This window comes from Pinus tabuliformis, chromosome 5_2 (genome assembly GCF_031772625.1).
Source record: "Pinus tabuliformis cultivar Carrire ecotype Pingquan chromosome 5_2, CPIR1, whole genome shotgun sequence".
Lineage (NCBI taxonomy): Eukaryota > Viridiplantae > Streptophyta > Pinopsida > Pinales > Pinaceae > Pinus > Pinus tabuliformis.
In genome coordinates this window covers 244,610,308-244,898,665 of record NC_142306.1, presented here as the reverse complement: position 1 = coordinate 244,898,665, position 288,358 = coordinate 244,610,308, and the positions used below count along the sequence as shown (strand labels likewise).

Here is a 288,358-nt window from a genome sequence, read left to right as displayed (position 1 = left end):
TCTAGGGGTAAGGGGATTTCTCTCTATGAGCTTACGGGAAAGAGGATTAAGAGACGATTTGATTTAATAGCAATTTCTACCTCCTTAGAAATAGACTTAATGGGATTCTTCTTAAGCTTGATGTAACTCCCACTATTATAAAGATGGGAGTTACATCAGGATTAAGAAGAATCCCATTAAATCTGTTTCTAAGGAGATAGCAATCACTATTAAATCGAATATGTCTCTTAATCCTCTTTCCTATAAGCTCATAGAGAGAAATCCACTTACCCCTACAAATATGGCCTTCTGAAGATTCATAAATCTGGGGCTCCCTTGAGGCTTATTGTTAACACGATAAGCGGTCCTACTTATCTTCTTGCTAAATTCTTAGCTCAAAAGCTGAAGCCTCTTGTAGGTCGTATTGATTCTTTTGTTAAAGACTCTACCGCCTTTGTTCAAGAGAGGAAAGATATCAGGTTGGAACCTGTAGATTTGTTGGTTAGTTTTGACGTTGTATCCTTATACACCAAAATCCCCATCCAAGAGGCCATTGTTATCATAAATCGCATCACTAACAAAGACATTAACAAATTAGTTTGCCTCTGCCTCACCTCAACTTTCTTCAGTTTCCAAGGTGAGTTCTATGAACAAACATGCAGTATTGCAATGGGTTTCCCTCTTTCCCCTATTATCGCTAACTTGTTTATGGAAGATTTTGAGGCCAAGGCTTTAGCCACACCTCAATTTCACCCTAAAAAGTGGAAGAGGTTTGTTGATGATACTTGTATCATCTGGCCTCATGTCGCGTGAAGTTGGAAATGTTTCTAAACCACCTTAATTCTCAATCAAACTCCATCAAGTTCACGATGGAAGTTGAATTGAATGGATGCCTTCCCTTCCTAGACATTCTCCTTTCCAGGATGGATGATGGTTCCATCTGTCACCAAGTTTTTTGAAACAAAACTCACACGACACAATATCTCCATGCTAGTTCTCATCATTTTCCGACTCAAAAATTCAGTGTTTTCAGCACTCTTGCTACCCATGCTCTAAGAATCTATGATGATAGCCACCTTGAACAAGAGAAATCTCATCTTCTTGAGGTTTTTAAAAATAATGGGTATAACAAATCTCAAAGCCTCAAGGCCTTTCATAGGGCCTACAAAGTGCCAAGAGTTAAACCTACTCATGTTGATCCTATCTCTAAGGTTCATCTCCCGTATATCTAAGGAACCACGGATAGGATTTCCCATATCCTTAGGAAGATTAATGTCTCTTCTTCATTCAGGCCTCTCAATACCATTAAAAATTCTCTTGGATTTGTTAAAGACCCTATTGACCCTAAGGACACGAAGGGTGTCTACCTTGTTCCCTGCTCCTGTGGTATTCCCTATATTGGAGAAACAGGTAGGTCTATTAAACAGAGAATCCATGAGCATGCTGCAGATATTAGACACAATCGATCCCGCTCATCAGCCCTAGCCGAGCATGCAGAGAAAATGAAACACCATGTCTGCATTGAAGAATCCAAAGTCATTGCTAGGGTTGATCACTTCCACCATAGAAAGTTTAGGGAAGCGATTGAGATTAAGAGGCATGCTAGAAATATTAATAGGGATGATGGTTGGAAATTAAGTAAGAGTTGGATTCCGACTCGAGCTTCTTGTTTCTACCTCCCTTTCTTCTCCTTTTTACTTTTTATTTCTATATTATTTTTAGGTTTTTATATTTTTTACTATTATTTTCTTCTTTAACTCTATTTATTTTTCTTAGTAATTATCTTCCTTTTTATATTATACTTATTTTTGTAACCCTCTAGATATCAGTTATTATTTTGTTCCCCTATTGACCTTCATCTTTCTGAATATATATAAAAGTTGAGCCTTTCTCTGCTATTCATTTTTCGCAATATTATTATTAAGTCAGTTAATATAATTGATATATGTATATGCCTAATAACCTCTTTACATTTAAATAATAATACGTAACCTCTTTTTTCATTTTATATATTATGATAAATTATTTCTAGAACCATTTCTTAACCTATAACTCTATTTCTATACAATTAAACACAGGTATAAGTTAACCCCTGATAATACTATGTAAATTGATAATATGAATTATCTCTCACTTCATAATTAGTTACATTAGAATAAAATATTTTATGTTGGAAATAATACTAAGAGGGGGGGCTGAATTAGTATTATCAAGTTCTTTTAATAAATCTTCCTTATTTATACTTTGAATTATTTTTGTATGTCAGTACCATAAAATAATGAGCATGAACAAGAAAAAAACAGATAGTCACACCAAAGAACACCAGATATAAGGTGGAAACCCAATGTGGGTGAAAACCACCTGCTGCAATATGTCTCTATCTTCTTTCAAATTAGAAACTCCTTTTACAATGATTTTGTACTGGTGCAGTCCTTTACCAGTACGCACGCTGCAACCTGCAAAGAGCTACAACTCTCTCTCGTTTTCCAGTCTCTCCTGGAAGGGAGCTACAACCCCCTACTTCTTTTCTTTCAAGGATCACTTTTCATAAATTTTCAAACTGGATCCATGAACATCAAATGATCATCAAGTACAAGTAAATCACCCAGTCAACTGCAGTAACCAGATCAATAGTAACAGTAAACTAAACCCAGAACACCTTATCAACAGAGAAAAGTCAGTCAAATAAATGCCTTAATACAGATCCGCAGTTTTTCTTTATCTGGCATGCGTTGCTACGCACTTCACCTTCTGCACCTCTGCGTATCCCCGCAGAGAGCCTTGAACTGCACTGCGTATCCACGCACTGTTCCTTTAAATGCGTCGCGTACCTATACTGTGCCCCCGCACCCACTGCTTCTATCGCGCCGCGTACTTTCACTGTGCCTCCGCAGTTACTGCTTCTATCGCGCCGCGTACTTTCACTGTGTCTCCGCACCTGCGGCTTCTGTCGCACAGCGTACCTCCGCGCTTCTCCTTTCTCTTCACTGCGAACCACCGCACCTGGGCTTCTGTCGCGCTGCGTACTCACGCACTGCTCCTTCTTCTGGGATGCGTACCCCCGCACTTGCACCGTTAATCGCCTGCGCACCTCTGATTAGGGCCAAATTGGCAGTCCACCAGTGTGCCACAGATAGTCAGATGCCCAGATCTGATCATGCGCCCGAGAGATCACACTTCATAGATTCACTTTCAACTTCACTTTTATATAGATCAAGCTTTTAAACCGATAACCCAATATTTCAGATCTTAAGATATTCAATTTGCAAAAGATACATTAGCCAAGTGATCTCCTTCCCTATTTATAGTCAAGCCCTTATTCACACCATGGGACAAAACCATCAATAACCAATACAAGGGATCCAAACCGGGGCTAAAATAGATCCTATACCACGGGCCAAAACCATAGGATCAAGAACGGCGGGCTAAATACCACGGGCCAAAACATAAGAAACCCCTCGTGAGCGCGTTTCTCTGCCTTGAAGTAAGTGAACTGGGGGTCCGCACCTACTGAACGGGTGACCTGCGTGTATGGCCGCAGCTCCTGCACGACGTACCTGCGGGTACGCACGCTTTTCACTGAGCACATGCGGACCTCTTAATTTTTATCATTTTGAGAGCCTGATCAGAGTTTTGCCACCTGTATGAGTTGCCATCAAGTACAACACATGAATCATAGAGCCATACCAGAATCATAATGCCAACAATCTCCCCCTTTGGACTTGATGGCAACCTCAAGATCTTCAACGTCATTCTCCCCCTTTGACATCAAGGGCAAAGGGTTATGCTCCCCCTAAGAACATGCTCTCCCTGACTATAAACCAGATCTGTAAAGAAGAACCATAATCCACCAAACACCATAAATGACCATGAAAAAGATAGAGACATATTGCAGCAATATTCAGACCAACATCCATGATCTCCTTCTGTACTTCCTCCATAATGCCAACAATGCATTATATGCTCCCCCCTGAACCTGTGCCATTCGATCTTCAACCAATCCGCAACCCAGCACATGTACGCATATACCCCAGATGAGCCTTGCGTACAACCAATCATCAGAAGAGATTCAGCAACAAGATGATGCATCAACAACCCCCAGCTTTTGCCTGAGGTATTCCAAGGTCTCCCTGGGCAATGGTTTGGTGAGTATATCAGCAACTTGTTCCTTAGAAGGAATATACTCCAACTTGACCTTTTGTTCAAGTACTTGTTCCCGGAGAAAATGATACTTGATCGGTATGTGCTTGGTCTTTGAATGCATGACTGGGTTCTTTGAAATGATGATTGCACTTGTATTATCACATAAGATGGAGATGGGTGGTATACAAGTGATTTGAAAATCCTGCAAGGTCTGCATCATCCAAAGGAGTTGAGTGCAGCAAGATGCGGCAGCAACATATTCCGCTTCAGCTGTAGACAAGGCAATCGAACTCTGTTTCTTGCTGAACCAAGATACTAATCTGGAACCCATAAAGAATGCACCACCACTTGTGCTCTTCCTGTCATCCACGCTTCCTGCCCAATCTGCATCTGTATAAGCATGAAGTGTGAGATATGTATCTCTAGGATACCATAAGCCATAGTTTTGAGTTCCTTGAAGATATTTGAAGATTCTCTTTACTGCCTGAAGATGAGTTTCCTTTGGATTTGCCTGAAATCTTCCAACTATTCCTACTGCATGCATTATGTCTGGCCGGGTACCTGTCAAATAAAGTAGACTTCCAATCATAGATCTGTAGGTTGGTTGATGCACTGCTGTTGATTCATCATTTGCACTGAGGCTACATCCTGTGACCATGGGTGTACATACTGGTTTTGCATCTTCCATGCCATATTTCTTCAAAATCTGCTTGAGATACTTGGTTTGAGACAAAAAGATCCCTCCTTCTTTTTGTTGGATTTGCAAACCAAGAAAATATGTCAGTTCTCCCAGCAAGGACATTTCGAATTCTTTCTGCATTACCAAGGCAAAGCTTTGACTCATAGCTTCTTCATTGCTACCAAAGATAATGTCATCTACATACACAACAAGTATTAGCAATTTGTCATTTTCAACTTTTATATAAAGATTGCTATCTGCTGATCCTTTTGAAAAACCTTGTTGATGAAGATATTTTTCCAAACGATAGTACCAAGCCCTTGGAGCTTGTTTGAGACCATAGAGAGCCTTTTTCAATCTGCATACAAGATTTGGATCATTTCCAAGAATGAAACCATCTGGCTGCTCAATGTATACTTCTTCTTCCAAGTCTCCATTCAGAAAGGCTGATTTCACGTCCATTTGAAATACTTTGAAGTTTTGAAAGCTTGAGAGAGCAAGGAACATACGGATGGCCTCAAGTCTTGCAACAGGAGCAAAAGTTTCTTCAAAATCTATTCCTTCTTGCTGCGCATACCCTTTACAAACAAGTCTGGCCTTGTTTCTAATTACTTCTCCATTTTCATTCAATTTATTTTTGAAGACCCATTTTGTCCCTATAACATTCTTATCCTTTGGTCTAGGAACCAACTCCCAAGTGTTGTTCTTCTTGATCTGCTCAAGTTCTTCATCCATTGCTTTGACCCAACATTCATCTTTACATGCCTCTTTCACATTTTGTGGTTCAGTGGAAGAGAGTAATGCCAAATAGCTTGAAGCTTCTGCAATTGTTCTTCTTGTTTGTACACCTGCTTCTTTCTGCCCCAAAATCTGAGTTTCTGGATGATTCTTCTGAACATATTTGGATGGAGTCTTCTCTTATATCCTTATCTGCTCCTCTGGTTCTTCTTGAGGTTCTTCTTCTTCTTCATTCTGTCTTTGAGGGTAGTCTTCATCTGCTTCGATATCTTCATGATTTACTTGCCTAGGAATGTATCCCTTCTCATCAACCACTACATCAATGTTGTCAACAATTCTTCCGAGTCTTTTATTGTAGCACTTGTATGCTTTGCTGTGTGGAGAATAACCAAGAAGAATGCCTTCATCTTCTCTAGGTTCAAGTTTTCCAAGTTGCTCATCAGTATTCTTAATATAGCATTTGCTTCCAAAGATTTTGAAGTGCTTTACCGAAGGAGTCTCACCATACCAGAGCTCATGAGGGGTTTGAGTGCTGTTCACCCGGACATTTGTTTTGTTGAGAATAACAACCGCAGCATATGCAGCTTCACCCCAGAAAGTTGCGGGAGTTCCAGACTCATCAAGCATAGCACGAGCCATTTGTTGGACTTTTCTGTTCATTCTTTCCACCACTCCATTTTGCTGAGGAGTTCTAGCTGTAGAGAATTCTCTTCTTATCCCATGTTCTTCACAGAAATCGAAAAATTCATTTGAGGTAAACTCCCCACCTCTGTCGGATCTGAGGCTCTTAATTTTGTATCCTGATTCATTTTCAACCAAGGCTTTAAAGGATTTGAATTTTTCAAATGCTTCATCTTTGTGCTTCATAAGTCCTAACCAGACAAACCTGGAGAAATCGTCAATGAATAATATCAAGTATTCTTCTCCTCGAGGTGTCCTTTTCCTGAATGGACCACATACATCTGTATGTACTAGCTCAAGAGGCATGCTAGCTGATCCTTCCTTCTCCGGAAAGTTAGTTCTGGTTTGCTTTCCAAACTGACATGATTTTCATATGGTGTTGTCTGGAATTTTGATATCTGGAAGACCGCGGACTGCCTGATATTTGCATGCTTTCCTTATTTGTGAAAAGCTTAGATGCCCCAACCTCTGGTGCCATAACCAGTGTTCATCATCCTTGCTTAGATAGCATTGTTGTTGTCCTTCTTCAAATATGTATAGATTATTTGGAGTTCTTTCACCTTTGATCACTGTTTTACCTGTATCAAGATCACGAACAAGACATCCATTTGATCTAAATATCACCTCGGTTCCTTGATCACACATCTGGCTGACACTCAGAAGATTATGCTTCAATCCATCAACATACAAAACATTTCCAGCTTTGACCTTTTCTTTTAACTGAGCAGTGCCATTTCCTTTTATAGCTGCAGGAGTATCATTTCCAAAAGAAACTTTCTTTCCCTTTTCTAAAGCAGAATATGATTCAAGTTTTTCTTTATCACCTGTCATATGCTTCGAACATCCACTGTCAATGTACCATAGATTTTCCTGTCCCTCTGCATAAAATGCTATCCCACATCTTTCTGTTTGTGGTTCCTTTATTCTCCATGTTTTGGTGCTTGAGGCTTGTTCCTTTGTCTATTGAAACCTGCTCCTGCATTCAGAATCTTCATGACCAAAGTTATTGCAAATAGAACATTCAACTTCATTTTCAAGAGCCGAAAAGTTGTTATAGGTCCTTTTTGTAATCCCGGTCATACTTCTTTGTTTTTGAGCTTCTCTAGTCATGATTGTTTTATATGCAACACATTGAGCTGCTTTGTGACCAAAGTTATGGCAAGAGAAGCATTGTCCATTGAAGAAACTTCTGCGGTTATCAAATCTTCCGGCCAAATGATTGTAATTTCTATTTTCATTCATTCTTGAAGCAAATTGAGAGGATTTTACCTGTGGCTGGTTGTAGCTTTTGTTCATCCTTAGGACGAATTGCCCCTGGTTTACCTGATAGTCTTTGTTTGTTCTTGATGTAATTCGTCCCTGCTTTACCTGGTGATCTCCATTGTGCTTTTGCTCATTCCTTCTTGTTGCATCAAGATAACTCTTTGAGGTGGATGGTTGAGAAGTTTCTCCATTATAGCCCAGACCTGTCTTGTTTAGAGGAGAACGTTGTACATTGATGATCTCATCTAGAGTTTCAGATCCTTTCACAAACTTAATATTAATAGCCTTTGTTTTCTCAATCTCTTTTCTAAGACCAACAATTTCACCTTCTAACTTTTCAAGATATTTTTCTTTTTCATCAATTTGAGATTTTAGGGTATCAATGATCATATTCTTTTCTTCTATACATGTCTTAAGTCTAGAAATTTCTTCATAAAAGCTATCCACATCTATAGCATCCATGTAATCATCATCTTCAAATGCCATTAAAAGTTTATAGTCATTACCTCGTTCATCTTCATCACTATTTGATAGACCATCACTATCTTCATGAGTGTAGTAGCTTTTCTTATTTGCATTCTGTTTCTTGTTCCATCTAGCAGGTTCCTTTCCTTTCTCAATCTTATCCTTATGAGGACATTTCGTAGCATAATGACCTACTCTTCCACAAGCAAAACATTTAAAATGTAACTTACCTCTGAACCTTCCAGTACCCCGTTGAAGATTTCTGACAAAATTTGATTCTTCTTCTTCTTCTGGCACGTGACTTGCTTCATAGTAGTCTCCTTTGCCTGAAGCCTTGAAAGCAGCTTCTCTCCTGTCTGATGGACCTCCCTTTCTCATTTCATAAGCAGTTAGAATTCCGTGTAGCTGAGACATAGTAAGAGTTCATAGATTTTCCTTTTCTTCTATTGCAGACACTTTAGATTCAAACTTGGGGGACAATGATCTTAGAACTTTTTCAACCACAATAGCTTCTTTTGTTTCTTCACCCAAGTTTTTCATGCAATTAACAATCTCGTCTACCCGAAGGAAATAGTTAGCCACACTTTCATCATTATACATTTTGAGATTCTCATACTGAATCCTGAGGGTTTGAAGTTTAGCACGCTTTACCTGTTCATCTCCTTCGTAGCTCAAGACAATCTTGTCCCATATTTCTTTTGCAGATTTATATTGCATAACCTTCACGAATTCTGTTTGAGATAAGCATCCCAGCAGAGTATTGACTGCTTTAGCATTTGTTTCATATTTCTTCTTTTCGGTCGGATCTGTAGGAGTAGCTGAAGGAAAAGTGTAGACTGTATCTATGATATCCCAAACTTCTATACTAAGAGATTGAAGATAGGCAGTAACTCTTACCTTCCAATAATTGAAGTTTGTCCCATCAAAAATTGGTGGCCTGATTGATGCTTCCCTCTCGTGGTTGCTCATGATGAGTGATCTTCCTTCAAGCGATCAAGCTTCTCTGAAGAACCTGCTCTGATACCAATTGTTGGAAATAATACTAAGAGGGGGGGTGAATCAGTATTATCAAGTTCTTTTAATAAATCTTCCTTATTTATACTTTGAATTATTTTTGTATGTCAGTACCATAAAATAATGAGCATGAACAAGAAAAAAACAGATAGTCACACCAAAGAACACCAGATATAAGGTGGAAACCCAATGTGGGTGAAAACCACCTTCTGCAATATGTCTCTATCTTCTTTCAAATTAGAAACTCCTTTTACAATGATTTTGTACTGGTGCAGTCCTTTACCAGTACGCAGGCTGCAACCTGCAGAGAGCTACAACTCTCTCTTGTTTTCCAGTCTCTCCTGGAAGGGAGCTACAACCCCCTACTTCTTTTCTTTCAAGGATCACTTTTCATAAATTTTCAAACTGGATCCATGAACATCAAATGATCATCAAGTACAAGTAAATCACCCAGTCAACTGCAGTAACCAGATCAATAGTAACAGTAAACTAAACCCAAAACACCTTATCAACAGAGAAAAGTCAGTCAAATAAATGCCTTAATACAGATCCGCAGTTTTTCTTTATCTGGCATGCGTTGTTACACACTTCAACTTCTACACCTCTACGTATCCCCGCAGACAGCCTTGAACTGCACTGTGTATCCACGCATTGTTCCTTTAAATGCGCCGCGTACCAATACTGTGCCCCCGCACCCACTGCTTCTATCGCGCCGCGTACTTTCACTGTGCCTCCGTAGTTACTGCTTCTATCGCGCCGCGTACTTTCACTGTGTCTCTGCACCTGCGACTTCTGTCGCACAGCGTACCTCTGTGCTTCTCCTTTCTCTTCACTGCGAACCACCGCACCTGGGCTTCTGTCGCGCTGCGTACTCACGCACTGCTCCTTCTTCTGGGATGCGTACCCCCGCACTTGCACCATTAATCGCCTACGCACCTCTGATTAGGGCCAAATTGGTAGTCCACCAATGTGCCACAGATAGTCAGATGCCCAGATCTAATCATGCGCCCGAGAGATCACACTTCATAGATTCACTTTCAACTTCACTTTTATATAGATCAAGCTTTTAAACCGATAACCCAATATTTCAGATCTTAAGATATTCAATTTGCAAAGATACATTAGCCAAGTGATCTCCTTCCCTATTTATAGTCAAGCCCTTATTCACACCATGGGACAAAACCATCAATAACCAATACAAGGGATCCAAACCGGGGCTAAAATAGATCTTATACCACGGGCCAAAACCATAGCATCAAGAACGGCGGGCTAAATACCACGGGCCAAAACATAAGAAACCCCTCGTGAGCGTGTTTCTCTCCCTTGAAGTAAGTGAATTGTGGGTCTGCAACTACTGAACGGGTGACCTGCGTGTATGGCCGCAGCTCCTGCACGGCGTACCTGCAGGTATGCACGCTTTTCACTGAGCACATGCGGACCTCTTAATTTTTATCATTTTGAGAGCCTGATCAGAGTTTTGCCACCTGTATGAGTTGCCATCAAGTACAACACATGAATCATAGAGCCATACCAGAATCATAATGCCAACATTTTATTTACTCCTAAATATATAATATTTGAATAGATAACTCCTTACCTCGGATTTTAAATAATATTTTACTTACCTTATTAATTAATTATTAAAATATTGAAATAAAATATTATTTATTTATTTATTTCTAACGAGTAGTTTTTAAATAAATATATAATATTTTAATAGATAACTCCTTACACTGGATTTTAAATAATATTTTACTTACCTTATTAGTTAATTTTTAAATTGTTGGATTAAAATATTTTATATTTATTTATTCCTAACCGCTAGTGTTTAAATTAATATATAATATTTTAATAGATAACTCCTTACCTTGTATTCTAAATAATATTTTACTTACCTTATTAAATAATTAATTATTAAATATTGGAATTTATTTATTCCTAAGAGCTATTTTTTAACTAAATATATATTATTCTAATAGATAACTCCTTACCTCTAATTTTTAAATAATATTTTACTTACTGTATTAACTACCAACGACTCATTTTCAACAGCTAATTCTGGGCAATGATGCATCCATGCTATTTATTCCTTAAGATTGATTGATTCTTCATCTTGTCCTAAGGATTGACCACATTAGTTGGTTTGAAACGTTGACCAAATCCTAATAATGTGATTAATCCGAAAGACATCTATCTACATTATGGATTACAAAAGACTTAGATCTAGCAATTAATTTTTCGAAACCTAATTTCATAAAGTTTTTTAAATAGTAAAAAGTTATTCACTATTTCATTATTTTTCCCAAAACTTCAAGGGAGTGATTTGTAACAGAGACATACCAGGAGCATTGTGCAGCAACTGAATATTGTGGAGGAGCAGAACTATTCATAAGATTAGAAGTTGAAAGGTATGGTGATTTGATCAAAACCCTGTATAGTCAGACTTTTAAATCTTATTTTTGATTTCAGTAATAAAAAAATCTATACTTTCTGTTAGGGTTTAATTAAAAGAGAGCATTTGCAAGAGAGACATACTGGGAGCACTGTGAAGTAGCAAAATATTTTAGAACTACAAAAAGATTATAATTTGAAAGGTATGGTAATTCACTTAAAACATTGCATAACAAAAAATTTAAATATTACTATTGATTTTACTATTAATTTTTTTTACAATTTTTGTTAGATTTATTCAAAATTCAGCTAAAAAAATAAATTAAAACCTTGTATAATAAAAAGTTTACGATTGATTTTAGTAGTAAAAAATTGTACAATCTCTATTCATATTTAGATTTAATTAAAATTCCAAAAACAACAAAACAAAAAACAAAAAAAATCAATGCTTACCTTAAATTCTTGCTTATTCTTGCTTATGTGACTGCAAAATTTTACCTTAGGGTTTAAATCTCTCTACCACTTCACAATTAGGGTTTTTCATTTTATGCGTCTTAGATTTAATGAGTTTGTGTATGTTATAGGCCATTTTTTCACATCTGGTCAATAGGCCTACAAACTAGATCAATCAACATCCATGAACACCTTGTCATCATCCCTACACAAAGCCCTAAGCATGACTCTCTCAAATCCCTGAGTTTCTAACCTTGACTGCTTCATTCTAGTGCTTTTAAGGCCCAACGCACCCTGGCCCTTTAGGGACTTGCGTTCAGCAACATGTTGCTCAGTTTTGCACCTGCTCTGATCAGAGTAGGTTTTCCCTTGTTTGGGGTGCATTGATTCTAGAAATTCGGGAAAAATAAAAAGAATCCTAAAGCTTCCTCTTCTAGAAGCTTTCAAGAGTTGTTACAACCATTTACCTTGGATAAGAACTTTGAATCATATCTCCCCTACCTTGGATTTTTCACCTCTTATCCCTTGAGCTCATCCTCCCATCAAGAGTGGATCTCAAGCCTAGATTGGTAAATGGATAATAATTCCTAAACTACCATCCTCTCTAGAGGTTGGATTTTGGAGACTAATCATGCTCTTATGCTGTTGCTTTGATCATAAGAAAGTTATCATTCCCATGCATTAGGGTGGCTTTGAGGTGCACATTGTGGCAAGGAAGGACAAGTCAACTTGGGAGGATCTCTACAAGGTCAGCTTCCACTTTTGGTTATAAACTCTCTCCCTTTCATTTTAATACAAAGAGTATATCATTTTCCGACATGTGTTATGTTATGTTTATATACATATGTTGCAATTGTATGTTGATCCATTGAATATATTGATTGGATAATGCTACATAGTTGTTGTAGATCTTTGGCTTGTGTTTTTTGTTTGTGCAAGCTCTAATTATAGCGATCGGAGCTACGGTTGGAGCTGACAAGAAAAGAGAAGAGAAGAGCTTACGACGGATCATAAGTAAGCATCTTTCCATTCTCCAGTTCTTCTAAGGAAAACTTTATAGTATTCAATTTTTGTTGTTCTAGACGAGGCCACTAGGTCTAGGGAAGATACTTATGTCCACAGTCATAGATTATGTATAACAAATTGGCGACCATATTGGAGATCTATTCATCCCCTTAGTGGTTTCCTTGACTTTTTCCCTTGTTACACCTCTTGAACATACCTCTAATGTCTCACTCGACTTGAATTGACCCTAGGAATACCTTTCATGGAGTTGCATTTGATTTTTTGTATCGAAAAATCCCTTTTCCTTGATCAGTGCACCACCTGGTCTGCTGAAAAAACGTTGCAAATGACCCTGACCTTCTATCTACCTGCATTGTGGAGCACTGGTAGCCTCTTTGCACGAGCATTGACCCTTGTTTCATGCAAAAAAAAAAATACTTTTCATTCTTTCATATCTTATTGACTTGATTCCAGTTGGTCCTCCTTGTATCCTTGAATGTGTTTAGCCCTCTCAGACGCCTTCATCATGTTTTCTTTTGATTTTTAATGCCTTTGATAATAATTTGTTTATATTTTACTTTCTTCTTGTCATTAGGTCATTAGCAAACTGATTTCTTGATCATTGGATTGCTTGAAAGAATTTGTGTTTCAGTCGTCATTCTGAAAATTGATTTATATCAGTTATTAGGAAAATATCTTAGTTTTCATATGAAAATTAAGTGGAATTGAAAAGAAAAATCTTATGCATCATTCATTGCATCTAGGGTTTTATGAGTGAAAATTGTAGTTAGAAACAGTTGCATTAGGGGAATTTCTTAAATCTCATCTGTTCATCTTGTATGTTGCATATTCTTCGTTCTCCTCCCCCCACATATAGATTTTCATTGAAATAAAAAGTTTCATTTTATCATGCTAGCTTGCATTTTAGGATATTCAGGTGAAATTCGTGGTAGGCCTTGAAAACCAAAACTTAACTAAAGATAAACTTTAAAATTCACTAAATCAAACTAAGGAGTATTTGTAACATTAACGCAAACATCTAGAGGTCTAAGCTAGAGACTTGTTCTGATGTCTATAAACATAGGAGTTGTCATTTTTGCCAACATTGCATTTTGGGGGTGTTCTCCCATTCCACGTACCTAAGTGTTTCGAATTGTTCTCCACGCACCTCCAAGTATATTGGATGGCACTCCATGTATGCAATGTATATAGGAACTCTCTCATCGTATGGTTATGCATTAGATAACACTAACACGGACTGCACTTCCACGTATCGTTGAGTATATTTTAGAAAAACATCATAGGTTGTTATCCTCGCCATATGTAACCGAGTTGACCACCTTGTACACTGTGATACACCGAACACAACATTTGGGGAGATTTCCTACCCGTATGTAAATCCATAGTTCTCCAAGGTTGTATATTGCAATTCAGAGTTGCTTGGTAAATATTTATGCCAAGTTTACCCTCTTTGATTTATTTTTAGTGTTAATTGTTAAAATTTATTAATCGGCGTGGAAGAACAAAACCCTTTACCCCGTCGTTCGCATAGAATTCAAAATAAGACTCCTCTTCCACCAGAGGCAAATTTTGGCCATCATTAGAAGCATAAGAAAATGCAAACTGTTGAATCTAGTACTTCGGGGGCTATTACTTATAGTCCTCCATCCGAGATAGATCCACCATAATCATCTTTTCCTGTGAGTACGAAACCTAATATTACTTCTCCATTGGCTGGTGACTCTGACACAATTGAAACCAAAGCGCCTAAAATCTCTTTACCTGAGGTTAGAAAACCTGGCTTTCCCAAGTTAGAGACAACTCAACGTGAGGTTATACAACCTGGGTACCTCATCCATCTACACTTATCACTTCAAGACCTTCTCATTCTCTTCCACTATCTTAGACGCAACCCAAAAACTATATATCTTGGACTTGATGGTGAACCCCTTCCACCTGGTCTTGTGAGTATTGAAGAGATTCCATAGGAAAAGCCTAAACCCTCCTCTCCCATTCAAGCAAGGGCTCATTTTTATCAAGCCCATAATTTTATGTCTCCTCATACTCCATTTCAGCCTCCTTTGTCTGATTCTTTTCCTTTCAACTCACCTTTGAGTTTCCCTTGGAAATCATCTTTGGGATTAACCATCACTCAGTCTGATATGGTTTCCTAGCCTGTATCTGCTACCATGGATGATACAACCTAAGTTGTAACCTCATCCATGTTTGTAACAACACCAAGGGCACATTTGTATGGTGGCCTGTTTGTCCTACCTGGTTACCAATCCTTGTCTGGTACCTTCTCTGGTGCAGCATCTAGTCCATGGAAATCTCCCATGACTTCTACATTTGGAATTTCATCTCGCACTTCGTTAATGAGTGCTACACAGTCTGCGCGTCTTCCTCCATATACACCTACAGTTTAGCAACAAACTGGCCTTATGTTAATGGCCATGGTTATTTACAACAGCCCAATCCATATCCTATTAAGAACCCTTTTCTTGGGGGGAAGTTGCCTTCGTATTATCCTCCTCTTTTAGTTGGGGGGAAACCTATTGTAGGTTCATTTCCATCTCCTCAAGTTAGTTCTCAACCTCAAATGAGTCCTCCCTATTCAGGAATGGTTGCTAATGTTTGGAAACCTACTTCACCTATACAACCTAGTTCAGATGTGGCTTCATCTTTAGCCTCTCAACCTGTTCCATCTACCCCCCCATATTTATGTTCAATAACGCATGTCTCAACATGTTCAAACTCAAATGAATGTGATCCAACATTTACAGATTATACCTTTAACTCAACCCATTCCGCTAGTAACTAGCGCATCTCAAGCCATGTATACCCAACCTCTTCAAGGTAACTTGCAGTCATAATAATTTTGGTAGGTCATTCCTCAAGCTCAAATGGGTTGGAATATGTATGGTATGACATAGGAAAAACCACAACTGAATCCATCTTATGTTGGGATGATGAAAAATCCCATGGGGCAACCATTTCCATTGTATCAAGGTATTCCTTAGATGCCTTACGCTCAACAAGTCCAAACTCAGTTGTTTCAACCTTTACAAGGTCGTCTTGGAGTTGGGCAGTAGGGTTATCTGTATACTGGCTATCAAAATCCTCCCTATCCTGGGACACAAATACCTATTGCCCAGGCTATCCCATCTTATCCAGGATATCCTCCACCGGACCTTTACAGGTAGTTTCCATTCGTAGCAACTCTCGAATTGTCAGATTTGACCAAGCTCACCAACGATCCCATTGCTCATTCTCCTTGGTGGCTAGTTATTCCTACCAAGTTGCTTTTTGATATTCCTAAATTCAATGGAAATCCTATACAAGACCCATCCACAGACATAATCACTAATCATTTGTGGTGTTCTTCGAACTCTCTCAATGATGATTATGTCTGTTTGCGTCTTTTCGAGTGTACGCTCACTGGTATGGAAACAAAGTGGTATATAGAATTACCTAGGGCTTTGTTTCATAACTTTAGCACCTTGGCTACTACATTCCTAACACATTTCCAGTTATCATCATAAATGAGACAGGGACAAAACTCTTAATCAATTTCAAACAAAAGAATTCCGCTAACATCTTTGATCATATTCATGAGTGGCAACGTCGTCGTCATTTAGTTAAGACTTTAGTTCCTGACTAGTTGTTAGATGAATGGTTCATTAAGTCTCTATTTCCATCTATCACAGAAGACATATCCAAAGGAAGAGTTGTAACCGAAGTACAGTTGATCACTCATGCCCAATACTTGGATCTCATTTATACCCAATCTAGCACGATGTATGATAAGATACCAAATGCTCCACGACCTATCGATACTCTTTCTCGAACTCCTAGTAAAGAATCACATGATATTTATGGTGTGATTGGTTCTAATAGCCAGTTGTCGACGATTAAACCATTTGATTCAAATCTTGTTGTCACTACTAAAATCCCTCCTTCCACTCCTATGGCTTCTACTTCTAAGATCAATGTTGTTCAATCATCTAAAGAAAAATATCCGCAGCCAGGAAGTAAGAATAAAGGCAAAGGCAAGAAGAAGAAAGACAATGCTCTGCAGGATAAACAAAACAATCAGTCTCCTAAAGAGAAGAGGAAACCTTGTTACCCATGTCTGATCTGTAATGAGGATCATTTCACTTGTGATTGTGCACACCAGGCATTGGTGAATCAATTCCTTAAATCATCCACTACGCCCATTATGTTAATAGACCCATTTCCAAATCGGGAGACCAATTTGGTTGCATGGGACCTACTTCCTCTAACTTAGTTTTGATGCTTTCCTCTTCTAAGCCTAAAAACGATATTTTGATGGCTACCCGAAGTAAGGACTATGGTAATGTGAATCCTTCAAATGGTCAAGATACTGATCAACCTACTAGTTCGACCGCATCTCCAGTATACTCTACTCCAAATGTCGTACCTACTGAATTAACGATTAAGCCTCCCAAGGGTGTTATTCATAAATCGACATTCAACCCTTGCGCAAGAGCTACTCAAAATTATAACATAGTTGAGGACCTGGCTCAGGCTCCATCAATTATCTCCTCTATTGAGGTGTGGCAAAATTTCCTTGCCCAAAAGAAGGCTTTGTTATCGGCAATTGGAGGTATTGATCCTTCATATTCCAACCTAGTAGTCTTTAACCATGAGAACAATACACCTCAATTTCCGACTCAATTATCTTTCATGATCCAAGTTGTTGTTTGTGTTAGGAATATTAATCGTTCCATTGTGGACGAAGGAGCATCAACCTATATTATGTCCATGTCTTGCTAGAAAGTTATTGGTTCTCCCCAATCAAGCAAGTCACCAACCACTTTAAATATTTTCATGGACGAACTTATAAACCGTGTGGGATTTTGAATTCTCTATAGGTAGAATTTGGTGGCAACATTGTATTAGTGGAAGTCCAAGTTATCGATAGACCTCTAGATTATAATATTCTATTCGGTTCTACATGGGTCTATGCCGTGGATGCAGTTGTCTCTACATATTTTTCAATGATCGTTTTTCCTCATAAAGGCGGTATCATAACCATCAATCAACTCACTTTATTTTCCATTTATTCTTTAGTCACTGGAAGTGTCCCTCTCATGGGGGAACCCCCTCACCTATATCAACATGTTGGAGTTGGGTTGCTTAAGGATTTTTCTCTCATGGGAACCTTTCCACTTCCTCCTCCCTCAATGCCTGAAAAATATACCTTGGTTTCCTATATTAATATGATATCTTCTTGTACTACTCTAGTTGATCCATGGGTAGTACTAGATAAATCTAATATTGATAGCTTTTGTGATCGTATGCCACTCAGCCCCATTGAGCTAGATTATGAAGCCATCCATTCGGCTTGCATGACTTATTCTGATCCTTCCTCTTCGATCAATTGGGTAGATCGTTCTTTAAATTATGGTACGTCGTCTTATCCTTTCTCTCGTGTGTTTTCTACCAATGAGAGCATTATGGAGATCATGATGATGGATGATGTACCATGGGACAATCATCATAATCGTTCCTCCTTTCCGAATTCCTTTGAGAACAATCTTAATGAGCTTTATCGACCCAATATCGTTGATTTATCTAAAAATTCCACATCCATTTAGGATGTCGATTCTGAGAAGAACTTGTCGAATGTTGAAGAGACCATCCCTCTTGACATTTCAATTAAACCCGACATTGTCAAAAATCTACAGATCGGTGTGTCTTGCTCTCCTGATGAGGTCAGGACTTATAATTCCCTATTCCATGAATTCAAAGATGTTCTTGCCTAGTCTTACGAATAAATTCATGGTATCAATCTGAACATTGTTGTGAACGAAATTAAAATGTATCCTGATGTTAAACCAATTCAGAAATGCCTTCACTTTTAAGTTGAAGTTAAAAAAATTTCTATGAGCTTGTTTCATCCATCCTATACCTTTAACTGACTGGATGTCTAATATTGTTCATGTCATGAAGAAACAGGGAACAATATGTGTGTGCGTTGATTATTGGGACATAAATTGTGCTTATCCGAAGGACAACTATCCCACCCTATCCATTGACCAAATCCTTGAAGATTGTGTCGGTTGTGAGATAATTTCATTTATGGACTACTTCTTTGACTATAATCAAATCAACATTCTCCTGATGGACCAACATAAAACTACATTCATTTGCCCCTAGGGCACATTTGCGTATAAAAAACTCTCTTTCAGTTTAAATAATGTCGGTTCCATGTTTCAGAGGGAAATGAATTATGCCTTCCACGACATCAAACATATTGTGAAACCTTATTTGGATGATTTTCCTGCTCATTCATGACATCGGGTTGACCACTCGATTCATCTTAGGGTCATATTTTTATATTGTAAACATTATAACATTTGAATCAATCTGCACAATTGTGTATTTTGTGTTAGATTCGGTTGTCTTCTTGGATTTGTTGTATCAAAAAAAGGAATTCATATTGATCCCTTAAAATTTTAGGCAATCATTGATCTGCCTACTCCTTCTATCTTCCTTCAGTCGCAACGACTCCAAGGGAAGGCTAACTTTCTTCAGAGGTTCGTTCGCAATTATGCCAAACTAAGCAAAGGATTTACTCGCTTGCTAAAGAAAGGGGTCGCTTTCCATTGGGATGATGCTACTCAAAAGGCATTTCATGCATTGAAAGATGTACTGATTCGAGCATCTTTGTTAACCCCACAACCCCCCCCCCAACGATTACTAATGAGATTATTTCTTGTACCTTGTCGCTGCAAGTACTACCATTTCTATGGTATTGGTTCAGGAGGATGATGTAGGAACTGAACATCCTATTTATTACTTGAGTAGGAATCTCAGTGATGTCGAATTCAAGTACACCCATGTCGAGAAGTTAACTTTGGTGATTGTTCAAGTTGTCCAGATATTTTGCCATTACATCCTGCCATGAAAAACTATGGTTGTTTCATATTGCAACCCCATGACGTACATCTTATCACGACAGTTACTGGGGGCAAATACTCTAACTGGATTTTCATCCTACAAGAGTTCCATTTGTAATTTGTCAAATCCAAGTCGAATAAATCCCTATTTTTTGCTAAGTTAGTCTGCGACCTTCCCAATTCTCAAACTGAAATGACATCTAGCAATTATATTCTAGATGATTTGTTGTTTCTAATCTCGTCATCTAACCCGTGGTATGGAGACATTATTATATATCTCCAAACCCAGACTTTATGGTCTAATACCTCTCGCTCTAACCAACGATGTATCCAATATCAAGCTAGAAATTATATTATAATCGGTGAAACTCTCTATCGCCATGGTATCGATACGGTTTTTTGAAGGTGTCTCACCCATTAGGAGGCTAAGAAAGTCTTAAATGAATTCCATGCGGGGGCATGTGGAAGTCATTTCTCTGGATATGCTACCGCACAGAAGTTCTTATGTGCTAGTTACTTTTGGCCCACCAAATTTCACGATTATATCCTCGTTGTCCAGATGTGTCATGCATGCCAGATCTTTGATCGAAAGATCCATGCTCCACCCGCTCCTTTTCATCTTATTATCGTCCTTTTGCAAAATGGGGCATTAATTTCATGACATGTAACCCTCACTCAGTTGTGGGTCATGGCTATATAATCATAGTGGTTGATTATTTTACCAAATGGGTTGAGGTGATGCCTACGTATAACAATATTGGCGAAACAACTACTCTATTTTTCTTCAACCATGTCATTGCGCAGTTTGGTGTTCCGTAGGTTGTAGTCACAGACCATCGAAAACATTTTCACCATTACATGATGTCCTAACTTACTTCCAAGCTGGGACTTTCCCATGAAGTTCCACTCCTTACTACCCTGAGGAAAACGAGCAAGTTGAGGCAATTAATAAAGTTATCAAAATGATGCTTCAATGTATGATAGAGGTTCATAAATCAGACTAGCATATTATTCTTTATGCAACCTTGTGGGCGTACCGAACTTTTATTAGGACTGCCACCGGATTTACACGTTTCCAATTGGTTTGTGATCTAGAAGAAATCCTTTCAATTGAATGTGAAATTCCATCCCTCAAACTTGCGATTGAACTCGTCCCTGCCACTTCTGTGGGTGAGGAATGTGTCTTACATCTGACGTGCTTAGATGAAACTTGACATGATGGCGCTATGTCTAACGAAGCCCATAAGAAACGTATCAAGGTGCAATATGACAAGAGTGTCAAGCCTCGTGTCTTCTCGGAAGGAGACCTTGTTTTGTTATATGATCAAGAGTCTGATAAATTAGGATCAGGGAAGTTTGATCCAATGTGGTTGGGTCCATATATTGTCAAATGTGTTCTTGCTAAAGGGGCCTATGAGATAGATGATTTTGTTCGAGTTCCCTTGATGCGACCTAGAAATGGGTTGTACCTTAAAAAAATTATGTTTGATTGTTTTAGTAGTGCACTATGTACATACTGTGTATAGGTGTGATTGAGTATGTTTACAGTGTGTTCCCTTCAAAGTTTCCTAGGTTTCTGTTAATCATGTTTAAATTTGGTTTGCAGATGTCAGCATCCCTCAAATCATACATTGGTTATTTTGATGGTGCTATTCGTAGTAATTGGAACCTCTCTTCCAAAACTTGGGCTATATATGCTCCAAATGGCAATTTAGTGAGTTTACAATGAATTTTCATTGGTCGCTGAACAATTAACATTGTTGAGTATAGCATCATGATCGAACTGTTGTCTGATGTTATTTCACATGGTATCTGCCATATAGTTATTATGTCAGTGCATATTGTCGACTTGTAGTTCTACAATTGACCAATGACTATTTAGTTAGAAGTCCAACTATGTTTCACATGTTCATGAGGGTTTGCCTTCTAGAAATATATTTTGATTTAATTAAGTATCAACATATTTCTAGAAATCTAAATACATTGACAGATGTACTAGCTAATCGTGTTTTAGATAGACATTTGCGACTCGTGTAAATTAAATCAATACACATCGCATCACATTGAAATGAAATAATGGAACCATAAGAGACACTAAAGATAGTTATATATATATATATATATATATATATATATATATATATATCAAAGTTTTGGTTTTACAAAATTTGTGCCTGAGACACATGTGGCCACACAGCCTAAAATATACATGCGGTCAAAATATGGCTATAAGCCTCCTAGTAGACTAATCATAGTGCTCATGGTAGCATGCCATTTCCCGAGCCATCTTGTACAATAGTCGACTAATATGGCCAGGAACGTTGATCGTGTGTTGTTGCAGTCTCATAGGGAGCTCGAAAACCCTAGTCTCAACTATGCCATGGGTCAACCCCTCCACATGATGCTCAACCTCTGCTAGGATCTCAGCCACATTGAGATCTTGTAGTACCTCTCGTCCTATTGCAACAACCTATACTGTTGTTAGTGTTTATTGTGGGTCTCCTGCACAATGAAGATAAGAAGAGCCCACTGGTCAAACAGGTCCAATATCTACATGTCTAAAAACTAGTAGTTTAGTCTCAAATACATCAAAAATCACAAAAAAAAATGTAAAACTTAAAAATACAAATATGGTCAAAATGATTTTACCTATGGCACCTCATTGCTCTCCATTTAGAAGTGTGAGATTCAGGTCTCTATGGAAATCCATCCCTACATATGGATAGTCTTCTATCATAATGAGTTGCATGCACAACCAGCTAAAGAAGACAGGTGTGAATCTCATTGACGAAGGACCTACATGCCTCGACATGAGATCCACCCACGTCTTCATCCGTGGGAATCTCGGATTTGTGGGCTTGAGCACAATATGTTGTGGCTTGGGCATTGGAATTTGATCTAAAGCAAAAGAAATCAGATTCGAACCATAGCCAAAAAAATTAATTGTCCATCTTTTGCTTTAGTCAGCTGCTCTTTCATGTTTACCAATACCCCTTCACTCTAGTTGAATACTATCAGCTCCAAACATTCTAGAGCATATTGCATATGTGACTTATTTTCCACATGAAGAGATGTACTACCGACCAATTTGAAAATAATGAACAAGATCATTCTTAAATGCAAATGAAATATGTCCTTGATGTCGATTTTTCCATCCTTAGTTGGTTCAGATCTCAGTCGACAATATGCACTGACATAATCTTTGATTGTCTCTCCACCACTCCTTGAACCAGACAAAGAGATAGGGGCACCTAGCCTTGACAAACCAGTCAAGATACTTATATCCTCTACCTGTATTTCCAGTGTATGTGCACCAAGTCTGAATTTTTGCACTTGAACGTCCCATGCACAAACAATATACCTCAATAATTCTATTTGCTGCCTCATACTAGGAATCCAAAAGAATTTTAGAAGTACACAATCTCTTAAAGCCTGAATTGTGGCAGGGTCATTAGCTGCAGTTAAATCTTGTTCTCATGTTCTCTTTCCATTCAGATAAAGGCCATTTTGTTTCAATAGACTCCTGAAACATCACAAGGAGGATCATTAGGACAAATTTCATGCAAAAAACTAGAGAAATATTGAGGCAAACAAGCAAAACCAAGTTGGGGATTGTGCCCAATGTATCATCCTAAGGGAAGAAAGTGTGTTACAATGCTTCCCCCAATGTATTTTCCTCCTGATCAATGCACCTTTCGACCTTCTAGAGGTGTGTTGCACCTTGGGTGAGGAATTATAACACTAGGGCCCTCAAAACCTTGAAAAAGGTGCATAAAATCACAAAATGGAACCATGAAAAGGAAGAGAAAGGTTCTAGCCCTTACCTAGAAGTTACAATGCTTGAAATGGTCCACTAGATTGGCTACAATCAGTTGCAGAAGAATGGGGGCAAAAAGAATGAGAACTCACTCTCTAAGAGGTAAATGTGAAATGGCAAAAATGAGTTGCCTTTTGTTTATTTTATGGTTATTTTCATCATTAATTTATTAGTGTTTTGACCTAAATATAACTCAGTTTTATCATGAAATGGGTATTTTTAATCTTTTAGTGGTGATTTGCGCAGGATGACAATTGCTTTAATGGATTTGACGATGTCTCGATTGAAACAGGTCATTTTGACCAAAGAGCGTACTTTTATCACTTTTTTCAGGCTATGTAAACCTACGAAAAAAGGAACACCCCGGAGTCCTCTTTCAGTTCTTTTCAGACTCGCTAAACAAGAAAAGATTGTCAAGCACTTGCCTTTTCAAACTTGTTAAAGTAAATGAAAATACGTCCACTCGGTAATATTTTAACCCTTTTTCAGACTAATATAGACTAACTACGAAAAAGGAATATCTTAGTCGAACATGGCTAAGAGGTTCTCCTAAGTATTATTTTCTACCTTTTTGAACTCAAGAGACCATCTACGAAAAGGAACCTTTGGATTTTTTTTTTTTTTGCCTCTTTTTCAAACTCTCTAAACTTGAAAAAGATGTCGAGTTAGACCTTCATTGGACTCTTTAAAAAATCAAATAATGATGGACTTGTCAAACATGACGGGACCAAACCACTCCTTCTCAAGGTTCGTTAAACACATTCACGAGGGTTCATCTGAAGGATGAACTTAGAGGTCAAGCATATGTTATCCTCCTCAAGCTTGTTAAAAAATAAAGAGGTACTGACCAACAATGGTTGGGGAAATTGGGAAAATGGGATATTCTACCTATTATGGTAGTGAGTCGCTCTTGAACACGACACTCTTCCACTTCATCTCCATGGTTGTTGGGTTGGGAAATCTGCTTGTCTTTTGGTTCATCATATCATTTTAGAGCCTCCATTTTCGGTTTTGGGTCAATGTTGCCAACTCCATTTAGTGTCACTGATATGTTCAAAAGAATTCATTATTTTGATATCTTCTAAGCTACTATTAAGCCTTCATTCCATGTCTATCGTTCCTGAACCAGTTTCACATCAAAGTCATTATGTCTCGAATCATGATACTTGTTTTGTGTCATTGATGGGGGATACATCAAGGCCATCATGTGGCGGGTCACTTCTTGTCAACATCGGCTCGTTATCCAGGAAGTTTACTTAGAAATTCTTCCTTCAGTACCTTCGGACTTGTATACATCAACGGAAAGTTTCCTCGCTCTAGGAAACATGTTTTCATCATTGGCCTTTGACCTACAGATTCTATGTGGTGTTCAACTTCAACTCATTTATTCACACCATATGGATTGTATTGTTGTACCATAAGAGCCATTAACATCATTGGTGGTTTCTCTCGCATCTGTTAACGACTTTCATCATTAACCAGTAATCAGATGGTGTCTACCATGTTCGATTCTAGATCCTTTATTCACATGGTTAGACTCGTGCGTTGGACGATCGAGTGAATGAGATAGAGGACCCCATATCCAATTCAATCCATCCGATTTGCGATTTCAAGTTAATGCAAGATTAGAAAGCATGATGGCTATGATCATACAGATAGTCATCCAATCATGGCTCCACCCTTTGTCATCAGTGGGCATGTATTCTTGATCGTTGTATATGTAATGTTAGCTTATGCGTTGAGCATGGGTATGCTTCCCTCAACAAAGATATCAGGATGAAAATGTATTCTAACAGATGATGATCTGACCAATTGTTCTTGATCTGAACTTGTCACAAGCACTTCAGTCATCAGTTTTCATTTCTGACTTTGCGCTTTAGGGGGGAAGCTGTTATAGGCCATTTTGTCACATTTGGTCAATAGGCCTACAAACTGGATCAATCAACATCCATGAACACCTTGGAATTATCCCTACATGAATCCCTGAGCATGACTCTCTCAAATCCATGATTTTCTGACCTTGACTGCGTCATTCTAGTACTTTTAAGGCTGAGCGTACCTTAGCCCTTTAGGGACCTACATTCAGAAACAGGTTTCTCAGTTCTGCACCTGCTATAATAAGAGTAGGTTTGCCCTTGCTCGGGGTGCGCTGATTCTAGAAATTCAAGAAAAATAAAAGGAATCCTGAAGCTTCCTCTTCCAAAAGCTTCCAAGATTTGTTACAACCATTTACCTTCGATAAGAACTTTGAATCTCATCCTACCTTGGAGATTTCATCTCTTATCCCTTGAGCTCATCCTCCCATTAAGAGTGGATCTCAAGCCTAGATTGGTAAATTGATAAGAATTCATGAACTACCATCCTCTCCTATATATTTACTGCGATCCGCAAGCTAGATGTTGGATTTTGGAGAATAATCATACCCTTATGTTGTTTCTTTGATCATAAGAGAGTTATCATTCCCATGCATTAGGGTGGCTTTGAGGTGTACATTATGGCAAGGAAGGACAAGTCAACTTGGGAGGATCTCTACAAGATCAGCTTCCACTTTTGGTTGTAAACTCTCTCCCTTTCATATTAATACAAAGATTATACAATTTTCCTGCATGCATTACGTTATGTTTTTATACATATTTTCAATTCTATGTTGATCCATTGAATAGAGTGATTGGATAATGCTACATAGATGTTGTAAATCTTTGGCTTCTATTGTTTGTTTGCACAGGTTCTAATTATAGCGATCGAAGCTACGGTTAGAGCTAACAAGCAAAGAGGAGAGAAGAGCTTTTGTCGGATCATACGTAAGCATCTTTCCATTCTCCAAATATTCTAAGGAAAACTTTATAGTCTTTGATTTTTGTTGTTATAGACCAGGCCACTAGGTCTAAGGAAGATACTTATGTCTGCAGTCATAGATCCCATATAACAATGTACTTACTATATATAGGACTTTTGACATGTAAAGTAAGGGGATCACTTATTGAATTAGATCCAAATCTTTTTGGCCCTATACATTTTTTTTTAAACGACGTTTGTTTCACAGTGTGCTAATGTAATATAGCGCACAGGTGCGCCCTGTGTAATACAATGCACTGGTGTAATATAACTTTGTCGAATTTGCCTAGTATGTTTATCGATGTTCCCGATGTAATATACCACATCGGTGTGCCTCTGCAAAATAGCATTGTTAAGTCATTGCGGTGCTTTTATCATTACATATCGCACCGCCATAATTTAAAATTAATTTTCATTGTCGGTGTTGAACAATTAAATGCCCGATACGTTTAATGGCTTAAACACACCGATTACCATAGCTCTTTTTGGATGAAAATGATTTGATTGATGTATAAAATATATTTAATGGATTTTGTATTGAATGGCACATGTTGCATATTGATAATAAAAAAATGTGTGAGAATTTGTCAAGAAACAAAAATATTGATCAACCCAATGATAACACATCAAAAAAGTAGAGAAGATAAGTTCTTTGTAAATTCTTTACAAAAATAATATCTTTGAACTATATGTAAGGTTAACTAATATGTATTGGTTAGTGTGTGTCATGAAGAGCCACAAAATGAATAAAGTCGATAAGATTATTTTTAGTTTAACTGCAGAAGAGCGTAAAAGCCTGATAAAAAAATTACAGAAGAATGAATCTGGTGAATGAAAAAATACTATTCAATATGAGTTTTTTTCCATTAATAATATACCTAGAATATTAGATAACATGTTTCAAATAATTTATTAATTATATATGTTTAATGTTCTATATGGAGCAACAACGAAGGAAAAGATCAATGTTGTTCTAAGAAAAGAACATTTTTAGAACATGTAAATGATAATGAATTGGTCCTTAGCTCATCTGGAGCGATGTTGGAGCTTAATGAAAGAGGGGGGAATTTTTACAAAACTATAAGGGATATAGTAGAACGATTGTATAGATGTACTTTCCACTTACAATACAAAAATTAATCCAATGATTCCAAGAACCAAATTATATCTAAACTAAAGGAAGTGTTTCCAAAGCAATGGTCAATGAGACATGTCTAAATTGCAATAGAAAAAATATACAAAACCAAACAAGAATCATTCAAAAGGTAATATTCATAATTAAAATGATTTTCTAGAATTATATGTGTATATTACTACAAAGCATTCATTTATTAATATCAATTTTGTTATATTTAGTTTTCATATATCAATATATGAATAGTTAATTACTTTTTTTCACGAAGATTATGAAAATCACAAAGGATCAGTGAGTTGATATTTGAAACATGTCAATGAGAATGTCCAAAAAAGTGTACATGGAGATGGTCAAAGAAATGGACATAATTGCATCACGGGAAGAGTCATCTCATCAACAACGTGCTTCAAATGTATGTAATCATGATTGACTTTGTACATATAAAAAATTTATTTAGCATTAAATATTAATTTTCAAGTATTTTCTTGTGGAAAAGAAAACAAAATGGAACTCATTTAGCGCATAAATCGGGACAAAAAGGAAGAAATTTGTTGATATCAAAATTTGTGAATAATTGTTAATATTTCCTTATAACAACTCAAGGTTTCATTTTTTTATATATATTAAGATGTTTTACAGCAACAATCCTTGAATGTCTTCAAATAAGTGCTAACATACAAAGAAGAGCCATTGCAAGAATTGATTAACATTGGATTAAATATGGGTTGTGAGTATATGTTGGCATATCAAAAATTAATTGTGGAATTTGTAAGTATCTATGTTGTTTTACTTCTCTGAGTTGATAATTAATAGAACAAAAAAATCCTTCTTGCTATGGTACATTGTTATTCGATTTACATTGATGTATATTATTTAATTCAATTTTCATTATTCTCACCAATGTAGATACACTCATTGCACTTTATATTTATGTTTGCAGATGGAACAAGATCAAGAATATGAAAACAACCAATGTGATCAACAAAACATTCATAAAAATAACTCAAGTCATCGAAGTAGCTCGAGCGCTAATAACAGTTCCCGCGAAGAATCATGATCTATTTGGATATCAATGCAACCTATTGTATTTTTTGAATTAATTGTCAATGAAAATCAAACATTTTATTTAATGTAATGGACATAGTGTCCTAATTGAAAGATGATGCAGGAGCATCCAGCACCCTTAGCTAAAGGGAGGAATCCAAAGCGGAGTGAAGAGGAGCACGTGGACCAGGGAGCAAAATAGGGAATTTTCTATTTTAAAGCAGAGAAAAAGATGGAAGCGATAAGTCTCTCGAAGACTTGATCTAAATATAATCTGCCATGTGTATGCATGTAGCGAGCTTTAAGGGCTTTTGTTAAAGGATATGATCAGATCCTTCACAGTGATCCGATCCAATGTTCCTTATATATATGTGTTGAACCTGCATGTTCAAAGTAGTAGATAGAGGAATTGGTAGAATTGTGAAAGCCGGAAGTATTCACAATGTAGTTGAAAGGGAACTGTGACTAAGGCTGAAAAGCCTTAGATCGTAACCGTTCTGTATATAATAGAAAAGGGTGTGTATTCATGTTGAAACTGTGTGTTTGTGTGTGTTTCATGTATATATATGTGTTAATGTATTAAATTCTAGTTGTATGCATGTTGATCGACCATCGATCATAATAGGGTCGATGGCGATCCAAGATATAGCGTTAACTGTTCATATAAATGTCGTGTGTAAAGAAAGAACAGGGGTAAAGGAACTAGCCTAAGCGCAGATTCCATCAAAACCAAGCTAGATGAAGTAAGGAGGAAACAAGCAAGAATACACAGCGACCGTTGGATCGATATGATTAATGGTTCGGATCGATTCGCATGGAATAGAGCCAAACCAAATATCGCATCGACAGAACCCACTGGAACGAGATTGGAGCGGCTTTGTAATAAAGCGATCGCAATATGCGATTGAATCGCAACCGTCAGATCGAAAGGGAGATTGACGGTCTCGATGGGATCGCTAGTTGCATTTCGGCAAAGTTGAATGACCGCGGCCATGGAATGAGCGACTGCGATATAGTGATAGCAAGGTCGCCGATAAGTTTGATCAGCGATCAAAGGTTGGCCAATCAGAGGATCGAGAAATAGCGCAAAGAATAGGCGGACCTAATGACAAATATGTGTCCGGGTATATAATTTTGAAATCCGAACAAAGGTTTCAGGGTGGGGTTTCTTTGTTATCCCATATAGTCCCGATATATGTGATGGTCGGGGTTTAAGGCTCGAACGCCCATGTGTAATGATCCCGATAGTAAATAAAGCCCCGATAAAGTTATATGGTGTCAGTCTAATGTAAGTCCATGGTTAAAGGCTAAAGGCCTAAAGAAACGCTTCCGATAGGCTTTGTGGGCCATAACCCACAGGCCTCAAAATCGATTTTTCTAAGGGAAAGGGATTTTGATTTAACCCCCAAAATATAATTTCCATCATTTGGTATCAGAGCAAAAGAAGTGTTAGGCCCCTATACTACTAGTGTAACCCCTTATTGTTATTAGTACAACCCCCTTATTATATTGTTGTACCCATGTAGTCCCCATATTATTACTATTGTGCCCCATAGAAACCCACTATTGTTATTATTGTGCCCTTACATTATTATTGTTATGTTGGCTCTAACTATATTATGACTCCTTAGACTCCTATATATAGAAAGGAGGTCTTGTCATTTGTATCATCCAAAAATTGTTCATTTATGTAATGTAAAGGAGGTTTCCCCCTAGAAGAGGCTGAATTCTAAGGCATTGATCTATCTTTTCTATCTTTTTGTGAGCTGGTTTCATAACATTTGGTATCAAAGCTTTGGATTCTAGGGTTTCGCTGCTCCAAATAGGTCATCGTGGCATTTTCGCTATAACTTTTTTTCTGCGACGTTTCAGAAGTGAAAAAAAAACCCCAATTAAGACTAAATCGCATTGAACCTCGAATCCAAATTTTAGAGCTTTTTGTGCTATATTTGCGGAGATATGATCTGAGGAAGTTGGTCCTTTTGCAGACTCCTGAATTACATTCCAAATAGGTGACCTGGGGAAAATAGTCATAACTTTTGTTTTGAGCATCAGATTGAAAATTCGTAAGAAGTTGCAGAAAGAGGACGGACTGTAGTTTCGTATGTATATCTTTTAGATCCTAAGGTCAAAAAAGTGACACGTGGCACTTCCTACAAGTTCGCTCTTCTGAAAAGGTCTATAATCAGGTCACCGTGTGAGCTTTGGTATAAATCTTCCTTGGAGAATCCAATTTGGATCAAACTGGTGGCATTGGAAAGAGCACACAGAGGGCTACTGTAGGTCGTGATTTCAAAACTGGAAGATCTGAAATTACAGAGTTACCGTCGTTTCAAGATCGAGCTCCTAAAATCAAGAAAAAGCAAGATGAGGATGTTTGATGGTAAGGATCCGGTAAATTGGATACTACATATGGAGAAATATTTTGATCTACAGGGTGTACCACTATTACAAAAGGTATGTATTGCATCTTTATATTTAGAACCGGATCAATTTTTATGGTATAAATGGCTTTGTTCTCGTAAACCGCTCGTTACGTGGTCAATTTTCACCAAGGAAATGATAGCACATTATGAGGATACAAAGAGAAACACCTTGTTTAGCCAATTGATAAATCTCAAACAAAAGTTTTCAATGGAAGAACACATTGAGGACTTTCAAAAATTGAATATAAGGGTAAATGATATTCCAGAGAAGCAAAGGATTGGTGTCTTCATAGGTACTTTAAAGGATAACTTTCAACATGAGCTTCGTCTTTGGGAACCTGATTCATTGGAGAAGGCATTCAATTGGGCAAGAAAATTTGAAAGTGAAATTATGGAAACAAGGAATCCAATCACTCACGACTATAATTATGGAAGTTTCTCTTCTCCTAGCCTTCCACAACCTACAAGGGTGACACCACAACAATTGGAAGAAAAAAGAGAAAAAGGGCTTTCTACAATTGTGATAGCAAATGCACTAAAGGTCATAAGTGTGCTGAGAAGAAATTATTTTACATGGATTATGAAGAGGAGGAAGAAAAGGATCAAGAAACATCAAAAGAAGAGTATATACACCAGGAACCAAACCCAGAGAAAGAAGAAATGAATCTGACCATAAATTGTAAGGCATTGGCAAGAATTACCACTCCTCAAACGCTCAAGATAGAAGGACATATCAAGAAGAAAAAGGTTCAAGAAGCGAAAGATCACATCGAGAAAGAAGAAATGAATCCAGCCATATCTTGTAATGCATTGGTCGGAATTACCACTCCTCAAATTATCAAGATAAAAGGACATATCAAGAAGAAAAATGTTCAAGAAGTAAAAGATCACATCGAGCATTAAGAAATGAATCCGACCATATCTTGTAAAGCATTGGAAGAAATTACCACTCCTCAAACCCTAAAGCTAGAAGGACATATCAAGAAGAAAAAGGTTCAAGCAGTGAAAGATCGCATCGAGCATCAACAACAAGTTCTCTAACTTTTAGAGGATAATGCCACTTTGGTGCAGAATCGAATGAAACAACTGATAGATCAACATCGCAGTGAAAAATGTTTTGATGTAGGTGATTGGGTATTATTACGGCTACATCTCAAGCAAGCTATTCATGAGAAGAAAATGTTGGCAATACTACATGCACTTAAGAAATGGCGACCTTACCTAATGGGAAGACACTTCAAGGTAAAAATGGATCATGTAGTCTTAAATACTTTTTAGAACAAATATTATCTTTAAAAGAACAGAAAAAATGGGTCACAAATATATTGGGTTATGAGTTTGACATCATCTATAGAAAAGGGAAGAAAAATTTTGTTGCAGATGCACTCTCAAGAAAGGATGAGGATGTGGAAGCATTGTTTTGTGCTATTTCTATTATCCAACCAGATTGGATAAACGAAGCAAGGGATGAATGGAAGAAAGATGAAGAAGTGTGGCCACTCATTCAAAAGTTGCAGAAGATCACAATTCAAACAATATTGTCAGAACTTGAAGAGGAAGGAAAAATCATATTGGAACCTAGAGCAGTCACAGAAACAAGAACCCGATAGCTACGAAATCGATCAATTTCAGAGTATCTCATCAAGTGAAAGAACTTACCCGCTGAAGATTCCACATGGGAGGACAAGAATATTCTACAAAAGCATCAAGAACTACTCAAGCATTGAGGACAACACTTTTTGAAGGAGAGGGGCACGTTAGGCCCCTATACTACTAGTGTAACCCCTTACTATTATTAGTACAACCCCCTTATTATATTGTTGTACCCATGTAGTCCCCATATTGTTACTATTGTGCCCCATAGAAGCCCACTATTGTTATTATTGTGCCCTTACATTATTATTGTTATGTCGGCTCTAACTATATTATGACTCCTTAGACTCCTATATATAGAAAGGAGGTCTTGTCATTTGTATCATCCAAGAATTGTTCATTTATGTAATGTAAAGGAGGTTGCCCCCTCGAAGAGGCTGAATTCTAAGGCATTGATCTATCTTTTCTATCTATTTGTGAGCTGGTTTCATAAAGAGAAGATTTTGCGTGCAAGAGAAAGGAAAGGATTCCAGAGAGAAAGAAGAAGGAGCACGAGGTACAGTTGTTTAAAGCTGGAGCGTTTGTGGTCTTACTGTCATGCAGAGAACAACAACTGAAGGTGAGAATATTGCAGCAAACCTAGAGCATGGAGTGTTCATATGGTTCCAGAGGAGAGAACCTGAAGGATGCCAAAAGACTGAGTGAGGAGGGTTTGGTGAGGTATCATGTAGCAGAAGGAGATTGTTACTGCAGAGGTTTGGTTGCAGCTCAAAAAGATCATGAAAGCAGTTCCACTGAAGAAATGCAATGAGTAGAAATGTTAAGGACATGGAGAAGCATATGACCAGGAGATCATAAATTTTTGTGCCTTGGGACTCTGATGCAGGAGCATCCAGCACCCTTAGTCAAAGGGAGGAATCCAAAGCGAAGCGAAGAGGAGCACGTGGACCAGGGAACAAAACAGGGACTTTTCTGTATTAAAACAAATAAAAAGATGGAAGTGATAAGTCTCTCGAAGACTTGATCTAAATGTAATCTGCCATGTGTATGCATGTAACGAGCTTTAAGGGCTTTTGTTAGAGAATATGATCGGATCCTTCACAGTGATCCAATCCAATGTTCCTTATATATATATGTGTTGAACCTGTGTGTTCAAAGTAGTAGATAGAGGGACTGATAGAACTGCAAAAGCTAGAAGTATTCACAATGTAGTTGAAAGGGAACTATGACTAAGGCTGAAAAGCCTTAGATCGTAATTGTCCTGTATATAATAGAAAAGGGAGCATATTCGTGTTGAAATTGTGCGTTTGTGTGTGTTTCATGTATATATATGTGTTAATGGCTTAAATTCCGATTGTATGCATGTTGATCGACCATCGATCACAGTAGGATCAATGGCGATCCAAGATATAGCATTAATTGTTCATATAAGTGTCGTGTGTAAAGACAAAACAGGGCAGAGGAACTAGTCTTAAGCGTAGATTCCATCAAAACCAAGCTAGATGAAGTAAGGAGGAAACGGGCAAGAATACACAACGATCGTTGGATCGATATGATTAATGGTTCGGATCGATTCACATGAAATAGAGCCAGACCAAATATTACATCGGCAGAACCCACTGGAACGAGATTGGAGCAGCTTTGTAATAGAGCGATAGTGATATGCGATTGAATCGCAACCGTCAGATCTAAAGGGAGATTGACGGTCTCGATAGGATCGCTAGTCGCATTTCGGCAAAGTTGAATGACCGCGGCCATGGAATGAGCGAATGCGATATAGCGATAGCGAGGTCGCCGATAAGTTTGATTGGCGATCGGAGGTCAGCCGATCAGAGGACGGAGGAACAACACAAAGAATAGGGGGACTCGACGACAAATATGTGTCCGTGTATATAATTTTGATATCCGAACAAAGATTTCAAGGCGAGGTTTCTTTGTTATCCCGTATAGTCCTGATATATGTGCTAGTAGGGGTTTAAGGCTCGAACGCCCATGTGTAATGCTCCCGATAGTAAATAAAGCCCCGATAAAGTTATATGGTGCCGGTCTAATATAAGTCCACGGTTAAAGGTTGAATGCCTAAAGAAACGCTTCCGATAGGCTTTGTGGGCCATAACCCACAGGCCTCAAGATCGATTTTTTAAAGGAAAGGGATTTTGATTTAACCCCAAAATCTCATTTCCATCAAAAGGCAAGTGGTTACCAAGAACAATCTCATTTTGTATGACAAAGAGCCTCTTATTGATATATAATAAAATACATTTTAATTTATTCTATTGTGTTATCCAATGTCACTGTGAAATGTTACACCACTCATTAAATATATGGATGATTAAATATTATAATGAAGAGATTGGAAATTTGATAATATAACAAATTAATCCAAACATCATATACAAATGCACTAATCAAATTTTAATTTATATGAATAATGTTATAAGTCGATTTTTCGATGAATAATGGATTTAAAATCGCAATGATTGCACTGTCACAGATCGATGCTTCTAAAAAAGAGAAAATCCCATACAAAAAATCAATGTGTCCATAACATAAACACACACCAGTGTGTTATGTTATATAACACACACCAGTGTGTTATGTTATATAACACACCATTGTTTATGTTATATAAAAGCACCACTACAACATCTTTTTTGCATGATCGGTACCTTTTCGGAAAATGACAACACTGGGGCGTTCAGTTCTTCAAGCACCAATATTGTTTGCAATTAACACCCCAGTGCATTGTAATTCTTAAAGCACTAGTGCTTTCATAGAACTAACACCCTGGTGCTACAAAATATTATTACCAACCCCGATGCATTATTAAAAATAATAACACCGATTCATTTATATCCTTAGCACACCAGTGTGTTTATAGATCATACGCATCGGTGCTGCGAGTTTAAATAAAAGCATCGAATCTGTAATATTTTTTTGCTTGCCCCGGGGTATCTTTGGATATATACACACTAGGCCAATATACATTTCATGCACCTGCGTTCTTTGCATTCAACACCTCGATGCTTTTAGTTATATATACAACCCAAGTGCTTTTATATATGTAGCGCACCAGTGCTACTTGTTCCATGAAGCACACCGCTAAAAAAACATTAACTAAATCGTCTTCCTGCCTAGATTTTTTTAGTTGTGATGAAGTTTCGTTATAATCTCCGCTAAAACATCTGCTACCACAAATTGATGTTTTAGTGGATGTCTTTTTGACAATTTTTTCCAATTGTATAACACTCAAAGCCTTCATTTTAACCTCCACTAGAATTTATTTTTGTTAAAATTGGCAACTAGGGCCAAACTCCATGTGGGTCATCTTATTTATGGCAGCTGATATTTTTATTGGATCCCTCTCATTGATAAGTGTAGGATTGATCTAAAGATCATCCAATTCCGATAAGTATTTATGAAGATATGAATTTATTTGTGTTATAAATCAAATTGTCAAGTCGACCAGCAACTTGAGTAGGGTCAGAAACCCAATAGACATGTTTATTCATCATCTATGTTTTAGTATAAATAGAAGAGGACTTAAAGACATTTGATACACACATCCCATGTGATCTCCTCTCCCTGTCTTGGGTTTTTGGAGTAGGAGAGACACTAAAGAATACATTGGCCTAGTATGATGCCCTAGCTGCAGATGATGCCCTAATCCAACGCAATCATTTAAACACAGTCAATAATACTCTTACGCAGTTATGGAAACCTTATACGTTGTTCATGGTGAAGCCGCAGTTGGAAGGAGCCCTACCACAATTATACGCAGGGCATAGAGACTCCTTACACGTTGTTCATGAAGACATCCATATGCAGTTCATGGAGTCACATATATGCAGGTCATGGAGACATCCATACGTAGTTAATGGAGGCATTGTCCAAACAGCCCTAAACGTAGTAAATAGAGACACCTAATATGCAGCAAGGAGACCTGTTCACGCAGGCATAAAACTCACACATGGAAACTCGTGCATGGAGGAGCAGGTTCGTATTAAGGTATGACTGCACCTCGGCTAGGGTATTAGGTGCAGTCATGTTTAGATTTCAGAAGTAGGCATGAAGACGTAGTCAAGGCATGAAGTCGTTGTCAAGTCATGAAGCAGCAGTCATGTATTAGACCAAGGCATGAAAACCGTAGTCAAGCATTGGAAGAAGCCGCAGTCATAATTGTTGTAGCCGCAGATCATACATGAAGCTCCGCATACCTGTGTATTCTAATTCAGTAAGTCTACATGATATGATAAACCCTAGGCATACTTGTAGCAGTCTTAATGTATGATCACAACAACTCGGTTTCAATTGGATGAAGAAGATCTCGGTAAATAGATCTCAGTGACATACATCTTGTATTAAATATGCAGTCACAATGACAAGGATCATAAGCAGTAATGATGGTTACAGTCTCAACATAAAGAGAATGATAAGCATTATCAGTCTCAGATCATGATGGGCATGGGCAGCAAAATGATGAGTAAGACAACATGATGATGAATGTAGGGCATGTTAGTAAAGGTCAGCATGATGATGAATAGGGTTGCATGATGATGGAAGGTGCAACATAATGGGCAGCATGATGATGAGAGCAGAGAGCAGCTCAGTCATGAAGGTCTAGCACTATGATGGTACAGCTTGGTGCTACACGGTAAAGTGTTGCAAATGGATGAAATGCAACACTACGATAGGTGAAGCAGTCACCTTGGAGAATCAGTTGAAGCAATATCTCTTCAACTGATCTCATGCTAATATCAAAAGTCAAAATGTTGACTTCTATTATAAATGTACTATCTCTCTCTCTTTCTCTGCTGAACTTTGAAGAACATAAAAGAAGAACTGATCAAGGGTTTCCCCACATTGGGGTTTGTCCCTGGCTAGCACCACACCTTGTGTCCTCTTGTCTTGCCTTGTCTTCTGCGATTTATATTTATGTTCTATCTGCAGTTTACTTTGATGCTGATGTGATTACTAATCTGGAAAAGATATGAAGCTAACTCTAAAAATTGAAATAAATTGCTCTAAGCATAGAACATACCGAAAATTAACATGGTATCAGAGCTGAGGTGAAGACAATGCCCAAGCAAGAGTAAAAGAGAAATCACCGAAGACAGTTGGGACAGGACAAAAGGATCAATGGGTTCCTTATCCCTCTTCAAATTCACCAAGGGTGAAGTCGAAGCAGAGAATATTATCATAATGACGTAGCGGAATATGGCCTACCTAAAGATCACTTCACTGGGAAGACTGGATCTCAGGGTGGAAGAAAAGGCAGATAACTAGTTCGGCCATTATGCGAAGGAGTGTCCGAATGGCAGAGACACGTCACTTGATGATGACAACAATCACTCCAAGGACATCTTCAATGACTAGAGGAATGACAAGTAATGTAGGTCATCAAGGAAACGGTCGACTCTTCAGAGAAAGCAAGGAACCCCAAGCACTTCATTGGATAGTAAGATGCACTCTCTAATATGGTAGAGATGGAAACAATCATGGGATTATACTTGGAGACGATGCCACCTATCCCGGAAAGGGTGTAGGGAATGTTATCCCTCAATAGAATAAGGGTAACTCAATTCATTTACAGAATCTCTTTTATGTACTTGATCGCAAGGAGAACCTAGTGTCCATTTCAGCAATGGAAGTCAAAGGTTTCAGGGTGGCACTCATCGATCGAAAGGTACGTGTTTGAAAATAGAATTTTCAAAAGATGTTTCTGAGTTCAGGGTTGTATCAAGTTGCAGGAAGTCCACTGGGGACCATGTCCATTGACACATAGCACCAGAGGTCTATGAGTCAGATGGTGACAGGGATGCCTGAATTCAAAAAGAGCATGAAAGTACATGTCTGAGATGTACCGAAGGAAAATCTTACAAGGGTACCATTCCCCTCATGTAGCAAGTCCTCAGGTTTGGAACAACCCGAGGAGTTTGAGATTGATGATCAGGAATCTCACGTATGTAGGTGGAAGAAATCCCTCTATAGCTTGAAGCAAAACTCCCTGGGCGTAGTATGAGAGGATTAATAGCTGTCAGATGAAGCTGAGATTCACTAGGAGTGAAACCGATCCAAACCATTACTCAAAGGTTGTGGATGATAGACCTCTCATACCAACACCTTTTGAGGACGACCTATTTCTGACAGTTGCAGACCCTCTCACTTGCAGAAATAAGAGGGAGTTGGATTCTGGATGTGGAATGGTGAACTGCATGCCTGTGACTACCTCGAGGATCTTAACTTTCAAAAGTTATATGGTAGTAATGTCAGACCACATTTGGGAAATGTCTCTGAGTTTCATAAACTCATTCGCGTTGATGTTCTTGGTGAACTTCCATCCAGACATATGTTTTGCAGTTAGCATGGTGAGCTCATATTTGGCTAAGCCTCACTGGATTGGTGCCAAGTATCTTATGAGATATCTTCGAGGCACAATCTCTCATGGATTGAGATACACTGCCGGAAATATGAAAATGCATGATTATTCGAATGGTGACTGGATAGGCAGTATGGAGGAACACTAGAGAACTTCTCAATGTTGGTTCTCTTTGGATTATGCTTCGATATCATGGATGAGCAGGAAGCAGAAGTCGGTTGCTATAAGAACCGCCGAGACCGAATACATAGCTGCATGATTGCAGAAGCTCTTAACTGAAGTGTTTGTACACATGATGAATACCACTGTGATTCTCTGTGATAACCAGAGGTAGGATTCAATTATTGAGGAATCTCGCATTCAATGATTGCTCCTACAGATAGACATCAGATACTGACATATCTAGGAGAAAGGAGGCTCCATCACACTGAGACTGATGTACAGGTCGCAGACATTTTGTCAAAGCCTCGGGGAAAGGTCAAATATGTGATTTTCCCGAACAACTTGGAGTCATTGAGAGACCTTCTTATAAGGGTCCTGCATGTTGGATGCATTGAGCTCTGGAAGCTCTAAGGGGCTTGGGGTACTTACTAGAGCAACATATGACCATAGGGTGACTCACCCTCCCATGGTAGTGCGCTATGAATAGGATGATTAGTTCTCTTGTGGGCCAAGATGATTAGTTCTCCCATGGAAACTGTGGAACGGGATGATTCACTCTCTTGTGAACAAGATGATTCACTCTCTTGTGGGACAGGATGATTCACTCTCTTGTGGACAGGATTATTTGCTCTCTTGTTGATAAGATGATTGGCTCTCTTGTGGGACAAGATGATTTGCTCTCTTGTGGGACAGGATGATTCACTCTCGTGTGGACAGGATGATTCGCTCTCCTGTGGACAAGATGATTCGCTCTCTTGTGGGACAAGATGATTCGCTCTCTTGTGGGACAGGATGATTTGCTCTCCTATGGACAGGATGATTCACTCTCCTGTGGAAAAGATGATTCTCTCTCTTGTGGGATAGGATGATTCACTCCCCTATGGACAAGATGATTAGTTCTCCTGTCGGGGCATCCTACTCATGCAGTCCAGGACTCATGGGAAGTACCTCTCATCTGATAAATGAGAAGGGAAATGAAGATAGGGACCATAGTAGTACCGATGGACGCATCGTTGTATCTACCGTACTCCCTATGGTAGAATGACCTTCATTGATCTGGGATCAATGATATTGGTCTGGGACCAGTTGTAGGAGTTGTACCCACTATGACACTGACTTCAGGTCAGTAGAGGACTACTCTGGGACCAGTGGTACATACTCTGAGACTGACTTCGAGTCAGTAGAGGACCGATCTAGGACCAGTGAGAGTGGTACATACTATGACACTGACTTCGGGTCAGTTGAAGACTGGTCTGGGACCAGTGGTACACACTCTGAGACTGGCTTCGGGTCAGTGGAGAATGGTATGACATTCTCGATCAATTTTTCTTCTTCATGGTTTAGCAGAGTTGAGCAGAGCATAGCAGAGCTAGTAGAGCTAAGCATAGCTGAGTAGAGCCAGCAGAGCTAGCAGAGCCGAGCAGAGCTAGCAGAGCTGAGCAAAGCTGAGAAGAGCTGAGCAAAGCTAAGCAGAGCAGTGCAGGGCACTGATGGCAGAGATAGTACAGTTGGACATATGGATCAGCGGATGGAGTTCTCCCTAGTTGAGAGGGAGTGTTAAAATTGGCAACTAGGACCAAACTCCATGTGGGTCATCTTATTCATGGCAGCTGATATTTTTATTGGATCCCTCTCATTGAGAGTTGTAGGATTGATCTAAAGATCATCCGATTCCAATAAGGATTTATGAAGATATGAATTTATTTGTGTTATAAATCAAACTGTCAATTCGGCCAACAACTTGAGTAGGCTCAGAAGCCCAATAGATATGTCTATTCATCATCTACATTTTAGTATAAATAGAAGAGGACTTAAAGACATTTGATACACACATCTCATGTGATCTCCTCTCCGCGTCTTGGGTTTTTGAGTAGGAGAGACACTAAAGAATACATTGGCCTAGTATGATGCCCTAGCTGCAGATGATGCCCTAATCCAACGCAGTCATTTACACATAGTCAATAAAGACCCTTACGCAGTTATGGAAGCCTTATACGCTGTTCATGGTGAAGTCGCAGTTGGAAGGAGCCCTACCACAGTTATATGCAAGGCATTGAGACTCCTTACACGCTCTTCATGAAGACATCCATATGCAGTTCATGGAGTCACATATATGCAGGTCATGGAGACATCCATACGCAGTTAATGGAGGCATTGTCCAAACAACCCTAAACGCAATAAATAGAGACACCTAATACGCAGCAAGGAGATCTATTCATGTAGGCACAGAACTCACGCATGGAAACTCGTGCATGGAGGAGCAAGTTCGTATTAAGGTATGGTTGCACCTCATCTAGGGTATTAGGTGCAGTCATGTTCAGATTTCGGATGCAGGCATGAAGACGTAATCATGGCATGAAGTCGTTGTCAAGTCATGAAGTCGCAGTCATGTATTGGACCAAGGCATGAAAACCACAATCAAGCATTGGAAGAAGCTGCAATCATAATTGTTGTAGCCGCGAATCATACATGAAGCTCTACATACCTGTGTATGTTATTCAGTAAGTCTACATGATATCATAAACCCTAGGCATACTTGTAGAAATCTTGATGTATGATCACAACAGCTCGGTTTCAGTTGGAAGAAGAAGAGCTTGGTATATAGTTCTCGGTGACATACATCTTGTACAACAATGACGTGAAGTATTAAATATGTAGTCACATTGACAAGGATCATAAGCAGTAATGATGGTTACATTCTCAACATAATGAGAATGATAAGGATGATCCGTCTTAGATCATGATGGGCATGGGCTGCAAAATGATGAATAAGACAGCATGATGATGAATAGGGTTGCATGATGATGGAAGATGCAGCATAATGGGCAGCATGATGATGAGAGCAGAGAGCAGGTCAATCATCAAGGTCCAGCACTGTGATGGTACAACTTGGTGCTACACGATAAAGTGTCGCAAATACACGAAATGCAACACTACAATAGGTGAAGCAGTCACCTTGGAGAATCATTTGAAGCAATATGTCTTCAACTGATCTCATGCTGATATCAAAAGTCAAAATGTTGACTTCTATTGTGAATGTACTATCTCTCTCTCTTTCTCTGCTGAAATTTGAAGAACATAAAAGAAGAATTGATCAAGGGTTTTTTCCCCACATTGGGGTTTGTCCCTGGCTAGCACCACATCTTGTGTCCTCTTGTCTTGCCTTGTCTTCTGCGATTTATATTTATGTTCTATCTGAAATTTACTTTAATGCTGATATGATTGCTAATCTAGAAAAGATATGAAGCTAACCACGAAAATTGAAATAAACTGCTCTAAGCATAGAACATACTGAAAATTAACATGGGATCAGAGCTGAGGTGAAGACAATGCCCAAGCAAGAGTAAAAGTGCAATCACTGAAGAGAGTTGGGACAGGACAAAAGGATCAATGTGTTCCTTATCCCTCTTCAAATTCACTAAGGGTGAAGTCGAAGCAGAGAATATTATCAGAATGACGCAGTGGAATATGGCCTACCTAAAGATCACTTCATTAGGAAGACTGGATCTCAGGGTGGAAGAAAAGGCAGATAACTAGTTTGGCCATTATGCGAAGAAGTGTCTGAATTGCAGAGACACGTCACTTGATGATGATAACAATCATTCTAGGGACATCTTCAATGATTAGAGGAATGACAAGTAATGCAAGTCATCAAGGAAATAATCAACTCTTCAGAGAAAGCAAGGAACCCCAGGCACTTCATCGGATAGTAAGATGCACTCTCTAATTTGGTATAGATAGAAGCAATCATGGGATTATACTTGTAGCCGATGCCACCTATCTCGGAAAAGGCGTAGGGAATGTTATCCCTCAATCGAATGAGGGTAACTCGATTCATTTACAGAATTTCTTTTATGTACCTTATCGTAAGGAGAACCTGGTGTCCATTTTAGCAATCGAAGTCAAAGGTTTCAGGGTGGCACTCATCGATGGAAAGGTACGTCTTTGAAAATAGATTTTTCAAAAGATGTTTTTGAGTTCAGGGTTGTATCAAGTTGCAGGAAGTCCACTAGGGACCATGTCCATTGACACATAGCACCAGAGGTCTATGAATGACAGGGATGCCTGAATTCAAAAAGAGCATGAAAGTACATGTCTGAGATGTACCAAAGGAAAATCTTACAAGGGGACCATTCCCCTCATGTAGTGGGTCCTCAGGTTTGGAACAACCTGAGGGGTTTGAGATTGATGATCAGGAATATCACGTATGCAGGTGGAAGAAAGCCCTCTATAGCTTGAAGAAAAACTCCCCGAGTGTAGTATGAGAGGATTGATAGCTGTCAGATGAAGCTGAGATTCACTAGGAGTAAAACCAATCCAAACCATTACTCGAAGGTTGTGGATGATAGACCTCTCATACCAGCACCTTCTGAGGATGACCTATTTCTAACAGGTGCAGACCCTCTCACTTGGAGAAGTAAGAGGGAGTTGGATTCGAGATGTGGAATGGTGAACTACATGCCTGTGACTACCTCGAGGATCTTAACTTTCAGAAGTTATATGGTAGTAATGTCGAACCATAATTGGGAAATGCCTCTGAGTTTCATAAACTCATCTGCGTTGATGTTCTTGGTGAACTTCTGTTCGGACATATCTTTTGCAATTAGCGTGGTGAGCTCATATTTGGTTAAGCCTCATTGTATTGGTGCCAAGAATCTTCTGAGATATCTTCGAGGCACAATCTCTCATGGATTGAGATACACTGCTAGAAATATGAAACTACATGATTATTCGAATGCCGACTGGACAGGCAGTATGGAGGAACACTAGAGCACTCCTCCGTGCTGGTTCTCTTTGGATTCTACTTCGATATCATGGATGAGCAGGAAGCAAAAGTCGGTTGCTATAAGCACCGCCGAGACTGAATATACAGCTGCATGATTGCAGAAGCTCTTAAGTGAGCTGTTTGTACACATGATGAATACCACTGTGACTCTCTGTGATAACCAGAGGTAGGATTCGATTATTGAGGAATCTTGTATTCAATGATTTCTCCTATAGATAAACATCAGATATTGACATATCTAGGATATGGTAATTCGATGAGCAAGGAGGCTCCATCACACTGAGACTAATGTACAGGTCGCAGACATTTTGTCAAAGCCCCAGTGAAAGGTCAAATCTGTGATTTTCTCGAACGACTTGGAGTCGTTGAGAGACCTTCTTATAAGGGTCCTGCATGTTGCATGCATTGAGCTCTAGAAGCTCTGGGGGGCTTGGGGTACTTACTGGAGCAACATACGACCACAGGGTGACTCACCCTCCCCTGGTGGTGCGCTATGAACAGGATGATTAGTTCTCCTATGGGCCAGGATGATTAGTTCTCCCGTGGCAACTGTGGAACAGGATGATTCGCTCTCCTGTGAACAAGATGATTCGATCTCTTGTGGGACAAGATGATTCACTCTCCTGTGGACAGGATGATTCGCTTTCCTATGGACAAGATGATTCGCTCTCTTGTGGGATAGGATGATTCACTCTCTTGTGGGACAGGATGATTCGCTCTCCTGTGGACTGGATGATTCGCTCTCCTATGGAAAATATGATTCACTCTCTTGTGGGACAAGATGATTCGCTTTCTTGTGGGATAGGATGATTCGCTCTCCTGTGGACAGGATGATTCGCTCTCCTGTGGACAAGATGATTCGCTCTCATGTGGGACAGGATGATTCGCTCTCTTGTGGATAGGATGATTAGTTCTCCTGTCGAGGCATCCTACCCATGCAGTCCGAGACTCATGGGAAGTACCTCTCATCTGATCAATGAGTAGGGAAATGAGGATAGGGACCATAGTAGTACTAATGGATGCATCGTTGTATTTACCATACTCCCTATGCTAAGATGACCTTCATTGATCTGGGATTAATGATACTGGCCTGGGACCCGTTGTAGGAGTTGTACCCACTATGACACTGACTTCGGGTCAGTAGAGGACTGCTCTGGGACCAGTGGTACCTACTCTGAGATTTACTTCGAGTCAGTAGAGGACCGGTCTGGGACCAGTGAGAGTGGTACATACTATGACACTAACTTCGGGTCGGTTAAGGATGGGTCTGGGACCAGTGGTACACACACTGAGATTGACTTCGGGTCAGTGGAGAATGGTATGACACATTCTCGATCAATTCTTCCTCTTCATGGTTCAGCATAGTTGAGCAGAGCAGATGAAAGCTAGCAGAGCAGAGAAGAGCTAGTAGAGCTGAGCAGAGCTAGTAGAGCCAGCAGAGCTAAGCAGAGCCAGCAGAGCTGAGCAGAGCAGTGCAGGGCACTGATGGCAGAGATAGTACAGTTGGACATATGGATCACCAGATGGAGTTCTCCCTAGTTGAGAGGGAGTGTTAAAATTGGAAACTAGGGCCAAACTCCATGTGGGTCATCTTATTTATGGCAACTTATACTTTTATTAAATCCCTCTCATTGAGAGGTGTAGGATTGATCTAAAGATCATCCGATTCTGATAAGTATTTATGAAGATATCAATTTATTTGTGTTATAAATCAAATTGTCAAGTCGACTAGCAACTTGAGTAGGCTCAGAAGCCCAATAGACTCGTTTATTCATCATCTACGTTTTAGTATAAATAGAAGAGGACTTAAAAATACATTTGATACACACATCTCATGTGATCTCCTCTCCATGTCTTGGGTTTTTGAGTAGGAGAGACACTAAAGAATACGATGGCCTAGTATGATGCCCTAGCTACAGATGATGCCCTAATCCAATGCAGTCATTTACACACAGTCAATAAAAACTCTTACGCAGTTATGGAAACCTTGTACGTTGTTCATGGTGAAGCGCAGTTGGAAGGATCCCTACCACAGTTGTACGCAGGACATAGATACTCCTTACACATTGTTCATGAAGACATCCATACGCAGTTCATGGAGTCACATATATGCAGGTCATGGAGACATCCATACGCAGTTAATGGAGGCACTGTCCAAATAGCCCTAAATGCAGTAAATAGAGACACCTAATACGCAGCAAGGAGACCTGTTCACACAGCCATAGAAGCACAGAACTCGCGCATGGAAACTCGTGCATGGAGGAGCAGGTTCGTATTAAGGTATGACTGCACCTCGGCTAGGGTATTAGGTGAAGTCATGTTCAGATTTCGGAAGCAGGCATGAAGACGCAGTCAAGGCATGAAGCCGCTGTCAAGTCATGAAGCCACAATCATGTATTGGACCAAGGCATGAAAACTATAGTCAAGCATTGGAAGAAGCCGCAGTCATAATTATTGTAGCTGCAGATCATACATGAAGCTCTGCATACCTGTGTATGCTAATTCAATAAGTCTACATGATATGATAAACCCTAGGCATACTTGCAACAGTCTTGATGTATGATCACAATAGCTCGGTTTCGGTTGGATGAAGAAGATCTCGGTATATAGATCTCGGTGACATACATCTTGTACAGCAGTGACGTGAAGTATTAAATATGCAGTCACAATGACAAGGATCATAAGCAGTAATGATGGTTACAGTCTCAACATAATGAGAATGATAAGGATGATCAGTCTCAGATCATGATGGGCATGGGCAACAAAATGATGAATAAGACAACATGATGATGAATGTAGGGCATGTCAGTAAAGGTCAGCATGATTATGAATAGGGCTGCATGATGATGGAAGATGCAACACGATGATGAGAGCAAAGAACAGCTCAGTCATCAAGGTCCAGCACTGTGATGGTATAGCTTGGTGCTACACAGTAAAGTGCCGCAAATGAACGAAATGCAACACTACGATAGGTGAAGCAGTCACCTTTGAGAATCAATTGAAGCAATATGTCTTCAACTGATCTCATGCTAATATCACAAGTCAAAATGTTGACTTCTATTGTAAATGTACTATCTCTCTCTCTTTCTCTGTTGAACTTTGAAGAACATAAAAGAAGAATTGATCAAGGGTTTCCCCACATTGGGGTTTGTCCCTGGCTAGCACCACATCTTGTGTCCTCTTGTCTTGCCTTGTCTTCTGCGATTTATATTTATGTTCTATCTGCAGTTTACTTTAATGCTGATGTGATTGCTAATCTGGAAAAGGTATGAAGCTAACTGTGAAAATTGAAATAAATTGCTCTAAGCATACAACATACCGAAAATTAACATGGTATTAGAGCTAAGGTGAAGACAATGCCCAAGCAAGAGTAAAAGAGCAATCACTAAAGACAGTTAGGACAGGACAAAAGGATCAATGGGTTCCTTATCCCTCTTCAAATTCACCAAGGGTGAATTCGAATCAGAGAATATTATGAGAATGACACAGCGGAATATGGCCTACCTAAAGCTCACTTCATTGGGAAGACTGGATCTTAGGGTGGAAGAAAAGGCAGATAACTAGTTCAGCCATTATGCGAAGGAGTGTGCGAATGGAAGAGACACGTCACTTGATGATGATAATAATCATTCCAGGGACATCTTCAATGATTAGAGGAATGACAACTAATGCAGGTCATCAAGGAAACGGTCGACTCTTTAGAGAAAGCAAGGAACCCCAGGCACTTCATTGGATAGTAAGATGCACCCTCTAATTTGGTAGAGATGGAAACAATCATGGGATTATACTTGGAACTGATGCCACCTATCCCAGAAAGGGTGTAGGGAATGTTATCCCTCAATCAAATTAGGGTAACTCAATTCATTGACAGAATCTCTTTTATGTACTTGATCGCAAGGAGAACCTGGTGTCCATTTCAACAATGGAAGTCAAAGGTTTCAGGGTGGCACTCATCGATGGAAAGGTACGAGTTTGAAAATAGAATTTTCAAAAGAATTTTTTAAGTTCAGGGTTGTATCAAGTTGCAGGAATTCCACTAGGGACCATGTCCATTGACACATAGCACCAGAGGTCTATGATTCAGATGGTGATAGGGATGCCTGAATTCAAAAAGAGCATGAAAGTACATGTCTGAGATGTACCGAAGGAAAATCTTACAAGGGGACCATTCCCCTCATGTAGCAGGTCGTCAGGTTTGGAACACCTGAGGGGTTTGAGATTGATGATCAGGAATCTCATGTATGCAGGTGGAAGAAAGCCCTCTATAGCTTGAAGCAAAAGTCCCCGGGCCTAGTATGAGAGGATTGATGGCTGTCAGATGAAGCTGAGATTCACTACGAGTGAAATCGATCCAAACCATTACTCGAAGGTTGTGGATGATAGACCTCTCATACCAGCAACTTCTAAGGACGACCTATTTCTGACAGGTGCAGACCCTCTCACTTGCAGAAGTAAGAGGGTGTTGGATTCTGGATGTGGAATGGTGAACTGCATGCTGTGACTACCTCAAGGATATTAACTTTCAGAAGTTATATGGTAGTAATGTCGGACCAGATTTGGAAAATGCCTCTGAGTTTCATAAACTCATTCGCATTGATGTTCTTGGTGAGCTTCCGTCCAGATATATCTTTTGCAGTTAGCATGGTGTAATGACCCATCTTTAATATAGATAGCACAAGAGTATTAGCATGCATACAATGCATGCATATGATAGCTACATATGCATGTATTGCACTATTATATATATATATTCTAAATTAACTATAAATGTTGAAAATCGACACTGCTTCAGATAGAAGTTACACCCTCACCCATCACCAAGCATATTGCTTAAATGCGTCATAATTAAGGAGAAAATACCCTAAATAATTTCAATAATATAAATTTAAAAGTATAAAGTAAATTTGGTTATAAAGAAATAAATGTAAAATTTAAAGTTAATTATAAATAAAGGTATATATTTATATATCCCATAATGTTAATAAATTATATTAAATAATTATTAAAATATGAAATTTTAATCAAAATAAAATTTCATATTATAAAATATGGGTATTTGAAGAAAACTAATAAAAATCCTAAAAGTAAACTAATACATGACAATGTCCCTGTAACTTTGAACAGATGGAGTTACACGTTACAAAGGGGGAAAGGTGTCACCATGTAGGAAGCGGTGACCACCAAGAAATGTTATACATAGACGAAAGAGGAGCATGAAAAAAGAGGGGGAAAGATACAGAGAAAAGGGAAAAAAAATAAATATGTTTGAGGGATGAGCCAGGGGCTAGATTTTGGAACTAAAAATTTGAAAATCTTCAACTGTTCTTGGAGTTTTGGGCACGAGGGCCAGTGGACTTCTATTTCGAAGTTCTCTGGATCTAGGAACCACAGAGGTTGATCTCAGATAGGCAGGGAGGAATCAGTTGCTTTGTTAATGGAACCAGAAAACTTGGAGCAATGTGATCGACACCAAATGGGAGAATCAGGTACGCAAATGCATTTAATTTGATAGAAATAATCTGATAGAATTAATCTAATAGAATTTTACAAGAAATCTGTTTATCTTGTTACATTTTGATAATAGTCTTTACACATGGTGAGATCATATTTGGTTAAGCCTCACTGGATTGGTGCCAAGAATCTTCTGAGATATCTTCGAGGCACAATCTCTCATGGATTGAGATACACTACCGGAACTATGAAACTACATGATTATTCGAATGCTGACTGGATAGGTAGTATGGAGGAACACTAAAGCACTTCTCAGTGCTGGTTCTCTTTGGATTCTGCTTCGATATCATGGATGAGCAGGAAGCAGAAGTCGGTTGCTATAAGCACCACCGAGACCAAATACACAGCTGCAGGATTGCAGAATCTCTTAAGTGAGTTGTTTGTACACATGATGAATACCACTATGATTCTATGTGATAAGTAGAGGTAGGATTCGATTATTGAGGAATCTCGTCTTCAATGATTGCTCCTGCAGATAAACATCAGATACTGACATATCTGGGATATGGTAAGTCGATGAGCAAGGAGGCTCCATCACACTGAGACTGATGTACAGGTCGCAGACATTTTGTCAAAGCCCCGGGGAAAGGTCAAATCTGTGATTTTCCCGAATGACTTGGAGACATTAAGAGACCTTCTTATAAGGGTCCTGCATGTTGCATGCATTGAGCTCTGGAAGCTCTGGGGGGCTTGGGGTACTTACTATAGCAACATACGACCACAGGGCGACTCACCTTCCCCTGGTGGTGCGCTATGAACAGGATGATTAGTTCTCCTGTGGGCCGGGATGATAAGTTCTCCCATGGCAACTGTGGAACAAGATGATTCGCTCTCCTGTGAACAAGATGATTCACTCTCTTGTCGGACAGGATGATTCACTCTCCTGTGGACAGGATGATTCGCTCTCCTGTGGACAAGATGATTCGCTCTCTTGTGGGACAAGATGATTCGCTCTCTTGTGGGACAAGATGATTCGCTCTCCTATGGACAGGATAATTCGCTCTCTTATGGACAAGATAATTCGCTCTCTTGTGGGACAAGATGATTCACTCTCTTGTGGGACAGGATGATTCGCTCTCCTGTGGACAGGATGATTCGCTCTCCTGTGGACAAGATGATTTGATCTCTTGTGGGATAGGATGATTCGCTCTCCTGTGGATAGGATGATTAGTTCTCCTGTCGAGGCATCCTACCCATGCAGTCTGAGACTCATGGGAAGTACCTCTCATCTGATCAATGAGCAAGGAAATGAGGATAGGGACCATAGTAGTACCGATGGATGCATCTTTGTATCTACCGTACTCCCTATGCTAAGATGACCTTCATTGATTTGGGATCAATGATACTAGTATGGGACCAGTTGTAGGAGTTGTACCCACTATGACACTAACTTCGGGTCAGTAGAGGACTGGTCTCGGACCATTGGTACATACTCTGAGACGAACTTCGAGTCAGTAGAGGATTGGTCTGGGACCAGTGAGAGTGGTACATACTATGACACTGACTTCGGGTCGGTTGAGGACTGGTCTGGGACCAGTGGTACACACTCTGAGATTGACTTCGGGTCAATGGAGAATGGTATGACACATTCTAGATCAATTCTTCTTTTTCATGGTTCTGCAGAGTTGAGCAGACCATAACAGAGCTAGCAGAGCTGAGCAGAGCTTAGCAAAGCTGAGCAGAGCCAGCAAAGCTGAGCAGAGCCAGCAGAGCTAGGCAAAGCTGAGCAGAGCTAGTAGAGCTAAGCAAAGCAGTGCAGGGCATTGATGGCAGAGATAGTACAGTTGGACATATGGATCAGCAGATGGAATCCTCCCTAGTTGAGAGGGAGTGTTAAAATTGGCCACTAGGGCCAAACTCCATGTTCGTCATATTATTTATGGCATCTGATATTTTTATTGGATCCCTCTCATTGAGAGGTGTAGGATTGATCTAAAGATCATCCGATTCCGATAAGTATTTATGAAGATATGAATTTATTTGTGTTATAAATCAAATTTTCAAGTCGGCAGGAAACTTTAGTAGGCTCAGAAGCCCAATAGACATGTTTATTCATCATCTACGTTTTAGTATAAATAGAAGAGGACTTAAAGACATTTGATACATGCATATCATGTGATCTCCTCTCCACGTCTTGGGTTTTTGGAGTAGGAGAGACACTAAAGAATACGCTGGCCTAGTATGATGCCTTAGCTGCAGATGATGCCCTAATCCAATGCAGTCATTTACACACAGTCAATAAAGACTCTTACGCAGTTATGGAAACCTTATACGTTGTTCATGGTGAAGCCGTAGTTGGAAGGATCCCTACCATAGTTATACGCAGGGCATAGAGACTCCTTACACGCTATTCATGAAGACATCCATATGCAGTTCATGGAGTCACATATATGCAAGTCATGGAGACATCCATATGAAGTTAATGGAGGCACTGTCCAAACAGCCCTAAACGCAATAAATAGAGACACCTAATACACAGCAAGGAGACCTGTTCACGCAAGCACAAAACTCGCGCATGGAAATTCATGCATGGAGGAGCAGGTTCGTATTAAGGTATGACTGCACCTCGGCTAGGGTATTAGGTGCAGTCATGTTTAGATTTCGAAAGCAGGCATGAAGACGCAGTCAAGTCATGAAGTCGCAGTCATGTATTGGACCAAGGCATGTAAACCACAGTCAAGCATTGGAAGAAGCCGCAGTCATAATTGTTGTAGCCGCAAATCATACATGAAGCTCTGCATACCTGTGTATGCTAATTCAGTAAGTCTACATGATATGATAAACCCTAGGCATACTTGCAGCAATCTTGATGTATGATCACAACAACTCAGTTTCGGTTGGATGAAGAAGATATCGGTATATAGATCTCGATGACAAACATCTTGTACAGCAGTGACGTGAAGTATTAAATATGCAGTCACAATGACAAGGATCATAAACGGTAATAATGGTTACAGTCTCAACATAATGAGAATGATAAGGATGATCAGTCTCAGATCATGATGGGCATGGGCAGCACAATGATGAATAAGACAACATGATGATGAATATGGATATATGATGATGGAAGATACAACATAATGGGCAGCATGATGATGAGAGCAGAGAGCAGCTCAATCATCAAGGTCCAACGTTGTGATGGTACAACTTGGTGCTACACGGTAAAGTGCCGCAAATGGACAAAATGCAACACTACGATAGGTGAAGCAGTCACCTTGGAGAATCAGTTGAAGCAATATGTCTTCAACTGATCTCATGCTGATATCAAAAGTCAAAATGTTGACTTCTATTGTAAATGTACTATCTCTCTCTCTTTCTCTGCTGAACTTTGAAGAACATAAAAGAATAATTGATCAAGGGTTTCCCCACATTGGGGTTTGTCCCTTGCTAGCACCACATCTTGTGTCCTCCTGTCTTGGCTTGTCTTATGTGATTTATATTTATGTTCTATTTGCAGTTTACTTTAATGCTGATGTGATTGCTAATCTGGAAAAGTTATGAAGCTAACTGTGAAAATTGAAATAAATTTCTCTAAGCATAGAACATATCGAAAATTAACAATTTTCCTTGTAGTGAATTCTCTCGACACTCTCAAGGTTAGATAAATTTTCAATTCACCTAACATTTGCAATTAGTGGAAATTATGCTTTAACTAAGTGCCCCACCCACAGGGGGTTGTGAATGGGGCCAACATTGAATTTTTTATTTGTTTGCGCTTGTATATACTAAAATTTGACATGGTTATAGTAGATGCATGCATTGATGGTATTAGAGGTTTCCGAGAGTCAAATACGACTGGCACAAAGAATTCAACAAAATTATAACATAAATGTCAAGGAGATGAAGTTATTCATTATTTTTTATTGCCCTTATCATGGTATGTATTTAACCTCATTCAAGGTTAGCTTAATTGGTTGAGTACCCATTGTCAAAGCACCTTAATTTACTATTGAGAGGTCAATGGATCAATTCTCTTGATGCTCTCGGGATCAGGTAAATGTTCAATTCACTTAACATTTAGCAATCAGTGGAAATTATACTTTAATTAATTAACCCCGAACAAAGGGGGTTATGAATGGGGCCAATGTTGAAATTTTTTCAGTTTGTGCTTGTATGCACTAAAATTTGACATGGTTATAGTAGATGCATGCGTTGACAATATGGGATGGTTTCTAGGGTCAAGTATGACTCACATAATGAATTCGACCAAAATCATAACGTAAATAGTAAGGAGATGAAATTATTTATTATTTTTTATTGTCCTTATCATGATATGTATTTAGCCCCATCGAGGGTTAGCTCATTTGATCGAGTACCATTGTCAAAGCACCTTAATTTGCTATTCATAGGTCATGGGTTCAATTCTATCGACACTCTCCGGCTTAGGTAAATGTTCAATTCACTTAACATTTAACAATCAATGCAAATTACGCTTTAATTAATTGACCTTAAATAGAGGGGGTTGTGAATGTGGCGACATTGAAATTTTTTAGTTTGTACTTGTATGCACTGAAATTTGACATGGTTATAGTGGATGCATGCATTGACGGTATAGGAGGGTTGCGAGACTCAAATATGACTCACACAAAGAATTCAACAAAAATATAAAATAAATGTCAAGGTCATGAAATTATTTATTATTTTTTGTTGTCCTTATCATGGTATCTATTTAGCCGTGTCGAGGGTTAGCTCAGTTGATCAAGTACCCATCATCAAAGTACTGTAATTTTCTGTTGAGAGGCCATGGGTTCAATTCTCTCGATGTTATCGAGGTGAAATCAATGTTCAATTCAAAAGTTTGTGGCAGAAATTTTGGTTTACCAATAGAACAGAGTAGAGATAATTAAGACACCAAGTCTCTTAGAACTATTGACCACACTAAGTTACCATTGGGAATGGGTCCTAATGGAATTTATCATAGGTTTGAAAAAGTTTGAAGGGAAAAATGTCATCATGGTGGTGGTGAATAGACCCACAAGGTATGTCACTTATGTGCACTTTCTTACCCTTTTAAAGCAAGCATGGTAGCCACAACATTCATAGAAATAATTTAGAAGCTACATGGAACCCCAAGGATTATAGCGAGTGATAGATATGCAATTTTCACCTGGAATAACTTGTTTTCTTATGTGTGTACTCAATTGGCTCCTAACTTCATTGACAATCACCATATTATGGGAAATTGAGATTGTGAATTAATGTCTAAAAGGTCATCTCCATTGCTTGGCATTTGATAAATAGTCACAATGTGTCAAATGGTTGCCTTTGGTAGTATGGTGGTATAACATCCCATTTCATGTATTAGCTAGAATGTCACTGTATGGATATCATCCTCCATACATCACAAAACCCTTGAGATGGAACCCTAAGGTTCAATAAATGAAGGATCGCATCAAGCACCAAAAAGAGGTTCTCCAACTATTGAAGAACAACTTGGTTATAGCACAAGGCATGATGAAACAAAACATGGATCAATATCACAATGAAAGACACTTTGAATTTGGGTATTGGGTTCTTTTGAGGTTGTAACCATTTAAATAGATGTCCCTTGGGCAATAAAAAAAGGACAATTAATTATGATGGAAGTGTTATAGCCTTTATATGGTGTTGCAAAGGATTGGCAGTATAACCTACATATTCGAGTTGCCTCTTTATTGACATGTACATCTAGTCTTATGTGTTTTTTGTTTAAAGAAGGTCATCTATGACAAAATCCCATTTTAAACTACTTCATTAAAGTTTGACATACAAGAGCCCAATATAATCCTTGAAACAGGAATAGGAAACTATAAAACTAAGTAATTATTGAGTATCTCATCAAATGAAAGAACCTGCCAGTAGAATATGCCACTTGGGAAGATGAAATTTTCATATAAAAGAATCCTTGTCTAGTCATTAATTGAGGGCAACACTTATTTGAAGGGGCAATTCATGTTAAACCCCTAAATCTTGGACCATTTCATTGTTATTGTTATATTATTGTTGACATTATGGGCGAAATAGGCTCATTATTTGTAGTTGTATCCCTTATATCCTTATATACCAAGGAGGTCTAGATTTATAAATAAAAATAAAAAAACTGTTTCAAATTATAATTATAAAAATAAAATAAAGTTATTTAAAAGAATATTTGATTTTAAAATATTAATATATTACATCCACGGAGTCTTGGATAAACGGTGATCGGGCACTCTGTTAAGGCACTCCTTGATGTGAAGCCATTGATTCAATTCCTCACCCCAATCGCGGTGTTATATTGGACATGATGAAGAGGTAGTCCCACCAACCTTACAATATATAAATATATATATATATATATATATATATATATATATATATATATATATATAATAACTGTGTGTATATTATGCTCATATATGTGTGTGATTTCATTTTTCTTGTTACGAATTCCTCTATAAAGCCCTGAAAACCTTTAACATTATTGGTTGAGCATGTTACTAAACCTCCTCTCCCACTCTAGATTTATTCCATAAAACCCTAAAAATCCATAGCGTTCCCAGTAGAGCATGCTATTGAACATCCTCTCCCACTCACTCTAGATTTAGTTGGTTCAAAATCCGGTAGTTGGGCAGTGCTCCATTGAAATCGATGCTCTATCGGCTCACTTGGCCTCAAATTCATTCGATCTACGTTCAATTTTAGGTTTTGAACAGAGAATCTGAGTAAAAATGCCCATTTTTGTTTCTGAGAATCGAACCTTGGATGTTGAGGTGTTGTATTCTTGGGATTTGCGTGAGGGCACTAATTTGAAAACTAGTGGAGCACAAGAGCACCAGTAGAATATTATCATAGGAGTATTAGACGATAGATGGTGGTAAGCACTCCTATGTAATTTCTCAGGGTTTCATTGTTTCCAATTAGTTGTATTATGCATTGCAAGCCACAATGAAAGTTATGCTTTTAGATCATATTTGGTCCTCTGATTTTTGGCCTTCTTATTAGGTGTTTAAAGAAATTTATTTAGTGTTTAAAGCAATTTCTTTCCAATTAGATTACATAAATCTATCTTGAATACCCATAGGTCAAATTTCTCATTGACACCTATGAAGTCATTTGCTTGACTGGGGGGACTATAGACTTTAAGGACCTTCGACACCAAACTCATTATCAAAATATTTTGCAAGGTTGGATCTACCCTTATGTATTCTCATAATTGAACACCTTACCATTTGTCTTGTCTTCACTAAGTACGAATAAATTTGTACTTGGTACAAGCTCATCCAACCCTTGGAATGTACTAGCACCCCAAGTGGCGAAGAGTCAACATCGAGGTGCCAAAACTTTACCAAGGTGTTCAAGCAAAGCCAAGAGTCTTTGTCTCAAATGTTGATGGTCGTAAATTAAGAGTTGAGTCTCCTAGGTAAATAATGAGTTCTAGTGTGTGATAATGAGTTCTAGTGTGTGATGTAAGTTGGAATTCACACAAGAATAATAAAGTTTGTTATGTTTTGCACAGGATTATCAAGATATAGTCATCTTTCCAACTTTCAATATGTCAACAATTCATCAAATCGTGAGAAAAGTATCAAACCCTAGATCACATACAACTATTCAAACCTGGTGCAATCAAGCAATCATGCTGATAAATAAAGCTTGACTGGTATGACTGGTATGAGGACCAATGTGTGTGCTATTGACTGGTATGAGGACCAAATTAATTTGTGACTTTTAATGTGTTGTTGGAATAATATATCATTGTTCTGCAAAGAGGCTTGAAAAATATAGTATTTGAATCTCAAACAAGAGATTGACATACGGGAGTTCCCCATTCTTTTTAATCTAAACCTCGAATAACAATCCCTAAAGCAACTACTGGTTCCGGAACTTCAAATAGCAATGTCACAAAAACCATAATTTTCATAAATTCAAAATAATGATGTCACAAGAAACCACAATTTCCAGTGTGATGTTATGTCATTCAACCCAAATTACCACAGTTCATTAACATTCAAATGAGAACTATTCACATAGATGAACACTAAATATTACTAAACAAACAAAATGTAACAAATACCAATGCCAAAGAAATACATTCTACCACATGGAATGTTTAATCTAACCTCGACCAATGAGATCTCAACACGAGTTAATAAAGAGAATCAAACTAGGATGAAATAACTAAAATCAAATAAGATACATGAGCTTTTGTCAATCTGGATTGGTAGGCCCTTTCTAGTCAAGGAAGCTAATTTGTTAAGTTACAATCACACCATGAGATGTGCCATTGATCAACACAAAATTTCCATTAACCATAAGAATAAATTACACAATTACATGCTCATACCAATGCCATAGCAATGTTGATTGATACTGATAAGAAAGTGATATGAATATTGTTACAAAGGTCTGACAATAGCATAACCATATCTCACACTTAATGTTTTTACAGAGTTTGATGCATAATATATAAGATACCCTGTGATCTCGAGAATCAGAGAGTGATCTGCTACATTGTTTTCTTGGAAGTAGTTGTTCAAGCATATATTTAGACAAAACCTAGAAAAAATCCTTGATATGCATCCTTGGTAGTTTGAGGTTTGAAGCCTAGTGTCCATGTTTAGCAAATCCTTCTTGTCTATATTGATTCTATTGAGTTGAATCCTCCATGGAATAACCTTGATCAAACCTTCTCAAGCTAATTGGACTGACTTTAGGCTCCATATGACCAAGCCTCAAGCATTGACCAAAAATATTGCAATATACATAAGGCATCCTCAAAGGTAATATTGCCTACAACAACGTTTTGTATGTGTTATGTAACGAACAATGTTCATACTTCACAATGATATTCAAAATACTTCGAAGACAAAGACATCCATTGTAGGACAAGTAATTATATATAAGAATATTGAATACAAGTGAGATGATTTGAATGTTACAAATGAGGCTTGCTTATATATCTAGGCAGGTGCCTCTTCATGAATGGTCATGTCTTTAAAACATGTATTTTCATTACTAATGACTATTTAGTTGACCTTATTATGATTATTATTGTTTACATTAATTTTATTTTTTTATATAAATTATATTCATAACATCATCTTCTTCTTCAAAAAGGTTTGTCCTCAAAGCTTATTGATGAAAGGGCTTGATCTTTTTTCTCGTTTCGAATATCTTCTCGTCTTAGAACTTTCATATTCCTTGATACAAGATGATATGATCTTCTGAGTGAATAAAAAATTATCGGACTGAGAATGGCTCTGACCACCCTAGATTAATCTTCTGAGGAATCTTCCAATCACAGGAATTTTGTAATGAATAGTTATCATAGGACTTGATTCTGCAAACTTCAGTATTCCTTGGAACATAAATCTGTTGTTTTAGTTTTGGATGGTTCAAAATATAGATTTGTCTACTCTTATGGTCCGGATGCCGATAAAGAGTTCTTATGGTTGGATTTTCCTTTATCATGTGTGTGGCAATTTCCTTATTTATTTCAGGTATTGTTGTTGTTGAATTGGCTACAGAATCATCACTTGGAATTTCCATTGTTTGAACTACAACATCTGAGTATGTTTTAACTTTTGTTGGTTTCTCTTCGTCTTGAGTTATGATATTGACTAGATCGGTATTTGTTCCTTTATCTTCAACTTGGACTGTTACGACTAGAGATTTCAATACTTCTTCTTGAGTAGGTTATTCTAACTTGTCATTTAGTGATTTCTTGTCACTTTTAAGCTTCTTTATTTGTGTAAGAAGGGCTTGGTTATGATTCCTTATACGTGAAATCTCTTCGCTTCCTGGATTATTGAATTTATTCTTAGTACCCTCCTCATCTTTTTAACTTTTGATTTGTTATAATATCCTTTGATTAAAGTCTTTTAAGCACAAATTTTCTTCTTCTTTCTTTAATAGATTCTCATTGAAGTTCTTCTCGACACATTCATTTTCTTCTTCCAATTTTTTATTTTTTTCCTTTGACTTCTTGACCTTCATAAATAATTTTTGTTGTGGTCCCTTATACACAAAATTTCCTCGTCCTTTTCTGTTAATTTTTGTTCCAGTTTTGCAAGTTTTTCCTCTAGTTCTATCATTTGCATTAGTTTATTATCTTGACATTCTACTCCATTAAATAATTTTCCATATGTTGGACAACGTACTTCGCAATTTTTATGAATCTGTGAATATTTAATGTATGTTTTACAAAACGGATATTAATCCAAAATAATGATTGTTGTGTGGAACCAGTTTTAACTTCTTTTATTTTATTTTTTTTTAACTTTTTCCTTCGGTGTTCCTTACTTTCACCACTAAAAATTATTTGTATATATTTATATGTTCTTTCTTCCCACTTATATTGCCACCTTATATTATTTCTCCCTTGATAAAGAACTACCATATTTGTTGCACTTTTTAATAAAAATGCTCATTTATTTTCAATTGATTTTTTATAATCCTTCTATTAATTTGTACTTTCAATAAATATAAATTGAATTAAATACTATTTTATCTTTTCAAATGGAACTTCCTTTTATCGAGCATATTCTCTTTTTGCTTTGACTTAATGTGTTTTAGGATATTAAATAATAAATATTTACTCTTTACTTTTGCCACCATATCATATAATACTCTAGCTACCAATTTAATTTTTTTAATCTATTTAGTCTTGATATATATATATATATATATATATATATATATAACAATACTAACTTAACTATTATTTATTTCAATCATCACATGTGCTATGATATTAATGTAACAAACAACATTTGTATACTTAGAGGAATATTTTGATACTAATGTAACGAAAAATGTTCGTACTTCAAAATACTTCAAAGACAAAGACATCCATCGTAGGACAAGTAATTATATATAGGAACATTGAATACAAGTGAGATTATTTGAATGTTACAAATGAGGCATGTTTATATACCTAGGCAGGTGCCTCTTCACGAATGGTCATGTATTTTCATTACTAATGACTATTTAGTTGACCTTATTATAATTATTATTGTTTACATTAATTTTATTATTTTTATATAAATTATATTCATAACATGTTATTATGGTATTGTTTGTGTGAGAAGAAGCTAAGTCTTCATAGATCTACGATGAACATTTTTATTTGTCTTCTTTGTCATAAGTTTCACGAATATTTAATTCCAATCAATACAAAGCTTCTCCATCTCAATATCTAGCTCCAATATGATTGTTGACAACCACTATATTATAAAAATATTGCCATCATTTAGAAAGGGAAGATAAGAATCTTGTTACTGTAGAAAACATTCCTTCTAGTCATATGGATAATGCGATAGTGGGATATGAGATTCAGAGAGCATTAGATTATTACATGCATTCTTACATGCATGGTGCTCCATCTCCCCATGTAGTAATGTCACAAAATGAGAAAAGATGAAAATTTGTGTGTAGGAAGCAACTAACATGAGTTTTTGAATCAAAATGAGTGTCCTGGATAGAGTGATTACTGTACTTGTAATACCAATGTCTTATAAAAGTTGTAAATGATAGTATCCCTCCTCTCTAACAAAGGAAAAGATGCATGGCTCTCTACGAAAGAGGTAAATGCATGAAACAAATATTGCAAAGTAACTTATTTATAGCCAAGTGTTTACTATAGGAAATAACATGCCTTTTTAACATGGGTGAGTCATCTTAATTACTAATGGTCTTCTTCTCAATGTTAGTGAAGAAAGGAATGTCTCTTTGTTGAAATGGGTGAGAATTTCGTTCCATTCTAGTTGGGGTATGACAAAAATACTCAACACCAACCGAGTAACATTTTTAAAGATGGTCAACTGATTGCATTAGTTTTTTGTTTTGTTTTCTTATACTAACCTAAAATAAAATTCAAATCATGTAAATTAGTTTAAAGAAAATAAGAGTATTCAGGTTTGATCATCATTCATCTATGTTGTGGTTTCAATTCCATTCATATGTTAGTTATGATTCTTGCAAATTATACCTATCTATCTAATTTCCTTTCCTTGAAATGAGGAAGCGTGTACATATATTATCAAGGTTAATTCATTAAATTTGTTGTTTAAATCTTATGATTTCATTTCCTCCTATAAGTTTAATGAAGTAGGAAGAAAATGAGAAAAAAAATGGAGGAAGACAAATGTTGCTAGCATACATATGTATATATAAGATATCTCTACAACTTTAATGTTGGTTCTTCTTGTTCCATCTCCATCTAGAGTAATGATTCCTAAATGGAATAACACCCTCTATGTAACCTTTATGATCCTATGTTGTTGCGAAAATTTACATTTGGAATTTGATACAATTATTTCTTGGTCTTTATCTTTTGACATTTGAGATAGGAACTCTCATATTTGTCTCATATTATTTGAAGAGATTTAATGGCATGGAGGATGGATTTGTGTCAAAATATATCAATAATGCTTTAGTTTTCTAGATATAAATTGTCTAAAATATTTTGAAACCAAGTTGAAATTTTAGACAAGCGTGTTAGGGTGAGGATGTAAAGATTAAAAATCCAAAGGTGAATGTTGAGGAAGGAGAGGAAATGTCAAAAGAGATGTGGTAAAACATAATAGATAATTAAGATTAAATTAAATAAGATTTTTTCTTAATTGTAATGAAAATTTTGTATTAATCAAAAATATGTAGCCAAAACACATAGTTGGAGTACATCATAATGAATGCTACAAGGAACATTGCTTGAGTGGTTCTAAAAATAAATTGGCAAAATATCATCCTCCTCCCAATAAGATGATAGAGGGGGGAGATCCAATACTAAGCCTACTAAAACTTAAACATACTACTTCTTGAGTGCAATAGGAGATTCTTACATATTGCTTCCATAAGATGATACAAAAACAAAACATTTCTAATATTTGAGCGAGACCAAAACCCCATTAGATCCATGAGAGGAAGAAGATTGTTGGGGACCAAATTTTGGGGCTTTGATCATTTCTACTTCTTGTTAAAGGAAGGTGTTAGGTCCCTATAATACTAGTGTAGCCTCTTATTGTTATTGTTAGTGTAGCCCCCTTATTGTTATTATTGTGCCAATGCAGTCCCCATATTGTTATTATTGTGCTCCATAGAAACCCACTATTGTTATTGTTGTTCCCTTACATTATTATTGTTATGTAACCTCTGATTATTTCGTGACCCCCTAGAATCCTATATATAGAAAGGAGGTATCTTCATTTGTATCATCCAAGAATTGTTTATTTATGTAATGTAAATGAGGTCTCCCCGTCGAAGAGGCAAAATTTTAAGTCATTGATCTATATTTTCTTCTATTTTGTGAGTTGGTTGCATAACATTTAGTATGAGAGCTTCGAATTTTAGGGTTTCACTACTTCAAACAGGTCATCTTGGTATTTTCACTATAACTTGTTTTATACAAAGCTTCAGAAGCTGAAATTTTGACCACATGGATTCAAAATCATGGAGAACTTCATGTAAAAAATTAAAAGATTGTTTCACTATATTTTCAAAGATATGATCTGAGGAAGTTAGGGTTTTTGTAGGCTTTATAATTCAATCTCAAACGGGTGACCTAGGAAAAATTATCATAACTTTCTCTTCAAGCATCGGATTTGAATTTTGTAAAAAGTTTCTGAAATTGCACAGACTCTAGTTTCTTGTGTATTATTTTTAAGGCCGAAGGTCTAAAAAATGACACGTGGCACTCCATATAAGTTTGATCTATTGAAGAAGTTTATAATCAGGTCATTGTGGGAGATCAGGCATAACCCTTTCTTGAAGAATCCAATCTTTGTCTGACTTGTGGGTTTGAAAGAAGACTCAGAGGGCTACCACAAGGAAGAAATTTTAGACCTTGGAGATCTGAAATTACAAAGCTACAACAGATTCAATATTGAGCTCCTACAAAGCAAGAAAAAAGGTGTGTATTTTTTTTTTAAATTTCATAAGTTTTGTTTGAAAAATAAGTTTGAAGTGATTCAAGGGGCATATTGAAGCATAAATATCATTGTTTGATTCCAAAATGACTTGAAGAAAGAAAATGGAAACACCTAGTAAGCAACCAGAAAGCTCTACTATGACGCATGAAGAAGAGGAAGAAATGCAACATGAAATATCGAAATTACAAGACCAAGTGCAACAAATTTCGCTATCGCAAAGAGTAACCAAAAATGAAATGGAAGCTAAGATGGATAGTTTGAAGAATGGCTTAAAATCATACATGGTAGGTTTGAAGGATGGATTAAAAACATACATGGAACGTTTGAAGGATGGTTTAAAAGCAAACATGGAAGGTTTGAAGGAAGGTTTGACAAAATTGCTACAAGAAATGCTTCCTAATGGCAAAAAGGTATTAGATGAAATTCATGATGAGAAAAAAAGAAATGTTAATCATGATTTCATAGACTCTAATGTTGGATTGAGGGCCCACCATATTCCAAAGATCGATATGAGGAAGTTTGATGGCAAGGATCCGGTAACATGGATACCACATATGGAGCAATATTTGATCTCCATAATATGCAACACACACAAAAGGTACACATTGCAACTTTATATTTAGTACCCAATCAGTTTGTATGGTATCAATGGATTTGTTCTCTTAAACCACTTGTCACTTGGTCAATGTTTATAGAGGGAACGATAGTACATTATGAAGATACAAAGAGCAGCACCTTCTTTAGCCAATTGATAAATCTCAAACAAAAGGGTTCAATGGTGGAGTACATTGAGGACTTCCAAAAATTGAATATAAGGGTAAATGATATTCCAGAGGAACGTAGGATTGATTTCTTCATAAGGACTTTTAAAAGATAACAACTAACATGAGGCTCGCCTTTAGGAACCTAATTCTTTGGAGAAGGCATTTAGTGTGGCAAGAGAAGTTGAAAGCAAAATTATGGCAACAAGGAAGTCTACCACTCACAACTATAAATATGGGAGTGTTGTTGCTCCTAGCCTTCCACAACCTACAACGTTGAAACCACAACAATTGGAAGAAAAGAAGAGAAAAAGGGCTGTGTTACGGTTGTGATAGCAAATACACTAAAGGTCATAAATGTGTTGAGAATAAATTATTTTACATAGATTGTGAAGAGGAGCAAGAAAAAGAACAAGATAAGTCAAAGGAAGAGGATATACAAGAGGAACCAACCCTAGATAAAGAAGAAATGAATTCAGCCATATGTTGTAATGCATTGGTAGGAGTTACTACTCCTCAAACTCTCAAGATAGAAGGACATATCAAGAAGAAATAGGTAATAGTGTTGATTGATTCAGGTAGTACCTATAATTTTATTCATTGTAAGATAACCAAGGAATTGAATTGCTTCCTATATCCAGCACTAGAGTGTCAAGTGATGGTTGCAAATGGAGGAACTATAAATTACTCTGGAAATTATCATAATATCAAGCTAACCATGGGGGCATATGTATTTAATAGGCCAATTCTTTCCATTCCAATTAGTGGTGTTGATGTAGTACTAGGAGTTCAATGGTTACAATATTTGGATACGATAGCTTTTAATTTTCAAGAACTTTTCTTGAATTTTTTTTGGGAAGGAAAGGAAGTTGAATTAAGGGGTGTCGTATGGAAACTAGGAAAGATAATCAACTCTAATGGCATCACAAATCTGTTAAATAGAGAACAATAGGGCATAATTGTACAATTATGCTCACTAGAGGTTCAAACATCGAAATCATCTATTTCTCCAGATCCCCAAAAAATCTTGGACAATCATTCCAAGGTATTTGAGACTCCCAAAGGCCTCCCACCTATTCATGATCATGATCATGATATTCATTTGATTCCAGGACGAGTTCCTCCAAATATAAGGCCTTATAGATATCCATATTCCCAAAAGAGTGAAATTGAACGTATGGTTGCAGAAATGCTAGACGCCAATATAATTCACCCTAGTCAAAGTTCTTTCTCTGCTACAGTAGTATTGGTGCATAAGAAGGATGTATCATGGTGCATGTGTCCGGATTATAGGGAGTCCAACAAGCTCACTAATAAAGATAAATTTCCCATTCCTATCATTGATTAATTGTTGTGTGAATTACATGGAGTAATTTACTTCACCAAGTTGAATCTCCATTTAGGATATCATTAAATTAGAGTGAAGACTGAAGACATTCTGGAAACATCATTTAGAACTCATGAGGGCCATTGTGAATTTTTGGTCATGCGTTGTGTCCTTACCAATGCACCTTCTACATTTCAAGGTTTGATGAATTCGATTTTCAAACCCTTCCTTAGAAAATATGTGTTAGTATTTTTTGATGATATTGTAATCTACAGCGAGTCTTGGAAGGATCATGCTCAACATGTTGACGGGGTGCTCAAACTATTGGAGGAGAAACAATTATATGCAAAAACCTCCAAATGTTTCTTTGGAGTAGAGGAGGTGGAATAATTGGGTCATATTATTTCTCATGAGGGTGTTAAGGTAGACCCTAACAAAATTAAAGACATTAAGGAATGGAAAATCTCCACAACCATAAAGCATCTTCGAGGATTTCTCGGTTTGGCAGGGTATTATCACAAGTTTGTTAAGAACTATGGGAGAATAGCAGCACCTTTAACAATATTACTAAGGAAAGATGCATTTTATTGGACTCCACAAACAACTAAGGCCTTTGAACATATTAAAGAGGAAATGTGTCAAGCACTGGTCTTAGCTACTGCAGACTTCACAAAAATATTTATTGTGGAATGTAATGCCTCAGGAAATGGAATTGATGTTTTTAATGCAAGAAGGAAGACCCATTGCTTTTGAAAGTTGTCTAATCAAAGGAAAGTATTACACAAATCTATTTATGAGAAGGAAATGTTGGAAATACTAGATGCACTAAAGCAATGGCGACCTTACCTAATGGGAGGACACTTCAAGGTGAAAACAAATCATGATAGTATTAAATACTTTTTGGAACAAAGATTTTCTTCAGAAGAGCAACAAAAATGGGTCACAAATATGTTGGTTTATGACTTTGAAATAATCTACAAAAAAGCGAAGCAAAATGTTGTTGTAGATGCACTCTCAAGAAAGGATGAGGATGTGGAAGCATTGCTTTGTGCCATTTCTATTATCCTACCAGATTAGATAACAAAAGCAAGGGATGGATGGAAGAATGACGAAGAAGTGTGGACACTCATTCAAAAGTTGCAGCAAGATCATAGTACATCTGATACATTTAGTTGGAAAAATAATTCATTATGGTACAAAGATCACTTATGTATTTGTAAGAATTCCCAACTCAAACAAAATATTCTTTTGGAATTACACACCTCTCCCCTAGGAGGGGTTGACCAAAGATGGATTTTGATTAATCACTTGATTAAGGGGTCACAATATAATTAGAGCCTACATAACAATAATAATGTAAGGGGACAAAAATAACAATAGTGGACTTCTATGGGCACAATAATAACAATATGGGTACTACACGGGCACAACAATAACAATAAGGGGGCTACACTAACAATAACAATAAGGGATTGAATTAGTATTATAGGGACCTAACAACATGTCCCTCTCCTTCAAAAAAGTTTTGTCCTCGTTACTTGAGTAGTTCTGGATGCTTTTATATAAAATTCTCATCCTCCCATGTGGAATCTTTAGCAGGTAAGTTCTTTCATTTGATAAGATACATTGAAATTGATCGATTTCATAGTTGTCGGGTTCTTGTTTCTGTGACTGCTTCAGGTTCCAATATGATTTTTCCTTCCTCATCAAGTTATGGCAATATTGTTTGAACTAGGAACTTGTCACCTATAACCTTCTTTAAGCATGAAACATGGAAAATTGGGTGCACTCGAGAAGATGCATGAAGATCCAATTTGAATTCCATTGTACCAATCTTTTGCAACACCTTGTAAGGACCATAGTCCTTTGGTGATAATTTGTTATCATTCTTAGCTTTCTCTAGGGACATATGTTTGTATGGTTATAGCCGTAAAAATACTCAGTCCCCTACATCAAAACTTTTTTCGCTGCGATGCTGATCTACTTGTTGTTTCATTCGATTTTGAGCCGAAGTGAGGTTACCCTTTAAGAGTTGGAGAACTTGTTGTTGATGCCTCATGTGATATTCCACTGCTTGAACCTTATAATTTTCTCTTAAAAATGATGTGATGGATGATGGATGATATCCATAAAGTGCCATAAATGGGGTCATTTTTGGTGTAGTAAGGAATGAAGTGTTATACCACCATTCAACTAGAGGTAACCATTTTACTCATTGTGTTTGTTTATTATATACAAAGCAACAAAGATATCCTTCCAAATATTTGTTCACTATCTCAATTTTCCCATCAAATTGAGGATGATAAGATGAGATATGAGATAATTGAGTACCCATACAGGAAAATAATTCCGTCCAAAATTTCCAGTGAAAATGGGACCTCTATCGCTTACAATAATTATGGGGTTTCCATAAACATATTAGCAATTGTAATAGCTTTAAATGGATGATATAATGCACAAAGGTGTGCATACTTGGTAAGTCTATCAACTACCACCATAATGACACTCTTTTCTTTAGACTTGGGTAAACCTAAGATAAAATCGATTGAAACCTCCTCCCAACATTGACTTGGAATGGCTAAAGGGTGTAACAAACCTGGGGTCTTACTTTTTCCCCTTTATTTTGTTGGCAAATGAAACATTCCACCACAAAATTTTAAATATAAGATTTAAGGCCATCCCAAAAAAAATCCTTCTTGATCCTGTGATAAGTTTTTAAAAATCTTGAGTGGCCTCCTAGGGGAGAGGTGTGTAATTCCAAAAGAATCTTTTGTTTGAGTTGGGAATTCTTACAAATACATAAGTGATCTTTGTACCATAATGAATTATTTTTCCAACTAAATGTATCAGATGTACTATGATCTTGCTGCAACTTTTGAATGAGTGTCCACACTTCTTCGTCATTCTTCCATCCATCCCTTGCTTTTGTTATCTAATCTGGTAGGATAATAGAAATGGCACAAAGCAATGCTTCCACATCCTCATCCTTTCTTGAGAGTGCATCTACAACAACATTTTGCTTCGCTTTTTTGTAGATTATTTCAAAGTCATAAACCAACATATTTGTGACCCATTTTTGTTGCTCTTCTGAAGAAAATCTTTGTTCCAAAAAGTATTTAATACTATCATGATTTGTTTTCACCTTGAAGTGTCCTCCCATTAGGTAAGGTCACCATTGCTTTAGTGCATCTAGTATTTCCAACATTTCCTTCTCATAAATAGATTTGTGTAATACTTTCCTTTGATTGGACAACTTTCAAAAGCAATGGGTCTTCCTTCTTGCATTAAAAACATCAATTCCATTTCCTGAGGCATTACATTCCACAATAAATGTTTTTGTGAAGTCTGCAGTAGCTAAGACCAGTGCTTGACACATTTCCTCTTTAATATGTTCAAAGGCCTTAGTTGTTTGTGGAGTCCAATAAAATGCATCTTTCCTTAGTAATATTGTTAAAGGTGCTGCTATTCTCCCATAGTTCTTAACAAACTTGTGATAATACCCTGCCAAACCGAGAAATCCTCGAAGATGCTTTATGGTTGTGGAGATTTTCCATTCCTTAATGTCTTTAATTTTGTTAGGGTCTACCTTAACACCCTCATGAGAAATAATATGACCCAATTATTCCACCTCCTCTACTCCAAAGAAACATTTGGAGGTTTTTGCATATAATTGTTTCTCCTCCAATAGTTTAAGCACCCTGTCAACATGTTGAACATGATCCTTCCAAGACTCATTGTAGATTACAATATCATCAAAAAATACTAACACATATTTTCTAAGGAAGGGTTTGAAAATCGAATTTATCAAACCTTGAAATGTAGAAGGTGCATTGGTAAGGACACAACGCATGACCAAAAATTCACAATGGCCCTCATGAGTTCTAAATGATGTTTCCAGGGGAGAGGTGTGTAATTCCAAAAGAATCTTTTGTTGGAATTACACACCTCTCCCCTTATTTTGATCAAGTGATTAATCAAAATCCATCTTTGGTCAACCCCGCTCTCTCTGAAATTGAGTCTCGTGAGTCCATTCTCGACCAACCATGGGTTGAGAAAATGGTAGACTTGGCTCCACCTTCAGTTAACCATACCTTTCTGTTAGAGAGTGAACCTCATACTGCTCAATTTCTTCTGATTTCTTTAGTTTCGAATGAACTAGAGGAAAATACTCCCATTACCAAGGTGCATGAGAGCAATTCTCTTGTTCCCATAGCGCAAGAGGGCAGCTCTCACGTTCCTATGACACCCCCTCCGAGTAGTTTAGTCACTTCTTTTGATTGGATTCAACTGGAAAGATATCATCTTCTGTCTTATGTGCCTGTTGATAGTGTTGAATCCACCATCATGTCAGGGGATCTCCCCAGTAAGAAGTCCCAACTAGACGTCAGACCATTTGGTGTAGGAGTCCCAATAGTGGGTATGGTATCACCTTGACCGCGGTGGCACGTAGAGGCAAGTAAGATTTCCTCATTGGTAGCAAGGGTGTGACATCTGCAGCAAGCCAAGGAAGGTGCATGAACGGTTCTAACACACGGAGAGTGAGGTGAGTGCATGATCCGAGTTGACTCACCTCCCATATTTAACCAAGATCTTTTGCTTTCATGATGTGATTAGAAATGCATCTAAAATATCATAATTGAACATATTTTCACGTTGTAAAGAATAAGGAACATGACAATCATTAGCAACATAAAACGCAAGACGTTGATAACAGAGTTCGTCCAAGAGGGACTACGTCTCTAGGCCCTAGTGTCAAGATGGTGTAGGTCGTTGCATTAAGTGTTGTCAATAGTGATGATGTACATAAGAGGTGATGTCGCTATCATACAAGGAAAATGTCCTCACACAGGAATCGCTCCAAGAGATGTTCTGCTATAAGAACTCTCAGTCAAAAAGGACTCCTATCAGTATGACCTAAACTCATGCATGATGATAATGAACATCCCACCAACATGGCATAAAAGGGATTTCAATGCAATCATACATGGTGACACATGAGTATCCCATCAACATAATGACAAAGGGATCTGAAACAAAACATGACAAATCATGACAACAAGTACATCCCACAAATGATTCCGCGTCACATCAAGTAAGAATCATGAAACAGTAAGAAAACAAAATCCCACATCAAACATCAAACAAGGATCTATGCAACACAATGCATCTCATAGCAAAAAAAAGTACATGAACACACTGGATATACCTCACATCCTCAGGCCATCTGAAGAAAAGGATGTCAAACTGCTGAAGCTAGTTGTACCATCAATCTCGCGGCGTCAGATCTCATGGAATGATTGTTTGCACATTGAACGCTGACACCTGCACTCCACTTTGAAAAGTGGCCAAAAAATGAAATGAGAAAATGGAAAATCTAAATGCACCATCAAATTTGTGGCATCAAATAGTGCAAAATCGACTGTCAAATTTCTGAATTCTGAGAAAATGGAAATCTAGAGCTCAAGGAATCTTTTAGATTCCCCCTAGATTCCTTAAAGATTCCCTCCTCCAAGTCCTCTGCAAATCTACTGCTCAGATTGAAATTTTGATTGCGCCGTCGGGTTCGTGTCACTGAGAGGTGTAGGATCGACATAAAATTTGTCCAATTTGGACACTGCAAAAATTTCACCCTCTTGAGAATTTCGCCCAATCATGGTTCCACCTATGTTTTTCTCAAGTTCATGGTTCCACCCTGCATTAAAAATTAATAAAAAAATTCCTCGATTTGTGTGCACTCTCTCGGCTCCTCCATGCTACTGCGCATTGACAAAATGACGGGTTTATATCAATTTTTTGGGCGGAGTTATCAAAAAAGTTGTTTGGCAGATTGGTATAAAGTCTGAGTAGTAAGGAGAAGGTCGGGTGGTCAAACCCCAACCCCTCCATATTAATACACCTTTTGTTTTTTTAAAAACAACATATGGTCGTTTTGGGGGTCGGGTCCGCATTGGGTGGCTCACCCCATAACCCTCCGTAACACCTTGTATAAAATGGGGGTGCATTAAATATTTGTTGGGGCGGTTTGTTGTTTGTTGGTTGCGAGTGTGAGAGTGCTCGGGAGGCGGGCCGATCTCACTGGTCCAGCGGGTTCGAGCCCCGCCACCCTCGGTTTCTCACATGTTTAAAGGGTGAGGGCGTGGGCCAGGTCCACCGGAGGTGGCCCGCCCACAGCCCATATATATATGTTGTTATGTGGGTTGGTTGGGCGATCGACATGGGTCATAGCCCGTCTCTTAATTTTAATCAAAAATTTATAATATAGTTTGGGGTGGCGGGGGTGGTGGTCCGCCACCATATATATATATAGATAACAAACACATTTTTCGAATTTGTCTAATATAGGGGATATTAGACAAATTAACGATCCAACAAATTTGCCCGCTTCCTGGAGCTAGGTTTCATGCCTCGGGGTTGGTCAAATTGTAGGACACTTAAACCTAGCCCACATTCCAACTTTGACCAAAACTTTGACTGGCTCGTTCTCCTCATACGAGCTCGGATTGACTAGTCGTTCACACCGTTGCAACCAGGACGACAAGATCTACGTTCTGGTCTTGGTTCGAAAGCATTCTGATCACTTTGATTTTTGAGCTTTCATAAGCCCTCTTTGTCCTGTGTGTGTCTCTAGAGCCACCTAGATCAGTGCGCCCCTTGGGAACCTGTGGAAGCACACGGTTTGGAAGGGAACACACGAGTGGAGATGCATCATGAACTGGAAAGCAAGTAAGAGAAGAATCCAAAGTGATGGTTAAACCAACAACACATCTTAGTAAGATTCATACATACTTATACAGACAGAGTCAATACATGCATGTGTAAGCAAACAGATACATATATCCTTAGAGTAACCAAGATAGTTGAAATACAATAACAACATATGCATGAAATGTGCTAGCTCTGTTATATTAAGAAGTGAAAGTTTCAATCATACAATACAACCATGACCAACCACTAGTCTTGATAGTGGAATGTTGCAGTCACCGTCGCCTGCTCCTCCAAAGAGATATATTAGCTCTACACTATGGAGAAGCTAAGGCTAGTCCCAATACTCTCCAAGATTTCCCTAAGATACTCCTATCGGAAGCTTGGTTGACAAAAATCACCTACAATGAGTTATGAGGTACTATATATAGAAAAGGGTGGGATGACCCTTGACATTCCCCTTTATTGATTTTTCATCTACCCTCATGAATCTTCAACTACTCTATGATTGGTACATTCAACTATCGACACTTGAACTTCCACTTTACAAGATGTTACATACAATCTGCACATGTACCCATGTGAGACAAAATGGTTTGAGCAAGCCATGCAAGGTATCACTAACTCTTTGACAGTTGTGAGAAGAACAACTCTTCGACATCCTCAAAATGGTCGATGGTGGCGAACTGATGCCAAGCTTGGTCATTTGTGATGGTGTTCGCATGCTCATTGGTGACATCCTATTGAAAGCGAACTCTTGCCTCCGTTGCATCCAAGTACACTAATATGGCTCCTCCATCCAACTCATCTAATAACATGTGCATCGTCGTCTTAAGTGCAGTTGGACCAGCAACATACCGATCCATAGTGTCTGTGTTGATCTCCAAGTGTGTGTTGGTGATCATGCACATCAACTTGTCGAAATACATGTCCAGCTCCAGGCGGACTTGCTTCCTGTCTTCACCTCGGTGAGTGTGCCAATGGGTGGGATTGCATGCGTGCGCATAATGACATCCATGCTCCTGAACACCCTTGCATGTGATCGACGACACTGCTCACCCTGTTTGCTCTACCAGCTACTCAAATGGATCTATAACCTATATGGGCGTTGTTTCATAAGTTTGTGGATGTTGCGCCTTCTGTTGTACCTATGTTGTCGCAACTCCGTCTCTCGTTTGTGCAACTCGTGTTCTTCCTTGAGTTGTTGCTTCAGCACATGCAACTCCTTCTCTGTTTCTCTCTCTGCCTTCGTCATTGCGTCATAGCCTCAATGTCCAAAGTTGCTTTCATCACAAGTGCATCTGCTTGAACCTTCAACTTTGCTCTGCCCCTGCGCTTTCAACAACCTTCCTCGTGCATTTGTCGCATGCAGGTCTGCTACCTTCTGCTACTGTGGATGGTGCTGCTCATTGTGATGCCACTGCCATTTCATCTTGATATCCTTGTCTATGAACAACTTGATGTCTTCATAGATAGGCAAGTTCATAGACACTTGATTGATTGCATCCCCAGTTGCGCTCTCAACGATGTCTTTGGCTCTGCTCTCCTCGAATCCATTGCACCTATCCTTCTGAGAGGCAGACGATCACCTGTGATACCTAGAGACATAGAAACACTCATGACAAGCAATTTGTCAGTTGAAAACCAAAACAAACTAGAGGACTGACATGCAACATACACGTGTGACCGTCTATGGAGATTCTGTAATTTTCACAGGGAGGCTGGGAGACTAACTGCCAAAACTGCACAAGGCACAGTATGGGCTATCAGGAGGCTGACTAACTGCTGGAACTGCGCAATGCATAGTCCAATATGCCTTGTTGATTACTAGAACTGTGCAATGCGTAATTTCAGTCAGCAGTGACATGCAAACCAGTAAACTGCATTGGGTAGTTTCTGGGGCCAGCAAGTTGCCTCCCAAAATTGCGCAGTGCAAGCCTAGAGGTTAGTTTTGGGCCAGACTTGTGTAATTTCTAGAGGGAAGGCAAAGCCTCCACTTCTAGAAATGTGTAATGCTATCCGGGCAAGGCAAGGTTCGGGCTAAGGCAGCCCAGACCCGCCGACGGGCGACTGAAAACATGAGAAGTTGAATGCATGGTGAAACTGAGTGTAAACAAGAGTGAATGATCATGCATGCAAACAACAAGTGCAGGATTCAGAAAATGGGAAAACATGCATGTGTGTGAAACGGGTCACTGCAACGGCGACCGTCGGTGCAAAAATAGTGTCATGCATGCGACAACAGTGAGATGCGAACGAAAACTGAAACGGTGCTTCTACAAGCTAACATACATTAAAACAACAGCAAGTGCTCATTGAAATCAAGTAGACAACACTCACACAAAGTGAAACACAAAAAGTGACAGAAACGCAGTGCAAGACATGAAAATAAGACTTACCCTGAAACAGCTAAGTTGAAAGTGTCGAAGACTCTTGGATGCGATGTGGGATGTTAGAGATGCAAGGTTGATGTGAGGAATGAACTCTGTAGCGCCCAGTTCATATGTTTTGATAAGATCGAGGTTATGACGCGCATGCCACAAATCTAGGAAAAATCGACACTTGGTGGGAAGTTTCTAAAATGAACTTTGCATATAACCTCCAACTACTAAAAATAGATCCTTATATCTAGGGATGTCTTTTGCATGCTGCCTTTTTCTATTTTGGGAAGAGCACCCATGCATGCAAATCAGTTTTTCTCGGTCTTGGAGAGAACCGGTCAACCAGAAGGTACATGCAATAGCTTGTTTGACTGAGAGAGGGATTGCGCAATTTCTAGGAGGAGCAAGTGACAATTGCTCAAAATTGCACAATTTCTGGGCTGAGTTGCAGTGCTCGGCCAGATTGCGCAATTTTTGCAGGGAAGCATGTCTGATTGTTCTACGCAATTTTGAAGCCCAGCAGGCTGCCTGGCTGATTTGCGCAATTTTTGGAGGGAAGGTTGGTTCCCCTCTAGAATTGCGCAATTTTATGAGGGAGCTGCTTAGCCAGCAACTAGCCCAAGTCCGGAGTTGCAGCCTGTGAGGGGAGTGAAGCAAACTAACATGAACAGGCTGGAAAGCTGCTGAAAAACCAATGAAGCCTATGTACTTGACAATGAAAGACATGCTGCTAGGATGGTTGGTAAGGAGGCTCTAAAACGAAGCTAAGGCAAAATTTTGGAGGGTGGTCGTAGCCGCTACAACATTAGTGACACACTGGTAGAACTCTAGCTCTTTGAATCGACCTTGTTCATGAAAAGCAATTCTAACACCTCGGGAAGTATTGTTCAGTTCTTTGTTTGTCTTGGTTTCCACACTTGTCTGATTGTAATATGTAGCATCTACCAAGCTCTTGTTTGGTCGACACAAATTCCAAGCCAAGTCAACAACATTTGTTTCGATTGGGGATGAGGGGTATATTGGTGCACAAGCTTTATGGTCGTTAGAGTTTTAGTTTCATCTCTGATGTTGCTTTGCTGCCAGCAGGCCTGGACAGTACCCCGGTGGAGTCACGCAGGAACACAGGCATCTCTTCGTTGCCAGCGAGCCTAGTTAGTACCCTGGCAGAGTTACTTGCATCACCTCTTTACGCAGGAAGCCTTTCTCTTCTTTCACCTTATTCATTTTTTCAAAAAAAATCACATTTTCATTTTTTCATTTTTCGTAACTGTGCATAACACTTATTCATTTCAGAGGCGGAAGAGGGATCCCAACTTATTGAGAGCAGAAGAGGTTGTTCCTATAGATAACTATTTTATATATACCTCTGATGTGCTTTATAATGCTTTCCCCCTCACCTTACTCTACTTGATTGAGCTGACAAGGATTAACCCAAAAACAACCGACTAGAGTAGGTGATACCAGTTAGCGCGCAAGCGTTGTGTTTTCACCAAGGTTCACTTTGAACAATACGTATTTTCCATTGATGTATCATGGACTAAAGACAACAACTTCTTCATACAGAGGCAGGACGACAAATAACCAAGTATTGATAACTGCACAAGTCCTCTTGTACTTTACCCAGCTTGTTAAAAAGTCGCACACACTTTCATGTGAAACTAACCTACGAACAGAAACAAGAATTCAAACAACAAAACAAAACAAAAGAAGAAGTAAATGCATAAGAAAAGTGAATAATAAAACAAGCATACAAACAAACAGACATGCAAGGTAATAAGAAAACATACATGTAAGCAAACAAACCAAAAGCAAACACTACTCCTACTCCTAAGCTAATGGTGCATGGGTCTGTTCACGTGAAGTGATACTTACAATGCAGCCACCGGCGCATTGTTCGACCCATATTGGTGAAGGTATGGTTTGCGAACAGTAAAACTATGCTAACGAGCAAACATGAGAGATATAACAATGAAGTCAAACACACACCAGGGTTAAGTGCGTCCACAGAAAAGTAAGTGAAAGTTCATGACATGCACTCTGTGGACATGCCATGGTGTTGTGCTATAGTGTGTGCAGATGTTAAGCATACGCATTCTCTTGACTGTGACATGCAAGCAAATGCGAGAAAGGTAAACCACTTACATTGTGCAAGTGTGCTTGCTGTGTAAGATTCCTCCAATGCAAGAGCGATGGGGTCGTGTAGTTCGAGTGGAGGAAGTGAAATCTAGGTGTTTGATTGATCTTCAATGCAAAGTAGAGTGTGATGAGGAGCCTTGCATGTTTCAACAATTTCCTAATCGGAAGTGAAACCAACCTCAAGACAATGAGGGCCTGACCTAACCATCAGCTCGGGCTGAAGTACCTCGACATCTTACGGGGTTTCAGCATCGTCGATAGGTAGATCACCGGAGACTAGTGGCTTAGATGGATTAACAATGATTGAATCAACATCATGATCAAATGAGGAAGCACAGAGATCACAACATCCACGATCAGAAAATTCGAGATGTTTGTCGGCATCCTCATGATTTGATGAATCTTGTAGAGGGGTAGATGAGAAGCAAGGATGTTCACCCTCAGTGTTTTCAGAAATGACAAATGACAAATTGGATAGATTTTCAGAGGAAGATGTGTCCTCTCCACAATGTAATGACAGACTGACAGTTGACGTGTCCTCTCTGCAATGTAATGATAGATGGACATTCGACGTGTCTTGTGAACAATCAGAAGTAGAAACATCCAGAAATGAGTTTTCACAGGGGAAATCAATAATGGCAGAACCACAAGGGATGTCAGGATAGAGTGAGTGAGGCATGGATGAAAGGGAGTCATCCTTCACCGCGGGTTCTTCTTTAGATTCCTGCACACACTCATCATGAATGATGGCGCAAATTGGATGCATAAAACTAACTCTGTCAATAACTTGATCCTCATTCACAAAAGGTGAGGAGTCCAGAATGGAAGAACACAAGACAATACAATCCAGAGGATCAACAGAACGCGGGGACGGAGGTTGAGGGAATGAATCCACGTGACAACCAGCAGGCTTGCAAGCCAAATCTGTGTAGATATCAAGAGCAAGTGGGGTGCGAGGATGTCATAGTTTAACAAATGTGTGTGCATGATCTCCCACATCACTCTGTGGTGGTGGAGTTGTTTGATGAGGTGAAGGCGGGCAATCACTTGTGACAACAACTGTGGCTACCTGTGATTGTGCAGCTCCATCACCGAAGTGATTGAGCAGGGTTTGGATGATTTCAGGAATTGTGGATTTTTTGATATGTGAAGAAGATACTCAAATCTTCCATCGAGAAATTCCCAATCAATCTCATCTTCGGGAAATCAGTATGCAAGATTACAAAAGCATGTGTGAAACTATTCAACGGATTCATCAGGTGCTTTTCGTAATTCTAGAATTTCTTTGTTGAGTGATTTATGGCTAAAGTGATTGAAAGCACGTCAATCTCTGCGACCAGATGAGCAAGAGAATGAATAGATTTTTCAAGCAGCATGGCACACCAGTGCATTGGGTGCCCTCAAAGCGTGTAGACGAACAATGCGCATGTCATGTATTCTTCAAACATTCCATGTCTTTCGCATGAGCCGACAACGCTGACCACGTCCCTAACCAAGGCTATGTAGCCTCCACCATTGTATGTTTTACATGACAAGTTATCCCAGAGCTCTTCCGAGATTTCCAAGTTGTTTCCATAAGACATACACTCCGAAAGAGAAACTTTGTAGTTAGTCATGATATATATGTAGAGATTCAAAACAGATTGTGAGGACCCAGCTTGTCTCTGGCCCTCCTTTTAGCACCAAAATGTTGACGGTGTTGGACCAGCCAACATGTCAGGGGATATCCCCGGTAAGAAGTCCCAACTAGACCTCAGAATATTTGGTGTAAGAGTCCCAATAGTGGGTCATACGGTATTGCCCTGACCGCGATGGCGTGCAGAGGCAAGTAAGATGTCCATGTTGGTAGAAATGGTGTGACATGCACAACAAGCCAAGAAAGGTGCATGAACGGTTTTAACACATGGAGAGTGAGGTGAGTGCGTCCCTTGGAAACCTGTGGAAGCACGCGGCTTGGAAGGGAACACATGAGCTAATATGCATCACAAACTGGAAAGCAAGTAATCTAACAATCCAAAGTGATGGTTAAACAAACAACACATCTTAGTAAGATTCATACATACTTATACAGAAAGAGTCAATACATGCATGCGTAAGAAAACAAATACATATATCATTAGAGTAACCAATATAGCTTAAATACAATAACAAAATATGCATGAAACGCGTTGGCTCTGTTATATTAAGAAGTGAAAGTTCAATCATACAGTACAACCATGACCAACCACTAGTCCCGATAGAGGAATGTTACAGTCACCGCCGCCTGCTCCTCCAAATAGATATACTAGCTCTGCACTATGTATAAGCCAAGGCTCGTTACAATACTCTCCAAGCTTTCTCTAAGATACTCCTATTGAAAGCTTGACTGACCAAAAGCCCCTACAATGAGTTATGAGGTACTATATATAGCAAACGGTGGGGTGACCCTTGACATTCCCCTTTGTTGATTGTTCATCTACCCTCATGACTCTTCAACTACTCTATGACTATTACATTCAACTATCGACACTTGAGCTTCCACTTTATAACATGTTACATACAATCTGCACATGTACCCATGTGAGACAAAATGGCTTGAGCAATCCATGCAAGGTATCACTAACACTCAGACAGTTGTGGGAAGACCAACTCTTTGACATCCTCATGATGGTCGACGGTGGTGAACTGATGCCAAGATTGGTCGTCTGTGCTGGTGTCCGCGCGCTCAATGGTGACATCCTTCTGAAAGAAAACTCTTGCCTGCGTTGCATCCGGGTACACTAATATGGCTCCTCCATCCAACTCGTCTAATAACATGCGCATCGTCATCTTAAGTGCAGTTGGACCAGCAACATACTGATCCATAGTGTCTGTGTTGATCTCCAAGTGTGTGTTGGTGATCATGCGCATCAACTTGTTGAAATACATGTCCAGCTCCAGTCAGACTTGCTTCCTGTCTTCGCCTCGATGAGTGTGCCAATGGGTGGGATTGCATGCGTGCGCATAATGACATCCATGTTCCTGAACACCCTTGCATGTGATTGATGACACTGCTCACCCTATCTGCTTCGTGCCAACTGCTGGGATGGATCTATAACCTGTATGGGCACAGTTTCATCAGTCTATGGATGTTGCGCCTCCTGTTATACCTATGTTGCTGCAACTCTGTCTCTCATCTTTGCAGCCCCTGTTATTCCTTGAATTGCTGCTTCAAAACCTACAACTCCTTCTTTGTTTCTCTCTTTGCCTTCACACGGTCCTCTTGTCTATTGTTGCCTCATAGCCTCAGTCTCCAATCATCCCAAATGAATCTGCTTGAACTTTCAACTTTGCTCCGCCGTTGCGTTGTCAACAACCTTCCTCTTTCATTTGTTGCATGCATGTCTGCTACCTTCTGCTCTTGCCGATGTTGTTGCTCATTATGATGTCACTGCCATTTCAACTTGATATCATTGTCTATAAAAAACTTGATGTCTTCATAGATAGGCAAGTTCATAGACACTTGATCGACTGTATCCCCAATTGCGCTCTCAACGGTGTCTTTAGCTCTGCTCTCCTTGAAGCCATTGCACCTATGCTGCTGAGAGGCAGACGAACACCTGTGATACCTGGAGACATAACAACACTCATGACAAGTAGTTTTTTAGTTGAAAACCAAAATAAATAGGAGGACTGACATGCAACATACATGTGTGACTGTCTGTGAAGATTGAGCAATTTTCGCCGGGAGGTTGGGAGACTGACTGCGAAAACTGTGCAAGGCACAGTCTGGGCTGTCGAGAGGTTGACTAACTATTGGAACTGCGCAATGCAAAGTCCATCCTGGCCTGTTGAGAACTGAAACTACGCAATGTGCAATTTCAGTCCGCAGTGACATGCAAACCAGCAAACTGCATTACGTAGTTTCTAGGGCCAGCAAGGCATTGCCTCCCATAATTGCACAATGCAAGACTGGAGGTCAATGCTGGGTGACACTTGCACAATTTCTGGAGTGAACGCAAAGCCTTCACTTCTAGAAATGCGCAATGCTAGCCAGGCAAGGCAAGGTATAGGCTAAGGCAGCCCAGACCCGCCGATGGGCAAATGAAAAGATGAGAAGTCTGAATGCATGGTGAAACTAAGTGTAAACAAGAGTGAATGACCATGCATGCAAACAACAATTGCAGGATTCAAAAAACGGGAAAACATGCATGTGTGTGAAACAGGTCGCCACAACGGCGACCGTCGGTGCAAAAATAGTGTCATGAACGCAATAACGGTGAGATGCAAACGAAAACTAAAACGATGCTTCTACAAGCTAACATACATTAAAACAACATCAAGCACTCATTGAAATCAAGCATACAACACTCAGACAAAGCGAAACACAAAATACGACGGAAACGCAACGCATGACATGAAAAGAAGACTTATCCTGAAACAGCTAAGCTGAAAGTGTTGAAGACTCCTGGATGCAATGTGGGATGTGAGAGATGCAAGATCTATGTGAGGAATGAGATATGCAACGTTCGGTTCATAATTTTTGATAAGATCGAGGTTATGACGCACATGCCACAAATCTAGGAAAAAGCGACACTTGGCGGGAAGTTTCTAAAATGAGCTTTACCTGTAACCTCAAGCTACTAAAAATATATCCTTAGATCTAGGGATGCCTTTTGCATGCTACCTTTTGCTATTTCGGGAAGAGCATCCCATTCATTATAATTAGTTTTGCTCAGTCCCGGAGGGAACCGATCAACTTGAAGGCACATGCAACAACCTACTTGACTGAGAGAGGGGTTGCGTAATTTCTAAGAGGAACTAGGTTGGATTTCCCGAAGGGGTTGCTCAATTTCTGGGAGGAACTGGTGACCGCTGCCCATAATTGTGTAATTTCTGGACTTAGTTGAAGTGCTAGGATAGATTGCGCAGTTTTTCCAAGGAAGCATGTTTGACTGTTCTCAGCAATTTTGGAGCTTAACAATTTGCCCAACTGATTTTCGCAATTTATGGGCTGAGCTGCAGTGCTGGGCCAGATTGCGCAATTTTTGCAGGGAAGCCTATCTGACAGTTCTGCGCAATTTTGGAGCCCAATAAGCTACCTGGCTGATTTGCGCAATTTCTGGAGGGAAGGTTGGTTCCCCTCCAGAATTGCGCAATTTTTTGAGGGAGCTGCTCAGCCAGCAACTAGCCCAAGTCCAAAGTGGCAGCCTGTGAGGGGAGTGAAGCAAACTAACATGCACAGGTTGGCAAGCTATTGAAAAACCAATGAAGCCTATGTACTTGATAGTGCAAGACATGCTGCTAGGATGGTTGGTAGGGAGGTTCCAAAACGAAGCTAAGGAAAAATTTTGGAGGGTGGTTGTAGCCGCTACAACAATGCCTTTCCAAATTACTGTACAATATTACAATATGGCCATACCTAGCACAGTCATAGACGAAGGCGCATCTATTAACATTTTATCCTCAACTTTTTGGAAAGCTTTAGGTTCTCCTCAGCTTGTCCTCATCACCCTAAATATGTTAGCTTTTAACAGAGGAACCAGTCAACCATTAGGGATCCTTCCTAAGTTACCTATTACCTTGGGAGGAAATATTGTCTATATAGATGTGATGGTTGTCCAAGGTCCTTTAGATTTTTATCTACTCCTTGGTCATGATTATGTTTAGTCATGGGATCTCTTCTCTCTTCTCTCTTTCGTGTGATGTGTTTCCCGCATGAAGGAAGAATTGTGATCATTGATCAGCTTACATTCATTGGTCCTCAATCAACTCCCAATCAACCATCATCCATAAATGCTTCTTATATGCAAGCAATATCACCCCCGTCACAGGTTAATTATGTGGCCACCTATTCCATGCCCACATCTATTGATGATCTCGTAGGTGATGTAGTACATCATGTACTAGGGGCATTGGAGCTCGATTTTTCCTTTGGATCCATGGACATGTATTCCTTTCAAAGTGTTGTTCTCCATCTAATGAGAACCTCTTGGAAGCCATGGCCTCTTTTGGTCTGTGATCAGGTCTATGGAGCAGAGTTCCTTTTCTTGTGTCAAGCTTGTTGAAAAATGGAACAAGGGCCATGAGGATAGTTGTTTTCCCATGTCAACCTCGGTAAAAAATGAAATAGGTCCCCATAAGGATAGTTCTTTTACTATTTCAACCTCGTGAAAAAATGAAATAGGCCCCCATGAGCATGGTTCTTTTCCTGTGTCAAGCTTATTAAAAAATGAAACAAATCCCCTTCTAATTTGAGTCTTTGATTAGATATCCTAAAATCCTAGTTGAGTCTTTCACTTGATCTCATAAGTGAACCTTCATTCCATCCACCTGTTAGCAACTAATAGTCTACTTAGGTGAATGAAATGAAGCTTGGGGGAGCGTGTACCTCAAATCGAGTCATTATGCAGGGGCCATGCAAACTTATCTCAAGCATAGTTTGTTTCCGTTTCAAGCTTGTGTAAAAATGAAACCAAATCTAAGCATAATTTGTTTCCATTTCAAGTTTGTGTAAAAATGAAACCAAATCCAAGCATAGTTTTTTTCTCATGTTTCAAGCTTGTGAAAAAATGAAACCATCCTCAAGTATACTCAAGCATAGTTTCCCATGTTTCAATCTTGTGTAAAAATGAAACCATTTCCCTTTTTACCTCTCGTGATTGTCATTTTATCAACCTGTTTTTGCTAGATGAGCCTTGGTTTTTTTCCTTTCCATTGTCACCATCTCTTTGGCCAATCATATGCTTTAATTTGGTTATTTTACCCTTAACCGAGGAACATCTATGATGAGTGGTCTTATTAGCGAGGCTCTTGACCCTTACATGTTTTGAGTAGTTCCATCATAACCGGAACCAATTGTTATCCTTTTATACCACTCATTACTCCAGGTGGAGTCCTCTTTCAGCTCTTTTCAAACTCCAAAAATATGAAAAGATTATCGATCACTTGTCGTATTGAACTCATTAAAGTAAATGAAATGATGTTTACTCAGTATAAGTTTAACCCTTTCTTGGACTGAGATAGACTATTGTACAAAAAAGTAATACCTTAGTCGAACATGGCTAAGAGGTCTTCATGGATATTGTTTTCTACCTTTTCGGGTTCAAGAGATGATTTACAAAAAGGGACCTTTTGGAGTTTTCTTTTCCGCTTCTTTTTCAAACTCTATAAACATGAAAAAGATGTCGATTTTCCCCTCTGTCGGACTCATAAAACTTAAATGACGCAGGACTTGTCACTATGACGAGGCCGAGTTTCTCCTTCCTAGAACTCATAAAACTTACTAGGATGGATTCATATGAAGGATGAACTTATATGGCAATCATATGCTATCCCCTTCAAGCTTGCGATAAAAAATATATGGGGTACTTGCCATAAATGGTAGGGGAAAAAGTGAAAGCGATCATCTCTTGTATTCTGTAAAGGCGTCATGATACTCGTCTTTTTTTTTATGTTGTGTTTGGGACATCCTCACTTAGTCACTTGCCTTTCTGGGTTTGGGAAATCCATTTTTCCTCTCATCTGATTATATGACTTCGTCATCATGACCTCTAATCCCATGTTGAGTCAAATGTTGGCACACTCTAGATTCATGTCGTCAATGTGTTCAAGAGAAGTCCTATCTGTAGTTCTTTACCGCTTATACATTGTTTGACTTTCTACCACAGTCCTGGATCACACTTATCTACTCTACTACATCCTTTTGTTTTGTGTCGATGATGTGGGATTCATTATGGCCCTCCTTCGACGAATCACTTCCTATCGACTTCAACTCATTATTCGGGAAGATGATCTAGAAACTCCCTTCCAGTACCTTAGAGCTTGCATGCCTCAATGACAAGTTCTTTGCATTCAATGATAGGTTTACATCATTGACCTTCGATCAGATGATTCCACGAGTGTTTGACTTTAGCTTCATTATTCACATTCGTGGATTGTTTTAATCGTACCTTGAGAGCCATTTTCCTTATTGGTGGTTTCTCTCATGCTTATATACGGTTTAAATCATTGACCGATAATCAGGTGGTTTTTTATCATGTTTGACTTCGACCCATCTATTCACATGTTAGAATTTGTACATTGTTGGGTCAAGACAAAGAGCAAGACCCTAGATTTTGTTTGATAAAATCCAGGTTGCGTGGAGTTATCAATTATTCATAATTGTACACATGTTTCATCTAGACAGATGGTTGCAACCATACCGTGGGTCCATATTCATGATCCTTTCTATTTGGATGGTTGCGACCATACCGTGGATCCATACACATGATCCCTTCTATTCTGATGGTTGCGTCCACATCATGGATTCATGCATTATTAGATGCATGTTCATTAGGCATGATCATGAGAGATGTTGATATGTATATGCTTGATTTCAAGGTCTCCTGATGGTGTTGTTCTAGACCTTGCACTGACTTGTAAAGCATCTGAGCCATCACTCCCTATTTTGCCTTCATGCTTTAGGGGGCATCTGTTACGCAATATTTTGTCACAACTCTTGTTCACTTCCTATTCCATATCCCGAAGTGCCAAAACATTGACAAATGTGCAACATATCCATCATGATATACAAACGAAAACCTCCCTGAAGAACCAAAGGAAAACTGCCCTGAGTCAATTCTGAAGAAGGTTAACAAAAATCCTAATTTTTAGGGCTTGCACATTCTACTCCACTGCCTACCCATGCTGATGTCAAGTTGCTCTTCTTTACCCTAGCGTTGTCAGCACAGGTTTTGATATGAAAACCCACGCTGAGCCTCTTCTGACAGGTTTTTCCCAAACTAGAGGAGAAGCTTCATGCACTAGAAACTTCAAGAAAAACGACCTAGATATTGGTTTGTTGTTGCTATGGTTGAGCACTCCCAATTGGACCTCTTGATCTTATCATCATGGGCTTTCCCCTTGATATGTGGACCTTCCTCCCTCTTTTGTGGACCCCTAACTCCCTCTCCCTTCCAATAAATCAACTCCCTTCAATCCACAAATGGTTGGTCATTGATTGTTGCATTCTTATGCTGATTATGCTTACATGCTACCCATTCTAACTTGGAGAAGGAGGGCTTGAAGAGTCTTTGCTTGGACTTGGACATCCACCAAAAGGAGGTTCCCAACATCAAGGCATAGGTTGTATGCTTCCCTTTTTAGCTTATTAATATATACATATGATGTTCACTTTCTATAATTGTATAAATATTTATGCTTTTAGCTTAATACTCCTTGAGATTCTTTTAAGTAGTTTATGTTTGATGTATGCCATATATGCTCTTGTATCTTGCATAGCCCTTTGATCTTCCTTGCAAGTACCTGAACGTGAAGAACAAGCAAGAAGCAAGGCCTAGAGCAAAATAATCAAAGTCATTTCCAAAAGGATTGAGCGATTAGCATTAGAGTGAGGTAGGCCACTCTCTCTCTCTGCATTTGTTAAACATAAGCTAGGAAGTGTATGTTAGTTTGTTTAGTTTGTTGCTAGCCCCACTAATTGGGCTAGAGGGATCTCCTCTATCCACAGAGGGGATTTACCTTCACAACAAAATGGCGACTCCATTGGGGAAGCTATAGCCTCTTTATCCTCTTTTCTCATATGATATCTTGATCAGTTTGACTGACCGTCGAGTTCTCAGTTAGTTTGAGCCTGTATAGGTCTACACATTCACTGATTACTGCCTTAGAGTGTTGAGTCTGGTTTATTTTTTGAAATATTTTTTGTTTTTTCCCATATTCCTCGCTCAACGCGAGTTTTCTCAGTCACAGTCACGCTAGCAGTGCTTATTTTTACCTATACAGTCTAGGATCACTTATTTTTACCCGTCAAGGGGGTTTCCTTGGTTGGTAGACTCGGGAAATGTTGCCATTGGTATCAACCTAAGATCTACTATGGAGTATTTCCATAGGAAGGATGTTTTCTTGAGTGTTTGAAGAGTCTACCAGCCAGAGGTGATCCCTCTAGCCCAATGAGTGGGTCTAGCAACAAACTAACATACACTTTCCTACCTTATGTTTAACAAATGCAGAGAAAGAGAGAGAGTGGCCTACCTCGCTCTGATGCTAATCGCTCAATCCTTTTGGAAATGACTTTGATTCTTTCGCTCTAGGCCTCGCTTCTTGCTTGTTCTTCACATCTGAGTACCTACAAGGAAGATCAAAGAGCTATGCAAGATACAAGAGCATATATGGCATACATCAAACATGAACTACTTAATAGATCAAGGAGTATTAAGCTAAAAGCATACATATTTACACAACTATGGAAAGTGAATATCAAATGTATATATTAATAAGCTAAAAAGGGAAGCATACAACCTATGCCTTGATGTTGGAGACTTCCTTTTGGTGGATATCCAAGTCCAAGCAAAGAATCTTCAAGCACTCCTTCTCCAAGTTAGAATGGGTAGCATGTAAGCATAATCTCAGCATAGGAATGCAACAATTAATGACCAAACATTTGGGGATGGAAGGGAGTTGATTTAAAGGAAGGCAGAGGGAGTTAGGGATCCACAAAAGAGGGAGGAAGGTCCACATCTCAAGGCGAAAGCCCATGATGATAGATCAAGAGGTCAAAATGGGAGAGCTCGACCATATCAACAACAACCAATATCCAACTCGTTGTTCTCGAAGTTTATAGTGCACGAAGCTTCTCCTCCAGTTTGGGAAAACCTGCTAGACAAGGTTCAACGCAGGTTTTCATATCAAAACCCGCGTTGGTAGTGCTAGGGTAAAGAAGAGCAACCTGCCATCAACACTGGCAAGTAGTGGAGCAAAATTAGTTAGCCTTAAAAATTAGGGTTTTAGTTAACCTTCTTTAGAATTGACTCAGGGCAGTTTTCCTTTGGTTCTTTAGGGAGATTTTGGTCTGTATATCATGATGGATATACTGCACAGTTGTCAATGTTTTGGCACTTCGGGATATGGAACAGGAAGTGGACAGGAGGTGTGACAAAATAATGTGTAACAATTTTTAAGTCGTTGATCTATATTTTCTTCTATTTTGTGAGCTGGTTGCATAATAGAAGTGAGGAACATAGATCCTTTTTTCGAAACATCTAAATAGGAGTGAGAAGAGAGAAAATATTGACCACCTCCTCTTCCTCTATTCCCACTCCTACTTCCTTCCTTTCTAAAACAATTTTTTTGTCATTTTCCCTAGATAGAACCTCTTCCTCAATGGGTGAATTGTTCTATGTTTGCACGTGATCTCGATGAGACCTCTTAGATAGTTGTTTCTTTTGCTTTCTTGAAACATGTTTGAATGTTCCTTGATCATTATTATTTTAAGAATATGGGGTTAGTATAGAAGGAAGATAAAATGTTGGAGCATCAATACAGATTTTCACAAAGTTCCCATACTAATGGAAATAAATGCATTTAAAAGGAACATGCTCATAATATAGGGCCTAAAGATGGCTCCAACACCCCTGAAGTTGAATTGCCTCAGCAAGTCCTTTTTTTAAAACCCATTTAACCTCACATTTTGGCATAAGAGAATATATTCTCCCTGGTGTATGAGCAAGTAATAGAGTGGTTGAACTTGTCTCCAATGGCTTTAAAAATGCCATCACCCCAACAAACAATGTAAACTTTGAAACGGGAACTATAAACTCAAAACAGGAACTCTGGCCAAAAATCCCCGAAAAAACATCAAAAACAGTGCTAAAAGTGAAAAGTGTTGATGCTAGAATAACACCTTTTCTTTTCTTTGGTAAATTTTCAACATGTTTTAAAAATGGCGGTGAAAACCAATTTTTTGCGCAAAAATTATCCAAAAAACACCCTCAAAACGAAAAGGGTTAATTCTGGAAGAAGATGATTTTTATTTATTTATTTATTTATTTTTTTTATTTTTTTTTTCAAAAGTAAAATTTCAACATTTCGAAATAATGGCATGAAATATTTTATCATGACCCCGAAAAAACATTACAAAAAAAAAAAAAAAAAAAAAAAAAAAAAAAAAAAAAAAAACGCACACACACACAACAAAAAGAACAAAACATAGATTAAAATATATATTAAAAAAAAAAAAAAATCAATCATAAAATGTAAAAAGAATGAAATTAATAATAAGAATTAAAAAATAAAAATTATAAACAATTAAATAGTAAAAAAAAAAAAATTAAAAAATGGGGAAAAAAGGAGTAATCTTGTAAACCAAAAAAAATTGGCAAAATAAAATATATATGGAAATAAAAAAACCACATTTAAAAGAAACAAAAATTTAAGTGGGTGGAAAAAAAAAAAATAGAAAATTAAAAAAAATTAAAAGCTACTAAAATTAAGATTAAAATATTGATTACTTAAAAAATAAATATAAAAATATATATATAAAAGACAAAAATAAAAAAACAATAAATGTTAAAAAAATTATCTCACAAACCATAAAAGAATTTGGAAAAAAAAAAAAATAAAAATAAAAAAATAAAAAAATTAATTAAAATATATATATATTAAGTAAGTAAAAATAGAGAAGAAAAAAAAAAATAGAAAAAACTGGGAAAAAAAAAAATTAAAAACAAACTAGTTTAAAAAAAATAGAAATTAATGAAAAAACTAGTTTAAAAAAAATAGAAATTAATGAAAAAAATTTAAAAACTAATAAAATTAATTAAAAAAAAAATCAAATTTAAAAAAAAAAAAAAAAAAAGAGTGTATTTTTTATTAAAAATAAATAAATGTAATTATTTTTTATTAAATATAGATATTTTGTTTAAAAAAAATCAAAATTTAATTATTTTTTTTAAACAATCTTTTTTATTATTAAAAACAAATTTTATTTTTATTTCTATTTTTTTATTTAAAAATAAAATTATTGAACATATCTTTTATATTTAAAAATAGAAATAAAAAAAATAAACCTATATTTTATATTTAAAAAAAAATTACATTGAATTTTTTTTTAAACAATATTTTTTTTGTTAAAAAAAAAATGATTTTTTTTTTTTTTTTTTTAACCAATTTTTCTTGGTTATAATTAAAAAAAAGTTTTTTTTTTTTTTAACCAATTTAATTAATTTATTTATTTATTTTTTAAATTCAAAATTTTAAAAATTATTAAAAAAAAAAAAAAAACCTTCGTGCCCCCCCCCACCGGCCGCCCGTGGTGGCGCTGCCGTGGGCGAAGGGGCCTGCGCGCAGGCCCTCCGCCCACGGCAGTGCCACCACGGGCGGCCGGGGGGGCCACGAACGTATATTTTTTTTTTATTAATTAAAAAAACGATTTTAAATATTTTATTTAAAAACAAAAAACAAAAAACAAAAAAAAACAAACAAAAGCAAAAACAAAAAAAGCAAAAAAAAAAAACAAACAAACAAACTATTTTAATTTTTTAATTTTTTTTTTTTTTTCAAAAAAAAAAAAAAAAAAAAAACACGATTTTTTATTATAACAAAAAAATGGTTTTAAAAAAATAATTGTTAAAAATATATATATATATATTTAATTTTCATTTTTTTTTAATAAAAAAAACATTGTTTAAAAAAAAATTTAAATGTAATTTTTTTTTTTTTAAATATAAAATATAGGTTTATTTTTTTTTATTTTTTTTTTAAATATAAAAGATATGTTGAATATTTTTATTTTTAAATAAAAAATAGAAATAAAAATAAAATTTGTTTTTAGTCATAAAAAAGATTGTTTAAAAAAAAAATTAAATTTTGATTTTTTTTTTTAACAAAATATCTATTTTAATAAAAAAATAATTACATTTTTTTAAAATAAAAAATACACTTTTTTTTGGGTTTTTTTTAATATTAATTTTATTAGTTTTTAAATTTTTTATTATTAATTTCTATTTTTTTTTTTTTTAAACTAGTTTGTTTTTAATTTTTTTTTTTTTTTTTTTTTTTTAATTTCTCTATTTTTACTTATTTTATATATATATATATATTTTCCAAATTCTTTTATGGTTTGTGGGATAATTTTTTTAACATTTTTTTTTAAATATTAATTTTACTATTTTTTAAATTTTTTTCATTAATTAAATTTTTTTTTTTAATTAGTTTGTTTTTAATTTTTTTTCCCTAGTTTTTGCTCATGTTTTTTTCTTTTCCTCAATTTTTACTGACTTATATATATCTATATTAATTTTGTTTTTTTTTCCCAAATTGTTTTATGGTTTATAAGATATTTTTTTAACATCTTTTATTTTTTATTTTTGTCTTTTTTTTATATATAATTTTTTATTTGTTTTTTAGAGACAATTATTTCATTTGGATTGAAAATTTAATTAACGATGTATAAATATGTAAAATATCGAAAATGAAAAATATCGACCTTCTTCTTTAAATATGCAAATCAATAAAAACCTCACTACAAACAAAATAAAAATAAAAATAAAAACAAGAAAATATGAAAAGGAAGACCACTTCCAAAATTATTAAATTTACAAAATAATTATTTACATTTCATACATTAGAAAAGTTAAAGTCAAAAAAACAGGTTTTTTAAAAAAAGGGTATGATGCAGAATAACCACTTTTTTAAATTAGCATGAAAATCACTACCATTCTAAAACGCAATGTACATAACAAGAATTTAAAAAAATTAAAGTGCCAAAAACTATGCTCTAAAAAAAGCATGTGTGTTCTGCATCACCCCTTTTCAAAATTGGGTCACTTTTTTGCTATCTCTACAAAACGGGTAACAGTATCAGTTCCTGTTTCAAAGTTTACATTGTTAACAAATAAGAGAAAGATGTTGCAATATAATCCAAATATGAACAAAATAAATTTCCATGTTGGGATTAAAAGCCATAATCTAGTGGGTGAGAAACATTCCCCTAGAGCCTATGAAATAAGGCCTAGATCTAAAGATTAGATCCCTATCATCCCACCTTTAACATTTTCCATAGTACAAAGTGTAAACAGGCTCATGTTTCACCCAATTGTTAGAGATCCAATCCAAAATAAAGTTATAATTAGTCAAAAAGCCAATACCAATCATCCCTTTTTCCTTAAGGGTATTAACATTGTTTTTTGTTGAATAAGAAAACCCCAACCCAAGAGAAGGAATTGCATTTAGCCCTTTTGCAAATATGCTTGACTCAAGACATTTCTGACTCACTAAACCACATCCAAGAGCGGTTGACGAGATTGGGAAAACCTCCCACTGAATAATTATAGGAACTCTTCAAATCAACTACTGTAGAGTAAGGAACTCTTGCACCTCGGCCACATAGAACTGAGTTGCATCAATCATGATCCAAACCAAGGAGGAAAAACTTGTGTAACTCAAGGGAACTTGCAAGCAATATGAACCAACCCTATCTAGCAAGAGGTTCAAATGAATGAAAAGATATCTCAGCCAGACTTAACATGAAGTAATGGAAAACCCTATAAACCAAGCTCAAAGAGGTGATGGGAATCCTGCAAACCAAGTTGAGGTGATGGTACAAATCCTACAGACTAAGTCGAGGGTGGCAACTAGGATTACCCTAGTCACAGAGAGCTCCTACATTTTCCCTCCATATTAGTGTTTGAATCTTGGACTCCTATTTATGAAGTGATAAATTAAATAAGAATATTAAATTCATGGACCATTACAAATTAATGATTAATGATTGATGCTAATGGGAATTGATGATTGGTGATTGATTCTAATGGGTCTTCCAATGAGATCTTTGATTAGAGTTAAAAAATCAATCAAATGTTTTTATTTTGTAAAAAAGATATTAGCATACAATTGATGTTGATGCCATTTAGACGTTGTCTTTAAGATTTGGCCCTATCAAGGAAGTTTTCAAGATTTTACGGAGGAGGTGGAAAAAATAGATGCTAACCTTCTTAGCCCTAGTTTGAAGAATGAAGTCAAATTCATCATTGAGGCTAATAAAAATCAAATTATTTCCATGAGTTCTACAAGAGTGTTATGATATATTCATAATATTTTATAACCCAATTGTAATATTTTTGAAGATTACCTTCCAAGTCTGACACAATCCCCCTTGCATTGTTCTTGTTAGATCTCTTTTAGTTGTTACACCAGGAAAAACACCACCTAGTGCACGAAGGTAAATTACATTTTCAATTCAATGCTTTTAATTTTCTTCAAGGGTTTAATTCTCAAGGATATTTGAGCTACCAAATCTATAATGAACCATATTGTGAATCAATGAGGTTCTCTTAGTTTTCTTCCAACTAGATAACAACCTTGAAGTATCTTTGTTCTTTGGATAGAAATAAGATGCATGCTATAGGCCATCAATTCGCTAATTACTCCTCTCATTCGATGGACTGTAGGTACAACCAAATAGGTACATATCATATCTATCTTTGTCGAGTGAGGGAAGTTCAGGTAGAGTGGAGGAAAGTCAGAGATCTATTATGTCTAATAGACAAAGATCAACAAGAGGTTAGAATATTAGAAGAAATTTATGTAGATGCATGGAAATTTTTCTTGTTGAAGGGAGGTCATGTTCCTATGATGTTGAGAGCACAAACGACATCGAGGTGCCCTTAAGGTACAAAAATCTAGTGAAACCATGGGTACCCAAGGACCTTCCTGAACTAAACACTAATTTTTGTCTCAACAAGAGGATATCTCGCATTGCTCCATCATTGTTACATGATTTGGGGCTATTTTCGATGGACGACATAAAGGTTTGTTATGATGGATTAACTGAATTAATGGAGTATGTCAGACCCTATTTAAATTGCAATGATTGGATGTGGTCAGTCCAATATACGTGGGGTATGAAGAGATATAGAGTGGATGCAAATTATATAAATCTAAGAGGCAACAATAAAAATAAAGGATAATCTATTTATATTTATGAAAGACCAAAAACATCAAGGAATATTGCAGGGTTTATAAACAATACACAACCCAAGACAACAAATAAGCAACTCAATTGCATATTTTAGGGACGTGAAGGAAATCGTGTATTCATATGCGTAATAAAATCAATAGTTGCAGGAAAAGAGTTGTTGATCAATTACAAATTGAGTTGAATAGATACAATCGACATTGCTATTATAGGGCCGGTATGTAACCTCTCATTAATGATCTTTATATTTTATGTTTATCATTTAGAAGAATTAGTTCCATGGTCTATCCTTGAATTACATCTTTATATTCTAGCATTGATTTTCACCTTTTTGGAGACAAAACAAATGAATTTGATGTTGAAGTTTAGGGGATGTTTAGATGTGATTTTTAGCTAACTTCTATCAAAATTCCAGGTCCAATGAACATTGTATGACGGGGTTATCAAATATATATAAAGTAGATATGTTTGCTTTATATATATATATATATATATATATATATATATATATATACACATATATATTAAGCAAAAGTATCTACTTTTTATTAATAGGCAGAAATTTACATATTTTACATCCAAGGGTGCAATATTTGTCTCTGTGTGAGGAAATCAGAGATGAGAGTTGAAGGGCTCTACCCTAAGAAGGAGAAACTAGAGCCTAAAGGTCTTACAGTTTTCAAAAGATAGCTAACATTTAACCAAAAACATGCTCCTAAGATCTAACATTACATAGCTTTTGCATGAGAAACCAAAATTGGTGCACAACGAGCCATGAGGCTCTGCAACATAAGTTTTCCATCCACACAAAAACGAATATTGAAGGGGTCTGCTAGGAGGCTAGATGAGACTGAGAGAACCAACCTGAAAGTCGTCATAATGTCGATGGGATAGAATCTACCACATTGGAATTACATGGTTTCCACATTGGTGTCACATTGCACCTGGGTGCTGCCTTGAGCTTACATGTTGTCAGTGTCCCCCTGAAACTCCTCCAGAATGTAGCAGTCATAGGGACTTGGACGAGGAGGGGAGGAACAAGGAACAATTACCAATGAGGGGACGAGAGCATGGGAGGGAGGGGGATGGACCACATGAGGATAGGGGATGGACCACAGGAGCGTAGGGGATGTGCAAAGATGAGGAGCCAACATGAGGGGGATCCGAAGGAGAGGGATTAAGAGAGGAGGAGGAAGGGATGTTTGGTGGAAATTCTACGTGGAAGACTCTGGCAGGTCGTCTAAGCGAGGAGAAACAGTGGCTATGGTGGGTTAAGAGCTTGGCTATCCATTGAGAGGCTTGCAACCTCTCTTGAGATCTTTCCTTAAGTTATCGTGCGAGGAGGTTCTGAAGAGCTCAGAGTGTCGAATGACCTCTGCAAGTATCTACTTCCTCCATAGTAAGAACATCTATTTGAATGGACTCTGGTATGTCGTAATCGAACATCACAAAAATGGTGGTGGAAATATGCCCTCGATCTCTGCTAGGGCGTCACCCCTCCCCCTGTCACGGTTGACTGTCCGATGGCTGTAGAGCATGGTTGCAACATCAGAGTCGAAGGGAGCGCTAGAGGGAATGATAGAGGGAGAATGAAGTTGGGAGAAGGGAATATCCATGACATTAGTCAATTTATTGCAGGGGCGGAGGAGCAAAGGAGCTTGGTACAGGGACAACTGGAGCCAGGGAGGAGTAAAGGTTGTGACTGCCACTTGGTGAGGGACGCAAGCCAAGTGGAGGCTACTGATGAGGGGTCTTGGGAAGTGTGTTGATGGACTTGAGAGCACTCAGATACGAGGAGACTTATCAAAAAGTTATATCTATTGTCATTTTGCATTTTTGAGGGGTGAATAAATGAAATTATGGCTAACTATTTTATAAAATGTGTATATATGATCCAACTAACCATAGTCCAAATTTAATCGTCATATGATTTATTATGTGTTTATTAAGCCAAAAATTAATATTATAATGCGGTAGGTTGATCGTGGAAAAGCTCCAAAAGAGTAAGAAAAAGTAAATGATTAACAATTTCAATTTACATTGAATGTGGAATTCATTATTTGTTTAAATAATAGAAACAAATTTTCCTTATTGAAATATGTAGTCCACGGGACATGACCACACTGATTGTGATTGGTTTGATGAGGAGGAGTTTTTCAATTCTCCCAACCCAATTGAACCATAAAAAATCTTGTGGTTAAAGCAAACAAAAAAATTGTTCATTTTATTCACATTAGAGATAAAACTCCTAAGATTAAACATAGGTTGGACATATTGAATGAAGATCTTCTAAGATATTAGGTAATAACCATATTTTAAAGTATTGTTTTATGTCACAAGTTGGATTATGAAAGTTTATTTTTTAATTTTTACATTATCTAATCTAAAAGCATTTTCTTTGTTATATAGGATTTTTTTGCAGAGACACCACAACACTCGACCACCATGAGCCAACATATACCTGCGAGGCTCTTCGCTTCTCCACCTTCGAGTGCTCATAGTCCCAATAGTCATACTAGGTCCACACCTTTGGCACCGACCCATGAGCACATGGCCCTAAAGCAAAACACACAACCAACTTCTAGAGCTAATGATGGAGGTGACCCTATTGATGACATTGTGAGTTCGTTTCTTGGATTGTCACGTGTTATCAACACAGGGAAAATTTTGTGCACATTTTTTATGAATGAGGAAGGAATTCCAATAAAAACACCAAAAATCCGAGGTAATTTTTAATGTTTCATGTTTTCTATCTCAAACATAAATAATCTAGATTATTATTTCCAAATTAATGATCGTATATTTTTGCATGTAGGAAATAAATTGTTTTATAAACACATGAATGATAAATCGTTCTTGATTTTTGGTCTACCATACACATAGGGTGGAAATCCCAAAATTCCAACCTGAAGAAAGAGCTTATGGACTACCTTGAAGGTCTATTTGGGATAGATAACTTTAATAAGAGCATGGTCACCTCCGCAATCGACAACTATTTAAAATATATATGAGACCTATATAGGGGTCACTTGGAAAAAAACTCTAGGTATGAGTGTTTGCCCATGATTCTTGTGAGGGAATGGAAGGCCATAGTTTTTGATGTGGAGGAGAAGAAAATGAAAAGAAGAAGGAAAAACACAACGTGGTGCACCAAGGTAAATTACATTTTCAATTAAAACCTGACACTTCGAAATCCACCATGGAAAGACTTGAGAAACATGGGAAACACAAACTATGCTAGGGCGACTATTCGAAGTACGAGCATGATTTGTAAGTACCCAAACATCTTAACAATATTATTTTTTATATTGCCTTCCAATTGCCTAGTAATTATGTTACCCAATAACAAAAATCAATGCTCTTATGCATTGGAGGGTGATGGGTTCGAAACCTAGGCCACAAAGGAATACGTTCGGCTTGGTTTCAAGTTTGGCTTTCAAATTGTTGTTGATCACTGAATAAAAATGGGACAAACTCCAAGATCCAGTTTGAAGGACATAGTAAATAAAAATCAATCCACATTAACCTTTCATTACTTATAAAATACAATCATGTTTGATATCGTCCATAAATTTAATGTGTGGTTTTCTTTTATGTAGGGGAGAAGCAATATCAACGAGCAGTGCATTGATAGTGGAGTGTAGCTAGAACATGGCGCTTTCGTGCATCCCCGTGATAGTGGGGTGTAGCCCCGTGATATTGCTTCAGATGAGGCCCACGATAGTAATTTTAAGATTGTGCTTATAATTTTAAGACAATAATTGCAATTGTGTACTTATAAATTTTGTGCTTTGAAAGGTGGAGCGTGTCGTAAATGAGGATCCTCAACTAGAAGAGGAGCACAAGGCAACCATTCCAACGATCTCTACTAGTGTGCCAGGTAAATAATGACAATGCAAATGTATTTTTTAGTATTAATGAACTACTTCAATGATATTTCCATTGAATGATTTCTTTGAATTACCAGGTAGCCTCAACTTTTCTTCATTTAAAGAAAAAATGAAAAAGAAATGTTTGAACTAGTTATATAATTAGAAACATCATGTACCATATTATGAAAACATATTTTTGATGATAAAATCTATTGAGATGATGTATTTTGTGTTTATGATTAATCAATGAATGTTATATGTTAATGTATGGTTGCTATATGTTTTTTTATGAATATTTTGTTTTGATAGTGTAATGCATGAATCTTAAGGTGTTGCTTTCAACTATTCTCTAGTAGATAGGTTGGGTACTAGGGAATTGAGAGTGATGTGATGGGGGGAGGAGGCGCCATAAGAGCTTCCACCTTCACATGGTCCGCCTTGTTCAAAAGAGAATAAATTAGGATTCAAATAATTTTAGAACAAACCTCCCTCAATCCAATAAAGCGAAAACAAAGTCAATGTTGACTTTGCTGCTACTCCATCAAATCGAGGGAGGTTTTCTCTAAGATTAGACTAATCCAATAAATTATTCTCAAAAAGAGGTGCTCAATCAAGTATTCATGCAGTGAAATATTTTTAATTATTATTTATTCATAAAAGTGTTAGTTAATTTATTTATTATTTTGTTAATTCTGTAAGTGTTGGTTGAATCAGTAAAACAACCACTGGAGGAGATTGCAGTAGAAAGCTTTGGAGTTGATTATTTTTTACAAACCCCTCTTATATATTCCCTTAAACCTTGTAACTTCAAAATGACAAAAGATGCACAAGGAATCTCCATATCTCTATTGTCCTCTTCTTGAAAAATTTGACATTCAACCTTTGTAGCATCTCCACAAACATTAATGGATTGTGGAGATGCTACAATGGTTGAATGTTATATTTGTTCGACATTCAACCTTTGTAGCATCTCCACAAACATTAATGGATTGTGGAGATGCTACAATGGTTGAATGTTAGATTTGTTAGGAAGAGGACCCTAACGGATATATGGAGATTCCCTATGCATGTTCTACCATTTTGAAGGTAGAGGGTTTAGGGGAGAGGCCATAAGAGTTTCCACCTTCACCTGGTTGGTCCTGCTTAGAAGAGAATAAATTAAGATTCGAATAATCTTGGAGCAAACCTCCCTCGATCCAAAAGAGCAACAACAAAGTCAATGTTGACTTCAATGTTGCTCCTTCAAATCAAGGGAGTTTGCTCCAAGATTGGACTACTCCAATAAATTATTGTTGAAACCAAGATGAGCTCATTCCACTATTCATGCATCCGAAGGTCTTTTAATTATTATTTAGTCATGAAAATGTTTGTTAAATTATTTTATTATTTTGTTGATTCTTTAAGTGTTGGTTGAATCTTCTGCAACAACCTTTGGAGATCCGAGCATTCATCTTTATGTGAGGCCTAAGGACGAGTTGGAGTAAGAAGCTAGGAGACCTTCAATTGGGACTCAAGGTAAAAAAAACTTGGTTGATGTAATTAGTCTCTTGTTATGGATATAGATCTATATGATTTTCCCCTTCATTAGCTCGTGTATTCAGTATTTTATGGAAAAAAAGGTAGATCTAATCTTCCTTGAGTATATTAGGCTAGATCTAATAGTACACTATTCTTATTGCTTGAAAGTGTTTTATATTGGTGTTCTTGTTCTCTGATGTGTAAGAAGCAAGTGCTAGGAGTAGGAGTTGGGGTTGGATATTTGGGGCTATATCAGCTATAATTATGCAAAGACAACTATCAAATAAAAGGTATAGGCCATATTCTCTTAGGCATGTTTTAAGATTGATTGCAATGAATCTGGTGGAAATTTGCATTGTAGTCTATCCCATATTTTGTGATGGATCAATGTAATATCTACGGGAGTGCTCACTTGTTACATGAATGTTTCTCTTTAATATAAGATTTTGAAAATCCTTTGCTCTTTCCTATTTTTGAGTGTGTTTTGCATCTGTTTATTAGTTTATGTTTTATGGTTTGAGGTGAGGAGACGAGGGGAGCCGAGACACGAAGCAAACTTGTGAAATGATTTGAATCGAAATGGTAAGAATTCAACATTGATCTTCATTGAATTTGCAGTCTGAAATTTGTTTTAGCTAATCACTGCCATTTTAGTTTCTCTGACGATGTTGTTGTGTCTTGCTAATACGTCTTTTAATATTTGTTTTGGGCAGCCATGATTAAGGTTCATGAGCTCCACAACAAAAGAAAATCAGAGTTTTAAACTAGCTCAAGGCTAAGATTTCCATGCTCAGGGTTACAAAGGTCACTGGAGGAGTGCCCAACAAGCTCTCTAAGATGTAGGGTTCAGCCCGCCGCCCCCCGCCCTTGACTTCCCTGCATCTGCTTGTGTATTTTTCAATTATATTGCATTATTTTATTTGTTCACAAAACTTTGATGTGTATTTCCTTGTTGTTCAAGTCCTTTGCACATATATGAATGACAATTTTAAAAAAGCGATGTGGGCATGCTTTGTTTTGTAACAATGTCGTCAGGCTATCAATAGTTCAGGTTTTGTCTGTGATTTCTCAGAACTAACGATTTGCATTAAGAGAAGCATATAAGAAAAAGAAGTACTTGCCTCTTGATCTTCGTCCCAAGAAGACTCGTGCTATTAGGTGACGCCTTACCAAGCATCAGGTATGCTCACTTTACTGTAAACCCCATGGAAATATCAATTTTTTTTAAAGACAACGCGTTCCCTATATATACATTGTACATGTATTTGTATAAATAGAGGCAACTGTTCATGTAGACTTTCTTTTGCAGAAGCGTCCGAACACCCTCGTTGAAGTTGGTAACAGAATTTGAACGCTGGATAGGAGCTGAAGGAGCCATCAAAATCCCTCGCTGGAGAAGAACAGTGAATGAATTCCTGAAGGTATTTGGCAACAGAACTACAGGGACCCGAAATCTGGGCTTGAGGCAACATAATCCCTGTTGGAAGTGTACCGAAGGCTGCGTGGAGTTTAGTGTTGCGATTGGATAGAACAGAGGGTTCAGAATCCCAGGCAAGCTAGGGCAATCAGTAACATTAGACTGTTTTTTAAAATACTGCTGAATAGACGGGCTCGTAGTCTCTACCGTTGAATTCTAGAATTTGGACTAAAATCTTGTGTTGGACTGGATTGGTTTTATTGAACAGTAAATGCAAGTAGCGTCATCTGTTTGGATGAATTGAAATACTTTGCCATATTGTCACTGTGGATATTTAAGTCTAAATTCTGCATTGGTACTGTTACTCTGCACATTGAAGAGAAAATTGAAAATTAAACCCTGAATGTGTAAGGAAATCTAGGGCAAAATTACCGTAGACAAAAGATGACGCATGCGGAGATTCATTATGACTTCATCCCTGAGATGGTTAAGAGTTAAGAAATAGAGCTTGTGTATTGTCCTTTTAGTATTGATTGGCTGTTATATTCACCAAGCCATAGTCCAAGGACAAGTTTGTAATATTTGTAGAGAAGCTTGGTTTATCAGTCAACATACAAGTTATTAAGGGGGGTTTTAGAATGTAATGACTACTGTAAAATTTATGAAAAATACAAGTTACAAATAAAAATAAAAATAAAACTACTTAGTGGTTTAGACACAATTTGTACCTTCTGGGAGTTAGTTTTTGTTGTTGTTGTTGTTGGTAGTTTCCAATGAAAACCTTGTGGGGAACCCAAGGGGTGCTTCCCACATCTGGGTATGGCATCTGTAGTAAGCATGTCAGTGTAGACTAGTGTGCTTAACCTAAGGGGATCTGAGCCAGGCACCTGCGGGGATGGAACTAGCCAAATGCTTAACAATATTGGCAACAACTGATTGAGCTAATCCCTTGGGCTTGGGAGTTAAGTTAGTTATGTCCAAATGTTCTATTTATTACCCTCCCCATAATGAATCATATCACCTACTGTGCATCAGTCTCTCTCATACTCTTTTTCATTATAACTTATTATTGTTATTATTTTATCAATTTTCGTATAATCCTTTGCTTGTATTAGCGGATGATATTCTAAATGAGTAACAAAATGTCAAACTATTTTCTTCTACTGAACCTGGTGCACAAATCATTGCAAAATCGCCTAAATTGTTGATTTTCCTGAAATATTGTCAAGTGAGGCAACTACTAATATTACCATTCTATTTTGTAAACTGAGGACACCGCTTTACAATAGAATAAACAGCTTACAACTATGCGATTCTTTGTTTTATGTCGTTGTTCTAGAGTTTGAGGAAATTACGTCACAGCTATGGGTGACACAAAAAAAATAGTGGAGGTTGATGAAGCTGATGATTTAAGCTTTGAAGATATGGGATTGGACCCCAGGTTGATTCGATCCTTGGCTAAGAAGGATATCAAAAAGCCGACTGCCATCCAGTTGAAAGCCATTCCTCTAATTCTGGTGAGTTAATTGGCTAGTCATTGTTTTGCTTTGTTTTGATTTTCCTAAACAATTATTGGTAAACAATTATTTTCCATAGATGTTCAGACTTGGTTTAGTTAGTTTTTTTTCCCAGAGAGATTTATGAGCATATCTGTATTAGAGTTTCTTTAAAATGCAGTTAATCGTTAAGTTTTATGTAGTTTTGCTTTGTTGAAGTTCAGTATCACAAAAATGTTACGACAGTCTGTTAACCAACAGGGCATTTTATGTCAATCTCATATTGAGTATAACTCATGCAAAATTTGAAGAATAGTGCATTAATTCCATAATTTAGTTTAATACACTGGTGACTGGATATATATATATATATACACACACACACTTATACTTTGGGGTATGCTTTATTTATCTATTTCTGGTTTGGACAAAGTATTGTTTTTTTAGAAGAATATCATATCATCATAGCTTTCTCTGTTGTTTGTGTTTGTCCTTAGGAAGGGAAAGATGTTGTGGCTCGAGCAAAAACTGGTTCGGGAAAAACATTTGCATATCTGCTTCCCTTGCTTCAGAAATTATTTTCGGACAACAGGGCTACTAAGAGTGGTCCCACTGCATTTATCCTTGTTCCAACCAGAGAACTTTGCCAACAGGTAAGAATCACTTGACAAAGATCTTACTTCTATGGATTGTAATGGAATTCTGCATTTTGTGATCTTTGAAGTGAATTTCATTGGCACATATATGTGCTTATAACTTGATGTAGATTGATATTACTTGATGTAGGTTGACAATTCTGATGTTCATTCTAACTTGAATCTATTGTGTTGAAATCACCATAAAAGAATAGTGTTACATTTAGCTGTCCCACAAAAATTGACTGTTTATTGTTTCAGGTCCACAAGGAAATCTTATCTCTGCTGGAGCACTGCAAAGGCTCGTGGAAAGTCACTCAATTGACAAGCAGCATGCTTCTGCCAGATTTTGTAATGTTTTTTCGATATTTATAATTTGACAAATAGAAAATGAAACTGCATTAATGGTGACATTGAAAGCTCAGTAAAAAAGTCATCAGGAATTTCCTATGATAATGTGGATTCTAGAGTATCTGCATTGGGGTTATCAATCTAAAATAGCTCAGTTGATTATTTCAATGATTATGAAGTATAATATTAAACATTTCTTTAAGATTAAGCAAGTTGCCTGGTTTGTGTATCTCTCTGGTTAAATGCTGGCTAAAACTGCACACTGAATACCACTTCAATTGGTGGATGTATTATTTCTTCTTTTTGAGTGAAAGGGTTAGCTGTCATCAATGGAAACAAACTTTAACTTACAACTTGTTATTTTGCAGAGGGCTGCTATGGTTGGGCCTCCAGACATTGTAGTTGCAACACCAGCTTGTATTGGGACATGTATTTCTAAAAATATTCTCCAGTCTTCATCTCTTGAGGAGTCACTTGCTACGTTGGTTTTAGATGAGGTACTCTACCAAAGCATATTTGGGGCCTGCTTGTGTGAAGTGATGCATTTTTAGGAAGCAATAATGAGTTTTTGATGCTTTGGACTATGCGTATGATATTTCTAGCTTATAGTTTGTCAACGGACATCTTACACAACTGTACTCAAGCTTGCATGCTTGTTTTCAGGAAAACATTACTGAGGTGACTATAAGAAATGAATGTTGCATTTTCTTTCTTGTTGTGGATTGGAATGAGGATAGTTAGTGGTTAGGGAGTTTCATTTTGAAATTCATAGACCATTTTCTGTGTCTCTCCAAGCTATCTCTTTTCAAAGATAGGCTTTACATATACATTTACCCCCTTTTATATGCATTTAACTCCATCGATACCCCCATTGGGGTCATACCATGTTACCCTCCTCCTAAAAGCTTTGTCCTTGAAACTTTGCAGTTAAGGGTTTTACATGTGATGAAACCAAGTTATAGAATTTCCGTGTGTTCATTCTCTCTTCCCGTCTTTGATGATAATCCATCCATCCAAATTTAATTCCTTTTGTTTTAATCCTTGATAGCTGATCGTTTCATAATTTTTTTCGCTTGATACCATGCATTGTTGTTGTAACTTGTCCAATTTGTTGTAGATGTTAGTCTCTGATAATATCCTATTGAATAATGGTTTTGTGATGCCTTGTTCCATGGATATCACTGATCATTCCATCTTCTTCCTTGGTAATGTTGACACCAATCTTCTTGTCTTTTTTGCAAATTTTATTGGTATTGAGGGTGTCGATATTGTTCTGCTTTTGATGGTTTTCCTTTATTCTGCACACCCACATCATCAGTCTACATTTAGAGACAATGTCATGTTCTATCCTTTATGCTTGGTCTTTGATTATGTTGGCCTTTGATATAATACCATCATATTTATCATGTTCATTTTTTGGTGACCTTTTCGAATCTTGCTATCTCTTTCTGAAGCTGAATGGTTATATTTTTAATTAATTTATTTCTTTCCCCTTCAATTCTTTCTGACATTTCTTCTTTGATATCATCAACATCTAGCGATTTTTCAACAAATTTACTCATTTATTCACTAATGATCTTTGATTCTCCCTGGTAGACACCTCTTTACATTATTAATATTGTTAACAAGTTCTTGATTATGCTTACATGACCTAACTTCTTGATTTCTTCATCTTTCTTTTCCAATTCTCCCCTTGACGCATCTTTTCCCACTTTCTTTTGCCAATCTTTTCTTGTTTTATTTTCTAATCCTACTTCATCGATGCTTGATTAATGAAGTGCATCTTGGTGAACTTATTGCCTTTCTTTATAAGATCTTTTAGCTCTTCATTAACCTTTTGCAATTTGGAAATTTTTTCTTAAGCTTCATTTAATTCATCTTGATTTTTATGCATTGTCTCCATTTTTATGTACCTATTCCATTTATTTGAGAAGGTATTTGCAAAAATTTCCCTGTAGTGTATAATCTAGTATCTTCATCAGGTCTTTTTTCTTTTTCTTTTTAACTGAATGAAAATTTTTGGAGAATTGGTAACTTCGAAAGGTCAGCTGCCACTGTTACACTAGATACAACTACTTCATAAATGTCATAAATGGGCCAATTACATGTCTCCGAAGAATTGAACTCACACAACTAGGGAAATAGATTGTCTACCAAAGCACTCGAGCTAAGATCCCTTAACATCTAAAAGGGAGGATATGGGACTTTGGGAGTGGGCTTTGATCCACTTATGTGTGCACAAGTCATGAAACCATTTAACATGGTCTCTCTAGTTGCAACCACACATTCGACCACTACTTCAAGGTGCTCTATGGCTCCAGGGAAGCCCTCGTGGGAATTGAACTTTGCCCAATGGTGAAAAACTCCTTGCTTTCTACCATTGGATCCAACCCCTTTGGGCCTTCATCAGGACTTTTTCGCTACTGAAAAGTGTCACCATAAAAACAAAAACTTCCCACAAAAGAAGTTCTGTCATTTTTATCATCTTTAACCATACCCTAGGATCAATTTCGTCTTCATCTTCTCCAAACATGGGTATTACCATTAGTTCTTATTCGTAGTCTAACCCAAAACCCTTAGATTATGATTCTCCCACCTTCCTTATTTATGCCAATTTGTAAAAATAATATTAGAAATGTATTGTACTGTATTACTTAAATGGTTTCGAATCCCCTGAATTGGACTTTCTAATCAAAAGTTATGCCAGTTTTAAGATAATATACCTTTTAGAGCTTGATTTGGGGACTCTTCAGCTTGACCTTACACCTAATGTAACTCCAAAAGTTGTGTTCCTTTGAGTATGAAATTTCTATATATGTAATAGCTAGGTATGTCTTCTCTTCAGTGCTACATGTTTCACTAATTTTTTTTGATGTGTCAAGAAGTTATAATAACTTCCCCAAAAATCATTGATTGACACATTTTAGGGAGCACACTTGTATGGTACTCTATTCGTCCAGTCTTGCATATATGAAGCTAAAATTTGGAGTTGAAACACTATGCTTTGTATTCTTTCTTGTACCACTAGTTGCACTTGATTTGGAGTTCGCAATTTGCAAATATCATTGCTTTATTGCTTGTTTAAGCTTGGTTTAAGGACTAAACAAAAGCCCCAACTTGGACAACCATTCACTCTAAAAATATAGTGCACCAGATTTTGAAGTTTGTACCCATGTACTTCACTATATCCTCTATCCACCCTTAAAGTTTTGCTCATTGAAATAACCCAAAAGGGTGACAACAAAAATGGAATGATGTTTCACTTGAAGGAGCCAAGCTTATGATTGTCTGCTCTAATACCAAATGTTATATACCAAATCTTGAAAATAACATAATAAATGGAAGTGCGCTTGATATACACAAGATTTCAACATGGAACATAACTCCAAAAGTGATGATAGATGTGAGTTACACGATAACTCCTTATAGAATAAGAGAACCTCATCTAAATAACCCCAATACATTCATATAGCCAAATAATTAGTTCCCCAATAATGACTACATTGATCTCTAATTCACACTATTGCACATGTGGGCCCTTCATTAGGATACCCCCTATTTTATATACATTTACCCCATTACATAGACGTTTAACCCCACATATGCTCCCCTTGGGGCCATATTAGCATTAAATATCTTTCTTTCTTTTCTCTCATTGCTAGTTTAGATAACAAGTAATAAATTTTGTCGAGCTTCAATTCTATAAGACTTGCTTTTCCTCGTGTGATTTGCATTGTTATGATCTCTCTAGCCTACCGCTTACATATTGAAATCTTTTAATAATGTCCCTGCCTTTGAAAGAAGGTAACACACATCAAAGTTGTTGAGATATTGAGTGATTGGTTGGAAAGATTTGTTGTTTCTATGGTTACTTATCTGTAACCTTGTTGAGGCAAATATATGTTAAGGAATTAACTTACTTGGTGGAAAAGTCCATTTGGAATATTCCTCATGATATATAGTCTAAGTGGTTCAATTACCTTATTGTAAAGCATGCATTCATATATAATATTTAATCAAAAGTTCTAAAATGTGCATGCATGTGTCCTTAGTCTTTGGACTATGCTTTGATAAAGTCGTAATGATATAGGGTTTGAAAGCACCGGATTTGCTCAAATCCCATTTAATGTCTTGTGGGATTCCCTTTGTAGCTCAAATACCAATGCTTTGTGTTTTGACATGTTCATACCTTTTATGATTACAAATTTACGAGTATGTTTTTTATAGGGCTTGCACTTAAAAGGTTTACTCAAAGTGCGAAACTAACAATTTGACTATAGAGTATAACATTTATTTAGTGCTCTTTCTTGGAGTGTTACACCACAATCCATACCTCTTACTTCTATTACAATTTTTTTTACTAGTGTTACAATTTCTATACTTGCCTCCCATGTTAAGGTTTTAGATAATTTGTAGCAAGCCCTTAGCTTGTTTTTGCTACTATTACAAATCTTATTCCAATTATAGAAGTATTCCATAAGTGTATTTGAATCTTGACAACCTTTGAGTTGAAAGGAAATTGACAATTTGGATATTACTTTCTTTGCACATTGACATATCAATGATTTTTTTGTGGTGCTAGTTTGGTTGCTTTTGATCCTTGCAACCTGAGGATTATGATTATGGGTGTGTTGCAACCTTTGTTGTTGTGGTCCTCTTAAATGTTTCACCATGTCAGGTTTGTGGCTTCCTTGGTTTCTTTCGATTCCAAGCTGCAAATTGCCAATCTACTGAGTGAGCTATTAGGACAAGTGATTAAGAGGTTTGTAGGTTAGGTCAAATATTGAGGAGTGTAGGAGGTCTTGCATCTTTGTCAGGTCAAGCTAGTAAGGTGAAACACCTTTGGTATCGAGCCAATTACAATGCCTGTTGGTGTATTGATAACTTAGGGGTATCCTATATTTTCATGGATACTCTCTCTCTCTCTCAAAGGCTGTTATAAGCATAGAGTTGATAGTCACTACCCACTGGTGTTGGGTTTTGTCAACATGTCTTGATTAAATGTTCTTGGAGAATCTTAGATGTTAGATTTTGGGGTTACTCCAAAAGTGTGTTCACTTAGCTAGGAGAGTGCTAATTTTAATAGTCCCTTGGAGATTGTTGTTAGACATATGGATATATTAGTTTGGGTGGGTACTTTATCATGGAGAGAGATTTTACTTAGGGGAGGTTGTTATCCTAATGAGCATGTTGACTAACCCATTGGGTGCACACAATTGATCTTTAATGAGATTCTTCACATATGAAACTATAGAGTGAACTAAAGCATTAATCTGGAAAAGTAGATTGGTGGTTGATTATGGCTCTAGATGTATGTGTAATTTCTCAAGACTTTGCTTTTTTCTTATCTAAGATGACGAGTTGCTTTGCCATGTAATTGTGAACTTTCTTCATTGATTCAACAAACCCATGTCAAGGTTAGACCTCATAACATTCTTTATTTCAATGGCTAAATTCGTTGGTAATATAGAGTGAATCAAAGTAACAATTGAGAGTGGCCACACAATTGTATAGTATATGCAATTTGTATGCCATCTTAGGGCATTTGAATGCCTTGAGAATCTTCCATTTGTCTGATGAAGAACTTGGTCAGCTAGAAGCTTGAGACTTTCCCATTGAATGCATATCAGGTGTTGATTCAATATGGTTGTCAGACTAGGAGTAACTCCACGAATAAAATTGTGTTTTTGCATTAAGATAGATAATGGATATATATAAGGAGAGGGAGACTATTGGGTTTCATCTCCCAATGTCTCTTCGTCTTCCAACTTCCTTTATTTTGCTATTTACAATATTTACATAGGTTTTTCTAATCCCAAAGATTAGGTGTCAACATTCCTCCCCTTAATCTGAAGGGATGTTGGTGAGTCCAAGCATCATTCTGAATCTTTCAAACTTTTCCCTTCCAAGTGCTTTGGTGAAGATGTCTGCAATTTGATCATTTGTGGAACAATGCCGCAGGTGGGTTGTTTTGGCCTCAACATGATGTCGAATCAGATGGTATTTTGTATTGATGAGCTTCGTTTGATCATGGAATTTTGGGTTTTTGGTCAACTTTATTGCAGAAGTGTTGTCAATCAAAAGAGGAGTTGAATGCACTTGTTTCTCCTATAATTCTTCCAGAATATTCCTGAGCCACACAATTTCCTTCATTGCTTTAGCTTCTGCCACATATTCTGCGTCAGTTGTGGAATCTGCGGGAATTGATTGTTTGTGTGACCTCTAGGAGGTAGCTCCTAATCCAAGACTCATAACATACCTTGAAGTAGATACTCTAGTTTCTTTATCTCCATCGAAATCTAAATCAGAGTATCCAATCAAGCTGAAGTCACCCACTTGTGTATACTCGAGTCCAAAGTCTTTAGTGCCCTTCAAGTACTTTAGAACTCTTTTTGCAACAGACCAATGACCCTCCCAAGGCTTTTGCATAAACCCGGAGAGGATTCCAACATCAAATGAAGTGTCCGTACTTTGTTGTGTTGAAAAGTATGACTAGGTTCGGTCTTCATAATGACATGTAATTATGATTTTATGTAATGTGATGTAAAGAAGAAAAATAAATTTATTGTACTGCTTGCTTCATGGGTTTCATGAGCAAGAGATTTTATTTTTGAGTCAAGACTCCCATTGAGAGTCTTTAGGAGTTATTTGTCATCTAGCCATAAAATGATAGAGTCATTGTCATGTAATGAAGTCATCTTACACTTTGTAAAAGGACAAATTTATCTATGTAAAGTATCTTCCAAGACCTTGTCACTTATCCTCTTCAAGTTGGCCTACAACGATGGAAGAACATGCTAGAAGAAGTCGGCCTAACCTCTAGGGATCATGTCGGCCTAAAGGACATGTGTGGAGGTGTATATATAGCCACACTCGGCCTCACTTAGAGGTAAGCAACTCGACAAACATTCGATCAAGAAGAAGTGCTAAGTAGAGTCCAACAAAAAGAAGTGCAAAGAAAGGATAGCGAAGGAGATTCTTCTTGGCATTACTAAGTAGGTATTCTTCTAGGGCAGTGAAGAGGAAAGGTTTCTTCTGGATCAGCGAAGGGGAGCTTCTTCTGGGGCAACAAAGAGGAAAGGTTTCTTTTGGGCAAGCAAAGAAGAGGCTTCTTTTGGGCAAGCAAAGGAGAGGTTTCTTCTGGGGCAACAAAAGAAGGATACTTCTAGGTGACCAAGATAGAGATCTAGAGACCGAGTTTCTCTAGAGAAGATCAGTGAAAGCCTCTAGACTGAGATTCTCTAGAGGAAGCTGAGAAGGAGCAACCTGAAGAATAGAGATCCAGTTTCTCTAGAAGGAGCCGAGGAAAGCAGTTCAAGTTCAAGAAGAAAGTCGAGGAAGGGAAGAGGCAGAGCATCAAGGTTAGTGACAAGGTTCTTGGGATGATACTAGAGTCAAGGGTCTGTGTCATGGTCTTGGACCTTGGTACTCATCAATTGAAGATTTGGAAGAAGAATTTGATTGGGTTTTCCTCTCAAGAGGTGAGAGGTTTTGGCCTTGGTTGACAAGCCTACATACTGTGTCACTTGTATTTTAATGTGCATATTGGTAATTGTCTTGATGAAAAGAACATAATAATAACATAACGAAGAAAAGACTAAGCTAAGAAGTAAAAGTGTATCACAAGCAATTACTAAGCAGAGAAATCTCTTAACTATCCATGCCCTAGATTTCTCAACACAGTATCAGAGCTTAGGTGCTAAAGTCAAGAAGGGGCATTCAAGCAAGTTGACACACGAGAATCAAAGAAGGATCGTATCAAAACCAAGGGCTACCAAGGGCAAGATCTTCAAAGCCATAGATTGAAGAAATCTACACCAACAAGAGTCTTGAAATTATCTTCAAGAAGGAAGCAGGAAGAAAGACCGAAACCCTAGAAGCACTTTAGAGATCATCACTCATACATCACCAAAGAAGTGGAAGCTCTTCAAATCTAAGGAAGGTTAGATTGAAAGGCAATCTTCTCTCTATTGAAGAAAGGATCATCTAAAGCAACATCATTATCAAGTTGAAGATTCTATCTTCACAAGTAAGTACATTTTCCTTATTTTAGTAAAAATGACTTCATGTTTCAAGGAGAACCAAAAGCTGGTTGGGATATCAAACTTCCTTGTATGGAAAAGAAGGATAGACATAGTCCTCAAAGTAAATGAAGTCATTGATCATGTCCATGGAAAGGTTTCCAAGCCATCCGAAGAACAAGCATTATTTGAATATATGGAAAGGGATCTAGAGGCTCAAAAAATTCTTAAGGAGTTTATCAAAGATCCTCTCTTTTCCTATGTAGCCGAGCTGGAGACATCTAAAGAAATATATGATAAGTTGATGGAACTTTTCTCTAAGAGCACGATAGAAAAGATCATATCACTTAGATCTGATCTATATAAATTAAAGGTGTCAAAGGACGAAGGGATATCGTCATGCCTTTCAAAAGCATCTCAAATAAAAGGTCAATTGTAGGACGTAGGAGAGATGGTATCTGATAACGAAATAATCTCCATTATTCTAAATGCATTGAATGATGAACAAGGTAACCTCATATCTACTAGGGAAGACGAAGCTGTCCCATTCATCAAATTATGGTCTCTCTACAAGGCAAAAGAAGACAGGTTGAAGAAAGAAAGTAACAAAAGGTCAGAGAGAAGGGATCAAACGGTGACAAGAAGAAAAGGGAAATTTGGAAAGTTTGGTCCTCCAAAGAAAAATAAGAACATGGCTAAGGAAAGGTGCTATGGTTGTCAAAAACTTGGGCACTATAGAAGAGATTGTCCCAAACGTAAGAGGGACAGGGAAGAAGCCCATACTACCGAGGAAGTAAAAGAACCTGAGACAAAGAGGCTTAGAAAGGAAGAAGCAAAAAGATCTCTACTATGACTGAGATGATCTTCTTCACTAGAAGGTACTTTTCACTTGTAATTTATAGATAGGAAGCAATGAAAATAAGATAGGATGCATCAGATTAGAAAATAACATTATGATAGAAGCATTAGAAGTAAGAGTTTGTGACATGAGAAGCAGAAAGGATGTTTGGAATAAATTCTATTGTTTACAAAGAATAGGAGCTCTTGGAAACCTCATTGAAACCTCAAGTGATACTTATAAAAAGAAGTAGAGGTCATCATCGACTGGGATCATCATACATTAGTCAATAAAGAAACATCTGCCAGGTGAGGATATGAAAGATCCTCAAGTTTTCTCTGATGGAATCCTCATCAAAGGATTCACCGATCTAGAAAGAAAGCAAGAGTTTCATCAAGAATTCCAACTTGTGGGATTCAAGAGATGATGCTATGATGACATATAGGAAAGCATGTCTAAAGGATAAAGTTCTTAACTTCTTTCGTTCAAATGAATCTGCTACAAGAAGTTCATATGATCGAAAGGAAAAGATGAGGTATGTATGCTCAATAGATTATTATGAAAGTCATGTCATATGGTTGCAGATAATATGGATCACTATCTCCATCTTGGGAAATTATGATAAAGAGAAGAAAGGATCTCCTCCTCCGAAATATTGCAGAAAAGGCATAAGTCACACTAGATGAAATCAACATAATATATGAATCATGACGAAAGCTGACTACAATTGAGGAACTCTGATTAGAAGCTCATGGGAATGAAGTGTGAAAAGAAAGGAAGAGATCATAAAATATGCAACAAAGGTAGAAGGCATTCAACATCCGAAGTCTAAGAAGAATTGACTAGAATATATCCCAGAAAGATATGAAGACTCTGATAGAAGTCAAAAAAAGATAGAGGCCCTTGACAATGGATATTTGTGGGAGTTGTGTAAATCTGCATGCAGGACGCTGATACCTGCAGAAGATGTCATGATGAAACGACCATCACAAAGGTAATGTTTGATTTAAGTGTTCATCTATTTTTGAACTAATATTTGGATGGGCTTATGTAGGACTGCCAAAGGGAAGATTTGTGGATGACTTCCAAGAGGACCATATTGAGGGATGTAAGATCCTTTCGGAAAATATGGCATGAAGGCAGAATGACATGAAGCAAAGCCAGATGGAAAACCTGATGGATCACTTTCTGATGATATGAGGACATGACTAACTCATGGATGAAAGTGATGGATGGTCTATGCCCTATGAAGAAGTCCCCGAAAGATGAAGACTCCATGACAAAAGAAATTGATGACATCGAGAAAGAGAGGAGTTCTTCAGGCAACATGTTGTTCCACAGGAGGAGTTGCTGTAGATTCCTAGTTAAGAGGGAGCCGGAAAAAGAAGTTTCTTACTTGAAAGAAACTTGGAAATTCCTAAGCCAAGAGGGAGCTTATGTACATTCCTTTTCGATAGGAATGAGTACATTCTTTTATTGGAATAAGTCCTCCCTATCTGAGAGGGAGAGATAGACATGTCATTCTGGTCTTCACCTGGGAAGATAGAATGGAGGATTGGGTAATCATTTGGCATCCGATACTCTTTGGGGATGAGATAAGGCATCCAATGGAAGAGTAGTCGTGGAGGACCGATATTCTTTGAGGAACTGGGGAGTCCAACATAATAATAGTCCTCATAGAACACACCTTGAGTACTCGGGCATGGATGTTCCGTGAGAGACAATGATGAGGGTGTCTATAAGTCATTAGTCTTGCTAACAAACCTCATCATTGTTTGTTAGCAAGACTAATGTACATAAGCTCCAAGTACCATTATGAATACTTCCCTAGTTAAGAGGGAGTGTTGAAAAGTGTAACTAGGTTCAATCTTCATAATGACATGTAATTATGATTTTATGTAATGTGATGTAAAGAAGAAAAATAAATTTATTGTATTGCTTGCTTCTAAAAGAATGTTGAATGAATTCAGAATGAGCAAACAGCTCAATGATAATACAGAGATATTTACAATAATAGAAACATCAGGTTTCTATGTAGAATATGGAAACACTCAGTTTCGTCTAAGAAACTGCTTAAAAGAAAAAATAGCAACATCTAAAAGACTGAGTATTAAATACTAAATAGGAATATTCTAATACCCTCCCTTAATACTCAATCTATTTACAACACCAATAGACCCTCTGAATTTTACAAATTTATCAGGACCAAGAGGCTTGGTGAAGATGTCGGCGGGCTGCTCTGTTGTGGGAACATATTGCAACTGAACTGAGCCGTCTTCAACAAGCTGGCGAATGTAGTGGCAATGAGTTTCCACATGCTTTGTTCGTTCATGAAAGACTGGATTCTTGGCAAGTTTGAGCACTCCCTGATTATCACAAAACAAAGAAGTAGGCCCTGTCCGGGAAACATGCATATCTGCCAGCATACGTCGAAGCCAAACTGCCTCACAGGATGCCTTAACTGCTCCCCGATACTCTGCTTCTGTTGAGGAGAGAGCCACTGCCTGTTGCTTCTTACTAGTCCAAGTAACAGCACCGGATCCTAGATTAAACACATACCCCGCTGTAGATTTACGGTCATCAACCGAACCGGCCCAGTCAGAATCAGTGTAACCACTGAGTATAGGATTGGAACTTCGAGTGTATAGGAGGCCATAATCAGAAGTGCCACGCACATATCGTAGCACACGCTTCGCTGCTTGCCAATGATCAGCTTTAGGAGCGGACATGAAGCGAGAAATGTAGCTTACTGCAAAACTGATGTCAGGTCTGGTAGCAGTAAGATAGATGAGATTGCCCACTAATTGCCTGAATAAAGTTTCATCCACAAGGGGAGAGGATGACTGAGCTGAAAGTTTGAGCCCTGGTTCCATAGGAGTCGTGGCCGGTTTGCAATCCTGCATTCTGAACCTGTCCACAAGATTTTTGGCATACTTGGACTGAGAGAGAAAGATCTGATTTTCAGTCTGCCAAACTTCAACCCCCAGACAGTAATGAAGAAGTCCCAAGTCTGTCATCTCAAAAGTTCTGCATAAATCTTGTTTGATCCCATGGATCAAATGTGCAGAGCTGCTAGTAATGATAAGGTCATCCACATAGACAACCACAAACAAGATATCATCACCAGTATGCTTGATGTACAGGTTTACATCAGATGGGCTTCGCTGAAAACCCTGATCTGTCAGGTACTGATCAATTTTCATGTACCAAGCCCGAGGAGCTTGTTTCAATCCATAGATTGCTTTAGCTAACCGACACACTTTCTGTTCTTGACCAACAACCTTGAATCCTGGAGGCTGCGTCATGTAGACTTCTTCTTGGAGATCACCATTTAGGAAAGCACTTTTTACATCCATCTGATGAACTTTCCAATTGAACTGAGCTGCTAGGGCAAGGACAAGCCTTATGGTACTCATCTTGGCTGTAGGAGCAAAAGTCTCCTCATAGTCGATGCCTTCCTTCTGTGAGAACCCTCGAGCCACAAGCCGAGCTTTATACTTGTCTATGGTTCCATCAGCTTTGTATTTCACTTTATACACCCATTTGCAGCCTATGGGCTTTTTTTCTGCAGGAAGATCAGAAAGTGTCCATGTGTGATTCTTCTGAAGACTCTGGAATTCGGCTTCCATAGCCTGTTCCCACTCAGATGTACCCTTAGCCTCTGAATAGGTTTGAGGCTCAAAAATACTGTGTAGGTTAGCCATAAGAGCAAAATTGACTGTAGACTGTTGCCTGTTCTTATGTCTAGAAGTTCTACCTTCAAGGAGCTCATCATCTCGGAGATCACCAATGGTTTTAGCCCACCATTTAGGCCGAAGAGTAGAAGAACCAATATCAGGAGTAGATGGAGAAGACTCAAGAGCAATAGGGGCCGTAAGAGGAGGGTTATTTTCTGGAGGAAGCTCAGATAGAGTAGTATCAAATACTGATGCTACATCATCCCTCCCATCAGGTGGACCGACCGGAAGACGAACACTGTGAGGCTGATCCTCAGAACACTGCTCAGAAGAAGAAGACTGAAAGAATCCTCTGTCTTCATCAAATACTACATCCCGACTGAAGCTAAGACGACCAGTGGCTATATCTATCAGCCTATAGGCCTTATGATGATCACTGTACCCTGTCATCATGAGTTTTTGGCTTTTGGAATCCAATTTAGAACGCTTAGCAGCTGGAATCCAAACATATGCAACTGAGCCAAATACTTTGAGATGACTGATCTTAGGCTTACAGCTAGACCAAACCTCTTCAGGAGTCTTCCCTGTAACAGCCTGAGTGGGTGATCGGTTAAGAAGGTAAACAACAGTAAATACTGCTTCAGCCCAGAATCTGTTTGGAACACTCCTGTGTTGTAACATGGAATGAGCCATTTCAACAACCGTGCGGTTGCGACGCTCGACAACACTGTTCTGCTGGGGAGTGTAAGGTGTGGTTAATTGGCGTTTGATGCCATGAATATCACAGAAGTTGGCAAAAGCTGAGGAACAAAATTCCCCCCCATTGTCGGTCCTAAGGGTCATGATATTACGACCAGATTCTTTTTCAACTAAGGTTTTAAACTTCTGAAAGGTACTAAGAGCATCAGATTTATTTTTTAGAAAATACACCCACATCTTTCTACTGAAATCATCTACAATAAGTAAAAAATATTTGCAAGCAGTGATAGAAGCTGTATTCATAGGACCACAAATATCAGCATGAAGTAACTAAAGTACCTTAGATGCGCGCCAAGATTCTCCATCTTTGAATGAAGACCGATGTTGCTTTCCCGCTTGACAGGCGCTGCATACCCCCAACTGCTGAGTCTGAATATCAGGTAATCCTGACACAAGTCCCTCCTGAGAGAGCTGAGAGAGATACTGCATATTTAGATGCCCATATCGCTGATGCCATAGAGTGCTGATGGGAGAGACACGTGCTGCTAGAGCCACTTCTGGAGAGTCACCGGTATCAAGTAGCCTGTATAGACCATGGTCCTCTAGGCCAACAGCAACTGTTAGACTGGTCTCCCTGTCAATGATGGAGCACTTGTGTGCACTGAACACAACATCAAGCTGAGGAGAGTTCCTCATAATCTGGCTGACAGATAGCAGATTAATTTCCATACCAGGAACATAGTATACATTCAGAAATATGAGTGTGCGTCCACCAGACTGAATTTGAACTGTACCTCTGCCAGCTACTGTGTACTTCTCACCTCCGCCAAATACCACAGAATCACTGAAAGGTGAGAAGTCAATAAACCAGTCACGCTTGTGAGAGAAATGGCGTGATGCACCAGAATCAATGTACCATGCAGAGGAAGGAACATGATCTGAAGACCTTTTAGCCATAAAGGCGTAAAAGGCAGACTCTGTCTGCTCGGAATGCTCTGCAACATTTGCTGTCTGATGTGGCCCTCCCTGTTTCTTCTGTTCAGAAGCAATCCTCTGTCGGCAATCTTTCTTCATGTGACCGAACCTATGACAGTAATTACACTGCACACTTTTCTTCCTAGCAGGATCAAAAGGCTGAGAAGAGCCTTTTTGCTGAAAGGACTGAGAGGACTGATATTTTGCAGCAAATGCATTTTCCGAGGACACTGATGAAGCACTACTACCAAACTGCTGTTTCCACCGATCCTGCTGCAGAAGTTTGGTACATAATTCTGGAAACTTCAGATCAACATTTGTGGTGGTAATGTTAAGTGTTTCGATGAAGTGTTCATAAGATTTCGGTAGACTTTTCAAAGTAATGACTGCCATATCTTCTTCCTCCATGGTCTGACCAATGGCTTCGAGCTGATCTCGAATGTCTTTAATTTTGTTGAGATGTTCCTGTAAAGACATATGTTCGTCCATCATGATGGAGAACAACTGATTTTTGAGAAAAAAAGCTCTGCTTTTGTCAGATGTCTCGTGTAGTTCTTTCAACTGTTGCCAGATTTCGGCAGCTGTCTTGCCAGAAGGAATCTGTGGTAACTGATCATCAGCGACAGAGAGCTTGAGAAGCATAACAGCCTCTCGATTTCGATCATCAAATTTATCTTGATCGGTACCAGCTGTACCGGGACGAAGCTCTTTGCCCAAAATGAGCTGATCAAGACGCCTGTATTAAAAAATGGTCAACATTCTTTGTTTCCAAATGTTATAGTTGCTGCCATTAAAGCGTTGATTTCCTTCTAACATCAGATTGGTGAGCGTGGCCATTTTCCCAAAGAAAATACAGAAGTCTGACACACAAAAAAAAAAATGTAGCTGCCTGCTTATCCTGGTGTAAATCAAAACAGAAAATATTTACCCAGCAAAAATATATCTCCCCAGTCTAAAAAAATAGCAATAGAGCAGGTTCCACTGCTGTAGCTGTACCCTTCTTTTAAATTTTACAATAAATATTCACGATGGAAAAAATCCGCTGACTTGTATATGATACCTTGGACACTATTCAATAGATTGGAGCGATCATCTGAAATATCCCAAATTGGGAAAACTGCCGGCAGACAAGACCGTTGATGTTAAAACAAATACGTAGATTGAACAAAGTGAACCCACGTGAGCCGTCGAATGCCGTCAAGGCTTCACGTCTTTTTCCCGGTCTCTTCTTGCTGGATCTCTGAGAAAAAAAAATAAAAAAAAACGCTGCTGCTTCACAGTAATTATTTATCGGTCTTCTTGCTGGATCTCTGATACAAAACGCTGCTGCTTCACAATAATTAATTATCGGTCTTCAATGGCAAAATGACGTATCAATTGTCTACGTTTATATGCGTTTGTGATATAACTGATGCAAGCTGTGGAAATATCTTCAAATTTACGGCAAAATGACGTATCACGATGAGACCAATAGAAAATACGAGAGCCACGATGAGATGACAGGGGTTCAAAAAACAAAAAGACTGCTGCCCATAACACGCAGAGCGTATTTTCAAACCAGACGAACCATGCAACCCGGGAATAGCGATAGCTCGATCACCAATCCAAAATAATTACACGACTCCGATTTTCAAAACAAATGAGATTTGAATGAGAAGAAACACCTGGGTCACCTTTGCCGAAGAAATAGCCGGATTCGAAATGTCGGACTTTAATTTCAAGGCGATTTCACAATTCTGAGCCGGAAAGCCGTCCAGTTTTAATTCACGATTTCACGATTCCAAGCCGGAAAGCCAAAATGACTTTCACGATTCCGAGCAAACTGGCCAGCCAAAAAACAAATCCCGCTCCCACGAAACGGTCACCGCCACAAAGTTAATTCCTCAGAAAAATGATCATGCAGGAGAAGAATCCATTTCTGTATCGAGATGGACGACTGTAAGCTTTTATCACAGCGAGCAAAGCCGAGGCTAAGACTCAGTGAAGGCTACCTGGCTTACAGAGGGCTCGACCTTAGAAAGGACTCAAGAGATTAAGATGCAGAGAGAATAACTGTTCAAGAAATCTCTTAACCTGCCTCTGATACCATAAAAGAATGTTGAATGAATTCAGAATGAGCAAACAGCTCAATGATAATACAGAGATATTTACAATAATAGAAACATCAGGTTTCTATGTAGAATATGGAAACACTCAGTTTCGTCTAAGAAACTGCTTAAAAGAAAAAATAGCAACATCTAAAACACTGAGTATTAAATACTAAATAGGAATATTCTAATAGCTTCATGGTTTTCATGAGCAAGAGATTTTATTTTTGAGTCAAGACTCCCATTGAGAGTTTTTAGGAGTTATTTGTCATCTAGTCATAAAATGATAGAGTCAATGTCATGTTACACTTTGTAAAAGGTCAAATTTGTCTATGTAAAGTATCCTCCAAGACCTTGTCACTTATCCTCTTCAAGTCGGCCTACAATGATGGAAGAACATGCTAGAAGAAGTCGGCCTAACCTCTAGGGATCATGTCAGCCTAAAGGACATGTGTGGAGGTGTATATGCTATATATTGTCACACTCGGCCTCACTTAGAGGCAAGCGACTCAACAAGCATTTGATCAAGAAGAAGTGGAAGGAAGAATAGAAAAGGAGATTCTTTTGGGTATTACAAAGTAGGGATTCTTCTGGGGCAACGAAGAGGAAAGGTTTCTTCTAGATCAGTGAAGGAGAGATTCTTTTGGGCCAACAAAGAGGAAACGTTTCTTCTGGGTAAGCAAAGAAGAGGTTTCTTCTGGGCAAGCGAAGGAGAGATTTCTTTTGGGGCAGCAAAAGAAGGATACTTGTGGGTGATCGAGATAGAGATCTAGAGACCGAGTTTCTCTAGAGAAGATTAGTGAAAGCCTAGAGACTGAGATTCTCTAGAGGAAGCCGAGAAGGAGCAGTGTGAAGAATAGAGATCGAGTTTCTCTAGAAAGAGCCAAGGAAAGTAGTTTGGGATCAAGAAGAAAGTTGAGGAAGGGAAGAGGCAGAGCATCAAGGTTAGTGACAAGGTTCTTGGGAGGATACTAGAGTAAAGGGTCTGTGTCATGGTCTTAGCACTCGTCAATTGAAGATCTAGAAGAAGAATTTTGATCGGGTTTTCCTCTCAAGAGGTGAGAGGTTTTGTCCCTGGCTAACAAACCTACATACTGTGTCACTTGTCTTTTATTGTGCATATTGGTAATTGTCTTGACAAAAAGAACATAATAATAACATAACGAAGAAAAGACTATAAACTAAGAAGTAAAAGTGTATCACAAGCTATTACCAAGTAGAGAAATCTCTTAACTATCCATGCCCTAGATTTCTCAACATGTTGCATGCTCAAATTCTTTTCCTTTAGTGGATGTGAGCTTTAAGTTCCATTCCATTGGTGTAGTCAAAGGATTGCACTCAGCCATGCCAAACTTGTTCAACAAATCTCCAATGTACTTCTTTTGAGAGAGAAATTTAAACTTCAGATGTTGGGTTACTTCAATACCAAGATAGTAGTGAACATAGGCCGAATTTGTCATTTCAAAAGCTTGCCTTAGTTCTTTCTTCATGGATGCAATGTAGTTCTCATTGTTCCCTGTCATCAAAAGCTCATCTACATACACCACAAGATATACAACTGTTTTGCCAACTTTCTTGACAAGCAAAGTTGCATCATCAAGATCATAATGTTTGAAATTGAGTTTCAGAAGATGCTCAATAAATTTCTCGTACCAGGCTCGCAGTGCTTGCTTGAGGCCATACAAGGATTTGACAAGCTTGCATATTTTGTGTTCCCGACCCTTCACAACAAATCCTTCTAGTTGGGACATAAAAACATTTTCATTCAAATCTCCATTCAAGAAAGTAGTTTTTACATCCATTTGACGGGCTTTCCAACCATTCTAAGCTGCCAAGGCAAAGAGTGTCCAGATGGTAGCCTATTTTGTTGTGGGGACAAAAGTCTCCTCATAATCGATGTCTTCCTTTTGTGCAAAATTGCCACAAGCCTAACTTTAGCCATCTCCTTTATACTAATTCTTGAAGACCCACTTGCAGCCAATTGGTTTGGTCACCAATGGAGGATCAACCAGCTTCCAGGTGCCATTCTTTATCAAAGCATCATATTCTTTCTACATTGCTTTTTTCCATTCATCATGAGAAGCGACTTCTTTGAAGGAAGTTGGTTCAAAATCTGTAGACATATTTAGTTCATAATCATACGAAACATCCATATCAACAGGTGAATTAGGATCGTCTTCATCACCTCATTTTGTCTAATAGAGCTTCTTGTTCCTGACTTTCCAACCTCATCAGGACGAGCACTTTCAAGTGTCTTTGTGAGCCAATTTGGAGGACCTTTCTGAGATGGCCTAGGCTGCTCAGTTGACTGAGATGGGGCTAAATCAAGATTTAGCCTCCCAATTATGTCACTCACATCACTCAAAGTGTCATCTTGATTGGTTGCTGGAGTTTAATGCGGGGAGAGAGTGCTTTAGAAGGAGATTCCACAAATTAATCCAGTATAGGGATCCCCCCTTCAAGATGTGGAATCTCATTATCAAACTCTTGAAAAGACTTTGCATGTCCGAATCTATCCAAGCGATCAAGTTGTCGCTTAACAACATTGTCAGTCTTGGAAGATTTAAGAAAGATCACATCTCTAGATATTATAAACTTCTTATTCACTTCATCATAGAGATGGTATGCTTTGGAGGTATTTGAGTACCCCAAGAAGATACATTTGCGACTCCTTACATCGAGTTTGTTTCTTTGTTCCTTAGGTATCAAGGCATAACAAGTGGAACCAAAAACCCTGAGATGCCTCATCGAAGGAATGTGGCCATACCACATTTCATAGGGAGTCTTGTTTTTGATAGCATGAGATGGACACCTATTCTTTATATACACAACACATAGAATTGCATCAACCCAAAACATCAACTTAACATTCTTGAAAAACATCATTGAACGTACCATATTTAAGATTGTCCTGTTCATTCTTTCAGCTACTCCATTTTGTTGGGGATTATAAGGCACGATTGTTTGATGTTTGATCCCATGCTGGCAAAGATAATTTTCAAATTCATTTGAAGAATTTTCTTTTCCATTATCAATACAGATAGAGCCAATACGAGATTGTGCATCATTTTCAATCTATGAGTGAAAGTTCTTGAATGTTTCAAAAGCTTTAGATTTGTTCTTCAATAAATAAACCCAATATTTTGGTGTAATCATAAATAAATGTCATCATATATTTATTACGATTTGCAGAAGGAACATGCATTGGGCCACATAAATTAGAATGAATGAATTCAAGTTTTCTATGTGTTCTGGAATGAGAATCATGAAAAGACCGTTTGCTGTGCTTTCCCAAGATACAAACATCACATTGCTTAAGTTTCCTAGGAATAGTTGGCAAACCAGTAACACCATTTTTCTTCAACAAACAAAGGATGTGATAATTCAAGTGTCCAAATCTAGCATGCCATAAAAGACTTGATGGAAGGGTACCTTCATCATAGTGAGAACTATATGAAAAGTTTTTGTGCACGAGCAAAGGTTCTTTGTAGCTTTAGAATTCTTTCTTCTTCTATCCCAGTCATGACAAGTGAGTGATCTGATGCTTTTCTGACCTCAACCTTGCCATCAAATATGTGAATGGATTGTCTTTGCTGGCGAATGTGGACCAAAGACAAGTTTCTTCTCAACTCTAGAAGGTATAGAACATCATGTAGAAGAAAGTCTGGAAGACCAGGCAGTTTGAGCTTGATGGTACCTAGCCTTGATGGCTTGAGTTTTGACTTGTCTGCGAAGTAGACTGCTTCATCAACATTGTTAGTGATTTTTTCAAAGAAATCTCTTCTGAAAGTCATGAGGCAAGTTGGTCCTGAATCAAGCAACAAAGCATCTTTCCATGAAACAAGTGAAGCATTGAATAAGTATTCAGTTACTCCAATGTTGCAATGTCCCACAACATAATGAGCGGAGTCGGGTGCTTTTCCTTTCTCTTTACCTGGTGTTTTACCTTTTTCCTCATTTCTTTCCTGCTCGATTCTGTCCCAAGACAACTTACACATGGAAGCATCATGTCCATTTCTATTGCATCGTATACAATGAAGATTAGACTTTTCTCCTTGGAAATGTCTACCCCCTGCGCCTCTAAAATTCTTGCTTCCTCTTCCTCTTCGGCCACCTCTTCCTCTAGAAAGATCCTGTGCATGATTCTTCTCTTTCCGTGTAAGGCACACAACTTCATCAAAAGATTGAGGAGCTGTCTTCTTCCCAAAAGCCTTCTCTCTTTCAACAAACTTCTTCTCAAGGGAGTCAAAGGAAATCTCCTTAAGTTTGTCATTTGCTTGCAATGACTTAAGATAATGTGAATAAGTGGGATATAGTGCCTTGGCATAAACAGTGAGAGGAACATCTATTTCAACACCTGTGGCTTTTATGTCATGCATAATGGATCTTATTTCTGATGCTAAGGCAAGAGGGTCATCATTTTTCAACTCAAGATTGAACAACTTGATGGTCAGCTGAACCACTACAAGCTCAAAGTGTGAGCCATATAATTCCTTCAACTACTTAAGGCTTCAAAGGCATTTGAAAATGGCGAAATATGACGACTCACCTTTTCATTTACGGACGTTGCAATCAAGGCATAGGCCTTGTTGTTCTTGTTTTCCCAAATGGCAAGCTCCTTATCTGAAGTGGGATTTTCAGGTGCATTGTCTCCTTGTCCTTCACAAACCCCTTTCTACAACTTATTAAAAATTAAGGTGTGCTTTATCTTACAGGACCATTCATGATAGTTCTCTATGCCAGAGAGAACTATTCTTACAATGGAAATTAGTGAATGCATCATCAAAAGGACTATGTGCTTTTGATTTCCAAAATAATGCAGCGTTACTTTCTGCCTTCTTAGAAAACTGATTTTAAAAACTTTTCTACTAACTTCTCTCTTCACCATACAAAGTCCATATACCCTATGGTAATTTCATATAAAAAAGAGTTCAACAAATTTCTTATATACCATATATGGCCATTAAAATAAGTTCAACGATTTTTTTTTTCCATATGCCATCACATTACATAACATTTCATATGTATGAAATTTTATGCTATGACCCTTTTAATGACTGTTCATCATTTAAAAAACACCATTCGATTTTCATAAAAATATCAACACATCATTCAATTTTCCAATACCAAATGCAGCCCTTAAAAAAAATTTCAATGCAACATACCAATCAAACATAGACCAGGTTCGAACGAACCTTTAATAATTAACACATAAATCTCCATTCATTTTTTGAAAGTGTCCGTCCATTTCTATGGTCAAAACACAACCATTGCTCACAATTTCACGGTGGCCATCAGCGAATTGGTTCTGTTCGCCGTCGATGCAGGAACCTGATGAAAGAGCCTCTGAAGATCCTTGTGTATACAATGATAAATGTGGTTGAAGTAAGATCCTGTGAATATCCTTGCCTTGGAGAATGGATGGTGAGTCACTGAGCCGAACGTGGTTGAACGTTATGACCAGTCAAACTCCCAGAATCGCTCCTCCAAATGCACCGATTTCCAGGGTTTGATGGAGTTTAAATCGTAATTTGTAATGTCTCAACGTTCACAGTCCTTCAGAAAATTTCAAATGGTGGTAGAACAACAACGCAGAAATAAATTTAACACATTCAGTTAAGAAGGAGACACCAACGAACAGAGGATAGTGGCATGACAGGAGAGAGGGAAATTAGAAAATGGAATTTGAAACTAAATTTGAGCAGACAGAGGTAGAGCAGAGTTTTAATGGCAAGAAATAAGAGTTACAAGGGTAGAAACACTAATTTAGGGAGCTGGCTCTGATACCATGTCAGACCAGGAGTAACTCCACGAATGAAATTGTGTTTTACTTTTTTCATTAAGATAGATTATGGATATATACAAGGAGAGCGAGACTATTGAGTTTCATCCCCCAATGTCTCTTCGTCTTCAAACTTTATTTTTTTTGCTATTTACAATATTTACATAGGTTTTCCTAATCCCAAAGATTAGGTGTCAACAATGGTTGTGGGGAAGGCTTTGCGTTGCTTGTTTCTTTTGAGTTCCATAGCATTTGGTGGGGTGTTTGGGTGATTCTTTTGAGAATGTGATCGAGGTGGACATTGAGTTGAAAAGATGGAACGAGTTGAGTTGGCAGTTGAGGAGAATGGTTTGAGGGAGACTTTTGAAAAGTGTCCCCTGAAGTTTTTTCGCAAAATATTTTCACAAGATTGGGTATTTCTTTTATTACCTATTTCATTATCTAGGGGTGGGTGAGAAGTGCTTTGCAAAGTTGGATTTGAGTCTGTAGGGAGGGATGAATTGGGTGCCCATGGGTGGATGGTGAAGTGGAGTGGAAAGTGGTTGAATGACATGTGGTTGTTTGTTAACTAGTTGACTAAAGTGTCACAGGATTTTTAGCCGACAATGACTGAGATTTTGCTTGCTGTTGTTATTTTCAACTCAGCTGTTTTGGTTGACAAAGTCTAGGATGGTGAAAATTGAAAACCTCCTCTCAATGTGTCAATGCAAAAGTTTTCAACTTTTTCACTTATTGAATGGCCAAGGAAAGTAATTTCCTATGTTACACGGGGACATGCTTCCACAAGTGAGGTGTGCGTGCCCTATACTTCCCACATTTCCACATTTCCAGAATGGGGAAAACTCAGTGGGGACATTTCTGATTTCCCCATGTCCCTCCTTTGGGGAAACTTGGGGAAATCTGGGGGGATGTTTCCCAAGAATTGATGGATATTTCCTTATTGCAGGGAACGTCTAGGTGCCTCGCTTTTGAAAAGGAGGACTCCTGGGCATCCCTGCACAATTGCACAATGGCCTTAGAAATTCAGTTAAAAAGAAAGCAGAAGAAATTAGAACCCTAAAGGTAATGTCAGGTCCCCTGGATGTGTTTCCCCATTCCTGTGTCTCCCTGTCCCTGAAACTTGGTAGATCATAGGTAATTTCCATTTCAGGCTAGTTTTTATGTTTCAACATTCATTTTTTCAAGGATACCCTTTCCTTTGCCCTTAGTCAGAGGGATAAGATTAATGTATTTAGTCTCATAAGAAGCTGCTGTTAAGGGGGGAGAAATGTCTTTATCTGGTGGATTAGATTTAAAGTTCTTTTTTCTTGTAGATTGTAATTGTGAAGGCTATATATCAAGTAATTTTATAATGCTATATCATTATGTTATGCTTTGCTACATTTCTATATTCTTCTTTTAGGTTCAGCTTGTAGATTGCTTAGGGTCCTCCTTGGAATGTTGGTTTCACCCTGTTCTGGACTCTACCGGGCAACATTTCTTGATTGCTGTGATGTACTTTGAGGCTAGAAATTCATTAACCATTGAATCGCACTGATTGTGAATGCATGTGAGGCACTATCTTCTGATTGAGCCAAGAGGCTCGTTCTACAACCTAGTATGAGGGCGATGTGTTATTCCGTTTGTGTTCACTGTGGGGTTGACACGTGTCTTTTTAAAATAAAAATAAAGTATTCTTTAAATTAGAAAATAATGTCGGCTATAATTAAAATAAAAAATGAATATAAATATTTGGTTAGTTTCACTTAAAAGTATTATAAAACATAGTCCCACTCTAATCGTGCTTGCTTTATTGGTTGTTGATATTACAACTCAATACAAAGGAGATATGGTAAAAATATGATGTACATAAGAAATAAGATAATTTTATTATCAAATTTAAAAAAAAAGTAATTAAAAAATCACAAAAAAGTTGATATTATTTATATTTTCATATTTCAATATCCCATGTTAACTAATTTATTTTAATATTAACTTTAGAAAAAACATAAACATATACGTATATATATATGAACCACAATAAAATATTTCAATGTGCAAAGAGACGAAGTAATTGAAAGGAAAACGATTCAATTCCATTCTTGTAACAATGATAAGAGGGAGATGTGTAATTAATTCAATTTTAATATAAAATTAATATGTGATATTTAAAAAAGGAGTAGTCTCTAAGTGCAACTTTTTGGAGTTTTCGGTGGATTTCTGACTGGAATCTGGCGAAAAAATCTGTGGCCAAATGTTGATTTGTATTTTTTAAACTAGTTGTGAAGCGTTCACCTATCAAACTTGTGATTTCAATGAATCCTTGCTGGATTCTAGACAAATTAGATCGGAAAATAAACTGGAAAACTTTCCAAAAAGTCGCACTCAAAGACTACTCGTTTAAAAAATATTATTAGTAATTAAAAAATTCAATGTACATAATAGATAAAATATTTCAATATATAAAATTAAGTAATATTGAAATGTATTTAAAAATATACTAATAGAAAAAAGGCTTTAATGTGGACAATGTAATCCATAAATAAAATATCTCAATGCTTATGTTAACTTAATTATTTCAATGTCAACTCTCTCTCTCTCTCTCTCTCTCTCTCTCTCTCTATATATATATATATATATAGAGAGAGAGAGAGAGAGAGAGAGAGAGAGATTTTCTTCTTAACCATCAAGTCCCTAGAGGGATGAAACCTTTGAGGTGCGATTTTTTTTAAGTCTTGCACTATAAAAAGGGTTTGCACTTCAAGAGATTTGATGCTTCTCAACTCTTGCTAGATAGTGGTTAATATGGATCTTTTTAATTAAAGCATTATAAAAGATCAATATTCTCACTTTCACCACTTTCACTATATTCTTTGGGTTTGTTGTTAATATTACCACCTAGTATGTAGGAAATAATAAAAATAACACTCTCACTTTTAGTCATAAATAAAATATTTGGATATCCATTACTGTGTAATATATAGACACATTAACAATAAAATAATTTGAGAGCACGCGCGCGCGATAGGGAATGCGTTCTGCTAGGTTTTCGACCAGCTGCCGCCGCCATGGCTGCTCCAGGGGGTGCGGAGCCCTCTCCCACCCCTCCGATTTCGCCTGCAGAAGCCTTCAAGAAGATCCTTACGCAGAGAGGGAAAAAACGAATGCAGCCTGAAGCTCCGAAGTTTATCAAAAAATTAGAAGAAATCCCAGAAATTGCTCTACCAGAAGACCAGACAATCAAAATCGCCCTTGCCCTGGCTGACAGAGGTTTAGTAGGGCAGTTTATGGGACGATGGCCAACAACCAAATCGACTGATGAATGGGTGCAAAGAAACTGGAGACCCCTGCTCCCAAACAATGTAATCAGCTACCCGATTGGAAGGGGCTACTTCATCTTTGAATTCACTACCAAGGAAGACCGAGATTTGGTGTTCAGAAATGGCCCATATTTCATGGGAAACCAAGGTCTCTTTCTGAATAAATGGACACCCGACTTTGACCCCTCAGTCGATGTCCCAAAGGAGGTCCCTGTTTGGGTTCGGCTCCCCAATCTTCCAATACACTGCTGGAGCTACCAAGCACTGCAAAAGATAGGAAATGGACTGGGAAGATTCATCGACAAAGCTGATAACAAGGGCCAATACACCTGCGCCAGAATATGCGTGGAAGTGGATCTCGAAGCTGGGCTACCGGAAGCTATCAAGTTGACAGTGGGAGATTGGCATCACTACCAGAAGCTAGACTACGAGCAACTCCCATTTAAATGCAGGATCTGCCATGAACATGGCCATTTTCAACGAAACTGCCCTAAAGCACCATCAGGGGATAAAGAGGAAGAAGAAGGATGGAAGGAAATAAAAAAAGGAAAGGTAGTCTCAAAGCCAAACGAGAAGAAGCAGACAGAATCAAAGGGAAATCCCCAGCCCAACGACAAAACCAAACCAGTCTCAAATGAAGGCCCATCCACAGCTGAAAAGGGGGAGGCCTCAGAGAAACATGAAGAAACTGAAGGTCAGCCGAAGGAAAGGAAAGAATCCGAAGAAGAATCAAATCCCCAACTAACCAAGGCAGATCAAGGGGGAAAAGCAGGCGATGACGAACACATTAGTCTTGCCTCCGAATCAGGAGAAGAATCAGAAGAAAGAGAATCTGAATCAGACAGTTCTCAAATCTCTCCTATCAAAACATCCAGGGGCCGAAAATCCAAGAAGAAACAAAGAGAGGAGAAAACCTACATGGATGTTCTCCAAGGTTCCCAGAAAACCCTCAAGGGAATGATGAATACCAGATCCGGGCGCAAGAATAACAAGGCTCCAAAAGGAGCCACTCCCCCCCTCTCCAGTAAATAATGAAATACGTCTCCTGGAATTGCAGAGGATTAGGTAGCAGGCTGAAAGAAGAGGCCCTGAAAGACATTGTAAGGTTGCATATGCCTGAAATCCTTCTCATCCAGGAGACAAAGATGGAGGACTCTCTTCTCCTCCAATCCAGCAAAACATTCTAGCGCAAAGGCCCTGGAAGAGCTGTCAGTGCTAGAGGTGCCTCTGGTGGGATCGCCTCCTTCTGGGACAGCTCCAAATACGACTTGATTCAAGAAGAAAGTGGCCAGCACTGGATTTTCACTCAACTCCTTCACAAAGACTCTGGTCAACAAGTAAGTTTATTTAACCTTTATGCTCCAGTCTTGCCATCGGAGAAAAAAATTTGCTGGGACTCGCTCCAGTCCTTTCTTGTTTTGCACAATCCAGGAAATATCATTATTGCAGGGGATCTGAACGTTACTCTAGCTGCTGAAGAGAAAAAAGGTGGTTCACCTGTAAGGGACCCTGCCAGAGAATGGGTAGAAGACATCATGAACGATTGGGATTTGGAGGACATCAAACCTTCAGCCGGGAAATATACTTGGTCTAATAAAAGACTAGGTCCCAGCCATATAGCAGCTCGCTTGGACAGATTCCTTGTCCAAACCTCCTTCCTCACTAGTGGCCTAATGACCTCATCCAAAATTCTGCCCAACTGCACCTCTGACCACAAACCCATAAGTTTGGAACTCTCCGTGGATAGATATCTTGGACCCATTCCATTTAGATTTAGCCCGTTATGGATTCAGCAAGAGGGGTTCAATGAGGTGGTTGCTGAAGTCTGGAACCGGAAAATTCAGGGTTCCCCTTTCTTCGTGTGGGAAGAAAAATTGCGGGCTCTTAAGAGAAAGCTCAAGGAATGGGCAAAAGCTTTGAAAACTCCTGCTGCCAATCGAAAAGAGTCTATAGAAAATCTTGCTGCCCTCCAATCCTCAATGGAGAATTCAGATATTACTCAAAGTCTGCTCCAAAAAGAAGTTGAGTTACAAAAAGCCTTTCATAAAGCCAGTAGGGACGAAGAGGAGTATTGGAGACAGAAATCTAGAAACTTATGGTTACAAGCCGGCGACAAAAATACTAGTTTCTTCCACAAACATGCCGAAGCCCGAAAGCAATACAAAAATGTTTCAGAAATCCGATTCCAAGACACAGTGGTTAATGATTTTGAGGGCATAAAGAGAGCAGCATTCTCCTTTTTTAAAGATCTCTATTCAGCTCCTGATTACCAGCCTATAGATCCCCAAGCATATCCGTACAATCTGATCCCCTTCTGTGTGCAAGACCCCGTCAATAATATGCTGACTGCCCCGATCAGCATGGATGAGCTCAAGAAAGCTTTGGATTGCATGGACCCGGATAAAGCGCCAGGGCCTGATGGGTTCACTGCCAGGTTCTTTCAGTCTTGCTGGTCAATTATCAACAAAGACCTTCTGAGAATGGTAAGGAAATCCCAATTTTGTACTAAGATAGGAGGCAGCACCAATTCAGCCTTCCTGGCTTTGCTTCCGAAAGAAAAAGGAGCTTCTGAGTTCAGTAGATTCCGCCCCATTTCGTTGTGTAATACTAGCTATAAACTTATTACCAAAATAATATCCATGCGCCTCAAGAATATATTGCCGAACATCATACCGGAGAACCAAGGAGGCTTCATCAAAGGGAGAAAGATACTGGATAATATTGTACTGGTTCAAGAGGCAGTACATTCAAGTGTCCAGAGAAAAGAGAAAGGAATGGTAATAAAACTAGATCTGGCTAATGCCTTTGACAGGGTGAGGCATGACTTCCTGTTTGCAGTTATGACAAAAATGGGCTTTTCAACAAAATTCACAAATTGGGTGAAAGCCTGCATCGCCTCTCCTTGGATTGCTCCGCTGGTAAATGGAAGATCAACTGAATTTTTTACAGCTTCAAGGGGATTAAGGCAAGGCTGTCCGCTGTCCCCGCTTCTCTATGCCATTCAAGCCTCAGTGTTGAGTTTCCAGCTCGACTACTGTCAACAAATCCAAATTCTGCCAGGTCTCAGAATGGTGCAAAATGTCAAAGAAATAAACCATGCTCAATTTGCCGACGATACTCTGCTACTAGGTGGAGCGAGTATTATTTCGGCCAATTCTTTCAAAAAGGAACTGGACATCTATAAGGAAGCATCCGACAGCAAGATTAACTACTCAAAAAGTACAATCTATGGCTGGAATTGCTCAGCTAAAAACCTTGCTGATATAGCTAGGCTTCTTGAAATGAAAATCTGTCAAGACTGGGATTCTTTCAAATATCTTGGGATCCCAATTTTCAGATCCATCCCCAAAGTTTCCCATTGGTTGCCCCTTTTGGACAAGCTCAAACTCAGAATTAATGCCTGGGGAGCCTCCTGGCTGAACACTGCTGGGAAAATTATCCTTATAAAATCTGTCTTAACAAGCATGCCTCTGTTTCAGCATTCCATTCTCCTCGCCCCCAAAACCTTTCTCAGTAAAATGGATGGTATGCTGAGAAGATTTTTGTGGGAAGGGGGAAAAAACAACGAAAGAAGGCTTCATTTAGTAAATTGGGACACCATTAAGAAACCTTTCATAGAAGGAGGTCTGTAAATTAGAGACTCGGCTGCCCAAAATCTCGCTCTTGGCTCAAAAATATTGTGGAATATTGTGGCAGGAAAAATAAGCTGGAGCAAGAAAGTGCTGTGGAAGAAATACTTTCAAGGTCAACGATTGAGATGTCTTGATCTTCCTCCAAAAAATTCCAAAGGCTCCCCAATATCCAAACTTTGTATCGCTGCTCTGGACAACTTCAGCCTCAACCTCTATTGGATCCCAGGTAATGGGAAAAAAATAAGAATTTGGAATGATCAGATTCTTGGAGACCAGCCTCTTCATCATATAAAAGGCCTGGCAAATATTAAGCTATGGTTGCATTCCAACAACAAGGAAACTCTATTGGGACATAACCAACTGGACGGAGGATGCTGAAAGAAGATGGGACAGCTGGAATCTCGGGGAGGTACCACACCATTTGCAATCTGAAGCTTCTTTACTGTTAGACAATCTGCAAGGGAAATCACCATTATCAGCAACAGCCAAGGATAAAAGAGGGTGGGGCTCCCATACTGGCTCCTACTCGGTAGCTGAAGGATACAAAAGTTTAATTGCTGTCCCGAATGTCCCTCCAGACCCAACGCAATGGAAATTCATATGGAACTTTCCTTCTCTCCCTAAAATAGACTTTTTCTGCTGGACACTTGCTCATAATAGTATTCTCACAGGAGACAATCTGAGAAAACGGGGAATGGAAGGGCCCTCCAGATGTCCATTATGTATATCAGAGGAAGAAACAGCTGATCACCTGTTGCTGCTGTGCCCCTTTGCCAAGGCAGTCTGGAAAGGGGTCCTGAGTTCAAGGGCGGACAAGATTGAGCTACCAAGAAGTGTGCCATCCCTGTCCTACGAGTGGGCCAAGCTTCCTCCAATCTGCACCAACAATAAAAACCTCCTTAGGACTGCTTGGATGTGGACCCCTAAATACATATGTTGGAAATTATGGCTGGAAAGGAACAACAGAATCTTCAGAGGAGAAATCTGCACTGTAAACAATGTTATATCCAAAATTAAAGCTTTATTGGGAGAGACTTTGGAAGCTAAGCCAACCCTAAGGAATGAAGTAAAGCTGGACAATGAGGAGGAGCTGTGGCTAAAAGAAATCGTTCCAAATAATCAACCCATCCCTACTATTCCAACCACTTGCCATGCTAAGTGGGAAATCCGTATGGAAGAACAGGAATTTCTAAAGTGGAGATCGGCACTAGATGACCATTGTCTTTTCTTCGACGGGGCCTCTAAAGGCAATCCAGGAGCTGCGGGTGGAGGTGGAGTGCTGCTGAAACCCGATGGGTCTACTTTTCTCAAGTACCATTGGGGTCTGGGAATCGAATCAAATAATAGAGCTGAGGCTCTAGCTTTGTGGCAGGGGCTGACTCTGGCTCTAAAACGGAACATTCAAACATTGACGGTCTTCGGAGACTCTCGGCTCATCATTCAAGCAATGAATTCTCCTTCGAATCAGTGGCAGATTCATTTAGGCCGAATTCTAAAGAAAATAAGACCCATGCTGGCTAAGTTTCAGAAAATCTCCTTCTACCACATTATGAGGCAGCATAATTCTCAAGCTGATTTTGAAGCCAACCTTGGAGCTGCCAGAAGCCAAAGAACCCTATCAGTCAATTTGGAAGATTCTCTCTGCATCATCCCATAATCGGATTAACCAGTAATTCTGTTTTAACACAGAAAACCCAGAAATTTGCTTGCTGGAAATGGTGTTTCAGCAACACAGTTATTTTATCAGTTACTGAAACTGGTGTTTCAGCAACGCCGCTCGTGGTGTTTCAGCAACGCAAAATTTTGACGTCAGGCTCTGTACATTCAATCGGACAGCTGCCCATTTCGCACGGCTCTTTCTGCTCCAGGGGGAATTGCTTTGACAAATGATTTTGAAGCCAACCTTGGAGCTGCCAGAAGCCAAAGAACCCTATCAGTCAATTTGGAAGATTCTCTCTGCATCATCCCATAATCGGATTAACCAGTAATTCTGTTTTAACACAGAAAACCCAGAAATTTGCTTGCTGGAAATGGTGTTACAGCAACACAGTTATTTTATCAGTTGCTGAAACTGGTGTTTCAGCAACGCCGATCGTGGTGATTCAGCAATGCAAAATTTTGACGTCAGGCTCTGTACATTCAATCGGACAGCTGCCCATTTCGCACGGCTCTTTCTGCTCCAGGGGAAATTGCTTTGACAAAAATCAAGGCGTTGGAAGGTTAGAATGAAGACTAGAGATGGAAAACGATTTTCATACTCCCAAGTGGAAATAGCTCATATCCGATTAGCTCCTCTGGCAACAGAGTTAGAGGAAGGCTCCAGAAAGGCATACTCAGGTTGTCAGAATCAGCTGGTAACATCAAGGTAAAGAACCATCCGGCAGAGATACAGCGTTGCTTCTCCAAAAGACGACCCTGAATCAAAGATTGATCATGGATTCGTGGACTTCATGAACTCAGAGAGAAATGAAATTGAGAAACTCAATCCAATGTAAATGCAAGCGGCAGCTGTTTTGCCGCCTTTTAAATAAAAATCTAACCGTTAAAGTCAAAAAAAAATATATATAGACACAGAATTTAATTTTTCAATTACTTTATATAATATATTGACATTTTAGTATTATTATTATTTTAAAGCATATATAATATGTAAATTGTTGACATTGAAATAATTTAGTTAACATAACCATTGAGATATTTTATTTATGGATTACATTGTTCACATTAAAGCTTTTTTTTTATTAATATATTTTTAAATACATTTCAATATCACTTTCAATCTTTTTACTTTCAATTACTTCTTCTATTTGCACATTAATTAACATGGATATTAAAATGGATTATTTACGTATCCAATTAAAATATGAAAATATAAATAACATCACTTTATTTGTTTTTGGTTTTAATAAAAAGTTGATATAAAATTATCTTACATGGAAATATTTTATTTATAACTGAGAGTGAGAGAATATTTTTATCATATTTTTACAGTTAGAGCAGGACTGCGTTTTATAATATTTTAAGTAAAACTAATCAAATATGTATATATTTGTTTTTTATTTTGATTATAGCCAACATTGTTTTTTTATTTAAATAATATTTGTATTTTATTTTAAAAGAGAAGTGTCAACTCCATGTTAAGCATGGACGGAATTATACATCCTTCTCATATTGGGTTTCATTTTCATGTTTCATGCATGGGGTTTTTGGCTATTTTTTCTTTGATTAAGAGACATTTGTTTTGAAAAAAAGTTATGGACAACATACTGATTTGAAAGCATAGATTTGAACCATTTTTATTTTTTATTTTTCAGGCAGATCTTCTTCTATCATATGGGTATGAAGAGGACTTGAAATCTCTGGTTCATTATATTCCACGTCGTTGTCAGTGCATCCTAATGTCTGCAACTTCAAGGTATGTGTATATTATGTAGAAGTTGTTGTACTACTGTTTTATGTTCATATTTGGGCATAGGGCATTCAGTTATTATTAGCAGTTGACATCTGGGAGCTCCACTGGGAAGGAAGGAATGAAAGAAATAAAATGCTTGATCATTCTTCACCAGGCATTTTGTATGACGGACAATGATATTCTATGCTTTAGTTTGTGTTCTGAACTGTAATTATTTTCTATATATCTGGACCAAAACGAAGTTTATGCACATTTTCATGCATTTTTACTACTGAAGGAAGCTATTTTATGGTTTATTGCTCGCCTTTTAACAGGGAAGGTCTGCTATCCGATAGTTAATTTGAAACTTTAGTGTCAGAATTTGTTAAGCTGACTTACAGTTTACCAAATCTTGGCATTGTAATCAGAACTATACTGCGGATTATTGGTTGGAGGAATCTACTATTTCTTGGGCGATCGGCCCTAATTTACTGAAGTTTGTGGAGGAGTTATATCACTTTTAAAGATCCTTTATGTTCATGCGTTACATAGATGAATGCCCATTGTTTGAAGACTAGATGAATGTGCACTGCTGTGTATGACCTTTTCTGATTTATTGGAAACCCTAGCCAAAATAGAAACCCTAAGGGCAAAAAATTCTCTTGGGATATTACGGTAGTATCAAAGCTGTGCATCCTGCCAACTTGTGAGTGTATGAGCTTAGTATGCTTCCAGAAGATACAAGTATAACCATGGAGGATAGGGAAGGACGAAGAGGTACTAATGATCTCTTGCAGGTTCCTCAACTGCAACCCCAATCGAAGCTTTGAAAAAAAGACCAAGCAATGCTTCCTCAGGTGTGACCTTCAGTTTTAGATGTGATGAGTGAGCAGCGTTCTACTTAAAGTTAGTGGGAAAGATCCGTGCCAAGGAAATGCTAGATTGTAAAAAATTCAATCAGGGTGCTGCTAGTGTGCATCAGGTTGTTAAAGTTTTCATGGATGTTCAGAGTAATATTAGTCATGTGATACTATGTCACAAGGTTCGTCGAACTTTAACCTTTTGGCTCGAATTTTGGCAAACCTTAAATTTTTTTGGAGGTTGGGCGAACCTCATAGCCATTGACCAAGTGCATAAATCAAAACTCATAACTTCATGTCACAACTCAAGCTTGTAATTTATCCTTGCAGTTTCCATGTCCATGATAGCATTTTTGATGTTTACTTATGTTGATTTCTTACTATTTTATCCTATAATTCATTATATATATATATATATATATACACGAACCTAATGACGAACCTCATCCGAACCTCATCAAAATATTCGAACTCAAACCGAACCTAATCATTGTCGAACCCGAACTCGAATCCGAACCATGTGACATTGATGTGATATAGTTGGGGAATAATGGTTGTAATATTTTATCTTCAGGAAATGTCTCTATAATCGCACAATATCCCGGAATTGGAAATTCCTTAATATCTAAAGACCATGCAGATTTAGGAGTTTCATTAAAAGACAATTGAACGAGTCTATCTATTTTGACAGAGGAGCATAGTTGTTTGTTGCAAAAGCAGGATTCCAATAGTCTTTTGCACAGTAAAAAGGTGAAACTTTGGAAGCAGTACTTGAGGCTTTTGAGAATCATACCATTGGCACGGGGGCACTTGCTTCTTAGAGCTCTTAATGTTTCAAGAAGACAAAGTTCCTTCAAAAGGGAAAACCGGTATCTTCTCAAATCCAAAAGTTCATCTCAGAGCAAGTCTATGAAGCTACTTCTGCACGATAAAAGATTGCTTACATCACCAGATACTTTTGTACCTAAAAGGAAAAAGAGGACTACTGTAGCTGCTTGGGAAACACCAGTTGTTGGAAACGAACCTGGAATTAATGTTGCTAAGAATATTTCAAATGGAAAGTATTGCCTTGATTCTTGCTAGGACGTTGAGAACTATTGGTTAGGAGTTGCCTGTTCAAAATGACTCTGCGTTTGTCAAAGCTAAGGAAAGTAACTTTCAATCCCGTCTGCATCTTGGGTTGCTCAGTGCAGTTCTAGACAGATTTGTATACAAGATGGTCTAGGTGAGGAGCGATGAGTTTGAACATAATGGTAATTATATTGGACTATGTTGTGGAACAAATCAGAAAGAATTTCCATCAGTAGTGCACTCTGTGCAGAATAGAGATGCTTTTGCTTCCAAAGTATGTGTACATTATTGGGGAGTCCTGGATAGGCACTATCTGTATGAAACCTCTTCAAAATTATGGGAAGAATCTGCACAAGATAGGGCAAGAATCACTCAAACTCATTTTACATCTCCTCTTGAGGCTGGAGTACGTGAGGCAACATGAATTTCACAGTCAATACAAATGGAAGTTGGAGTAATGGAAGAAGAAAATTGTAAAGAGCCAAAATCAGCAGCATTCACAACTTGGAGAATTCTCAAGTTGAATCTATACTGGCACCCATTTTAACACAATTGATGCAAGAGTTATGGGGCAGCCTTAATCAAAGCAACAGGGTTTTTACAGTTACAAATATTTAGTGTGGTGAAAATGGAGAAGAGCCAGGGATTGTCATATCACTTGTTTTGAACAAAGATAGATGTATTGGTAATGATCAAAGGAAATGCAGTAGGACACATTGTGCAACACCCAAACATATGATTGCTTGAGGACAAGCAATGTCGGGAAGGGGGGATTGTAATGTCCCCTATGGATCAATTGTCCAGGAGAGGGCAAAGTTGCCTATCCAACCCCGTAGGCTATAGTCTTTGGTAAAGGGGGAATGCATTATCCAATGTTTTGGGGCAACATTGGGTAAGTTTTGGGGTAGCTGGGGCAAAAAAGCCCATATTGGGGGTTGCACATGAACCCCTCAGAATAGATTAAGGAGGAGAAAACCCCATGAGAAATTTATAAATAAAGGATAGTTGAAATCACTTTATCATCATCGATTTGGATTGGAATATCTCTAATTTTCTTCAGCCAGAGGCTTTGGCCTAAACCAAGGATTCGAGGACTGTTTTTGTACTCTAATTAGAGCCGCAAAACCGCTGAGGAAGGCAGCAAGTGAATTCTGGGCTTCAGGGCAGGGTCGCATGGCCACAGGACAGGGCCGCAGGGCCAAAGTATAAATTGGTGTTTCAGGGCACATTTTGGAAGCTGGTAGTCGTTCTTGAGGATATTTAGCACATTGTCATCACGCTTATTCAACCCCTAGGTTGTGAAGGCAACAATATCCCAATTAGCATCTCTCTGAAGACTGTAGACATCTAATAGAGAAACTTGTATGAGCTCGGATTGTGCAAGCAGGGAAACAGAAACCAAAGTAATCAGAGGTTGTTTCAGAGGTTGAAGCATTATTTCGTTGCAGGGAAAAGCAGTAAAGGAAGGGGTTGTCATAAACAATGAACAAGTCGGTGACAACACAATAGATAGTGAATTAATATTAGAGCACAATAGTATTGGATAGTACTAGTGTGACTTACAGTTTACTAAATCTTGGCATTGTAATCATAACAATATTGTGGATTATTGGTTGGAGGAATCTACTTTTTATTGCGGGATCAACCCTAATTTACTGAAGTTTGTGGAAGAGTTATAGTATTTTTAAAGATACTTTATGTTAATGCGTTGCATAGATTAATGCCCATTGTTTGAAGACTAGATGAATGTGCACTGTTGTTCATGACCTTTTTTGATTTATTGGAAACCCTAGCCAAAATAGAAACCCTAAGGGAAAGAAAATTCCCTTGGGATACTACATACACATCTCCGATTCTCCATGTACCCTTTCTTGGTCCATTGTGACCAACTAGACTGGGATCTTCCTTGTCAAACTCCAAATTGGATATTTATGCCTGAATGTTGAACATGGTTTTCACCCAAGGTTGGAAGTTTAGAGTAATGACAATGCAATAGAGTAAAGAGAAAAGATATGTGTGCACATGATTGAAATAGATAAGAGAAAAGGAACAATCATTATAACATCCGTGGAAAAATATATAATGTTGTTAAGCCCTTGTTCAATAAAGAATACATAGACATATAAATACGCAGTCAACAGAGTTATAAAATGTAATGCATAATGATATTGTATCACCCTGTGATCAAAATTCAATTCAAAATAGTGGGCATCCAACTTATGATGATGTCCTAATGATGTTTTGATAATGATAGCATTAATTCTTGATCACATCCCATAATGTAATAAAGTAATTACATTATAATGGTTCCACCAGGCATATGAATAATTAACTAAATGTCAAAGTAGGCATAAAATGCTTCATTGTGACTAACTTAGGAATATAAGAAAAAATTAGTATGATACCAAAAGCAAATGGCTTATCAAAATGGACATTCCGAAGGAAGCATGCATGATCCATTGACATTTGAAAACCTTGAAACCTTGATGCCATCTTCAAGTTGCTTATTGAAGTAAATGGTGACATAAGATTCATGGTAATCTATATTTTGATTCTGAAATTCAATCCTTTAGAAAAGGTCTCAACAAATGAAATTGATGCAACACATTTACTAAAATCTGCAAGGCATTTGCTAACAATTTTCCTGCAAATCTAGCACCCAACACTTAATTCCTAATATAGTTAACAAATCTACTGATTAATCATTAAATACACAACTAGGTTTGTTAAGGCAATAAAATTCAGCGGAAGCTAAATATAACAACCAATCTCATAAAACTACATGCATATTCTGCCTAATCAATGTTTTTCATTAATAATCCAAACTTACAAGGGCTTTCGTCTTGGAATAGTGGCCCAAGTGAAAAAATATATAATACAAAATAAACTTGACTCTGATCCAACAAATTTGCCTTAGATTGGTGGTCAATCTTTTGCAGATATGGATCTCCAACCTCCTCTCTGCACTCCCTCAAACTTAATACATTGCTTATTGAGATGTCTCTCTCAATCTTGTGCTATTGTAGTGTGTATTTTCCATCTCCCTAGCCTTGCTTTTATAACCTTACATTGAGTTAAATCCCTAACCCTAATTTCCATAGTGATTGACAATCAAGATTAGATCTCACCTTACTTGAGATCAACGATTGAGATTAAGACATATTCTCTAAAGTAATTTACTTTGCTTTTCCTAAGCTTCTTTAGCTCGATAAGCGAACATAGTAATATGTGTTTTTTTATAAGTTAGACTTGGGCTAAGTTACATTAGTGGTCTTGCTCACATTAGAGCATGTAGCTAAGGAGACTATGGGTGATTTCTGCATGCCTAGACACAAGGCCTGTACAGAGGTGCCTGCGCAAGCTACAGACATCAATACTCCCTCTTTGCGAGGAAGGTACTTCTGCCACCTGGAACTGTCTTCGATCCTAGATCTACATTCGTTGCCATGGTCTCTCCCTTTGAATTGGAAGACTTCCCTGCTGTCATCTTTGAAGACCCACTCCTTGTGAACTTGTTCCTAGAAACCTCTTGCTCCTGAACATCTTGTAAGGCCATCTCGTACCAAGAGACCTTGACAGATTGGGAGGAATTTGTTGACTACTTCTCCTCTCATGAACTTGAAGGCTTTCTCCCTATGGGCTGTTCAACCTTCGAAGCTGCTTGCTCCTTGTTCTTTGTCATGACTCTGATTCTTGTCATTGCTCGAATAGGCTTGGCCTTTTAACCTATACATGTTGCTCTCTCTAACTCTAAAGACGTGGCCATCGTCTAAGCTAGATCCCCTAGGTTTGATCAGTGCTTGTCCATCCTAGAATGCCACACCAAACCCTTTCTTCTTGATCATCAAGATTGAAAGCAAACTCCACCTGAGTTTGGACACCCATAGCACGTTTGTTCTCTTGTGGTAAGTCCTTCTAGCACTACTATGGGACTGTCTTGATCCTCTGAGACACCCACGAAACTTGATGCCAATCCCTCAATTGGTATGGCCTTCCTCGCTCCTTTTAAGGTCTGACCTCTGAAATCTTTGTTGGAAAATCCTGGTGGTACTATCCTTCGTACCTATTGTTGGTTGCTACCAACTTTGTCAGTCACTATTGGCTCATGCTTGTTGCGGCAAATCTCCTACCTAGTGACTTCTTGCTGGCCACCACATCCTACAGTTAGTTGACCATGCCCAATGCAACATTCTACCCACAACACAATCCTTCACACTGCTTTGTGGCACTACCTGTACCAGACCTTGTTGCTGTAATGTCCCCAATTGATTAATTGGCTAAGGGAGGATGGTAGTCTATCCAACCCTGTAGGATATAGTCTTGATAAAGGGGGAAGACCTAATTTCCCAATGTTTGGGGCAACATTGGGTGAATTTTGGGTCAACTAGGGCAGAAAAGCCCAAATTGGGGGTTGCATTGCCACCCCTCACATTTGAGAAACCCCATGGGGAAATCTATAAATAAAGGAAAGTTGGAGTCATTTGATCATCATCAATTTTGGATTGGAATATACCTGATTTTCTTTAGCTTGAGGCTCTGAGGGTTTAAGACCCCTTTCTCTTGTTTGGCTAGTTTTTGTGGAAGTGATCCCACCCTATCCAGTCACCCTTATTCTTGTTTTGGCACAGCCTAATTCTTGGAGCAGTTCTGGTTTGATTTGGTATAGTAAGTGTCCTCTATTTTGCTGAAGAGTGTGTTTTGAGGAAACTCCAATCCTTGGTCAAGCTAGATCAATTTGTTGCTTGTTGAAGTAACTTTGAATTTTGTTAAGGCAATAAGGGCATCTACACAAAAGGAGTTGTTCAACAACTGGGCGCAAACAACTCGATCTGGAGTAGATGACAAGGGTTTAAAGTGATTCTGAAGCAGCAAAACTCTGACCCAGTCTGAGGAAATTCTATGCCATAAGACAAAGCCGCAACATAGGGCCGCAGGGTTTGCAGAGGAAACTTGGGAATCATGGGATCTAGTTCTGTTTGGTTTAGCGACAATTTAATAGTATCTCTAGTGGAAGTGACACTAATTGTGGGACAATTTGGAGTTCTGGGTAGCGGAAATATAGTTCGGGAATCCACACTATTATAGGAGCAATAATATGGAGTTTGGCCCTCCTAGGGGTACAAAGCACCCAAAGGATAATCATTTTGAGGCAACAAACACAAGTTCAAACCTTTCTGATGCGGTAGGCTATTATTTGGCCTTCCTAGGGTTGCAGATCATTATCGGAAGACAACTGAGTTTCCACGGGAGCATCTAATCATTGCGAGTTGATGACAGACATGACCAAGACTACAATTCTGGGAACTCAATTAAATTTGTCTTAACATTCGAGCTGGTTTGCCAAATCATTGACAGTTGTAAACAATAATGCACTTGGTAAGTTGGTACAATATTAGTTGTTCACATTCCTTGTTTTTTTTTTTGGGTAGTCAACACCTTTTATTATGGATTTCAGGTGAAACATATTCATGTATTATTGCTACTACTGTTAAATGAATTGTTTATTACATAAAGGAATAATTACCATTGAATAATGAATAAGTTCTGTTGGAAATCCTAACTTGAATAGGATCCCTAGGACAAAAAATTACCGTAGGATATTACAACCGCTTCCTCTGTGACTGGCCCATCCATAGCTCGACTGCACTTTGCACCGTGCAATCTCCTTGCAGCTCTATAAGCTCTGATTTCTTGCCAGCTGAGATATTGTCGTCGACAGCCCCAACACTCCCTGTGCATATTTCTCATGTGGTGTTTGCCTTCACGCGACCACCAGTAACAATCCTCACCTGCGATACCACTGTCACAACCTTGTGTGGTTGTTTTCCTTCCCCTCTTGACATCCCATAACAACTTGACCAGACTAACCTTTGCTCATGCCATCAATTGCACCTTAGTTCTTGTGTCAACCTGGAGCTCATGCACACTACACGTTCTTGCAACCTTGTTGTTGCCTTACTCACGACCACTGTTTCCTTGCAGTTCAACTCTTGTATCCACTTGCAACCTGCTTATTATGTTTGCTAGGAACTGTCTCTTTTATTGGCTGATTTTCTGATGCCCAACCCAACCCCTTAGTGGCTACATAGTCGGATTTTCCCCGCGGCCTTGCCACCATTGATGTTGGACCCTTGCGTTAGCTATTGGTCTCTGCATGTTTGGCTTCTCTGCTTAGTCATAGTCGTTTGTATATTGTTAGCTTGGATGTTTTCTGTTGTCGTTGCCTCACCAACTTTGCTGTGTGTGTTTGTATCCTTTCCTTAGCGTAGGCGATAGGGCCTTTTCACGACTATGCGTACTTGTGGCTGCATCACAATTTTTTTTGGCAGTTGCTCACTTCACCCGTTGTTGTGACACCTTTGCACACTTGATTGGCTGACACATTGCTCATGTGGTCAGCGTGACTCTTCTGTCTTTTGCGGTTGCACTGCTGCCACCCATAGTATATGCCCTTGCAACCAAATCCACTTCTCTTCTTGTCATTGTATCTCGTAGACTTATCTCGACTCTTTTTGTTCGTTCGTCAGTGTTGTCTTCTGCAATGGTCATCCTCGGCAGTTGTCTCCTTCGTAGACCAACTTCTGACCCTTCTATCTCTGCGGTTGGTTGGTGTTGTTCGCTGATGTTTGTCTGTTGTCCCTTGTGCTCCCTTCCTTTGCTGCACAACTTCACTCAATGGTCAATCAACCCTAACCATGCCACACAATCCCTGCCATCACTGCTGCTCGTCTTTCGCCCTGTCGGCCACCCTTGACCTGAGCTTGCAATTGTTCTCGTGCAGGCGTCTTTTGCTGCGTCTAGCTAACTGGTGGTTATTGGCCACCAATTGTTAGAGCCTTTTCTCCCCCCTTTTTTTAGTATCTAAAAAAATTAGCCCCCCCTCCCTCCTGTGCTTGTACGACCACATTTTTTTTTCAAACTCCGTGTTGCCGATTTTGGCGGCCCTATTTTTTTTCCTTTGTATGATCGTGGCCAGACCCGACTTGACGATCTTTTTTTTAAACAAAACAGGTAACATTTATATTAAAAACAACTAGATACATGGCCAAAACCATTTACATATATTAGAGATATCCAAGGCTTGAAAATTTGAGATTAAGCATGAAGGCTCAATCAAAACCCTCAAGCAAGTTCCCCATGACATAAAAATTTCAGTCCTTTTCCAAGTAATTTTTTTTCAAAAAACCCCCAATATTTAAACACATTTACATTCCATTTTTCACTAATTTTATTTTGATCTAGTTTGACTTCTTGTTTTTCTATGTGAAAAACTTTTTCCTTTCTTCCCAACTTGAGTCCAACCCGCATTTTCTGCAAATTCCAGTGGATCATTCTTCGGCAAGTGTATGATAATATTCTTGAGATTTTCCTCGTTCTCCTGATCTGCCCAAGAAGTTGCATTTTCAACATTATTCCTTGTGGTTTCCGGAGGAGATCCGTTTTCCATAAGGGATTGATACTTTTCCACCAATGCTGCATTCGAGGAATCCTTACTGGCAACTAGAGGATCCACATTGGCCTACGATTTTTCCAGCTTAGATTTTGTTGTCACAGATGCGATTTCTTTGGCCGTATTTGTTTCCTTCTTGTCTTCTAGTTGTTTCTTGTTCTGAACTCTTCCTCTTTGTATATCGTATAGTGATCACCTTGTGCTCCTTCCCACCATTTGGGCCTTCGAGCATTTTTCAATCTTTGCTACATTGAGAATGTTTTGGGCAATTTTTAATTACATACCCTCTTTCATAGCATTCTCTACACCGAAATGAAATATTCTTATAGTAGAGCCTTTTAACCCAAACGTAGTTCGGAGCCGTCAAATTAATATCCGTTGGAAAACCCTTGTTGAAGTCCATCTCCACACAAATGTGGGCATAAGTAGTCTTGTAAATTTATCTGTTTCGGAACATTGATGATAAAATTTTCCCAACACATTCCCAATGGAGGAAAGCAATGTAAGATTCCAGAAATGCAAGGGAAAGATTGGAAGCCTTACCCAAACTGGGGCTATGGATATTGTGATGCTGTTACCAATCAAATGTGGGACTCCAAGGCTGCATAAAGAGACCAGGGTCCAGCACTACCCCAAAACCACAACCCAACTTCATAGATGGCCTTCTTGTCCTCTATATTAACAAAAACCATAATGAAAAAATCCCGAGCCATAGGGTAATGTTCAATTTGTTTGTCAAAAAGGGCTTCCAAGTCTTAGAGATCCATTTGTGTAGATCGGCTAGTTGCGACCAATACCCATTAATCTTGTAAACCAAGCCATTCACCGAAAAATATTTTTCTCAACAGAAAGCTTCTTGATCCATAGGAACATTGAGGAAAGGAATTTTTGAACCACTGGACGACTAGAACCAAATTTCAGCATAGAGCTGTACGAAACTGAAGAAGAGTTCGCTTGACCAACAACCATACTTGCAAAAGGAATCATATTTTTTGCCAAATCACAGGGGTTCGCCATTGAACAATTTGCAGAAAATCCACACAAACAAAGCAAAGATTGGACAGCTAGGGCGAAACCCTATCCGTTGCAAATGTTTCTAGAGCTCTTTCCGTTCTGGACACGTAGCTTGACGATCTTGCACAAACCTGGCCCCCTGTAATTTTGAGATTTGTTTTCAGAGATCTGGCTCTAATATCATGTTAATTTTCTTGCAAACCTAGCACTTGACACATAATTCCTAGCAGAGCTAACAAATCTACTGATTAAATACACAACTAGGTTCATTAACACAATAAGCTTCAGCGGAAGCTAAATATAACAACCAATCTCATATTTTTCCCAATCAAAGGTTTTCATTAATAAACCAAACTTACCTGGGCTTCCATCCTAGGATAATTGTCCAACTGAGAAAATACAAAATACAAAATAAACCTAGATCCGGTCCAATAGATTTGACCTAGATCGGTGCTTGATCTTCCCTGCAGATCTCCATCCTCTTTGCACTCCCTCGGACCCAACACACTGCTCACTGAGATACCTCTCTCAATTTTGTGTTGTTGTAGCGTGTCTTTCCCATCTCCTTAGCCTTGTTTTTATAACTTTACATTGAGCTAAATCCCTAACCCTAATCTCTAAAGTGATTGATGGCCGAGATTAGATCTTGCATCACTTAAGATCAACATTTCAGATTAAAACACATTCACTCAAGTAATTTACTTTACTCTTCCTAAGTTTCTTTAGTTCAATAAGCCAACATAATAATATGTGCTTTTTCGTAATTTAGACTTAGGCTAAGTTATGTTAGCAATCTTGCTCACACTAGAGCAAGTACCTAAGGAGAGTATGGTCGACTTATGCTCACCTAGACACAAGGCCTGTGCAGAAGTACCTGCCCGAGCTACAAACACCAACATTGTCATTTTCATACATTTAAATCCAGCAGTGGAAAACTATCATGTCAAGGATGTTACAGTCCAGCAACTTGTTTTGTTATTTCACTACTAGCTGTACAGTCTATACTATGAATGCCTACAGCAGGTCGAAACTTTTTCGATATTTAAGATAAAATGGGTTCTGTTTCCTAGCAACAGCTATTAAGTTTACAAACCAATACTTGTGGAACCAATAAAAGTTTCTTCCAACTATTACAAGGGCATTGATTTTACTCATATTTCACATTCAGAAGCCTTTTTTTTAGTTCAGTGGATAACCATTTCCTTTCTTTCACAATCAGGGCACTCCTACATTTGGTTGGACACTGAATTTGGTTGGATGCTCTATAAATAACTGTTCATTTGTGAATGGTTTAAAATATAAGTATCTTTGCATTTTGATTAAAGGGTAAATGGGCTTCTTTGGGTGGGCTGGTTTATTCAGGCACTGTTTGTTTTTGAAAATATATACTGCTACTATGCATTCATTGGTTTATTGTGATGTTCGGTGTATGGAGAATATTGAAAAGTTGGCAATTCCTTATGCAGGATCATGTTTGACACAAGTAACAGATCTTAATTTTGTTAATTGTTTTAAGTTTTCACATGTTATACTGCTATTATTGCCAGTGCAGATGTTGAGAAAATAAAAAAGCTTGTGCTGCATAGTCCTGTAATTCTGACACTAACTGAAGTGGAAGGAAACGAGTATGATGGAGTTGTACCCAACAGTGTGCAGCAATTTTGGGTATAGGTTCCATTTAATCTCCACCAGACATTTTTTTACTGTTAATGTAGTGATATATTATTATATCTAATTCTAAGTGTCTTCAAGTATCTATATTGGCTTGTGTTCAGGTTTTTGTTACATGCATTTTGCATGTAATATGGTTGAAGGATATCAGAGTCTTACTTATATTTACAATGTTGCAGATTTCATGTGATGTGCATGACAAACTACTTTACATTCTTGCCCTTCTCAAACTGGAATTGGTTCAAAAGAAAGCTTTAATCTTTGTTAATTCTATTGATACGGGTTTCAGGTTGAAACTCTTCCTTGAACAGGTGTGTCTACCATTGCCAAGTTAATTATTTAGTTTTTATTCTCTGGGATTACAGTTTGTGTACGGCATGGTAGTTTCTGCAGATAACTCTGGTGTCCTTGCAGGTTGCTTTTTTGTTTGCTTCAACTACTTGAATTGCATTAATCTGGAAGCTGTTTTTCATGTTTTAGTACTGGGAAATTGGAATCAGATTTTATGTTAGTAATCATTTTGTTTGCAATCCATTTATTTGTTGTATTTTTCTTGAACTTTCTTTATGTGTAACAAATGATTTCTGGATGATTCTACATCTGTATCAGAAGTAAACAAATATCATTTTTTCCTATTCACAATGTGTCAGTGTGCTGACATCCTTTCTTGACAAGATGTTTTAGGATTATTTTCTTTATATCTCAATAAAACATTAATCACAAGAGAGAAATGCCTTGAATGGGCATTCACTGGTGTAAATTTATTTATTCTGCTTCAGTGGTATCTTCACTAACTAAGATATCTGCTTAGCTAAGATGCAGAATATTGACCAGGCTGTACTGGAGGTGGTTTGCTGCTACTCTTGATTTTTAACAGATTTCTATGAATGTTAGTGTAGTGTTCTTCCAATTTTGTAGACACTCAAGTCCAGGAAAGGGTTCTGCATTGTTGTTTCAATCAAAGTGGAAAAAGTTGAACTCAGGAATAAATCGGCAAGGATACGAAAATTGAAAAAGTCATAAAAGTCGGGAGAAAATTGAAAAAATCGGCAAAATTAAAAAAGTATAAAAATATTCATTTTAATTTTTTTTAGCATTTAAGAAGTCTAGTGCTACATCACATATCAACAGTGAATGAAGTCCTGAATCCTGAGTCCTGACTCAGCCTCAAGAGTCAAAATATTGTTGAGGATTCCTCTCTCAACCAGGTACGACTACATCATATATCAATAGTGAATCAAGTCCTGAATCCTGAGTCCTGACTCAGTCTCAAGAGTTGAAATATCATTAAGGATTCCTCTCTCCACAAGGTCGAATAGTTAAGGATTGAGTGCAAAATGAGTTAAAAATTCTGATTTTCCCTAACTTATATGTAGCCCGGAAAAGACTCACGATTTGATCGGGATGTTATTGGGAGGTTTTCTACACTGGTTTCAATACACTTTGTCGTCGCTGAATTTGCTTATATCAACGGCTTTCCCCTCCCTCCAAAAACCTGTTTCATTGGAGGTTGGTTCACAGTTCTTGAAGATTTGTAGAGTTAGCCTTAGGAAAGCAGTCCACATTGTTGCCTTTAAAACAGATTTTGTTGCTTCTATATTTGTTGAAACAGATTTTGTTGCTTCTATATTTGTTGAAATCAGTGCTCCCTACCTAGGGTGAGATGGTGTAAGAAGTGTCATCGATTTATCAGTCTTACCTTATTTTTGTATATAGCCTTACTTGAAATTTGATATATATTTCTCCTTACCAAGGGTGCATGACGGGTTATTTTTATGATTGTCAAAAGATCTGAACATTTATGCATTCTTGAGTTTGCATAAGCCAGAGAATGTCCATTTTAGAGTTACACTTTGGATGATACATTATAAACTTGAAGGAGCAGTTTGGGGTGATATTGGTGAAGTTTGGGAAATAAAATGTACATCTTCACATAGGGTTTAATGGCTTGTGTTGCTCAGTTTCGTTTCCCTGTAATTGGCTGTGTATGGCCATATGTGCAACATAGGCACTCTTTAGGATGAGCTTTATGACATTATCACTTATGGTCTGGCATAGGACGTTAAGCCAGATGTGTACAAGATTGGAAAAAATGATTAATTTGTATTGTTTGAAGTTTCCCGATATTTTCCAGTAATTTATGATATTCCTCTAATATTGCTAATAATAATAATATAATAATAATATCTATTTTTAAGGTCACAGCCAAGTCAAACACCAAATTGGTGTATGAGACCCCCTTGTTTGTGGGACAAGGGACCCACCTCCGCGCAGCGATTTGACTGCTAAGTCTACGAAGGCATATATACTCTACCCCCTCTGGTTTTGAACCTGTGACCTCTTAGGAGGAAACACATGCTCGATTATATTCAGGATCCTCAATTATAAATTCGCCAACACAATAAATGTAACATTGGCTAAAATGCACCTACTTGTTACTATAGGTGATTACATTATACATGGTTCTTTACTCACCATACTAGCATCAATTGAGTATTGGGTGGTCATTAGTATATACTCATCATACTTTCCCTTGCATTAAGTATTATTTTCTCACAATTTTCCCACATTGTCGAGCACCAACCTAAATGAGCATGGATTTTGTATGAATGTGTTAACTATGTAACTTGGGGACATTAAGGAGAACCATAATGTACCTTGTGTGGAGCCAAATGAACCATTATCAATCACGGTGGTGATGATTGGAAGTGACTTGGGATTGTCATAGATCCTTACTCTGGTCGTTTAGTGTGGATAAGCACTTAGAGTTGTGTTGCACTTATCACGATAATATCACCAAAACCAACATCATTGATAATATCGATAGTAATAATCGCGAAAATTTCAATTTATTGTGATAATTTGGAAATCATCATGTCTCTGTCAATTTCACCTTATAACCAAGTTTTTTCTCTTTTAACCCTCATTTTTTAAAAGCTAGGGGATTGAGCTTATGAGGATATTATGACTATTTTGCAACAGGCAAACTAGTGGAAATCTGTTGTTTTCATTTCCCATGATTCATCTCATGAGATGAATACCCTAGTAGTTAATGGTAATATTAAATTCTTAAAGTAAACAGATGGAAATGAAAGATACTTAAATTTTTAACATTACCATTCACTGTTTCAGGATTTTTGGGAGTGGTTCCAATCTCATGGGATTTCATATGGCGAAAATAGAATTTTAGATCCCATTCAAAATTCAACAAATTTAATAGTTTTCAGGATTCAGGATTGACAAGATTGCAATGCTTATACTGGATTTTGTTATGTATGATGGTATGGAAGTCACATTTAATTAAGAGCACCAAGCCCTCTATGTACCTCGATGTTGGTGGCATTGATTGTTGAACTCCTCCGTCTTGACTGTAGTAAAATTGTACACTTCACTCAAGCAAAATCATTGATTAGGCATGTTAAGCTTTTTCTATCTTATTTTGATGCTTATAGGGTGGTCTTCATGAAGAGTATCCCAATATAGGAAATGATCTTGATGCTATGTATCTATTTGTTGTAGGATGATTTTTTTTGGACTCAAGAGGGCATAGGATGATTTTTTTTGGACTCAAGAGGGCATTTAGAGCCTCCATGTTGATCTATTTTTATTCAAAAATGGATTGCGCACTCGGTGCTATTTTGTTTATATGCCTCCTTGCTATATGCATGAGAAACTTTGCATATTTATGTATATAATTAGGATTTCTGTGGATGCACATGAATAATATGTTCTTTTCAAAATTTGAGTAGTTTATGTAGTTTTTGGTCGACCAATCTTTTGGTTTGGTTCTCATAACATTGCTTAGGATGCTGTGACCATTTTCCATCAAGCAAACAAGGGTAAATCCGTTGTTTTCATGGCCATGATTCATCTCATGAGATACATTTATTTTTGTTTTGATATGATTTTGTATCATTTTCTTAGGTCTTATGACTTAGGACAAATATCATATTTCAGTATTGAATTTGATGTACCACTTGACATCTTATACATATTATATATTGATTTATTTTCATATTTATGTAGCAATGTGTTTGTTTAATGTTGATGTTGCTTTAGAAATTAAAATTAAAAAAAATGATTGTTTTTGTATCTTTTTAAGTTTCTTGATAATTTTTGATATTTTCCTTGATATTGTTGATAATTTAAATTTTGGATCCCTAACGATAAATTTCTAATAATGATAAATGTAGCACTAAATAATTATGTTGATAAATGTGTTGAATGGAGAAAAAACGATGGATGCTAGGGTTTTTGCCAAGAACACAGTTTTTGTAGGAGGTACGCAGCGTGGTGTAGGTCGAGGTCCTTGGCCTAGATAGTGCAGAAGATGGGGTCGTTGTCTCTATGGCCTTTAGTTCCTTAGGCCTGGGTCACGCGGCTCTCATGGAATGACACACCGCTTTGAGGGCACGATGGGACCACAACCATGACGAGGTAAACCCTTTTTTGGTGATGGCCAGGATCCTTGGAGTTATACAATGAGAACTTGGACGTCACCATGTTGGTGGATCGAGGTTTCTTGGATGATAGTGAAGTCGCTGACGGTGGATTTATCAGCAACTTGTTGTAGATTGACCTTGGCATGCTGGTGGATTTGGGTGGAGGAGGAGAGGCAAGATCCATATTGCTACTGCATTGGGGTTTCTTCGCTAATAGTGGAGTGGTCGGTGTTGGATTTATCTGCAACTTGTTGCAGATCGGCCTCGGCTAGCTCCGCTTGGAGTATTGTTAGTGTGGGGGGCTTGCAAAAGGAAAACCCAGATGGGTTGGTGCTCGATTTCATGGTTATGGGCTTACATGCACGACTTGCCCAATCTGATTTGGGGTTTGTAATTTTGAAGCGGCTTGTCATGTGGGATCTGTCCTTCCAAAGGAATTTCCATCGCTTCTCCATCTCTGATCTGGCCAAAAGACAGGCAGAGATGGAAAAGGAAAATTTCCAGATTTTCCTAAAATATCTTAATGGTAAAACCTCCATTTTCTGGATCAGGGTCTTGGATCTGATGGAAAACTTGAAATAGAACATATGGAACAATCTTGGTATATATGCAAGTTTCAAAAGCTTGTTATTCAAAAGGAAAATTCTATAGGATTCCCTCCAGATGAAGGATTATGGTATCGCACAGAACTCCTCCATTATTTTAAATATGATGCTGCGTGGTGGAGCTCAGAGCTCCAAAAACCCCAATGGATTTGTCTCCTTCAAGGATGCAATGCAAAGGAAGGCTCACATCCTATCAAATTAGATCCAAAACCTCCCATGGCCCTACATTGTAGAACAAATGGAACAAGCACCAACCATGGAAGTTAATCTTCTAGAGGTATTTATTTATTTATTTATTTGTTTTGTTTTATTTTTATTTTTTGATCTTCAATCCAACTAGGCTGTTGTATGTAGAGTCAATGGTTTCTGGCCCAGATCTGATGCATACACCAATGGGTTTTCGCTACTTGGACCCTCGACTATGATATCTATTTATGTTCCAAAGGTTTCTTCATCGTTCAATTCAATACACAGAAAGATTTGGAGTATGTCCGAAATGAAGGGCTATGGTTTTGGGGGAGAGCTGGGCTCTTCATTACTCCATGGTTCCCCAATTTTTGATACTATAAATATGGTTGTTTCAACAATGCTAATATGGGTGAGACTACCCAATCTCCCTCTTTCTTTTTGGCACCATCAGGTCCTAGAGGATATTGGAAATGCTTTGGGAAAATTCAAAAAGATGGACCTTGATAGAACAGATTAAGATGTCTTTACTTTTTCTAGAATTTGTTTAGAGATAGACCTCAATAAAGGTCTACCTTACCGCATTCAACTGAAACATAAAATTTTTTAGTGGACCCAAGTATTAGATTACAAGAACATGGCATTCAGATGTCGAATTTGTTTTCAAACAGGACACTTGTAGAACAAATGCCCATAGGAAAAAAAGATCCTAAAAAAGAAAAAGTGATAGACCCATAAGCCACCCAGAAGGGTAATAAATTAGTAGAGATCTACGCATTAGATGAACAGAAAGAGGTAGCACACAACAAAAAGGCACGAGGGGTATAAAGAGGACTCATGTCTCTGAGAGCTTGTACCTAGACAAACAAGTCACTTTGCAGATAGATGGAGAAACACCTTAGTGTATTAGCTCGTTGGATCCAAGATGAAAAGATCTACAAGATGGGACGATGAAAAGTGACTTTTAGTGGCCGGAGAAATCAAAGAGGTAGCTTAATCATTTTCTAGGATTAAAAGTGACTTAAATAAAATAAAATAAAAAGAGTCACTTAAATACATAAAAGGGAGAAGCTTCTAGAATGAAAATAAAATAATAAAATAAAAGTGCTTCTAGAAGGTTGAAGAGAGATCCATCAAATCTTTAAAAGGTGGGGGAAAGCAAGCCTTTTGGGACATCAAGAGTTAATCATTTGTCATTTGTGAAGATTGGGGAAATTGTCTTCATAGGTTCATTGTGCCAGGGACGAAAACCCTTGGCTACCTTGGTGAGATTGGACGAAAACCCATCTCTACTAATCCCTTGGTGAATTCATTCAAAATTCGTAGGTGCGTCTATTGGTTCCAGTTACAGTTTTGGGAGGCCAGAATCAGTATTGCCACAGTTATTTTGGAGGCCATCACCTTAGTTGTTATCTAACTCGACACGCCGTTCAGTAGAAGCTGTTGATAATTTTGTATTGGCATGTAATCTTATTCTAGTAAATAAAATAAAGTTGAGTAATTTTGTATTGGCATGTAATATTATTCTAGTAAATAAAATAAAGCTAAGTTTGCTACTATTTCTCGAGTTATTTGTAATTGCAATATTTTTATCTAATTGCTGGATGAGAATAATTAGCTATGTTTTATTATTCATCTGGAATATTTTATTCATAACGAGGGTTTTGTCTCATTTAAAATTATTATCATGGATTTTTGAGTTCTATTTCCAGATTGGTTGCCATATTTCCGAAAGGAATATTATAGCTTATGTACTTGGGAGATAACATCTGAAACATACCCTCAAAATCATGTGAGATCATCACTATAGGTAAAGAAGTCGTAAAAGCATCATAGTGGACCATATTTAATGCAAAAGCCATAAGAGTGCTTCACATAAACATCATCTTCAAATGTCTTTCTAGCTTAGGGTTTGGAAACAAGTTACCATGTTTGGGTATGGGAGGGTTATCCAAAGGCCCTATTAGGTGCTTCCAACGTTAAGGGGAGGAATAGTTCCTAGGCTGACCCATAAATGAACAAGTGCATGTGAATCGTGGTATGGTGGGGGTTTACTTTAAGGAGGATGCCACCTTCTGTGTACTAGTTATGAAATAAAATCATTCTTGAGTATTTATAATGTGTTGAGAGAGTAATCGTGGGACTTGTGTTACCTCTTTCCTCGTCCTATTTGTATCACCCCTCATGTGCACCTTTTCTTTAATGATTTTATTTTTCTTGCATTGCTTGGGCTACAAGCTTGATTTATGCATTTATTACCTTTTAGGATGTAGCAATTTAACGTTTATTAAGGTCGCGAAATCAAAGTTCCTTCTATTTTGATTTTCTCATGCATTAGTTAGGAAGCGAGTGAGGGCTAATGAGAGGGGTAGAGCTCAAGCTAGGATTTTGTCCACACACTTTCTTTTATACTAGCCAATAATTTGCATTTTATCTTTATGGCTTATGGGCTTCTTTTGTTTTTGTTCTATCAATCTCCACTGGCACTCTGTTGGGTTGCTAATCAAGAATGAGGAAATCAAGAAACCAATATTGGTGATAGATATCAACCCAAAGATTGGGATATGAAATCAAGGAAAAAATTGTAAGTGATAAGTGTTGATTACCATGGGCACCCAACATTAATCAGTGCCTCGTATTTGTGCCTGTAATGAACAATGGAAAGAAAGGCCTCAAAGAAGGTCACACTAGTCTAGGAGTAGAGGATAATCACCAAGGTGAATTATGGGAATAAGAATTCAGCCGAAAGCAGTCAACCATTCAATTTACCCTGTGATTCATAGTATCATGCTCTTAAACATCAAATACAAGCACTTGATTACATAAATGGTTAATGTGCCTTATAATGTATGACACACCTTCATCTAATAAATAAGCTAGATGTCAAAAAGCATTGATCGGAGCGTAGATGGAGGTCCTTGAGGCTAGCTATCTGTAGATCACATTAGAGCTCAAGCAAGGATTTTGTCCACACACTTTTATACTAGCCAATAATTTGCATTTTACCTTTATGGCTTATGATTTTCTTTTGCTTTTGTTGCATCAATCTAAGTTATTAGGCTGCTAATCAAGAATGAGGAAATCAAGAAACCAATATTGGTGATAGATAACAATCAACCCAAAGATTGGGATATGAAACCAAGGAAAAAATTGTAAGTGATAAGTATTTTTTACCATGGGCACCCATTATTAATTAGTGCCTCCTATTTGTGCTTGTACTGGATAATGGAAAGAAAGGCCTCAAAGAAGGTCACACTAGTCTAAGAGTAGAGGATAATCACAAAGGTGAAGTATGGGAACAAGAATTCGGCCGAAAGTGGTCAATCATTCAATTTCGCTGTGATTCATACTAACATGCTCTTAAACATTAAATAAAAGCACTTGATTACATAAATGGTTAATGTGCCTTATAATGTATGACACACCTTCATTTGATAAGTAAGCTAGATGTCACAAAGCATTGACTGGAGCATAGATGGAGGTCCTTGAGGCAAACTATCTATAGATCACATAACGCTGTTGGTTGCACACTGAACAAAACGGGAGAAAGAGTTTTCTCTTGGGGATCACCCACTTGGGTGGGTAACGGGGCCTTGCCAACAATCTAATGTGTCACCTAACATAGACTTGGCCAAGTTGGCTACTAACTTGGCCAAGCTAGACTGTGTTGGATATCGATTTAATGTTTGTCCAAGTCTGATAACACTAATGTGCACCATGAATTTGCTACCAATCTGTTGGATCTTTGCCATAATTCTTGTAACACAAAGCCTTAATTATATGAAATGAACCTTGTCCATGTAAAATTGGGAAATGGAGTTTGTATGATGGATGCTTCTCGTGAATTCAAGCCATAAATATTCCTTACTGCTATCATGGGTCCATTCATTACTTCAATGTCCTTAGGAAGCCTCTTCTTTGCTTGTTCAATATCATACCATTTTAGATATAAGGCATAGGATGCGATATGAGTAGGTGTGTTAGTTTGTTCCATCACCCATTTTTAATTATTCAATAGTTGTAAATTTGGATATAGGTTGTGATCTCTTTTATCGATGATGGTTTTGATATTCTACCCTCAACGATGTCCTCTTGTTTAACTTCATTTCCATTTCTTCTTGTTAAACTCTTTTTTGTTTGAGGTGATAATGTAGCCATTAATGTTCCACCAAGCTTTTGGTATGAGGGAGATTGATTGCTGGGAGACGTACATGGGAGACATGTGAAAGCACCACCAAATTTTAGGAAATTTCAAGCGGGACGAGGAGAAATCAAGGTCCCTAGCATAGGTGTCCATGTCTCTAAAAATATAAAATAAGAATAATAATGATAAAATCCCAATAATAACAATTCATCCCATGCAAATTCATCATTGTGCAATGTAAATACTAAACAATAAAATAGTACTAAATTCAAATTTGAATGATATCAACATGATTTTGATTCAAATTCAGTAATGAAATACATTGATTCATAAACTATAAATGAAATATAAATAATAAAATATTGTAAGATTGATTTAAATTCATTGTTCTAGAATTTAATACGAAGAAAAATAGAATATACTGACAACTAAAATAGTAAATTGAATTTATGCAATTAAAAGTAGTAAAAAGTGATAATTCAAAGACTATATTTAAGGTCAATAGTACCTAGAGTCAAGACTCAAAAGTTACAACTAAAAGATAACAATGGACGATGAATGTTCAAAATAAAATGAGCATCAAAGGAGTGAAAGTGAATAAAAAGGTAAATAAAAGTGAAAGTGAAGTAGGGCTTTTTATATGATTTTTTTAAAAGCTTTTATAGGGAAAAATTTGGGGTGGGGATGCCCAAACATCTCTCATTTGTGGGGAGATGCCTAGAAGTACTCCTTTTCTTGGGGGGGGGGGGAGATGTCTGGAAGCACCCCTTTTAGAAAAATGTGTCGCTGATGATGGGGAGACATTTCCCCTTGTGTTTCGCCAAAATGGGGACATGGGAAAACATTTCCCTAGTCGCACCCTCCTCCCACCACCATCTCAGCAACATGGGAAACATGGGACCACACTCCCAACCTCGTGGGATACGTCCCCATGGAACATTGGTAACCATACCCAATATTGGAGGTTCTTCTATTTCAAATCATAATGACATTACATGCATACAAGAGAAAAGCCAATGCTAGTAATGTAAATACTAAAACAATATGCCTCAGATGGCTAAAAAGGAAAAAATTAACTTTTCTTATAACTCTGTAAGGATGAGATCGGAGAGTTCAAGTGATCTTTCAAATTTGGAAAACACTTGCAAGTTTGCTCTTTTCTCATATTTTATTTTCAATGCCTAGCAATGACAAACAATAGTAGTAGTATGTATATCAATGCAGCAAATTAACAAGGACAAGGAGTATGTCTATTTGGAAAAAATCAATGTTTAGTCACAAGGATTTGCATTCACAATCATTGTGTTTCTGCATTGTAAAGATGGATAACAATTGTAATTTAAACCTTGTTGTTGGGGAGACCCTAGAGATGTTATCTGATATTTATGTTCATGTTAATTACTTTTACTACTTGCTGTAAAAGTGTGCACTAACTGTTGAGCTATGGTAGCTCGATAGGTATTCTTCACTAGCTTGGTGCTTGTTGTAGTAGCTACAACATCCTCTAAAATTTTTGCTCGCATGCAAATTTTAGAGCCTACCTTGGATCCTGCGATTGATCATCTTTGGTCACTTATTGGTAAGCTGATGATTTCAATCTCCCCTCCTTGATCCTAAGAGTTGTCCGCGTTCTCATCTTTATGCAACATGTGTCATTTTCGGGCATAGGGGTTGTTGTTTGTCATGCAAAGGGAATGTTGTCTTGCTTCAAGGGAATTGTGTGCATATGAGTGGTTGTCATCACATAGACATGTTTCACACTCACTTCACGCACTTTTGTCACGAAGTTTGTTGCATCAAGCAAAGTATGTCTTATGCATTTTGGATGGTCTACATTATGTCACTAAGTGTCCATGTGCGTTCGCAGTCAAGTCCTATCATGTTTACATATGTTTCACTGATCTCACACTTAGCTATTTTCTCGTGAAACCTAGCCTCATCCAGCCTCCCGGTTTTGTGCGCTTTGCTTCTGCAACCATCAAACTTCCTCCCTTGCCTGCCGAAACCCCGCAACCCGCAGAGACACCAACCTCCCTTGCTTGCCGAAACCCCGCAACCTGCAGAGACCCCAACCAACACTGCTCTCCAAACTGCGCAGAGCAGTCAAGAAGCCAACACTGCTCTCCAAAAATGCACAGAGCAGTGAGGCCCCCAAACAATGCTCTCCAGAAATGCGTAGAGCAGTCTAGCTGCACTGCACTCAGAAATTGCACAGAGGTGTCGTGCCAGGACCCCCATCTCGCACCAGTGTCCCGTGCTTCAAAACTGCACAATGTTTTCCAAGCTGCCCTATCTGTCTTGCATGCAGAAACTGCGCAGACGGGCCTCCCAGGGCCTCATCTCGACAACAGTCACTGTTCGTTGAAATTGCGCAGATCTACTTCTCAGTGACTACAGGAAAAGGTGACATGCTGGAATCGCTTCCAAGGAGTTGAGGAGAAGGACCAAGGAACCAGGTAATGAAAAAGATCAGGGCCACATGCAAACTCCGTCAGATGCATGATCATCTTGAGGGTAAGTATGGTAAGTAAAGAAAACCTTTCGAAGTACACCTCTCAGTTGAGTTTGCAGGATTGCTTGTCATTGTCATATCATCTTGTCCTCAATAACATGCATGTGCGCAAACACGAAAAGTTATTTTATTTTTTTTTTCTATATGTCTTGCTTCCTTTTCACTTATTCGACCAACTGTCATCTTCGGCATGTTGATTGCTAGGTCATGCTTGCGACCTTGTTCTGGTGATGTTGAAGGTTGTGTTTGCTATGTAAGCATCTATCGCACTCACACACAATGTTGTAAGTACTATCGTGCAAGCGTCGTCGCGGTCGTCCGAACGTCTCTCACAAGTGTCGCGCTTGTTGCTCGCACCAGTCGGTCAGTCACATTGAGTGCATGTTGTCTTGATGGTTCAAGGTGTCTTGTCGTCAAGTCACATTGAGTGTGTGTTCACAAGGTCATACATGTATGAAATCACTCGTTCACCCACTTAGTCATTTTTTCGAAACCTAGTCGACCAAACCACCCTTCAACAGCCAGACCTCCGCTGAGCTGCACTACGTAGTCTCAGCCCTCAGTGATCATGTACTCCTACCCAAAATTTCACAGAGCTTGAGGCCGTCTCCCAGGCAGTCTGCTCTACGCAATCCTGGAATCGACCCAACTAACTCTCACCTAGAACAACGCAGAAGTTGCTTAGCAAGTCATCCCAAATTGCGCTGCCTGCAAGCAGATCCATCAAGCCTTCAGCTGGTCAACCAGAGAGTTTGACTTGGCAGTGAACCAGGGCCTCACTCCAAAAAATTGCGCAGAAGCTGCCAAGCATGCCTGCCTCTACTGACTGGAGAAACTGCGCAGACATGCCGGCTAGACACTCGTGCTTATCACTGCACTGTCGTAAAAGATTATGCAATTTTTCTAGCCAGTCACCCTGTCAACCGACCTGCTACTCCTCTTGAAAACTGCGCAGTTTTCATGAGCAGTGTCCCAACTGCCTAGCATCCTGCTCGGCCCAAAAATTGCGTAGGGATGTCCAGCAGGCCAGTCTCCCAGATCTGCGCAGTTTTTGTCAGCAGCCTTCGGCAGCCCGCTGCCAGCTCCCCGGAGAAATTGCGCAGTTTTCACTGCCAGTCTCCCTCTACTGCTTGCATTGTCTCCCTGAAAAAATTGCACAGATCTGCCCTCTAGTCGAGCCAGATCCCGTAGACAGTCACTGCTGATCCGGATTGCCCATCTCAACCTCCCAGTGACCTCTGCGCAATTTTCATGGACAGTGTCTGGAGCCCGCATCCTAGCTTGAAATGTGCCTTGCGCAATTTCAAAGCCTTGTCCTCTCTCCCGGTCACCTGCACCCGAAAGCGAAAGACAATGCATCATGGTAGACTAGGAGATTTCTGGATTTGATGTCATCTCATTATGAGTGATTCTAGATATAGGTACATGGATGAGACATGAGGCGACAATGAACGAGATGAATAAGGAGCGCATGCAAGGAGACTTGTTCGTGAACGGACGAACACATGGAGCATGCCAAGTACAAGCGAAGGAGAGACATGCACGTGCAACATCAAGCGAACACCAAGACCATCGAAGACTCCACACACCTTGCCATGCGCAGGTGAAGCTATGATATACCAAGAGCACATCTATCGCTCAACAACACTGCAACTCGACATGCACACCAACAGGAGCATGAACATACTAGCTCTGTCGTGTCGAGTCATGTCATGAGTCATCTCGGCCACATCACTACTGTGGGCCACACTGTTGTAATCAATGTAATGTAACGTGGAAGTCCAAGAGACCCACATGTAAATCTGAAGAGTCATGTAAAGTTGAAGAGCCATGTAAGTCAAACAGTAATGAGGGAAGTCGAAGAGTCACAAGGGCCAGGTTTACCCTGGCTATAAATACCCCTCATTTGTACATGCAAAAGACTTTTTCTCCTTGGCTCTTCCCACATATTCTTGATAGTCCATAATCTTTTCCTTTAGGAGCGAGCAGTGGCTCCAACGCCCCGCTATCGGGGTTAGTGATGTAATGGTATACGGATGTGCCTTGGAACTCTCGCTTAATTCAGAAGCCTGTTAATAGGCCAACACGTTTTCACACATGTATTGTATTCGTTTGTAAGACTATTCTTTGGGCGATTATAATGCATGTTTCTTTTACCTGTATTAAGATAGTTGAACTATGTTGGTTGTTTTAGTGCATATGCTATTGGAAATGTGTTGTATCAGTTTCTAACACTGTCTCGCCCATGTGGGCTAAGCCATCGGTCACTCGACAGATTCATTCTTGTAAACCTGTTATAACGCTTATCGCACTCGTGTGGACTATTCCGCTGGGTGTTGTACGTGCTATTTGTTCACCTTGTGTTTGTGACTATCGCATCCGTGTGAACTACTTTGCTGTAAGCTGCGCATGTCCTAATGTGTTGTGTGTCTCTAGCAGAGTTGGGACTATTCCCTTTCAACTTGAGACTCACTTCCACCCTCTCCCTCTGCAGTGAAAGAAATACGACACAAGCGACACTAAGCACTCACCAGGCATGCGAACCACTCTCACGTGCTAACAAGCAAGAGCTAAGGCACATCTTTAAGATAATGGCAATTGGGCCATTGTATCGGATGGGACTCCTACACCAAACGGTGTGGGGTCTAGTTGGAACTTCATATCTAGGAGAACCCCTGAATGTTGGTGGGTCTAGCACCATCAACATTTTTGGCACTAGAAGGAGGGTCAGATGACAAGAAACGTCCTCATAATCTGTTTTGAATCTCCGCATACTTATCATGACTAAACATAGAATTTCTCTTCCGGAGTGTATGTCTTATGGAAATGATTTTGAGATCTTGAAAGAGCTCTAGAATAACTTGTCACGTAAAACATAAGATGGTGGAGGCCAAGTAGCCTTGGTTAGACATGTGGTTGGCGTTGTAGGCTCCTGTGAAAGGCATGAAATCTTTAAAAATTACATGACCTGCACACTGTTCGCATACACGCTTCAAGGGCACCCACTACATCGGTATGCCACGCTACTCGAAAAATCCATTCTCTTTCCATCATATGATCATAGAGATAGACCGTGCTTTCAATCATTTTGACCGTAAAGCACTCAATAAAGAAATTCTGAAATTATGGAAAGCACCTGATGAATCCATTGAACAATTTTACATGCGCTTTTGTAATCTTGCATATCGATTTCTTGAAGATGAAATTGATTGGGAATTCCTCAATGGAAGATTTAACCATCTTCTTTACATCTTTGAAAATCCGCAACTCTTAGAATCATTCGAACCCCTCCCAGCATACTTCGGTGATGGAGCTGCGCAATCACCAACGAACATCGTTGCTGTCACAAGTGACTGTTTGCCTTCCCGTCATTAAACAGCTCCATCCCCGTAGAGTGATGTGGGAGAACATGCAAACACATTTGTTGAACTGTCATATCCTCCTACCCCACTTGTTCTTGATATCTGCGCAGATTTGGTTTGCAAGCCCGCTGGTTGTCATATGGACTTGTTACACCAACCTCCATCCCCGCGTTCTATTGATCCTCCAGATTGTACTGTCTTGTGTTCTTCCGTTCCGGACTCCACACTTGTTGTGAAAGAGGATCAAGTTGTCGACGAAGTTGGTATTGAGCAGCCAACCTGCGCTATCATACATGATGAGTGTGTGCGGGAATCTAAAGGAGAACCCGCTGGTGAAGGATGACTCCCTTCCATCCGTGCCTCATCCGCTCTATCTTGACATCCCTTGTGATTCTACCACTTTTGATTCTCCCTGTGAAAACTCATTTCCTGATGTTTCTACTTCCGACCATTCACAGGACACATAGGATGTCAGCCTGTCATTACATTACGAAGAGGACACATCTTCCTTTGAAAATCCATCCCATCTGTCATTTGTTATTTTTTGAAAACACATAGGGTTAACATCCTTGTTTCTCATCTACCCCTCTGCACGATTCATCAAATCATGAGGATGCCGACGAACATCCCGAACTTTCTAATCGTGGTTGCCGTGATCTTTGTACTTCTTCATTTGATCACGATGTTGATTCACTCGTTAATCTGTCTAAGCCACTAGTCTCCAATGATCTATCTATTGACGGAGTGGAAACCCCGTAGGCTATCGAGGCACTTCAGCATGGGCTAATGGTTATGTCAGGCCCTCGTTGTCTTGAAGTTGGTTCCAATTCCGATCAGAAATTTTTCGAAACACCCAAGGCTCCTCATCACTCTCTGCTTCACATTGAAGATCAACCAAACACCCAGATTCTGTTGCCTCCACTTGAATCACATGATCCCATCGCTCAAGCTTTGGAGGAATTTTACACAACGAGTGCGCTTGCAAAGAACAAGCTGTTGGTATTTCTCATGTTCGCTCATATGTCACAGTCCAAATAGTGTGTTTACCGTTTGCACGCAGTGCGTCACGACTCCCAACACCATGGTACGTCTGCAGAATGCTTGTTTTGTGCATTCACTTTTTTCTATTCTGTGGATGTTTTAGAACTCAAAGCGTGTTGGTCTTCGCTGATCTATCTTTCTTGTTTGCTGGTTTACATGCATATCTTTATTGTTAACCATGCCTTCACCAACATGGGCCAGCCAATGCGCCGGTGGCTGCATTGGAAATATCACTTTACGTGAGTAGGCCCATGCATTGTTTAGCGTAGGAGTAGGAGTAGTCTTTGCTTCTTGCTTTGCTTACTTGTTTTGCTTTCGCTTTACTTCTGCTTTTTGCTTTTGCTTTCTTCGCTTTCTTGTACTTGTAGCTTAGCCTCTCGTGAAACCATGTTTGGCTCTCAAGACAAGCTGGTCATATCTAAGAGGACTTGTACAAGTATCAATGTCTGGTTATCGGTTGTCCTCTCTCTTTATGAAGAACTTGTTGTCTCAGTCGATGATGCCTTGATGGAAAATACGTTCTGTTCAGAGTGAGTCTTGGTGAAAACACAACGCTTTCACTGTTAACTAGTACTGCCTACTCTAATCGGTTCTTTTGGGTTAACCCTTGTCTGTTTAGTCAAGCAGAGTAAGGTGAAGGGGAAAACCTTAACAAGTATGTCAGAGGTATACGTAACATACTTCTCTGAAGGAACAACCACTTCTGCTCTCAATAAGTCAGAATCCCTCTTCTGCCTCTGAAATAAATAAGTTCTTGCGCACAGTTTAGAAAAAAAAGAAACGAAAAATGAATAAGGCGAAAAAAGAGAAAGACTTCCTGCGCAGGGAGGTGATGCAAGTAACTCTGCCGGGGGACTGACCAGGCTCGCTGGAAGCGGAGCGATGCTTGTGTTCCTACGTGACTCCGCTGAGGTATTGTTTAGGCCTGCTAGCAGCGGAGCAACACTAGAGATGAAACTTAAACTTTGACAATTATATTACTTGTGCATCAATATACCCCTCATCCCCAATCAAAATAACTAAGTTGACTTGGCTTGGAATGTGTGCTGACCGATCAAGAGAATGGTAGGGACTACATCTTTCAATCAAGCTAGTGTGGAAACCATGATGATCAAAGAATCGAACAATACTTCCGGAAGGGTTAGACTTGCTTTTCACGAAACAAGGTCCATTCAGAGAGCTGGAGTTCTACCAGTGTGTCGCCAAGTGTTGTAGCAGCTACAACACCCTCCAAAATTTTGGAGCCTTCCTTGGATCTTGCGATCAATCATCGTTGGTCACTTATTGGTAAGCTGATGATTTCAAGCTCCTCTCCTTGATCCTAAGAGTTGTCCGCATTCTCATCTTTATGCAACCTGTGTCATTTTCGGGCATAGGGGTGGTTGGTTGTCATGCAAAGGGAATGTTGTCTTGCTTCAAGGGAATTGTGTGCATGTGAGTGGTTGTCATCACATAGACATGTTTCACACTCACTTCACGCACTTTTGTCACGAAGGTTGTTGCATCAAGCAAAGTATGTCTTATGCATTCTGGATGGTCTACGTTGTGTCACTAAGTGTTCGTGTGCGATCACAGTCAAGTCTTATCATGTTTACATATGTTCCATTGATGTCACACTTAGCCATTTTACCGAGCAACCTAGCCTCATCCAGCTTCCCGGAACTGTGCGCTTTGCTTCTGCAACCATCAAACTTCCTCCCTTGCCTGCTAAAACCTCGCAGGCCGCATAGAAACCAACCTCCCTTTCCTGTTGAAACCCCGTAGCCCGTAGAGACCCCAGCTAACACTGCTCTCCAAAAATGTGCAGAGCAGTCAGGGAGCCAACACTGCTCTCCAGAAATGTGCAGAGCAGTCCAGCTACACTGCACTCAGAAATTGCGCAGAGGTGTCCTCCCATGACCCCCATCCCGCAACAGTGTCTTGTGCCTCAAAACTACGCAATGTTGTCCAAGTTGCCCTGTCTGTCTTGCATGCAGAAAATACGCAGACGGGCCTCCCAGGGCCTCATTCCGACAACAGTCACTGTCCGCTAAAATTGCGCAGATCTACCTCTCAGTGACTATAGGAAAAGGTGACATGCTGAAATCGCTTCTAAGGAGTTGAGGAGAAGGACCATGGAACCAAGTTATGAAAAAGATTAGGACCACATGCAAACTCTGTCGGATGCATGATCATCTTGAGGGTAAGTATGGTAAGTAAAGAACACCTTTCGAAGTACACCTCTTAGTTGAGTTTGCAAGACTGCTTGTCATTGTCATATCATCTTGTCCTCAGTAACATGCATGTGCACAAACACAAAAAATTATTTTATGTGTTTCTTCTACATGTCTTGCTTCCTTTTCACTTGTTCGACCAATTGTCGTCTTCGGCATGTTGATTGCTATGTCATGCTTGCGACCTCGTTTTGGTGATGTTGAAGGTTGTGTTTGAGTTGTGTTCGCTATGTAAACATCTATTGCACTCACACACGATGTTGTAAGTACTGTTGCACAAGCGTCGTCGCGGTCGTCCGAATATCTATCACAAGTGTCGCGCTTGTCGCTCGCACCCGTCGGTTAGTCACATTGAGTGCATGTTGTCTTGATGGTTTGAGGTGTCTTGTCGTCAAGTCATGTTGAGTGTGTGTTCGCAAGGTCATACATGTACGAAGTCACTCATTCACACACTTAGTCATTTTGTCGAAACCCTGTCGACCGGACCACCCTCCAACAGCCAGACCTCCGCTGAGCTACACTACATAGTCTCAACCCTTAGTGATCATGTACTCTTTCCCAGAATTGCGCAGAGCTTGAGGTTGTTTCCTAGGCAGTCTGCACTATGCAATCCTGGAATCGACTCGACTGACTGTCACCCATAACATCGCAGAAGTTGCTCAACAAGTCATCCCAAACTGTGCTGCGCACAAGCAGATCCATCAAGCCTTGTTAATTTTAGGTATGTTCTATGCTTAGAGCAATTTATTTCAATTTTCACAGTTAGCTCAATATCTTTTCCAGAGTAGCAATCACATTAGCGTTAAATACTTCTGTTTATGGGAAGTATTTTGGTCACTTGGTAGGGCTCCCATTGTAACCTACAACAACCCAATAGTCAGGCCCAAAACACACCTTAAATTATGCGGCATCCTTTCCTCTTCAAGTTATGTGACCTCGTTGCTTGAGGAGGCACCTACAAATCTATGTTTGACCCTCAAAACAACACCTAAAGTCCTGCGTCCTAATCACAATAGAACAATCCCTTACTCGGCCTGTTTCAGGAGGAATCCTTGTGTCTACTAGCCTAGATCAGTCCCTTACTATTTCAGCCCTCTAGCACTGTACTTCGACCCTCCTTCTAGCACTTTGTTCCCTGAAAACGTCCCTTCAAACTCGCTGCCCTGTCTTCTTAACTACGGCTAGGGCACCTGCGTATTTGGGCAGCATGAATAGGCTTGCTATATCTCTCGTTTAGGCAACGTAGAGGGTAGGTTGGGCAACATATAGAAGTAGTGGTCGCCTCCCTTGAATTGCGGCTACATCCTCCTCCTTAGGACTGCGGCTAGGGCATCCTCCTTAGGACTGCGGCTAGGGCATCCTCCTACATCTAGGGCTTCATCATCTAGATTTATCTTGCCACTAAAACCTAGAACAAGTGGAGAGAAATCAAGAGTGAAGTGTGTGTAGAAATGACTATCAAGTCACCTCCTTTTATACTAAAACGTTGAGCACATGAGGGGGTTATTTTGGTTGCTGGCCGACCTTGACGAATTGTGCCATAACACAAATAAATTCATATCTCCATGAATACTTATCGGAATCGGATGATCTTTAGATCAATCCTACACTTCTCGATGAGAGGGATCCAAGAAAAATATCAACTTCCATAAATAAGATGACCCACATGGAGTTTGGCCCTAGTTGCCAATTTTAACAATGGTATCAGCGTTGAGGTGAAGACAAAGCCCAAGCAAGAGTGAAAGAGCAATCACCGAAGATAGTTGGGAAAGGACAAAAGGCTCAATGGGTCCCTCATCCCTCTTCAAATTCACCAAGGGTGAAGTTGAAGCATAGAACATTATCAGAATGGTGCAGCAGAAACTTTTGGTGGCCTACCTAAAGATCACTTCAATGGGAAGTACGGATCTAAGGGTGGGAGGAAAGACAAATGCCTTGTTTGTAATAAGTTCAACCATTATGCGAAGGAGTGGCCGAATGGCAGGGACACATCACTTGAGGAAGAAAACAATCATTCCAGGGACATCTTCAATGATCGAAGGAATGACAGGCAATGCAGGTCATCAAGGAAATAGCCGATTCTTTGAAGAAAGCAAGGAACCCTAGATATGAAGAATCAAATATTGTTTCTGATAAGATAAAGAAGCATCATCTTATATTGGCCCTCTCCTCTAGACTCTTTGGGAATCTGGCTTATTGATTGTAGTGCTTCAAGGCACTTCATCGTTAGAAGGGTGCTCTCTCTAATTTGGTGACCTCTGTGCAATTTTCATGGATAGTGCCTGGAGCCCGCATCTCGACTTGAAATGTGCCTTGCGCAATTTCAGAGCCTTGTCCTCTCTCCTGGTCACTTGCACCTGAAAGCGAAAGATGGTAGACTAGGAGATTCTGGATTTGATGTTGTCTCGTCATGAGTGATTGCAGATACAGGTACATGGATGAGACATGGTGCGACGACGAACAAGATGAAACAAGGAGAGCATGCAAGGAGGCTTGTTCGCGAACGGACGAACATATGGAGCATGCCAAGTACAAGCGAAGGAGAGACATGCACATGCAACATCAAGTGAACACCAAGACCATCGAAGACTCCACACACCTTGCCATGCGGAGGTGAAGCTATGATACACCAAGAGCACATCCATCACTCAAAAACACTGCAGCTCGACATACACACCAACAACAGCATGAACATACCAACTCTGTTGTGTTGAGTCATGTCATGAGTCATCTCGACCACACTGTTGTAATCAATGTAATGTAACGTGGAAGTCCAAGAGACCCACATGTAAATCTGAAGAGTCATGTAAAGTTGAAGAGTCATGTAAGTCAAACAGTCATGAGGAAAGTCGAGCAGTCACAAGGGCCAGTTTTACCCTTGGCTATAAATACCTCTCATTTGTACATGCAACAGACTTTTTCACCTTTGCTCCTCCCACATAGCCTTGAGACTCTGTAATCTTTTCTTTGAGGAGCGAGTAGTGGCTCCAACGCCCTGCTGTCGGGGTTAGTGATGTAATGGTGTCCAGATGTGTCTTGGAACTTTCGCTTAATTCAGAAGGCTGTTAATAGGCCAACACGTTTTCACACATGTATTGTATTCGTTTGTAAGACTATTCTTTGGATGGTTGTAATGCATGTTGCTTTAACGTGTTGAACTATTTCGATTGTTTTAGTACATATGTTATTGGAAATGTGTTATATCAATTGCTAACGCTGTCTTGCCTGTGTAGGCTATCCCATCAGACACTACAAATTCATTCTTTTAAACTTGTTATAACGCCCGTCGCACTCGTGTGGACTATTCTGTTGGGTGTTGTACGTGCTATCTGTTCACCTTGTGTTTGTGACTATCGCATCCGTGTGGACTACTCTGCCAGAAGTTGCGCATGTCCTGATGTGTTGTGTGTCTCTAGTAGAGTTGGGACTATTCCCTTTCAACTTGAGACTCACCTCCACCCTCTCCCTTTGCAGTGAAATAACTTTGACACAAGCGACACTAAGCACTAACCAGGCACACGAATCTCGCTGTTCGAAGACAAAGCAAACCACTCTCACGTGCTAACAAGCAAGAGCTAAGGCACATCTTTAAGACAATGGCAACTGGGCCATCGTACCGAATGGGATTCCTACACCAAATGGTGTGAGGTCTAGTTGGGACTTCATGCCGGGGAGATGCCCTGAATGTTGGCGGGTTGAGCACCGTCATCAATTCCTTAGCTTGTGGAGAACATTGATCAACCTTATGGATACTTGCTTAAGTAGAGTAAGTGATTATTAGACTCTTTCCTAAGTTTCAACATAAGAAAAGTACATTTGATGTGTTATATTCATTTATTGACTTATTGGACCAAAGTCTAAGTTTATGGGGGTAAAAACTGTGTTAATTGTTGTTCGTATTGTTTCTGCTGTGCATTTTATCTGTAAAGAGTCTAGTAGTGGTTAGTTTACAAATAAGAATTTATTGGTTGTTGCAATGTATTTTCTAGGCATAAAATTTGTCGTGAACTAATTCTTGCGATGGACTAGGAATTTTACACGGTATCAAAGCGCCCTAGAAGAGCAGGGAACAGACTCGACACAATGTTTAGAGGTCAGCTTGTGGTTGTGCAACATAGAGGTTGAGTGAAGTAGAGATTTTTCAATCATGGCAATAGGGTTGCTCTTTGAGGACAGGTTAGAGGGTGCATCAAACTTCACAACCTGGAGAGAGTGCATTGCTCTCATTTTGATCACTTTGGAAACCATTTGACAAAGATATTATAGGACAACAAGATCATGTAAGATATCACATGATTCACAAGACAAAACATGAGAGATGAGGAAATTGCCTTTGAAAAGCATATGTAGAGGGCATAGAAAAGAGACAACAATCCTACTGACAAGTAGGTTGCATGGTTCGCTAGAAACCATGGATCTAAAAACCTCTGGGTCTCAAGCGTCAAAGCAAGGAATGATACTTCTAGAGGGAGAAATGAAAGATACAAGTGATAACCCTGTAGATTCAAAATATATAGTGAACAATGGCCAACTCGAAGCAACATTAGCCTATGGGTCACCATCCTTAGCTAAGTTAACCATATGGATGTTGTCATCTATAGGTCCCTCTTAAAACCATTAGGGACAACACAAAATGGGCTCCAGATGAACCTATTTGCTTCCCATTGGGTCAATGCACCTCTTTCAAAGTTTCAATTGTTGATCACACTATACCCTAATACAAGCACTACTTATGTCTATGCATCGGATGTGAGTATGTTTATCAAGCTTCATAAGTATGTCAAATTCTCTATCGGAGCACTATACCATCAGGATTGAGAAATGGGCCATGAAATGTCATTCATAGGAATCTAGCTTGTTGATTGGAAACCGATTACTATGGAAACTCAATCTCCACCCTAGAGAAGAGCAAGTTGGTGAAAACAATTAAATTGCTAACCCTCACTCTTAAAGGGAAGAGATAGAGGTTGCTTCCAGTTCTTCAAGGGTGAACCTTACCTTTTCTTTTCTATGCTCTAAAAGAAATAATGGAAAGATAAATCTCAAAGAATCATAGTCTATGCCCAAGGAGGAGGTGCTCTTAACTGAACATGGTGACCTAACTGATTGAATGAGGCATGACTGACTCCATTTATTAGTGGAATGCCATTAATGGATTTGGAATCAGAAAACATTCATTGAATTAGGATGAACCTCTATTTACAAGAGATTGAACATTTGTTCAAGCCTGCTTAGGAAAGAAAGATACCCTTTTGATATCGTGTTCATTTGTCAAAAACTCTAGAGTCTTCAAAATAATCTTAAGAAACCACATAGACAAACGAGTAGTTGGACAAGTAGTTCTTTGGCAATGATCCCTAGCTACACTATTAATTCAAGAAGGCTTTGTCGCCATAGTTTCAAAGGGATATGAATTATATATGAGTCATTTGAGTGGCCTAATATCGACCATCTGCCTACCTATTATTGTTGATGAACAACACTCACCACTCTCATGTGCAACATTGCCATCATCATAAGCATCACTATAAGTAACCACTTGCTTGCTTGACAAAAATAGGAAAGCCTATAACTTAGTTCCATGGTAAGTCTTCTACCTCCATATAACTAAGCAATGCATAGGGTTGCTAGCTCACTGTTTGTGGGTAACATCTGGCTCCAACTTGGGGATATGTGCTCACCATAGAGTGAATGATACATATGCTTGAATGAGGAGTTCATGAGAACCCAATCCTTGGGCTCACAGGGTTGTTACGTGCACACTCAAATCAACTTGTTTGCTAGCATGTGTACGGGGTGATGATCGTTACCCTTGCATTTATATGATATATAAAACCATACTAAAAAGGGATAGGGTTAGCTACATGCAATCTATTCTAGAGTGAAACGCATCAACATGAATAATGAGTGAGTAGGATGCACACAAAATGATGCAAGACACAAATGTAGGGTAATTACCTAACTAACAATGAAGTGTCAGGTCCCATTGAACAAAGTGGTGTTTACTTCCCACCGGGGAAGGTAAGAGTTCATCGTCAAGTTTTGCAATATAGAAATACCCAACAGATCTAGTTGCTACAATGAGGTGTATTGCCACTGTCACTTAGATAGTCCTCCCACTCTTTAGTGGAATTACACCACATAGAAGTTTCTTGGTTTTCACCTAAAGGATATTCTAAGCTAGATGGTTTAAGGTGATGTGAATGGAAGGCTTCTTCAATGGACAATGACACAATTTTTTAAGTGTAGGAGCAATGCACCATATACAAAGCCCTAAAAGCACTGTTTTAAAATTCGGCCGAGTCGGACCCGACTCGGCGGAGTTGATCCGAGCCACTAAATTTTTTTATGACCCGGCATAAATACCAGTTCGGGACGAGTTATTGCATGACTCGGCCGAGTCAGTCATGACTCGGTCAACCCGACTGTTTTCCCATCTACTCAGCCGAGTCATTAAATCCAGCCAGTCACCCAAAAAAACAACGATTTTTCTAATTTTTTTTTTTAACTTTTTAACATTTAGCTGATTGTTGGGGACTCCAAGGTGTTTTCTAAATTGGTTAAGTGCTATTTGGGGTCCATTCCCCTCTCCCAAACCCTATTTAACCCACTCAAATGCTCTCATTCTCTCACAACCATCTCATGCATTTGAGTGAGAACTTCAGTGAGAGTTAGTGAACAGTTCTTGAGTTTGTTTTTGGAGCAGTAGTGAGGAGTCTTGGGCAAGCATTGTAGCTAGAGTGAGGAGCTTCTTGGGCAACCATTTGGAGTAGCATTGAGGAGTTGATTCTTGGAGCAAGCTTGAGGAGGCAGTTTGTGCTTGGAGGTATTTTTTTTCACTTCTACAAATCTGTTTTTGCTTATTAAATTTTAGGTGCATATCTAGAAAGCCTAGAGAGTGTTTTTTGTGAAAGAAATGAACATTGAATCAATGTTTTTTTTTTGGTTGTCTTCTTTAATTTTTATTTTAATTCATTTTCAGATTGTTTGCTTTCATTTCCTAGTCAAAAAATGACACCTAGAGCGAGAGACCCTGCGTGGGCATATGTTGAAATGGTTGATAGTGAAATGCATTGCAAATTTTGCCAAAGGAAAATTAAATAAGGTCCCGGGGGCATTAATAGGCTGAAACAACACTTGGCGGGGATTAGAGGTCAAATTACTCCATGTACCTCACCAGAAATTGGGGAGATTAGGAAGCAATTGTTAGCCAGCTTTGAGAAGTTTAAAGAAGATCAGGCTAGGCAAAGAGAGTTAGAGGCTGAAATTGGGAGGAAGAGGGAGATACAAAAAATGATGGCTACCAACCCCCATTATGATTTTAAGGGTTCTTCCTCTATCCCTCATACTGATGCATCCAACCCTTTCCAATATTTTCCTCCCTCTTTTGGTTTTGTTCAAGATAAGGGAAAGGGTAGAATGAAAAAGGGTGATATGACTATCAAAAGTTATTTCACTCCATCCTCTCCATCAGATGCACATGGCCCTCAAGCTAGTAAAAGTCAAATGCAGCCCACTTTAGATGACCATTGGAAGAAAGAATTGAGGGAGACTGCTTGTGATTACATAGCTAGATGGTGGTATGATGCTGACATCCCCTTCAATGCTTCCCGTTCACCATATTATGAGCCTATGTTTGATGCCATACATGCTGCTGGAAAAGGCTTCAAATGCCCTACTATGCATGAGCTAAGGGGGTATTGTTTGCAGAAAGAAATTGACTCCATTAATGAGTATTTGAAAGATTTCAAGAACTCATGGGCAAGAACAGGATGTACCATCATGTCAGATGGATGGACTGATCAAAGAAACTGTACCATCATAGAATTTCTTGTCTTCTGCCCACGGGGAACCATGTTTTTAAAATCAATTGATGCATCTGATAAGGTAAAAGATGGGCAATTGTTGTTTCAGCTATTGGATCAGGTTGTTGAGGAGGTGGGGGTGGCTAATGTTGTTCAAGTCATCACAGATAATGCCTCTAACTATGTTCTTGCTGGTAAACTGTTAGAGGAAAAACACAAGACCATCTTTTGGACCCCATGTGTTGCACATTGCATAGACCTCATGCTTGAGGATATTGGAAAAATAGATTGGGTCAAAAACACTGTAGATCATGCCAAAAGCATAACAAAATTTATCTACAATCATTCATTGATTTTGAGCCTCATGAGGAAACACACTGGGGGCAGGGATATTATTAGGCCTGCCATCACTAGATTTGCTACTCATTTTTTGACATTGCAATCTATGCTTTCCCAAAATAGAAACTTGCAAAAGATGTTTTCCAGTGATGAATGGAATCAAAGCAATTGGTCTAACAAACCGGAAGGCAAAGAATTGAAAAAGAAAGTTAATGAAGAAACTTTTTGGAGAAAGGCAGCAGAGATTGTGAAGCTTGTTGAGCCACTGGTTAAGGTGTTGCGGTTGGTGGATGGGGAAAGGTTGGCTATGGGCTTCATTTATGAGGCTATGGATCAAGCAAAGGAGCAAATAAAGAGGGCATACAAGGATAGAGTGGCTAAGTATGGGCCCATTTGGGCAATCATTGATGAAAGATGGAACAATCAACTCCATCGCCCTATACATGCAGTTGGGTATTTTTTGAACCCACGGTATCATTATAAAGCTAAGGAGTCAGGAGCTTTGGCGGGGGGGGGGTCAGAGATGGACTGATTGACTGCATTGATCGCATGATCCCATTGGAGTCTGATCAACTGGAGATACACCGACAGGTCACGACCTTCAGCAATGCCTCGGGTACCTTTGGGAAGAACCTAGCAAAGATTGCAAGAGAAGCAGATGAGCCAGGTAAACAAAAATTTCAATTTTCAAATTATTAACAGTTTTACTTTTTTTTTTTTTTTAATTTTGTTAAATCGTTTATAATTTGAAAGTTGGATATAATTTGTAATTTTGTTGAGCTAACTCATTACACTCCTATGTTTTTTGCAGCACAATGGTGGGAGGCTTTTGGTGGCCATTGTCCTGAATTGCAGAAGTTTGCAATTCGTATTTTGAGTCAAACTTGCAGTGCTACTGGGTGTGAGCGCAATTGGTCCGTCTTTGAGAGGATTCACACAAAGAAGAGAAACCGTTTGGATCAAAAACGGTTAAATGATCTAGTCTATGTCCAATACAACCTCCGGCTTAGACGAAACCAATTGCTGAACAAAAGACCTGATTCAGATCCCATTGTGTTGGAAGACATTGATCTAACATTAAATTGGGTAGTGGAGAGTCATCCAGCAGAGTTTGATCCTGATGAGGATCTTGATTTAGATTTAGATATCGAGGCATCAGTTGAACATGATGTTCAGTGGAATGCAGATCCCAATCCACCTATACTACCAGCCTCAGTTTCATAGCTAGCAAGGACTCTAGTTGCAGGCGCTTCCTCTGCTCAGCCATGACAGAAGCGCAACCGCATATCTTCTCTATCTCAACTTGCATCTTTTGCACAGCCTGCTAGTGGTACCACTTCTACAGTTGCAGTTGGAGATGATGATGATGAGGAGGAGCCAGGGGGCCCCCTGTCTGACTCTGATGATGATCCAGAGATTGATCGACATGATCTTGGCTCCTCTGGCAGTAGCTACTAGCTAGTAGTATTGGAGTCTGGTCATAGTTTACTTTTGTTGTAGAGGCCATTTCTAGCCTCCTTGGTTATGTGTTTTTTATTTTGAATCTTTGATCATGTATGACTATGTATTGCCATTGGACAGTGCACTGGGTGCCATTTTGATATAATGGATATATTCATGAGCCTACTTTGATCATATGTTGTCTTCCATCTATATTATAATGCTGTATGTTTGGAAACATGAATGAAAATCTTTAAAATTATGTTTTTTAATAAAAAAAAGATATTTAATATATCCTTTACAACGATCGAGTCATTGAAATTGAGTCGGCCGAGTCGGAGTTGGAGTCGGAGTCGATCCTCGGCCGAGTCGGAGTTTTAAAACATTGCGCACTTGTGATCAAGGGTTTCACGATATAGATCAACAAAGGGATGCATAGGCATACAAGCACCAAGAAAAGGTTGCAAATGATATAATCAACAAAAGGAGAAGGAAAACCGTCAAATTAAGCCCTAAGTTGAAGCCCTAACTAAGGTTGGATTTTTTTTCTAGGGCACAAATTGCTTAGGAGAATGACATCAACCCTATTAGGGAAAATTCAACCATGAAAAATACTAGATTTTGAGTGCCAAGGATCAACAAAGATGAATTCAAGCTACCTAAGCCTCAACATCCATCTAATAAGTGCCATGATTGATTTCAGCCCTATGACCTAGCCCTAGTGGCTTGCCTTAAAGGGCTTAGAAAAATAGAGGAGAAGAAAGGATAATGTCTTTTGTAATATTTGACCACCACAAGGGTTCCCAGTGCCTATTCCTACTTGGTTGATGGATTATTTGGGGCTAAATTTAAGCGAAATTGAATTTATGCTTGGAGTAAGGGGGAAACACCTTATTTTCACTTGATTAACCCTAACTATCCTTTCTGTGAGGGGAGAAATTAATAGGGGAAGCTCTCTAGGAGGTCCCCTATGGTTTTCAAGGAAGACAAATTTAACATGCAATAATCAAGCAAGATGTTCCATAAAAAATATGCATTTACACATGGAATAAGAAAAACCAAGAGCAATGCCTTGTGTTTTCATGCCGAGAATTCTTATTAGCATAAATTTATCACATGAAAACATTAAAAATCTGCAATTACACATATAATTCTTCCAAGAAATAACCTTTTTTCAATCCCAAAAAGACATCTTCAAGACAAAAGTTTTTCTCCAATAGAAATAGCTCAAAAAGTATCAAATTTCTACAAGTAGCGAGATACATCTAGGCTAAGTCGATCTCTCTAATGGAGGCCCAAAATTTCCTAGTGATGATGAGAAAATACAATAAAGTGATCATCTATTTATATGAGGTCAATTACTTCCATTAATTTGCCTAAAAAGGCCTTATGAAAAGTTTAATTTTGAGTGAACATGAAGAAAATGGATTACAAGCCAACCTAATAGCTCAATACAATAAATACACCACTAATAACCCACACATGTGGGTCAAAGGCCCTTTCATGCATGATGTCATACCCTTTTAGGGCTAATAAAGCTCCAAAAAAGCAAGATAAGGGCTAGATGCATCTCCAACCATCATAGTCAACCATGGATTAAGGGTAAACCTTCAAATCAAGCCTCAAAACATCTCTAGGTGTCTTGCATCATCTCCATGGGGGCCATCAAGACAACGTGGTGCTATCTTTCTCAAGCGTTTGGGGCTCCATGAGGTGGTGCAACCCCTCCCTAATCATCCTGAGGGTGATCATCATCTCGTCTTCAGATCAAGGCATGCCCATCAAATAGAGTTAAGGCCAACCCAGGGGCATGTTGGGTCCACCTGGCACTTCATAATAAATGTTTAACACTAAGAAGAGTGAGCTCAAAGTTTCAACATTTGGGCGTGCTTTGTGGTGTCAATCAATTGTTGGATTCATCAGAGTGCCCAACGCTTTGCTGTGGAAGGGAAATGTTGCATTTGCAAGGTCGTCACCGCTTTCCAGATGTGTAGTATGACCTGGGCATCATTTGGAGTAAGCATGGAGTGAGTGTGCCCACAAGGCCTTTGCTGCTCTATCAAGGACCACGTGGCTAAATCATCTCAAACTCAAGTGAAAGAAACCACTCATTAGAGACAATGACCATAAATGCATCATAATGGATCATGCTTATTTGTTAATGGCATAATAAGACTTCAAACTAGGATCACCTTAAAATATCTAAGTAGACCAAGTCCCATAATGTGTTCCCTACCTTGCTTGATCTTAGACTTTTGTGATCCATATTGATTATGAGATTATCTTTTGGATCAATCACATCATTAAGTTATGGTCCCCTACCTTGTTAGAGGCGACTAGGTAATCAACCCTATTAGGTGCTTCCAGCCCCTAAGGGGAGGTGACATTTCCAAGGGAAACCCTTCAATTCATAGGTTTTTGTGATAGTGGTGGCAATGGAGGGGAAAGACTTCATGGCTAGGTGTCGTGGCCATGCCATGGGATTAGTTGATGGAGGTCTATCATCCTGAGTGCATAGATGTGTGGAGGCATGAGTTACCTCTTTCCTCAACCTGCTTTTTCCACCCCTTTGGTGCACCTTTTACTCCTTTTTGACAATGCTTTGATGAGGAGCATAGCTTAGGTGCCCAAGTTTGCTTTTAATGATGTAGCGTTTATTTACCCCTTAAGGATGGGTTATTTTCTCACTCATTAGGGTTGTGACATCCAAGGGTTTATTATGATGTAAAGGAGCATCTAGTGCTCATGATAGGCTTTTCCCCATGCGTTAATTATGTCTCGTCCATCTTTTGTATTTTAATTCTTTTTTTCTTTTGTTGTGGCCATCTTATGCTTTTATCTTTCTTGTACCCGCATCAACCTCTAGGGCAAAGTTTTCCGGCCCTAACTCAAGGATGTGGATGTGAGGGTGCCAAATCCTAATGAACCAATGACAACAAACTTGAAGGATGGATGTGATATCAGAGGCATGATGAAAGGTGTTAAGTATGGAATGGTTATGGACACTCTACTTTAATCCAAGTTTCCCAAGTAGTGCCCCTCTTATAACTCTAAGGTCTTAGAGGAGGTCCCATTGGACTAGGGCTAAAAACTAACTTGCCTGGTAAGGTGAGAGGACAAGTTTATAGTCAAGATTAGTCAATTATCCAAATCACCCCTTTATCCATGTTAGAATGCCCAAAACATTAAGTAAAAACGCTTGATTGCAAAGTGGTTAAAATACTTGCCAAGTTGTGACCCACCTTCTTTTGAGAGTAATGTCGGATGGTGAGAGGTGTATGACCAGTGAAAATGGCGGAGGAATGTGGCATACCATCATAACTAATCATTACATAGGGTTGAGTGGCTGACTGGCTGTCCAAGATAGGAGATTTTGTTTTTCTCCTATGGGTTTATCCACTTTTGGTGGGTAACAAGCACTACATAGACATGCATACAACAATTTAGGTATTAACAAGTTTTGCCTATGAAATATAGGTTTAAATTAGGTAAGTTCTTGAATGAAATGGTTTGTGCAATGTCAGTAATCCATGTGTGAATTTCACATTTGAGAGGAGAGTGGCAAAGGAGCGAGAGAACCTCTTTCTACATCTGTGCTGAGATTTTTCCTTACTTGGATCTACCTCCACTAGATCAGAGTCAACTAGCACTGGTTTCAAAAACAAGTCAATTGTTGAAGCTTAAGAGGGGTGGAAACTACCTACTATGAAGGAGAGCATCTGTTCAGCATTTACGAAACATAAGAAATCTAGTTACTAGGGTCTGATGGCAGCTTCCATGCTTAGCATGGTCAGATGGATACCAAAGAATTTTACATTATTGTGCATAGGCACATGTAAGATTCAATCAAACATAAGTATATGTATGCTTAGTGGACCTGAGTTTTGATAATTTTAACGTACATCCACATATTCCACACAAAGTGTCTTATTTCAATTGGTTGCACGCACTTGTTCCCAACTGATACATTGATGCTAATTAATTATGCCTTATAAACTTTAAAGCCAAGACAAACATTCTATATTTTGTTAGAAAAAGTGTACCAAGGACAAGTGTTCCTCAGTCTTGGTGCCTAGCCTAGGAAAAAGTGTCCTGAAATGATCCGTTAACTTAACTTTATGAGAAATAAAGTTAAAGTGACTTTAGGAGACATACGGCCATAAAGTGACTTTTTGATTAGTCAATGAAAAGAGGACTTGTGATAAAGTGATTTATGGGTCAATGAAAGATTAAATCCCCACCCTTGATCTCAATATTAGATCTTAGGGTTAGGTCTCTCTTGTTACGAGAGAATAAAAATAAAAAACAAAGGGTGAAAAGGCACCATTTGCAAGCTTTCTTCATGAGATTTGGAGAAGAGGAGAAAAGGAATCTGAGAGAGCTATCACGGCAGGAGGACAAAGTACAGCAGGAGGACGGCATAGTATAGCTGAACAGGCACAAATTCCAAGTCAGAGAACAGGCACAAAATTCAAAGAGAGGGTCAGCACATTTATTGCTGAAGTCAGAGTGCTGAAATTGAGTCAGTCTGGGCTGCATTTATTGCAGAGAACAGGCACAGAAATCGAGGGATTGACAGACATTTATTACTGTCAGAATTGGCATGAAATTTGAGGGTCTGGGATGCATTTATGGCAGTCTGACAGGCACAAAATTTGAGGGACAGTGCTGCACAAATTTCTAGACAGCCAGCATGAATTTCTGAGTGAGCTGGGCATGATTTTTGAGGCTGCCTGAGTGTGATTTCTGAGGGAGATGTGCACAGATTTCAAGGGACTGATAGAGAGTTAATTGGCACAAATTTCTGTCATCTGAGCATGGAGAGCATGGAAATTGAGGCAGTCAGTCAGGGAATTCAAGGAGCAGATACATCACGTTCTCCAAGGAAATTCAGTGCATGAACTTCAAGGGAGATAAGTAGAAATTATTGCTGCTATTTATGTTGTAAATTTCTCTGATAAGAAATACAAATCTCTCTCTTTCACTGGCTTTCCCTTTGGGGTTTTTCTAGGGTCATTTGACCAAAAATTCGTTGTCAAATTTGTGGGTTGCTTATATTTTTCTCAGCAAAAACAGAAGCGAAAAAGTAGAGAAGGCTCATGTGTTTCTTGTTTGAAAAATATTTATGTTTATGGCAGCAGCATAAAACATCTGGGTTGGGCGTTAAACCTGATGTGATTTCACAAAACTTGAAACCGGGTTGGGCCTAGACACCAATTTTTCTACATATTTGGTGTTAGAAGCTTTATGAGAAATGAAGTATAATTGTGAAGCAAAATCTCATCGTAGGGATATACCACTATAGTAATATCTTGTTGTTATGGACATCACTAAGATAACAACCACAAGCTAGAGAGGGCCCACATGCTATGTTGCAGGGGAGCAGCCCCCCCCCATCCCGCTCCCAATCCGCGCTCTGGGTGGGAGCGGGTCGGGAGCGCGCTCCCGAAATGGGAGCGATTTCAGGAGCGCGCTCCCTAAATTTTTTTTCGCTCCCTGCCTTTTTGGGAGCGATTTCGGGAGCATTTTGCCTTTTTTCAATTTTTTTTCGGTAGTAATGTTTGAAATGCAATTTTTTTGAAAGAAACAAATAATTTTTGAGTGGGGCAGCTTAATGATCAAGTCTAGGACCTAGTATTGATATGCTATTCTTAAAGTAAAAGTGACATTCTCCTTAATATTCATTTTCATCCTTTTACTTAAATTTTTAACATTACCATGAAATGACTCGGGATGTTTGAGAGTGGTTTCGGCCTCATTGGATTTCATATGGAGAAAGTAGAATTTTAGATTTCATTCAAAATCCAGCAGACTGATCAGTTTTTCAGGATTTCAGGATTGGGGGATTGCAATGTTCCCATTGACTTTTGTCATGTATTAGCCTTTAGGGTATGGAACTCGTATTTAATCAAGAACACCAATCCCTCTATGTACCTTGATGTTAGTGACATTGTCGAACTCCTTTATCATGACCCTCCAAAAAATGTACGCATCACTCAAACAAAATCTTGACTTGACATGCTATGCTTGTTCTATCTTATGTTAATGCTTAGAGGGTGATATTAATGACAAAGATCCCTACAGATACAGAGGTAATGACAAAGATACCTCTGGATATTAATACTTAGAGGGTGATATTAATGACAAAGATCCCGATTTTCCAACAAGACTAAAAAATTAGACATTTCTCGTGGTGGCAAGAGGCCCAAGCATAAGAAATAGATAATAGATTTACTTCTCTTTTCTAGTTTCTAGTAGCTTTTATAACTATTGACTCTTTCATATTTATTATGATATTTTTTTAAACAATATATGATAATTTAAGTTTGAAGTTGGCAATTATAACTCATTAGTAATGAATTATGAATATGATGCTTCATGAAAGTTTAAAGTTGTTTCATTTCATTTCATTTTATAACATTTCATTTCATGTTAGATATTATTTGTTGTAATGGTTACACTTAACTTACAAGTATAACTTTAGTGATCAATGATGATAAATGTTATATATTTAATTTTGAAAGCTTGAAACTTTAAGATTGATGAATCATGAGACTCAATATGTTGTATGTTACTATGTTACTAACTTGTGGACGTGGTTGATGAAAATTATAACTTCTAGATGATTGTTGTTGTATGGTTCAATCGATGTTTTTTATGCTTTTATATATCTAATTCATTATTCTACATGTTTTTGTTGACATATATGTATCAAAATATAAAAAATATAAATATTATATAAAAAACGCTCCGGGATTCACTCCTAAACCAGGAGCTTCTGAAAATGTCTCTCCTGCTCCCGTTTTCGCTGCCGCTCCCCGCTTTCGCTCCCGCTCCCAAGTAACATTGCCCACATGTATAGATGAAATGTTTCTTCTTCCTCAGCTTACCTATTCTACATAATGATATTCAATGAAAAGTTTCAAGTAATAGACTCCTAAAATAGGAATAGCATATCTGAAAGTGTTTCCGGGAGATGCTTTAGTTGCTCTTTCATTGTTTCTAGATGTATTTTTATAGTTATTCACCTAATTTGGTCAATTGTGGACATTAACATAATTTCCTTTGTTTCTTTCGGTGAGGCTGGCTTGGGACAGGCCAATTCTCTGATTGCTTCTAGCAAAATCTTTGTTAGCAAGAGGAATTAAATTACGCATCTAGTCTATTGTGTTGAGGCTTATAATGTATGAAATTATATTTAAAATCCTTGGCATATCATTTGAAGTACTCGTCTGTATATTTCAGACAAATATTTCTATTGTAAATATGCCTTATTGTCACTGGCGTTGGTGTTTCTACAGTTTGGGATCAAATCTGCTGTCTTGAATTCAGAGTTGCCACAAAACTCACGTCTCCACATGCTTGAGGTATATGTCTCAATGATTCGCTTTTCTATTTTTTAATTTTTAATTTTATTGTATATATAGTTCACAGTTTCCACTTTCTTGCATTTATTGATATGGTGCATCCTGAGAACAATTGTGTTTATGCGTACAATTTTACAAAGTGTTTGACTGCCCGTTGTTTTTTGATGCCTGAAAGCTTTTCGATCTTAAAGTGATTAAATATTTCTTGTGAATTCCAAGAGTTTGATTCCTACATAGGCATGTTGTTGCACAGTCTGGTATGCGAACTCCCAGTGAAAGAAAAAAGATTAATAATTGGAAGACCTATAAAGTGACTATAAGTGGAAGAAATCTAGAAAGTGACTCAAAATTGGAAGGCACATAAAAAACCACGAACTTAACCAAAGGAAAACTTGGTTAACTGCTAAAATATACACATAAGGAAATAGAGAAGTACCTATTTTTTGATCACTGTAAGCTGACAGGCCACTGATACAAACAGCTGAATGATGTTGATAAACAAAGTTGTACTTTACATTCTAGACTTGTGTTTTTTCAGCATGGGATGCATCTCGGATAATGTCATTAGATTACTCTAAGGCTAGGAGGCACTGCAGTATGTATAGTGTGTTTGCATGAATTTGTTGACGGTAAGGGTTATATAATTCTTAAATATGTAAATGTAATGGGTTGTTATATTGTACATCTATATTCCACTATTTAGCAAGTTTTGGTGTTGTGATTTGATTGGGGAATATTTATTCTTGGTAGTCCCTATGAATTGGAACTATGACAATCATAATACCTCACTTTTGGCATATATAAATTGGGAATCTACAAGTTAAAACTATTAAAATGCATGTTTTGGTAAATCCTGATTTTAGGAGCCAAGTAGATCCTGATGTGGTTTATTGTGTTTTCTTTTGCTAGGTTAAGAGCCTTGAATTCTAGTTCCATTTCAGCGAGAAATTCACAAATAATGACAATTGGTTGAATCACTCATATCTAGATGGATAAATATGTACAATGAGAACCCAGAAATAAATTATGCCTTACATGGTGTCAAATAAGTATTGTTGGTATTTCAACTTGTGACTTTGTGTTGAGATATTCACCTTCCTTGCATAGATGGTTAATTCCTTTATTGCAAAAGAAACCCGATTTATCAATTATAGTAGGCAATGTTACCAAATACCTCTGAGTCTGAGATGCCTCTCAAGTTTTAATATGCTCTTTGAGGAATCTGAGTTAAGTCAGTACTCTTGAGATGAACTTTCCTGGAGTCATACTATTGGTTTTGTCTTTTGCAAATCTGACCCAAATTTGCAAGCTAATCATGAGTTAGATTGACATGACAAATTTGATTGATTGGAATGCATGCCGTTTGATAGTATATTGTATCATCTTTATACTTTGAACCAAGGTATTATTGAAAATGTGCATTATATGACCTTGTAAACTTTGATATTAATGGAAAATATCCGTCTGGCTGAAATAAAGTGTCTTGTTTTCATTTTTCAAGTCGCATCCCAAGTTTTTCTTGAGACAGAGTGAACTTCCTGTACTTTGACCAGAAGTGTCTAGCTCTTTTCTCAGGGGAATTACTCAGTTTGGAAAATAGGTCCTAGAGGGTCTACCCAATTAAAACTTTGTTGGGATGACCACTTCATTCTTTCATTTGATCTCGATAGAATATGATTGCAAGTGATGTAGAGAGCCCCATGTGATATTGACTAGCAGATTGGTAAGGACCTACACTTCTTCTAGTCCCACAACTAGAAGATTGGTTCTCACTGGGGCCTCAAGGAGGCTTCACACATTGCACAGTTCAACTACTTGTCTTTGTATTGTCTCGAGTACTTAGAGCTCCATTCCCAAATTTTTCCTAACGACCTTTAAGTGTTAAGAAAGTTGTCATAGACAATTGGTTTCTGCATAGTATCACACATTTTAGTCCCAGTTTTCATTCCATATTGCAGTGTATTGACTATTGATTTGGGGTACCATCGGATGTGCTCTAGCCATGAAAATTGGTGGAGAGGCTAAGGCACATGAGATCTCCAATACCCAGAAAGGGTTTGGGCAGATTCTAAACAGTTTGGGAGATATTAAAATAATTAATATTTTTAATATAGTCCCTAAGTAAAATAAAATATTAATGTAAATTAATATAAAACTGTGTTAGAATGGTCCAAAAGGCATGGATCAAGTCAGATCTAATCTTAGCCGTTGATTTGTCAACGAGAAAAGTATAAGAGGAGGCTTGAGAGCCACTTGGAGAACACACCAAGAGATCAAGATTTCGACTTTCTAGGGTTGGGTTTGCTGAGAAAGTTGAGAGAGTGATCAGAGTTGCAGCTGAGGGGCAGTGAATACAGAAGCAGAGAGGCAGAGATATCACTGGGAGGATCAACGCAGTAGCTGGAGAGAGGGACACAGAAGCAACCAAGGGTTCACGCAGAGCCAGCTAGGGCTCACTTAGAGGCAGCGAGGAGCTGTGTAGTGCCTCAGAGGGCCAGCGTGGGTGACGCAGAGGGCCAGAGGACTGACGCAGTGCCTCCAGAGGCTGGCGCAGGCCAAGCCAGAGTGACGCTGGGCTAACGCTGGCCAAAGAGAGGCTGATGCAGTCCCTAGAGGCTGACGTTGGGGTTTCGTGGGGTAGATTGGAGCTATGGAGCTGCCAGAGATTTTATCCGGGGTTTCAGCCGAGATATCTGCTTTCGAGTAGAGAGGTACTACTGCTGAGATTTTTCTCTGCTGGGTGAGCTGGATTTGGCACCCAAATTGTGTTCTGAAACTGCTTAATAAATCAAACCCTCAGATAGCTGCACCAGTTTTCCCGCATTGGGTTTTTCCGGGGACATTAGTCCAAAAACAATGGTGTCACTTATGTGCTTGTCTCTGTTTCCTTCAGTTGATGATCTGTAGTGTGTTGAGCATGCACTTGTATTTATTTCCAGTATTTACATGGTAAATTGTTAGGATATTCCGACACATAGGAAATAGTTAAGTGCAACTTGGTCTAGTATAGAGTTAGGTAAAGTGTGTTTCTTTACCTTGTACATTTTGTAAATTACAATCCGACGGTCACGATATGTAGTGATCCGACGGTTCATTCTCTCCTCGGTATTACCGACACTTGATTCGTGGCTTAACACCCGATTGGTCCATGATTTCTATTTAAAGCGCATGGAGGGTCATTTGTAGGGTAATCCGTCTATGAGAGAAGCTTATGTAAATTTTCATTCTTTTATTAATAAATTGCCTGAAGTGGCCGCATTGGCTCAGGCCGTGGACTGTTTCCCTCTTTGAGGGTTTTAACCACGTCAAAAATACTGGTGTATTGATCTGCGATTTGGTTGTGAGCGGTGTCCTTTGGTGTTCTATCTGAGGAACTTACCCTGTAAATTCCTACATGGTATTAGAGCTATTTGAGGGCCGCGTCCGTTGGTGATCCAAATCTGAAGCCGGTAGAACTGCATCCGACTGCCGTTTCCTAGATCTACTGTTTCTGACTGCTTTCGGGCCGAGAGGACTGCTCTGTTGTGTTGGGAGCATCTGTTCCAGTGAGGAACCCCTTTCGTTTCACGCGAAAAGGTTTCCGGTAGCCCTAGCTGCGTCATTTTTAAGATCTGGAGGTATACAGTGTTTATTTGCAGTTTACAGTTATTTTCTCTCTGTTTATTTCGGTTTCGGTTTATTTAGCTTTTTCTATTACCGGATCTATACCTTTCATTTCTGCGGATGCTCTTTGCCCTGCGACTCTGTGCGATCTGGGCAAATCAGAAACAGAAAGGAAGGATTTTTCTCATACGTATGCTCTTTTCCGTTGCGCCTTAGTGTGATCTCGGAAAATCAGGGACATTGAGGAAAATATTTAGTTTCCGGCTAAAGCTAACTTTGAGCCGCAAGGTTCATTTTTGAAAATATTTAGTTTTTCGGCTAAAGCTAACTTCGAGTCACAAAGTTCGTTTTTTTTGTATGTCCGTGTTGGGTTTTGTGTTTTTTGTTTTGTAGGGAAAAAGAGCCTTCTCAAAGCAAGCACGCAACCCAAAGCATCAACCCCCCCCCTCTCTCTCTCAAATTTTTTGTATAGCTCAATTGGTTCAAAGCTATTTTAAGAGAGTAGAGGTCTTGGGTTCAAATCTCCTTTTTGTAAGGGCGGATTTTTCATTTCCGCACATTCCCACATTTCGTCGGCATCTTCAACAACTTTTTTTCAAAAAGCCATAACTTCTTCATCCGGAAGCCGTTTTTAGAGCCATTTTTTTTAAACCAGCCTAATTTTTCGAGATCTATCCATTGGAACACTTAGTTTCAACATCTTTAGCTTCAGTTTCCGTTGAAATGGAAAGTCAATACCAAGTTACCCTTGACAGCACCAACTACTTCCAATGGTTGTCCTACATTGAGGATTTACTTAGAAGTAAAAGTCTCTACAGAATAGCCTCAGGCCAAGAAAAGAAACCAGAGGATGAAGATAACGCTGCTAAATGGGAAAATAGGCAAGATCAAGCACGTGGATTGATAGGGATGTCTATTTCTCCAGATCTTAGATTCCATATTGCAGAACTTGATACTCCTGATGAAGCAATGAAACAAATCAATAAAGTTTTTGGGATTAAAAATGAACTTAGAGCCCATCAACTTGAAAATGAGTTGCTTACATTGGACTCTAATAATTTTTCTTGCTTTGAAGATTTCTTGTCCAAGTTTAAGACCCTTAGATATCTCTTGGAAGGTGTTAAGGTTAAGAAAAAAGATAGTAACCTTATTCCATTCTTACTAAGTTGGGACCAGCCTACTCTGTGTTTGTTTCCACCTTCCATTCTACAAGAGAAGCCTTCATTTCTCAAGGAACAGACTACAAGTCCCCTTCCTTTGACTCTTTTTGTGATTCTTTAATAAGAGAACAAGAAAAACTCTTACACCTTGGTCTTCTTAATCTTGGAAACTCTTCCAAGAAAGCATTAGCCGCCCAACAGCAACCAAATTCAAAGAATCCTAAGAAGTCATATCCTAAAAAGAATGGTCCTAAACCAAACAAGGGTCTTAAGCAATCTCAGCCTCAAAATGAAAAATCATTTCAACAAAATGATAAGACAAATAAAAACAAATGGAAGAAGACTGATAGACATTGCAACTTTTGTAATCGAGATGGCCACTTAGAATCCAAATGCTTTAAGAAGATGGAAGCCTTGGAAGCAGCGATGAAGAAACATAACGTCCATTTGGATCATTCTTCAACTTCAACTTCATCTTCAGGAATGGCACTTTCTGCATGTGGTTGTCAATCATCTCGGTCTGGTTATGCATTAAATGTATCTTCTTCTTCTCATTCTCATGAGTGGTTCATTGATTCTGGAGCTTCTTATCACATGGCCAAAAACAAAGCCATGTTTTCTTCTTTAAATGATTGTAACACCAAAAATATATATGTTGGTGATGATAGATCTCTTAATGTTGTAGGGACTGGAACTGTTCATCTAGACAATGGTCAATTTAATGATGTATTATGCGTTCCAACCTTATCCTGCAACCTTCTATCTGTATATCAGATAACTCATTCAGGTGAAGGTAAAATCGTTGAATTTTCACCTTATGATGTTGTAATCAAGGACCTAAGAGATCCTAAACAGATTTTAGCTACTGGCATTGCTGATGATTCTACAAGGTTGTATAAGTTTCACAACTTTGGGTCATCAAATCTTCCCTCAGTATTTGTTGCTCATAACGATGAAGTGAGCAAACTTTGGCATGAGCGATTTGGTCACTTAAACTATCGCTCCCTTCAGCATCTATGTAAAGAAAATATGGTGACAGGTCTTCCTATGGTATCTTGCAGAGATGGTGTTTGTTCCGGATGTGTACTCGGAAAACATCATCGGGACAGTTTTGAAAAACGTGCCTCTTGGCACGCCTCAGCCCCTTTACAGCTTGTGCATAGTGATTTATGTGGTCCACTTCCAGTTGTTTCATTCTCTGGCTGCAAGTATTTCTTAACTTTCATTGATGATTTCTCCAGACGCACTTGGGTATACTTCTTAAAACTCAAGAGTGAAGTATTTATCACATTTTTGGCCTTCAAGGCCTTTGTTGAAAAACAATATGGACATCAAATTCTTAAGCTAAGATCTGATAATGGAGGAGAATATGTTAAAAGCACATTCATCAACTTTTGCAGTGAGAATGGAATTCAAATGCAACATACTGTTCCATATACTCCACAACAAAATGGTGTAGCTGAAAGGAAGAATCGTACCTTAAAGGAAATGGCTAATTGTATGCTACAAACTAAAGGACTTGGTCTTAGTTTTTGGGCAGAAGCAATTAACTGTGCAAATTACATAATAAATCGCACTTCTACTAAGGCTTTAAAGAATATCACTCCAAAAGAAGCATGGAGCTCAATCAAACCAGATGTAAGTCAATTTCGTGTTTTTGGAAGTGAAGCGTGGGCCCATATTCCAGATGAAAAGCATAAAGCTTTAGAACCTAAGAGTGAAAAATGTACTTTTGTTGGATATTCTGAAGATGTCAAAGGCTATAGACTTATTCCATTTAAGTCCAAAAATGTTATCATTAGAAGAGATGTAAAATTTGATGAAAATATATTGGCCTGCGAGCCTAGTCCGGCGGATGTGCCACCTCTCCCTATCTCTTCTACTTTTGAAAATATTTCTTCTTCAGATGATGAAAGTGAGGATGACAATCCTCCCCCACCATCTCAGGATCCTCCTTCAGCTCCTCAGCTTCCAAAATGGGTTCGTGCTACTCGAGATGCAGCAGGTGATCTTGCCGGTGATCCTACAGATCAGCGACGCACACGTTCTCAGTTCGAGAGAGCCTCTTCTTTACTGGCTCAAGCTTCAGTAAATTATGATCCTGACACCTTTGTAGAAGCTTTAGGCCATCCAGATTGGGAAGCAGCTATGAATGAAGAATATCATTCATTATTGGCAAATGATACATGGGATCTTGTTCCTCTACCAAAGGGACGAAAACTTGTTAGATGCAAATGGGTTTACAGAACCAAGTATGGACCAGATGGGAAAGTTGATAAACATAAAGCTCGTCTTGTTGCTAAAGGTTTTTCACAGGTTGAAGGCATTGACTGCACTGAAACCTTCTCCCCTGTTGCCAAAATGAACTCTATCCGCCTTGTTCTTTCCCTTGCTGCCTCGTTCAAATGGGAAGTCCATCAGATGGATGTTAAATCTGCCTTCTTGCATGGGGACTTGCATGAAGAAATCTATATGGAACAACCTATTGGCTTTATACAAACAGACTCCAGCCTTGTATGTCGGCTTAAGAAATCCCTTTATGGTCTCAAGCAAGCTCCTCGAGCTTGGTATGCCAAAATGGATAACTTCCTTTTAGAATCTGGCTTCTCTAGGTGTCATTCTGACAATACTGTCTACACCAAGAAAGTGGGCAAGTCTCTTATCATTCTTGTTCTTTATGTTGATGATCTTATCCTGACTGGTAGTGATCCCAACCTTATAAACCATGTGAAGTCTAGCCTTAAAAGGAAGTTTGAAATGACAGACTTAGGACACTTACGTTATTTTCTCGGTCTTCAAGTCTTGCAATCCAAGGAAGGTATTTCCCTTTCTCAGTCCAAGTATGCCTGTGATATTCTACGCCACTTTCACATGGAAGACTGTAAGCCAACCCCTTCTCCCTTTCAGTCTGGAGTCAAACTTTCAATCACTTGTACTTCTCTTGAAGTTGATGCTACCTTATACCGTCAACTTGTAGGAAAACTTTTGTATCTAACCCATACTCGTCCTGACCTTTCCTTTGCTGTTGGCCTTGTTGCTTGGTTTATGCAAAACCCACGTGAAAGTCATTGGAAAGCAGCTAAAAGAATACTTCGTTATGTTCGAGGTACAGTTCAGTTTGGGATTCATTACAGTGCCGAAGCAGCTCCTCTATTGGTTGGTTTCACTGATTCTGATTGGGCTGGTGACCCTGATGATCGGAAGTCTACTGCCGATTATGTGTTCACTCTTGGTTCAGGACCTATTACATGGGCTTGCAAGAAACAAGGTGCCATTTCTCTTTCATCAGCAGAAGCAGAGTATCGTGGTGCTGTAGAAGCTAGTAAGGAAGCCTTGTGGCTTCGTCAGATCCTGTCAGAGTTTGGCTTTCAGCAGCAGCATCTGACTACACTTTGGTGTGATAATCAAAGTGCCATTCAACTATGCAAAGATCCAGTCCAACATCAGCGCAACAAACACATTGAACTGCACATGCACTTCATTAGAAAGCTCATTCACGACCATGTTCTTGAAGTGCAATATTGTTCAACAGATGATCAAGTTGCAGACATCTTCACAAAGGCTCTCACAGAGGCGAAGTTCACTAAACTTCGATTTATGGTTGGAGTTCAGGAAGTTGTCACTAGGGGGGACAGGCTCTAGTGCCTCCTTCCTTCTCCTATTGTGTCATATTTGTAAATCCTTCAATCCTATCCCAAGTTGTTCTTAAGGGGGGATGCTAGGATATTCCAACACATAGGAAATAGTTAAGTGCAACTTGGTCTAGTATAGAGTTAGGTAAAGTGTGTTTCTTTACCTTGTACATTTTGTAACTTACAATCCGACGGTCACGATATGTAGTGATCCGACGGTTCATTTTCTCCTAGGTATTACCGACACTTGATTCGTGGCTTAACACCCGATTGGTCCATGATTTCTATTTAAAGCGCATGGAGGGTCTTTTGTAGGGTAATCCGTCTATGAGAGAAGCTTATGTAAATTTTCATTCTTTTATTAATAAATTGCCTGAAGTGGCCGCGTTGGCTCAGGCCGTGGACTGTTTCCCTCTTTGAGGGTTTTAACCACGTCAAAAATACTGGTGTATTGATCTGCGATCTGGTTGTGAGTGGTGTCCTTTGGTGTTCTGTCTGAGGAACTTACCCTGTAAATTCCTACATAAATAAGTTGTTAATTAACAGAACAAGTAGGTAGGAATAAATCATAAAGTACATGAAGGGTTTCTAACGGGTTAGCCTTAGAAATTCCAACATGGTATCAGAGGCTGGTTGCATATCACAGGAGAACTGAGGACATCAGCCAAGCAAAGAAACGGCAGCAGAAAACAGTTGTCCCAAGTGATAGAAGCTGTTCCTAGCAGAGTAGCAGCAAGGAAGGGGTGACGTAGTGCCTATGTCATCAATATTGAGCTAGGAAGAGGCAACAGAAAGGTTGAGGGAGGGAAAGACAGGCTCACGTAGAGCCACGCAGAGGCCAGGAGGGCTGACGTAGTTGGCCGAGGAAGTTGATTTGCCGGTGCCAGGATTGCACAGAGCCTAGGAGCTCTAACCTTCAGTTTGCTAGAGTTTAGGAGGCTGTGGGTAAGTTGTAGAGTGGAGTTGGTGGGGTACTGTAGTCAGAACAATACCTAGGAGGGCAAGGCCAAGGAGGAGGGAGTTGCTATCGAGGATTTCTAGTCGAGAAATCCGGATTAGTGGTGCAGCTGCACTAACGATCGGAGTGGGGGCATCTTGACATTGGCAGAAGGGTTTCCAGGAGGGAAATCGAGGCTCAGAGGGAGTCACACCAAGAACTTCTATGAGGGAAGTAGAGGAGCAACTAGATGACAGTGAACGGGGTAAGAGATTAGGATAGACTGGACGGAGCCTCAAACTTCATAGTCTGGAAGGCCAAAATCCTATTCGTTCTAGACAGGAATAGTGTCAAGCACTTCGCCTTGAGGACGATATCTATCCCAGTTGACCCAGCTGATAACGACAAGTACGAGGAGGTAATGGTGAGGGCCAAGAGCATCATTCTTGACGGGGTCAAGGACCATGTAGTACCACGTATTGCCGAAAAGGAAACGACAAATGAGATGTGAGAGGCCCTAAATAAATTGTACCAACATACTTCTGTGCAAAGAAGGATGTTACTGGAAAATCAGCTGCGATCATACCAAATGCAGAAGGGAGAACAGATCGACCCCTTCCTTGGTCGATTGAAGGAGATCTGGGATCAGCTGACTTCCATAGGGGCTACGCCGGATCAAGAATTGATGGTGAGAATAACGCTTAACGCAGTCTCAGAAGACTGGGAGGTGTTTGTCCAGAGCATACTGGGTAGGGCGACCCTTCCAGATTGGGAGGAAATGTGGGCTGCTCTTCGCCAAGAAGAGATTAGAAGGCTGAGCAAGGCGGGAAGCAGCGACAAGGGGATCAAAATCAAGAAGGAGGAGGAGGTGGATGTTGCCCTAGCATCTGAGGGAAAGCAGGAGAAATGGAAGAAGAAGGACCTCTCCAAGGTCAAATGCTTCCATTGTGGGGAGCTGGGTCATTATGTGACCCAGTGTCCAAGGAAGAAGAGCAAGGGAGAGGCCTCCGAGACCAAGGCTGCACCAGCAAGGGCAGAGAAGGAAGTGGAGACAGACGATGACTGTGCCATGAGTGCACACACACCACTTGAGCGGAAGTGGGGAGACATCGAGCTGTAGTCAGATGGACTATAGGCGATGAGGGGAAGGATCCTCAAGGTACCCAGCCTCTTGGATTAGAACTTGCTATGGGAGCCCCAAAGAGGAGTAGTAGGACTGGTGGATGTCGGTAGAGATTGATGCAGATGGAGCGACAAAGGGAGCTACAATGCAAGATTTTCCCAGGACAATGTGAGGCAGTAGTGCGAGAAGCATGGGAGTGTTGCACCAGTGCAAGATGGCACAAAGAGGTGTGCAACTGTGCGAGTTGCACAGAGTTGTTGCAGCAGTGCAAAGGTCAGAGAGTGAGCACTTGTCAGTGATAGAGGGAGCTTCAGCATCATGAGTGTTTCTAGCCTGACAGAGATGTCAGAGTTGGGAGATCAATTACTTGCTTCTCAATAACTGAGTTGCAGTGCAACAATTAGTAGTGGTAGTGCTATGGGTAGCACGATGCAGCATGATGAGAGGGGTTGTAGTGCAGATGAGGCAGTGGCAGTGGTAGGGCCATGGGCAGCAACACAGATGCAGAGGGAGTTGCAGTACGGATGAAGCAGTGGCAGTGGCAGGGCCATGGTAGCAATACAAGATGCAGCAGTGCAGATGATGGGCAACAGGCTTAGCATCAACATAGGGACCGATGCCGGATGATTAGGGTGATACTCAGTGAGGGGTATTGCTAGAGCACAGTCCTCGCTAAGAGGGAGTGTTGATTTGGGGTAGTATCAGATGTGCTCTAGCCACAAAAATTGGTGGAGAGGTTAAGGCACATGAGATCTCCAATACCCAGAAAGGGTTTGGGCAGATATTAGAATAATTAATATTTTTAATGGAGTCCCTATGTTTAAACTTAGGGAAAATAAAATATTAATGTGAATTAATATAAAACTGTGTTAGAATGCTCCAAAAGGCATGGATCAAGCTAGATCTAATCTTAGCCGTTGATTAGGGACTTAATCTCGGCCGTTGATTTGTCAACGAGAAAAGTATAAGAGGAGGCTTGAGGGCCACTTGGAGAACACACCAAGAGATCAAGATTTCGACTTTCTGGGGCTGGGTTTGCTGAGAAAGTTGAGAGAGTGATCATAGTTGCAGTTGAGGGGCAGTGAATACCGAAGCAGAGAGGCAAAGATAGCACTGTGAGGATCAACGCAGTAGCAGAAGCAACCAAGGGTTCACGCGGAGCCAGCCAGGGCTCACATAGAGGCAGGCAAGAGCTGCGTAGTGCTTTAGAGGGCCAGCGTGGATGATGGAGAGGGCCAGAGGACTGACGCATTGCCTCCAGAGGCTGATGCAGGCCAAGCCAGAGTGATGCTGGGCTAACACTGGGCTAGAGAGAGGTTGACGCAGTCCCTAGAGGTTGACGCTGGGGTTTCGTGGGGTAGATTGGAGCTATGGAGCTGCTAGAGTGTTTATCTAGGGTTTTAGCTGGAATATCTACTTCCGAGTAGACAGGTACTACTGTCGAGATTTTTCTCTGTTGGGTGAGCTGGATTTGGCACCCAGATTGTGTTCTGAAACTGCTGAATAAATCAAACCCTCAAATAGCTGCACCTGTTTTCCTGCACTGGGTTTTTTGGGGACATTAGTCCAAAAACAACGGTGTCACTTGTGTGCTTGTTTCTGTTTCCTTCAGTTGATGATCTATAATGTGTTGAGCATGCACTTGTATTTATTTCCAGTATTTACATGGTAAATAACATGTTAATTAACATAACAAGTAGGTAGGAATAAATCAGAAAGTACATGAAGGGTTTCTAATGGGTTAGACTTAGAAATTCCAACCTTGACCCCTTCTTTGTTATTGATGACATCGCTGGGAAGTTCTCTTATCCTTCCTTCCTCTCCTCATTGTTTATGTATTTTGTTTCTGATATGTATTGCACTTGGTGCCATTTTGCTATAGTCACCCTTTTTGGTATATAGTATATACATGAGCATACTTTTCATATTTAGTCTCTAATGGCTTGGAACCAGGGACTTACATTGATGTACACACAAATACATAAGTACGCATACGTACAATTGCAGGTAGAGGTGCAATCTGTTATTCCCAAGAGGCATTGCTCTTTTTAGTGCAACTTAATAAACTTGGTCCTAACATATCATTATGTATGTGTCCTAACATCACATTCTCATAATTCTAACATTATAATTTGAACATATTAAGAACCCTAGAACCTATGACATTATCAGATAAATAATACAATATCTAACATCACACTTAATGTTTATTTTGTTTTCAGTGATTGCCAACCAGACTCTAAACTTCTAAAACTCTTCATTGTTGATAGACTTGGTGAAAATGTCTGCTTCTTGATCTTGGACCTGCAATAGGTCAACTCTTCTCTTTATTCTGTACCCAATCCACGATAAAGTGAAGATGAACCTTTGGGAATGAAATGTTGGATTCTTTGTTATTTTTATCTGACTTTGATTGTCACACTACAAAATCACTGGATGCATTTGTTGTAGCTTCAAATTGCTAATTGTGTTGGATTGTGGAGCTCGGTAGGATTTCCACAATTGCTTGGTGTCTTAGCATGTGGAAGATTGCCTCTCGATATAAACTTTGTAAATTTATTTTATAAAGTACCTTTTGTATTTAATGATTAATAGTGACGTAAGTGATCTCAACAAGAGATTAAGTCACAACCGTTGATCTTGAGATGGCAAGTTCTAATCTTGGCCATTGAGATATTGGGTTAGGGTTCTAGTCATTAAAATGTTACAAAAGGAGATCCGAGGGAGAAGTGAAGACACCATTGAGTGGCACTAGCCCTAGGAGGAGTGTGATACTCCAATGTGCTAGGTTGGGCAAGGTCCAAAAAAGGTGCAAGGAGTAGCAAGGAGATCTAGATCACAACCAAGGAGGGCTTGATTAGCTGGATCAGATCCAGTTGCTGTATATGTAATTCCTTAGTTGGGCCATTATCCTTGGTACGAGAGCCCAAGTTCTTAATAGAACAAATTTTCTGTTTTTTCCCTTTGTGGGTTTTCTAGGGTAAATCATGTGTCCAATGTGTGATTATTTCTGTGTGTTTTCACTATGCAATTTTAGTTAAGAACTTAGTCGTGCATAAATCAATAAATCGTTTAAGGGTTTGTTCGAGATTTATTGCCAGGTGCTAAGTTCGTGGAAATTTAACATGGTATCAAAGTGACGAGATTCTGCATAATAAAAATCGGGACTGCGCAAAGTCAGACAATCGTGTAGAAGGAAAAATCAACACACACAGGAGTAACTTGTGGAATAGACACACAAGAAAAAAAGGAAAAAAAAAGGTGGAGTGGTTGACAACCCAACCAACGACAGTCATGGCCGCCAGTTGCGGGAGGCAACCGGCAATAGCCATTAGGGGAAACTGACAGACTGGACCAGCGCATTGCCGTGGCAGATAACAAACCGGGGGTTCGAGAAAAATAAAAATTGGCAGAGGCAGAGACCCGATGACGGGTCAGGAGGTTAGCAGAGACATAGCAAAGGTCGCAAAATTGTTGGCTGTAGAGGAAGTGAGACGAATCTAGAGCACTGCAGAAGATCGATCGTGTGCAGTAGTTTGGTCAGGGTCGACATAATCATGTCAGTGGCTATTAGGCCGAAAGAAACCACCTGCAGAGGAGCCCAATGGGGGACAGGTTAAGAGAGACTACTACAAATAATGCGGTGGCACTAGTTATGATGCGACAACACAATCGCCAGAGCTTAGTCAGTGGGGGCAAAGCATTGACAAGAGTAGAGGTGGATCTGCAATTGCGTATTATGAAAGGACTCATTTCCTACAGATTGTGCAGAGAGGGTAGCGAGGGTTGCTACTTCATGCTTGGCTCCATACTCCAGAAAAGGCCTTATATGGGATCATTGTAGGCGAGTTGTAAAAAGTATTTATCATGCCTGAGAAATGATCTGAGATAATGGAAGGCAACAAGGTTTGGATCAATGCTACGTCAAAGGCCAGATAGGCCGTATCCTTGATTTTAGCGTGTAACATATGAGTTCAATCGAAGGAACAATGTCGTTGATAGCGTTGACACCGTTGATGGCTTCCTACTATAGATTAAAGAGGGGCTAAACCTCGTGTGGCATTAATTAGTGCCATAACGAATTGAACTATGGTTACTAAAGGGTTGAGGGATGACAAAAGCATGGAGTTTCCCTCAGGCATAATGCCCATTACGTTGATTGAAAGAGTGGGTTGAATCGATGTTTATCTGCATGTTTTGAGACGACGTGGTGATACAAGATTCGCCAGATGAGATTTGGGCACTACGTGCTACATGGGTGACAATATTGTAGCGTCTAAGCTAAACGTGCCTGTGCTGCAAGAGGTAGAGAAGTGCATGGACAAGGTGGTCACATTTGAAGCCTTTTCAGATCACTGCCTAAGGATAGTATTGGAGAGTGAGCCACGTATGATTGTGGCTATGGTAGAATGGATGAGTTGCACTCTGGGGATTGAGGTGTGGGTAGCCAGTGCTAGAAGTGATGCACTAGAGGAGTCGAAAGACAATGTTCTGGGTAGCGGGTAGCAGGTTCGGGCATAGGGCTATTTACCATGTAGGTTTCTTAGGAGCGAGAAGCTTCTAGGAGCATGCTTCTCAGCACAAGTTTCATGTCAGTAGTAGGGTATGCTTTTGTGTCAGAGGGAGTAACTACAGTGGTGTGACGAGCTTGGAGACGAATCCGAGTTATGGAAGTGCCTTCCTTGCTAAGAGGGAGTGTTGGATTGTGTAGCTTGGTAGGACTTCCACAATTTCTTGGTGTCTTAGCATGTGGAAGATTTCCTCTCTAGATAAACTTTGTAAAGTGATTTTGTAAAGTACCTTTTGCATTTAATGATTAATAGTGACCTAAGTGATCTCAACAAGAGATTAAGTCACAACTGTTGATCTTGAGATGGCAAAAATAATCTTGGCCATTGGGATCTAGGGCTAGGGTTTTAGTCATTAAAAGGTTATAAAAGGAGATATGAGGGAGAGGTGAAGACACCATTACGTGGCACTAGCCTTAGGAGGAGGAGTGTGATACCCTAGTGTGCCAGGTCAGGCAGGGTCCTAGGAAGGTGCAAGGAGCTGCAACGAGCAGCAAGGAGATCCAGATCACAACCAATGAGGGCGTGATCTCCTTGGCTGTGATCAGTTGGATGAGATCCAGTTTATGTAATTCCTTAGTTGGGCCATTATCTCTTGTGCGAGAGCCCAAGTTCTTAGCAAAACATGTTTTCTGGTTTTTCCTTTTGTGGGTTTTCTAGGGTAAATTATGTGTCCAATGTGTGATGGTTTCCGCTGTGCAATTTTAGTTAAGAACTTAACAAAATGTATTATGTAACCAAACTACTTCACAATTTGCTCTGACTACTGTTTTATATTGCACTTCTATTAATGTAAGTGCAACTGAAGTTTGCTTTATATTAATCTAAGAATTGAAGTTGAAGAAATTTCAACCCCCACTCCGGTTATCAGTTTTCCTTATCACTCCGTGCATTTAGTTTTAAATCCAAGCATGATAAAAAATTCTAAAATTTGGAAATGACAATATTTTCTAAAAACACAAATTTAGAGATTTCACCACTGCTGAAATTGCAGAAATAATACACAACAAAACTATGACAGCCACACACAAAAAATAACACAGTGATTTTTGGTCAATGTGACCATGGAAAAATCCCCGACAACTCTTGGGGAAAACCAGTTTGAGAGTTCTTCTTTATTTCTGAAAATGCTTTTACAGAGAAACTGAAATACGCAGTAAAAATTCCAGAAACCACAAATTACAACTTATCTCGATTTCCGTGGTTGATTACACCTCAAAAATTGTGCCAATCGGCAAAGAGCGAAAACATAAAATTTTCTAGCAATAAAACAACAATAAACGCTGTACGGATTGCCTCAAAAAAATGTGCCTAGAACTTGATGTACGGACTGTACAGATTTCAGTGGTACAATTGCCTCGAAATTCATGCCCTTGCTTTTGTCCATCTTCCTTGATTTCTGTGCTGTCCCTCTTCGTTGAAATCCATGCCTTTATCCTGCTGTACAATTTTTCCTTGGGATACGTGCCAATAAACACTGCTGCCCAGATTTGCTGAAATCTCTTCTTGCCATTCTCCTTCACTTTCTCATTGCTCAGAAATTTTCTCCTTGCTCTCTCTTCTCTTTCTCTCAAATGCTCATAAAAGAATGAATTGATCTTTTCCTCTTCTCTTCTCCTTTTACTCTCTAAATGACCTCTTGGGTTACCCTAACATCTAATGGCTGAGATTCATTTAGATCTAGGGATGAGAATAAATGTGTATTTAATTCTCACTTTCTATTTTTTAACTCACTCACTTAAATAAAGAACCACTTAGCCTTTTATTTCCATAGTCACTTTTTCACTTTCTAATTCTTCATTGACATTAATAAAGTCACCTTTAAATTAAAATGTAACTTTACCACTTATAAAGTCACTTTTAAATTAGAATGTAACTTTACCACTTATAAAGTCACTTTTAAATTAAATTGACTTTACCACTTGTAAAGTCACTTTTAAATTAATTTGATTTTACCACTTACAAAGTCACCTTAGGAGAAAAGTACAAATAAATTTGGACACTTTTCCCAAGGCCAAAGATCAAAGCCTTAGGGAACCACTTGTCCTCTGGTACCCAAATTTTAACAAAAGCCACATCCAGGATTGAAAGCATAACCTGCTGTTGATTTTATTCCATGAATTTCTCCTACCCAATCTACATTTGAAAAACTGCTGAACCTGAAATTTTCATTCTTTTAGGATGTATTTCAACCATGAAAAGTTTCTTTAATGTGCCTGAAAGATCTATTTGCTGTATTCAAATTCACCATCTTGGGACAATCCAAATTTCTTGACAACATGCCAGCTACAAAATTTATGTCAGGTCTCCTTGTTGTAAGATAAATCAAACTCCTTAAAGCTGACTACACATTGTTTCATGTATATCTTTTGACTTGTGATATTTTGAAAGTTTCAATCCTACCTCTATTGGTATTCTACTGGGATTGCAATTCTCCATTTTGAAATTTTTTATGCAATTTTGATCATGAAGTAATTATTCTTTCTTTCAGTTTCCAAATATCAATTCTTAAACAATAATGCAGAAATCCTAAATTATAATGCCAAAGGTTTACAAACATTACCTTTTTCTTCATTCGTCAACCTAGTACTGTTACCTATATCAAATCATCAACCGAGACCACCATAACAGTGATTTCATATTTTTTTGCTTTAATATAAAGATTCCCATTTGATTTGCTTTTTTAAAATCTGCTGGATTTGAGTTATTGATCAATCTATTCATACCATGCTCAAGGGACTTGCTTTAAATTGTATGATCAACATGCTTACCAATTTATTTATTAATTGTCTTTGCCAACAAAACCACAAATATCCTATTTTGCGTCCCTCCACATGTCCTTGAATGCACTTTTACATTTGTTTGGTGGACTTGCCCTGCAAACTGTGATGGAATGTGCAACAACAGTCTTATGGTGTTTGGCTTGGTAATGGGAGCAAAAGTGTTTTTATAGTCTATGCTTTCCTACTGTGCATGTCCTTTTGAATGTAGCTCAGCTTTGTACTTATCAACTTGACCTTTTACTTCAAATTTCATTCAGTACATACATTTGTAACCTTTCACATTTTTATTTGGTGGAATATCTACCAACTTGCAAGTCTCGTTTACATCAAAGCATCAGTTCTACATGCATTTTCTCTATCCATTTCTGCTTTTCACTAGCCTTTAAAAGAAAAAGGATCATGAGAATTGACAGCTTCACATATCAAAGAAATATTACTTGATATAGTGATCTGTATGTTGTTCTAAGTTCTCTGTGTTGCATCTCATCTGGCTTCACATCATAAATAGCTTTGTAAAACCATTGTGGCTTTTTCTGTGGACTGCTTTGTTTGTCTTCTTCTTCTTTCTTTTCTGGTTGCAATTCTACTTCTTTGCCTGCATTTTACCTCTTATGTGTTATAAGTTAGGTTGCACAAAACGCTGAAACGTCTGGAAGTTTCCAAAATAGGTACGGCTGGAACCACGACCCACAGAAGATGGAAACGTTAGTCAAAACATCATTATATGTGTGTGTGTGTGTGTGATTTTTTTTTACAAATAAGTTAATAATGCGTTATTTGCAAGAAAAAAAGAATGAGACACATCAATGACATTTTAGAAGGAAACCCAGTCTGTAGTAACTCTCGTAGATGATTACATGGTTCAAAATCTAAAATTATCTTTTATAGATGAGGCTGTACATCCAATAATCGAAAATCAACCTTTATACATGAGGTTTTACATCCAAAAGCAGCCTTTATACGGGGCTATATGTGCTGAAAATGAAATAAAACATGAGCTAATGACGAGTACAATTACATATCTTATAATCCTCATTAGTCATCCTCATCTTCATTAACAAAAATAAAGCAAGGTGCTTTTTAGTAGAACTAGAGCATGGATTGATTAGAGATAAATTAGTTTGTGGAGTGATTAGAGTTAAAATGTTGTGGTAGATTAAATCTTTTTGGCCATAGAATGGTCCCACACCCTTCTTGGGTGCTTGAGTGAGCCCGCAGAAACGAAAAAAGTTCAAATCTTAATTTTTATTGTTTAAAATGAGTTTTTCACTGCATATATAGATTCAACACCCTGAAAAACCCTTGGGGCACTGAGATTGTGGAGAGTTTACATCTCAAACTTGTGATTCCAATAAATCCTTGCCTGATTTTAGACAAATTAGACCAGAAAATATGCTGGAAAACCTTCCAAAACATAGAACAGACAGATTATAGCGAAATTGATGATGTTTCATGCTATTGATCTCATCTCAATATCGATTATCTTCTACAAATAATTCTTTGTAATTTTTCTTATCGATTCCATTTTTTTTCTTCAGTGGATAAACCTATCATAACTCAGTTGTCAAACCAACAATGAGGGCAACCATCATTGGATGCTATCCGCGAATGTAGGCTTACTCATCACCATTATTCAAGGAAAACCACACCACCTGGAATAACCCACTGTTGGTCTATAAGGGGTTAGGCTTTCACTCCTGCTAGATGCCTCTGGGTCTTGGGTCGTTAACATGTTTCCTTACATCTGAGGAAGATAAGCTCATAGCCAAGCATAAGCAGTTTTAGGGCATACTCCGGGCCTAATTATCGATTCCATTTTTGATATCTATATATATATATATATATATATATATATATATATTCTCTTTTTGGTTATTAGTTAATTAATTTTATAAATAAATAAATATTATAAATAAATAAATAAGTATTTGTTTGTTAAAGTAATTTTTTCCCCAATTTTGCTCATTTTATTTAAATAAATGATTATAAAGTCACTTTTAATAGTCAATTTACGGACAAAACCCTATGAGTTGGGCACCCTATCAATTTATTCGCTGATTGTACAACGATGGAAAAGTGACACTGGTAGTGGCTTGTACATCATAGTGTGTATCACGGAAGCTAGTGGCATGAATTGTTAGGACGCAAAAGTGTACGAATGTGACAGAGCAATTGATTAGTGAATTGTACAACGACGATTGATGTACATGTGGAATGACGGTGGGGATGTGTGGTGACTTCGACAATGAGGGTGCACAATGGCTCACATAGTGGGGTGTTGATTAATTATTTAATGTTTCTGTACATACAATTCAAATCATTAAATCGTTGGGTGCAGTGGATTGTATGGCTAGTACGAAATGTACGGTGAATTGGTGATTTGATTGTATGGAAAAACGTATGGACCTTAGTACATGAATGAAAACAACGTACAATTGGTAGTTTGTATGGCTGTGGATTGACGTGGAACAATTGGCAGCGAACGAGCTCGACTCTGATACTAGTGTAACAAACAATCCCTGTTTGTATTGTGAATATAGATTTATTTTTGTAGATGTATAAATATGTTGATAGATAAATGATTGATAAGATGATATTACAATGAGGCCCCCAATCATAAATACCTAGGCTAGGTACCTTTTCGTACTAATGGATGTGTCTTTTTGAGAAGATACATCTTTTCGTTAACTAATTAACTTATCATTAATTAAATTATTATGTTTATAACATTAGCCTTTGGGTTTACTCCAAAGGTATTAGACCATGTTGTGTGGTGTTTCTTGAGTTTTGTTGTACATGGTGTATGATCAACCCTTGGATGGTCTATGATGGATTTGCCTCTATACATTGGAGATGGCTTACTCAGTGATTGTTTGACCTCAATTTGATGCTTGCATGACATTCTTCCGTGGAGTGTTTGAGATCTTCTTACAACTTGGTAACATTGTACATGTTAGCCACATGGGGTAGGTTGCTTTCTTAAAGAAAAACTTCTATTGGAGGAAGAGTGTTTGACGTTCCAAAGGAGGTTTTTTTTTTCAAAAAGAAAAAACTAACATCTTATATTAAATTATAAGAGTTTACATTAAGAACGTATGTGCACTATTTTTAAGCATCATACAAAATATGTGCACAAACAACACTATGTGCTCTAATCTGTTACATCACATGAGCAAATATCAAAATTACCACTTATGGATCATAACTACATATTTAGCAAAAAATTCAAAAGATAACCACCATATTCCACTGTACACAAACTACAAAATACAAAACAACAAACAAATAACATATTCCCCAGAATATTAGAAAATAGGAAATCTCCCAACAACTATGAGAGCATCTTCTTCATATTATTCAATGTAGATAATCCCTGGTTGTATATCCTAGCCCTTTTTAGACATATCATCTGTCCCATGATTGTTCACCCTATAGATATGCGTAAAGGAAATAAAACTAAAGGAATTTATAAAAGCATAGACCTTGTCATTCCAATGTTCCAATGACGAGGCATTTAAAGCACCTTGCTCATTTGCCCATTCTACCACAGTGTTTGAATCCCCAAATACGTTCAGAGAAGTCACCCCCACATTCTTAGCAAAAATTAAAGTTCCCCAAAGTGCAATTAGCTCAGCTTTTGAATTTTTTCCTCTTCCTCCACCCCAATACAATTTATAACATAGATTTCTCTCTAGGAAGATTAGGCCTCTGTAGCCACATCTGTTTGATTATGTCTCCCCGTCAAAGTAGCCAGTAGGAAATTGTAGATGGTTATGTGTCAAAGAAATAATATTTTTCTTATACTTTTATCTATACGACCCATCTCTCTAAAATAAGCCACAATCTATATACTTGTTCTCATTATATTGGGGGCATATATTAAGAAATGATCGAGTTCCTCGTTTTCCAAATTGCCCACATAATATAAAACGAAAGGGAGGGTGTTGAGCCCTAGACAGGGATGGGTAGCTTGTGTGTGTGCATGGAGGCATGGAGTTGACTTGGGCACTCCTTACCTTTATGTTTTGATAGTGGCCATGTAGGGGAAGTGGATCTAGTGGAGCACATGGCTTAGGAGGAGCATTGGAGTCCTTGGAGGTGTTACCCACCATTTTGTGGGTGATATCCCTAGGGGATTTTTTTGTCCAAGGTGGTCCTTAGCCAACAACCAACAGCCCCTTGCAGCCGCCAACTAGCTCGTTGTGCCATTTCATGCCACTTGAGCCAGCCATGTAGTTCCTCGCCCACCTGCCATGATCGTATGTTTGAAGGTGGGACTCTCGAACCTAAATATACGCCTTGTCATTTGGTAATTGAGTATTGTAGTTTGCTTGTCATGGATACTTCTGGGCATGGATTAATGGGGGAATTCTACGGAAAGAGCAGGCTAGGTCTATGCTCTTGTTCCCTAGATCTCTTTTAGATGTTAAGCTTGCACCCTAGTCCCGTGGAATATCTTTTACTAGCCCTTGGGCTTTAGGGATGGTACTACATGGGAAACCTCGATTTTGGTTTCATGGTCCCACTCCCTCATCCATATATATTACTCCCTTTCCACTCATCATAACCCCATTCATCATTTCTCCCACTTGGGTCCACATAGGTTTAACCTTCCCCTTCCCCTTGGCCACATCTTGGGTTGGGCCTGGAATGATGCTCTGGAGATTGATGGAGTTGAAAAGAAAAGTAGAAGCATAATTGGCCACATTCAACAGGAAAATTTACCACAAAATGCAAACGATGGCCGAGACAAACACATTTAGCACGTGGGCAAAAGCCAACTTATGAGATCTACCCCATCATCATGGCCATCACTCTAGTTCCTACAAGCCCTAGATGAGCGTCCTTTGTCATTCACGAACCCATGATTGTCCCAACCCCTGGTGGGGACTGAACCACCCTATGTTAAAGGGGGTATCCACTGCTATATCTCACACATCATGTGCCTCGAGCAGTCAATTAAAGAACAATCATAAAAGGCAAAAGACATATAAAGAAGGGTGGAAAAATCAAGGCCAGGGCACCTCATGTACCATGATTGCTCCCTCCCAGGGTTACTTGAGAGCGGGAGTGACATTTTCAGAAGCTCCCGGTTTGGGAGCGAATCCCGGAGTGTTTTTCATATAATATATATAATTTTTATATTTTGATACATATTTGTCAACAAAAACATGTAGGATGATGAATTATATATAAAAAACATAAAAAACATAGATTGAACCATATAACAACAATCATCTAGAAGCTATAATCTTCATCAACCACGTCCACAAGTTAGTAACATAGTAACATACAACATATTGAGTCTCATGATTCATCAATCTTAAAGTTTCAAGCTTTCAAATTCAATATATAACATTTATCATTATTGATCACCAAAGTTGTACTTGTAAGCTAAGTGTAACCGTTACAACAAATAATATCTAACATGAAATGAAACAACTTTCAACTTTCATGAAGCATCATATTCATAATTCATTACTAATGAGTTATAATTGCCAACTTCAAACTTAAATTGTTATATGTTGTTTAAAAAAATATCATAATTAATATGAAAGAGTCAATAGCTATAAAAACTACTAGAAACTAGAAAATACAAGTAAATCTATTATCTATTGTTTATGCTTGGGTGTCTTGCCACCACGAGAAATGTCTAATTTTTTAGTCTTGTTGGAAAATCAGGATCTTGTCATTAATATTACCCTCTAAGCATTAACATAAGATAGAAAAAGAATAGCATGTCAAGTCAAGATTTTGTTTGAGTGATGCACACATTTTTAGGAGGGTCATGATAAAGGAGTTCCACAACCAATGTCACTAACATCAAGGTACATAGAGGGATTGATGCTCTTGATTAAATACGAGTTCCATACCCTACTACATGAAAAAATTGAATGGACACATTGCAAATCCCCAATCTTGAAATCCTGAAAAACTGATAAGTCTGTTGGATTTTGAATGAAATCTAAAATTCTAATTTCTCCATATGAAATCCAGTGAGGTCGGAACCACTCTTAAACATCCTGAGTCATTTCATGGTAATGTTAAAAATTTAAGTAAAAGGATGAAAATGAAGGTTAAGGAGAATGTCACTTTTACTTTAAGAATTTAACATTACCATGAATCACATATCAATACTAGGGCCATAGGCTTGATCATTAAGCTGCCCCACTCAAAACTGATTTGTTTCTTTGAAAACAAATTGCATTTGGAACATTATTGCGATTTTTTTTTTTGTAGAAAAAGCTAAACGCTCCCGAAAATGCAGGGAGTGTTTTTTTTAGGGAGAGCGCTCTTGAGACGCTCTCGCTCGGACCGCGAATTGGGAGCGGCAGCGAGAGGGCGGGGGAGCGCTCCCTCGCAACCCTGCTCCCTCCTATACATTATATAACCAAGTATGGGTTTCCCTTGTATTAGCTACCCTTGTATCCCAACATGTGACCCAAGGCTGCTCTCTTCATTCCCTACTCCATTCATCTCTTTGTCACATGCCACCACCCTTTGAAGGATGTACCTTGGACATACTATCCCCTTTAGAAGCAGAAACCACCTAATAGGATACTTGGTTAACCGCATTTGGAGCTTGGAGACATTAGCACATGCCAAAGCCCACTATGGAAGGGCATGCTCTTATGAAGCCCCCACCTGTTCTCCATGGTTTGTAAGCTCTTTTACTCGAGTTCCTTGATGACTTGTTGTACTAGAAGGTTAGGGGATGCATTGGATATTACGCAGAATTGCAGGTGGCCTCCATCTTGGGTTTGGTCTCCCTATACAAGGTCCTAACCTTCCAGAGGGCTACATTGACACATGTAGGGTGTGTGTTGAGAGCCATGGGCCTCCACAACAGTAGACAACACTCCATGGATCCCTAGAGATGTTAAGAGATTTCTTGAGATTCACCAATTGGATTTGGAAGATGCACCTGGTTCACCTTTGCCCAACAAACCCCACATTGTACCACACACTTGGCAGATGACCAAGGACTTGTATGTTGATGTGGCATCACTTACACCATCATCTGAGCCCTTACAAATGATATGCAAACATCTTCGACGTACTTGGAGACCCACGAAGTCACTTGTGTGCCCTCACTGCCATTGGGAACACCACAGGTTTATTATGTGGAGAACAAGGGGCCAACCCCTTTTCCATTACTTTTGGAAGTCCAAATCATCATTTTGGCCCTTATGGACTTCATGAAACCTCTTAGAGAGACCAACGACATGCATTATTGATTATTCGATCTCTTGAGAGGCTTGTTATTTTGTTTAGGAGCTAGTTTGGTGGCCTGTCACCAAAAGTCAGTTATTTGCACATTATTTTTATTTGATGGGCTAATGTAGGCTCAAATTAGGTAATTCAAACTCCTAATGAGTGTATAAATACGAGAGACATGAATTCATTTTGTATCATCACATGGATTGGATCATTCTCTCTTGAGAATTTCACACTTCCTTCTTGGAGGATGAATTGGAGCATGGATGAATTTTGATGTTTGGATTGGACTTTCTTATCTTGGAGCTTCTTTATTGGCAAATATGTTGATGGTTGGATATGTTCTCTTACATGTAAGTACACACATTTAATGCTATTCTTGTTTTACTTTGTCATATGCATTGGAATGGGATTTTCACTATACTAGGGCTAATTGCTGCATTGCATAATTGCGAAATTGTGGAATTATTGTTTCTATATAACATCTCTCAATGTATGGGCAATGCAATGTTGAATGAAATCTCCAAGTGTTAAAATTGGCAACTAAGGCCAAACTCTATGTGGGTCATCTTATTCATGGCAACTGATATTTTTCTTGGATTCCTCTCATTGAGTGGTGTAGGATTGATCTAAAGATCATCTGATTCCGATAAGTATTCATGGAGTTATGAATTTATTTGTGTTATAAGACAATTCGACAAGGTCGGCCAACAACCAAACTGCCCCCACTTGTGTTCAACATTTTAGTATAAATAGAGGTGGCCTTCAAGTCATTTGCACACACTCATACTATTGTGATCTCTCTCTTCATTCTGTTTTGGGTTTTGATGAAGGAGAGATCTAGAGGGAATGCCCTAAGATCTAAGCTGCCCTAATGAAGAAGCCCTAACGCAGTCAATGAAGAAGCCTTAATGCAGTCATGGAAGAGACTTTTATAGCACAACAAGGAGAAGTTCTAACTGCTCTAAACGTAGGTCTAGAAGAGACCCTAAGCAACTGTCCTTAAAAGCCTTAAACGCCGTCCTAGGAAAAGACATCTAACCGCAGAGAAAGGAGGGTCATGTTGTGCCCTAGCCGTAGAGAATAGAAGGACTAACACAACACTATAGAAGCAAACGAATGATGTATAAAGGAGGTCTCAACGTGCCCTAGCCACAGCCGAGGATGAGGCCTAATTATATGTGGAAGACAAGCCCTAAACGCTGATGTATGAGGCTAAATCCACAGTTCAGTTTGTGCCTTAGTCACTGTCCAGGTGTGCCCTAACCGTAGGCCTTACGCCGCAACAATAAGGACTGTTTTAGGATCATTTGGAAAAGTGTTGGGCTGCCGCAGTCAAGAGTAGAGTTGATATAGCAAGCCGCGACAAACAAAGGAAAGCCGAAGTTGTTGACGAGGGATAGACTGCCCAGAAAATGCATTATAGGGTCTCCTCCTTTCTTAGAAGGGCAACTGCAGTAAAGGAGGGCACTTCTAGGCAGATTGAAGGGTTGTTGGAAGTACCCTAACCAGTCCAAGATTGCTGCAGTCAAGGACCCTAGAACTGTGAGCTGAAGGAAGTGTTAAGAGCTGCCATATGCCCAGAACAACAGTGTTTTGGGCATGACTGTTAGGTATAGCTGTTACAGGAATAAAACTAGGACAACTAGGAAATGGTACATACATATTTAGAGCAACGTAAGTATGTTGGTTTGTTAGGATAACAAGCCGTGATGGGACATCGGTACTAGCAGCAATGATATTGTGCCACAATGTTCAATGAGGCGGTGGCACAATGGGACAACAATGACTTTGTGCAGCAATGGCACAATGGGACAGGACAACAATGACATTGTGCAGCAGTGGCACAATGGGACAACAAGCATGGACAACATGGTGCAACATGGAAAGCATGGATAACATGGCAAGCATGGACAACATGGATAGCTGTGGTAAGCACATGAGACATGTTGTATGACAACATGGTTCAACAATGGCACATGGGACAACATTGCAGCATAGGGTGCACCATGGTGCAACATGATGAGGTGCAGCATGATGACGAGATGTAACATAATGATATGTGAAGGAGTCACCTTGGAGAATTAGTTGAAGCAACATGTCTTCAACTGATCTCATGTATCATCTTCTTAGAGATGATCTATGCTCTTATCTAGATAAGTCAAAGTGTTGACTTCTGTTGTAAATATACTGTCTCTCTCTCTCTACTGAACTATTGAAGAACATATAAGAAGAATTGATCAAGGGTTTCACCACACTGGGGTTTGTCCCTGGCTAGAACCACGTCTTGTGTCCTCTTGTCTTGACTTGTCTTCAAGAATTTATGTTTATGTTCTATCTATAATTTAATTTAACGTTGATGTGATTGCTAATCTAGAAAAAATATTGAGCTAACTGTGAAAATTGAAATAAATTGCTCTAGAGTCTAAGCATAGAACATACCTAAAATTAACACCTAGGGATAATTCTACCATTGAATTTATCTTGATAAACCATCTCTTTTTGCAAAGCAAAGTATAAATCTTTAAGGTCACTTCTTCTTGCCCTAACGACCAAGTGAAGTAGTCGTTGAGGCCTCCTTGACCGAGAAACAAAGTCCTTTCTCATCATTCTCCTAGACTCCATTCTCCCCAGGGGATTAGGCACTGGTCTACCAATAGGTGGTCACTCAAAGAACCATTTTTGTTCACCTTTCCTTCTTCACTCTAGGTCTAGCCATGCTGGGCCACCTAGGGCATCACTTTCCTGATAAAGTAAACATAAAAAAAGTTCGATCTTGTATCCTCTACTGCACTGGTGTGTCCTCAAGGTTTCCTCCAAATTTGAAGAAATTCCGATGGTGGGATTGTGAGATATCCCAAGCACTAGCTCTGAGATCAAACTTTTCCTTGGTGTTCCATAGGCTAGTACCTGATAGGATCAATTTGACACCTCTAAGTGAAAGCTCTTGTTTTGATCCTTTCCCCTTCCTTGTTCGGGTTAAGATCATAATTGGTTGCTAAACTCCCTCCCCTTAACCTAGGCTGGGTCCACTTGGTCCTGTGTAGTCCCATACCTTTGAAAAGTTAATTCTTCAATAACCACTTGGGAAGTCAAGTTAAATAGGATTTTAGGGATTGGGAAACTCGTTTACAAGGCATATTCCTTACACTTAGCCCTTAAATCTTCACGTCCTTCTCCTAGAAAACTTTGTACCTTGATTGGGAGCAAGCAAGCTCCATTCTTAACCTCCTTATAGGAAAAGGGTCATTAATGTCACTTCACATCCATTGTTGATTCATCCTTCACAAGTGACTTTCTATATATCGGTCTCCTCCCATCGGTGAAAGTCCGTAAAGAGTAGGGAGTCTTAGCTGAGTTGACAGTGGGCGAAGTCTCCATCATTGCCTTTGACCTAGCAGTTGTCCCTTTAGTAGTCCCTTTTAGGTCCCCTGGGCACTTCAATTTTTAATATATACAACTGTCTTCGTGGCTTCTCCCCATAGAAATTTCAGTTAATTTTGATCATGCTACATTGCTTTTACACTTTCTTCAATTAAATGGGTTTTTTGCTCTGCAACTCCATTTTGTTCGAGATTATATGGGACTATCAACTCCCTCTTAATCCCAGATTCGTCACAGAAAGCTATAATTTCCTTGGATGTATACTCTCCTCCATTATCGGATCTTAGTATCTTGATTTTCCTTTCTATAAGGTTTTCTACTTCAGCTTTGAATTCTTGAAATTTTGTAAATACTTCGTCCTTGGATTTCATTAAGTAAACCTAAGTTTTCCTTGAATGATCATCTATAAATGTGACATAATATAGATGACCTCCAAGTGATTTTAGAGTCATAGGACCACAAACAACGGAATGAATAAGAACCAAGATTTCTTTTGGCCGTGAAACATTGCTTCCAAATGGTCTCTTCGTATTCTTACCCAATGCACATCCTTTGCATACTCCTTCATGATCTTCTTTCAATTCGGGGATTCCTTCTACTATAGAACTTTGAGTTGGAAGGATTTTGAAATGAAGATGGCCAAACCTTCTATGCCATAGTGCACATGGGCTGATTTCAATGTGACTTAGACTAACAAATTTCGCCTAAAACCAATAGTACTTCACTTTACCAGCCTTAGGGAAAATGTGGCATGCTTCAGGTGAGTTTTCAAAAGGATTTGACCACCAGAACTACGATTTGTCTAGACAATCAACCTTAGAGAAATTCGTTCATGCCTCACAGATTTGTTTCAAGATGCCTGGCCGCTCGTTGTATGATGAATTTCATATTGCTAGAACAAAAAAGGAAAAGATAAAAGGTTAATTTTAGGTATGTTCTATGCTTAGAGCAATTTATTTCAATTTTCACAGTTAGCTCAATATCTTTTCCATTAGCAATCACATCAACATAATAGTAAAATGCAGATGGAACATAAACATAAATCGCAGAAGACGAGCCAAGACAAGAGGACACAAGATGTGGTGCTAGCCAGGGACAAACCCTAATGTGGAGAAACCCTTGATCAATTCTTCTTATATGTTCTTCAATAGTTCAACAAAGAGAGAGAGAGAGATAATACATATATCACAAAAGTTATCTCTTTTGACTTATCTAAATAAAAGCATCGATCATCTCTAAGTAGATGATACATGAGGTAGCTGAACTCAGTTGGAGACATGCTGCTTCAACTGATTCTCCCAAGTGACTCCATCAACATGCTACACCTATCATTGTGCTGCTCCTCATCATCATGCTACACCTCACTGTGTTGCACCATGCTGCACACATCATCACTATGCTGGATCTCATCATGCTTCATCAATCATGACTATACCCATTGCTGTACTGCATCATGTACCATCATGTGCCATTGTTGCACCATGTTTGCCATACTGTCCCATGTGCTTGTTGCACCATGCTTGCCACCATGTGCTTACTGCACCTTGCTTACGATGCTGCTGTTTCATTGTAAGCATGCCTTTGCTGCTGACCCATTGTTACATTGCTGTACCATGCCATCATTGTAACATCGCTGCTATCATGCTGTCATTGTAACATTGTTGCTATCATGCTGTCATTGTAACATTGCTGTACCATGCCATCATTGCTATCATGCTGCCCATGCATCTTGCTGCACTATCATGCATTCAAACTTCATGGGTCACCTTGCTGTCACATTCCTAGCACTGCTGTCCCACTGTTAGTGACTGCTGCTCCTATGATTGCTTACTGTCCCATTTGTGTTTGCAGCACCATGTGACCTTGCTGTCCCATCTTCCTTTGCTGCCAACACACCATACAAACACTGCTGTTTGTCACCTCATTACTGCTGTAATTTCTGGGACATGTTAGGGCACACAACAGTCCCTAACTGTCCTCAAATCCGGCCTAAAATTTCCCTTGTGAAATGCGGCCTACCCTAGTGTGAACAAACCTCATTTAGATGACTGCATCTAGGGTATTCTAGGACAGCGTCTAGGGCTTCCTTAGGACAGCATCTAGGGCTTCCTTAGGACAACATTAGGGCTTCTTTAGGACTGCGTCTAGGGCTTCCTTAGGATGGCATCTAGGGCTTCCTTAGGACAGCCTTAAGGCTTCCTTAGGACAGCCTTAAGGCTTCCTTAGGACAACGTTAGGGCTTCTTTAGGACTGCGTCTACGGCTTCTTTCCATGGCTGAGATCTGATCTCCATTAGGGCTTCCTCTCCTAGATTTCTCTTCCACTAAAACCCAAAGCGAGTGGAGAGAAATCAAGAGTGAAGTGTGTGTGAAATGACTCTCAATTCATCTCCTTTTATACTAAAACGCTGAGCACATGTGGGTGTTTTTTAGTTGCTGGCCGACCTTGACGAATTGTCTTATAATGCAAATAAATTCATAACTCCATGAATACTTATTGGAATCGGATGATTTTTAGATCAATCCTACACCTCTCGATGAGAGGGATCCAAGAAAAATATCAGCTACCATAAATAAGATGACACACATAGAGTTTGGCCCTAGTTGCCAATTTTAACATAAAAGGAGAAGTGACTTGGTAGGGTGGGATCACCTCCACCGAAACAAGTCCAAGGAAAAAAATGGGGTCTTAAAATCCTCAGAGCCTCAGGGTCAAAGAAAACAGAGACAAATAATCCAATCCAATAATGATCCAAATGAATCCAACCCTCTTGTATTTATAGATTTCCTTGAGGGGATTTTTCTCCTTAATTAATTGAGTGAGGTTCACATCAAACCCCAACTTTGGGCTTTTTTGCCCTAGCTGCCCCAAACTTGCCCAAACATTGGGTATTTTGGGGTTTTCCCCTTTATCGAGGACTATATCCTATAGGGGTTGATAGGCTACTTCGTCCCTTGGGGCAATTAATTCCTTGGGAACATTACACACAAGCTAAGGCACCGAGCTAGTGAAGAATACCTCCTGAGCTACTATAGCTCAACACTGCATACAAATTTCTCTAATGGTGATCCGTGTGAATTTGTGTTCAGTCCAAATTTTGTTTAGTAATGGATTCCTTATCTACGAACACTGAAATGTTGTTAACTTTTCTAAATAGAATGTCTCTATATAATACTGCTGTTTCCCCATTTCCTAAACTTTTGAAAATGGCTTTTCTGAAATGTGTACCCATTTTCCCATTCAGGAAACTTAAGTATTATGCTTTAAGCTCCTTCGCTACATTCTTCAAAAGGTTTCTGTATCTTATTATATATATTTCTAAAGCACAGAGGAAAAATATGTCACTTGTATATGCTTGTAGATTTCCAAGTGCTTCTTTGTACATAGAAGCATAAATATATTATGCCTTAGTTTCTCTTGTTTTGTTTTATGGCCAGTTTATTTATTTGCATAATATAAATTAAGAGAACTGATAATGAATAACGTAAATCTGGAGAATTGAGATGTTGAGTCAAGGTTGGACAGAAAGATTATTTGAACAGATCTTTATACTCTCTATATCTAATGTTGGCATTTTTGCAGGAGTTCAATGCTGGATTGTTTGATTATTTGATAGCAATAGATGATAGCAAACCAGAAAAAGTTGAGAATGGACCTATTGAAGAGAGAATGGCCAATCGCAAACGATCAAGAAAACGACACAAAAGATCATTTGATTCTGAATTTGGAGTTGTTAGAGGAATTGACTTCAAAAACGTTCACACAGTATGTGCATTGCAAACGTGGAATTCAGGACACTGATTATTGTTTCATTTGATATAGATTTATACTTTGAGCTTGCATTTTTGTCTTGTCATTAACATTCGTTGAAACTTGATTTTTATGCTAGAATGAGATATAACCATTTAGTCATTCCCCATTTGCTTTAAAGTTATCTGTATTTATGCTCTCTTATTCAGGGGGGGGGGGGGGTGCGGGATCGACTGGATTAATGATTGAAATACTTTCAGCATAGAACATGCATTGTATAAGCTCTAGCCCTAGGATGACTTTCTGATTGGAGTTATCATCTATAGAAATATAATATATGACCTTGAATCAGTGGTTTGTATCATTGCCGATTCCCCATAAACTTTGGAAAAGTTTCTTTACTTGTTCAATATTGAGGCACTTATCAAACTTTACCCTATTAGTATTTCACGAGCATGCATGATACATTTACAGTAGAATTGAGTGTTCTATTCTACTTAATAAGGGTTATTTGGCTATTATTTTGATTCCTTGAGTCCTAAATATTGATGGATTATATATGAGGGCTAATGCTTGCATAGAATCTTTATCCATGATAACTCAAAACATCTTTATCCATGATCCATGGTTGACTGGATTAATGGTTGAAATACTTTCAGCATAGAACATGCATTGTATAAGCTCTAGCCCTAGGATGACTTTCTGATTGGAGTTATCATCTATAGAAATATAATATATGACCTTGAATCAGTGGTTTGTATCATTGCCGATTCCCCATAAACTTTGGAAAAGTTTCTTTACTTGTTCAATATTGAGGCACCTATCAAAATTTACCCTGTTAGTATTTCACGAGCATGCATGATACATTTACAGTAGAATTGAGTGTTCTTTTCTACTTAATAAGGGTTATTTGGCTATTATTTTGATTCCTTGAGTCCTAAATATTGATGGATGATATATGAGGGCTAAAGCTTGCATACAATCTTTATCCATGATAACTCAAAACATCTTTATCCATGATCCATGGTTGAAAAAGAAGCAATTTGCTTTACGATGTCTATATAAATTATTGAGGAATTTTCTTTTGCATCAACTTTAGCAGTTGGCAATTTTTCTGCCTTTTCCTTTATCTAATTGGCTCCTTTTAAATGACCTCGTTGGCAGGTCATAAATTTTGACATGCCTCTAAACCCTTCAGGGTACATACACCGCATTGGAAGAACTGGAAGAGCTTATAGCACTGGTGCTTCAGTCTCTCTTGTAAGTTGTTTTTATCCTCAAAATCAAAGTCATTGGATATCACATTTCTTGCTTTCAAATTTGAAAGCAAGAATTGATGTTTGACTGCATTTTTTGCTTTATTGGATTTTTATTTGTTGATAAAAAGTTTGTACTGATAGATATTATGATTTTTTGAATTATATTGTTCCTTTAGCAAAATCACCCACACTTTAATCTTTTACAAAACTAATCTTGTTGACAGAATTAACGTAATCTAATGGTCATATGGTTGTTTTATTAGACTGTTCATATTCATAGAATTAAGATAGTCTATCAATCATGTCATTGTATTTGTTTGTTTTTAAAATTAGAATTAAAAAAAAAGTGTAGGAGGATATTATGTAATAAATTTATGTCCTATTAATAAAGGAGGTTTAGGCATGAATTGTGTTAATTAGGCTTTAAATATTTCTTAACCTAATGCTAATTGGTTGCATGGTCATCCACTCTTGACAACATCTTGCTATGTGTGTGTGGATAACATTAGATGGTATTAGGACCAGTGTTGGGAACATTGCGATAAAATCTGAAAATCGTAGTTTTTTCAGGGCCCCAATTTTTTTGGCGATCTTTTCTCCAATGAAAAATTGTGATTTTATCGTGAGTCGATGGAAAAAAATCAGCAGTCCGCGCCCAAAATTGTTTGTAAAGTAATTTCTTGGGCTTTTTTATTTTTTCAATTTTGTCGATGTTTGCTAATTTTTTTTTTCGATTTTTATGATTTTTTCTTTCTCCACACCGCTGCTGATTTTATCGTGGCACTGAAGTTCGCAACATTGATTAGAACCAAGGTTTACTAACATTTGCAAATGTCAGAGCTTGGTTCCTAGGCATCTGGGTGACACATGCTAGACACGACATGTGGGTGACACACGTCTGACATGAGTTTGACTGGTTTTGGCCATAAGCTCTACTGGTGTCCCGAAATTTGGACATGTGTCCAGTGGCAAAAACATCTTGAAATTGATTTATTGCCTCATTCTCACACAATTCGGTCACATGTTTGGAGCTCTCAAAGGTTTAGCGTGCAACTAAGGGCGATTAAGCAATTTTAGAAGGGACTACAAGTGTTGGGAAGTGGATTTGTTCAAGCCCTGCTAGTGCTAAGCAATCAATGGCAATGTTAAATTCTTAAAGTAAAAATCCTTTTACTTCATTTTTAACATTACGATTAATTGATTCAGGATGTTTGAGAGTGGTTTCAACGTCATCGAGTTTCATAGGAGAAAGTAGAATTTTAGGTCCCACTCAAAAATTTAGTAGACTTAATAGTTTTTAGGAGTTCAAGATTAGGGAGATTGCAGTATTTCCATTGCAGTTTTTCGTGTATGAGGGTATGGAATTGACATTTAATGAAGAGGGCCAAGCCCTCTATCTACCTTGATGTTGGTGGCATTGATTGTTGAACTCCTTTGTCCTAACCCTAGTAAAAATGTATCCATCACTCACAAAATCTTGATTTGACATGTTAAGCTTTCTCTATCTTATTTTAATGCTTAGAGAGTGATATTGATGATGACGATCACATTATAGGCAATGATTTTGATGATATGTAGTACTAGTTATTTGTTGTAGCATGATTTTTTTGGACTCTACAGGCCATTTATGGCCTCTTTGTTGATGAATTTTTGGTTCAGAGATGGATTGCACTCAACGATATTTTGGTTATATGCATTAGTTGTGTGATTGAACTTGTATCATCATCATATAAATGTTTTATATATTTCATATTTTTTGTTCAAATTTCAGATGCACTGCCAAATTTAAGATTTCAAATTTCAGGGAATCTAAAGCCAGATCTAAGGTTGAAAACAACTTTCAGGGCATCTAAACCCAAAGCTAGATCTAAGGTTGAAAACGACTAGAACCTTTCAGGGCATCTAAAGCCAGATCTAAGGTTGAAAACAACTTTCAGGGCATCTAAAGCTAAAGCTAGATCTAAGGTTGAAAGCAACTAAAACCAACATAGGAACAAATTCAAACTTCCGTCAACCAATCAATCAGAATTGCCCTCATCTTCTCATTAATTTCAACCATTAATTTCATCTTCTCATTAATTTCAACCATTAATTTCAACCTGCCTTGTCTTGCCCTCATCTTCTCATTAATTTCAACCTGCCTTGTCATATAATAGGAAGGTACACAGCTCATGTTCTGGACATACAAGAGATGGCCACTTTTTACTTGAAAATAAAATAAAAACATTCACCTTTACATTCACAAAAAAAGGCAATCTGATAGAATGACATACCTCAATCTGATAGAGAGACATACCAAGATAATGTCAAAGTTTATACATTTCTAATTACAAGTAACCCAAGAGCCAAACATCAAGGAATATGCCACGCAGATCTATGGGGGATTGGAAACGCCGGAATATGCCACGCAGATCTATGGGGATTGGAAACACCACTAGCGAGAGAAACAAATGAGAAATACCTGGAGAATTTGGGACGTTGTAGTAGACCTTCATCGCAAACCGCCCTGACCATTATACTCTAGGATGCATATTAAAATTTGAAGTTGTATATTGAAATACAAAACCATTCACCTTTACATTCAAAAAAATGCAATCTGATAAAAGGACATACCTCAATCTGATAGAGAGACATACCAAGATAATGTCAAAGTTTATAAATTTCTAATTACAAGTAACCCAAGAACCAAACATCAAGGAATATGCAGATCTATGGGGATTGGAAACACCACTAGCGAGAGAAACAAATGAGAAATACCTGGAGAATTTGGGACGTTGTAGTAGACCTTCATCACAAACCACCCTGACCATTATACTCTAGGATGCATATTAAAACTTGAAGTTGTATGTTGAAATACAATTTTAATTTGGGACGTTGTAGTAGACCTTCATCACAAACCACCCTGACCATTATACTCTAGGATGCATATTAAAATTCGAAGTTGTATATTGAAATACAATTTTATCCTAATTTGTAAGGTTTCTATCAAATATTTAAATATAAAATTTGTAAATTATAATTTAATTAAATTTTTAATAAATGATAATGATGATTTTTTATTTTATTTCCACGATAAGATTAAAAAACAGTTATTTTATTTTATTTGTGTGATTTTATGTGATATAAAATATATATTATATATAACCTATTTAATTTAAAGATATATAAGAAGAGGTAGTTTCATTTTATCTCACCTCTTTCATTACAATCCATAAGTATTTTTTAATAACACCATGAATAAGTAGCATATGGAAAAATTACATCTTTACAAAAAAAACCTTAAAATAATGTACAAAAACATGTTCACATAAACAACAACTACATGGATATATAATAGATAACCTCTAGATACATTACTATTATCTACAAAATATCCATATTCAAAATACACATAATTAATACTTTCAAGTTTAAGTCATTATTATCCACCCTTGCTTTCAACAATGTCCAGATATTCTTCCACATCGCCCTACTATTATTTACAAATATTCATATTCAGAATACACATAACTAACTATTTCAATTCTAATTCATTATCATCCACCATTGTTTTCAACAGTGTCCATTCACATGTTACAACAGTCTATGCCTTACCCCATTTCTTTTACAACATCAAGTACAAAATAAATATATATATATATATATATATATATATATATATATATATATATATATATATATATATATATATCAGACAATCCAGTTTAGTTTATTCTTATCTTCTCTCTTTTAACCTTTTGAACTTTGTACAACTAATCACTTCCAAAAAACAATTACAAAAACTCCATTATAACCAGTTTTTAAGGAACATAAGAACAAGAACATGTATATTTTCGATATATATCAGCTGGGAAGCTACGCTGCGCTGCATCACAACTGCATCGTAATGTCTTTCATATTTCATGAATGACTTACAATGCCTCATGATATAGACCAGTTGCAGCCGAGTGATGATATAAACATTTAAATGTTTATACGTATGTTTAAACAGTAAATGTTTATACGTATGTTTAAACAGTGATGATATACATATTTTTTTTTTTTTTAAATGTTACGTATAAACAGTGATGATATACATATTTTATTTTTTTTAAATGTTTATATCATCACTGTTTAAACATACGTATAAACATTTAAATGTTTATATCATCACTCGGCTGCAACTGGTCTATATCATGAGGCATTGTAAGTCATTCATGAAATATGAAAGCCACATTTTATTAAATATTTATAGATAGAACGATGCAGTTGTGATGCAGCGCAGCGTAGCTTCCCAGCAGATATATATCAAAAATATACATGTTCTTGTTCTTATGTTCCCTAAAAACTGGTTATAATGGAGTTTTGTAATTGTTTTTTGGAAGTGATTAGTTGTACAAAGTTCAAAAGGTTAAAAGAGAGAAGATAAGAATAAACTAAACTGGATTGTCTGAGATTTATAATATATATATATTAATTTTGTACTTGATGTTGTAAAAGAAATGGGGTAAGGCATAGACTGTTGCAACATGTGAATGGACACTGTTGAAAACAATGGTGGATGATAATGAATTAGAATTGAAATAGTTAGTTATCTGTATTCTGAATATGAATATTTTGTAAATAATAGTAGGGCGATGTGGAAGAATGTCTGGACATTGTTGAAAGCAAGGGTGGATGATAATGAGTTACACTTGAAAGTATTAATTATGTGTATTTTGAATATGGATATTTTGTAGATAATAGTAATGTATCTAGAGGTTACCTATTATATATCCATGTAGTAGTTGTTGTTTATGTGAACACGTTTTTGTACATTATTTTAAGGTTTTTTTTGGTAGAGATGTAATTTTTCCATATGCTACTTATTTATGGTGTTATTAAAAAATACTTATAGATTGTAATGAAATTATGAAGGAGGTGAGATAAAATGAAACTACCTCTTCTTATATATCTTTAAATTAAATAGGTTATATATAATATATATTTTATATCACATAAAATCACACAAATATAATAAAATAACTGTTTTTTAATCTTATCCTGGAAATAAAATAAAAAATCATCATTTTTTTTTTTGCTCGGTAAAGACTAAATCTATTAAGAAAAATAAATATAGTACAAACAGGAAAGGCAAAAGACCGTCAGACCGGAAATGATGGATACATCAACCTCGGTCCCGGAAGAAAGATACAATCACAGAGCTACAGGAAGGACAAAAGACCGACAGACCGGAAATGATAGAATCATCAACCTCGGTCTCGGAAGGAAGATACAAACTCAGCCACATCAGAAGATTCAATAGCAAATACGAACTGTCAGGCTATTACCCCAGCGGGACAGTGATTACCCCACAATGTTTTTTCCCTTTTTTTTTGTTAACTTTTGTCCAGCCCTCATGGGGCGGATGGGCAAGAACAACTTGGAGACTGGAGTTCTCTATCATTGGGGACTCCTTCTCTGAATCAGAGGAGGAAGTCTCATGGGGACGTTTCTGGGAATTTGCTGAGACATGGGTGTGCTCCATATTGTTCGTGGGCGGTTCCATCGGCTGCGACGTCTGATCTGGTTCTGACTCTCTTTCCTCCTTTTCCATACTTGGGGGGCTGGAGCTTCCGGCTGGCGGCGGTGGGGGCGGCGGTGGGCAGGGAGCCCAACGCTTGGGCTTAGTATGAGCAAAGAGGCCCTTTTTCGCTCTTGCTGACAGCGATGGGCAAGAGTTATGAAGGTGCCCTGTTTGGTGACAATGGCGGCATCTGAAGGCAGTGTTTTCGTACTCTAGAAACTGGGTCCAGATAACGTCCTTGATCTTGAGATTGATGTACTCTGGCAATCCCTTACTTAAATCAAGCTCCACACAAACTCTGGCGTATGTATAGAGACCCTGCCTCTCTCTCTTGTAATCTCCCGTCAGAAAGCTTCCCAAGGCATTGCCTATTTGCCTGTATACTTCTGTACGCCACAGGTGAACTGGGAGATTTGGAAGCCTGATCCATACCGGGGCCTTGGTGATGACTGCTGAAGCTGGGTCAAAATCTGGGAACCATGGAGTTAGGAAGAGGCCAGCTGAACCCATGAACCAAGGGCCTTCGTCTAGGGCGTTGTAGCAATGCTCTAGGTCATCAAACAGCACTATGAAATATCCTTTTGCACAGAAATAAACCTTACAACGATCAGTCCAGTTGTCTTTGATCCAGGCATAAAGATCCTGTGAGCGCGGCCAGAGCCCATTGAATCTGCAGATGATGGCTCTTTCAGCAAATTTCTGGGTTTCGTCTTCAAGATCAGGGTAGGAGATTTCAACTGAGGGGATCTCCTCCACTTTGTCAACCAAAAAAGGCTTGGGTGAAGTCTGTATTGGTGGATCTGTCTTTTCAGTCTGCTTGCCATGGACTGCATCTTTGTACGAAAAAACCTTAGCTGAGGAAGGCTCTCCCCCAGCTCCTCCTCTAAGACGAAGGGAAAGGATAATAGATGCGTCTTTCTCAATGCCATAAAAAGAAATAGGAAAGAGATCCTCAAGATGTTTACCTTCGTAGAGAAGCCGTTGGGCTGCAGAGGGGATCCCCAATTTGATGTCCAATGCATGCTTGAGATTCCGCACTAGATCCGTCTGGCAAACCCATTGAAGCATAGTTTTGCCTGAAAGGAGCCTGATTTGAATCTGGAAAGCTGCGGATGATTCTGAAAGCCTTTTCCCCCAACCGATCTGAGGAGAGGGAAGGCAAATGCCTTGATAGATTTTCGAATCCGGCCTTTGTCTAGTGGGCAGGGGCGGCATGCATCTGATTGGTGTCGTCCCTTCCTTTCTGGAAGCCCTGGTCCGAGGATAGTCAAAGGGAGCCGCGCGATTTTCCTTGTCCATTGCTCCAGCAATCGGAAGGGGGCTGCACAGTCACGCCGTGGAAGCAGGGGGACCAAAAATAAAAAATCATCATTATCATTTATTAAAAATTTAATTAAATTATAATTTACATATTTTATATTTAAATATTTGATAGAAACCTTACAAATTAGGATAAAATTGTATTTCAATATACAACTTAGAATTTTAATATGCATCCTAGAGTATAATGGTCAGGGTGGTTTGTGATGAAGGTCTACTAGAACGTCCCAAATTAAAATTGTATTTCAATATACAACTTCAAATTTTAATATGCATCCTAGAGTATAATGGTCAGGGTGGTTTGTGATGAAGGTCTACTACAATGTCCCAAATTCTCCAGGTATTTCTCATTTGTTTCTCTCGCTAGTGGTGTTTCCAATCCCCATAGATCTGCATATTCCTTGATGTTTGGCTCTTGGGTTACTTGTAATTAGAAATTTATAAACTTTGACATTATCTTGGTATGTCTCCCTATCAGATTGAGGTATGTCTTTTTATCAGATTGCATTTTTTTGAATGTAAAGGTGAATGTTTTTGTATTTCAATATACAACTTCAAATTTTAATATGCATCCCAGAGTATAATGGTCAGGGCGGTTTGTGATGAAGGTCTACTACAACGTCCCAAATTCTCCAGGTATTTCTCATTTGTTTCTCTCGCTAGTGGTGTTTCCAATCCCCATAGATCTGCGTGGCATATTCCGGCGTTTCCAATCCCCCATAGATCTGCGTGGCATATTCCTTGATGTTTGGCTCTTGGGTTACTTGTAATTAGAAATTTATAAACTTTGACATTATCTTGGTATGTCTCTCTATCAGATTGAGGTATGTTTTTCTATCAGATTGCCTTTTTTTGTGAATGTAAAGGTGAATGCTTTTATTTTATTTTCAAGTAAAAAGTGGCCATCTCTTGTATGTCCAGAACATGAGCTGTGTACCTTCCTATTATATGACAAGGCAGGTTGAAATTAATGAGAAAATGAGGGCAAGACAAGGCAGGTTGAAATTAATGGTTGAAATTAATGAGAAGATGAGGGCAATTCTGATTGATTGGTTGACGGAGGTATGAATTTGTTCCGATGTTGGTTATAGTTGTTTTCAACCTTAGATCTAGCTTTAGCTTTAGATGCCCTGAAAGTTGTTTTCAACCTTAGATCTGGCTTTAGATGCCCTGAAAGGTTCTAGTTGTTTTCAACCTTAGATCTAGCTTTGGGTTTAGATGCCCTGAAAGTTGTTTTCAACCTTAGATCTGGCTTTAGATTCCCTGAAATTTGAAATCTTAAATTTAGCAGTGCATCTGAAATTTGAACTAAAAAATATTTTAGTTCAAATACGGGATTGCCATATTTTTTAATATATAACATATAGCATGTCCTTTGTGTCATGTTTTGAGTGGGGGTCACCCCGTCACGTGTCGAACACCCATATTTTCGTGCCTTCCCTGTCCTATGTGGCTTAGCACAAGAGATTATAGGTATAAATACTGTATGAAGCTAAGAAGTTGAGACATTATATTTTTTGACCATAGCACTGAACCTTTGGATGAGGAGGATTGACAAGGTGTGAGAAATCATGGTTACCTAAGGCATTTCAGGGAAGTTGATGGTTGAAATTCCCAAAGTCAATTGAACTTTCAAGTAATAATAATATTTAAAAGTAGTGTTCCACAAGGATGCGTCCCTTGGGGTGGGAGGCTTGGACCCCCACGCTCCTAGGATGAGAGGATGCTTGGGGAAATGTTTCTCCATGTCCCTCTTTTGGGGGAACATGGGGAAACACAGGGGGAAATGCTTTCCTAGTGTGGGGGACATGTTTCCCCAAAAGGGGGACTTCTAAGTGTTCTCCCCTAGCAATGAGTACTTCTCTGCAATCCCCCAAGTGGGACTTCTAGGTGTGCCCACCCCCTGCCTACTCCCCCCTCTCCACCAACCCCTCTAAATTTTTGCCTATAAAGACTTAAAAAATGAAAAAAAAAAATATGAATGCTACCTCACTTTCACTTGTTGATGCTCATTTTATTTTCAATGGTCATTTTCCATTGTTAATTTTGAGTTTTAACTTTTGAATCTTCAATTTAGATACTGATGACTTCACACTAGGGCTTTGACTTGCCACTCCTTACTATACTTGAGTTTTAGTAATTTCAAGTTACTATTTTAATGTTTAGATTTCAGCACTAACTATTCCTTTATTTCTAATTAGTTTCTATAATGATGAATTTAAGTCAATATATCCATATCTTACTATTTCTATTTCATTTTTGGTTTATGAATCATTGTATTTCATTACTGAATTTTAATCTAATCATGTTTATATCATTTACAAATTTGAATTTAGTACTATTTTACTGTTTACTGTTTCGTATTTACATTGCATAATGATGAATTTGCATGGGATGAATTGTTATTTTAGGGATTATATCGTTATTATTTTTACTTTTATAATTTTAGAGACGGGGACCCCTATGGTACCTCACTAATCCTTGTCCCCCATCCCCCTTGAAATTCACCTCCCTCGCTCCCCCATCCAGGAAACTTCGTGGAACATTGTTTAAAAGAATGTCATAAATTAAAGATAATCATATGATCAACTTTAGTACACCCAAAATTTTGATTTATTTTGTTAAGCGAAATATTTACGAGATCAATATAGATCAGGACATGTTGAACATCAGTAGTTTGGGCAGTTGATCACAGGTAATGATCTGCAAGGACATTTTATCTCCATTTGCATTTAATGACAAGAAATGATGAACAAGAGGCAAAAATACAATAGGAACATGTTCCTAGTTCGAAAAATGTTTGGCATTTAATTAGACCTTCTATTGAAAGTCTTGGTTCCTTGGAGAGGTATCACTAGCCAAAGACAAAAGAGATGCACAGCAAAACTGTATATAGTCATAACAATTGAGGTTATAGATGTTGGCTAGGTGAGAGATGAAATTTATGTAGTATCTGCAAAATTCATTTAACAAAATTAATAGGTTTCTCAAGTCGAGAGTTAGAAAAAAGGGACTGTCGCTGGTGTTAACATGGTCAGCATGTGGATAAAACACATTTGGCTGTGCTAAGAAATGACAAACACATCAACAATAATTCATTTTTTTTTGTTTGATGACTGCACTATAATGAGAGTAGAAAGACTCTGAAGAGATTGGCATACATTCGGCTGTTTTACAACTAGGAATAAACAAATATATAGATGATCTTTATTTAGCAGATTGTATTGGACACCTTTTATTTGTTTTTCATCAAAGCAATTGTGACTAGAGAGAGGTGTATGAAATACTCAAGCAATATAATGCGTGTTTCTGCAAATAGTTTTTGCTGGCAGGGAAGAAGAAATAACCACCTACTGCAAGACATATCTTGATTGGATAAACTTCAAGGTGGATAAGAGATTAGTGTGAACTGCATGCCATATACCGTAAGTTCATAGTATAAGTATTGTTGGAAAAGTAACTAGGTTTGGTTTTCATAATTATCTTTGTACTTGTATCAAAAGCAAAACAAAGAAAAATAATATTGTTTTTTCAAGCATGGTTTTCATGCTCAAATTGTTTTGTCATCTAGGTCAAGCATGCTCTTCATCCTCCTAGGGTTCAATGAGTCAAAAAGAGTCTTTGTCATATGTATAAGACTCATTTGGGCAATTTGCAACAATAAAGAAAAAATATTTTTGAGTCTAGATAGAGAGAATGACCCCCAAGACTATGCCGGCTCTGCCATATAGCATGAGACTTTGACTCATTTGGTGACACTACACAAGTTTGATCTGAAGCAAGACAAGAAGGCATTTCAACAGCGAAAGTCAAGGAGAAAAGGAGAAGCTAAAAACGAAGAAGACCTAAAATCTAATCTTTTTTGCCCACATGTGCAAGAGAATTAGGGTTTCTGTGTGAGTTGCAGGTCTGAATTGCAGACCTGAAGTTGCAGGACCGAAACTTTGACTAAAGTTGATTTTGGAAAGTTCGACCTTCGTTGACTTTGGTGGAATTTGACTTGTTTGGAAGAAATCTTGTTGGAAGGTTGACTTGGTACTTGGAGAAGGTCTTGGTCTTTGGGTCTTGGAGGTCTCATTTTGATCTGATTCTATAAGAAGAGGATTGTTCAAATTTTCCCCAATTGTGGGGTTTTGCCCTGGCTTGGAGCCTATATCTTGTGTTCTTTGTGTCTTTGTGATCTTCATGTTTTGGTAATTGCTTGATGAAGAAGTAAAACTAAATAATATAAAGCCAACAAATATCACAAGTAATTATCAAGTAAGGAGAATCAATTTTAATTTACAAGCACATTGGTTTTCCAACATGGTTTCAGAGTTAAGGTGAAGCAAAGATTGTTTGAAGACCACTCTTGTTCACATGTCTCTAAGGCAGTTCATTCTGAAGAAATAATGCAAGCTCCCTGATATGAATTTCTGAGAAGCCTCTGATCTAAGTTAATGCAAGTTTTGATGGAGGTTATACTGCAAGTCAATACAAGTTTTTGAAATTACATTTTGATGGAGTCCGAGCTATCCTCCTAAAGTTTTGAAGCAGTCCAAATTACTTCCCTTATGATCCAAATAAGAAGTTCTATGGCCTGATGCAAATTTGTTTCGCCATAATGCAAAAGACATGACAAAACAATGATGCAAGATACTCTTCCTTGGACTATAATGCGAGGTCCTTGGCATTATAGTGATGAAAGTTATGTATATAATGCATGACTGTAATCCGAACTGTTTCTTCTATAATGCAAAGGTTCTGAAGTCACCTCCCCCAAGATATGACAGAGATACAACGTTCTAGAACAACTATTCGATTCAAGCCTAAAGCAGTGATCTCCTACAATATGTGAATGCCAACGTTAATTCCCAAAATGACAGACAATAGGATGGCACAATTTGATTGGGTATGGCATTGACATGCTGAATCAGATAAAATATAGAAAGAGAATAACGATGGCACAATAGTCTCTCTAAACTTTGAAGTGGCAATGATACAATGACATTGAATTCGTTAAATTATAATGGCATGGTCTCATATGGTAGATAGGTAACCCTATCTCTACAGTGATATGTGTTGTCTCTCCCAAAGGCAATACATGACTATGATACGATGCTACTCTAACTATGATGCAAATTCAAATTAGAGATCCAAATTGCTTTCTTTGAGCAAGACAATTATAGTGATCTGTGGGTCACTTTCATTGGCATAACACTGATGTATGTGAAACGAATTCTTTCTGAGGTTAAGATGCAGTCCATGTGAAAACCAAGCTTGAAGCGATGGACTGGTAAGGAGGCCGTAATTTGATCCATCCAACAAGTGCAATCTTCTCTCAAGGAAAGACCTCACACACCTAAGAAGACTCAGGTTGAAAGAGAAGTCTGCCTTTTGTTTATGTTCTAGCACAGGTACATTGGAGGAAAAGTAGCCGAGTTTGAGAGCCTTGCAGCTGGACTAGAGTCCAAGCTGTTTGTAATCTCTGTTTTGTAGAGAAGAAAAGTCTTTCAGGGCCGAGCATTAGAGCACCCTTACCTCTGATCTGTGGATGAAAACAATGCCGAATAATCTGAAGTTTCTTGTGTAGACCAAAATACAAAATGTTGGTTATGAGGGCCCTTACACTTGAAGTAAATGCGGACTAGCAGGCCGAGTGCATTCATGGAGAAGGTGAGGTAAAATGTGGAGGAATAAGGGTTCTGTTTGACGTGTTAGGGCTGCCTTAGTCTGAGGTTGGGATCTGTGAAATCACAAAATTTCAGAGAGCTGAAAGTCTGTAGGAAGGTAGAAAAGAAGGCTGTAAGGGTGCAAAGGTTGTGGAGAAGGATTGCTAGGTTTGAGGGCTGTTATAAAGGACATTTGGCTAAAGTCTAGAGGGTTGGTTCTGAGAAAATGGAGGATTTTCTCAGTCAAGAAGGATTATGACTTCTGTGTAATTGCATGTTGAAAGAAGGGCCCATTTTGGGGGCTGATTTGTCTAGTAGGCCTTCCAAAACAAGGTCACATCTCTGTATGGTAACTACGCAGGAAGAGGGTCCTTTGGTGAGGATTTTCTGTTGTATTTTACAGCCTAGGAAGCCCTAGAGGGGGTTGAATGGTGCAGGCTCAGATCCGAAAATTGTTTAGAGGGCAGACTTGAAGAAGCTCTATGTACAGTGAGTGCAAGAGTTGGCTCACTATTGTGTGGGCAGATTTGTGAAAACCCTAAGGATAGTGAAGTAGTGGACATTCACTATCAAGTGGGTTGTGCTTGGAAGACCTTATGATAGTAATCTTGGAGCAGCCAAGTCACTATTGAAAGACAATTTGATTGGTGCCCTAAGGACTATCAATTTGAAGCAACAATAGGACAATTAGAGGGTTGTGTATAGAAACCCTAAGGACAATCATTTAAGAGGTAGCTAGAGGATTGACAATAAGGTTTATTTGAAGACCCTGAGAGTTGGCTATTTTGGAAAGATGAAAATAGCAACTAGAGGGCATAATTATTTGAGTCTATGAAGTTGCGTTGATTGATAGAGATTGATTGGAAAGGTCAGCCAAGTTGTGTTCAAGGTTGACTGAACAATAAATTGGCTAACCTTGTACTGTAATCAATCAGGTGAAGGAACTGTGTGATGGACTATCTTCAAGGCAGGAAGCAATGCAATGCAAGTAGTGTTGGACACAGTTCAAGATGCAGTAGGTGAAGACCTCAAGTACAGGATCATGGACTATTAGGAGGCAAATTTGGAGCCCTAGTTCAAGAAGTTGCAAGATGAGCAAACTCAGTGATAAGAGGGCTGGTTGAGGAAGCTACAACAATAACAGGTAGTTGATGTAAGGGAAGTATGAGTACTTCCGACACAAGCTGAGGCTTGTTGATGCACTCTCCCTGTTTGAGAGGGAGTAAGCATGGATTTCTCCTCTTAGGTTGAGAGGGAGTAAGGTTGGACACTGGTTCTCCTTGTGTCAGGTATTGTGATAGATTAGGATTGATATCCTAAGTCAAGTACATGGACATGGATAAGGAGAATGGTGGATTGGATAAGCATCTTGGATAGACATTCTTGAGTCATGTACTGTGATGGATAGAGATCCTAAGTCAAGTATATGGACTTGGATAAAGAATGGTCTGGTGGAAAGACATTTTCTTGAGGGAAATGTTCCGATGGAGGACATACTCCGAGTATCCTAGATGAAATATGTACCTCGATAAGGCAGTGTGGTATCCCATGGAATGCCTCCCAACATTGTGCTCTGATCTTGTGGAGAGACAGAGTGTACTTGTCAAGGCCTTGGTAATGTGACAATGCTGGCTATGATGATACTATCATCATTGATGCTTATCAATCCGGTCCCTTATGAGAATATTTCAACTTGAGATAGACCTGTTGAGTCATTATGAATGCCTCCCTAGTTAAGAGGGAGTGTTGGAAAAGTAACTGGTTCGATCTTCATAATCATCTTTGTACTTGTATCGAAAGCAAAAAGAAGAAAACGATTATTATTTTTTCAAGCATGGGTTTCATGCTCAAATTATTTTGTCATATAGGTCAAGCATGTTCTTCATGCTCCTAGGGTTCAATGAGTAAAAAAGAGTCTTTGTCATATGTATAAGATCCATTTGGGCAATTTGTAACAATAAAGAAAAATAATTTTTGAGTTTAGAAAGACAGATTGACCCCCAAGACCAAGTTGACCTAGGAGAGGCCTATTCGACCTCTCGACGAGTGTATATATAGCATGAGACTTCGACTCATTTGGAGACACTACACAAGGTTGATTTGAAGCAAGACAAGAAGGCATTTCAAGAGCGAAAGTCAACAAGAAAAGAAGTTAAAAATGAAGGAAGAAGGCTTAAAATCTGATCTTTTCTACCCACACATGTAAGAAAATTAGGGTTTCTATGTGAGGCGCAGGTCCGAATTGCAAACTTGAACTTGCAAAACTGAAACTTTGACTGAAGCTGATTTTGGAAAGTTTGACTTTTGTTGACTTTGGTGGACTTTGACTTGTTTGGAAGAAATCATGTTGGAGGGATAACTTGGTTACTTGGAGGAGGTCTTGGAGGTCTCATTTTGATCTGATTCTCTAAGAGGATTGTTCGGGTTTTCCCTAATTGTGGGGTTTTTCCTTGGCTTGGAGCCTATACCTTGCGTTCTTTGTGTCTTTGTGGTCTTCATGTTTTGGTAATTGCTTGATGAAGTAAAACTAAATAATGTAAAGCCAACAAATATCACAAGTAATTATCAGGTAAGGAGAATCAATTTTAATTTACAAGCACATTGATTTTCCAACAAGTATTGCATTGTGGAGTAGCGTTGGAATTGTGTGGCTTTAAACTAAAGGACATCATAATGGGGAGGGAATGGATGAGAGGGACACTATAAGAGCAACAATGTGGCAAAAGTAGCATATTCACACTAGAAGAAATTCTTACAACAACGAGAGAAAAACACTAGGCTCAGAGTGAGTGATTGGTAGGTTGTCTCACATGATTACATGTGATTAGATTTGAAGCAATGAGTTCATTGTTGAATAAGGTGTTTAGATCTAGACAAAAATGAGTTGATTGGTGTGTTGTAATTGTGGGCATGAATATAAGGTGTCACACCAAAAATCTGTAGGCAAGTAGTGTGTCTGTGAAGAAATATACTTGAAAATAGTGAGGGTGTGGAAAAATTTTGTATTGGGTGTATTGACCACTACGTGTCAACTACCCATAGCAGTACACCCCTTTTTTTCGCAAAAGGGATAGCGCCTAATCGATGTGTTGCTGCCATCCAGCTATCATCATCAGCTTGAGGATCATCTCATAATGTAAACCCAGTCTGCATGTGTATAATGTAAATAATCTCAGCAGATCCGTGTCGTGTATGTAATCACCTAGGTAAACCTAGTTTTCTGGTAACGATCTACATTCAGAGAGGTTTTTTTGTCTCACTGATCCATTCTCGGATGGTCGGCAGAGTTTTCCTTCAGCCTTACCCCAAAGCTGGAATGGATTTTGTCATTGGAATCTTAGGGGAGAACTAGTGTTCTAGATCGAGTCTATGTAAAAGTGATTTGGGAATATTCCTAATTATTTGGTTAAGTTATTTTATTACAAATTGCTTGATCTGCTAGATTATATTTGTGTCGCAGAATTGGGTAGTCTGTGAGGGTCTTTTGCAAATGTGTTTTCTCCCTTGAGATGTAAAAATGTAAAAATCATGATGTAAAGTGTCTTGAGGGTTAGAAAAATAATTTATCCCCTCATAGGTCCTAGGTCTTAGATAAATTTAAATTTTCCAGAGGTAAAATTCGTGGATCCTTTAAAAAATTAAATCTTAACAGGTCCAGGGACTAAGGTTAATTGATTATTTTGCATAAATTTTATGCCTTGGGCCCTTGGGGTTAAGTCAAAGTCAAAATTTTGAGGAAATAAATGCAAAATTTTAATTTTTGAATTTATTAAAATTTAAAATGCATTTAATTGAACATTTCAAAATTTCCTCAATATTTAAAATTTCGACGGATGAGATTAAAAGAAATTTTGATCCTCATCAACGGTCGAGATCACTTTGACAAGGATCACTCGAACTAGTCGTTGGAGGATTTATCTTTAAATAGGAAGTCATTTGTCAGTCAGTATCATCCGATCTCTTGATATGTACTAAGCGAAAAGCTCTCTCTTGTAATCTTCTTATTAGCAATAAAGAAAGAATTTGGGGTTAATTTTTGCTGTTGTTACTCTTCATGGAAATGCTGTAAGATGTATTATTTTCGTGCGTAATTTCTTTTTTGCCATTAATAATAGCTTTTGAAGAGTGATTTGAGTAGGGTTTGAATGATAATCTAAGTTTTGAATATAATAGTCGGTATCTCTATTAAATCTGAATTTTATTATCGTTTCCTTGCTCTATGTTGACGGCTGAATTGAGTTTTGCAGAAAAATCCTTGATTATTAGATCATTGGGCGTTCGGGGAAGTTCTTGGTTGAACCAACCAACTTCCGATCCATGTTTTCTGAAGAGCCCAGTTTGAATTTGAGCCTGGGCTTATCATAAGATATTTTTATGAGTGATGCATGAAGGGTTTCGAGCTTGGTACCTCTTTTAAAAATTCAAAAAATTTAATTTTTTGTGCTAAATTGTTAGATCTGGCTGTTAAGAGCCTCAGATCATCAGATTTGGGAGCGGAGTTGGATTCACACTCCCTAGATTTGATAGATCTGCCATTTATGTACGTAGATCTGTAATTAATTTTACTTTTCTGACTTTGGTTTTCAGGGTTTTAGTGTTTTTTGGGTCATTGTGTATATCGTTTGGGTTTTTTGTTTGTTTGAATGTTGTAATGCAACTACAGATCTGAAGCTGAAAGTTGTGCAGAGTCCAGATTTAGGCCCTGCAGGGTAAGATCTGGATTTTTGGTTTTCATCAACATCATTTTTTGCAGGGAATTTATTTATTTTTCAGATTTGGAAATTTTCTTGAGGGTTTCATTCAGAAATCTGAGACAGCGATTTAAAAAATTTAATTAAGATTTCTGGAAATTTTTTTTAGAGGTTCAGGTGGAAGTTTTGGGCCACCATTTTGGGGTTTACTGTGAAATTTCAAATTGTTTTTACAAACCCTCGCTGCCATAACCCTGTCTATTCTCCGTCCAACTTCTCACTTTGCCTGCGTGTAGCTTCAACTTGGTAAGTGAACCTTCCACACTGCCATAGCTCCGTCTCTACCTCGCTGTCAGCTCATCCCACGCAGCCGCCCATTCCACGTTCCTTACCCTCAACCCTTCCACGCATGCTTGCACACCATTCCTCCCCTGCAAACGCATTGAGCTGGCTGCTGCCATATCTACGCACATCCTACCTGTAGCTTCTCTGTCCTTTCCCCGCAGTCTTCAATCACCTGCATGCAACCTTCCATTGGCCAACCTCCACGTTGCTAGCATTGCTTCACCCTCCACGCAGTTCTGCCCTACGCACAAACTTCATCCTCTCTCCGTAGCGTTATCCCTCCATGGCCCCCACAACTACATCATTCCGCCCTCCAAATCTTCGCTGGCTGCCATACCCGCATTAACCACCTACACGATCTAACTTCATATACCATTGCAGCTCCGTATGCGCAACAATCCCTTGCTGCCATAACCCTGTCTATCCTCCATTGGTCGTCCAACCCATGCGTGGCTTCCTGCTCGAGCCCCGTCAAACCTGCAAAAATCGCTGCCATTTGACCCTTCATACCCGCATCTAGCTCCCTCGTATCTCTGTAGATCCCTTTTGCTCTCGATTTTCCATCGCAGCCCTCAGCTATCCCCTTGATCCGCAAACATGCAAACAAGTTGAATCCCAAGCTGCTGTCGAGTTCCTCAAGCTACCGCCATCGAGCTCTCACCTGCGGAACTGCAACAACAAACAATAGAGCATTGTGTTAACATAAACTTTTGACTTATTCATATGCTTTTAGCTTAGATAGCCCTTTTTATTTATTTATTTGCTTTCATTTGTATATTATGAATTTCGATTTTGACTTGCATTAGTGGCTTGGTCTTGGAATGGCAAATAGGTCAAGGGTCTTGGTCTTGGTATTTGTCAATTGAAGTCTCTATAAGAAGGAGAATTTGCTCGGGGTTTCCTCTCAAGTGGGAGAGGTCTTGGCCTTGACTGATAGCCTATATTCTGTGTCTCTTGTCTCTTTATGGTTTGTGCATTGGTTGCTGTTTGGTGAATAAGAACACTAAAATCTAAGAAAGAGAAGATCCTAATCTAAGAAAGTAAAAAGCATTCACAAGCAGTTATCATAGGAAGAGAAATCATGATATCATCTAATACTTGATGCCCTAGATTTCTCAACAGTTCCCAATGTGGCAAAAATAAAAACAAAGTATATGCACATCCCGTGCATCCCAAAGTAAACATCCATGATCCCATGAGGGGCAAAAAACTGGAAAATTAACCTCGAAACACGACGATCCATAAAGTTGTTTGAGTCTTAGTGTTTATACTAATCTTCTTGCTAATCTGTTGTCCAATAAATTACCAGAATTGGTGGTTTGGTATTTCTAGATTGGAACACTAATTGGAAAGCATTAATTTACTTGCAATTTGATATTGTTACTTGTTGAAATTGTGAAGTGCATTGTTATATCACTATTTGTAATTTTGTACGTTGCAAAATATCCAGTTGTGCCCTCTCTTTGGAATTCTAGTATTAAAGAGGAAAGGACAGAAAAAATTTCACTCCTCCGTTACAGGGGTATCAAAACCGCGGTTATTTTAGCTGTAGAAACCAGGTAGGGCATCTGGTTCTGTTGCTCAAGGATCTATACATGAGTATTTGGATCATTTGTCTTGCTGAGCTGAAGTCTGTCCTAAATTGAGCTACTTGTGTATTGAGTTGGTTTGGCATCTTGATACGAATCTTTGGATTATTGAATAATGCTTGTGCTTGCCAAAATATTATATTACTGATTACACAGTTTTCATTATATCATTGGAAGGAAATTTGACTGTTCAAAGAATATATTGAATTGGATCATTGTACTAAAAATAAAAAAAAATTCTGTAAATTCTCGACCAAATTGGCAAATTGCCCTAGTCTACTAGAACAACTCTGCAACCCAATGAAGATACTATCTCACAAAACTCATCAAACTGGAATCCATATGAAGCTACCTTGTCTATGCCAAATTGGCAAATTGCCCTAGTCTACTAGAACAACTCTGCAACCCAATGAAGATACTATCTCACAAAACTCATCAAACTGGAATCCATATGAAGCTACCTTGTCTATGTCAAAGCACTCCTTGACAAGGCACCTGAGCTGTCACAACTTACTTTGACAAGTCAATGGAAGTCCATCAACAATATCGACAACCTGCCACTCAACATACTGCTGTGCACCAATTTCTCCACCAATCCACCAAAACTCTCATCTTGCCACTTCAAGTTGCAATAATCCACAACTCCTTGTCTAAACAATCCTCTCCATGTCTCACAAGGGATACCTAGCCAACTCACTTGGAAACACTGTTGCTTCTTGCAACAATCCCACAGCTCCCTCTCAGAGCTGCCACCTGTGTACAAATCTGACTCAAGTTCTCTTCAAAGTCGTTTTGATACCATGTTAGAGATCCACACATCCCAAGTCTGGTCTATTCCTTAGCTAGAAAACGTAAACACACTGAAGACACCTAACTTCAAACTTCTTTTTCACAGTGGGATATATCAGCAATTAGATGAAGGGACTGTACACAATAATTTATGCCCAATCTTGTTTCTTAAAATTCCATTAATAAGAAAAGTCACAGGGCTCCCATACAATGTTCCTTTTATCCTAGTGCAATGCCAAATACAATGTCATGTCCTTTCAACCGATACCCTATGTCCGAGGCTTTGTCCTCTAAGCCTTTCCTGCCCAAACAACTGCACCTACAACACTCTAAATACACAGCTGTAGCAACTAGGGCATTTACCACCCGTTCTTAATTCACTCAAACATTAATCTGCTTACCTGGCACGTTGATTTCACTTTGCTGTAGCCCTCTGCCATTCCTTTAGCACACTCAACAACTCCTTGTAGCCCTGTTCAGGCCCTCAGCCTGCGACCTTCCTTTCTAGATCATAGACTGTTCCTTTAGCCCATGGCCAACCTGGACAGGCCTGTGGCCAAGTATGTCAGCACTCAGCCTGCCTTTTGTTCTCCTGCAGCCAGATTCTTCTTGGCTGCGGTCTCTTCTCCAGCCTGCGGCCCTCAGCCTGCCTCCTGCAAAAGGCCCTCGTTAGCAATTAATCAATCTAAATTACATAATTTGAGGGGCATTCATGGTACATGTACAAAATTAAGGGACACAAGCCCTCAAAAGTGACTTTTCTCCACAACATGAGGGGAATAATGGGGTCTTTGGTGTAGGCGCTAGCGTCCAGCCTCTAAAGCCCCTTCAACAATGTTTGCTTCTTCAATCAGACTTTCCTTTGTGTTTTCAAGTGGGCACACAAGCCTCATATTTCCACCCAAATCTCTTCAAGGGGCTGGTTTCTTTTATCAATGATGCTGTCAATACCAGAAGTCTTCATTTCGGAATGCTAAGTGGGCTTTCAAAAAGGGGACAACACCAGCCTCCAAAGTCCTCAAACAATGATTCTCCTCTGCCCATCATGTCTTCATTTATCTCTAAGTCTCCACCAACGTGGACAAAGACTGCTAAGTCATCTCGAAAGGTGCTTTTCGCCCTTAAAGCCCTTAAACATGCTGCCAAAATATATTAGGCATACCCAACCAACATCCATAGGTTGGCTCTAGCCCTTATATTCAATTAAAATCTGCTCTCCATATCATAATTGAAACCCTCAAAGGTCAGTCCTTCCCATATTCAAGTAATTGCAAACTTTATGAGGTCGGCTTTGTAATTAATTCAATTTTTAAAACTTAATGGTTGTCTCAGAAAAACTCTTCATATTCATCAACGAGTTTTCTCTTCAAGAACAGGACTCTGTGGCAAGATATAAGCGCTCCTCATGCAGACTTGAACAGGTACCCTGCAACCTTCAACTATACTGAGCCGTGGGGTATTCCCTCTGCCTGTTAGACTTTCTTGGGGTAATATTCTCATGTGCTGTGCTATCATATTTTAACGAGGATGAAACAAAAGCTCCCATAATCATATTACAACACTGGAACTGCATATCTGTGCAGCTGTCATGTGCATGACAGTTGTAACAATTTTTCTCCAAAACATCTCCAATGCCCAAGTATGCAATAGTCAGGCTATTCACTGAGATCCATGAGCAGATTGGTAGGTTTTATGTCTCTATGCTTTTCACATTTGGGAGATTCAATGGGTAAGAAATTTTCTAGGTTATACGGTTGAAGGTCCACCTTTATATCAAACTTCAATCTTATCTTCAAGTTCCTTAAGTGACACCAATCTGTTCCAAGAGTCCCAAAACAGAGTGTTGCTTCTTTTCTGTATTGAGCTAAGTCACCGGATTCGTTCTAAACCTCCTGCGAATCCCGAATCCGGTGAATCCGACACGATTCGGTCTGGATTCGTGTCCAAATCACAGGACACGTCGTGTTCTAGGGCGTGTCGCAATTTTAGGACACGTGTCTGGTTTCCAGGACTCGCTAACTTCAGCGCGGGTATGAAAAGGGCGTGTTTGCTCATTAATATTTTCATTTGGTGAGTGATTTGTGCTGTTGCAGCAAGGAGTAGAGCATTTTGGCAGCTTCATGATCAAGTTTAGGCCCTAGTATTGATATGCTATTCATGGTAATGTTAAATTCTTAAAGTAAAAGTGACACTCCTTAATCTTCATTTTCATCCTTTTACTTAAATTTTTAACATTACCATGAAATGACTCGGGATGTTTGAGAGTGGTTCCGGCCTCATTGGATTTCATATGGAGAAAGTAGAATTTTAGATTTCATTCAAAATCTAGCAGACTTATCAGTTTTTCAGGATTTTAGGATTGGGGGATTGCAATGTTTCCGCTGAATTTTGTCATGTATTAGGGTATGGAACTCGTATTTAATCAAGAGCACCAAACCAAGAGCTTCTGAATATGTCTCTCCCGCTCCCGTTTTCGCTCCTGCTCCCCGCTTTCGCTCCCGCTCCCCGCTTTCGCTCCCGCTCCCAAGTAACATTGTTCCTGATGATATGGGTCTGGACACCACTGTTGAGTTGGCATTGGCCAACATGGATCTCAATGATCCAGTGCTAGAGCCTGTTAGATTTGATGACTTAGAGGGGTCAGCCTCCATACCAGCAGATGCAGAGGCGACTATGGATACAGGAGAGGAGGAGGATGCAAAGGAGAGCAGTGGGGACCATGATGATGGGGACAGTGATGCTGATTCTGATGCTGATTGATGCCTTGAGGCTTGTATACCTATAGTTGTTCTATATTTTCTATTTCTATTTGCCATTGGCATTGCACCAACACTACCTATGTAACACATTTTGATTTGATGACTTAATGAGAAAACTACAGTTGTCAGTGTGTTTATCTTACTATCTTGTAGTTGTAAGTTGTCTTTCAGTTATGAATTATGAATCATGATTTAAATTTTTAATAGATTTATCATTTATGTGACCAGTACCACTAACATTTATTTGAATTTTGTATGTACTATGCATGCTAATAGCTATAGATGAAGATCTATGTTTGAAATCAATAAATTTGTATCATTAATTAAAATTTGTGTAAGAAATATGATAATATCTAATTTTTAATATATATATATATATATATATTTTAATAAAATAATATATAATGTGTCCTAACGTGCCTGTTCCGGGGGGTCAGTGTGTCCGAATCCGACACCACGAATCCCGAATCCTACGTGTCCCGAATCCCCGTGTCAGGTGACTTAGGTATTGAGTGATTTGTTATTTATAACATGCATATGAAGATATGCTTCTTCTTTTCTGTATTGAGTGATTTGTTATTTATAATATGCATATGAAGATATGTTTCTAGTAAGTGGACTGGTAGATCAGATATAAAGCCAACTGTATCACTTAGAATTGCTTTATGCTCAGAAGAAGGAAACATATTTCGTAGGATTGTGTCCAGTGTTGCAAAAAAAAATCTTTATAGACTATCTATGTAATGCCCCTTATGAATTGATTGCTTATGGAAGGACGAAGTAGCCTACCCAACCCCGTAGGCTGTCCAATTATCCAATGTTTGGGGCAACATTGGATAAATCTTGGGTTGGCTGGGACAAAAAGATCTGAATTGGTGGTGGCATTTGCAAACTGTCACATTTGAGAAACCCCATGGGGGAATCTATAAATGGAGGAGAGATGGAATCATTTTGGCATAATCAATTTGGATTGTATATCTCTACTTTTTTGAGTTGAGGCTTTGAGGGTTTTAAGGCCCCTGTTTTTGATTAGCTTCGATGGAGGTGATCCCACCCTATCTAATCCTTTTGTCTAGTTTCGGTGGAGCTGATCCAACCCTACCTAGACACTGTCATGTCCCCATTTTTATTTTCCTCTATAGCACAACCAGGGTGGATTTCTAGGTTATGTGATGGCTAGGTCGCAGGAGCAAGATTACATCATCAGGGGTCTCGCGGGAGTTTTGAGGAGTTTTTATGGGATCCGAAGATATTCACTTGGCATATTCCATCATTCACACAACTTGCCTTCCGTTTTGTTGCATTCCTACAACTCTCAAAAAATAGCATTATTACGGGGCCTAACTTAATTAATTATGCTCGAGGTGGTATTTCGGGAAGATTATTTGGTGGAACACCTCAGTGTAATAGCTCGTTGGAACCGGAACGAGAAAATCTACATGATAGGATGGTTACAAGTGATTTTTAGTGACTTGAGGAGGCATGGTGGGCAATTTACCATTTTCCCACATTAAAAAGAACATTTTAATTGAAATAAAAAGAGTGAAATGTGCTCAATGATTAAAATAATAATAAAATAGAAGATTCTAGAGGGATCCATCATATTTATAAAGAGGAGGAGGCCATTGGAGGACATCTTGGATTTGATCTTTCTTCTTGTATGAGAGGTTGAGAACTCGATTCTCTACTTCATTGGTAGCTCTAGGATAGAAACTCTCGGGTGATTTAGTGAGATTTGGCGAGCTCCCATCTCCCCTAGGTGAATTCATCCAGAATTCATAGGAGAGCTCAACAGTGACATTTCAGTTCAACTTTGGAGGGTCAACAGAGCGTTGGAGTAGATCTTTGAGGCCAGTTTTCCATCTCAGCTATTTTATTGTATCAGCATGTAAACCCCAGTTGCTATTATAATACAAGCTGAGATTATCTTTGCTCATCGTATTATTGTTTTGCATGCACTCTATTTATTATATTTCACATGACAATCTTTTGTTAATTGAATGGTAATTTTATAGAGAAATTTTGGTTGGGTTAGATTTCTGCAAAATTAGCCAAATATTTAGTTTGGAATATTACAGTGTTATCGGGCCTTGGTCTTGGTTCAGCCTATGGGTTTTCAGTTACAACTATTATTGTTAGAAGCCGAAAATCTAGTGCCTGAAGCGAAATAAGAATTTACTAAGGGGTTTGACAATTTTTTCTTAGTAAATGTCCTACAAAATTTTGCAAGCCCAATAAAAGTTCGACAAATTGACAAGTGAGCCACCCAAAAGTAGTTTGTGAGTTTTAATAAAAAAAAATAGTGGCACATTATTTTTAAGTGGGGGCCGCAAAATAAAAAATTGTGGCACCTTAATTTTAAGTGAGGGGTCGTAAAAATTATTCCAAGGCCAAGAGAGCTAGGTGAATTATTTGAGGTCGAATATATTTTTTCTCAAAGTTTGAGTTTATAAAGTCATTGCGTTTTGAAGGAGCCCAATACAATTTTTTTTTAAGAAGCCACTTGTTTGGACTGTCATTTCAAAATCTCTGAGGCCTGCAGCAATACTGGGCGTGAATATTTTCACAATGGTGGCCGAATTCTCTCAAGAAGACTGAGCCAGAGGAGACATTTTTCTTTTTGGAAAGCCTAATCCGCCCTGAATTAGAGCGACTGTGCATGCATAGTGAGGAAGTGTTGGTGGAGGTTAAATTGTTCGAGTATGTAGTGACTTGCATGCATTGACAGCGGAACAAGAATAATGTGTGGGCCAAGAATATAATTAAGCCAAAGGGAGCCAACACATATTTTGGCGAAATTATTAATTTTGAAGGCCGCTGTCAAATTAATTTTGGAAGGGAGCAGAAGTATGGCCATCTAAATTGTGAAAGGCTGAATTTATTATAATGTCTGATCGATGATATATTGAACCCGGAATTCACTGGTAACTGACTTGGAAGTGCAGTTAAGCTAGAGACCAAGTAATTCCTGAGCGTTGATTTTTGGGGAGCCGAAATTCTTATAAAGAAGCTGAGAGTCATCATTTTGAGGGACCGGTCAATAGAAATCCGATCAGTCGTGGCACCCATTTTCTAGAGGCCAAATTTATTAAGCCTTGAGGGATGAGTCCCAACTCAAGTGACAAGTTTCACCTGTGCATTGAAAAGTGGATTGTCTGTTCTTTGTTGGACAAGAAGAGCATGAATCATCTCTTGTAGAGGATATCAGTCACTGTGAAAGCCAAGATCCTTTCTATTGCAGAATGAGAGCATGGGCAGTGAACTGCTGTCTGTAGCTAGCAGAGCAAAGACTTGTCGCTCGTAAGGATTTGTAGCGTGACTTCTGTAGCATGTGGAGGCTCAAAGTTCCCCCATGGAAGTTTTGTCCGTGTGCCTTTAGCAGCTTCTGCAAAAGAATGAGTTGGTTTCAAGGATTCTCCAAATCAAAATCTCAGCAGCGACTTCAAAGCAGAACTTACATCAAAAGAAGAGGCTGAATAATCTGTGTAATTAACATTACATTGGTTTCTTGGTCCTGCTGTAGTAGACCTGTCGTCTCATGGGTATATCGAATGGTCCATTCATTGTTTACAAATAATTCAGGGTGCTGAGCCATATCTTTGGGGCAGTCGAGTAGAACCATTTTCACATACCTGCACCCTTAAGTTTACACTATAGTCCCGGTGGGAGCTTAACAGTTATCAATGTTGGCACTTCATCTACAACAACCTACAAATACATTTTATTGGAAATGATATTCACACAATCTGAAAAATTGAGTGGTGTCCTAGATTATTAGTTGCATAAAATCACCACTGTGCGTTTTCTCAACATGTGTTTTCTTTTAGTGGAGAAGAACAGTAAACTCAGAAATTTACTTGTGCTACTTGCTAGTGGGGATCTCTCATTGGGTGGCTGTAGATGAACATCATCATCTGAGTAGATCTCTGGGGTAGCTGTGCAGATGTGGAAGGACATCGTGCTATGAAGACAACCTCCTAGGGACATTTACTACAAGCGGTGAAGAAGGCTGAGCATCATAATGAAAAGCAAATTCATAGAGGCTCAAACCAGGTTCTCTAATCTTAGTTAGTTGAAGGATGGCCAAATTGCTTATATTGGACAGTATGCAAGGAGCAGACCAAGGGAAATTTGGTGACTAGCTAAAGCAACAAAGGTCAAGAAAGGGCTGATTTGAGATCGATATGCTAGCCATAGTATGGTCAGTAAGAGATCTTTGTTTGTTCACAAATGAAATTGTGAACAGAGTGTTTTTCGAGGGCTAATATGCAATATACATAATGAACAAAGTGACTGTGAGTAGTTGATGTTTTGAAGGCTGAGTATGCAGTGTATTTGATGGATCAAATACCTCGTGAGAAGTCGGTGAACAAAGGAGTATAAGGAGGTATTTCTTTGTGGTCAAAGGAGGCAAAGGACTTGTTAGGTGTCAACACTGGACTGAAAGGGCTGAAGGATATGGGCCTCTCCAACAAGTATTTATGTTTTGTTCTTGTCTTGTTATTGGGTAGATTGTAGATCTAAAGGAGAAGATCGCAAGCCCTAATTTGTATACTATGTATACTAGTTGTACTAGTGATCGAGGGCCATGATCCCTAGTACGGGAGCCCCATGATTCTTTTATTGATGGACTAATAAAATAATTGAGCTTTGGGCTCAAATCTCTGTGTACTTAATTGATTTCACTACTGAATAATTCCGTTGTGCAAAGTGCTTGTAAGTTGAGGGTTCCTAGTGTGTTTGTGTGCGTGATTAGCCTCAGACCAGATCTAGGGTCTAAGGAAAATTCAACATGGCTTCAGAGCAACTTTGAATACATGTGGATGATAGTGCGCGCAGGAAGCAGAGTGAGCCAATGGAGGTTGTGTAGACTCAAAGGGAGTCTAGCTTTAGAGGGAGTCTGCAAGGGATTGTCAGCTGCCGTAAAGAAGTTTGAATCTTCATGTTCTAACAAGATAGAGGAGTTTTAGCTCGTGCAAGGTTAGTCACGAACCATGAGAGAATATTCATGGTGGTGCAAGGAAAGTTGTAGATCCTGTGAGGACAAGCATGGATCACGGTGGAAAAGTCATGTTGTGTGCAAGAACATTCATGCACCATGCAAGAAAAATCTTGGCCAAGTACAAAGAAGTCGTGGCACATATGGGGACGGATATGCCTATGCAAGGAATTTCATGACTCATGCGAGGATAGTCATGGACATGCAAGGAAAATCATGGAGCTAGAAGTGTGAAGGAAATACCTTTCTCACTAAGAGGGAGTGTTAGAATTTTGGGTAGCTCGGAAGGTATTTCCGAGAAGGATACCCACCAAAAGTGGTTGGTTGGGAAATTTACCCAAAAGTGGGGTTTTGGAACCAAGGCAATGGGTTTAGGACCTGAAATAAATAATTATTTATTCTAAGGGTTGAGAAGCAAAAACCCTAAGTTTGGAGGTTTCCTAAGTGACCCATGGTAAAGGATAAATAGAGGAGAGCCATGGAGAGGCTCATTGTGTGCAAGAGAGGTGTGATCTCTCTTGTGCAAGGGTTCCCTAGGAGTAGGCCGAGTTTTGTCCATGAAGAAGGCTGAGTATTTCTGTTGCAGTATGACCAAGTTTCCTATATGCGATGATTGCAAGGGAAGGGGCTTTGGTGCTAAGGCTGAATGGACCCAACTGCAACCATGTCACAGTCCCATTTGTGGTTGAGAAGATGAGGAGGCCACAACATAAATTATGGGGTTAGCCACAACCTACAAAGGGTTTGACCTGTAGCAGAAATAGGGCCAATACCTACAAGACTTAGATCTATAGGTAGAGGCTTAGATTTGGAGGTGCCGAGGGTAAGAGGGTTTGTGGTTAGGTTGAGGGCATAAGAAGCTATAGGAAGAAGGCTGAGTATAGAAGGGACATATCAAGTAGTCGTAGGGTGCTTAAGGCCTAGTATGGCAGATATTGCCAAAAATGAGGAGCCGAGATTCAGATTAGGTTGGTTGAGAGTTAGTTGAGGAGAGCTGAGGGTCATATCCATTGCTGAAGAATGTAGTTGGTATTTGGACTAAGTTCTAGAAGCCTAGTTAAGGAAAATCTCTAGCATAATAAGGGTTGGGAGAATTGATATGGAGGTCGTGTGGATCTGAAGAGGACAATGGAGAGTTCAAAGCTTAGTTAAAGGATGGCTGAATTGCTCAAATTTGTTGGATAGTATGCAAGGAGTAGACCAAGGGTCAAGAAATGGCCGATTTGAAATCTACTGACTTAGTATTCAAGGAGTAGACTTAGTTAAAGGATGGCTGAAATTGCTCAGATTTGCTGACTAGCTGAAGCAACAAGGGTCGAGAAATGGCCGATCTGAAATCTATATGCTAGCCATAGTATGGTCAGTGAGAGATCTTTGTCTGTTCAAATGCAATTGTGAATAGAGTGTATTTCGAGGGCTAATATGCAATATGCTTAATGGACAAAGCCACTATGAGTCGCTGATGCTCTGAAGGCTGAGTATGCAGTGTATTTGATGGATCAAATACCTTGTGAGTAGTCGGTGGATGGAGGAGTATAAGGAGATATTTCTTTGTCGTCAAAGGAGGCAAAGGACTTACCAAGTGTTAAGGAAAATGAGGGCTGAAAGGGTTGAAGGAGAAGGGATTCTCCAACAAGTAAGTTATGTTTTGTTCTTGTCTTTTTATTGGGCAGATTGTAGATCAAAAGGAGCAGATCACACGCCCTGATTGGTATACTATGTATACTAGCTTTACTAGTGATCAAGGGCCATGATCCCTAGTACGGGAGCCCCGTGGTTCTTTTATTGATGGACTAATAATATAATCGAGCTTTGGGCTCAAATCTTTGTGTACTTAATTGATTTCACTGCTAAAGAATTCTGTTGTGAAAAGTACTTGTTATTGGGGTTCCTAGTGTGTTTGTGTGCGTGATTAGCCTCAGATAAGATCTAGGGCCTAAGGAAAATTCAACACAAGAGAGAGCCATTCGACCAACATCCATCCATAGGAAGTTCATTAAAATAGTTCTCCATAGTGCACAGGAGAGAAGAGACATAGCTAGTCTGTATGATCTCCAAGTGGACTTCCTTTAAAATTAACCTAAAAGCCCCAAAATAATATTAAATCATGATTACAAGGTGGTTAGGTTACAAGCCCATCCCCAAAGGTAGCAAGCTCAATGATAAAACATAAAAATATGTCTTAGTCAACCCACACATGTGATTTAAATTCCCTCCAAGGGTGACATCATCCTCCAAAAAGGTGCATCTCTCCACAAAAATGCAATAGATGGCTTCGAAGGGGTGCATATCATCCAAAAGACATGTCTTCATCAAATTGGTGCCAAATCAAACAAAACCTCATCAATTCTAACATCCTCCACTAGGGTGCCCATGTCATCAATCCAAGCATCATGAAGGGGACGTCATAGTGCTAGGGCATGATGTTATCATGGAGACTAGTATGCCATCTCTAGAGGGGTTCGATATCGTGACCATCAAACATCCTCAAAAATAGGGTAACATCCACCATGTAGGTACAATTCCAGCAACAAAATTCCCATCATGATTACAAGGTGGATAGGTCACAAGGCAACCCCCAAAGATAGCTAACTCAATGATAAAACAGGAAAGTATCTCTCTATTAACCTAGACATGTGAGTTAAATTCCCTCCAAGGGTGATGTCATCCTCCAAAAAGGTGCATCTCTCCACAAAAATCAATAGATGGTTCCAAAGGGGTGCATCCAAAATCCAAAAGTCAAGTGTCCTCATCAAATGGGTGCCAAATCAAGCAAAACCTCATCAACTCCAACATCCTCCACTAAGGTGCCCATGTCATCAGTTCGAGCATCATGAAGGGGACATCATTGTGGAATACAATGTACCATCCCGTCTAGAGGAATCACATATCATCATCATTATCAAACATCCTCGAAAATAGGGTAACATCCATCAAGTAGGTACGATGCCAACATGGTGGCATCCATCATGATTACAAGGTGAATAGGTCACAAGTGGATCCCCAAAGATAGCTAACTCAATGATAAAACATGAAAATATGCCTTAATTAACCCACGCGTGAGTTAGATTCCCTCCAAGTGTGACATCATCCTTTGAAAAAGTCCATATTAACATAAAAATGCAATAGATGGCTCCAAAGGAGTGTAACCCATCCAAAAGTCACGTGTCCTCATCATAGGTGTGCCATATCAAGTAAAACCTCATCAACTCCAACGTCCTCCACTAGGGTGTCTATTGCCTCAAAATGTAGTAGGCCTTGTGAGAGGTCTCACAAGGCAAGAGCTACACTGAGGTGCAACAATGAGGTGGATTGCCCTTGTCACCTCAACACTCCACCTCCTGCACTTTAGTAGAATTTCACCACACGGGAGGCTTCCCAGGTTCTCACCTAAAGGATTTTCGAAGTCAACCAACTCAAGCTGATATAAGCGAAAGGCTAAGCAAGGTAAGTCTTTAATGGACTAGGGCACAATTGTCTATGTAAAAGGAACAACGTACCATAAATAAAGCCTTGAAAAGAATACTTGATACCTAGGGTTTCAAGGTGAAGCTTAATAAAGGAAGATCTAGGCATGCAAGCATAGAGAAAAGGTTTGCTTAAGGATGAGATCAACAAAAGTAATGGAAAACCTTCAAATAAGCCCTAAGTTGAAGCCTTGTTTTAGAATTATGGTTTTATTAGGGCACAAATTCCCTAGGGTTAATGACATTAGTCCTGTGAGGGCAAATTTCACCATGAAAAAGGCATTATTTTTAGTTTAGGATGTCAATCATGGTGAGATCAAGCCAAAGAAGCTCCAATGTTTTCCTTCAATGAGCCCTAGTTGAATTTGGCCCTTGCCTTGGCCCTAGCGACTTGCCTTAAAGGGCTTAGGAGAATAAAAAGAAAGAAAGATAACAAGTTTTAGGTAAATGTTGACCACTACAAGGATCACAATGCCTTTTACTTGGGTGTTAGAGTTTTTAGGGCTAAATTTTAAGAGATATCATATTTATGCACGGAGTAAGGAGAAAAACCCTTTTTACTTCCAAAACCCTATCTTTCTTTTTATTAGGGGATAAATTAATTAGGAGAAAGCTCTCTGGGATGTCATATAGGGAATTCAAGGAAAATAAATTTAATGTGCAATAATTAACTAAGATTTTCCAATTAAAATATGCATTTAGACAAGGAGCAATAGAAAAACCTTAGCAAACATTTATCACATGAAAAACCATTAAAGATATGCAATTATACTCAATTTTCCATGAAGTCGCCTTCTTTCAATCCCAAAAAGACATGTCCAATGCATAAACTAGTCTCCAATAGCAATAGTTCCACAAGAAATCACATCTTCACAAGTAACGACTAGTAAAGGCTAAGTCGAACTCTCTCTAAGGAGGCTAAAATCCTCAAAGTGATGATGAAAAAATGAATGGAATGATCCTCCTTTTTTAGGAGGTCTATCACATCAATCAATCTAACTAAAAGCCCCTACGCAAGTTTGATTTTGTTTAGATATAAAGTAAATGGGTTACAAGCGAACCCAATAGCTTAACAAAATAAAATATGCCATCATTTGCCCACATGTGTAAGCCATAAGGCCTCTCCAAGCTTGACGTCATGCCCTTTTAGGATTAAAATGATCCAAAACTGCAATACAAGGGCTAGATGTGTCTCCAACTATCATGATAAACCACAATTTGAGGAAGGGTCTTCAAATCAAGCCTCAAAACATCTCCATGTGTCCAAAAAGCCGACTCTGGGTGACATATGTCATCTCCATGGTTGTCATATAGACAAAGTGGTGTACTCTCTCTAACATTGGGACTCCATGAGGCAATACAAGCCTTCCTTAGTCATCGTGGGGATGGTCATCATCATTTGGGCTCCGGATCAAGGCATGCTCGTGAAGTAGTGTCAAGGGTAGTTTGGGCGCATGTTGGGTCCACTAGGTACATCGTCAAGAATTCTTAATGTCAATCAAGATGAGCTCATCGATTCGGCATTTGACGGTGCTCTGGGGTGTCAATCAACTGCCAAGATCATTAAAGTGCCCAATCCTCTATTGTAGAAGGGCAATGCTACATCTGCAAGGTCATCATGCTCTTTGGAAGTGTAATATGTCTTGGGCATCATGTGAGGTATGAGTGGAATAGTGTGCCCTTAAGGCCTCAGTTTCTCTATGCAAAACCACTTGGCAAAACCATCTCAAACTCAAGTGAAAGCAACTATTCATTAGAGACAATAACCATAGATGCATCAAACTGGACCATACTTGATTGTTAAGGGCATAGTAATACTTCAAACTAGGATCACCTTCACATATCTAAGTAGACCAAATCCTGTAAAAGTGTGTTCTACCTTTTTAGAGGTGGTTAAGTAATCAACCCTGTTAAGTGCTTCCAACCCCTAAGGGGAGGTGACATTTCCAAGTTCAACCCTTCAATTCAATAGGTGTAAGTGACAATAGGTGGCAGTGGAGGGGAATTTTTTTATGGCTAAGTGCCATGGCCAGGGGACTAGCTAATGAGTGTATAGATGGAATGGAGGGAGCAATTGTGGTGGTATGTGTTACCCCTTTCCTCGGCTTGCTATTTCCATTCCTCTGGTGCGCCTTTTCCTTCTTTTTGTCAATGCTTTTTATGGAGCATAACTCAAGGGTCCAAGCTTGCCTTTTATGATATAACATTTATTTGCCCCTTTAAGATGAGTCAGTTTCTCACTCACCAAGGTTGGGACATGCAAGGGTTCCTTATGATGAGATGGAGCACCAAGTGCTCATGAACCAGATGATGGCTAATGAGGGGGGGTGGAGCTCATGCTAGGCTTTATCTCACGCGCTAATTATGTCCTAGCCATCTTTTGCAATTCAACTTTTTTTTTTTTTTTTCTTCTGTTGTTGTGGTTATATTACGCTTTTATCAATCTTGTAGCTACGTCAACCTCCAGGGAAAATTTTGTTGGCTGTATTCAAGGATGTGGATGTATGAGTGTCAAATCCCAATGAACCAATGACAATTAACATGAACCATGGATGTGGTATCTATGGAATGATGGAGAGTGTTAAGTATGGAATGGGTATGGACATACTACTTCTCCAAACTTTCCAAGTAGTGCCCCTCCTATAACCCTAAGGCGTTAGGGGAGGTCCCACTAGACTAGGGTTAGAGACTAACCCCCTTAGTAAGGTTAGGGAACAAGTTTACAGTGAAAATCAATCAATCAAATAAATTACCCCTTTATCCATGTTAGAATGTTCAAAATATTAAGTAAAAGCACTTGATTGCAAAAAACTTAGGTAGATGCCGAGTGGTAGCCCACCTTTCTTCGAAGGGAATGTTAGATGGTGAGAGGCAAACTGTTCAAATGGCAGAGGAATGTGGCATATCATCATCAATGAGCAATTTGTGGGGCTACTGGTTCACTAGCTGGGTGTCCAAGGTAGGAGAAAAGTTTTCTCCTATAGGGTTACCCATTTTGGTGGATAACAATGTTCACATAATCAATACAAGCATCATGAAGGTAATGTCATAGTGGTAGGAGATGATGTCATCATGGAGAACAATGTACCATCCCCTCTAGAGGGGTCCCATATCATTATCATCATCAAACATCCTCAAAAACAGGTAACATCCATCAAGTAGGTGTAATGCCAACATCAGGGTGTCCTCTCATCACTGGGTATAACGACTTTAAATGAAACATCCTGGCTCTGGAGGGCATTGTCCAGATTCCTAGATGTAAGTGGAGGTAGTCATCCATTGTACACAAGCATCTAAGGTCAACACTCAATAAGTGTCCAATGTCCTAGGTCAAAGTTCTTTGTGCAATTTTCAAGTGGGTTGGACATCTTCTTTGAAGTGTTGGAGAAGCATCATACATCCCTCAAGGGATGGCAATTGTACCTGGGAGAAGAGATCTAACACATACTCACATAATCAAGTGAGATCAACATCACAGGTGCACAAACCATAAGAGTATCAAAGTGGGCCATATTCAATATTACAATTGTCAATGTACTTCAAACAAGCATCATCTTTGAATGTATTCCTAGCTTACAATTTGTAAACAAGTTTGCATGCTTAGGTATGGGAGGGTTATTACAAGGCCCTATTAGGTGCTTCCAACCCTAAGGGGTGTTGAGAAATCTAGGGCATTAGCATTAGGGGATTTCTCTTCCATTAGTGACTGCTTGTGAATGCTTTTTACTTCTTTAGTTCTTCATCAAACAATAACCATTGCATGAACATAAATACACAAGAGACACATCATGTAGGCTATAAGCCAGGGCCAAAACCTCTCACTCTTTGAGAGGAAAACCCGCACAAATTCTTCTTATAGAGATTCCAATTGACGAATACCAAGACCACAACCCTTGACCTATTAGCCACTCCAAGACCAAGACACACATTCTCTTAACAATCACCATTCTTCTTGACTCCTCTTCCACTTCGACCTATGAGACCTATACGTTGTCATATTACTGAGATCTTTCTTCTATGATGGCACAGGTATAGCATCAATATCCTTAGTGAGATTCCACTGAGATTGTGGCACTATTTCATCACTGTGTATACTGCAAACTTGTCACTCATTCACTGTGATCTGAATTACATAGCTCCTAGACTTCACACCTTATTGTAGCCTCCTCTCCGAACTGTGTTTCTCTGATTAAGGTACCGAAACTTCTCCAAAACAGTCACCCGAATCTCAATGATGATCCAAACTTCTTACTATCCCTATCTACACGAAATCACAAAAGGACATATCTGAGCTTCACTCTGCCACTGTCCATAGAGACATACAAACTCTTGAAGTATCCAAAATGTAATCCTTCATTAGGCGACCTAAGATCCGAACTTGCCTCTGTCACTGTTAGTTGAAAATCACAGAGAAAATGTCCGAAAATCTCAGAGGAAATCGAACTTGTGAATTGTGTAAATGTAGAGATCCTAGCCACGTATTTATAGTAGTTGTCCCATAAATAAGCTGACATGTATTCAACGAATGTATGTGTCTTTTATTTGTGAACCGACTTGAGTTAGTTGTTCCTTCTAGAAGCTGACATGAAGAGGAGAACTGTGGTTATCTTTTGGAGGGCTATTTGATAGTCGTATAGACTAGAATACTTTTGACATATCTTCATACATGACATTGACTCTTTGACAAATCCTAAAGCTCTCAGTGGGAGCCATCTAGAATAAAAACTCTTGCTCATGAAACCCATGAAGCAAGGTATTACAAAAATAATTTTTATCTCTTTATTTCATCATTTACAAAGATCATAATTACTTGTCATTATGAAGACCGACCCTAGTTACATTTTACAACACTCCCTCTTAACTAGGGAGGTATTCATAATGGTACTTGGTCATTCTGAATATGAAGAATTTCTCATAAGAAGAATTCGGATTTGTAACTCATTTGTATAGCATCATACCAACCAACATTTTTATATAGCAAGGCCTTGACTAACATCTCTATCTCTCCACAAGATCAGAGCACAATGTTGGCAAGACCAATGATTTATAGACATACTCATCATTGTCTCTCTAGGAACATATCCCACCCGGGTTCACTCAGGATATGCTCCATAAGGACTATTCTTTTCTTGGACTCCCCAGTCCCAAAAGAATATCAGTCCTCCATGACTACTCTTTCATGGGATGCCCTATCTCATCCCCTAAGAGCATTAGATGCTAAATGATTACACAATCCTCCATTCTGTCTTCCCAAGTGAAGACCAGAACAATTTGTCTATCACTCGTTTTTATACCAGGAGGTTTTATTCCATTAAAGGAATGTACTCATTCCTATCACAAAGGAATGTACCTAAGCTTCCAGCTTAGGAATTTCCAAGTTTCTTCCAAGTAAGAAACTTCTTCTCAGGCTCCCTCTTAACTAGGGACCTATCAAAACTCTTCGTGTGGAGATCTTAAAACAATTAGCTGCATGAAGAGCTCCTTTCGTCGATGTCAATTTTTTTTTTTTCGTCAAGGAGTCTTCATCTTTGGGAACTTCTATATAGGGCAGAAATCATCCATCACTTTATTCATGAGTTAGTTATGTCTTCAACTCATCAGAAAGTGATTAATCAGTTTTTCCATTTGGCTTTGCTTTATGTCATTCTGCTTTCATGCCATATTCTCGGAGGAACATTACATCCTTCTATATGGTCTGCTTGGAGGTCATTCACAGATCTTCTCTTTGACAGTCCTACATAAGCCCAACTAAATGTTAGTTCAAAAATAATCAGTGAACACTTCAAATCAAAATTACTTTTTTGATGATCTTTCACCATGACATCTTTCTGTAAGTATTAGCATTCTACATGCAGATTGACACATCTCCCACATATATTCAGTGTCAAGGGTCTCTATCTTTTTCCGACTTCCATCAGAGTCTTCACATCTTTCCGAGAGATATTCTAGTCACATCTTCTTGGACTTCGGTTGTTGAATGCCTTCTACCATCGTTGCATATTATCACGATCTCTTCTTGTCTCTGTGTCTTCATCATTTGCATGAGCTTCCAATCAGAGTTCATGAATCGTAGTCAACCACCTCATACTTCATATGAGGACATGTTATGTTGATCTCATCTAGTGTGTTTGATGCCTTTCTGACATTCTTTCATAGGAGGAGATTCCTTTCCTTTGGTCATGCTCCTCAATATAGAAGTAGTGATCCTTGTTACCTGCAACCATACGACATGACTTTATAATATTAAATACAAGCATACATACCTTATCTACCTTTAGATCATCTAGGCTTCTTTGAACAACTTCCTTGATTGAAAAGATCTTCAATCCCTTGATCTGCTTCATCTCTCATGTCATCATATCGACATCCCACGAGCTCCACAAGTTGGAGTTCTTGATGAAACACTTACCTCTTCTCTAAATCGGTGAATCCTCCAATGAGGATTCCATCTCACATATCCTTATTCAGCAGAGGTTTCCCTTTTAAACTGATGTATGATGAGAGTTGTCTTGGATGACTTCTTCCTTTGATCTTTCAATGGGGTCACCAAGAGCTATATCCTTCAAAGTTGACTATGATCTTGTTGACAATGCTTCCATGATGCCACGATGCATCTTATTGTTTATTATAGCCATATCCCATAACATAAGATTTAGAAGCTATGTCAAACCCATTTGAGAGGGAGACTATCTTAGACCTAGTAGAGATCTCTTACTTCCTCTTTTCTTCGACTTCTTCTTTTCAGCTTCCTCCACTTCTTCTGTGATATGGGTTCTTTTTCTTTTTTCTTTTTTTCTAATATTGTCTCTTTAAGACAATCTTTTCTGTAATGTCCATAGACTTTACATCCATAGCATTGAATCTCATCTATGCTCTTCTTTCTTTCTTGAGGACCAAAATTTTCCAAACTTCCTTTCTTTTCATCAAATGTTTGAGTCCTTAACCTTCAACACTTTTGCCCTCAACTTGTCTTCTTCTATCTTGCATAGAAATCACAAGTTGTTGAATGAGGTAACTTTCTTATCCTCATGGATATCTATTACCTTGTTCTTCAGCTAGTGCATTATAGATCAATGATGATTATCTTCTTATCATCTCTCCCAGATCTCGTAGTTGAGATCTTATGAAGATATCCCTTCATTCTTTGATACCTTCAATTTTGTGTAGATCAGATTTAAGTCACACGACCTTCTTTACCGCATTTTCAGAGAATATTCTCACGAGTTTATATATACATTTCTTTGATGTCTCCAATATTGCTATATGAGGGGACCTTTCATAAGAATCCCTTTCCATGAATTCAGAGGAGACCTTTCCATTGATATGTTCAATGACTTCTCTTTCTTCGAGGACTATATCTATCCTCCTTTTTCATGCAAGGAATTTTAATGACCCATCCAACTTATAGATCCTCTTGCAAACACTGTCATTTTACCAAATTGATTAAAGAATGAAAGATACATACTTTGACAAGTGAATATGAAATCTTCATCTTGATCACTTTGATGATGGTTGAAGAAGGTGTATTGCTGCTTCCTTGGATGGTCTTTGTCAAGGGCAACGGGAGGAACCTTGCTTGAATGAGAGGGAACTTGCCTCATAGCTTTGAAGATGATAATGCCTTCTTGCTTTCAATATACTTCACTACTTTGGTAGTGAATGAGTGTAGATAAGAATTGTTACTAGGGTTTCAGCTTTCTTCAAGATGATGTGATCTTCATCTTTAAAGTCCTTCAAGCTACCTTGCTTTGTAGATAGCTTGGTGAGGGTTTTTGTGGTCTTTTGATGGTGATTAGAGGATCCAAAACTTTTGCTACTGTAGACTGCTTTTTCGATCTGGGGTTTTATTCTTCAAAGTAGATCTTGATCTTTTGCTTTGATAGCCTTTGCCTTGCTTAGATGCCTTTCCTGAAACTCGATTCTTGAGTGTCTCTTTGATTAGATGCCCTTCCTTTGACTTTAGCACCTTAGCTCCGATACCATGTTGAGAAATTTAGGGCATTAGCATTAGGGGATTTCTCTTCCATTAGTGACTGCTTGTGATTCGTGAATGCTTTTTATTTCTTTAGACTAGGATCTTCTTCACGTTAGATTATTAGTGTTCTTCTTCATCAAACAATGACCAATGCATGGACATAAATACACAAGAGACACATCATGTAGGCTATAAGCCAAGGCCAAAACCTCTCACTCTTTGAGAGGAAAACCCGCACAAATTCTTCTTATAGAGATTCCAATTGACGAATACCAAAGACCAAGACCCGTGACCTATTAGCCACTCCAAAACCAAGGCACACATTCTCTTAACAGTCACCATTCTTCTTGACTCTTCCACTTTGACCTGTGAGACCTCCACACTGTCATATTACCGAGATCTTTCTTCTATGATGGCACAGATATAGCATCAATATCCTTACTGAGATTCCACCGAGATTGTGGCACTATTTCATCACTGTGTATACTGCAAACTTGTCACTCATTCACTGTGATCTGAATTACATAGCTCCTAGACTTCACACCTTACTGTAGCCTCCTCTCCGAACTGTGTTTCTCTGATTAGGGTACTGAAACTTCTTCTCCAAAACAGTCATCCGAATCTCAATGATGATCCAAACTTCTTACTGTCCCTGTCTACCCAAAATCACAGAGGGACATATCCGAGCTTCATTCTGCCACTGTCCATAGAGACATACAAACTCCTGAAGTATCTGAACTGTAATCCTTCATTAGGCCACCCGAGATCCGAACTTGCCTCTGTCACTGTCACCCAAAAATCACAGAGAAAATGTCCGAAAATATCAGAGGAAATCAAACTTGTGAACTGTGTAAATGCGGAGATCCTAGCCATGTATTTATAGTAGTCTGTCCCATAAATAAGCCAACATGTATTCAATGAATGGATGTGTCTTTTATTTGTGAACCGACTTGAGTTAGTTGTTCCTTCTAGAAGCCGACATGAAGAGGAGAACTGTGCTTGTCTTTTGGAGGGCTATTTGACAGTCCTATAGACTAGAATACTTTTGACATATCTTCATACATGACATTGACTCTTTAACAAATCCTAAAACTCTCAATGGGAGCCATCTAGAATAAAAACGCTTGCTCATGAAACCCATGAAGCAAGGTATTACAAAAATAATTTTTGTTCTCTTTATTTCATCATTTACAAAGATCATAATTACACGTCATTATGAAGACCGAACCTAGTTACATTTTACAACAAGGGGAGGAACAATTTTTAGGCCAACCAATCAATGAGTAGGTGTAAGTGATCAATGACATGGTGTAGTGTTTACTTCATGGAGGATGCCATTGTCTTGTACTGGGCTATGAAATACACAACATCCTTGAGTGTTGTGATCTGAATAGGGAGCAATTGTGGCAGTCTTGAGTTACCCGTTTCCTTGGCCTATTTTTACCACCACTCACATATGCCTTTTTCGTCATTATTTTACATATATAGCTTGGGTTACAAGCTTTTATTGATTCATGATAATCATTATTAACCCCTAAAGACATTCAAAGTTGCTTTTATTTAGATAGATCATGATTTAGCCAAGAACTGAGTAAGGGGCAAATGATAACCACCAAAAAATGGGAACATGTATACAACAAAAAATGGTCTATCATCGAATTCAACCTATGATCCACACTAGAACACCCTTAAACATTAAATGAAAGCACTTGAATACAAAATTGGGTAATGTACTTCATAATAGATGACCCACATTCATTGGATGAACTGGCTCGATGATAGAAAGCACTGACTGGAGAGTTGATGAGAGGCATCTGAGGCTGGCTATTTGATAGGGCTGCTGGCTGGCAAATTGTGTCATAGGAGAAAAAATTTCTCCTAGGTTTACCTAGACATATGGGTGGGCAATAGGGATCATTGTGAATACTTCGATTTCTACTTAGCAGCATGCATTTTGTGAATACTTCCAGTTCTACTTAGCAACATGCCTTTGTGAATACTTCCAGTTCTAATTCGTAGCATGCATTTCCTACTGAACCATAATAAAGTTGGATTTGACTTGGACATTGTTGAGTTGTATGGCATATTAGGTGGTGAAGACTTTTGAGATTTGGAGCTCCAAATTTGTAGTTGAAGTTTGAATCTTAATGACTTACAAAATAGGATATCATATTTCGAATTTGGATCATCTGTTTCGGTTGTGTATTTTTTCATTTGTATAATTATTTTTTTGTATTTTGGAATATATGTGCTTTTGTGGCTCCGTTCCTCTAAATTTTTGGAAATTCTCGAAATCACCTGGAGACCCGAGCCCCGCCTTTCCAGATAATCAATAGTATTTGTATTTATTAATTTGTCTGGTTACAACCATTGCATTGGGGAACTTGTCTGGTTATAACTATTAGATTCACCCCATGAGTGCAATCTAACCTGATATCAACTGTTCTCCCAGATTGTTTCCTGTCAATATCGCCAATTCACAAGGTCTTTCTTTCTTTTCACACCAAGAATTTTTGTGCTGTTTTGTCTTACATCAGCAAATGTGCAGATGGTTAAGGGATGGATCTTGATTTTCATGAAAATACCAAGCCCATGTTAGTCTTGCAGATATTCTAAAATGTTGGCTTTTGAATGTCACTGCAGGTCTCTCGATCAGAAAATGACGTATTCCGAGAAATCAGAGTGGCATTGAGCGGTGGTAAGGAATTAGATACAGAGTCTACAAAGTTTATATCACCCTTTCCCCTGCTGACGAAAAATGCAGTTGAATCCCTTCGTTATAGGGCCCAGGTAAGTTGTATGATACTGACTGATCATTTTGTCTAGTTTGAGTACATGCCTGTCCAAGTGAAAACTTTCCATCTCTGAATTGCATTTGGCAGTGTACTTGAAACTCTCCAGTAATTTTAGTCTGGTCATGACTCATCTTTAGATTATTGTAATATTTTGAAGGACATTGCTCAAGGTATAACCAAGGTCGCGGTGAAAGAGGCACGTGCTAATGAGCTTCGAAATGAAATATTAAATTCTGAGAGGTATTCTGCCCAGTCAGTGGCTGTATCTTTTTCATGTGAATATTCTCTCTGGTATTGCTATTTAACCAATATACTAATTCTGATATCTGCTTTCTTATCTTGTAGATTGAAGGCTCATTTTGAAGATAATCCCAAGGATTTGGGTAATGAAATCACATTTTTACCAGTGTTTGTATAATTTCTAGTCTGTTTGGAACTGTTTACAGAATTGATATTTAATTGTTTTTTGTTTTTTTTTTGGCTGTGGACTTTTGCTTTTTCCTTTTCTGTTTTCTAATTTGTATCCTGGCGTTATCTTTATTTGTGATGCAGAACTGTTGAAACATGACAAGGTACTGAGCAAGAAGCAACCTTCATCACATCTACGTGCTGTACCAGACTATCTTGTTGACCCTACCACAGAAATAGCTAGCAAAGCTATTAAGCTTGCCAGAGAAGCAATGGGAGAAAGACATCCTGGGCACCGGGGCTGGTTTAAGAGAAAGACTGGCAGGACTGGGGATCCTTTGAAGACGTTCTCTTTAGAGGTGAGCTATCATGAACTTCACTTGCAAAATTTAAACAAATTATTCACCCGTGATTCTTGGTTACCTTGGACTTTTTACTTCTCTTCATATTTCAATCATGCTTTTGATAGAATTGTATTTATTATTTCTCTTTTACAAATGAATGTATTTGGTGGAAAATGTATCCTCCTTTCTAAAGACATTATCCCTGTGTGAATGTTTTTGATTAGTCGAAAAAAGGATCAGGCAAAGGTGGTTTCAAGGGAAAGAAGAAAAGAGGAGGAACTGACGGTGAAACACCCAAGAAAAAACATAGATGGAGTAAATAATTTTGCTCGGGATTTCGTGCATTATGGATTCGTTAAGTATCCTTTTAAAAGAATGTTCAGAGTCGACTTGTGGCTGAACTACCTTGTACAAGATTTGTTTCCCACTACATTTTACTGTATAGGGATTGCATTTGAGGTCCATTTTTATCGGCAGACTTATTTCAATTAGTGTATTGCTAAGGTTCCTCAGTTTTGTATGCTCGAAGAGGAACTGCTTCAACAGTATTAATTTGTGTGAGGTTTCCTGGTATGATTTGCCTGCGAGTGTAACGCCGGTAACTGAAAATATTTGGACTTCGAAGATATGCAGACGTTCACAAATCAGCTGAACACTTTGAAATGGAAGCTCTCATACTATATTGTATTAACATCCCAAGTAGTTTTCTGTTTTATACTTTCTAGTACAATTGCACGTAGTCTAAACCTGGGAAACAATAGAAATTCTGGCATGATTTTGAGAAAATCTGGTAGAAATTTTTGAAAATCTGGGTTACAGCAGTCAAGCTTCAGGATTTTGGTTTCCCAGGGGTTCTTGACGGTACTGAATCTATTTCCACCTTAAAAAAATGATTTAAACACTCCCATAGTCAAAATTCTTGAAGAATTTTTTGCCTGATTCGGGCGAGAGATTCATCATCCAAGCAAAATTGTGGCCTTAGTGTGCAACGCCGTAAAATACTTTGAAGATTTTTTAAGATACTTATACGGGACTACTTTTAATTTTTATCATTTGCTGTTTAGCTATGTTGCCAGGAAACGTGGGTTCTGGGACGGGGACGGGGACGGCATTTTTGGAAACATGGTGCGTGGGTTTGTCGGGTAATATAATAATATTAAATTTTAATAATTATATTTTATAAATTATAAATTTATAAATTATAATTAATAACATATATGAAATTTCAAAATGCCTATCCACATATTTCCAAAGTGGATATTGTGGACTTGATGAAGACATTTTTTATTTTGCAAATTTTGGAAGACAATTTGAATCTGTTTAACAAAATTCAAAGTAAAAGTTATGTTAATAGATGTTAATAATAATAATAAATATTCATGAGAGACTAAGCTATATTTTATGACAGCATAACATTCTTTTGAATCTTTTCTGTGTAACCATGACAGCTATGTGAGAGAGCTCAAGGCTACTACTAAAACTGAAAATTCAAAATGCACCTGGAAGTTACCGTGCCCACTGCCTACATATCTCTCAAAGTAAGCTTCATAGGTTCATGATTTTAAAAAGTGTTTTAGCTCTACTGCAGGTTCAAAAGGCATTCAAAATGCCTCAATCTATTTCTCTCATTGGCCATGGTAGTGGCTATCGAACTAATTGGATGAAGTAATGTTTATTTTTCTGCTATCCCTTCCTATGGCTAGCTGTGAAGATTTTCATGAAGGAACTGTTTTAGTTGTGAATAACTGAATAACTTTGAACTTTGAATTATCCTGCCATTAATCTATGCTCTGTCATTTACCTGCACACTGCAGCATGGCGCTGCTGGTCAGGAGCACATTACTTCATTATGCATAAGTTGTAGAGCTTGCAAAGGACTTTGATCGTCTGCAAGATACAGCTTAAGTTGAAGAAACCTGTTCACATCGCCAGGGATGGAGCCACTTTCTCCAACTTTGAAACTCTTCCATGCAGTGAAGGCAGAGTTATAACTACCATTCCCATTCCTTTTTAACAATGTAAAATCTAACACGTGAGGTATCAAGCCAGTACCTATCTGGTTAAGTAAAATCCGCACAATGAATAATACCGCTCAGTAATTTCATTAAGGCCAACTTACTCGGTGCCATAGTTACACTTAACACGGGAGTTAACCAAACTCAAGGTCCATGCACCCAGTAAATTTATATGCTGATCCTTATGCAAGAATATTTACATATCTTTATATTTCTTATTTTCTGTCAGTCACTTGGTTTTTATCTCCTCCATCTAGACAGGTATTTATATCATATCTATATTTATGTAACCCTTAGTCACTCATTCTGAGCCCTGTTCCTACCAACCTTTTAGATTAGGACGTTATATATCATGGTATTGATAACCAGGCACACTACATATGTCATATACATAGTTAGGGGCAGTAATACGCTCTTGAGGCTCCCATTCCACCACAGCAAGCTTGTAAAACGGTCTACTATCCTAAGTTAAGTAATTTCAGCAATTTAAGAATGCTTATTCAACGAATGTCTGAGTTATAGATGTAGTATTAAGGTCACTGATCTTATTTTAACAGTGCTATGGTTCGATTTAACAATGAGGCACTAAAGGTACTCAAGAAGAGTATAGTTGGATTCATTTGAAATTTGAATGTGGTTTCCTGGAGCTGAAATGTGCATATATTTGTTTCTAGGGCAATTAAATAACTGAGCTATGCGCTGTCCGATGTTGCAAGTTATAAATCATTAAATTAAGAATATAGTTTTTTTATGAAGAACCCAAAGAATCCGAAGAACCCAACCCGAAGAACCCAAAGAACCCAAAAACCCGAAGAACCCGAGAACCCATTAAAGGAAAAGAACCCAATTTTTTTTTTGAAGAACCTGGTTCTTCATGTAAGAACCCGGTTCTTTTGGGTTCTTCTGAGAAGAACCCGTACCCGAATCCGGTACTTGGGTGCGGGAACCCGGGACGGGTTCGAGAACCCCACCCTCGGGTGCGGGAACCCGTGCAACATAGTTGTTTAGCAATGGATTGTTTAGTTTGCCTAGAATGGATGCTCGAAATAAACAGTTTTTAATAGATACGGATCCTTGTATTGGCAGAGTAAACCCATGCTTTTTGACACTTCGATACAATGATATATCCCTCATCACCATATGTTGTGTGGGTGCACATGTGTGAAACAGCAGCTAGATACATGTTTTTTTGGTCTTGAAATTGTTTTTATTACTATAAAATCCTATATCCTTATCAATTATCAGTAGTCAATAATGTTGTTTGGGTGCATGTGTCTGAAATAATGGTTAGATATGACTACCTCATGGTATTTTAAATTCTCTCTGTGAATTGTTTATCGATAGTAGATAAAAAATTTAGCATAATATCAAAGGCCATATTGAGCCATGAGTTTGCACGAATCTTTGCCTTATGGGCCTATACAATACAACATAGTGTATAATGTTGTAATTCTAAAAGCAGGGAGAGACAAAAAAAAATAGCATAATATGAAAGGCAATATGAAGCCATGAGTTTGCACGATACTTTGCCCTTATGGGCATCTACAACATTGTTAATCTAGTTGTCATTGGTGTCAATATATTGAAGAAATCAAGAACATGATGACGGTGACATATAGAAGATGGCAAGGACATGGACATGACGATGGTGGCATATTGAAAAAGGCAATCTATGAAGAAACCAAACCATGAAGAAGCCCAACACTCTAAGGCATTCTGCCTTGCCTCCATTTCTGCACTAATAAATGATTAGTCACTTTAAATAATATTTTTCTCCAGCTTAGAAGAAGAATCTCATCATGAGACCTAGACCATCCTGAAGAGCACAATTTTATCTTTCTAATGAGCTATTATGTGTCCCGAAATTCCAAATAACGAGAGAGAACGAGATTTTACAAATTTAAGTCAAGAATCTGCCAGTGAGCCGACCTTACCTTGTCAAACTCATGTCGGCTTAGCTAGGAGACACATCCCTTCTTTTTGCATGCACAAAAAGAGTATATATATATATATAGAAGGAACTCAACACTTTTGGAGTGCAGTCAAGTTTGGATTCAACAAACAAGGGAAGACACAACAAGTTCACATCTCGTGAACTATACAACTCAGAATTGTGGATTTGTTCTAAGGAGGATGGCTCAAAATTGTGGACTGTTGGCTCAGGATTGTTGACTGATATGACTGCGGATTAGGGACTGGAGTAAGGTCTGTTTTTGGGTTATAGATTATTTATAAGACCTTTCCTTCTACTGCAGTGCAGACACCTATTGCGAGCTAGTAACAACGTACAATGCTGTTTGGAGGCTACTACAACACCATCATTGTGGGCTAGTGTGATGACAGTCCTCCTCTAACTGTGGATTAACCTCTAACTTGATTGCAGACAATGCTCTTTTGGCTTGATTTGGACAATGATTAGGTGTCTTCTCCACTCTTCATTGACAATTGCAGGGTCATTTCTTTTGTAGAAAATTGTGGACAGTTCATGAATCAATTTACTTTGAGGATTATGGGCAACAATTGTTCAAGGCAGTGGTGTAACTGAGATGTCGGGCTAATCTAAAAGAGACTTGTGTAGACCAACAAGTATTCAATTTTCCTGTGGGACAGAGGTTGAAGACATGATATCCCTATCACTGAACAACTTATAAGGATGATGCAAGGTGGTTGAGTTGGCAGCAATGATAGACTTGACAAACCAATGAAGTGAAGTGATACGTGAAGATCCTCATTACATATTTTCTAATGCAAAGCATTCATAGGATTGGTGTCCTTGGAGTTGGTCCTCCTAAACTCAAGGTTGGTGCGTTGGATAGATAGGGTTGAAGCCCTAGAGGTTGGAGCCTCATCAAAACCATGTTGGAGCTTGGGAACATATTTATATTGTATACAATTCCTTTTTGGTCGATTAATAATACACTTATTATACATTTATTTGATTTAAATTATGAAGAATCTAACTGGTAAAATAACAATTGAAAAGAAACACTAATTCACCCCCCTCTACGTATTTCCAACAATTGGTATCAGAGCTAGCATCTCATAATCATCCTAATAGCTGGAAGAAGGATTATTAGTCACAATGAAAAATCAAGAAGTGTCAGGAAGGCTTCCTTTGTTCGATGACACAAATTTTGGTTTTTGAAAAAAAGAATGTCCTACTACTTAATGTCCCTTGGACCTGAAGTTTGGCATTCTATTTTGAATGTGTACACTGCTCCTTCCACTCTTCCAACTGATCAAGACGAAAGGAAAGTTTACATTGCGAATGCCAAAGCTTTAAATTCCATCACTAGTGGAATCACTGATTCTGAGTTTACAAATGTCATGAATTGTGACTTGGCCAAAGAAGTATGGGACAAGTTAAAAAGGAAAAGCTTCAATCTCATAGAAGACAATTCGAAAGTCTTAAAATGGATGACGAAGAAGATATTGCATCATACCTTCTTCGTGTGACTGAAGTTGTCAACTCCGTTAAAGGGTTAGGAAAAAAAGTCAAAGAAAATACAGTTGCTCAAAAAATTCAGAGATCTCTTCCTGACAGATTTGACTCCAAAGTAAGTGCTATAGAAGAAATGAAGGATCTAGACACCCTCAAGATGGTTGAACTTCATGGAATTCTCATTGCCTGTGAAATGAGGAAAGGAGTCTCAAATTCCAAAGAAGCAAAATTCAAAGCCTCAAAACCAACAAGAAGAAAATGATGGGATACTAGCAGCGATGACTCCGATGCTGATTCCGAATTAACACAATTTGTACGAAGACTCATGAAAGGATCCAAGCTAAAAGGTAAGTACCTTGTTATTTATTTCAATTGTGGAAGAATAGGTCATTATGCTGCAAAATGTTCTTATAAACATGATAGTGTTGATGAGGAAGATTCTAAAAGGATGGTATACAAAAGGAAAGGGTTTAATAAGAAGAATTTCTTCTCTAAGCAAGATGAGTATGATGACGATGAATTTGTAGTCATAAAAAAGAAATCAACTAAAAATTTCCCTCATCTCAAAGGAGGTAAAGATGAATCAGATGAAGAAAATGACTATGCTGGAAGCGAAGAAGTATTATTCATGGAATTCACAAATGATGATGATTCAGGACTAGAAGGAAATGTAGATGAATTGTTAATGAGTGCCATTGAAGAAAATGAGAAATTACGAAATAAAATCATTTTTGTCCAGGTAGAAAAGGAGGAAGCAAAAAGAAAGGAAGACCTCTTGAAAAATGAGCTAAAAGAAAATGAAGAAATTTGTGAAAACCGTGAAGTTGAAATAATATCTCTGAGGAAGGAATTGGAGCAAGTAAAAAAGAGTTGGGAAAGCTCTCAAACACTTGACAATATCCTTAATGCTCAAAAACCTCAATATGACAAATCTGGGATTGGTTTTAAAGGAGAATCATCAAGTACTAAGGATAATGCAAGAAGCTATGTCGACATACTTTCCAGCAATCCAAAAGAAGAAAAATCATCTCATTAAAGGCCCATCTCAAATCCAAAGAATGAAGAAAAAGTAACTCCAAGGAAGAATGTTGATTCAAATCATGGCTATTACAACAGGTACCAAACTATCTTTTTTGGGCATTGTTATTATTGTAAAAATTTTGGTCATCAAGCTAAACATTGCATGGCTTGTAAGAATAAAACACCAAGATTGAAGGATCAAACAAATAAACCATGCGGTCTCAAAGAGATAGGACAGATCAAGGCTTGTAACTCCTTTGATCATTTGACTAAGTTTGATCCGATTTTCTCATTATGTAATGATTATGGACATAACGAACAAAATTGTCCACTCAAAAGAAGAGAAGCTAGAAGGGAGAATCTCAATATAGATAAATGTGGCCTAGCTCTATATGCTCATAGTGATGAAAACCATTGGTTTGTGGACACTGGATGCTGAAGACATATGATAGATGACAAAAAGAAGTTTGTCTCATTGAACAATAAGGATGGAAGTGTATCCTTTGGAGGTGGATATGCTAAAATCACTAGAAAAGGGACCGTTGCCCTTGTTAATGGAAAAGGGCTCAAAATGATTTGCTGGGAGAAGGACTCAAAGACAATCTCTTAAGTGTTAGCGAAATTTGTGACCAAGGACATAATGTTGTATTTAGCACCAAAGATTATGAAATAAGAAACTCATCCTCAGGAGAACTTGTGGCTAAAGCAGTAAGAACACCATATAACATTTACATCCTGAGCAAAATCCACGAAGATAAATGTTACTCGAGTCAAAAATATGAAAGCTGGTTATGGCACAAGTGATTGGGGCATATAAGTTTTGATGACTTGATCAATATTAGCAAAATTAATGCAATAAGGGACATTCCAAAGATGTTCAAACTAGAGCAAGCTGTATGTGGCCCATGTCAACATGGTAAGAAAACTAGAACCAACCACAAGACTAAGGAGTTCTCAACATCAAAACCTTTGGAGATCATTCATGCAGGTTTATGTGGACCAACTAGAACTGCAACGTTGCAAGGAGAAAGGTACTTTGTTTTATTTGTTGATGACTATACTAGAATGATGTGGGTATATTTCATAAAATATAAATCTGAAGCATTTGAATGTTTTTAAAATCTTAAAGCTCTTGTAGAAAATGAAAAAGATTCTAAGATTAAATGTCTTAGAACGGATAGAGGGGGAGAATTCACATCAAAAGAATTTGATGAATTTTGTAAAGTACATGGAATCGAAAGAGATCTCTCTACTGCTAGAACACCTAAGCAAAATGGGGTAGTTGAAAGAAGAAACCGAACTGTTCAAGAAATTGCGAGAACAATGTTACTAGCAATTGACTTGCAGCCAAAATTTTGGAGAGAAGCAGTCGGGACATCAGTTTATACCTTGAATCGAACTCAACTAAGACCAAATAAAATACTTCAGGATTTTTGGAAGCAAATACTTTATAAAGATCAATGATGACTCACCAGAAAAATTTGATTCTCAGGTTGACGAAGGAATATTCCTTGGATATTCTACTAAGAGTAAATCTTACAAATGCTACAATAATCGACTATGGAAAATAGTGGAAAGAATTGATGTGAAGATTGATGAAGCCCTTTTAGAAAAGGAAATTGAAGATCATGGAGTTGAACCCCTCGTTGAAGAAAACGAAGACCCTAAAAAAGAGGAAAAAGATGAAGAAAAACGAAAGGAAAAAGAACCATCTCAAACTCCTTCAAAAGTGAAATTCCTCTAAAAACATCATCCGAAAGAGCAAATTATTGGCAATGTAAATGAGAGAATACAAACCCAAAAAAGGATGACAAGTACACCAAGGAAAAATGATGTTGCTTTCCTATCTATGACAGAACCATAAACTTTTACTCAAGCAAGGATCCTCATTGGGTGTAAGCCATGGAAGAAGAAATGTCTCAAATCGAGAAGAATGAGACATGGGAGCTGGTACCTCGTCGAAAGGATAAAAATATAATTGGAACCAAATGCGTGTTCAAAAAGAAAATGAATGAAGATGGACAAATCATCAGAAATAAGGCAAGGCTTGTTTGTAAAGGTTATTCACAAATTGAAGGAATAGACTTTGAAGAAACCTTTGCACCAATAGCTCGTATGGAAGCTATAAGGATGTTCTTGGCATTTGTTTGCTCAAAAGGATTCAAAGTCTATCAAATGGACGTAAAATTAATATTTTTGAATGGGGAACTCAAGGAAGAAGTCTACATGGAGCAACTATAAGGATGTTCTTGGCATTTGCTTGCTCAAAAGGATTCAAAGTCTATCAAATGGATGTAAAATCAACATTTTTGAATGGGGAACTCAAGGAAGAAGTCTAGATGGAGCAACTAGAAGAGTTTGATCTAGCAGAAGGAAAAGACTTTGTATGTAAGTTGAAATAGGTATTATATGGGTTGAAACAAACTCCTAGAGCTTGGTACATAAGATTGGATCACTATCTACAACAACAAGGCTTCAAAAAGGGGGTGGCAGGAAGTAATCTATACATGGAGATGGACGATGATAAGATACTAGTCACTCGTCTATGTTGATGATCTGATTTTTGCTAGCAATAATGATGAGATGAGCTATGAGTTTGCTCAAAATATGTCAAGAGAGTTTGAAATGTCGATGATTGGTGAGTTATCTTACTTCCTTAGACTACAAGTATTTCAAACCACAACAAGCATGTTGATATCTCAAGTAAAATATCTTAAAGACATGCTTAAAAGATATGGGATGGAAGACTGTGCACCTATGAGCACATTGATGACTACATACTGCAAATTGAGCACTGCTATAAGACCCAACATTATGCAAGCGATAGGAATGGTGCGAAGATTTCAATAAACTCCTAAGCAATCCCATTTGTTGGCTGTGAAAAGAATTCTCAGATACTTGAAAGGAACTGCTGACTTTGGTCTTTGGTATCCCAAAAGAACAACTCTTACAGTGACAACTTACACTAATGCTGATTGGGTTGGAAGCGTGGATGATTGAAAAAGTACTAGTGGAAATGCATTCTTCATGGGAGATTGTCTAGTATCTTGGCTCAGCAAAAAAAAATCATCTATATCTCTTTCCACAACTGAAGCCGAATATATAGCTACTGAAAATTGTTGTACACAAACAATATGGATGAAGGGAACTTTGAAGGATGTCAACATAGAAACTAAACAACCAATCACCATCTATTGTAACAACACTAGTGCCATCAGTGTCTCAAAGGATCTAGTCATGCACTCAAAGACCAAACATATACCAATCAAATATCATTTTCTCTATGAGCAAGTGGCTGAACAAAACATCAAGTTAGAATATATCAATACAAAGGAGAAAATTGCTGATATTTTCACCAAACCCCTTCCTCGAGAAGCATTTGAACATCTTCGCCAAAAGATGTGGGTTATTGCTCTAACATCACACTAAATAAATTCTTAAGATGCCACATGACAGGGCGAGCAGTTCGACAAGAGGAATTTTTTTGTGCACCCTTTTTCCATTGATGTCAAAGGGGGAGAGAAGAAAAATATTTCCATCCAATGACAGAGGAGGAGATTGTTAATCTAGTTGTCATTGATGTCAATATATTGAAGAAATCAAGGACATGATGGCGGTGACATATTGAAGAAGGCAAGGACATGGACATAATGATGGTGACATATTGAAGAAGGCAATCAATGAAGAAACCAAACCATGAAGAAGCCCAACACTAAAAGGCATTCTACCCTGCCTCCATTTCTACACTAATAAGTGACCAGTCACTTTAAATAATATTTTTCTCCATCGTAGAAGAATAATCTCATCATGAGACCTAGACCATCTTGAAGAGCACAAATTTATCTTTCTAATGAGCTATTATGTGTCCCGAAATTCCAAATAACAAGAGAATGAGATTTTACAAATTTAAATCAAGAATCTGCCAGTGAGGCGACTTTACCTTGTCAAACTCATGTCGGCTTAGCTAGGAGACACGTCCCTTCATTTTTCATGCACAAAAAGAGTATATATATAGAAGGAACTCAACACTTTTGGAGGGCAGTCAAGTTCAAATTCAACAAGCAAGGGAAGACGCAACAAGTTCACATCTCGTGAACTATACAACTCAGAGTTGTAAACTGTCCTAGCTCAAAATTGCAGATTTGTTCTAAGGAGGATGGCTCAGATTTGTGGACTATTGGCTCATCATTGCAGACTAATATGACTACGGATTAGGCACTGGAGTAAGGTCTGTGTTTGTGCTATAGATTATTTATAAGACCATTCCTTCTGCTGTAGTGCAGACACCTATTGTGAGCTAGTAACAACATACAACGCTGTTTGGAGGCTACTACATCAACTTCATTGCGGGCTAGTGTGATGGCAATCCTCTAACTGCGGATTAACCTCTACCTTGACTGCGAAAAATGCTACTGCGGACAATGCTCTTTTGGGTTGAGTTGGACAATGATTAGGTTTCTTCTCCACTATTCATTGACAATTGTAGGGTCATTTCTTTTGTAGAAAATTGTGGACAGTTCAGGGATCAATTTACTTTGAGGATTATGGGCAAGAATTGTTTAGAAAAGTGGTGTAACTAAGATGCAGGGCTAATCTTAAAGAGACTTATGTGGACTAAAAAGTATTGGGTTTTCCTGTGGGACAAATGTTGAAGACATGACATCTCTATGACTGAACAATATATAAGGATGATGCAAGGTGGTTGAGTTGGCAACAATGATAGACTTGACAAACCAATGAAGTGAAGTGATACCTGAAGATCCTCATTACATATTCTCTAATGCAAAGCATTCATATGATTGGTGTCCTTGGAGTTGGTGCTCTTAAACGCAAGGTTGGTGCCTTGGATAGATAGGGTCGAAGCCCTAGAGTTCGGAGCCTCATCAAAACCAAGTTGGAGCTTGGGAACATATTTATATTGTATACAATTCTTTTTTGGTCGATTAATAATACAATTATTATACATTGATTTGATTTAAATTGTGAAGAATATAATTGGTAAAATAACAATTGAAAAGAAAAACTGATTGACCCCCCTCTTAGTATTTCAAAGAATAGTGCATAATGTTGTAATTATAAAAGCAATGAGAGAAGTAAGGTGCATTCTACAAACCTGGCAGAGTTTCATAAAGTGTACATGACACATGGCATTAATTGGCCCAATATATTATAAAATTTATTTAAAAGGTAATAACAAAATATGATGAAATGTGTAATATCCATGCATATAAATCAAAATATAAAAATAAGTCATGTAGAAAAGAAAATTTAATACACCCATCCATGCATTAAAATATACAAGTACATTGAGGTAGATCCTTCTTTAAGTTGGCTTAAGCATGTCAATTTCCTTTTTATTCTTATGAGGGTTTAATATATCTTTAATTAAAATGGATCTGCTATAATATACTATCAAAACATGTATATATTGTTTTATTTTGTAATGTCCTTTGCTAAAATATGCGAACTCAACTTGCAAATTTTTTAAAATTTCTTTTAGACATTTTGACTTTGCATGTATACTTTTCTTCAAACACTTTGCATGTGAACAATAAGAATCTTTTATGGGCTAGACATTTTATCAAACATTTTGAATGCAACCAAATATGAAACCCTAACTTCAACAAATATACTCCACACAATTCCCAAATTAATAGCAACAACTCAACCAATTATTTATTAATATTGTTGATGAAATTACATGTTGGACAACTAATTTAACATGCAACAATTTGAATGCTGGAATCCATGAATAACCCCTACAAATGTCACGATTTAGCTGGTTGAATGTTCCAATAAAATTGCGACCTCTCTAGAAGAATCATGATATGATATAAAAGGCCACAATCTCAAGAAATATGACCTCCATAAGAAATGAACTTGGCTTCTTGAAAGAAATCCAGTCTTCACGAAAATAAGAGTTGTTGCAACTAAACCACCATACACAGAGTATTTTAGAAGCCACACCAATCCTTGAATCAAAACAACATGAAGAGATGGTTGGAAAAGAGGAAGGGATGGTGGGTTCAAAGAGAGTTAATGTTTTGGAAAGTTTAGGGTCCGACAAAGAACCCCACCTATGGTGATCGTGAATGATTTGGCAATGGTTCCAATTAAATCTCCTTTGGGGGTTTGGTAGAAGGTCCAGAAGAAGAAAGGAAAGAAAGATAAATTAAGTGATTATTATAACACTTAATTCTCTCTGGTGTACGTTTAATTTTAGTTTCTACACTTTTGAGTCGAGAGGCTACTTATATTGAATGCTAAGAATTTGCAAAATATAACTTTGTTCCCTTTTAAAAGCTTCAATGAAATTATGATTTTTTTTTTTTTTTTTTTTTTCCGAGGACGAAAAAGAGCTGCTACAATTACATGAATCAATTCTCCAAGTTCCCACGATCTTTGGCAAAATGTAACTTCTCCTTCAATATGTGCATTGTGAAGAACCTAGATGATTCCTCATTTTTTGACTATATCTAGGGTGGATGTGCTCACCACCGAAATCAATCTTGATCAACTAGGGTGGATGTGTTTCACCATGTAAACTAATCCTCATGACGGTTTCATTCCATTTTCTATTAGGTCCCTATAATACTAGTGATTACCCCATCACTGTTGTAGTTGTATCTCTTATTAATATTGTTGTGCCCCTATTGTCTCCATATTGTTATTACTGTGCCCCATAGAATCCATCTATTGTTATTTTTGTGACTTTATATTATTGTTGTTAGGTCTTCTGGGTTATATTGTGACTCCTTAGACTCCTATATATTAAAAAGAGGTTTCGTCATTTGAATCATCATAGAATCATTCATTTGTGTAATGTAAAGGAGGTTGCCCTCTCGAAGAGGTTGAATTCTAAGGCGCTGATTTATCTTTTCTATCTTTTTGTGAGCTCGTTTCATAACATTTTGTATTAGAGCTTTGGATTCTAGGGTTTCGCTGCTCCAAACAGCTCATCGTGGCATTTGCGCTATAAATTTTTTTCTGCCACATTTCAGATGCTAAAAAAAAAAACCCATTTGGGCCGAAATCATTATGAACTGCCGGTCCGAATTTAAGAGCTTTTCGCGTTATACTTGCGGAGATATGATTTGAGGAAGTTGGCATTTTTGCAGACTCCCGAATTACATTCCAAACAGGTGACCTGGGGAAAATAGTCATAACTTTTGTTTTGAGCATCATACTGAAATTTCGTAAGAAGTTACAGAAAGAGGATGAACTGTAGTTTCTTGTGTATATTTTTCAGATCCTAAAGTAGAAACAGTGACACGTGGCACTTCTACAAGTTCGCTCTTATGAAAAGGTCTATAATCAGGTCATCTTGGGAGATTGTGCATAACTCTGCCTTGGAGAATCTAAATTTGATCATACTGGTGGCATTGGAAAGAGGACACGAAGGGCTACTGCAGGTCGCAATTTCAGAACTGGATGATCTAAAATTGCAAAGATACATTAGAGGCAATATCGAGCTCCCACAAAGTGAAAAAAAGTGTGTAGATTTTTTTTAAACTTTTGCTTAAGCTTGGTTTGAAAAATTATTTTGAAAGAATTCAAAGGGCATATTAGAGCATTATTATCGGTAACTGATGCCCCGATAAAAGAAAATGCAAACACCTAGTAAGCAATCTGAAAGCTCTAGCATGACTTATGAAAAAGAGGAAGAAATGCGACATGATATATAAAAATTACGAGACCAAGTGCAACAAATGTCACTCACACAAAAGGTAACAGAATCTAAGATGGATGGTTTAAAGAAATATGTAGAAGCTAAGATGAATGACGTGGAAGCTAAGATGGACGATTTGAAGATAGACTTGAAGACATATTTGAAGACAGGCATGGCAGATTTGAAGACAGATTTGACAAATTTTCTACAAGAAATACTTACTAATGGTGGAAGTGTAGTAAATGAAACTCATGATGAGAACAAAAGAAATGTTAATCATGATTTCATAGACTCTAATGTTGGATCGAAGACCCACCATATTCCAAAAATCGATATGAGGAAGTTTGATGGCAAGGATCCTGCAACATGGATATTATAGATGGAGCTTTTTATCGATCTCAATAATGTGCAAAACACACAAAAGGTACATATTGCAACTTTATATTTGGAACCAAATCAATTTGTATGGTATCAATGGCTTTGCTCTCGTAAACAAATTATCACTTGGGCAATTTTTACGGAAGAATTGACAGCACATTATGAGGATACAAAAAGCAACACTTTGTTTAGCCAATTGATAAGTCTCAAACAAAAGGGTTCAACAATGGAGCACATTGAGGAGTTTCAAAAATTGAACATAAGGGTTAAAAATATTCCAGAGGAGCATAGGATTGATGTGTTCATAAGGACTTTAAAGGATAATATCCAACATAATGTTCGCCTTTGGGAACCTGATTCATTAGAGAAGACATTCAGGTTAGCAATAAAAATGGAAAGCAAAATTATGGCAACGAGGAAGCATACCACTCACAACTATAAAGATGGAAGTGTTGTTTCCCCTAGTCTTCCACAACTTATAAGGTTGACACCACAACAATTGGAAGAAAAAGAGCAAAAGGGCTTTGTTACAGTTGTAATAGCAAATACACTAAAGGTCATAAGTGTATTGAGAAGAAATTATTCTACATAGATTGTGAAGAGAAAGAAGAAAATGAGCAAGAAAGGTCAAAAGAAGAGGATATACTCTAGGAAAAAAGCCTAGATAAAGAAGAAATGAATATGACCATATCTTGTAATGCATTGGCTGGAATTACCACTCCTCAAACCATCAAGATAGAAGGACAAATCAAGAAGAAAAAGGTAATAGTGTTGATTGATTCAGGAAGTACCCACAATTTTATTCATTGTAAGATAACAAAAGAATTGAATTGATTCCTATATCTAGCACTAGAGTGTCAAGTGATGGTTGCAAATGGAGGAACGATAAATTGCTCTGGAAAGTGCTATAATATCAAGCTATCCATGGGAGAATATGTATTGACTAGCCCAATGCTTTCCATTCCAATGGGAGGTGCTGATGTTGTACTAGGAGTCTAATGGCTACAATCCTTGGGTACAATAGCTTTTAATTTTCAAGAACTTTTTATGAAATTTTCTGTGGAAGGAAAGGAAGTTGAATTAAGGGGTATTGTAGGGAAACCGGGAAAGATAATAAGCTCTAATGGTATGACAGAGCTCATAAAAAAGGAACAAAGAGGTGTAATTGCACAATTATGTTCGCTAGATGTTTCTACATCGAAATCATCTATTTCTCCAGATCTCCAAAAAGTCTTGGAAAATCATTCCAAGGTATTTGAGACTCCCAAAGGTTTTCCACCTATTCGTGATCATGATCTTGCTATTCTTTTAATTCCAGGAAGTATTCCTCCAAACATCAGGCCATAAAGATATCCCTATGCTCAAAAGAGTGAAATTGAACGTATGGTTGCAGAAATGCTAGAGGCTGGTATAATTCAACCTAGTCAAAGTTCTTTCTCTGCTCCAGTAGTATTGGTGCATAAGAAGGATGGATCATGGCCCATGTGTCCGGATTATAGGGAGTTCAACAAGCTCACTATTAAAGATAAGTTTCCCATTCCTGTCATTGACGATCACTGGATGAATTGCATGGATCAATTTACTTCACCAAGTTGGATCTTCGTTCAGGATATCATCAAATCAAAATGAAGACTGAAGACATTCCGAAAACAACATTTAGAACTCATGAGGGTCATTATGAATTTTTGGTCATGCCTTTTGGCCTTACCAATGCACCTTCTACATTTCAAGGTTTGATGAATTCCATTTTCAAACCCTTCCTTAGAAAATTTGTGTTAGTATTTTTTGAAGATATGCTAATCTACAGTAAGTCTTGGAAGGATCATGTTGAACATGTTGATAGGGTGCTACAACTATTGGAGGAGAAACAATTATATGCAAAAAGATCCAAATGTTTCTTTGGAGTACAAGAGGTGGAATATCTGGGTCATATTGTATCTCATGAAGGAGTTAAGGTAGACCCTAGCAAAATTAAAGCCATTAAGGAATGGAAAATCCCCACATCCATAAAGCATCTGTGAGGATTTCTCGGGTTGACAGGGTATTATTGCAAGTTTGTTAAGAATTATGGGAGAATAGCAGCACCTCTAACAACATTATTGAAGAAAGATGCATTTTCATGGACTTCAGAAGCAACAAAGGCCTTCGAACATCTTAAAGAGACAATGTGCCAAGCACTGGTCTTAGCTACACCGGACTTCACAGAAACCTTTATTGTGGAATGTGATGCTTCAGGAAATGGAATTGGTGCTGTTTTAATGCAAGATGAAAGACCCATTACTTTTGAAAGTCATCCAATCAAGGGAAAGTTTTTACACAAAGCTATTTATGAGAAGGAAATGTTGGCAATACTACACGCACTTAAGAAATGGCGACCCTACCTAATGGGAAGACACTTCATGGTAAAAACGGATCATGATAGCCTTAAATACTTTTTCGAACAAAGATTATTCTCTGAAGAGCAAAAAAAGTGGGTCACAAAGATGTTGGGTTATGACTTTGAGAAATCATCTACAAAAACGGGAAGCAAAATGTGGTGGCAGATGCACTCTCAAGAAAGGATGAGGATGTGGAAGCATTGTTGTGCGCCATTTCTATTATCCAACCAGATTGGATAAATGAAGCAAGGGAGGAATGGAAGAACGATGAAGAAGTGTGGGCACTTATTCGAAAGTTACGACAAGATTCCAGTACATTTGATACATTTAGCTGGCAAAATGATTCGTTATGGTACAAATATCGCTTATATCTTTGTAAGAATTCCAAACTCAAACAAAAGATTCTTATGGAATTGCACACTTCTTCCTTAGGAGGGCACTCAGGATTTTTAAAAACTTACCATAGGGTTAAGAAGAATTTTTTTTGGGATGGCCTTAAATCGGATATTCAAAAGTTTGTGGCAGAATGTTTGGTTTTCCAATAAAATAAAGTTGAAACAATTAAGACCCCGGGTCTATTGCAACCTTTATCCATTCCAAGCCAACGTTGGGAGGAGGTTTCAGTGGATTTTATCACAGGTTTACCAAAGTCTGAGGGAAAGAGTGTCATCATGGTGGTAGTTGACAGAGTTACCAAGTATGCACACTTTTGTGCATTATCACATCCATTTAAAGCCAGTACAGTTCCTATTGCATTTATGGAAACAATTCAAAAGTTACATGGAAATCCAAAGATTATTTAAGTGACAGAGATCCCATTTTCACGGGACATTTTTGGACAAAATTATTTTCTTATCTTGGTACTCAATTAGCTCATAGCTCATCTTATCATCCTCAATCTGATGGGAAAACTGAGATAGTAAACAAATGTTTGGAAGGATATCTTCATTGCTTTGTATCTGATAAACAGACACAATGGGTCAAATGGTTGCCTCTGGCTGAATGGTGGTATAACACTTCCTTCCATGCAATAAAAAAAATGACCCCATTTATGGCAGTTTATGGATATCAACCACCATCCATCACATCATATTTAGGAGAAAATTCTAAGGTTCAAGCAGTGGAATATCACATCGAGCATCAACAACAAGTCCTCCAACTCTTAAAGGATAACCTCGTGTTGGCGCAGAATAGAATGGAACAACAGGCAGATCAACATCGCAGAGAAAGAAGTTTTAATGTAGGTGATTGGGTATTCCTACGACTACAACCATATAAACAAATGTCCCTCAAGCAAGCTAAGAAGGATAATAAATTATCACCAAAGTATTATGGTCCATACAAGGTGTTGCAAAAGATTGGTACTATGGCATACAAATTGGAGCTTTCTACAGCTTCTCGAGTGCATCCAGTTTTCCATGTTTCATGTTTAAAGAAGGTTATAGGCGACAAGCTCCCAGTTCAAACAATATTGCCAGAATTTGACAAAGAAGAAAAAATTATATTGGAACCGGAAGCAGTGACAGAAACAAGAACTCAAAAGCTATGCAATCGATCAATTTCAGAGTATCTCATCAAGTGGAAGAACTTATCCTCTGAAGATTCCAGATGGGAGGATGAGAATTTTATACAGAAGCATCCAGAACTACTCAAGCGTTGAGGACAACACTTTTTTGAAGGAGAGAGGCATGTTAGGTCCTTATAATACTAGTGATTACCCCATTATTATTGTAGTTGTATCCTTTATTAATATTGTTGTGCCCTTATTGTCCCCATATTGTTATTACTATGCCCCATAGAATCCCTCTATTGTTATTTTTGTGGCTTTATATTATTATTGTTAGGTCGGCTGGGTTATATTGTGACTCCTTAGACTCCTATATATAGAAAGGGGGTTTTGTCATTTGAATCATCAAAGAATCATTCATTTATGTAATGTAAAGGAGGTTGCCCCCTCGAAGAGGCTGAATTCTAAGGCGTTGATATATCTTTTCTATCTTTTTGTGAGTTGGTTTCATAACATTTTCTCAAAAGCTCCAAGAGCTCTTTGGAATTGATTCAAGAAAATAACCAATGTATAATTAAAAGTAAGCTTCAATTCTCTTTTTATAACTTTTATTATATTAATCCCGTGGGTCATTAAAATACACTGTGTCTCTCTTTATATTAATAAATAATATAAAGTGACTTTATAAAATTTTCCATGCTTTTTTTGTCATAGTCACTTAACACTTTTTTAATTTAATTATTCAATGTCACTTTTACATGTTTTTTCACTCAAATGACATTTAAACAATTAAAATAATTGATCCCCTTTTTACCAACTATAGCCTATGAAACTAATTAGGCAGCGGAATCACTTTCTAGAAGTGATCGTTGGGAGAGGGACATTGCAGTCCTCCTGTCCCTAGAATGCTTGCCCTTGAGAAATCCCAAACCTGCGTATCAATATCAAGATCCCAAATATGCCTCTAGAATGCTCCAACATATTTCTGTTGTACCATCATAACACAACTAAGTCCAACATCACTGTCACATTGCCACATTATGAAACAACCAAATATAATGTAAACCATCCCTCATTAAAATCACTAGATCCCAAGGCCACATTGAGAAGTTGGCATTCCCATTACCTGAAGACTTCAACCCAGTGTCTATTTCATTTCTATGCATCTTAACATTCTACCTACCCTGTAGAAGTAAACTGGGAGTTTTGCAAGGTACAAGTTCACATTCTGAAGGAGAAAACACCTCCTTTCGAGGTGATTTGTAAAATCCCTTATGCTAGCCATTTGCCTTTGTTTTGCTAAACATAACTTTCAAACTTGTCCCTAGAATTGGGAATATTCAATGCTGGGTCTTCAAGGCTATCAACAAGCCTTGTGAAACCCTTCACCATTTGATTTATGGTAATCAAAACTTCACTTGAACATTCTTGTAGCAAATTCAAGAACCTTGTAGATCTCCTTCCAGTTGTTAAATTGATCTTGAAGGACCTGTTCTAATAATAATTGTAGAAAATTATGGGGAGGGGAGAGTGATTCAATATATATGAAATTATTTCAAACTTTATACCTTGAATATGTTTAGCCATCTATCATATGAATATAACCATAAAACATACAATTACATCATAAAATCAAACATATATGACAAAAATATTTTAGGTGGAAACCCATAAATGGAGAAAACTACCATCCTTCTTATCTTCTTAATCTTCAATCATTGCTTACTTATATTCAGTGACACAAACTAATAGGAAGCACCTAATCTTTACAAATTTTTACTGGCATCCATTGGTAGAAGGTGCCCACTCCCTAATAGAGTTTTGCTAACACCCACTAGAAGGGTGCACCCACACCCTTGCAAAATTTTGTTGACACCCACTAGCAAGAAGCACCCACTCCCTTGCAATGTTTTGTCAAGAAGCACACATTCCCTTGTAATGTTTTGCTTGCACCAACCAACAAAAAACACCTACTCCCTCAGATCAATTTTGTTGGCACCGACCTCCAAAATAGTGTGGATAAATTCCACCTTAGTTCAAACAAATTTAGCCCTACAAAAATAATCCGACCTTAGTTAAATGCTAAGTGCATAAACTAACATTTTGAAATTTTATGAGATTCGACCCTTCAAGGGCTCGACTTCACACATTGAGTTTTATTGTTCTCATATTAGGTGCTAAAAAAAAATTGTCATCACTTTAATTTAATCAGAATTAGCAACATAATTAGGCCTCTTGCTCCAACTACCATCATTCATCACAAAACACTACACCATTATACAATGCATCATACAAGAACTTTTAGGTTGTTTAGATGATGACTCTGCACCGGTTCAAGGTTTGCATACCATATTAGAATATGTCTTATTTCCTTTTTGCACTAGAGACCATCAACACTGATTACGTGATTTCCCAAATCTACCTTACCACCATTGCTGGGAAGGCATCTTGCAATTATCATTAAGGAAATATCTTACTTTCACCATCACTCTGACTCAGTATGACTTGAATTATTGCTCACATCAACTTGAGAAAGACTTTATGTATTGTATACCATCACACTGATTCAAATATTTTTCTCATGAAAGAGCAAACCATCACTAGTTGTAGACATTCCTTGTACCAAGTCAGAGATATATGACCATGCACCAAATCAAAGACACCAAAGCCCATACACCTTCATTGAACATGTTCTTTACACTAGGTTAGACCGTGTTCCTCAAGCTACAAGATTGATCACCATCAGATCGATTATTACTTCAAATACTTTATAGTTATTCGATTTACTATATACAAATCAAATCACTGAATGCCCTATGGGGCCATAGAGAATATGACTCAAGATTCCAACCAAATTCGCACTATAATAAATCAAAACCACACTAGTTACATAGTTGAACACGGATCTAACCATGACCTCACTTCCATGACCCATAAGAACACGTTGCACCATTGATCACACCAGAACTTAGATACACTCAAAAAAACCCTTATTACACTAGAACATATCATTAGTATGTGACCACCATCAACAAACCAGAGCAGAGAAAAACACCATTAACTTTCCAAAATAAATAAAATTAATCAAATCATATCACACACTGCATGATCCATTGATCAAGTGTCGATCGATGTTTGTTTATATATAATTCTTACCTCTTTGACCAAATCAAATCGACCAATAGATTACCATGGGAAATGTTATGGAAAATTGGGATGGGAATCAAGTCGAGGTAAAACCATGGGAAATTTCCATGGATAAGACTAAAAAACGGGAGAATCAAGCCATGGTTTTGAGGCTCCAGAAGGAGGGAATATTTTTTTTTAATGTCTTCCAAAATTTATGTGGACTTATAACAAATAATGTGCATAATTTACACAGAGTGTAGAGGATTAGCCTATGTAAATAATGATTACTATGCAGAGTGTAGAGGATTAGCTAGCATAAACTATGATTACTATGCATATTTGCTTCAAGTTTGACTTATAATCCATGAGCAATACTGGGCTACCCATAGTAATTTTACTTCATGTTCATCCCAAAACGTAATTTATCCTACATCGACCACTGTCATACAATCATATAATTACATTAGAGAAATACATTAGGGCCATTATTCTTAATACAAAAACTCTATTACATTAAGCACCTGCAAGCCATGCTATTGCACTAGTAACTCATCATTGAAATCCATACCAACACAACAATGCCAACATAAGGGAAGAAAATTAAATGCACAATATCACAACCATGAATAAGGCCAAGATGTAAGGAAAAAAATGCCCCAAAACTGCAGATGGAGAAAATCGAAGGTACCTCCTAGCTCATTTAAGAGAAGGATGAAAACTTAATTTGGAAGCCTAATGATTAAAAGAAGGGATATGCAATTGTTGTGGAAAAAATGGGACCAATACATAAATTTTTCAAAGGAAATAGAGCCAAAAGTTTATATAAATATGAAGTGAAAGATTAATCAAATAGTAAGGAATTAGATGAAGGAGAATACGAGGACCCTCAATATTTTCCCCTAAATTTAGTTAATGAGAATGAACCAAAAATATCAAAATGAGCTTGTTGTACAATGGAAACAACACCCATTTTGTATTTATATCCTAATATAAATGGTGACCCTTGGAACTTCTAGTTTTTCTTAAATTCTACTTGAATCATTCTTATTTCCATTAATTTCCTTGGTTTTTTTCTTAATTATATATATGCCTTTGTTAATTTCTAACATTTTTATTTTACATAATTTTGCAATAAAAACTAAAAAACTCGTAGACTTGTTCAATGTGACAACCCTTTTTCTATCCCTCTTGTAAATTTCACTATGAATTGTAATTCATGTAATAATGTGAAAATTTAAACATGGACTGAGCTGAGAGGAGTGGACACCAATTCAAAGGTTTGAGGAGTTACTTGGGAATTGATTAAACTCAGGGTGCTTCATTTAATATGCTACCAGATTTTTGACCGAGTTTAATGGCCTACACAATAGGTAGGGAGGTGGAGTATGGGCTTCCTGAATGGAGGGCAAACCCCATACCATCTCTACTCCCGAGGGGCATGTTGGTTGGTCAACAAGAAAGAGGGGAAACCAGCATTGGTGGAAGAAAAAGACCGACAAGAAAGAGAATGCGGGGATTTATATTGAGGATTCATTGGGACATCTTGGCATTGAGATGATATGTGAGGATGCACATAGACACAAGGAATATGTTGTGTGTGCATGATATGCACTTTAGTGGTGAGAGAACTCATGAGAGGATAATTATCTGAAATAATGTTGGAACAAGAGTGGGAGAACGCAAAGGAGCGTGGAACAAAGAGAAGACCATAAAAGAGCAAGTGGAGACACATCATAGTATGGATCCCTGCGGTTTTAGTGGGTTGATCAATTGTGTCCTCCGGATCCTTGCATAACAGAGTGGTAACTCTGTGAGTTTGGATACCTGTAGGGTTAGCAGGTGAAAACATTGTGTGCTTTGGATCCTTGCTAAGCAAGTGGAGACCCCGTGATTTATGAATTCATAAAGTATTTAGCAGGTGGAGTCACCATGCGCTTTGTATTCCTTTAGGTAGGTGGAGACACCATCAGCTGTGGAGCCTTGTGTGAACCAGTTGATTGCATTGGTTTGAATTCCGATAATGGATCCTTGTTAAGCAAGTGGAGACCCTGTGATTTATGAATTCATAAAGTATTTAGCAGGTGGAGTCACCATGCGCTTTGTATTCCTTTAGGTATGTGGAGACACCATCAGCTGTGGAGCCTTGTGTGAACCAGTTGATTGCATTGGTTTGAATTCCATTAAGCACTTAACTCCCAAATCTATAAATTCGGCTCAAGGATGGTCAGCTGCAAGAAAGATTTGTTGAAAATAGAAACAAGAAATGCTAAAAATAGAAGTGCTAAAAATAGCACTGCTATAAATAGCATTTCGGGATACCTTCCAATTTTAGTTAGTCCCTGAAATAAAATTGAGAAGTAAAATTCGAATTTGATCTTAGCAGTTGTTTGTAAAATAATTAATTAATTCATCTTGAGTTAATTAGTTGTAGGAAATCAAACATGAAGTCTATGTGAAGACATGCAACGATTTCTCCATTGATTGAGGAAGTTATCCCTTGATTAAAGGAGATCATGATGAGTTGTACTTTGAGTTGTAATTAGTTAGCTCAGTTATTTGAGTTAAGTCCAATTAGATTAGTTCCAACAATTTGTGGAACTAATTGTGAATTTATTTATTTAATGCATGCATGCATGTAACTATTTTACTTCAGATAACTAAATATTCTCTCATAAATAACTCATGCATGTCAATTCAGTCAGAGACCCAGTTGAGATCAGGTGATGGGACAGTGTACTATCAGTTGCAGGAATATTCGTTGGAGGATATCTCTTGCATGCAGAAGGAATTCATTCCTTGGAGATTGCACAGTTACTTTTGAGTTTGATGGTTGTGTGATGAGTCCAGTTCACACAGGTGGCAGCATTAGAGCCCAAGAGAAACTGTGCAAGGAAATAGGAGGCTTGGAGAGCTAGAGGAAGACATATGTTGTGTCTATTCAGTCTGTGAGCTGTATTGTTCGATTGTGCTGAGAGCTGGATGGCTTGTGAGCTGAAGCTTTGTGTAATCTGAACATATTTCCACTTGTATGATATTACAGAGATCGAGGTTTTAGGCTGAGGCTTTCCCCAGAGTATTCTCCTGTGTTCATATGTGATTGCTTTCTCATTCTCAATTATATGTGTTCTATTTGATCTTACTCATATTCGATTAATCTTCCACAAAGTTTGTTGTAGAAGTAGATCTTGTATTTTGCTTTAGTATATTGCATAATCTGTTGATCTACAGTGGGAAATTCTATATGGTATCAGAGCAAAGGTGATCAAAGGAGAGAACAATATACAAGAAGGGAGAAGTTCAAAGTTTGTGGTTCCTGAATATAGAAATCGAGTTCTTATCACATCTCAATTTCACCAATGGTGTTCAACGGTTTAAGACTAGAGTATGCCCTTGATGGAAGCTTGAATTATATAGCCTGGAAGGATCACATGGAAGCAATATTAGAGGATAACGGTCTAAAGGAATTCATTGATTAAGAAGTCCCCAAGCTGACAGTGGCTAATGCTACAGAATTGGTGGAATGGAAGAAATGTGTGGCTAGAGAAAGGAGAATCCTTCTGGAGGGAGTTAGGGATCACATAGTCTCGAGTCTCCATGGGAAGGAGACACCGTTTTTGATGTGGAAAACATCGAAAGATCTATATCAGAACAACAGTGATCAGAGGAAGCTGGCGCCGAAAGACAAGCTTTGAAAAATCAAGTGTGAAAAGGGTGACACGATATCTACATATTTGAACAAGCTCACCACCTGCAGGGATGAGCTTGGAATTGTAGGGATCACGATAGCCGAAGATGACATGGTGAGTCTTGCGTTCCTCAGTCTTCCTAAGCACTGGCATAGCTACTAAGACTCGGTAAATGGAAGAGAAAAACTGCCAGATTGGGAACAACTTTGGTTGAATCTGATGCAGGAGGAGATAAGAAGAATCACCAGAGATGGATCCTCATCAAAGCAAGATGATGAGGAAAATCTAGCCTTAGTGAGTAAGGCGAGGAAAGAGAAAGGGAAGGCGTCCCATTCCAAATCCAGTTCTTCCCATGGGGGGAAAAAGTTTGACAAATCGAAAGTGCGATGCCTTCATTGTCATGAAGTAGGCCATTATACTACAAATTGTCCGCAGAAGAAATCCAGGAAGGTATCCTCGAAGGGATCTGATGGTGAGGCACTGGCCTCACAGTTTGAGTTGTATTTCTCTCTTATCGCATGCATGGTTTCATCCATGGTGGGATCTGTTTGGTACCTGGACAGTGGAGATTCATTCCACATGTTAAGTGACAAGAATCTTTTCAGTACCTTGGAGGAGAAGGATCTCCAGATGCGGATCGAGATGGGTGATGATGGAAAGTACCGTGTTTCAAGTGAAGGTACGGTTGTGTTTCAGAGGGAGCATGGAGCTCCCCTCACCCCGACTGATGTAAAGTATGTAACAGGTCTGAAGAATAATCTTGTGTCCATTGCTATGCTAGAAGATAAAGGCTATGATGTAGTTTTTAGTAAATGAAAAGTATTTTTGAGGCATATCGGCACTGAACAAACCAAGAGGATAGGGATTCGAGTTAAGAATCTCTACAAGTTGGAGGTCGATGACTGTGCTGCATTGAGTTCCAAAGCTAAGATGGTGTAGAGCCAAGATGTTGGCGAGCTATGGCATAGAAGATTGGGCCACTTGCACCATGGAGCCTTGAAGATCGTGCAACAAATTTCTACCAGACTTCCCGAGGGAAAAGTGGAGCAAATGGATACATGCAAAGGTTGTACCTTGGGTAAGTATGCGAAATCTTCATTTCCGGATTGAGATAGTAGAGTTGGAGCAATCCTAGAGTGAGTTCACTCAGATGTTTGTGGACCATTCTCTACAGCCTCCACCACTAAACAAAGGTACTATGTTATTTTTATTGATGATTTTTCTCGTAGATGTTGGATCTACTTGATGCAAAAGAAGGATCAGATCTTCTTGAGGTTTTGTGAGTTTAAAGCCTTGGCAGAGAAAGAATATGGAAAGAAAATAAAAGCCTTGCATAGTGACAATGGTGGAGAGTATGTCTCCAAATAGTTTAAGGACTTCTACGCTATAGAAGGAATTAAACGGGAGTTGACGACACCCCATAACCCACAGCAGAATGGGGTGGCCGAAAGGAAGAACAGATCGATTGTGGGAGCAGCTCGAGCGATGTTGCATGACCAAATCCTACCACTGCATTTGTGGGCTGAGGCATGCAATACAACAGTGTACTTGTAGAACAGAAGCCCACACCATATACTGGGAATGAAGACACCTATGGAGGCCTTTTTCAGGAAGCGACCAGATGTGAGTGACTTCCGAATCTTTGGATCATCGGTTTACTTCCATGTGACCAAATATGCCCGGAAGAAGCTAGATCTGACAACTGAGTTGGGAATACTTGTGGGGTACATGGATACACCCCAAAACTATCGGGTGTTCCTGCCTACCAATTAGAGGACAGTGATACCCAGAGATTTGAAGTTCGATGAGAAGAAAGCCATGTGAGTATCACTTGAGAGGGAGCTCAAGTTGCATGCAGATGAGGAACTTTCAGTTCCTAAGGAGGAGGAGCCTTAGATTGATGTAGAGCAGCCACATGTAGAGGATCCGGGAGTGGAGACATCCACTCATGTTGAGTCTTCCAGAGATGGAAGGAAATGCTCAAGGGAAGTTGACAGGTTGATGTTGGATGCGTGGGAGAATGTGGGACAACCATCTTCTCAACGCAGCTAGAGGAGGTCTCCCGAGTGGTACACTAGTTACATGGCCCTGGTTGGGGAGTGTGTAGAGTCCGAGCCTTCTTCATTCGAGGAGGCAGTGCAGCAACCAGTCTGGGTTGATGCAATGGTGGAGGAGTATGACTCCATCATTCGGAACTATGTTTGGGATGTTGTTCCAAGACCTCAGAACAAGTCAGTGGTGAGTTCCAGTTGGCTTTACAAGGTAAAGCATGCATCTGATGGTAGTGTTGAGAAACATAAGCAAGGTTTGTTGCCCGTGGTTTTTGATAGGTTGAGGGGATCGACTACGATGAGACCTTTGCTCCTGTAGCAAGGTACTCATCTATCAGATTGATGTTGGCACTATCAGCTCAGATGGGTTGGAAGATCCATCAGATGGACATGAAGACAACATTCCTCAATGGGAAGATTGAGGAGGAGGTGTACATTGAGCAGCCAAAAGGTTTTGAGACCTTTGATCGTGAGTCGCATGTGTGCCGACTCAAGAGGGATTTGTATGGGCTGAAGCAAGCACCCCGTGCTTGGTACACCAGGATCAACAACTATTTCATCGGGTTGGGCTTCACCAAGAGTGAAGCAGATGCAAACCTTTACCACATCATGGTAGAAAGTAAGCCATTGATCATTGTTCTTTATGTCGATGATCTAATTTTGACATGTGATGATCAGTTGATCCAGTCTTTCAAGGAGGACCTTGCAAGAGAGTTTGAAATGAAATACATGGGTCTTATGCACTACTTTCTAGGCATGGAAGTGTGGCAGAGAGATGGAGAAGTTTTTGTGTCTCAAGGCAAGTATGCCAATGAGATCCTCAAGCGGTTCCATATGGAGAAGTGCAAACCCATGCAGACTCCTATAGGTGGGAACTGGAGGAAGGAGGATGATACTTTAGGTGAGGTAGTAGCTGCTACTGTTTATCGACAGCTTGTGGGTTCACTTATGTATCTGGTGAACACATGACCAGACTTATGCTTTGCGGTGAACTGACTGAGTCAAGCTATGGTTCATCCTACCAAGATGTTTTGGAAGGCAGCGAAGCATGTGCTGAGATACCTTAGAGGCACATCTCAATTTGGATTGCGGTACAGACGGACAAAGGGAGTGGAGCTTCATGGATTCATAGATGTGGATTGGGTAGGGAGTCCATCAAACCAGAAGAGCACTTCTGGAGGAATCTTCAACCTTGGTTCAACTGCAGTTTCCTAGTACAACAGGAAATAGAGGTCAGTTACACTTGGCTCAACAGAGGCTAAATACATGGTTGCTAGTCAGGCTGCATGTGAGGCCATTTGGATGCGGAAGATTCTAGTGGGATTGTTTGCTAGAGGATGGATCTAACCGTGATCTACTGCGATAATCAGAGTTGTATCAAACTCTCTGAGAATCCAATTTTTCATGACAGGTCCAAGCACATTGATATCCGGTATCATCATCTTCAAGACTGTGTGGTCAAGAGGATCATGTTGTTGCTGTATGTTTCGACCGAGGAACATGATGCAGATATTTTGATGAAGGCATTGTCAAAATGAAAGTTCGAGTTCCACAAAGACATGATTGGGCTTACTGATAATCCCTTTCTTGTTGAGAGGGAGTGTTGAAAATAACAACAAGAAATGATAAAAATAGAAGTGCTAAAAATAACACTGCTATAAATAGCATTTCGAGATATCTTCCAATTTTAGTTAGTCCCTGAACTAAAATGAGAAGTAAAATTCGAATTTGATCTTAGCAGCTATTTGTAAAATAATTAATTAATTCATCTTGAGTTAATTAGTTGTAGGAAATCAAACATGAAGTCTATGTGAAGAGATGCAAAATCTTCTCCATTGATTGAGGAAGTTATCCCTTGATTAAAGGAGATCAGGATGAGTTGTACTTTGAGTTGTAATTAGTTAGCTCAATTATCTGAGTTAAGTCTAGTTAGATTAGTTCCAACAGTTTGTGGAACTAATTGTGAGTTCAGTTAGTTAATGCATGCATGCATGTAACTGCTGCACTTCAGATAATTGAATATTCTCTCATAAATAACTCATGCATGTCGGTTTAGTCAGAGACCCAGTTGATATCAGGTGATGAGAAAGTGTACTATTAGTTGCAGAAATATTCCTTGGAGTATATCTCTTGCATGTAGAAGGAATTCATTCCTTGGAGGAGTTCCACAGAGACATGATTGGGGTTACTGATAATCCCTTTCTTGTTGAGAGGGAGTGTTGAAAATAACAACAAGAAATGATAAAAATAGAAGTGCTAAAAATAACACTGCTATAAATAGCATTTCGAGATACCTTCCAATTTTAGTTAGTCCCTGAACTAAAATGAGAAGTAAAATTCGAATTTGATCTTAGCAGCTATTTGTAAAATAATTAATTAATTCATCTTGAGTTAATTAGTTGTAGGAAATCAAACATGAAGTCTATGTGAAGAGATGCAAAA

At 38.5% G+C, this 288,358-nt stretch overlaps 1 protein-coding gene and 1 long non-coding RNA gene across 3 annotated transcripts; both read left to right on the top strand.

Moving 5' to 3' along the window:
- The first annotated feature begins 99,103 nt into the window (after nt 1-99,103).
- LOC149158450 (P-loop containing nucleoside triphosphate hydrolases superfamily protein) lies at nt 99,104-259,094 on the top strand. 2 transcript variants are annotated; one of them, XM_089436225.1, is made up of 19 exons: nt 99,104-99,307; nt 99,439-99,564; nt 99,798-99,905; nt 100,035-100,146; nt 101,482-101,659; nt 102,136-102,291; nt 102,535-102,624; nt 102,993-103,121; nt 134,949-135,049; nt 146,968-147,085; nt 147,271-147,402; nt 182,482-182,547; nt 214,538-214,720; nt 215,870-215,965; nt 257,738-257,884; nt 258,047-258,129; nt 258,235-258,272; nt 258,442-258,656; nt 258,866-259,094. In XM_089436225.1, the coding sequence occupies exons 5-19, from the start codon at nt 101,507-101,509 to the stop codon at nt 258,962-258,964; spliced, it is 1,806 nt and encodes a 601-aa protein (XP_089292351.1). In that variant the 5' UTR covers nt 99,104-99,307; nt 99,439-99,564; nt 99,798-99,905; nt 100,035-100,146; nt 101,482-101,506; the 3' UTR covers nt 258,965-259,094. The 2 variants fall into 2 exon arrangements, with proteins under 2 accessions (XP_089292351.1, XP_089292350.1); XM_089436224.1 differs by having other exon boundaries at nt 99,105-99,307; nt 100,035-100,276.
- Nucleotides 259,095-259,517: 423 nt separating this feature from the next.
- On the top strand, nt 259,518-260,828 carry LOC149158449 (uncharacterized). The gene is made up of 3 exons (XR_016261688.1): nt 259,518-259,766; nt 260,090-260,179; nt 260,456-260,828. It is a non-coding gene; the product is annotated as an uncharacterized LOC149158449 (long non-coding RNA).
- The last annotated feature ends 27,530 nt before the right edge of the window (nt 260,829-288,358 follow it).

Bases quoted from the DNA above. Each gene is read 5' to 3' on its own strand.
- LOC149158450 (XM_089436225.1), top strand. From the start codon at position 101,507: ATGGGTGACACAAAAAAAATAGTGGAGGTTGATGAAGCTGATGATTTA. The intron at 101,660-102,135 runs GTGAGTTAATTG...GTTTGTCCTTAG, and splicing joins AAGCCATTCCTCTAATTCTG to GAAGGGAAAGATGTTGTGGC. The intron at 103,122-134,948 runs GTACTCTACCAA...TTTATTTTTCAG, and splicing joins CTACGTTGGTTTTAGATGAG to GCAGATCTTCTTCTATCATA.